Raw genomic sequence first — 253,915 nt, forward strand, 5'->3', positions numbered from 1 at the left:
ATACGGGATTAGCCCGCACGGCCCGCCCCGTGCCACCGTGGGGGGAGGACTCACAACCTTAGGGCCTCGAGAGTCCCCCAGCCGCGGATTAGAACCCCCTCCCCGGGGAGATCAGGATACATCAAGGTCACCCAGAGGACGCCTGGAGGATCCCTGGGTGGCTCGCCCTGCTGGTCACTGTTATCCCGAAGTGCCCAAGGTCGGGAAGGGAGGGACCCCAGGTTTCCATCTTGAATGGCCTGACCCAGGCTTTTTATTTATTTATATTTATCTCAGGATCTCATAAAGCACAGGCTGCGGTCAAACTGATTAGGGTCCTGAACACTCAGGACCTAAAATTGAGGATAGGCTTGAACACCTAATTCCCCCGGCTCCATCTCCCAAGTGCTGGGATTACAGCCTTGCATCCAGACCAGTGAGGACTCGAACCCAGAGCCTTCTGCATGCAAGGCCACGGGCAACCAACCGCTCTACTAACTCGCCTGCATCCTAAAGCCCTTATTGTTGTCATTTTAGGACAGAGTTTCACACACCCCACACTGGCCTCAAACTCTCTGTGTAGCTGAGGGCAGCCTTGAATTCCTGCTTCTCCTGTCTCTACTTCCCAAATCCTGGGATTACAAGTCAGCACTACCACACAAAATTTTTGGACCCAGGCTTTTATTTTACCTTCTGTCTGACCATCTATATGGTACTAAATCAAGATCGGGAACATTTCCCCTAACGTCCCAAAGCCATGTAGCCTAAATCAACCCAGCAGTTGGTAACCAGGAGGTTCCCTAAGTCCCTGGCTAGGCCTTTGCTGGGGATAGGTGCCTCAGAGAGAAAGACATGTGTCAGACCAGTCCCCAAGCCACCCAGGGAGGTCCTGCCCAGGTTCTGTAAGGCAAAGATTAGCAGAGTCCAGACAAGGTTGGAACATGCCTACAGTCTCAGCACTCAGAAGGCTGAGGCGGGGGATTGTGAGCTCACCACAGACTTCCAGGCCAGTCTGACAATACAGAATCCCTGTTTTAAAATAAAACTTTTTTTTTTACTTATTAATAAATAAGTAAACGCCCGGCCTAAGCCTAGCTCTTAAAAAAAAAGTTTTGCGGGGCGTTGGTGGTGCACGCCTTTAATCCCAGCACTCTGGAGGCAGAGGCAGGCGGATCTCTGTGAGTTCGAGGCCAGCCTTGTCTACAAGAGCTAGTTCCAGGACACCCTCCAAAGCCACAGAGAAACCCTGTCTCGAAAAACAAAACAAAACAAAACAAAAAAAAAAAAAAAAAGAGCTAGGCTTAGAGACTCACATCTATAATCCCAGGGCCTGAGAGTCTGAAGCAAGAGGATTGCTGAGAGTTTGAAACCCACCTGACTATGAGATCCTGTATCAAAAAGTCAAAACACACATGCATGTACACACACCCTCTTTCGAGCACACATGCACGCACGAATGCACACACCCACATACACACGCATGCACGAATGCACTCACACACACACACACACACACGCACACACACACACACACAGTGAGCTAGGAATGTAGTTTGGTTAGTAAGTAGAATGACTATCTAGCACGCTTGAAGCCTTGGCTGGGATTGACCTTCAGCTCCACATAAAACCAGCTGGTGAGGCAACAGGAGGATTGGGAGTTCGAGGTCATTCTAAGCAACATAATGAGTTTGAGGCCATCCTGGGCTACATGAGACCTGGTCATAAAAACAAACAAGAATCTACCAGATCCTAGCAGTGCCTACCTGGACCCCTTCCAGCCCTCCTCCTCCTACAAACACATCAGGCCCAGACCTTAGTGACAATTAACCTTGAATGACCATCTCTGGGGAGAAGCTCACAAGCCTCTCTCACGGAGCTCCTCCCCTCAGCAGGCCAAGGAGGGGCCAGAGGGGCCCTCGTGCCCATGGAGGGGGTTGGGCAGAGCACCAGGGATCTGGAATGAGGCCATAGGTGATGGGCCCCTGGGGACCTGAGGATGCCTTCAGGCCACCTAAATGGTCCCTCTGACCCACTTGTCTGGTGCCTGCCCTGGTTTGACACCAAGGTCAAGGGTCTGGCAGCTGAATGTGTGAGTTCAAATCCTGGCTCTTCCAGTTTCTACCCAAGTGACGGGGTGGGGGGCCTGGGGACAAGGCAGTTCCCCTGCCTGAGATCCCACTTCTCCTTATCCACAGACTCTTGGCCAATCACCACCTGACTCCCACAGTGCTGCTAATCCTCTGATAAATGAAAGTGGGGTTACATGCAAGATGCATGTCTGTTGGTACGGGAGGTGTGCCTACTATCCTAGCTACTCCGAGACTGAGCAGGAGCACTGAAAATCCATCTGTTGTTGGCAAGATGGCCAAGTGGGTAAAGGCACTTGCCACCAAATCAGAAGATTTGAGTTTGATCCCCAAGTCCCATGTGGTGGAGGAGAACGGACTCCATGAAGTTGCCCCCTGCTCTCCACACATGTGCCATGGAGAGCACACACACACACACACACACACACACACAAATAAGTAAAGGAATAAATGTAAATAAAAGAAGTTTTAAAGCTACCCCAGGCTACACAGTGAGACTGTCTTAAAATAAAAGGGGTTGGGCCGGGCGTTGGTGGCACACGCCTTTAATCCCAGCACTCGGGAGGCAGAGGCAGGCAGATCTCTGTGAGTTCCAGGCCAGGCTGGACCAACAGCCTCCAAAACAGAGAAACCCTGTCTCGTAAAACCAAAAATAAAAAAAATAAAAAATAAATAAATAAATAAAAGGGGTTGGGTATGGTGGTCCATGGATTTTAGTCCCAGCACTTGGGAGGCAGAGACAGACAGATCTCTGTGAGTTCAAGGCCAGCCTGGTCTACAAAGCAAGTTCTAGGACAGCCAGGGCTACATAGTGTGACACTGTCCAAAAAAAAAAAAAAAAAAAGGAAGGAAGGAAGGAAGGAAGGAAGGAAGGAAGGAAAGAAGGGTCTGAGATGATAACTCAGTTGGTTTGGTTAGGCTTTTGTTTTACATGTACAAAGATTTTTGTTTGTTTGTTTTTGGAGACAGGGGTTCTCTGTGTAGCTCTGTAGACCAGGCTGGCCTCAAACAAAAGAGATCTGCCTGCCTTTGCCTTCCAAATGCTGGGATTAAAGGAGTGTGCCACCAACGCCAGGCACAAAGATGTGAGTTTAAGGCCTACAACCTAGGGATGGCTTCGCAGTTAAAAACACATACTACTTAGGCTGGAGAGATGGTTCATCGGTTAAGAGCACTGGCTATTCTTCCAGAGGTCCCAAGTTCAATTCCCACCAACCACATGGTGGCTCACAACCATCTGTAATGAGATCTGGTGCCCTCTTCTGGCTTGAAGACGTACATGCATAATAAATAAGTAAATCTTAATAATAATAAAAAATCACACTGCTCTTGTGGAGGGCTGAGTGCCGTTCTCAACACCCACTCTAGGGCATCTCACAGGGTTAGCTCCAGGAATCCATGACATCTAGCATCCACCAGCATCTGCGTTTAAATGTGCACACACACACACAATTTTAAATAAATTTAAAGTTTTCAGTTTAAATTTAAAGTCAAACAAAAACAAAACTTGATGGGTAATGATGGTGCACACCTTTAATCCCAGCACTCAGTAGGCAGAGGCAGATGGATCTCTGTGAGTTCAGGGCCAGCCTGGTCTACATAGGGACTTCCCCAGGGCTACATAATTGAGACGTTGTCTGAAAACAAAACCAACCAGCCAAACAAAATACAGGTGTCAGGAGTCACAGTACTGCTACAGAGAGGTGGGAGGAGAGACCCTCTCTCCAACAAGCCGGAGAATGAATGAATGAATGAATGAATGTGTACATGAACACGTGTGTGTATACACACATACTAACTAGGTGGAAATCAAAAGAGGAAGACCTTAATACTTACTTCTGGCCTGTGCACATGCCTGCATGCACACATGTGTAACATATGCATGAATACACACATATCACTCACACACACAATACACGTTAAGAGGGTATAGGAACGGAGAGGAGCCCTCTGGAATCTGGTAGACGCCTCTTTCCAACTGAGAATCTACAGCTCCAACACAGTCGACATGGCTTGAGGCTTTTTTCCCAATCCAGTCCAAAACCTGAAACTCTCTACCAGTCTCTTGTGCGGCCCCAGTGGCTCCTGGCTTTATATTATCAGATTGCCATCCTGTCCAAGGTCCCCGCCTCATAATCCCAGTTGTCCAAAGGGGATTGCGGCCCCAGTGGCTCCTGGCTTTATATTATCAGATTGCCATCCTGTCCAAGGTCCCCGCCTCATAATCCCAGTTGTCCAAAGGGGATGGGTGGCCAGATAGAGTAGCAGGTAAAGGCTCTCGACACCAAGCCTCGTGACCAGAGTTTCACTCCCCCGCTCTATATGGTACAAGGAGAAAACCAATTCCCACAAGTTGTTTGTCCTCTGATCTCCAAGTTAGAGGACAAACTATAAATGCCCCCACATAAATAAATAAATGAATGTTAAAAATTAAGAGGGGAAAATGTCGCTTTTCACTTTGAGAGCCATTAAAATGGCTACTTGTCCACCCCTAAGACAATTAAGTGTGACTCTTCCATGAGAAGCCCACACCAGACTCTCATGTGTGTTTTATTCTTTCCACTTTTCTTCCTTCCTTCCTTCCTTCCTTCCTTCCTTCCTTCCTTTCTTCCTTCGTCCCTCCCTCTTTCCCTCCCTCCCTCCCTCCCCTCTCTCTCTTCCTTGTTTTCTTTCTCAGGGCCCATGTAGCCCTGACTAGCCTGGGACCCACTGTGTAAACCAGGCTGGCTTCAAACTCACAGACTCACAGAGATCCACACCGGCCTCTGCCTCCTGAGTGCTGAGAAGAAAAGGGTGCGCCTCTAGACCCAACTTCTTTCTTTTTTAATAAACTCCAACTCCTCTTCACACCGGCTCATCATCAAATCCTTTTCTTCCTTAAGCCAAGGATCCGGTTTTACCTGAGTTGAGGTCCATAAAAGATTAAAGGAACTAGCCAGGCGGTGGTGGCACACGCCTTTGATCTCAGCACTTGGGAGGCAAAAGAGGCAAATCTCTGAGTTGGAGGCCAGCCTGGTCTACAGAGTGAGTTCCAGGACAGCCAAGGCTACATTAACCCTGCCTTGGGGGGAAAAAAAAAGATTAAAGGGATTCTGCAGGCTACTGGGGGTGACAAAATGGAGTTGTGTCTTAGTCCCTGCTGCTACTGACGGTCTGTTGGTTTCTAGAAGGAATAGTTCCCCAACCCTAAATGCTAGATCTTAGGGACCTGTAGAGATGAGACCTACTGGGGAGGAAGACCCTTGGAGCTCAACATTGCTGTCTGCTATTTGCCAACAGAACATCCAGCAGCAGGAACAGAAGTGAGGGGTAGGTATTCATGCTGCCTCTCGGAAAGGCTAACCAACCAGCCATACACTGTCCATTTCCAGGTCGAGAGCAGGGAACAGTTGGTAAAACAGAAACCTTGCCCTGCTATGTCCCAGATTCCATTAAGTCACATGTGATACGGACTTCTTTCTTTTTTTCTTCTTTTTCTTTCTCTGTGTAGCCCTGGCTGTCCCGGAACTAGTTCTGTAGGCTAGGCTGGCCTTGAACTCAGACATCCACCTGCCTCTGCCTCCTGCATGCTGGGATTAAAGGTGTGTGCCACCATAATCTGATTCAATATGGATTTACCAATGGGTTCCACTGATGCTGTATACCCTAGGCCAAGTCACTCAAATGCTCTGGGCCTTATCTTCCTGAACATTACATATGAAACAGAGCTAAACCGTTTTTTTGTTTGTTTGTTTGTTTGTTTGTTTGTTTTGGTGACTGGATTTCATGCAGCCCAGGCTAGTCTGAGGATGACTCATTCTCCTTCGTGGACCTCGTGAGACCTGAGGTGGCCTGGTTTATGGGTAGAACCTGGGGCCTTGTGCACACCAGGCAACATCTACCAACTGAGCCACGTGCCACCTTCAACTGGCTGGTTGTAAAAGTGAGTGTATGCGGACACCCTGCTTCCCTGTTGCCCCATGAGCTCCTGTGACAAGACTTGGTCTCTAACCTCCCTGAGGTCTGGATCTCTGCCCTCCATCAAGCCAGTATGATTTCCATCTATGCCATTTTAGACCACCTCTCTCTGTTCCTTGGAGTTAGGTAACCAGGGTGGCATGGGGACAGGCGGGCGAAAGGGCAGCCCACCTGAGAACCTCAGAGGAAGCCCAAAGCTAGACTACTTTGGATGAGGCCACAGAGTGGGCAAAAGGTGAGAGCAGTGAACCCAAGGGCTCACAGGTTCGGAAGCCACCGGACACGGACCCAGGACGGCTCAGCGGGAGCTGGGAGACAGCAGCAGGGCCACCTCTGGACTCTTCAGATCGCTGTCATCCCTTTTTGCCACCAGCCACGGCTTTCCCGGTATCTTCAGGACCAGGAGTTCATCTCAGTGACACAAAGAATAGGAGTTGGGAGTGGCTCAGCAGGCAGGGGGGGGCACGGGGGGGGGGCGGACGACACGGGGGGGGACCACACTTCCTAGGATGAACAAAGTCCTGGCTCCATTCTCAACACCACAACACCATGTGTGGTCACGACACCATGCATGGTGGCACACTTCTGAAATCCTGGCACCTGGGATGTGGAGGAGGCAGGAGGACTAGGAATTCTGGGTTATTCTTAGCTATATAGTGAGCCCAAGCCAACCTGAGGTGCGTGAGACTGTCTCATAAACATACTTTATAAATAAAATAAATATAAATATGAGATGAAGGGCTGAGAATGTAACTTAACAGCAGAGTGTCTGCCTAACCCAGCGCCCCCTTACCCAGAACTGGGGTGTGGCTCAGTGGTAGAGCACCTGCCTAGAATCCCCCAGTGAGGGGCTGGGGTGTGGCTCAGTGGTAGAGCTCCTGCCTAGAATCCCCCAGTGAGGGGCTGGGGTGTGGCTCAGTGGTAGAGCTCCTGCCTAGAATCCCCCAGTGAGGGGCTGGGGTGTGGCTCAGTGGTAGAGCCCCTGCCTAGAATCCCCCAGTGAGGGGCTGGGGTGTGAACTCAGTGATAAAGCACCTGGTTAGTTGCCCCCTTGGTAAAAGGCTGGGGGACATACTCACTGTAGAGCACATCCTCAGCATGGACTAGATCCCCTCCTCTATACCATAAATAAAACAAACTGGAAAAGGTGGAGAGATGGCTCAGTGGTTAAGAGCATTGACTGTTCTTCCAGAGGACCCAGGTTCAATTCCCAGTACCTACATGGCAGCTCACAACTGTCTGTAACTCCAAGATCTGACACCCACACACAGACTTACACGCAGGCAAAACACCAATGCACATAAATTAAAAATAATTAAAATCTTAAAAAGAAAGAATATAACTCTCACTGGGTGGTGGTGGAGCACACCTTTAGCCCTAGCACTCGGGAGGCAGAGACAGGTGGATCTCTGTGAGTTTGAAGCCAGCCTGGTCTACAGCACAGTCAGGGCTATTACACAGAGAAACCCTGTCTTGAAAAGCCAGAAAGAAAAAGAAAGGAAGGAAGGAAGGAAGGAAGAAGAAAGAAAGACTGATGGTATGGAAATATATATATATATTTTTGGGGGGGGACAGGGTTTTATGTACTCAGAGAGATCTGCCTACCCCTGCCTCCCTAGTGCTGGGATTAAAGGTGTTTACCGATCCCCCAGCCTTACCTAAAACTTTTGATCTACCTGCCTCCAACTCCAGAGTGTTGAGACCATAGGCATGTGTCGCCATGACTAGTTCTTTTTTTATTTATCTTATTTATTTTTTACGTGTATATATGTGGGTGTAGATGTCTACCCAACATGGGTGCTGGGAACCGAACTCAGGTCCTCGGCAAGAACCACGTGTGCTTTTGATTGCTGCGCATGTCTCCAGCCCCGGGCTCTGTCCTTTTAAAAAGCTCCCACAGCTCCTCTATTTTTGTTGTTGTTGTTGAAACAGGGTCTATTTCTATGTAGCTCAGGCTGGCGTTCAAATTGCTATGCATCCCAGGCTGGCCCCAAACTATTGATCCTCCTGCCTCTGCTCCCAGTGCTGGGATTGGGCGAACACTGTCTAGCTTGCTCACCCCAGAATGTGTCAGCTACCCTGCCCTGGTTGCTTCTCTCCATCTCAAGATCTCTCTCTGTCTCGAGGTCTCTGCATCTTGAGGTGTCTCTGGGACCACATACTTTCTCCAGTTCTGTGTTCCTCCATCCCTGGGCATCTCCTCAGCCCTGGCTCCCTCTCTGCCTCTCTCCACTCCCTGCCCCCCGCCTCCGTTGCCTCTCCTCCGCTGGAATCTTTGAAGAACAGAGCCAGGCATGTAATTGACTCGGCCGTCTCCATGGTTGCAGCTGTGGCGTTACTGAGAGATCAATTTGGAGCGCCGGGCTCCTCCGTAATTGCACCTTAATAGTTTGTGTGCAGCAGAATGGGGCTTCGCAGGAGACAGTCAGGACAGCCCAGGGACCTGGCTGGAAAAGCCACCTGGGGTCAGCAGCATCTCTAGGTCAGGCCTCAGAAAGGCAACATCAACAGCCTCGGCCAGGAGAGGAACAGGGTGAGAGAGGCTGCCCTATACTCCCTCCTGGAGGTGCAGCGCCCCACCCGCTGGGCGCTGCTCCTGTTTATAATTTATGCTTATGATCAAAATTATCAGCAATAATGATAACGTGATTATAATTGCCAAGCCGTCTGGCTCAATTGCAATGCTGTTGGTAAATATTGTGATAGAGCCAAGCATGAGGCCCCTGCTTCCCGGAGCTAGAGGGACGGTGGGGGGGATGGGAGTGCCGCTGGGGCGGGGGTGGCAAGTCCCGGCGCCTTCTCCCTACCAGAACCCTCTACAAGCTCCAGAGAAGCTGCAGGAGTGGTTGGTTTGCTTACTTAGCTTTATTATGTGTCTCTGTGTGTGAGTTTGTGCCTAGGCGTGCAGGTGCCCCTGGAGGTCAGAACAGGGTGTCAAATCCCCCAGTGTGGGTGCTGGGACCCAAACTCAGGCTCTCTGCAAGAGCAGCAGGTGCTCTTAACCATTGCACCGTGTCTCCAGCCCCGTGTTTGTGGGTTTGTGGGTTTGTTTTTTGAGTCAGAGTCTCAGGCTGGCCTTGAACTCCAGGCAACCCTCCTGCACTAGCCTCCCAAGGCTGAGAGGACAGACGGACGTACCACCACACCAAGCAACGCCGTCATCTTACAGTGTCTGGGGACTTTAAGCTCAGAGAGCCGCCCTTAAGTGACAGAGCCACAAGCGTCAGGGTGGAACCTGCCTGCCTGAGGCACATCTCTGGGTACGTCTGTGGGACCGTTTGAGGACCCTTCCGACCTTCCGAGCCCAGCGCCTAGCAGAACCGCCCAGCCTGGAGATGAAACCCAGAGCCTTGCATGTGCTAGGAAGGCTGTGCCGCTGACAGCACCCAGGTGTTTGTTCCATTTTAATTGGTGTTTAAGTTAGGATCTCACCAGGTAGCCCAAGCTGGCTTCAAAATTACTGTATAGGCAAAGATGACCTTAAACCTTTCAAATCCTAGGATTACGGATGTGCACTGTCATGCCTGGCTTTATATATATATATATATATATATATATATATATATATTTTTTTTTTTTTTTTCGAGACAGGGTTTCTCTGTGGCTTTGGAGGCTGTCCTGGAACTCGCTTGGTAGTCCAGGCTGGTCTCAAACTTACAGAGATCCGCCTGCTTCTGCCTCCCGAGTGCTGGGATTAAAGGCGTGCGCCACCAACGCCCAGCTATATATTTTTTTTTTTTTGGCAAGCTTTCTGTATGTAGCCCCAGCTCTTCTGGAAGTCGCTATGTAGACCATCTATCTGCTTCTGTCTCCAGAGTGCTGCGATTGAAGGCCCATGCCACCACGTTCGACATCCTTTGAATCTTATTGAGGAGCAGGGACAGCGCTAGGGATGGAACCCGGGACATCACACACGCTAGACGGGCACTTTCCCAGCTGAGCTCCAGTTCCTGCCCCACTTAGGGATGTCTTAGGAACAGTGTTCTAGGCCTGGGTCAGCCTGGTCTCCTACCTGGAGATCTAGGATCCTCTGAAAGCTAATCTTTCTTCTCCCCGGGCTGATGCAGCTGTGTTTCAGTGCCTGCATTGTGCTCGAATTTAGGTCAGGTCTATTTTAATTCTACTGAGGACCCAGGTCCTCAGGGCCCACGAGGAGGAGTGTCGGGCCAGCCGAGCTGCAGAGGTTTTGGGGGAGATGAGTAGGTAGAGGGAGGAGGCATGGAGGTGGAAAGGGGCAGGGGCCCAGAATTCTGACCCCACTAGGGCTCCGTCACCCTCTCCCTCCTTAGAACAGTGTGGAGGAAGCAAGAAGTCACTGTGAGCTGGGAATTTGGCTCAGGCTGGCAGAGAGCTTGTCTGGAAGGCACGAAGCCTGTATTCTGTACTCCCAGCATGGCGTAAACCAGGCACGGTGGGGCATGCCTATAATGCTGACACTCAGAGATGAAGGCAAGAGGACCAGAAACTCAGGGGTCATCCTTAGCTACAAAGCCAAATTTGAGGCCAGCCTGAGCTACAAGGGACCCTGTCTCAATGTAAAAACAAACAAACAAAAAGAGTGAGTAACCAAGTGAGGTAGCACAGACCTTTAATCCCAGCACTCGGGAGGCAGAGGTAGGCGGATCTCTGTGAGTTCAAGGCTAGCCTGGTCTACAAAGCTACACAGAGAAACTCTGTCTCAAAAAATCAAAAACAAATAAGCAAAAAGCCAAGCATGGTGTTGCAAGCCTGTAATCCCAGACTTGTAAAAGCCGGATGCAGGAGGATGGCCAGACTCTCTACTGTGACTGAGTATCAACTAAAAGCGTATACAACCCAGAACTTACTGCTACCGTTGGCTGTGTGACCCAGTAGAGTTACAAAACCTCCCTGTGCTCCAGCGCTCCTGGTCATAAGAGGGATTAAAATAGGACCTTTCTCGCCAGGCTATTAGGAGCTCGATGACGTAAACCATGGAAAAGTAGATCGTGGAGTGTAAGTGAGAGGTTTCTTGGGAGGGGAATGTGTTTTGGTGGCCATCATCTTCCTCCTCCCAAGGTGCCTGGCACTGCCTGCAGCCCCTCCTCAGTCCCAAGTCTAGGGTCTCATCGATTCTTCCCCATCTGAGCAAACGAACCCTGTACATCACCAGGTCCAGTGATTGATATCCTCAAAGGGTGTTTATTGGAATCAGTGACGACCTGTACACGGTTTACTTTCTAACTTATAATCAGCCTCCCTATACACCTCCTCCCTTCCCCTAGCTGTCCTCAAGGAGTGGCTGATGGGACCAAGGACCCAGAGTCTCTTCTCTCATGCTTGGTTTGACCATCTCTGCATGGTAGAACATCTGACAGGAACACAGGGACACAGCCCAGAGTCCTGTGCTGTATTCTCCATAGTACCAAAGAGTTAACCAGAGACCTCACTCAACCCCAGTGACTCCTGGAGACAAAACCACACGTGAGAATAATCTGAGGGTGGGGATGAGGCTCAATGGAGAAAGTACATGGCTAGCACGCCTAAGTCCTTAGTTTCCACCCCAGCACTGCATAGACTAAGCATGGTTGTGCACACCTCTAACCCCAGCACTCAGGAGGTGGAGGCAGAGAGATCAGAAGTTCAAGGTCATCCTCAGCTACACAATGAGTTGAAGGCCAACCTTCGATATTTGGGACCCTGTGCCAATACCCATAAAAGGAGCGGCTTGACAGGGCTGGAGAGACGGCCCAGCGGTCAGAGCCAGGGCTGGAGAGACTGCCCAGCAGTTAGAGCCAGGGCTGGAGAGACTGCCCAGCAGTTAGAGCCAGGGCTGGAGAGACCGCCCAGCAGTTAGAGCACGCACCGCTCTTGCAGAGGGCCTGAGTTTGGTTCCCAGCATCCACACTGGGTGGTTCACCACTGCCTGGAACTCCAGTTCCAAGTGATCTGACCCCTCTTTTGACCTCCACAAACTCCTGCATGCTTCACTGCTCATGGCTTATGCATGTACACTCAAGCACATTCACGTAAGTATTAAATACATCCTTTTTTTAAAAAAATAAGCTTGCCATCCAGGCAGCAGTGGTGCATGGAGAACGCCTTTAATCCCAGCATTTGGGAGGCAGAGGCAGGCAGATCTCTGAGTTAGAGGCCAATTTGATCTACAGAGTGAGTTCCAGGACAGCCAGGGATACACAGAGAAATTCTGTCTCTAAATATATAAACAAACAAAGAAACAAACAAATAAATAAAATAGATCAGCTAGTCCCAGAGGCCAAAGAAAGCACCTGTGCCCTGGTACTTGAGAAGCTGTGGAGCTGTCTCAGTGGAAAAGACCTACCATTCCAGTTGCTCCATGTAGCACAAATTCTAATTGTTCTTAATAATAAAAACTTAGAGTCAGCTATCAGGGGGTGAGAGGATCAGAGAAGCAAATCCATCAGCCACTAGAATTCTTACCTCTGCCAATGCTCAGACCAAAAGGCCGATCCTGTCCCTAAGAATCCTCAGACTGCATCTCAGACTGAATCCTCAGACTGCATCTCAGACTGAATCCTCAGACTGCATCTCAGACTGAATCCTCAGACTGCATCTCAGACTGAGTCCTCAGACTGCATCTCAGACTGAGTCCTCAGACTGCAATGAGTTCCTGTCTCCCCACAGCCATGTCACTCCTGTCCCGACCTCCCTCGTGCTGGGATTAAAGGCATGTGATCCCAAGTACCGGGATCCTCTTTGTGTGAGCTCTGTTTCTCTTTTAGACAGATTCAATCTTGTGTACCCAGGGTAGCCTTGAACTCACATAGATCCATCTACCTCTCTCTCCCACACGCTGGGATTAAAGGTTGTGTGCCACCACTGCCTGGCCTCAGTGGCTAACTAGTGGCTTAGTTCTGCACTCCGATCTTCAGGCAAGCTTTATTTGTTATAGCACACACAAAATATCACCACATTTACCCCTTTTGTCAAACATAAAAAAGGCTGTGACTAATATAAGAAAAACTATGTACAAAGCACAATAGCTATATACAATATTTACAGACAATAAATACATCAACAATGTCCAGTCTGTTGTCAGTTGACAAACTCATAGAGAGTGCTTTGTGTCCGTCCTATTTCGATGAGTCCAAAAGCACCTAATTCACTCTCTATTCTAACTTGTGTGGTCATAGTCCTGGTGGAATCGTCTTTGTGGGCCCCATTCTCCGTTTGGAGACTTCAAAGGTCCCTGTTAGGCATGCTCATGGTTCACTGCAGAAAACTGATTGAGACTCAAACCATAGAGAAAGGCAGGTGAAGCCTTTTTCTAGAATTAGTTAGTATTCTATATGGCCATTAATATCATGTCAAAAAGTTTAAAAAATATATTAATCTTATAAATTTTGAGATAACATTTATACCTTAAGAAAAGTTGTGATGCCAGGCATTGGTGGCACATGCCTTTACTCCCAGCACTCTCGAGGGAGGCAGAGGCAGGTGGATCTCTGTGAGTTTGAGACCAGCATGGTCTACAGAAAGAGTTCCAGGACAGCCTCCAAAGTCAGAGAAACCCTGTCTCGAAAACAAAAAAACAAAAAAAAAGTCATTAAAGGGTTAAAATAAAACCAAAGGATTATGAGATTAGTGGCAATAAAATAATCCCTAAATTTTGGTTTTTCTTCTGTCCATATCAGGTGGCTCTTCTGACATGAGACAGAGATTTTGGATTTTCCTTTAACAAGCACGCTTGGGTTTAGAGAAGGAGAGAGCCAAACTCCATCTCCAAAGCCAGCTTTAATCTTTAATTGGACTGGGACTACAAAAAGAATTCAAAAAGAATTGTTTGCATCATATGTCTGTAGAGAACAGCAGAAACAAAGATTCTCGAAGATTTATGAAATTTTATCCTGTTGGAAATGTGATATACCATTAAGCCAATTTGCTCTTTTTCTTGGGACATTTTTTTTTCTGGATGATTTGTCCGTTTTCTTCAGATGTCTCATTTTCCATGGTCTTCGGATTCGTTAGCTGTATGCCTTTATTCTTCTGAAAACCCTAATTTTGGGGAAGTTCCCTTTTGGTAAGTTATATCTGATCAAATGAAAAGCATTTGCTAGTTGTACACATTAGTTTAGACTAAATGGCCATGCTGCTTGAGGAACTATCATCGCTTCTAGTTAAGAGGTCTCTCTTGTCCAAACCCAATCTTTAGCAATTTTGTTGGTATCCATAGCTTTCCTTCTCCTGTGGAAACAAAACAAAACCTCTTCCCCAGTGTAACACTCTGAGGTCAACACTGTTCCAGGCAGCTGGACCGCCTCTATGGGAAGGTTCATGGTCAGAGTGAAGCTGGGTGAGCAGCTGAAGGTAGACATTGCTGCGAGCGTCCGAAGAGGAGACTAATGGACCGGGTGTCCTGAGGGCAACAAGGAGACTCAGCAGGTTACGTGCAGAGGAGAGACAGAGTCAGAAGTGACTTTTAAAATCTTTGTGCAGTGTGGGAAAGGGTTGCCCTCCAGGGGCTGGAGGGGGCTGGGCTGTACTGCTGCAGCCCCAAGCTCTTGGAGTTGGGGGTTCCTGTCCAACCAGGCCAGGCTACACCTCCACCTTATGATCCCGGGAGCCTGGCTCTTCCATGGAACGTCTGGCAGGCTCGCTTCAACCCCAAACTTACTTCTCCTTCCTGCTATTTTTAATATAGCCACCTCGTTAACATGCAAATGAGCATCTCTCATCTTTGCATAATTTCCCCAATTAACATTTGCGAGGTAGCAAAGAAGGCAGCAGACACCCCCTCCTCCGGTGGGGCCCCTCACTCTTGGGAGGAGCAGCCTCAGCAATCAGGGAACGTGGTCCTTTTGTTCCAAAACTCTGAAACAGGTGGGGACGACTGGACACTCATGTGTGGGCATTTTAGATCCTTGGACTTCAGTCCCCTCATTAATTCACAGGGCACAAGGGATACATGCATATGTACGTATATATACATACATACATACGTACGTACGTACGTACACTAAGGGCTTTTGCACAGTTCTGGGATTTAGAAATCTCATTCTAAATCCCATTCCTTTATAAAGGGAAGGATAAAGTCAGGCAGTGGTGGCTCACGCCTTTAATCCCAGCACTCGGGAGGCAGAGACAGGCAGATCTCTAAGCTGGAGGCCAGCCTGGTCTACAGAATAAGTTCCAGGACAGCCAGGCTTTATAGAGACCCTGCCTTAAAAATAAGGAAAGGGTATGAGAGACCCATTTCACAGATGACAAAAATGAGGCTGGGGCGGGAGGGATTATACAGAGCTGATTTGGGGCTTCCGGGGTGGAAATAAACTGTGTCCCATTTCACGCCTTGGGGAATACAACGAAAGGGAAAATGGATGGGCTGGAGAGATGGTTCAGTGGTTGAGAGTGCTTGCTGCTCTTGTAGAGGATCCAAGTTCCATTCCCAGCACCCACATACAACTGCCTGTTACTCTGGCTGCAGGAGATTTGGTGCCCTCTTCTGTCCTCCTCTGGCAACTACACACACACACACACACACACACACACACAAATAAATCTTTTTTTTTTTTTTTTTTTTTTGGTTTTTCGAGACAGGGTTTCTCTGTATTGTTTTGGAGGCTGTTGGTCCAGCCCGGCCTCGAACTCACAGAGATCCGCCTGCCTCTGCCTCCCGAGTGCTGGGATTAAAGGCGTGCGCCACCAACGCCCAGCATAAACCTTTTTTTTTAAAGAGGGCAAGCCTGGGCTATAAGGAAACCCTTCCTACCTTCCAGGCCTCAGTTCCAACCTGCCACCTACGGGAACCTTCTAGATTTCCAGTTTTTCCACGCTGTTTCACTCCTCATCCCGTCAGCCATGGACTATCTCCTCCCAGGATGCTCTGGTTTTCTGAGCTGGTCTGCGGCTTTATCAAGAGCACAGAAGAAACCCAGCCTCTTTCTATACCTTCCTCTTCCCTGGTCTCTCCAGTGGCCTGGCAGGGATCTGTGCACACAGAACTAGCTAACTCCAAAAGTCTGATTTGGGGGCTGGAGAGATGGCTCAGAGGTTAAGAGCACTGGCTGCTTTTCCAGAGGTCCTGAGTTCAATTCCCAGTAATCACATGGTGGCTCACAACCATCTGTAATGAGATCCAATACCCTCTTCAGGCATGCAGGCAGAATGCTGTATACATGATAAATAAATTTTTAAAAAGTCTGATTTTGAAGTACAGGGAGGACCCTGAGTGCAGACTTCCTCTTTGCTCTTCAGTCACCCAGCATCCCTCAGAGTTGATGGGATTTCTGCCTCTCAGATGTCCTAAAAGCAGGATGCAAATCCTCTTTATTTTAACATAGTATTGGGGGTTGAACTAGGGCCTTATGCATGTTGGGCCACACCCCAGCTCTCACTGGGGGATTCTAGGCAGGTGCTCTACCACTGAGCCACACTTTAACCCCTCATTGGGGGAGTCTAGGCAGGTGTCTTATTGCTGAATTATACCCCTTGCCCTTTTTAAAAATTATTCTGAGATGAGGTCCATGATAGTCTTGAACTATCTATTTTCTGTCTCTGTCTTGTAGGTAGCTGAGATAGCAGGCCTGGCCTACCCCTTGGGCTGTTTGTTTATTGATATAAAAATACTCTTACAAAGCTCAGTTTCTTTGTAAGTGATTCTCCTGCTTCTGCCTCCCATGTAGTGGGATTACAGTCTGATTTCCAAATAGATGTGATCAGAAGACTGACAGCTGGCCAGTGAAATGTGACAGTATCTGCAGGAATTCCGGAACATTCCTTTTCTCATGTTCTTCATAATGTCACCTACAATATAGCAGTGATGGATGGAGTGCCACCTTTCACTTTGGACTTTGAGGTGACCTCAGCTTGAAAGAAACATAGAAATACACACAAATACAGTGGATGAGATAGAGGCCTAACTCTCTCTCTCTCTCTCTCTCTCTCTCTCTCTCTCTCTCTCTCTCTCTCTCTCTCAGTCAGGGTTCTCTAGAGTAACAGAACTTACAAAATGAATATATATATATGTATATCTATATATGGGATTTATTAGAATGATTTACAGGCTGTGGTCCAGCTAATCCAACAATGGCTGGCTATGAGCAGAAAGTCCAAGAATCCAGTATTTGTTCAGTCCATGAAGCTGGACGTCCCAGCCAGTCTTCAGTGTTCACTGGAATCCCGAAGAAGCGGCCTCCAATGCCTGTGAAGGAATGGGCTTGCTAGCGAGGCAAGGGCAAGAGCTTCCTTGTCCTTACAGAGGCTTCCAGCGAAGGCGTGGCCAGATTCGGTCTGGATTAAAGGTGTGTCTTCCCGCTTCAAAAATCTGGATTAGGAGTGCCCTTCCCACTTCAAATTAAGCAGAAATTCCTTATAGGTGTGTTCTCTGTTTTTGAGTTTTAGTTAACTCCATATGCAGTCAGGTTGACACCAAGAATACCCCCCTCCCCGTGTGTGTGTGTGTGTGTGTGTGTGTAACATGCATACCATAGTCAGAGAACAATTTATTGGCGCTTTTCTTTAGTCACGTGGTTCTGAGATCAAACTCTGGTCACGAGGCTAGGTAGCAAATACCCTTGCCCACGGAGTCACCTCTCTGTCCCCCATCTTGGTTTTCCTACTGAGGACCCCAAGACTGCCTGGGTCTCCCTAACACTGGGTTACAACAAAGCAAACTCCACCATGCCCAGCTGTTCACACAGGCCCTGGGGGTTAAATGTGGCCCCTTTTCCTGCGAGACTAGCACCTTTCTGCTTGGGCCCCGATAAATAATCTGCCATAAGAGACGCAGGGGCTGGCAGACGGGAAGGATGACTTAGGGGTTAAGGACACTTGCTGCTTTACAGACGATGATCTAGTTCCCTTCCCACCGCCCATATCAGGCAGCTCACAACCCCCTGTAAATCCCAGCTCAAGGGCATCTGACGCCCCCGTTGGCCTCCGTAGACGCCTGTATGACGCGGTGCACATACAGACCAGCAGGCACACACAAATGCATATCAATGAAAACACAGAGAACTTTTGCAGGGCGTGGTGACGCACACCTTTAGTCCCAGCACTCAGGAGGCAGAGGCAGGAGAACCTTTGTGAGCTCCAAGCCAGCCTGGTCTGCAGAGTGAGTTCTAGGACAGCCAGGGCTATACAGAGAAACCCTGTGTCAAAAACCTAATACATCTATCTATCTATCTATCTACCTACCTTACTTATTTTTTTTTAAGATTTATTTATTTATTACATATACAGTGTTTTGTCTACATGCCAGAAGAGGGCACCAGATTGAATTGTAGATGGTTGTGAGCCACCATGTGGTTGCTGGGAATTGAACTCAGGACCTTTGGAAGAACAGTTAGTGCTCTTAACCTCTGTGCCATCTCTCCAGCCCCCTACCTTACTTATTATACTATATATATATTATATATTATTAGAGAGAGAGACTTTTTAAAAGAGACGGTTTGGACCACGGTGTTTGTCTTTTCTAGTCACGTACATTTCCCTGTTCTACATTTTGTTTTGAAAGTTTACAAGTTTACTTTTCACACGTAGTTATTTGATCTGGGTCTGGCTTTTACTTATGTGGGAGGTGAGAATCTATTTTCATTCTTTTCCCATATGGACAGCTAATTGTCCTTGCACCGCGATTTGACTAGTCCAAAAGAAAATATAAGGTGTTTTGGAATAAATTTACTAAAGATCTTGATAGCTCAAGGCCTTGATAGCTAACACTGTAAAATTAACTTAGGGATTTACATTATTCTAAGTAAAACAAAACAAAAAAACCCCAGCACTTATCCAGGCATGGTGGCTCAGACTTGTAATTCCACAACACTCAGCCAAGAAGGGTGTCACACTTGGCTTGAGACCAGCCTTGGTAATGCAGTTAGACCCTGTCTCAAAATGCTAACCATGGTGGCACACGCCTTTAATCCCAGCACTGGGGGGGGGGGGGGGCTGGCAGAGGCAGGCGGATCTCTGTGAGTTCAAGGCCAACCTAGTCCACATAGAGTCTTCCAGGCCAGCCAGGGCTACATAGTGAAATGCTGTCTACAACTTAAAAAAAAAAAAAAAAAAAGGACCAAGGAAACAAGATAGACAGCAAGGGTACAGAGGTAGTCCATACAATTTTGTTCCGATTTTAAACTTTATTTCTTTTTATAGTTATTTATTTCAGACAGGGTTTCTCTGTGTAGCCCTGGTTGTCCTGGAACTGGCTGGCCTCAAACCAGCAGAAGTCCACCTGCCTCTACCTCCCGGGTACTGGTACTAAAGGCGTGGGCCGCCACTGCCTGGCTTCTTTTTCCTTTATACATTGATGTTTGTGTGCGATGCGTGTGTATGTGTGCATGTTTGAACGTGTATGGGCTGCGCGTGTGCGTGAGTGAGTATGAACCGGTGTGTGCCCGCGTATGGGTGCTGGAGGCTGATGTTCGCAATCTTCCTTGACTACTCTTCCGCTTTTCTCTTTGAGGCAGGGGTCTCTAGTCAAACCCAAACTTCATCAATATGGCTACCCTCAAGAGCCAGGTTGCTCTGTGAATCCTCTGTCTCTGCTGTCTGAGGCTGGAATTACAGGTGAGCCTCCATGCCAACCCAGCATTTATGTTGGTCATGGGGATCTGAGCTCCCATCTATTTGCTTATACGATGAGTGCTTCATTTACTGAGGCAACTCCCCAGCCTTTTTTGTTTTTCAAGAAAGGGTTTCTCTGTGTAGCTTTGGAGCCTGTGCTGGAACTCACTGTGCAGACCAGGATGGCCTCGAATTACAGAGATCTGCCTGCCTCTGCCTCCCGAGTGCTGGGATTAAAGGCGTGCGCCACCAACGCCCGGCAGCTTTTCTTAAATTAACTTGTCTACCTTGCCCTCTGGGCTTTTATCTTTCTTACTCCGTACATCTTACTTTCCTTCTCACTCCTTGGCTGGGTGGCCCCTGACTTCCTCCTCCTCGTGTTCTCTTGCTCTCTTCTTCCGGTTCTCCTTCTGTTTATCCTCTCTGCCTGGCAGCCCCGCCCATCCTTGCTGCTGCCTCGCTATTGGCCGCTCAGCTCTTCATGAGACCATCAAGTTTTCTAGACAGGCAAAGCATCACGGCTTCACAGAGTTAAACAAATGCAGCATAAAAAAAGAGTCACACACCTTAAAATAATGTTCTACCACACTCCTGGCCTTTGGACTACTGACCTTCCAATCTCTATTACTGCTATGTTGCATCATACAAAGCCTACGAATTTGCCTAATGGTTTTGCTTGCTTTATTATTTAGTGTATGTAAACATTCATGTGAGTGTGCCCACTGTACACATAACTGCATGTGTGTGTACATGCACGTGGAGGCCAGAGGTTTGTCACTAGGTATCTTTCTTGATCACTCTCCACCGTATTTTCTGAGACAGGAGCTCACCAGCTAGCTGGACTGGCTGACCATCCATTATTCCCAAATCTCCCAGTCTCCACCTCCCCAGCAATGGGATTAAAAGTGCACGCCATCATGCCTGAGTTTTTTCCCTGTGGGTACTGGAGAGTGACCTCAGGCCCCGGTGCTTGCAGAAAAAGCACCTTACTGACTAAAACTTCTCCCCAGCCCGTTTTTGTTTATTTTGAGACCAGGTGTTGCCATCTCAGGCTGGTCTCAAACTCTTGATCCGCCTGGGTGCTGGGGTTACAGGCAGGCTCCACTGCACCCAGCCTCTGAACTCTGGTAGCTGATTGGCAGTGGGAAAGTTCAGCAGATCTTGTTCCCAAAGATGAAAAGGCTGCCGAGTGTTGGTAGCTCCTGCCTTTAATCCCAGCACTTGGGAGGCAGAGGCAGGTGGATCTCTGTGAGTTTGAGGCCAGCCTGGTCTACAGAGAGAGTTCCAGGCCAGCCTCCAAAACAATACAGAGAAACCCTGTTACGAAGAAAAAAAAAAAAAAGATGAAAAGGCTACCATTTGTCCAGGAACACACCACTACTCCTGGGTAGATTAGGTGGGGTATTGCTAGGTGGTGGCAAAAGTGTGTGGACTTTCTTTTAGGAGTGATGAGAATGTTCCAGAATCATGGTGACAAGTGTATAACTTGTGATTTATAATAAAACCCTTTGAACGGCATGCTTCCGATGGATGAACTGTGAGGCATGTATGTGAATTATCTCCACCACACGGACATGCCTTTGTTTTGATTTGTTGTTTCAGGCCAAGAGGTTGGCGTAGCCCAGACAGACGTCCGTCTCACTAGGTAGCTGGAGATGACCCTGGATTTCTGCCCCTCCTGCCTCCACCTATTACAGGCATATAGACCACCACCCTGGTGTGTGCAGCGCTGGGGATGGAACCCAGGGCTTTGTGCACGTTTTAGGCAAATGCTCTACCGACTGAGCTACAGCTGTGGTCCCAGGAATAGTCTCTGCATAGCAAAAACGCAGTTCAGATGAAAGAAGCAAGAGCAATGCCAACGAGATGAAAAGCGGGAACCACAAAGAGGAGGGTTGAAGTCTGCGTCCCGATCCGCACACACAGAATTAAAATTAGAAGCCGGGAAGAGGGACTTGAAAGTTACACTCGCCAGATAAAAGCAGAGAGATTTAAAATAATGATAAAATTAAGTGACAGATGAAGATGATTCCAGAAGATAGGAGATCAAAGCCCGGAGCCTGGATTAAAAGATTTTTTTAAAAAAACTATCAACTATCAAAGATTCAGGCAAGGTCTAATTGGATGCAGGAGACCACCCAGGAGTCTTGCGGGGAGTCAGTCTGGAGGGCGGGGTGGGGGTTGGGGGACTGGCAAGTTTGTTTTCTAAACATGATAGAAGCTTAAAAAGGTAAGAGGACTGAAAAAAAAAATCACCTGTCTCCAAGGAAGAAAGCTTCCAGCCCAGAGCTGGAAGATTCTAGAAAAGAATGGACAGAGAAGCCAGGTGTGACGGAACACACCTGTAATCTCAGCACTCGGGAGGTGGAGGCAGGAGGAACAAGTCTGGGAAGACGGAGACTCACTCTCAAAAAAAAAAAAAAAGCCCACAAAAAACAAAACCCCAAAACCCAAAACCAACCAACCAAACAAGAACAATGAAACAGCAAGACAGACAGACAGACACACACACACAGATCTGACACCTCTTTAGTGAACAAACCCATGGATGAGCACTGCACGGAGAGGAGGCAGGCTCGCCGGCAGTGGGGTGGTCAGAGCCACACCCTGTGGTCATGAACTTGGTGTTAGACGGAAGAAGTCTGTGACACAGGGCTCAGCCCTATCACCAGAGTCAACACCAAGGTGCTGGGCATCAGACAACAACCAGGGCAGAAGATTCTAAGTGTTGATGTTTGCACCACCCAAATGTGACTGGCCTGTGAGCCACACTTATGCTAACTGGCTCCTTACAGCCACCCTGCAAGGCAGACCTGTGTCCAGCTGTCCTGTTGTACAAAACAACGAAAAACGGGTGTGATGTTTGTTTTACTTTTGTTGTTGTTTGTTTTTCAAGACCGGGTTTCTGTGTATCCCTCCCTGGCTGTCCTGGAACTCGCTCTGTAGACCAGGCTGGTCTCAAACTCACAGAGATCCACCTGCCCCTGCCTCCCAAGAGCTGGAAGTAAGGTGTGGGATTAAAAGCTGAGAGTCTTGTTTTTTAATTAAAAAACAACAACAAACCAAGAACAGGGCACTGGAGAGATGGCCGGGTGGTTAACAGTGCTTGCTGCTCTTGCAGAAGACATAAATTCAGTTTCTAACACCCATACCGGGCAGCTCACAGTCACCTGGTGCCCTCTTCTGGCACACACATAAAATACAAATAAAATAAAACCTGCAGCTGGAGAGATGGCTCAGTGGTTAAGAGCACATACTGCTCTTGCAGAGGACCCAAGTTCAATACCCAGCACCCATGTTGGGCCACTCAGACCTACTTGTAATTCTACCTCTCTCTGGCTTCTGCAGGCACCGGCACTCATGTGTGCACACCTACACTCAGACACACAAATACACGCATAATTTAAAAAATAAGCAGGTGAATCTTCAGAAAATAGAACAAAACCAGAGCTAGAGAGACAGCTCAGTGCTTAAGAGCACACAGAGTCCTTGCAGAGGAAGAGGCTCAGTTTCCAGAACCCACATGGTGGCTCACAACTGCCTGTCACTCCAGTTCCAGGGGTCTGGCACCTTCTTATACCAGGAATATATGCAGTACACATATACATACATGCAGACAAAATACTTGAACATATAAAATAAAAAATAATGATTTTGTTTGTTTTTGGTTTTTCGAGACAGGGTTTCTCTCTGTAGTCCTGGCTGTTCAGGAACTCGCTCTGTAGACCAGGCTGGCCTCAAACTCAGAGATTCGCCTGCCTCTGCCTCCTGAGTGCTGGGATCAAAGGTGTGTGCCACTACCACCTGGCTAAGAAAGAAATCTTAGTACAGTAAAGAATGGGTGTACAGTTTAAAATTTCCTGCTTTGCTGAGAAGTCTTCCAGACACACTGTGGCTGAAGATGGATGCCCCAACATTACAGAGGAACTTTGGGTGACTGTCCAGGTAGCAAGATGTCTCTGTCAATTCTAGAGTTTATATTACCCTTCTGTGGTCTTTGATGGAGTGGAAGACAGATAGTTATAATTATAGTTTTCCTTAGTTAGGATTAAAGATAAGTTACATATAAGACGTTAGACTCACAAAGATAGAATAGATGATATTTTCTTTAAATCTTGCTAAATGTTAATGGACTAAATATTGTATTTGTAGTTCTTAATAACTGCCCTGTTATATATTTTACTGTGTTAAAGATAAAACCTTTCTTTTTATTTAGACAGACAAGAGGAGATGATGGAGGAAGTCCTTCTGTGTATATGTAAATAAAGCACTGTTGGCCAATAGGGAAGCAAGATAGGTGGGACTAAGAGTCTAGGAGGATTCTGGGAAATGTAGTGAAGAGAGTCATCACGAGGTGATCCCTGGAGGAGAGAACGCAAGTCTGGCGTTCTCAGAAAGATAAGTCCTGCCGGGCCTTGGTGGCGCACGCCTTTAATCCCAGCACTCGGGAGGCAGAGGCAGGCGGATCTCTGTAAATTCAAGACCAGCCTGGACTACCAAGTGAGTTCCAGGACAGCATCCAAAGCCACAGAGAAACCCTGTTTCAAAAAAAAAAAACCAAAATAAAAAAAAAGAAAGATAAGTCCTTATAAAAATATATATTGGGGATTATGGGTCAGAGCTAGCCAATTAGAAACCATAGCAAATGGCCAACAGTTTCATAGTTAATACAGTGTCTTGTGTGTTATTTGGGGGCTAACGTGGCAACGGGACCCAGGCGGGAATCTCACACAAGTGGGGAATAGAAAGGTGGTTTACACCTTGAATCCCAGCACTGGGGAGGCAGAGGCAGAGGAATCCCCCGAGTTTGAGGCCAGCCTGGTCTACAAAGCGAGTTCCAGGACAGCCTCCAAAGCCACAGAGAAACCCTGTCTGGAAAACAAAACAAAAAAATCCAGATTAAAGGTATGTATTCTTTGACTTTATATTAAGCAAAAATCCCTTACAGATGTGCCCTACATTTTTGGGATCTAGTTAATTCCAGTTGTAGTCAAGTTGACAACTGAGAATGCTGTGTGTGTGTGTGTGTGTGTGTGCATCTAGATACATATGTATATATGGATATTTACATGTGTGTGTGGTATTGTTTGCACGACTAGGTATGTGTAGGTATCAATATATACACATGTGTATGATCATTTGGTGTATGGATACATGTGTGGTTAATTACAAGTATATTTGTTCACATATATTGTGTCACTGAATGTCCATGTGTGCAGGTGTGTGTGTCCATGTAAGTGTGTGAGGCTTGAGCTGGAAACTGAGGACCAGGCCAGAGTGGGTACGGAAAGAGGCTAGGACAGGATGAAGGAGTATCCTAATTTGCTTTCTGTCTATTGCTGTAATCCGACCCAAATCAAATTGGGGATGGGGAGTTTACTTGGCTTACAGGTTGCCGTTCATCCCCGAGGGAAGCCTGGGCAGGAGCTCAAGGCCAGGATTGAAACGGAGATGTGGAGGGAGCTGCTTACTGGCTTGCTTCCCCTGGCTTACTCAGCTACCTTTCATGTATAACCAGGCCCACCTGCCTAGGAACGGTACCGTCCACAGTGGGCTGAGCCCTCCAACACCAGCCAGCAACCAAACGCACACGTCCAAGACAGGATCGCAGGACAGCCTGGTAGCGGCAATTCGGCAGCAGCTGTGGTTCCCTCTTGCTAGGTGTGTCAAGGCGACAGCTGGAGACCAGGGGAGAAGACTGGGAAGCAGTGGGTGAGGTGTGGGCCCGCTGAGGACTGCCTGAGGAACAAAGGAAAATGGGAAATCCAGTGCAGAGCAGTTCCAGCGGGGCAGCGGGAAGGGCACTGCTGAGCCAGGGGAGTGGCTGTGAGGGCGATTCTGAGGGCAGCATGGGGACAGCAAGTCCTCCCTTCTGCTATCACACAAGAGAAAGGACGGAAAGCTGTGCCCAGGCTTCCAGAGAACAGTCTAGAACTATGCTGTCTTGATTCAGCAAGGACCCTAATGAAGGCATTTTGAGTCAACCTCAGGGAGATTTGCTAGACAAGGAACAGGAGTTTAGGAAGGGGGTCAGCCCAGGAGCATCAAGTCCTACCTGAAGGGGCCCTGGAGACTGAACAAATGTCCCCTCTCTAGAGCTGGGATGAATGGGTGGGCAGACGGATACCCACACAGAGACCCGAACAAAGCCTGGTGACTCCTGAGGACAGGGAACTCCAGGGCCAGGAGGGAGGCACCTATGTCATCCCTTTCCAGTGCTGGCTTGCCAGTCAGGTCCTAAGCCTTCTGTGCCCCACAGAGATGCGCTGGACCAGAAGAAGGTGCAAGAGCCGAGGGCGACACCATGTGGTGAGTTCTGTGCATTACAGTCAAGGCAGATTATTATTATTATTATTTTTTTTTTTTTTTTTTGGTTTTTACGAGACAGGGTTTCTCTGTATTGTTTAGGAGGTTGTCGGTCCAGCCTGGCCTCGAACTCACAGAGATCCACCTGCCTCTGCCTCCCGAGTGCTGGGATTAAAGGCGTGCGCCACCAACGCCCGGCAAGGCAGATTATTTCTAAGTCTTGTGTATGTATATGCCTACCTTGTGTGTGTTTCATTCTCCTCCCCGTTTGTCCTCTTCACTCCCCTCCTTTCTCCTTCTCATTTTTCTTTCTCCTCTGCCCTTCTCCTTCCCATCTCTAACCTCTTCTCTCTCCCTTCCTGTAGCCTCCTCCTCTTCCTCCCCAACCTCCTCCTCCTCCCCCTCCTCCTCCCCTCCTCTTCCTCCCCCTCCTTCATGCTACCCCCAAAGTTCCGTTTTGCCACCATTTGAATCCATTTTGGGGCCAGAGGGTGACGGTTCCTGAATGGATCCGCAGCCACCATCATCCGTCCAGCACCAGCCACGCCGCAGACTAGCACGTGACTTACTCGTAGGAGCAGAAAACTCAGTGCGGTGGTGCATGCCCTTAATCCCAGCACTCAGATGGTGGAGGCAGGAGGATCACTGTGAGTGAGTTCCAGGACCCTCAGGGCTATGTAGAGAGACCCTGCCTCAAAAACAAAAAAAATTTAAAATAAATATAATAAAGGTGCCACCCTTTATGATGAACCAAGACTGTAGGGGAATATGGATGCTTAAAAAATCTTATTAGGGGCCTGATGCGGCGGTGCATACCTTTAGTCCCAGCACTCGGGAGGTGGGCAGAGACAGGCGGATCTATGTGAGTTCAAGGCCAGTCTGGTGTACAAAGTGAGTTCCAGGACAGCCAAGGCTACACAGAGAAACCCCGGCTCAAAAAGCAACAACAAAGAAAACTTATCAGGAAAATGAGGTCCAAGAGCTTGGGCTCAGGCACACCAACGAAAACCCATGAAAGGCTGTGACCCTCTCACCTGGAGCACACAGAGTGACGGCCACCAGCAGTGGTCCCACGCCTTGTCATGTGTGACACCCAGCATGCGTGTGTGAAGGACACTTACCCACCGAGTCATCTCTCCAGCCCAGAAGTCTTTCCTTCCACACAGGGAGAGATCTGGCTGACAGTTTCTCTGCCAAGTCAGTAATTTGGAGCTTACCATTAAGAGGTTGCCTTGAAGTCTCAGAAGAGCCTTTGGACCCGGGTTGAGACAGAAGAATTACGGGGCCTTTTGAAGTTGGACGAATGTGTTTTGCATTACGATACAACTACTACAAGCCTATGGGGGCCAGGCAGGGGAGCAGGGTGCTTTGAATACAAACGGCCCCCAGAGGCTCATGTTTGAGTATTTGGTCCCCAGTCGGTGGAACTGGCCTGGAAGGATTAGGAGGCGTGGTCTTGTTGGAAGAGGTGTGCCTGGGATGTGCTTTGAGGTTTCCAGGGCCCATTCCATCCTCAGTCCTTTCCTCTCTGCCTTGTGCTTTGGACCAGACCTAAGACGTAAGCCCTCGGGTGCCACTCCCGCGCCTGCCTGCCCGCCCGCCCCATGCTCCTCACCATGACAGCCATGGATGCGCCCTCTGAAACTGTTCTGCAAGCTGCCTTGGTCACAGCACTGTCACAGCAATGGACACGTAACTAGAACAGGACCTCGACTGAGAAAATGCCTCACCAGACTGGCCTGCAGTAAGTCTGTGGGACAGTTTCTCAATGAAGGATAAGGGAGCACCTAGCTCACGGGGGACAGTGCCACTGCGGGCAGGCGGTGCTGTGTGTACGAGAAAGCAGGCTGATGAGACCACGGGGAGCAAACACCCCTCTATGGCTTCTGCCCCAGCTCCTGTTACGGGTCCCCGCCCTACTTGAGTTCCTGTGGACTGTGATATGGAACTGTGAGCTGAAATACACCCTTTCTTCCCCAAGTTGCTCAGAGTTTTTTTATTACAGCAGTAGAAACCTATGACACCTGCAGACTTTAAAAAAATACACTTGTGCCAGGCATTGGTGGCGCACGCCTTTAGTCCCAGCACCCCGGAGGCAGAGGTAGGCGGATCTCTGTGAGTTCGAGGCCAGCCTGGTCTACAAAGTGAGTTCCAGGACAGCCTCCAAAAACAATACAGAGAAACCCTGTTTCGAAAAACCAAAAAAAAAAAAAAAATACGCTTGTGCCAGGCAGTGGTGGCGCACACCTTTAATCCCAGCACTCGGGAGGCAGAGGCAGGCGGATCTCTGTAAATTCAAGACCAGCCTGGACTACCAAGCGAGTTCCAGGACAGCCTCCAAAGCCACAGAGAAACCCTGTCTCGAAAAACCAAAAATAAATAAATAAACACACACACATCATATATGTACACGTGTGTGCGCGTGAGCATGCATGCACACTCAGGTACATGTGTGTGTACACATGTGGACGGTGGAGGTCAGAAGACAAACTCCCGTATTATTCCTTAGGGACTGGGCCCACCCCCTTCAAATCCAGCCCCTCTAAAGCACGCCCCGCCCCCTCCACTGACCAGTCACATTTGAGCAGAAATTAGCTGGCAGCTGAGAGCAGTTAGGACCCACTCCGCTCCCCAGGGTGTCCAAGACAGAAGCAGGCGACAGCAGGAGTCCTGTACCTCAGTCACAAGCTTTATTGTCCGAACATGGACTAGCCACACTTCCACAATTCCACTGGGGGGGAGGGGGATGGCCGAGCCACAGCAGGGCGGCCACACCAGGTAGGCTGAGGGGCCTTCAAAGGCCAGTGCTTGTGGGGAAATGGCTTCTTGCACACCTACCAGGTGCAAGCCCACTCCAGGGTGGGGCTCAGCCCCTTCCGGTCCCTACTGTGGGAGCCTTTGGCTGTTAGTTCCTAATCCGTGAGCTGCCCGATTGTGCTGACGAGAGCAATATTTGGCTCTGTAGTTAGGCCACTACGACATCAACTCTAGGCTCTAGGCTGCTGTTGTTAAAGGCGAGTGCTACCCAAAAGCCAACAGGAAGCAGAGAGGAGGGTGGAGAGGCTAATACAAGGCCTAAGGGCGAGAGTGTGGGCGCCACCTGCTGGTGTCTGGTTGTGCTCACAGAAGCAGCCTGGGCCATCCTTGTGACTTACCACACCTGTCACCCACGGTAGTCTCGCCCTGGGAAGTGGGAGCAGGGGCCTCCACGGGCTGCTGGGGTCTTTGGAGTGACATAGCAGGGGGTCCCCCAGAAATAAAGAGAACCAGCTTGACTCCTCTCTCCCCCAGCAAAACACCATAGGAACACTCTTAAAGAGTTCTGGACCTTTCTCGCCAGGCTCCACACCCCAAGCCAGGCCCGGCTCAAGGTCAAGACGGGAGAAGAATGGGCTTGCGTGCTCACCTAATACTGTAGCTGTCTGCACGACTTTTCCGGGCAGCAGGCGGGAGTATGCATACTAGCTTGCTGTTGAGGAAGGAGTCTGTCACCCCCAAACCTTTCCCGGCTAAAGAGGCCCAAGAGACCTTGTACCGATGCGTAAGAGGCTCATGCGTGGAGTCAAGAGTTCCCTCCCTGGTTTCTGAAGACTGAAGCCCTTTTCAGTGTGTGTGTGTCCAAGCAGGGGCCCTGCTCCACCCCTCAGCGGCCTGCAGGGCACCTGGGGACACCAGAAGGAAAGGGAGGGAGGCAAGTGCCCAGGTGCCCAGACAAGACTCAGAACAGCCTGCTATGTGGCCGAGAGAGGCCTAACTGGACCACTTCAGCCTCTGCAATCCCAGAAGCGGCTTGGGACAAGAGAGGTTCTCCAGGGCGAGTCCCAGCTGCACCCCGCTCTGGGGAAGGCCGTATCTGTGGGAGCCTCCTGGTCCGGCAGGGGGTTCCGGCGGGAACTGTCCACAGTTGTGTGGACAATACAAACACAGTCTCATCTCCAAAGAGACAGTTCTGGCTCCTGCCCGGAGGTGGAGTTGCGAGGAACCCGGCAGGGCTCTGGTGTGAATGGGGCTGGTCCATCGTATCCCTCGGGGTCAGTGTTTGTCCTAGAGAGAACAAGGTTTGTTCATTATCAGTTTGAAGGATGACTGGGCAGATGAGGGAGGGGCAGAGGCAAGAGAGCATGCTGGGTAGAGAGGACAGGAAAAGTCTGGGTTCTATAAGGAGACCCAAGGATCTTTGTGGAGGGTGGATCTGAAGAAAAAAGAAGCGAGCTGGGCATTGGTGGCGCACGCCTTTAGTCCCAGCACCCTGGAGGCAGAGGCAGGCGGATCTCTGTGAGTTTGAGGCCAGCCTGGTCTACAGGGTGAGTTCCAAGACAGCCAAGGCTACAAAGAGAAACTCTGTCTCAAAACAACAACAAAGAAAGAAAGGAAGGAAGGAAGGAAGGAAGGAAGGAAGGAAGGAAGGAAGGAAGAAAATAAGACGCATACTCCAAACCTCGTTCCCATCTGGAAGCTATGATGACCATATATCTTACAAGGTTGCTAGAAAAACAAACCCTCACATGGTCTACACAACAGTTCCCAGAGTAGCGGCTACTCTGCCACCCCAACCCTGCGGGCTGTCCTGTCCTCAGCTAGGGATGGTATTCAAGGTCCTTGTTCCCAAGCCCAACCCTTGTTAAATGCGGAACAGCTGGAAGGAAGGTCAAGGAACAAGCTAGCTCCTCTCCACTCCAGCCTCCCCTGCCGGGGTCACAGAGCTGCTTGGGGACAAGGATGCTCCTAGACCAGGTCTAAGTCCATCAAGGGTGCTTGCAATAATCTGGGTGGATGCTGGGGAAAGATGGGAAACTGGGGCACTCTGTCTCCCAAAACCAAGGGCTGGGGTGTGGCTCAGCAGTACAGCGCTTGCCTAGAATCCCCCAGTGGGGGTCTGGGGGCGTGGTCAATGCTAAGGTCCTGGGTTCCAGTCCCAGGAAAGCAGGATCATTCCTGGATGGTATAGACTAGAACTAGAAGCTCCATAAGCAAGCATCCCCGCTGTTACAGGGGAGACACACACACACACACACACACACACACACACACACACACACACACACACACACACACAGAGTTTTCTTGTTCCTTTGTGTACTTAGTGACTTCTGAGCGTTTTCTCACAGCCCCGCTGGCTTGGGCGACCTAGACGGCTGGCGCGCTTACCTCCTGTTTGTGGGTCTTGTCTGGCTGGTGGATACCATTGGCTGAACCGGAATTGCTGATGGTCTGTGAGGGATCGGAAGGGGAGGAGCTGCTGAGCAGGCGGCCTGGATGCAGTTCCACATGTAACCACAAGGGGGCGGCAGAGTTCCCCAATGGGACCAGCCTGGCTCAGAAGCAAGCCCTTGCTCGCCTACTTTTTCAGATTTGAGTTCTTAGGATGGGGCCATCGTCCTTCAGACTTGGGGGCAGAGGGGGCAGGGGGCAGGCTGGCAGTGTTCAGTGATGGGCCACTCTCCCTTGTCAGACTGGGGTCCCCAGGATGGAGCTGCCTCCCGTTTGGGACTGGGGTTCCTGGACCTGGCCACCCTTCCCTTGATGGGGGGTTCCTGAGGCTGCAGCCCCGTGTGCTCACCAGCGTCCTGTCTGAGCAGCCCCTAAGAGCCTCCACCAGCCTCTCCACCTGCTGGGCTTGGTCCAGCGCGTCCCGCAGGGCATCCTCCGTGCTCACCAACTGGTGCTGCAGCCGCAGGAGCTCGGGTGCTGAGGCCGGATCAATGAGGGAGTAGCGTCTCTGCTCTGACAGGGACTTCTCCTTGTCCTGGAAGGATGGAGGCGTGGGCGTGTGACCTGCCTGTGTGGGTGCTAGCTGGAAACTTCTCAGGCCCCACCTCCCTTCTGAGTGGAGCCTGGGCTTTACATGGCCCTCCCTCCCCAAGCCCTAGACTTAACACCTCCCAACCCAGTCTTCCTGAGTGCTCTTCCAGCTAAGCCACAGAGTCAACTGACACCCACCCAGAATTCCTCTCTCACTCCCAACCCACACGACACTCCTCCCAGCTGTCCCTGGCCCCTTACGAGCGTCCACACACTCCACTCTGGCCGGCCCAGCCTCCTCTGGCTCTAACCTAGGACTTTAGGCCAAGCTCGGAACATCTGTGCAAACCTCACCATGGCACCACGGCCCACGCTTTTCATGCGGCTTCCAACTTTTGACTACGCTCTTCCCTGCACAGGGCTGGTCCACCAGCCTGGAGCCCCAGAGCTCTGGAAAGCCCACCTCATTCCCTCCTGTGTCACAGAGCCACACAGGTCACAAGTGCCCTGGGGTGCATCTAACCAGGCCAGACACTGGACTAGAACGCTGGCAGCTGGGCCCGAGAACTGCCATCCATACCTAGGGCCAGCCACGAAACTGGATGGGTCCCACGTGCTTAAAGAGCTCTTTGTTTTCTGGACCTCGTGTAGACTTGCTATGCAGCTGAGGATAGCCTTGCACACTCCCTCCCCAGTGCCGGGGTTACAGGTACAGGCCACTCCATTGGTTTCGTATGGTGCTGGTGGCAGAAGCCACACTTCATTCAAGCACCAACTGAGCCCGTTCCCCAGCTCTGCTTTCTTGATTCACCGTCCTCTCCGCCCTGTGGATTCCTCCAGGGCCAGAAACAGCCCAGCTAACCCCTGCAATCCAAAGTGCCACCCAATCCACACGCCAAAGACGGCCAGGGGTGGCCGGGGCTGCAGACACCAGTGAAAAGGGGAAGGGTTGGGACCAGTTCCGTCCCGAGCCGCCAATGTCACCAGCTGTCTCCATCCCCACCCATGGCCACTCGGCTGCCCATGAGGAAGGAACTTTAGAGCCCTCTGGCGCCCGGCCACCAGTCTCTCTGTTTGAGATCCTGGAGGGCTGGGTTTTCTGCCTGCTCTGTGATGTCGGGAGGCCCCTGGTCTCCCTGGCCTGGCAGCAGGACAGCCTTGGAACCCCTTCCCCTCCCCCCACCCCTCGCTCGCACGTACCAGCCCCGCCAGCTTCTCGCGCAAGCCCCGGATGTCATCTTTCAGTTTTTGTTCCTTTATCCGCCATTCGGCCTTGTGCACCTCACGGCTCAGGTCTCTCTCGGGCCCTGGGGAGTGGCGATTGGCTTCTAACAGCAGCACCCTCAGCTCGTTCAGACTCCTAGCAAGGGCGGACGGTCACAGAAACGGCGTCAGTGTGCACCTAACCCCCATAGCGTGAGCCATGTGCCCGGAGGCCCATGACCACCAGGGGGCGCCAGCCACAAGGCAATGGTGCACTAGATACAAGCTCCAAGGATGTGGCCAGAGTCTGCCACACCCCAGAGGGACAGCCTCTGGACGCCCGGTCATCAAGAGGCCTCGGCTGTTCTTTTTTTTTTTTAAGATTTATTTATTATGAATACAACATCCTGCCTCCATGTATGTTTGCACACCAGAAGAGGGCGCCAGATCTCATTATGGATGGTTGTGAGCCACCATGTGGTTGCTGGGAAATGAACTCAGGACCCCTGGAAGAGCAGCCGGTGCTCTTAACCTCTGAGCCATCTCTCCAGCCCCTCGGCTGTTCTTAAGAGTTTCGTCTGTTTGTTTTAAAAAGCTTACTTATTTTTGTTATACGTTTTTTTTGTGTGTACGGGTGTTTTGGTGTTCAGGTATGTCTGTGGACCCTGTGCATACTTTGTGTTCCCAGAGGCCAGAAGCCTGTGTCGGATCCCTGTGGAACTGGAGGCGTGGATGTTTGTGAGCCACCATATAGGTGCCGGGAGTCAAACTGGGACCATCTGGAAGAGCAGCCATCTCCCAAGTCTCGGAACTTTTTTTTTAAAGATTTTTTTTTGTTTGTCTTGTTTTGAGACAGGGTTTCGTGTAGCCTCGGCTGGCCTCCAACTCCCTATGTAGGACCTTGAACCCCTGACCCCCTCCTGCTGTCCCTCCCAGGTTTGACGACTACGACTGGTGTATGTGGCTGCCCATGGAACTCGGGATGCCGTGCATGGCAGTCAGGGGCCACCTCCCTCAGCCCCAGGTAATCCCTTGAGTGATGGGATCACAGGCGCACACTGTCGTGCTGGGCGACCAGTCTGGGGTTAGGAATAAAAACGAGGAAAGTATTGCAAAGTCGGAGGAGGGCTGGCGAGATGGCTCAGAGGTTAAGAGCACTGGCTGTTCCTCCAGAGGTCCTGAGTTCAATTCCCAGCAACCACATGGTGGCTCACAACCACCTGTAATGAGATCTGGCGCCCCCTTCTGGTGTGCAGACATACATGCAGGCAGAACACTGTATACACAGTAAACAAATAGATCTCTACAAGCACCAGGTACACACGGGGTACACAGATGTACATGTAGGCAAAACACTCATATACATACAATAAACACATCTAAAAAGATTAAAAAGATGTCAGGCAGTGGTGGCGCACACCTTTGATCCCAGCACTTGGGGGAAGGGAGGGAGGGGGGAGGGTGGGAGGGAGGGAGGAGGGAGGGAGGAGGGAAGGAGGGAAGGAGGGAGGGAGGAGGGAAGGAGGGAGGGAGGCTCGGTCTCTGCAGCCTCATTGGAGCTGATTATTGAACCACTCACCGCTCCTTCTGTAGCAGCTCCTGGCTAATGTGGACCAGCTGCCCCGAGGCATCATGGGTCTTCCGAGACGCGGCCTCTAGCTCTGCCTCTAGACGCCTCTTTTCCTTCAGGATTGAGTCCATCTTCTTCTCTCCTGATTTGCACTTGTTCTCCAGGGCTGGGGGGAAGCCACAAAGAAAGTGTTCAAACACAAATGGGAAGGGGGGGTGGCTCAGCGGGTAGAGTGCCTGGCCCAGCATGTCAGAGGCACTGGGTTCGATTCCCAGCACTGCCTAAACCGGAACGATACCAAACATGGCTGTGACGCAAGCACTTCAGGTGGGGCCAGGCTGGGGAGACGACAGTAATGTCACCCTGAGAGGCGGCCGTGCCAAGTGTTAGCACAGGTTTATAATTCCAACACTGGGGGGCTGAGGCAGGAGGATCACTGTGAGTTCAAAGCCAGCCTAGGCTAGAGAGACCCAAGAAGAGTCGAGGCCTAGCACGCATGACGCCCCGGGTTCCATCCCCATTTAAGCCAGGTCTGAAAACGTGGTTGTCATTGTAGCACTTGGGAGGCAGAAGGAGGGTTAGAAGTTCAAAGCCATTCTCAGCGATGATGGGAATTCAGGACCTGCCGAATTTTTTTCAAAAAAGAAAAAGGTAGCATCCAAGTGAGTATTGACTGTCAACTGGACACAGCTTAAGAGTCGACTGAAAAGAGAGTTGCAATTAACTGTCTTTATTAGGCTGATCTGTGGGTCTTTGTTCTGATTGTTAATTGATATAAGTGGGCCCAGCCCACTGTGGGCAGCACCATTCCCTAGACAGGTGGCACCGGACTGTATCATAAAGCTAACAACACACAAGCCAGAGAGCAACTTTCCTGTGATGTCTACTCTAAGTTCCTGCTTGAGTTTCTGCCCTGACTTCCTTCAGCGATGGACTGTGACCTGGAAGTTTACGCCCATGTCTACGTACCTGACTCTATGGGGTGGGGACGCAGGCAGGTCACCATGGCTGTCTTTTTTTACACTGCTATCCAGACAAGGAAAAAGCTGAGGCTAAGACTTCACTTTGGGCCGGGCGTTGGTGGCACACGCCTTTAATCCCAGCACTCGGGAGGCAGAGGCAGGTGGATCTCTGTGAGTTCGAGGCCAGCCTGGTCTACAAAGTGAGTTCCAGGACAGCCTCCAAAGCTACAGAGAAACCCTGTCTCGAAAAACAAAAAAACAAACAAAAACAAACAAAAAAAACAAAACAAAACAAAAAAAGACTTCACTTTGGGCTTCCAGAGTCTACAGCCTTTCTCAAGACCTGTGAGGCCGGGTAAATGTAACCAGGGCTGGAAGAAAGGGGGTGGGGACCATGCCCCAGGAGTTTGGGGGGTTCCTGGAGCAACGCCAAGGGTGCTTTGAACAATGAGTCCGAGTCACCAATCCCGTACTCCTGGCCTCTCCCAGTTCCTCTCTGTGTATTTTGCTTTCAGCTGTGGCCCACATTCTATATTCTATTTCTTTTAAGACTGTCTTATGTAGCCCAGGCTGAGTCCCTACATTTCAATGCAGGCTTGAACCCCCTGATCCTCCTGCCTCTGCCTCCCGAGTGCTGGGATTAAAGGTGTGCAACGCCATGTGAGGCTTCCTACAGGCCATCCTCTCTCTCCTGGGGACTGGGGGCTGCATGGAAGAGGCCTGTGAGAAACTCCAGTCTTCACGACGGCCATGGAGAAAACTTGGGATCTGGGGGCATGAACTCAGTCGGCTCTGGGCAGCGCATCCGCACATCTGGTCACTCAGCAGAGCCCAGGCACAGCTCTCAAGCAGACACACCAGCCCAGCTGGGCCTGCAGAGCCACAGCTGCACCAACCCCCAACATCTGGCCCTAGGGAGGGAGACTTACCACTTACTTGGGCCCTGAGCATGTCCATCTGGGATGTCAAGGCTGCCACCTCTTTGTCCCTCTTGTTCAGCTTGTCCTGCAGACCTAGGAGAGAAAGAGAAGGCAGGGATACATGAGCATCAGAGGGTCAACTCCGGGGAGGGGGGAGAGTCCTAAAGGGGTCACGCTCAGCCTCTAGTGTCAAAGGTCTTTCCTCACTGTCCGAGTCCCCACTCAGAGGAAGATGATGGAACAGGGCGTGGTTTAGGGAACATGGCTCTCCATCTCATCAAGAGTGAAATAAGGATGGCGGCCACAGAGCCTCCAAGAGGAACCTGTGTGGGACAGCTGCCCAAGCCCACCAGGAAGACGCGTCGGAGCATATGGGTGGCTCCCAGGTTAATCAGTTTATCACCTATTACTTTCACACAGCCCAGGCTGGCCTCTGGCATATTACGTGGTTGGGGTTAACCTTGAACTTCTGTTTGTCCTCCTTCCATTTCCAAAGAGAAACAAACATGCATCACCAGCCCAGTTTTATGTGGTGGTGGGGTGGGGTGGAACCAGGGATTCTCGAATGCCAGGCAAGCGCTCCACCAAGCCACACCCGCAGCCCCAACATATACCTACTTTTCTTGAAATAGCATCTTGATATGCAGCCCAGGCTAGACTTGATCTCATGGGAGTCCTATCTCACATAATTACTATTTTTTAAAGATTTATTATGTATACAGTGTTCTGCCTGCATGCTTGCCTGCACACCAGGAGGAGGCACCAGATCTCATTACAGATGGTTGTGAGCCACCATGTGGTTGCTGGGAATTGAACTCAGGACCCCTGGAAGAGCAGTCAGTGCTCTTAACCTCTGAGCTGTCTCTCCGGCCCCATCACATAATTTTTTTTTGTTCTGTGTTTATTTTTCTTCCTTTTTTAAAAATTTAAGTTAGAAACAAGCTTGCTTCACATGTCAATCCCAGCTCCCTCTCCCTCCCCTCCTCCCCCACTCTCCCACCACATAACTATTTTTTGAGACAGGGACTCCATATGTAGCCCAGGCTAGCCTTTAACTCATGGCAATCTTGCCTCAGCCTCCCTAGTGCTGGGACTATAAGCTCCTACCACAATTCCTGGATAGTTTATATCTAACTTTAAAAAACAAGGCAAACAAACAAACAAGATACAGGAGCCAGCAGCAGGCAGAGAGGCTTCTGTCATTTACAATCCCATCCTATTTCACACCCCGTTTTCTAAGTTTTCTGGAGCAAATTGCCACAAAGGTAAGAACTGTTCACCAGGGACTGGAGAGATGGCTCAGAGGTTAAGAGCTCTGACTGCTCTTCCAGAGGTCCTGAGTTCAGTTCCCAGCAACCACATGGTGGCTCACAACCATCTGTGATGAGATCTGGCTCCCTCTTCTGGTGTCAGGCAGACACACATGCAGGCAGAATACTGTCTGCACAATAAATAAACTTAGCAAAAAACCAAAACTGTTCACCATTTGGAGACGGAAGCTCCTGCGGCTCTCAATGCTAGCCTATGCCCTCCAGCTCCCATTTCTTTAACTATCCCAGACAGAGACCCTTCAGCTTGTGTTCACAGATTCCGCCTGTTCTGTTGTCTTATTGCGTATAATCTGTGCGTGTACGCCACAGATTATAGGTGGAGCAATTTGTAGGTCGGAGGGCAACGTGGAAGAGTCGATTCTCTCCTTCTAACCGTGTGCCAGCCGGGAAGGGGAACTCAACTCCTCAGGCTTGGCAGCGAGTGTCTCTTCCCGCAGAGCTACCTCTCAGGCCCACAGGAAGCTGCTTTGTGAGACAGAGACACCTGCTCCTTCCCTGGTTCCGGAACACCCTCTCCTGGAGGAGACCCAAAGAGGAGCCGACGAGACCTCGTGACTCCGCTCCACAAAGCCTGGACTCCCACCCGAGGCTACTCACCCTCCACGGTCTCCTTCATCCGGATCTTCTCCTCAGAGAGGTCACTGGGCTCGATCACCTGAAAGGACAGTCCTGTAAGGGGACACACCTGCCTCCTTCCCCAGGCCAGCTCTTACACCTCTGCTTGTGAGAAGGGACAGTGGGGGTGCAGGGACCCAATATGCCAGCAGGTGGCGCAGACGCACTTGGACTCTCCTGAGAAAGAGCACCCTCAAAGGATTCCCGGGCAGCCCATAAACCACTGTTTTGGGGAGTAAGGAACAGAGGATGGACCCTTGGATCTTTTCCATATTAGGGAGGTACTTTAGACCACTCCCCCAGCCCCTCCCTAGGGGATTCTAAGCAGGTGCTCTACCACTGAGCCACACCCCAGCCCCTCACTGGGGATTCTAGGCAGGTGCTCTACCACTGAGCCACACCCCAGCCCCTCACTGGGGATTCTAGGCAGGTGCTCTACCACTGAGTCACACCCCAGCCCCTCACTGGGGGATTCTAGGCAGGTGCTCTACCACTGAGTCACACCCCAGCCCCTCACTGGGGGATTCTAGGCAGGTTCTTTACTGATGAGCCATGGGCCCAACCCTTTTTAATTTTCACCGTCGACTCATTAGGTTGCAACAAACCGACTTTCAACTCACTCTGTAGCCTCAAGCTTGTTATCCTACCTCAAACTCTCCAGTGGCTAGAATTACTGTATTGGGTCACCATGTCTGGTATGGGTAATTCCTAGGTTAAGAATGATTATTATATTAAATCAGTGTCTCTTTTCCTGAGATCTGCTTTGGGAACTTTTCTTGTCATTTCCAGGACACTACTCTGGATGCCCCAATAATAAAACGAGCACTGAATGTATACAATGTATATAGCAGAGCCTAGGGCCAGCTCCTGGCGGACATCCCTAAACTGCGTTCTTCCCTAAAATGCATTCTTCCCAACACTTATTTAATAGCAAACCTAGAAGCCAAGGGAGAAAAAGTTGATTGAGAAAGAAAAATTGAGGATCTGGGTAGATGACTCAGTTGGTAAAGTCCTTGCCTTGAAAACAATAGGGTTTGAGTTTGGGTCCCAGAATCCACATAAAAGAGCTGGGCACAGCAGGTGTGGTGGCATACACCTTCAATCCCACCACTGGGAAGCAGAGACAAGGCAATGCTGGCTGGGATGACGGTCAGCCTAGCCCACCTCCAGGCCAGTTAATGTGTCAAAAAAACCAAAGCAGATGGTACCCAAGCTTGATCTCTGGCCTCCACACATATGCATCCCAAGCACATGTGTGCATGCACACACACATACATATCAGCAAGGTGGAATATGGTGGCTCACATCTGTACTCTCAGCACTTGAGAGGTAAAGGCAAGAGATCGGGAATTTAGGGTTACCCTCAGCTACAGAGTGAGTTTGCGGCCAGCCTGAGACCCCATCTCAGACAAACAAATAAGAAATGTCTCTTCCCGAGAGAAAGGCTGCAGACAACTGATTTCCCAAACGACACACAGCAGAGGTTGTGCTTCAATTAAAAGCTAAGCCCCGAGCTGGCCCCTTGTAAGGTCGTTTTAAGGAGCTGTTGGAGGCTGGGGACAAGGGTCAGCAGTTAAGAGTGTGCAGACACTTGCAGAGGTCCCGAGTGCGGTTCCCAGCACCCAAATCAGGTGGCTCACAGCCAAGTGAACTCCAGCTCCGGGGATCTGAAGCCTCGGGGCTCTGTGGGCACTGCTACTCAACATGTGCACGCCCGTTCATAATCAGACTCGATCAGTCCTGAAATGGACCGATGCAGGCCTCGGCAGACGTGAAGCTTGGAGCCAGTTCAAGCATCCTTCTGGGCCTGCTGGAGTGGACACGGTTCTCCATACTCCTTGGCCTCCCTCAAGGACAAACAAGGCATGCTTAGCTGGAGCAAGATGAGATAGCCGGGCATTTCTAGATTGGGAACAAAATGGGTCATGGTGGCTGTGGCCTTCCCTGGGTAGGTGTTTGATAAGACTAGGACCTGGGAGGGACAGTTTCCCTCTGCATGTATGCCCATTTAGTGAGTGACACTCGAGTACTGGGTACCAGAAGAGCAACAGGAAACACTGGATGGCCAGCTCAATAGACCATGTGTTTGTTCTGTCATACTGGGGAAGGGACCCCGGACATAAGGGAGGACTTATGCTAGGCTAGTGGTCTAGCCACACCCTTGGCCCATTTTTAAAAATTTAACTTTGACACAGAATCTCACTAAGTTGCTGAGCCTGGCCTTGAACCTGCGATCTCTAAGCGTCTAAGCCAATCAGGGTTGGGGGGGGGGCTGGCAAAACGGTGCTTCAGCGGCCCTCAAAGCCTGTCTATGGAGGCCCGGCAGGGTGGGCTCAGACCACCCAATGATCACCAGACCCCTCCTGAGATACTTTGCTCCCCACCTGGCACACAGGGGCCACACCCTCCCAGCCCCTCCCCATCTGAGTCCCACGGGGGCAGAGTGCAGCCTACGTGGCTATGCTGGGCCGAGCACAGGGACTCGACGGCCTGGAGTCTATTCTCGGCCACCAGCAGCTTTTCCCTCAGCCGCTCGGCCTCCTGCCTGCTCTGGGCCTCCGCCCTCTGCAGCATCTCATAATCTAACATCTTCTTTTCGGCCAGCGAGATCTGCTCTTTGAGGAACTCGATGGCCTGAGCCTGGCCCCGGTACTCCACATCCAGCCCCTCCAGCTCCTGCACGCGCAGCTGGGCGTCACGGCACTGGTCCCGGGCTTCCTGGAGCTGCAGCCGGTGCTGGCTGGCCTGGCCCTCCAGTTGGGCCCTCCACTGTTGCTGCAGCCCCGCCAGCTCCTCCTGGGCCTCCTGCAGCTTCTGCCGCAGGCCCTCCTTCTCCTTCCCGTGCATGGCTGTCTCCAGGTCGTGCTTGGCCTGCAGGTTGCCCAGCTCCAGCTGGTGCTCCATCCTGATGCCCTCCACCAGCGCCTTCAGCTCCCCGATCTCCTTCTGCTGGGCGCCTGGGCCAGAGTTCAGCGTGGCTTTCAGGTCCTCCAGGGACTTCTGGTGGTCAGAGGCCAGAGAGTCCAGCTTGGATTTCCAGTTGTCCATGAGTCCCATGTTCTCGCTCGTGGCCTGCTGCACCTTGGCCTTGAGGTCCGCCACCTCCTGCGCGTACTTCTCGTTGGCCGCCCGGAGCTTCTCCACCTCAGCCTGGTAGGTCTTCAGCATCTTCTCGTACTTCTCCTGGAGCAGGGTGCTGTCTCGCCGATGCTCCTCGCTGGCCGACAGCAGCCGCTCCCGCAGCCGCAGGGTCTCGGCGGCCTCGGGGTGGTCCTGGGGTGGGGGCCCAGACTGGAGGAGACACTGCTGCAGCTCCTCTATCTCCCCACGCCGCAGGCTCAGCTCCTCTTCCAGCTGCAGCACCCGAGACTTCTCGGCCACCGTGGTGAGCTGTCGTGCAAGAAAGGGGCACAGGTCACGGGCTGAGGCTGCGCGCAGGGGATAGGTACGCACATACGTACGTACGTACGCCAGCCCCGATTGGGCGGCGGTGGGCTGACTGGAAGGTGCCTATCCCTTGCTAGGTACTGGCTTTTCTCTGGGGGTCCTACGGCGCCCCCAAATGATGGGGGTGAACCACAACGTCCTTGTTGCTCAGGCGACTTAGAACCCTTTGGTGCATGAGAAGTCTGAGTTTAGAATTTTTCTAGAAGCTAATGCTATATCATCAGCAATCCTCCTGCCTCAGCTTCCCAAGTGCTGGGATTACAGGTATGCGCCATGGTGCCCAGCTGGGTAAGCCTTTTCTGACTTGCACTCCGGCTGAGCCTGTCTTGAGGGTGCTAACCCATGTAGCGAGTTTCCTGCATGTAGCGTTTTGGCACACAGAGTGCATACGATCATCAGGCAACGTGCACACTAACCCATGTGTCCCCAGACACCCACATGCCCTGCACAGTGCTATGGCCACTATTCAGAAACTGAGCCCCTGTCTCAAGCTGCCCATCTGTCTGCAGGGTGGTTTTCCTGATCAATGTTTGCTGCTTGGTTAATCTCCTCCCAGCAGAGCTAGAGCTGGTCTGGCCAGCCATCTGGACATATGCACAGTACATGTACACAGTGTGGAGGGGCCAGCTGGGCCTGGAGTGCGGGGCACAGAACCACACCCTAGCACCAACGGGACCATTCTCCCAATGCAGCGTCTCAGGACCTCCGTGACACACTACATGCCTATGTTCAGCCTTGGAGACTGACGTCCTTTGGGGATATCCCAACATATAAAAAGCCTCACTTCCTGAGCCCAGGTCCTCCAGCTTGGTCCTCTGCTGCCACCCTAAGACCCTCCAGGCTAGAGCACCCTGGATCTGTATTCCCATTCTCTGACCTCAGCAGCATGGACAAGGAAGCCCGTGTCCACCCAAGACAACCAAGACCACTCCCAGGAGGCTTCTTTGTGGCAACGGACAGGAAGGAGGCACGGGGGATGGTCTCAAAGAGATGCCTCCGCTCAAGGCGCCATGAACTTGGCAGCAATCCCAGAGGACGGACACCCCCTTCCCAAAGAGCACCGCTCGGCCGGCGCAGCGAGCCTGACTTGAAATCTCCACTTCCCTCCCAGAGGGGAGTGCGGGAGGAAACTCTAAAAAGGGAGAGCAGCCATCACGTTGAGAGAAGAGGCAAAGGGGGTCTCGAGGGCGAGGGGCCACGGCGCTGGCCAGGTGGGTGGCAGTGGCGGGCGCGGTGGGTGGCAGAGGCGGGCGCGGTTTACCCTGTTATCCGCTAATTCTCTAAGCAGCCGCTCGGCCTGCGCCTTCTCCAATAGCAGGCTCTGCTCCAACTCCCCAATGCGCGCGTGTTCCAGCTGGGTCTGGGTCTGCTCCACCCAGGGGGGAGAGGGATAGGGGGGCAGACAAGGAGGGCAGGGGTGTGGGGAAGAGGGCACGGGGAACAGGAAGCCGGAGAAAGAAAGAAAGGGAGTGAGAAAGAAAAAGAGAAAGAGAGAGAGAGGAGGCGTCATCTTTAGTGAACAAGACTGTGAAATAGATCATGAGCTGGAGTCGCTTGGGGAAGAGAGAGAGGATCTCAGAAGTGGGGTGCATGGGGGGCTGGGTGCCCTCCCCTCATTGTGGCCTAGCTGTGAGTATATTCAAGGCAGAGGAAGTTGTGAGAACCAGCTCTTGCCAGCCTCTGGTAACGTGGTGGCAATAACCACCCCAGTTTCCTCTCAAAGCTCTCAAGTCCAGCCCTTCTCTGCTGCCACTCTGGGAGTCTGCGGACTTCTTTAAGGTTTTTTGAGGCAGGGTTTCTCTGTGTAACAGTCCTGGCTGTCCTAGAACTTGCTCTGTAGACCAGGCTGGCTTCAAACTCATAGAGATCCTCCTGCCTCTGCCTCCCGAGGGCTGGGATTAAAGGTGTGCGCCACCATGCCCAGCCTTTTTACCGATTCACCGTGTGTGTATGTGTGTGTGTGCATGCACACCCGCCGCTGTGCCCATGAGGGCAGTCAGAGGACATGCTGCAGAGCTGGATCTCTCCTTCCAATGAGGGTCCCAAGGATCAGACTGAGGCTGTCAGGTTTGGCAGCAAGTGCCTTTACCTGCGGGCCATCTTGCCAACCTTTTTTTCCTTTCCATCACTATATAGTTCTGGCTGGCCCTGAAAGCCCTCCATAGGCCTTGAGCTCACAAACTACCCACACACCTCTGCCCGGAGTGCTGGGACTAAAGCCGTGTGCCACCACACCTGCTTTCCTTTTCGGCCTTTTGAAACGAGGTTCTGCTGTGCAGCCTGCCAAGTATGGGCATGTGCCTTCATTTCCAGTTTGACCCCTAAGCTATAGCACCCTGTACACAGGATGAATGAATGAATGAATGATCCCGGAACTTCAGGGGGAAAAAAGATCCAACAGGACAGGGTTTTCCAAGTCATCTTGATTTTGTTTGGTTTAGGCTTTTTGTTTTGTTTTGTTTTCTGAGACAGGGCTCAGTATGTTACCAAGGCTGACCCTCACTTCTCAAGCATGAAGACTGTACCATGCCCAGCTTGGTCTGGAACTCAGTATGTAATCCAGGACGCCCTTGAACCTGCAATCCTGCCTCAGCCTCCCTAGCGCTGGGATGACAGGTACCTGCCACTACCCCTGCCTAATGCAACTCACGCCATCTTGATTCTCCTGGTTAGACCTCCTGGGTGGGGGCTGGGCTAACACCACTGCCCTTCCTGGAGCCTGGCTCAGCTGACATCCCTCCTCCTCGCCCTTCCCCAGGCTCTGCAGAGGACGCCTGGTCTCTGTTAAGCACAAGGGCACTTTTGTCCCCTCTTTACAACACCCGCTTCATTTGAGAACAAAGCATGACATTCTCTGGGTGGCACAGAGTTGGCATCTGGTTGGCCTGTAGTGGATATTTGCAAGTAAGCAGGGTGGTGGGGAGGAAACACGCCCGGGGTACTCCTAGGAAACCACACTGGGACCAGGTTTGTCTCAGAAGGGTAGGGAGGGTGCAACCCACCCTTAGGGAAGGAAACACAAGATAAAACACACGACTCAACCCTACAGCAAGTCTGAAGGGGTGGGCAGGGCTTAGACATTGGGGATAATGTTCAGATGCCAGGAGGAAGTGGCCAGCCTCGGGGACAGAAAGATTGGAACCTAATACCGGTCACTCAGCAGAGGAGGAGGGAGAGGGGGGCCTAGCAAGCAGTGATGAGTTTAGCCACGAAGACAGTAGAGGGCGGGGTGACCCGGACCAAGGGGGGGGGTTCTGTTTAGGACAGGGTTCAGGCTTTCAACTTTGACTTTGCGTGTATGGATGCGTGTGGGTATGTGTGGGTGTGTGTGCCTGTGTGTTCATAGTCATGTGGAGACCAGAGGTGGGTACCAGGTCTCCATCCTGTTTTTAGAGACGGGGTCTCACTGAAACTGGAGCTCACTGGCTAGGCCAACCAGCTGTCTCCAGGGATCCTGTCTGTCTCTTTCTCCTTGGCAACAGGGCTAGACACGCACAGTGCCGGTTTCTAAGAATGCTTGGGATGCAAACTCAGGATCTCTGTTGATTGTTCTCACCGTGGCCCTTAACTAGGGAGTTCTATGCAGGTGTTCTTTTCCTGAGTTATGTTCCCAGGCGCCCCCACGCCCCCCCAATGTGGGTTTCTAGGTAAGATATCTACTGCTGAGCCAGTATTTATGTGTGTAAGTATATTGCCTGCATGTATGTAAACTACCATGTATGTGCAGTGCCCTTGAAGGCTAGAAGGCATAATCTCCTGGAACTGGGGTTACAGATGGTTGGGCGCCACCATGTGGGTGCTGGGAATTGAACTTAGGTCCTCTGCAATAACAGCAAGTGCTCTCAGCACCTCTGTGACACCAGTTTTGACGTTATTGTTTGTTTGTTTTTGTTTTTTCCAGACAGAGTTTCTCTGTGTAACAGTCCTGGCTGTCCTGGAACTCACTCTGAAGACCAGGCTGTCCTCGAACTCGCTGAGATCCACCTGTCTCTGCCTCCTGAGTGCTTAAAGGTGTTCGCCACCACTGCCCAGCTAGTTTTGATTAAAAAAAAAAGCTAAAAAGTGTGTGTGTGTGTCCTTGAGCATATGTGCAGGTCCCCATGGATGTCAGAAGAGGGCACTAGAACCCTTAGCGCTGGAGATACAGGAGGCTGTAGCCATCTGGGAACTGAACCCTAGGTTCTCTGGAAGTGTAGTGAGTGCTCTTAACCACTGAGAATCTCTATAGCCTCTTGGTTTGTCTTTGAAGATGGGTGGGGAAAACAGCATGGGTGCCTGATGCCTGCAGGCTGAGGCAGGACAACTCTGAGTTCCAGGCCAGCTTGGGCAGTCTCAAAAAAAAAAAAAAAACCTAAACCAAGCCGAGAGTGAGTGGGGATAAACTGGACTTTAGCACATTCTGGTCACAATTTCGTCTTTAGAATAAAAGCTCAAAACTGGATGTGACAGCCCTTCTGGCTAACCTGGCTGTGCTGCCGTTTGCCCTGCCCCCTTCCTCAATGGCACCAGCCTACTGGCAGGCCTGGAACCAACCAGACTCTCTCCAGGGGATGACTGGGTGGTAATGCCTGGCAGGTTGGAACAGGGAGCAGATGCAGTAAGAGACACAGACAGACAGGGGGCAGACGGACAGGCTGACCCAGAGTCACTAAGGGTCTGTGAGCTCCGGGCACCACCCTGGCTCCAGCTCCTTGAACTGCCGGCCCTGGGCGGTGTGCACGTGAGCATTTCCCTGTGGTCGTTCATGGTCTAAGCCTCTGCTGATGGAAGGAGGTGGAGGGGACTCAGTTCTGGCAGCCCCCATCCCCCCACAAGCCCAAGCCCACCCATCTGTCCTCTGCAGGGGGGGGGCTGCCCATCAGATAAACCAGCCACAACCACCTGTCCTGTCTCCCTTTGGCTGTAACAAAAACACAAATCACGATGGCTTCAGGCTGGGTAAGGGCACTAGCCTCGTCTCTTTCCCTTCCCTTCCCCTCCCCTTCCCCCGTCCTTTCTTTGGGGGTCTCGTTTATCCATCTATTCCAGGCTGCCCTCACACCCACAGCATAGCTGAGGCTGGCCCTGAACTCTTGATCTTCCTGCTTCTACTTCCTGGGGTCTGGGATTACAGGCGTGTGACACCAGTTTTTGTTGTGGTTTTTAAAAGATGGGGTCTTACTGTGCGGTCCTGCCTGGCTTACAACTCCATACACGGACCAGACTGGCCTTGCATTTGCCATGTAGCCAAGGATGACTTTCCTGTCTAGTCTCCGGCCTCTGCCTCCCTATACTAGGGTTGCTACCGCGCTGAGATCTGAGCCCCAGACTCCACACAAGCTAGGCAAGCAGTCTGCCAGCTGAGCTACGTCTCCAGCTGCCTTCTGACGTTTCTCTTAGCAGGGTCTTGCTAAGAAAGGCAGGTTGATTTGCACTTGGTATGTAGCCCAGGCTAGCCCTGAACGTGCAATCATCTTCCTTCAGCCACTCTAGAAAGCTAGGGTACCACCAAGCCCAGACCAATGTTGAGTTGAAATGAGAAATGTCCTATGGCTGGGACTTCTAAGGTCCTTCAGGGACTTGGGGTTGGTCACAAATGCAGACCACAGGGTCTCAGCTATAGTTAAACCCCGCAGGGATGGACACTAGGGCCTGACTACCTGTAATGGATTTCGACTGTCTCATTTTACAGTGGAGGAGGCTGAGGGCTGTCAAAGGGAAGTGTTTTCCATCCAGACAGGCCAGAAACACGGCAGAAAGAGTTCAGCTCGCTGTCCCACTTGGCCACGCCGGAAGTTCTATCTCTTTCCTTTGCAAGGGACCATCAAGAGACACAACAGGAAAGCTGGCCAAGGGTGGTCTGCCGACCCCAGAGGCCTCTACAGGCTTAGGGGCAGGGCTAGATGACCCCTAACTCAGCACAGTGTGTTTACTGACTCGGGATAATCCCGGCTGTGTCCACACAGTGTTTACAAGGAGGCAACTTGGAGAGGGAACAGGCTGGACCAGGATCCGACAGCTACCGTCTCTAGTGCCCACACTTGCTAGTGGCTTACAGCACTGGGAGAGTCTCTACCTTGTTGAGCTCTGGTGCTTTTTTTGTCTGTTTGTTTCATGTAGCCCAGGCTAGCCTTAAACTCACTAGACAGCTGAGGATGACCTTGGACTCGATCCTCCTCCTTTCACCACCCGGTGCTATGGTAACACGCGTGTGCCACTACGCCTGGCTTCTGTGGTGCTGGAGACAGCAGCGAGAGCTTCTGAAGGCTACGCAAGCCCCTGCCAAGTGCTACACAGCCCCAGGCAGTGAGCCCTGGCTTTGCCATCTGTAAAGTCTGTGATCCCAACTGCTCCTTCTAGCCAGGCCTGTGTCTATGATCCCAGGAGTCTGGTGCCCACGTTGTTAGATAAAGACCTAAAATGTCAGTGACCTCAGTCTGTCCCAACCCTACTTTCATCCAATAACAGTGTCCCCTGGATTCCCGGAACACAGCTGGGCCCATTTCTAATACCTGATGTCCTAAGGCCTGCCCCTCCTCCACTCCCCCAAGGAAGGGGGCCTTTGCCTCTTCCCCATTTTTCTGTTGAGTCACCCAGGCCTCCCCAGGAGGTCTAGGCCTGCCTGCCTGAATGCCAAGGCCATTTCCCACCCAAGCACTGCACCCACAGTGCTAAGTGAGCAGGGAGGACTGCACCCTTTACCTCCAAGTCTCCTTTGGTGATGGATTCTTCTTCCACTCGGAACTGCAGGTCCTCCACCTTCCTGTGGGCAGAAAAAGAGGCAGAGGTGGGCTTTGGCAGCCAAGGATATGGTCAGTGGTAGAGCACCTGCCTAGAATCCCCCAGTGAGGGGCTGGGATGTGGCTCAGTGGTAGAGCATTTGCTTAACACATGGGAGGTCCCTCGTTCTATCCACAGCCCCACCCCTTTCTCTCTCTCTCTCTCTCTCTCTCTCACACACACACACACACACACACACACACACACGGATGTACAAAGGCAAATGGATGTGCACCAGGCTGGCTATGAAGACGGAGGCATCAGGAGATCTCAGGGACCAAGCTTAAACTTCAAAAGGGTCTGTTCTCACATAGCCAGAAACTACCTAGAATCCTGTAGTTGAGGAGGAGCAGAACCTTCTGGAAGCCTCCTTCCTCTCAGGATGTCCATGGGAAATAGAGGACAATAGTCTGAGCCAGGTGTAGTGGTCAAGGCAGGAGGGCTGGGAGCTGGAGGCTAGCCTGAGCTACACAGTGACACGCTGTCTTAAGCACCACGCGAGGACAGTGGCATCCAGTGGGCATCCTGTGCCCCGTGGCCCTATCTCAGCAAAGAGGATGAGGGAGGCCGGGGGCTTCCTGTTTGCTAACTCCACTCTCATCCTTAAAGTTGAGAGCTGAGGTCCCGGCATGCATTTCCTGGGCTGCTCACTGATGCAGACGTTCCCCGGGACTCCACCCCAGGAGCAGGGGGTCCCTTCAGAACACACGCTCACCCAGACACACGCCAAACACGCATAGGACTGCGACACAGCACTATCCCACACTGCCATTTCTAATGGCACTTGCTGACAGCTGGCAGTATACCTGTAAAGCAACTGAGGTCATAAAGCAATACTACAAGATGCTGGGACCTGTGTGTGTGTGTGTGTGTGTGTGTGTGTGTGTGTGTGTGTGTGTGTGTGTGTGTGTGAAGAGGCAGGTCACAGTTTGATGTGTGTGTGTGTGTGTGTGTGTGTGTGTGTGTGTACATAAGCCCAGAAGCCAGAAGAGGACACGGGGTGTCCTGCTGACCCTCTGCCTGATTCACTTGACACAGGCTCTCTCACTGAACCTGAAGGTAGACTGGCAGCCAGAAAGCCCCAACGATCCTCGAGGCTCTGTCCCATCCGCCCGATGCCAGGGTTACAGGCATATGTGGCCATACCCAGCTTTACATGGGTGCTGGGGATTTGAACTCAGGTCCTCATGTTTGTGATGAAAGCACACCCTCCACCTTCTTACTGTTGTTGTGGGCTCTTATCGCTGTTGCTTTTGTTTTTCTGAGACACGTTCTCACTATGTAGCCCTGCATAGCCTGGAACTCTCTATGTAGACTAGGCTGGCCTTGAACTCACAGAGATCTACTTGCCTCTGCCTCCCCAAGGTGCCTGGCCCACCTTCTGAAGCAGGGTCTCTAAATGAACCTGGGAGCTCTGGGGGTCTGCAGGTCTTTTCTTTGTACAGTCGATGCAGGGGTTAGGGACGTGTGTAACCATGTCTGTCTTACAGCTTGGGATCTGAACTCAGGCCCTTTCTGCAGCAGGCACTTTCCCAACTGAGCCATCTGCCAGCCCCCACCTCGTGGTGCTTTAAAAGACTGTTTTTTTGTTGTTTTTGTTTTCTGGCATGAGATGCATCACCATGGGAACCAGATGTGTGGGCCCAGACTACCATCTCACACGGATATAAATAAACCCTCATTTCCCTCCAGTGAGACAGTAACTGCAGGACTCGGCTGAATGCCCAAAACAGATGCAAATGGGGGTGTCAAGACTGGAGGCTGCTGCCAGCACCGGGAAGGAAGGGCCACACAGACACTGTCATCTTTAGGGAAGGAGGTGACAGGATGAGCCCTGTATCCCAGCAGGAGGCCCAGGATAACACAGGCCCTGTGTCTCTGGTTGGGGCGGATGGACAGATGCCCGTATCTTTCCACGGGTCTGTGAGTCTGCATCAGAGTGCTCCTGTCCCTGACCTTGGTTAAGGGCTTTTTCTAGGGGGCAGTCTCAAAAATTGAGTTAAGGACCAGCAAGATGGCTCAGTGAGTAAAGGTGCTTGCCGCAAAGCCTGACAGCCTGAGTTTGATTCCCCAGGACTCACACAGTGAAAGGAACTGATGCCCACAGGATGTTTTTGGATGTACACACACACACACACACACACACACACACACACACATTTTTTTTTTCCCGAGACAGGATTTCCCTGTATAGCCCTGGCTGTCCTAGAACTCACTCTGTAGACCAGGCTGGCCTTGAACTCTCAAGAGATCTGCCTGTCTCTGCCTCCATAGTGCTGGGTTTAAAGGCGTGCGCCACCACCACCTGGCTTTAAGTATCTTTTAAAAAGAACCCAAGGCCACAATTCCTGCCTAGGGATTAAACTGAGTCACATATGCAGGCTCAACAGGCACCCTCTCACTGGGTTCCAGTTCCAGCTTCTTCTTCAGAGGGACTTAGATCTAACATCTTGCTGTGTAGCTCCAGCTGGCACAAAATGTGGTATATATAGCCCAGGCTATCCTCAAACTGTCAGCAATCCTCCTGCCTCAGTCTCCTTAGTGCTGGGCTTATAAATATGAGCCACTGTACCTGGTCCAAGCCCTTGCTATAGAAAAAAATTGCATATATACACACACTATATATACATATATACATACATACATACATACATACATACATACATACATAAATCCTCTCTTTCTGAGACAGGGTCTTATGTAGCCCAGGCTGGTCCCAAATCCGCTATGCAGCTGATCAGGAGCCTGGACTCCCGCTCTCCCTTCTATCCTCTGAATGTTAAGATTCCAGCACACAGCACCACCCCGTTTGTGTCGTGCTGGAACTCAAACTCAGGACTTTATGTGTACTAGGCAAACACTCTACCACCGAGCTCCATGCCCAAGCACACCGTTTTGTTTGTTTTTTATCTGAAGGCTGCTGTGCTAGGTTGCCCAGGTAACCCAGGCTAGGCTGAACTATTGATTTACCTGCTTCAGCTTCTAAGTGCTAGGATTGCAGACAGACAGCTCTACACTGCCACGCCCGGCTCCCCCCTCCCCTCCCGCTTCCCACTCCTTCACTGGGCTCTGAAACGACACGCCCTGGCCCAGCAGGCACCCGGCACGCACCTCCTCTCCTCCTCCAGCTGATTGGATAGGTCCACTTTCTCCTTCCTCACGCTCTCCACCAGCAACCGTGCCCGCTGCAGCTTCTCCTCAGCTTCTGCAACATACTGGCCCAGAGCGAGGCCAGGACACGGTCAAGTAAACTGCAGCCTTCTGGTGGGGACAGGACAAGTGCAGGAGACGAGCCTCCTGCTCCCTGCTGGCACTGGTCAGGCAGGGACAGTGAGCCAGACATGAAGAGAGGAGACCCAGCAGGGAAAGGAGCAGAGGCCCCAAGGGGTGTGCGTGCGTGCCTGCACATGTGTGTGTGTGTGGGGCCCAAGGGGTGTGTGTGTGTGCGTGCATGCATGCGTGTGTGTGTGTGTGTGTGTGCGTGCGTGCATGCGTGCGTGCGTGCACATGTGTGGGGGGGAAGGAGCAGAGGCCCCAAGGGGTGTGTGTGCGTGCGTGCGTGCGTGTGTCTGTGTGTGTGTGCGTGCATGTGTGTGATATGCAGGGGATTGGACTGAAGGCCTGTACACACGAGAGAAGTGATCTGAGCTACCTGTGCCTCAACCCGGCTACCTCAACTGTCATTGAAGGGGGAGAAAGAAAAATGGCGCATCGGGAACAGGTGCCAAGTCTCACGACCAGAGTTCAATCCATGTCGTCCACACGATGGACGGAGGGTCCGGATGCCCCCAAGTTGTCCTCTGATTGTCACACGCACACCATGGCACACATAATCTTCTCTCACAAAATACATAAAATGTACCAAAAAGCTTTTAGAAAAAGCGAAAAACTGGTCAGCCAGTGGCGGCTCACGCCTTTAATCCCACCAGTCAGGAGGCAAAGGCGGGCGGATCTCTGAGTTCAGGGTCAACTTGGTCTACAGATCGAGTTCCAATACAGTTAGGGCTATACAGAGAAACTCTGTTTTGAAAAACAAAAACAACACAAAGAGAGGAACTCCGCCAGGTATGGTGGTTCACACCTGTAATCCCAGTGCTTGGGGGGAGGAGGCAGGAATGCAAGAGTTTGAGGCTAGTCTGGGTGAGCTCCAGGCTAGCCTGGGCTACAGAGGGAGACTCTTGCCTAAAACAACGACAAACCCAGAAAAGCAAGTCTCCTCTGACCTAGAAAACGCTGGTGCTGGAGAACTAAAAGCAGGAAGCACAGGTTTCAAGGCTGGTTCTGCACTTGATCACGGTCCTGTCCTATCTTGGAGGGAAGGAAGCCTGTTAAAATGCAGGATGTCCTGAAGGGAAGTAAAACAGGTCCATCTCATAGAAAAAAAAGCCTGTGAAAACTCAGCAAATAAACAACTCGACAGCTTCAGGAAGTCCCTGAAACTGACAAAACTTGCCACGGCCCTTCCCCTTAAGCGTACGCAAGCAGGGAAAGCTCTCAGACAAGACAAGCTGCCCGTTACGAGGCCCAAACCAACGGAGCTCACTGGCAGAGACACTTTGCACGCTGCTGAGCCGGCTATAGGCTGTGCTCCAGGCTTCCAGCTTGAGTGGCCACCTGTAGCTTCTCCAGCCCTCTGGGAAGAGGTGATCCGCGCGCCCCGGCACCTGCCGGCCACCCACCTGCTCATGCTGTGTCTTCAGCAGGGCGATCTCCTTCTCCACCTCGCAGATGTGGCTGGTGGCCTTGGCCACCTCGGCCCTCTCCAAGTCACGCTCAGCCAGCAGCTGCTCGATGTGCTGCTGTTTCTCCTTCAGGGCTTCCTGCAGCGCTGTGGTGCCTGAGATCTTGCGTGCGTAGCGTGAAGAGGTCTCTGTGAGCTGGAGAGAGTGGGCACGGCTGGGACTCAGGACACTGGTGACGGTGCAGCCCAGCTTGCTCTCATCGGCCTGGCATAACCTTAACACAGAGTGGGAGGTCTCCTGCTTCTCGCCGGTGCCCTAGGATGCCCTCAACTCACACTAGCCGGTTCAAGGCAGCGTGATGGCTGAGATCCAGATTTCAACAGGGCTACCTCACCTTGGCCAGCTCTACTCTGGACCAAGCTCTACTGACGTCCGCCCACCCAAACCTGAGCGGACTCCCCTTCTCTCCTCACCTAGGGTCCCTGAGACCATCTTTAGGAATTCCTGGCCTGTATCTACCCCACACTGTTTACCCAGGGAACACGACCAGGAAACCAGCCATAACAATAACAAAATGTGTAAGTGGATCAATTTTTTTCCCATGAGGAGATCGCACTCCCCCATCCCCAACGCCAACCAAGGGATGCCCGGGATCAGGGCAAGCTGGGGACGGACTAGGACACCTGATCCTGCCCTCACCCTCAACATCAGAGTTCTCCAACTCCCAATTCCATGCTTACCAGGCCACTACGGCTGGGCCGGCCACCCACAGAGGAGGCCACGGAGCTCACGGAGCTGATGGAGGAGCTGCTGGGGCTGTGGGTCAAGGCCGAGACGCCCATGGCCATGCGTTTGGTCTTCTTGGCCTTGGCGGGACTGGTGGAGGGGGAAGCCGATCCGAATGACCTTGTGGATGGGCGCAAAGAGACCGAACTTGGGTGGGCACTGGAAGTACCTGGGGAGCGTGACAGAGCAACGGTGACGTCATCATTGCTGGGCGTCTCCCCAGCTCCCCACTCCATATCAGAGCCCAAAGACACAGGGGTCTCCTCAGGACCTGTCTCCCACCTCCCACGGTGACAGCCCTCCAGATGGAGCGGCCAGACATAGTGGTGCACACCTGTCACCCCAGCATTTGAGAGGCGGAGGCAGGGGACTGGGGGGGGGGGCGGGACTGCCAAAGGTTTAGAGCTCTGAGCAGCTCTGGAGATAACATTAAAAGCCCACCGTCCACCACACAGAAGCAGCAGCAACATTAAGACGGACAAACCCTCAAGGGTATCCCAGCTGCAACTTCAGTCGGCCCCGCCTCCTAAACCAGCTCTCCGTCCCCGGGGTCCCCTTGCACAGAGAAGAAAAACCCCGGAGGAGAGGCGCCAAGCGGATACGGAGTTCAAGGCCAGCCTCTGCTATATAGTGAACCAGAAGCCAGCTTGTGCCATGCAGGATTGCTTCAGAAAAGGAGGAAGGGAGGATACGAGAGGGCCGGACACCTTTTGCACCACTCAGGAGACACAGAGGCGAGCGAACTCTCACACTCCTGCCTTTCTAGCGTTGTGGCCAGGGGAACAACTCTCACACTCCTGCCTTCCTAGCGTTGTGGCCAGGGGAACACAGGACAGAGGAACTCTCTCAGCACTTGTCTGTGACAATGCCCTCTGGTCTTAGTTCTTTCGTCAATCAAATGGGACGGTCATCTCCCCTGCCTAGCCTGACACGTACCGTCACGGCGTCTGGCACACCATGGCCACGATTCTGCTGCCACCGTACCCTCAGTCCCTCTGACAATGCTCGGGAGAGCCCGTGGTACCTGGTGCCTGCCACAGCCCCATCGTTCTTCCCGAGGGGCTCGTCCAGCTCCACGCCACACCACTCGCCCTTGGCAAAGTCCGTCTCCCCAACGTATCGCACCACACCGGTCTTCGTCCCGCCAACCTGTTGGCACACAGAGAGAGGCAGGTCCAGGGGGTGCAGGGGACACAGGCAGAGCCTGGCAGAGGGCAGATGAGGAAGAGGAGATACCCACGGACAGCTGGGAGGGACACAGCTTCCAGCAGTCACATGGCTGCTACGTGGAAGGGCATAGGCTTGGGGAGAGACACATAGACCTGAGCTCAAATTCTGCTGCAAGCTGCATGAGCTTGGGCAAGTTACAGAACCTCTGTGAAGCTCAGCTTCTTCATCCACCAAAAGAACTTTTGTGAAAATTAAGTACATAGCATCCCCTTATGCTAGAGCCTTGGTAAATACTCTCAGTAAAGACACAAAAGCAGTTTCCAGGGGTGGGGTGGTGGCCCAGCAGTAAGTCCCTGCCTAGAATCCCCCAGTGACAGGCTGGGGTGTGGCTCAGTGGTAGAGCTCCTGCCTAGAATCCCCCAGTGAGGGGCTGGGGGTGTGGCTCAGTGGTAGAGCCCCTGCCTAGAATCCCCCAGTGACGGGCTGGGGTGTGGCTCAGTGGTAGAGCTCCTGCCTAGAATCCCCCAGTGAGGGGCTGGGGGTGTGGCTCAGTGGTAGAGCCCCTGCCTAGAATCCCCCAGTGAGGGGCTGGGGTGTGGCTCAGTGGTAGAGCCCCTGCCTAGAATCCCCCAGTGAGAGGCTAGGGTATGATTCAGTGGTAAAGAGCTTGTCTAGCATGTATGAGGCCCTAGGTTTCATTCCAACACCACAGGAAAATTAAAAGTAGGGCTAGTGAGATGACTCAGCAGGTAAAAACCTTGCAAGACTGATAACCTGAGTTCAATCCCTGGAACCCTCAGTAGACAGAGAAAATTGATTTCCAAAGCAGTGCTCTGACTTCCAGACCCATGCTGTGACACACTAGTGCATGCACACACACACACTCACACACACATTTTAAAACTAAAAAAATCAAAACAAAACAGAAAAAGTATATAGTACTGCCAAAAAAAGTTAATTAAACAAAACAATATACAGACACATAAATTACAGATCTAAGTACTTGCAAAATCAGGTCTGATTTAATTTGCTTTTTTTGCTTTGTTGTTTTGCTGTTGTTTTGTTTTTTTGAGACAGGGTTTCTCTGTATTGTTTTGGAGGCTGTCATGGAACTAGCTCTGTAGACCAGGCTGGCCTGGAACACACAGAGATCCGCCTGCCTCTGCCTCCTGAGTGCTGGGGTTAAAGGTGTGCGCCACCACTGCCTGGCTTCTAACTTCCTTTTTGTTGCTGTGATTAAATACCATAACAGAAGGCAACTGAGGGGAGGAGAGGATTTATTTAGCTCACAATTTCAGGTTACAGCCTAACACCGTGGGGAAGGCAAGGCAGGAAACTAAAACATCACACCCACAAGGGCAAATGCCGGGGCTCTGCTAGCTTACACTCAGGTCTCTCTGTTGTCCCTGTTCGGGGTCTGCTGTCTAGGGAATGGTGCCACCCTCTGTGAGCTGGGTCTTCCCACACCGGTTAACAGTCAAGACCACCCACTTTCCAGACACATCCATATTCCAGTGTGACCTGGATAACTCCTCGTTGGAGACTCCCAACTCGGCCGATTCTAGGTTGTGACAGTTAAAACTAACCAGTACAAAACCAAACCAAACCACTAACCAGTACACCAGGGGTTCTCAACCCTCCTAATGCTGCAGTCCTTTAATAAAGTTTCTCATGTTGTGATAACCCCAACCACAAAATCATTGCCATTGCTACTTCAGAACTGTAATGTTGTGACTGTTATGAATCACAATGTAGACATCTGAATTATGTTGTGACTGTTATGAGTCACAATGTAGACATCTGAGTTCTGTGGTGGTCTTACAAGACCCTGAGAACTGCTGCAGCCCACCTTTCCAAGTCCAGAAGCTTTTCTCCTCCCCCCCCAAGATAAACACCATTTCCTCTTTCAGTGGAAGAGTTCCATAATCATGCCCATCTCTCTAAATAGCAGGCTTCTGCTGCAACTTCTCTTTTTAAAGCTTTCATGTATTTTTAACTGACACATAAGAATAGTTTGCATTTCAGCGATCCTCATTTTTTTTAGACTGACAATGGCTGTACTTACAAACGGGGGACAATATGACTGCTTGTACGGTGTCCATATGTCTACAACGTGCACTGTTCAAACTATCGTTTCTACTCCCCGACATTTTCATCTTTTTTATTTTTAAATAGGGAGTCTCTGAAGACCCCTCCAGTGTTCATCATCACATTAAAGGGTGCTGGGGATGCAGCTCAGCTGGTAGATTACTCAGCTAGCATGGAGGCTGTGCTGGATGTGCACTTTTGTAATCCCAGCCCTCAGGAGGTGGAGACAGGAGGATCAGGAGTTCAAGGCCAGGCTTAGATACACAGCAGGCTAGTGGTATCATTCCAAATGTGTGTGTGTGTGTGTGCGCTATCATGAGTAACTGCCATCTACTCTGCCTGGAAAACAAGAACTGTTCCTCATATTTGTGTTATTTTCACTGGACTTTAGTTTCATTTTATCTCATTATTTATTTCACATGAACTTCAGTTCCATTTATTTTGCTGAAAATGTCAGGGTCCCAGTGTGTGTGTGTGTGTGTGTGTGTGTGTGTTAAATATCCTCTTTGCATGTATGTGTTCATGTGAATATGTACATGTGCATCCGGGTCAGAGGTCAACATCAGATGCTTCCCCCATCACTCTCCACCTTAGTGGGTGAGGCAGGGTCTCCCACAGAGCCTGGAGCTGACAGGTTTAGCTAGGTTACAGGTCAGCAAGCCCCAGGGAGCCTCCTGTCTCACCTGTCCAGATGTGGGTTACAAGCAGGCACTCCCACAGTCCAAACTTTCCACCTTGGTTCTGGGGTTAAATTTAGGTCCTTGTACTCACAGTGCTAACTAAGTGAGTGAAGGCCGCAGCCCTCTGTCGTTCAGACAGGGCTTGTTCTATGGCCCAGGCTAGACTGATACTCTGTAGCCTAGGTTGGCCGTCCATCCATCCTCCAGCCTCTCTCCCTAGAACGCTGGGATTACAGACATGCCTCACCACGCCTAACTTCTCTTAATCTTCTAACATGGCTGGGCAGTTTCCTGTTTCAGTAACCATATTTTTCACACACGCACCCCCCCCAGCCTTTTTGCCCCAGGAATATTCATGAACACATGAATATTCATGAACACATGAATATTCATAAACACATTTGTTCCCACAGGAATATCTAGTGATATGAGTATTCATGGCCCTATATTCAGTGGTCGTCTGAAGTGCCAACTCCAACTTCTCAGATGACTGACCATCTTCCCCACGGAAAGTCCTGGAAGCCTCTGCCATGGAGACTGCCATATCGGTTGCCAGCCTCAGGAGGGTGAAGTAGGAGGAGGCTGGAGGGAAGCGGGCCTTGGACCACAGAACAGAAGCGCTCATCTTGTCCTCCAGTCTAAGGCTCTCTTAAAACCCTGATCCTACTGCCACCCCAAGTACTGAGACTTGGTGCGTGCTGGCATGCCGTTTTATGGGGTCCTGGGGATCTAACCCTGGGATCTGTGCTTGCCAGACAGAGCCCTGGACCAACTGAGCGACTGCCCAAGTCAGAGATTTTTTTTTTTTTTTTTTTTTTTTTTTGGTTTTTCGAGAAAGGGTTTCTCTGTATTTGGAGGCTGTCTGGGAACTAGTTCTGTAGACCAGGCTGGCCTGGAACTCACAGAGATCCGCCTGCCTCTGCCTCTGTCTGGACCGTGTTCAAGTTCCCTTCGAGTCCCTTCTCTGCTCAGCCCCTGGGGTCCAGCTTATCCATGAGGGGGTGCGGCCAGGAACCACGCACACTTACCAGCACGCGGTCTCCCAGATGGAGGTCCTTGTCACCACGCTTCACAGAACCGCTGTCGGAGAGGTTGGAGCCAGACTCATTGCCCGTCTTCACGGAGCTGTTAAGGACACTCTCCCGCAGGGGGATGACTCGGCTGGTGAGTGGGGGCGTGGCGGTACCGGAATGCAGGGATAGGTTCTGCGCAGTGAGGGATTCCACCGAGTGGGCGTCACTGCCCGAGCCCTCAGCTGTGGGCTGGCGGGTTAGCTTGGAGGGCCGTGTGAAGATGCCCTGGAGAGCCGGGCACTCAAAGTAGCGCACGCCACCCACGGCGCCATCGTTCTTGCCCACCGGGTCGTCCAAGACCACGCCGGCCCACTGGCCTGGTGCGAACTGTGTCTCGCCCAGGTACTGCACCACGCCGGGTTTCACACCGTTCACCCACACCCTTTCGCCCACCACAAAGTCCCCCAGGAAGTCATCACCCACTTCAGCTGCCCTTGGACCTGGCTTCTCAGAGACAGCGGTGGTGGCTCCAGCCGCGGAGGGGCCCGATGCCTGCTTGTGCAGGGGAGACCCTGTGGATGAGTTAAGAGGCGGAAGTTAGGCTTGGCCTGGGCACCGGGGGACAGAGCTGGACAGTGGGTAACTCAAAGCCCTTCCTAACTCTTCTGACTCCCACCCAGGGGTGTCCAATGTCTGAGGTTCTCAGGGACACACTGCCATCTACAAGGTCCACCCCGGAAGGGTTGGGAGTGTGGCTGGCAGGGTAGAGCACTTGCAATGAGGCCTGGGTTCCATCCTCAGGACCTCAAAGAACAACAAACAAGTCAAAACACGAGTTGGACTGGTAAGACTGCTCAGTGGGAAAGAGTTTGTCACCGCGCCTGACGACTTGCATTCAATCCCCGGGACCCACACGCTGGAAAGAACTTCTACAAGTTGTCCTTTGACCTCCAGATGTGTGCCAAGGAATGAATGCCACCACTCCCTTCCATAATAAATGAATGCAGAGCAACTCTGTACAGTGTGCTTGGCAGGCCTAAGCAGCTATGGGGCATAACTCTGTGAGGCCTTGAGTGGTGACCATCCCACCTTACCTGTCCTGTTAAAACACAAGAAGGGCTTCTGGGGACCCAGTGTGACTATTCTTAGAAAAAAGCTACCAGCTCAGCTGTCCCTACCCCCAGCTGTCTCAGCCCACAGGACCCCCGGATAATCTCTGCTGACCCCTGCCTCTCCCAGGGGTCACCGGTCCTCCAACCAATTGCTTCAACAGCTGCTACAAATTCAGGTCACAAGTTCGTGATGCCAGCCGTGAGTTTCTTTGATTTATTTTTCCTCTTTTAGCCATCCCCTGCTTGGTCCTCCCAGCTGCCCCTGCCTCACAGGGACCAAACCCTTTTCAAGTTCCGCACAAAGGCAAGCAGGGAGATTTCAACTGCCTGAGGATGGGAGAACACAGGATGCCCCAACATAGCACCCTAGCCTCAGATTTGGAACACACTGGCCAGGCTGGGATAACCCCCTTCCCTAAACTGGTGTCTCAGTTCCCTCCAGACAGACAGACAGACAGACAGCACGCTGTTGGGCTCTGATTTTTATTTTAATTTTTTGAGATGTTTTCATGTAACCCAGACTGGCTTCAAACTGCCTATAAAGCACATGATAGTCTTGATCTTCCTGCCTCCACCTCATGAGTGCTAGGATTTTTAAATTGTATTGTATTTCTTTTATTTAATATTTTATTTATTTGTTGTGTATACAGTCTTCTGCCTGCAGGCCAGCAGAGGGTACCAAATCTCATTCAAGGTGGTTGTGAGCCACCATGTGGTTGCCGGGAATTGAACTCAGGACCTCTGGAAGAACAGTCAGTGCTCTTAACCACTGAGCCATGTCTCCAGCCCATGAGTGCTAGGATTACAGATGTGTACTATACCACCATGCTGATTTATGGGATGCAGAGGGTGGAGCCCAGGGCTTCCAGCAACTGGACCACATCCCCAAGGCCTTTCTGTTGTTTTGTTTTTAGAGTCAAACTACATAGCCTCGGCTGGCCTTGAGTTCACCATGCAGGGAAATCTAGCCTTCCATTTACAGCAATCCACCTGCCCTATCTTCTTCAAGATTTTAAGCATGAGGTCACCAAGTCTATTGGCACTGACAATCTATGCCAGGGCAGGTGGTGTATGTAGTGAGAGCTCTTACGATCTGTCACATAGGCCAGGTGGTGGCGGCGTATGCCTTTGATCCCAGCACACAGGAGGATCTCTGAGTTCCAGGACAGCCAGGGCTACACAGAGAAACCCTGTCTTAGGGGGAAAAATACCCCATAAAACCAAAACCCAAAACAATACATTTAGCACATGGGTGGTTCTCTTAACCCATATCCTCACAGAATCACCTAAGGGTGCAGCCTACACCTAATGCTGCCTCCAAGGTCCCCACCATTGCACACAGTAGCCCAGTAACCCCATGAAGGCTGAAGACCAGTCACATCTGGAAGTGCACATCTGTCATTCCAGAACTGGGAGGCTGAAGCAGGAGAACTTCGGAAGCTAGCCTGAGCTACTGACAGAGTTCAAGGTTAGACCAGGCAATTTAGTGAGATCCTCAGCCAGGTGTCAGTGGGCAGGGACTCCCTTCACGAGAAAGGCATGATAGAATTTATTTTGAGTGGCTGGGTGTGGTGGCCCAGCACTTCAGAGGTACAGGATGAAGGATCAAAAGCTAAGGGTCACCCCAGCTATACACAGAGCTTGAAGCCAGCCTGCCTGAGCTACATGAGAACATGTCTCAAATTTTGTTGTTGCCGTAGTTATTGCAGGTTTCAAGTTCAAACTAAACCCAGTGTGGTTTAGTCTTTAATCCAGAACACAGGAGGCAGGTGGGTTTCTAACAATTTTATTTAGGGCCAGCTGGGTTTACACACTGAGTTTCAGGCTAATCAGAACTACATAGTGAGACCCTGTCTCAAAAAAGTTCCAAGTAGAGCTTCGAGGCAAAGGATTAAGGCTAATGTGAGGAGGAAAACAGCTGGGAGTCTGCTTCAACAGCAGGTGTAGGGCTCAGTGTGGGGGCCCAGATGGCACTGTCCCCTACATAAAGGGGATTCGAGACTTGCCTTGTCTTGGACAGAGGACAAGTTTTTTTCCTCTCTCTCTCTCTCTCTCTCTCTCTCTGTGTCTCTCTCTCTCTCTCTCTCTCTCTCTCTCTCTCTCTCTCTCTCTCTCTCTCTCTCTCTGTGTCTCTCTCTCTCTCTCTCTCTCTCTCTCTGTGTCCTCTCTCTCTCTCTCTCTCTCTCTCTCTCTCTCTCTCTCTCTCTCTCTCTCTCTCTCTGTGTGTGCATGTGCTGGAGCATGTAGTCCACACACGCATGTATCATGTGTGTGCAGGAGCCAGCAGAGGCCAGAAGAGGGTGTGAAATCTCTGGAGCTACACGTACAGGCAGCGGCTGCAGCTGCCAGCTATAGGTGCTGGGACCTGAGCTCTGGAAAAGCATCGAGTGAAGCAGGGAGCCATCTCCAGCCCCTTACCTTGTTCCCTTACCTTGTTCTGAGACAGACCCCTCACTGGGCTTCCAAGTATTGCTCACCCACCCCACGCACACACACACACCATGCTGGGGTTGCAGTTCATGTGCGTCTCCCTCCTTGACTGGCTTTCTTAATCGTCTCCTACCCTAAGCTAGCCTGGAATTTGCTATGGAGGGAAAGATGACTTTGAACTTCTGATCTTTTTCTGTCTCTACCTCTGAAACGCTGTGATTACAGACATGTACCCCCATGCCCCGTTTATGTGACGTGAGGTATGAAATCCACAGCTTCCTACATGCTTGACCAACAGAGACCCATCCCAGCCCCGTCCCACCCCCATCTGGGTTTTGTTGTTGTTTTTAACATAGGTTTTAGGGCTTGAACTCAGGTCCTTATTCTTGCAAGGCAAGCCTTTATGGTCTGAACAATCTGCCTAACCCCAACGGGGCTTTTCCTTACCTGCCAACACTCAGCCAGGGGGAACTCCAGCTCAATGAGCAATACTATAGGCTAACCCTGAGGTCACAAGGAGGCCCACAGGGGAGGACAAACGAGAACCAGCAAGGATGGGGGAGGGGCGGGCCAGCTGAGCATAATGAAGGAGGGAGGGAGCAATAGCTCTGGGGTTGCCAGAGGGAAGGGACGCCCATAATCTTCTGCCTCAGGAAGTTCCTGGGCTCCCGAGAACCTTGGAGAAGAAACCTTCCCTGTCTGTTCTGTCAAAAGGCCAGCTCAAGGTTCAGTGGGTAAAGGTGCCGATGCCAAGACCAACTGACATTTGATCTCGGGACCAAAATGGTGGAGGGGGAGGGACTGACCCATCCAAGTTGTCCTTTGACCTCCCTCCGTAAACACACAGACACACACACACACAGACACACACACACACACACACACACACACACACAGAGAAATGCGTATCTTACTTAAGGTGCTGGAGAGATGGCTCAGAGGTTAAGAGCACCTACTGCTCTTGCAGAGCAGCCAAGTTGGGTTCCCAGCCCCCAGGCTGTGTGGGGCTCACAACTGCCCCCTAACTCCAGCTCCAGACGCCCTCTGCTGGAATCCATGGATACCCGCACTCACGTGCACATACCCCACACACAATATACACAGAACAGACACAAGTGAATGAAAATATTTTTAAAACATGTAATATTATTTTTAAAAAAATAAATAGAGAGCACAGCCCTCACCTCCCACATTCTAACTCTGCTTCATTCATGGAGTGAACTCTCTTCTGAAGGGGGCTTTACTGGGCTCAGACTTTGGCTCCATGGGTACAGTGCACACATGAAGCCCACGTCCAACACCACAGGAACTTGGTGTGACGGCCCATGAATGTTACCACAGCACTTTGGAAGTAAAAGCAGGAGGGTCAGGAGTTCAAGGTCATCTCTGATTATATGTAGTGAGTTCAAGGCCAGCCTGGGCTACAAGAGACCTATGTTTGTAAAACCACAAAAAAAAAAGGAAAGAAAAAACAACAACAACAAAAAAAAACCCCACATATACACAAAGATAAAAGAAAAAAATCTGGGAGCTGGCATAGTGGTTATGTGCTTGCTCTACAAGCCCAAAGACCTAGAGTCTGGATCCCAGCACCACCATAAATACTAAGTGGCCCCATGCCATTCCAGCCTAGAAGGAGGAGACAGAGCAACCTGGTGGGGGGTGGCTGTGAGAATAGCCATATCAATGAGCTGGGAGTTTGATTGGGAGACCCTGCCTCAGAAAATAAGGTAAAGCTACATGAAGAAGAATCCCACAGTAGCCCCAGGCCTACACAGGCACACCCACACATGCAGACACACCTCAACATGCATGTGCACACAGGCCTTACTAGGAACTATAAACTCGGGGACGAACTTGGCTTTTGCCCTGATGGCCTTGGATGGAAGAAAAGTATCTCATGCTAGGTCATGGGCCTTCTAGAAGGCGGCCACCGCTCTAAATGTTCCATGGGACACAGTTCTAGTAACAGGATGCTATGAACTGGGATAATAAAATTAACTTCTAAGCTGAAATAAGAAACACCTTACACGGCTGGGCGTTGGTGGCGCACGACTTTAATCCCAGCACTAGGAAGGCAGGGGCAGGCAGATCTCTGTGAGTTTGAGGCCAGCCTGGTCTACAGAGTGAGTTCCAGGACAGCCTCCAAAACAATACAGAGAAACTCTGTCTCAAAAAAAAAAAAAAAAGAAAGAAAGAAAGAAAGACATTACACAATGTTAAGGGTCCTGCAGGACTTCTCAGAGCCCTTAATGTTAGTGAGTTGCTGAATCTGCAATCCCTGGCAATGGGAAATACTAAAGCAGGCAAGGTGTGTCACCCTGCCACGGACACAGTAGTTTCTTCTTGGTGCCACCTAAGGAGGCCTGCCTGTGCCAACTCCCAACAACCCCTCACCCAGCAGCCACCAAAAGCACCTCACTTAACATCTCTCCCTTCCTCCAACTCCATGGTGCTGTGTTTTCATAGTTTGTACAGTCTACCTGCTGGGCTACTGGGCTTCAGCTCCGGGAGTTGAATATTATACACCAACCCTCCTCTAGACAGACCGTCCATCCTAAGGGGTTCCCCCGCCCTCCCGCTGCGCCAAAGAAAAATACATACGTGGCTTGAAGCCCCTAGCAGAAAACCTAGCCGGTTTTCTGTTCCAAGCCCCTCCCTCTCCCCAGGGGCTCTCAAAGGCACAGGTCATGAAGGAAAGAGTGATGAACCTCTCCAGAATGACAGCCTCCTTCAATCAGCCTTTGGACAGCTCCCACCCATATGGCACACAAGGAAGGCTGAGTTTGTCTCTCCTGTATGGGAAGAGCCCTCTGCAGACTGAACACCCCCACCCTGTGGCACCTTGCCAGCAAAGCTGCCTCTGTACCCTGCTTCCCTGAAGGCATCCTCCACCCGCGTACTCCGGGTCCAAGAGAGCTCAGCATCCTTCCAGAGGAAAACGTCACTCGTGAGCCCCCTCTGCCCCCCGACTCAGACAGCTGGGGAGCCTGGGTGGGGTGGGGAGGGGATGTGACAGGCTTCTTACCCTGAAACGAGCAGAGCCAGCTCCCCATGGAGAAGCTTCAGGCACTGGCCATAGGGTCTGCAGGCAAGCAGGCAGGCAGGCGCTGGCCTTGGTCCCCGCCTCCCAGATCGATAGTGGACAGAACGTCAGGAGTAGTTGGGAGGCAGCCCTGCCCCCTGCCACACAGCCCCGGAAAAGCTCATCTCGGCTTCCCCATCCTGACACCATTAAAAAGTTTAGGATGTGGTCAGGGGAGGGAGTGGGGGAGACAGCCTTGAAGAGAAGGCTCTTGACCTTGGCTGATTGAAAGTGGTTAAGGGAAACAGGGAGCCTGGCCCTCCAGTAATTCAGACACCCCAACTGGGCACTCAGGAGATGGGCAGGGGGTGGAGGAGCAAATCTATACCTCAGTCCCCAGGAGGGTGAAGTAGGAGGTCTGCCACAGATCTAGGCCAGCCTGGATTACAGGGAAACTATGGACAAAAACAAAACAAAAAACAAGAGGAAGGTCGGTGAGATGGCTCAGGGCTTAGTTAGAGACACTTGCTGCCAAGTTTGACAACCTAAGGTCAATTCCAAGGACCCACATGGTGGAAGGAGAGAACCAATTCTCACAAGTTATCATCTGACCTCCACACACCTGCTGTGGCATGTGTGCCCACATGCATACCACACATTACACACATATAAAATAAATGCTAGGAAAACATATCTAAAATAAGCAAACATGCATCTGTGGGGCTCAGATATAGCTCACTGTAGAGCACTTGCCTAGAATCCCCCAGTGAGGAGCTGGGGCTGGGGCTCAGTGGTAGAGCACCTGTCTAGAATCCCCCAGTGAGGGGCTGGGGTGTGACTCAGTGGTAGAGCCCCTGCCTAGAATCCCCCAGTGAGGGGCTAGGGTGTGGCTCAGTGGTAGAGCACTTGCCTAGAATCCCCCAGTGAGGGGCTAGGGTGTGGCTCAGTGGTAGAGCACTTGCCTAGAATCCCCCAGTGAGGGGCTAGGGTGTGGCTCAGTGGTAGAGCACTTGCCTAGAATCCCCCAGTGAGGAGCTGGGGGTGTAGCTTGGTGGTTAAGATGAACTATCTCAACTGGGTTATTCGAATGTAACAAGAAGAATGCCGTGACAAGGTGAGTGACAAACACAACCAGGAAAGCCCTTCAAAGTCTGCCTGAATGATAGGAGCACAATGATTGTCACTGACCCATATTCTTTGCTTGGCAATCACAGTTCCCAGATCCCCAGCACAGGTTCCAAGGGCCAGAAGGGACTTCTTAGGCACTGCATCAGGAGGAGACCCCAGAGGCTGGGAGATGGTTCAGTAGTACAGCGCCTGCTATGCATGCATGAGGACCTGAGTTCAAATCCCCAGGACGCATGTAAAGCTGGGCATGGTCATGTACCTCTGTACTCTCAGAGCCTGGGCGTCACATGAGTGATGGAGACATGAAAATCCCTGGAAGCTCATGGGATAACCTGGTGTCAACAGGTAGATAAGAGACCCCGCCTCCTGTGAGTTCTAGGCCAGCAAGGACTATACAGTAAGCGCCTATCTCCAAAAGAGAGAGAGACCCTCAATACGGAAGCTTCATGAACACCTGAACAGTCCCGATCTCTGCACTGCGCTGTGCACACCTGGATCCCCGTGGACACAGATACATGAATACACAAACACATACACACATACACGCATGCACGCACGGCTAAAAGGAGACTCCGGAGAACAGCTACCACATACAACCCAACAGAACCTTTCTTCCTGGTGTAGAACAGAGTGGAGGCCACACCCAGCAGGCGCCTGGAGTCTTGAACCCCTTCCTCCTACCCACAGTCCAGGACAGATGCTAACATCATCCTGGGCCCCACTGACAGATCCTCCCAGCACGTCTTCCGGGGTGTCCCATCCTACCCGCACTCCCCGACACCTGCCCATCCTGGGTCCCACTGACAGATCCTCCCAGCACGTCTTCCGGGGTGTCCCATCCTACCCGCGCTCCCCTACACCTGCCCACCTTTCGAGCCACCTCTACTTCCATTCCAGGGCCATATCCGGCCTTGAAGTCTCCCCCTGAGACCCTGCTGCATCCTGTGTCATGCTTCTGGGTACCAATACAGACCTCCTCTGCTACACATGGCACCCATCCAGACTGTTTCCCGTGCCAGACCCTCTCTGCCCAAAGCTGACATCACGCCTTGGGAGGGAGCCACAGTCTTGCTTCCCAAGTCAGATGACAACTCACACAGGGCTCTCTCAAGTCGTCCTGGGTGTCCCCCGCAGAGTCCCAGTCTCCTCGACGCTTTGTGTTATTGACTGACGTATCTGCTTTGAGACAGGGTCTCCTATGTTCTGAGCCAGCCTCAAGCATAACCTTCAACTCTTACTCCTTCCCTATTTCCCACAGGCTGGGATGACAGATGAGCATCACCTTACGTAGTGATGGGAACGGAACCCAGAGCCTTGTGCATGCTGGGTAAATACCCTACCAACTAAGCTACATTTCCAGACAATGATTATTTACTTTTGAGTCGGGGGTTGGGGGGTCTCTTATTTAGCTAAGGCTAGCCCTCATTTCACAATCCTTCTGCTTCAGCCTGAGTGCTAGGATTATAGATACGTACCATCACGCCTAACACCTCCATTACTTTAGAGAGAAGATGGCCAGTCCCATGGGTGGCTGGGAACCTCAAGGGCCAGCAGCAATGGAGTTGTTTTCCCTAGCACTTGTTACCGAGGTTCTTGGCACTGATACCCTGAAGCATGGTAGAGTCTTTGTCTAAAATACCTCAGTGAGAGACTTGGGGTGTGGCTCAGTGGTAGAGCATCTGCCTAGAATTCCCCAGTGAGGGGCTGGGGGCTTGGCTCAGTGGTAGAGCACCTGCCTAGAATCCCCCAGTGAGGGGCTGGGCTGAGGCTCAGTGGTACAGCACCTGCCTAGAATCCCCCAGTGAGGGGCTAGGGGTGTGGCTCAGTGGTAGAGCACCTGCCTAGAATCCCCCAGTAAGGGGCTGGGGGTGTGGCTCAGTGGTACAGCACCTGCCTAGAATCCCCCAGTGAGGGGCTAGGGGTGTGGCTCAGTGGTAGAGCACCTGCCTAGAATCCCCCAGTAAGGGGCTGGGGGTGAGGCTCAGTGGTACAGCACCTGCCTAGAATCCCCCAGTGAGGGGCTAGGGGTGTGGCTCAGTGGTAGAGCACCTGCCTAGAATTCCCCAGTAAGGGGCTGGGGGTGTGGCTCAGTGGTAGAGCACCTGCCTAGAATCCCCCAGTGAGGGGCTAGGGGTATGGCTCAGTGATAGAGCCCCTGCCTAGAATCCCCCAGTAAGGGGCTGGGGGTGAGGCTCAGTGGTACAGCACCTGCCTAGAATCCCCCAGTGAGGGGCTAGGGGTGTGGCTCAGTGGTAGAGCACCTGCCTAGAATCCCCCAGTGAGGGGCTGGGGGTGTGGCTCAGTGGTACAGCACCTGCCTAGAATCCCCCAGTGAGGGGCTAGGGGTATGGCTCAGTGGTAGAGCCCCTGCCTAGAATCCCCCAGTAAGGGGCTGGGGGTGTGGCTCAGTGGTAGAGCCCCTGCCTACAAGTCCCCCCCACCCCTGCAAGAGTCTGGGGGCATGGTTCAGTGATGAAACACTGGCTTGGCATGTGTGGATTAAATCCAAAATACTTGGAAAAAAAAGAAACTGGGGCCTCACTTGATGAGGAGGGCCAATGAAGAAAGAACCCAGAAGAGACAATGGGCCTTTCTCCCTGAAGGTCATGTCCTGGCCTAGGGCCAAGCTGGCCAGTACACTTCCCCAGCCACTCGCTGGAATAAGCTCAGTTTACTGGGAGCTTGTGGCTAATCTTGTCTCTTTGTACTTAACTTTCTAAGTATTTTCTTTTATCTGATGTGTGTTTTGTTGCAGTAAGGATGTGCACCATGTGTATGCCTGTGCAGGACCAGAAGAGGGCATCAGATCCTCTGGAACTGGAGTTACAGACGGTTGTGAGCCACCAAGCAAATGCTAGGAACTGAGCCTGGGTCCTCTGCAAGAACAGCAAGAACAGGGGTTCTTAACCACTGAGCCATCTGTCCAGTTTCCAGAATTCTGTCTTTGTTGCTACGTGTATGTATGATGATGCTGGCTGTGTTCCCACACCAGGGTGGGGGGCTGGGGTGTGTGCCACAGCTCTTGGAAGACATCTTGTAGGGTCATTTCTCTCTTTATAACACATGGGTCCCAGGGACTGAGCTCCCTAGCCCAACAAAGCAGTTTTTCAGCCCTTCCGTTACTCAGCACCCTCACCTCGCGCTCCTCCCAAGAAGTGACTCCTGAGTACTGACAGAGGCCCTGTGGCCTCCCCACGGCAGGCACTGAGCACGCATCCTTTGCCTGGACGACTGTACATTTGCTCTCTGGCTTGGTCCTCCCGGCGGCCCCCACGGTCTAGGATCACAGTGGAGCTAATATACTTAGTGGTTCCCTAGGCCACACCCTTGCAGCTCTTTCCATGTTACAAAGACACCTGAATCCTTGCCCTTCATCTCTGATACCTCCCTAGCTTAACTCCCACTCCTTCCCACAGACGTGTCTTTATGTGTGTCCATATTCATGTTGCATGTGCACAGGCACGGTGTGCATGCATGCAGAGGAGGTCGGGGGTCAGCATCGAGTGTCACAGTGACGTGCCTATTTCTGTGATAAAATACCCTGACAAAAAGCAGCTTAGGGCCGGGCGGTGGTGGCACACGCCTTTAATCCCAGCACTCGGGAGGCAGAGGCAGGCGGATCTCTGTGAGTTCGAGGCTGGGCTGGACCGATAGCCTCCGAAACAATGCAGAGAAACCCTGTCTCGTAAAACCAAAAAAAAAAAAAAAAAGCAGCTTAGGGAGGACGTTTTAGCTCCCCAGTTCCAGGTTATGGTCCATCATCGCCGTGACGTCAAGGCGGGAACTTAAACAGCTTGTCCCATCACACCCACAGTCAAGAGCGGAGACAGATGAATCCCTGCTTGCTTAATGCCCGGCTGGTTTTCTCTACTCTCAGTCCAGGGCCCCAAACCAGAGACCAGCGCTGCCCACTTTCAGACTGGGTCTTCCCAGGTTGAATAACGATCAAAACAACCGAAACAGACAGATTAATTCACAGGCCAACCCAATGTAGACAATCCCCCATAAGACTCTCTTGCCACGTAATTCTAGGTTGTGTCAAGTTGACAGTTAAAACTGAGCACCACGCCGGGCGGCGGTGGCGCACACCTTTAACGCCAACACTCGGAAGGCAGAGGCAGGCGGATCTCTTTGAGTTTGAGGCCAGCCTGGTCTACAGAGTGAGTTCCAGGACAGCCAGGACTGTTACATAGAGAAACCCTGTCTCAGAACTCACCTCCCCTCCAAAAAAAAATAATAATAACCACCACACTGAGTGACTTCCCTTATTACTTTCTGTCTCATTCTTTGGGACAGGGTCTCTCTGTCTGTCTGAACCCAGACCTGGCCAATTCAGCTACTAGGCTGGGTGGCCAGCAAGCTCCAGGGACCCTCTTGTTGAACTGCCACGCCCTGGTTTTTCATAGGTGCTGGGGATCCAAACTCCGGCCCTCATGCTTGTGGAGTAAACACTTTGCCAACCAAGTCATCTCCCCAGCCCTGAGATGGGTCTTAATTCTGCACAAGCCAAATTAATGTTGACCCCCAGAGCTTTTGCATCACCATTCCTGCCGGGTCTCTTCCACTGTGCGCTCTCTCTCTCTCTCTCTCTCTCTCTCTCTCTCTCTCTCTCTCTCTCTCTCTCTCTCTCTCTCCACCAGTTTCTTGTTTGTTTTTGTTTAGATTTCCCCACTATGATGGACTCCTTGACTGTCCTGGAACTCATTTTGTAGACCAGGATGGCCCTGAACTCACAGAGGTCTACTTGCCTCTGCCTCCTGAGTACTGACTGGGGTTAAAGGCATGCACCCTCCTAGCTTCTTCTGGAATTCCTCCAAATGAGCATGAGGGAATCAGCCATCTTGGAGGGGAACTGGGCTGAGGTTCACCTCTGGGACAAGCCAATGAGATGGGTGGAGTCCTATAGCGCTGGGTGGAGTGTACAGTAAGTAGGGAGCGTGTGGGGATGTTTCTCACTGGGTACTCACTCATCAAAGAGAAAAGGAAGAAACAATCACTATTTCCACTGCAAAGACACAGAAAGACGAACCTTCAGCTGGGTGTGGTGGCTCTCACCCACAGTCCCAGCACTGCTTCAGCTGGGTGTGGTGACTCTCACCCACAGTCCCAGCACTGGAGGGTGAGGCAAGAAGAAACGTGAGTTCGAGGCCAGCTTAAGCTGTAAGACTGAGACCTTGTCTCAAAAACCAACCAAACTATTCCCAATTCCAGTATACTCTGTAGGATAGTGAATGTTAGCTGTCAGTTTGACAGAGTCTAGAATCTCTGGGAGACAGGTCTCTGGGCATGCCTGTGGGGGATTACCTCAGTTCTGCTAACTGCTATAGGAAGACTCGAGTTACTGGCGGGTGGGATTTTCCCTGAGCGGTGAGGGAATCCAGCAACATGCCTGCACCTGTTTCTTGATTACAGGCGACACGTGACCAACGGTTTCAAATTCCTGTCACCTAGATTTCCCCACCGTGACGGACTCCTTGAACTGTGAACCAAAACCCAACCCTCTCCCTTAAGTCCTGCCAGGGTATTTTACCACAGCAACAGCAAAAGAAACTCAGAGATCCCTTCTGGTTTAAAATTCTGCTGTTGGAGCTGCGGCTGGGGCTCAGCTGGCTTTCCAGTCACGTACAAAGCCCTAGGTCCCACGCCCGCACCACGTAAGCTGGGCATGGTGGTGCAAACCGGTACTCTTAGCACCTAAGAGGCAGAGGCAAGAGAATCACTGAATGTCTGAGGCCAGCCTGGTCTACGCAGCGAGTTTCTGAGCCCTGTAAGCAGCACGGCCACCTCTCTGAGTTACCCACACTGCTGTTAAGTAACCCCAATAAATTCACTGGTTCACCACGGTGGGCTTCGGTGGAACCCTTATTTTGGCCTGCGGCTGACGTGCTATCTGACTGGGATACACATTTGCTCCTGTCTCCCCAGGAAAGCCCCCATGCTGCAGGCCTTCTCACTCTGGACCCCACATACCTTCCTTGGAGCCACTGGCTGATGCCACCACAGAAGCTGACCCGATGGATGGCCTGCCCACGGGGCTGGAGTGCTTTCCCCCTCGGCCAGGGGGCTTCAAGCCACTGGGCTTCTGCATGGCGGTGCCACGAGGAGGGCAGACAAAGGCAGACGACGGTCACATCCTCTCTGCCATCCTTGGTCACCTGGGGGCAGAACACAAGAGGGAGAGAGTCGTGACGTCCTCGCTGGGATGTGGGAACTTGGCTGGCCCCAGTGGTCCTGAAACTGACAAAGAAGATGCCAATGTCTTCTCTCTGTTTTGTTTGAGATAGGACACCATGTAGCCCAGGCTGGCCTCAGACCCATTATAAGACACCGATGCAAGGCACCACACCTGGTTTAGTCAGATCCAGGCCTAGAACTCAGGGCTCTCCTTTGATTTGTTATCTCTGACACAGGTCTCGCTGTACATCCTAGACTGGATCTCCTAACCCTAACCCAGTCTCCCGAGTGCTGTGTGCTTCACCGAGCGGTCATAGACAGAGATGTGGCCTCTGTTTTGGGGCTGCCTGGATGTGGCACCTAGAAGCCGCAGAGATCACCTTGTGACCGCAGGGGACAGCTGATGAGCCAGCCCCCACGGAAGGCAGAGCAGAGTTCTTCCCTCCGTCAGCCGCGTGTGTCCGTGTGTCCTACACCTATCTACACCCACACACGGACCAAAAAGATCTAAAAGGAAGAAAAAAGAGCTGTCAGTTCACCCCTTCAATCCCAGCACTTGGGAGCCTGAGGCAGGAGGATTGCTGCAAGTCTGAAGTCACCCTGGGATACATAGCAAGACCCTGTCTCAAAAAAGCCAAGAAAGAGCAGGGGAGCAGGGGTGGGGGGCAAAGAAAGGGAGATAAGGAAACACACACACACACACACACACACACACACACACACTGGGGAGCACTAATCCAGGAATCCATACGACGTTCTCTTCCCGGAAATGCTCTCTCAGTCATGGGTTCAACAGCCAGTGGGTGTCTAGTTGTTTGCTTGTTGTTTTGTTAAGTAGGCATTAACCCATGGTCATTCACAGGCTGCTCAAGTGTTCTACCACTGAGCCACACCCCAGCCCCTCACTGGGGGATTCTAGACAAGCACTCTACCACTGAGCCACACCCCAGCCCCTCACTGGGGGATTCTAGGCAGGTGCTCTACCACTGAGCCACACCCCAGCCCCTCACTGGGGGATTCTAGGCAGGTGCTCTACCACTGAGCCACACCCCAGCCCCTCACTGGGGGATTCTAGGCAGGTGCTCTACCACTGAGCCACACCCCAGCCCCTCACTGGGGGATTCTAGGCAGGTGCTCTACCACTGAGCCACACCCCAGCCCCTCACTGGAGTGTGTGGGAGGGATTCTAGCAAAGTGTTTCATTGTGGAGTTATAGCCCCTGCCCGCTTTTTATTTGAGATAGAGTCTAAGTTGCTCACGCTGGCCTTGAGCTTATCATCCTCCTGCCTCAAGCTCTGAATAACTAAATCACGGGCCTACATCCTCAAAATAGGCTCTTGAAATTTTTCTTCACAAGATACACCTCACCCAGAGGACAGTTGGCCCAACAAGTGTCAGTCCTCCAGGCGGCCTCTTGGGACCACGGGCCCCAGAAATATATGGTGAGTCTAGGAGAGTCTGCTGCCCTTCTCTGTTCCCACTCTGGCCTCCCGAGAGCCTTGGGCAACCTCAAATCAGACCTCCATCTCTCCTCTCCGAGAATCCACCTGTCAGAGTGTTTGATCCAAATCTCATGATTGGAAACCCCATGTGAGGGCACCCCAACAGCCACGCTGCAAGAATGAAGGCCTTCCAGGCCCCAGGTCCCCGCAACTATCTACTCAAAGGAGGCTCCCTCAGCTTCCCTGGCATTCTTGATGATCCCAACAACCTACTGTGTGCCGTGAGGAACCCGCGTGCCGCGCTGCGCCTACTATGTGTGGCGCTGAATCTACTGTACACCACACCTTGCACAGATGTGGCTGGCTATTCCCATGTCTGCTGAGTAAGCAGCGGGCCGCATCCTACGGGTAGAATTCTCACAGCTGAGGATAGTTCAGAAACAGCTGGGTGTGAGGGGACACACACCTGTTATCACAGCACATGGAGGTGGAGGCAGGAGGATGGAGCTTTAGGCCAGCCTGGGTTATGTAGTGAGAGCCTATCTTAGCAAAGAAAAGGGGGCTGGAGAAACGGCCCAGTTGGTACAGTGCTTGGGATACAAGCATGAGGACCTGAGTTCAATCCCCAGGCGGGCACGATGACCACAGGTGTGTAAACAAGAACGGCCCCCATAGGCTCATGTGTGTAAATGCTTACTCACCAGGGAGTTGCACTATTTGAGAAGGATTAGGAGGTGTGGCCTTGTTAGAGGAGGTGTGTCTCTGTGGGGTGGGCTTTGAGGTTTCAAAAGCCCACACCAAGGCCTCCCCCCCCCTCTCCCTCTACCTCCCCCATCTCCCTCCCCCCCTCTGTCTATGTACCAGTACCAGGCCTGCCTGCCGCCATGCTTCCCACCATGACGATAACATGATCAAACCTCTGAAACTGCAAGCAAGCCCCTAGTTAAATGTTTTCTTTTATAGGAGTCATCCTGGTCACAGTGTCTCTTCACAGGAATAGGACAGTGACTAAGACAGAGATACATGCATTTAACTTCAGTGCTGGGAAGGCAGAGACGGGTGGATTCCCTAGCCGCCAACTTAGCCTTCTTGGTGACCCCAGGCCTGTCTCAAGAAACAAAGAAGGTAGCATCAGAGAAACAACATATGGAGTTGACCCCTGACCTCAACACACAGGTGCTTGTATGTGCACTGGGACTACACACACACACACACACACTCACACACACACACTCACACACTCACACACACACACACACACACACTCACGGAATGGAAGGGAGGGAGGGAGGACGGAGGGAAAAACAGAGAGGGGAAAGGAAGAAGGGGAGAAAGAGAAGGAAAGGAAATAATGGATCAGTGAGAGGGTTCAGAAGGTAAGGGTGCCTGCTGCCAAGCTTAAGGACCGGAGTTCAATCCCCAGGCCCCACGTGGTCAGAGAGACCAACTCTTGCAAACTGTCCTCCACATGTGCATGCAACATACATGTGGCCATACACAAGGATAAAGTGTAGTGCTTTTTTTTTTTTTTAGAAAGAATACATGTATAGAGGCAGGAGCTAGAAAGATAAACTCAGTTTCATGGTTTCCATCAGTCACAGCGCAGTGGCTACGCTGACGCGGCCCGGGGCTAGCCCTTCCCTACCTCCCGGCCCAGTGGCCCTGCCCTAAAACAATATTTCCAAGACCCTGACCCCAAGGGACAGCGCCTGCTTGCTTCAGCTAACAAAAGAGAGCAGGGAGCTGGCAGAAAGGAACCGAGCCGGCATTCAGCCAGTTCCAGCCGGGGAGAGACTGGGGGGACCGGAAGGGGGAGGAGGAGGGGAGAACGGTAGCAGGAAGAGGGGAGGAGGCCAAAGGCTGAGCTGGCCCTCTGTGACTCAGCCCTGCTCTGGGACAGAAAACTGGTTGTGGGGTGGGGGTGGGGGACTTGGGAAAGCTGTAACATGGTGATCAACGCTGGCCTCTGGCCACAGCACAGCCAGTGGTGGAAGCCACGAAGTGAGATCTTGTGCAGCCTGAGGCCTAAACCCAGTCTCGCGCCAAAGGCCTTGGGACGTGAAGCCAGGTGACAGTCCTGGGGTTACTACCTGTACAATGGGCTATGGGTAGCAGGTGACAGTCCTGGGATTACTACCTGTACAATGGGCTATGGGTAGCAGGTGTGGTCAGCATGCAGTAATTCCGGCTCAAAAGAGGCGGAGGAGGAAGGAAGACTTGGAGTTCCAGGTAGGCAAAATGGCCCAGCAGGTATAGAAAACTGCCACCAAACCTGATGACCTGAGTTGGATCCCAGGACCCACATGGTAGAAAGGCAGAACTCTCTCTCTCCCTCTCCCTCTCCCTCTCCCTCTCTCTCTCTCTCTCTCTCTCTCACACACACACACACACACTCTAAAAGGTAATAAAAATAAAAAATAAACAAGCTGGGTCAGTAAAGTTCTTGCCCTAGCATGTATAAAGTTCGGTCCTCTGCACTGCATAAACCAGGGAGTTACGCACACCCAAAACTTGGGGTTGGAGCAGGAGGATCAGAAGTTCAGGGTTAATCTCAGCCACATAGTGAGTTTGAGGCCAGCCTGGGCTACGAAATTTTAAAATTACAGACCAGCTTGGTAGTGCACACCTTAAATCCCAACATTTGGAAGGGAGGGGCAAGCAGATCTCAATGAGTTTGAGGCCAGCCTGGTCTACAGAGTTAGGTCCAGAGCAGCCAGGGCTACACAGAAAAACCTTGTCTCCAAAAAACAAAACAAACAAACAAACACTGGGGTCTAAGTATGGCTGTCTTGGCAGGGTGCGGGGTACAAATGCCTGAGTTAGGAAGACGTAACCCAGGAGTATCCCAGATACTTGACCCAGCTGCGAAGTCCCAACCGTCCCATGGCTCTGCGCTGAGGAGCATTGTCTGGGAGCAACAGGCCCCTCTGTGCTGCCCTCAGCTGCCATTTCCTGGAAAGAAACCGGAGCTCTGTTTCAGGGTTTCCATTTCAGCTGCCTGGGGGTGACCGGCCACAGCTTCGGCAGGGGAACGAGGCCCAGGATGCTGACCCAGTGAATCGGTGGTGCCCTAGAGAGGGGAGCAGTGCCAAGTGGGACAACGGAGAGCCCAACTCCTCGGCGAAAGTGTGGCCCCACGTCGGGGAGGAGGGCGCCAGGATACAGGCCCCCCGGCCCAGAACTGCAGCCAAGCCCCTGGCCCTGGCTCACTCACTGGGTGCTTCTACCCAGGCTAGCCACGCCCACCCTCCTCTCTTTCAGTTTAAAAGTATTTATGGGGGGTCTTCATGCATGTTCCATGTGTGAAGGGTGACAAATGGGGGGGGGGGTTCATTTCTCTTCTACCACAAGAAAGTTCTGGGGATGGAACCCAGGTGACTGGGCTTTTTACTTGTGGAACCAGCTTGAAACCCCTTTATATATTTGATATACAGCCCAAGCTGGTCCCAAACTCTCCACCTTCCTGCCTCTTTCCCCCCCACTGTTAAGATTCTGGGCCCAGGACACCATTCTGATTGCATCTGGCTGAGGGTCAGGGAACACGGCAGCTTGCTGTGGGTCACTAAGAGGTCACCCCAGTCCATGACCCCTCAGATGCAGACAAACCAAGGGCAAGGCTGGGCCGGTCCCTCCCTGTGAGTCTTGCCAACTTCCAGGCTTCAAACCATCTGGGCCTCAGGCCTGGGAGAGCCAGAGAGACGGTGTCCATAGGCCTGAGCCCCACCCCCTGCTCTCCACCCCCAACCCGGTCCCACCCTCCTCCCTTCTCTTCCCCCCTGGTCCCCAGCAGCAGGGTGAGGGGAATACATGCCCAATACTTGCACGGCTGTGTTAATACTGTCAAGCCCAGGACAGAGATGTGCAGAGAATGGGGTGAGGACTCTGACCCCCCTGAGGGTGCCAAGAAGCCAGACGGCCACGTGGAAAGCGACGATGGCAGCAGAGACCAGAGTGAGGCTCTGGAGAGAACATGAAAGCAGAGCAGGCAGCAAGCAGTCACACGGAGAGCGGACTTCAGCGGGGGACGAAGCCGGGAAAGAAGCCGGGCAGGGGGAGACAGACCAGCAGCGCTGGCCCCACAGTCAACCGCCAATGATGGTCCCTTTTTAAAAATTTATTATTTAGCAGATCAGTCTGGCCTTGGACTCACAAGAGTCTGCCTGGTTCTATCTTCCCCGTGCTGGGATAAAAGGCATGAACCACCACACCTGGCCCAACTTTGCTTTGTTTTTTTGTTTGCTTTTCGAGACAGTGTCTCTTGCAGCCAGATCTGGCTTCAAACTCATTGTTTGAACTTCTCCTCCTGCCTCTACCTCCTGAGTGACAGGATTACAGCCATGAGGCACCATGTGAGCTTTTGTATGTAAGGTTATAGTCAGTATAAAGTTGATTTTTAAAAAATTTGGGGGGCGGGGACAAGGTCCTGCTAGCTTAGAAATGTGGGTTCTCCTGTCTCAGACTCTCAAAGTGCTGGACCGACAGGGATATACTAAAACACACAGCTAAACAGTTTTGTTTTGTTTTTTTTAAACCACCTGGCATGCCAGTGCAGAGACTGTTTGCTATGCAAACCTGGTGACCTGAGTTCAAATCCCAGAACCCAAGTAAAGGTAGAAGAGGAAAACCAACTCCAAAGAGCTGTTCTCTGACCTCCAAAGACGCCTCGTGACACACACACCATCCATGATCACACATACACACACACAATGCATGATCACACACACATACACAAGCATACACCATGCATGATCACATGCACACACACAATGCATGACCACATACACACACACACACACCATCCATGGCCACACACACACACACACACACACTGATCACACACACCAGGCATGATCACATGTACACACACATACACACACCATGCATGATCACACACACACACACACCATCCATGATTACACATACACACACACAATGCATGATCACACACACATACACAAGCATACACCATGCATGATCACATGCACACACACAATGCATGACCACATACACACACACACACACACCATCCATGGCCACACACACACACACACACACACACACTGATCACACACACCAGGCATGATCACATGTACACACACATACACACACCATGCATGATCACACACACACACACACCATCCATGATTACACATACACACACACAATGCATGATCACACACACATACACAAGCACACACCATGCATGATCACATGTGCGCGCACACACACACACACAATGATCACACACACCAGGCATGATCACATGTACACACACATACTCACACCATGCATGATCACACACCCACACACACACACACCATGCACGATCACACCACACATATATACGCACACAAACACCATGTATGATCACATGCGCGCGCACACACACAGACACACTCTACATGAGAGGTCAATCAACTAAGGCTACATAGTCAGAATCCGGCGAAAAAGAAAGAGCAAAGAAATAAAATAATAACAACTTTTAAAAATTGTATTAGATTTTTTTCATTTTATTTCACATCAGTCTTACATGTATGTATGTATGATGTATGTATGCCTACCACATGTGTGTGTGGTACCCACAAAGGTCAAAAGAGGGTGTTGGATCATGGAATAACAGATGGTCATGAACCTCATGTTGGGTCCCCAGCAAGAGCAGCCAGTGCTCTAACTGATGATCCAACTCTTTAGCCCCCAAAATATAATAAAGTTTTTTTTTTTGTTTTTGTTTTTCGAGACAGGGTTTCTCTGTGGCTTTGGATGCTGTCCTGCAACTCACTTTGTAGACCAGGCTGGCCTCGAACTCACAGAGATCCGCCTGCCTCTGCCTCCCGAGTGCTGGGATTAAAGGCGTGCGCCACCACTGCCCGGCAAGGTTTTTTTTTTTTTTAAGGCAGAGAGCCGGGCATGGTGACACACGCCTTTAATCCCAGCACTCGGGAGGCAGAGGCAGGCGGGTCTCTGTGAATTTGAGACCAGCCTGGTCTACAGAATGAGTTTCAGGACAACTAGGGCTGTTACACAAAGAAACCCTGTCTCAGAAGATAGATTGATGTTGGGCATTGGTAGCACATGCCTTTAATCTCAGCACTCGGGAGGCAGAGGCAGGTGGATCTCTGTGAGTTCGAGACCAGCCTAGTCTACAGAGCTAGTTCGAGGAAAACCTCCAAAGCAATACAGAGAAACCCTGTTTTGAAAAACCAAAAAAAAAAAAAAAAAAGAAAAACCAAAAAGAAAAAGAAGCTGGGAAAGGAGGGGAGGAAGGAGGTGGGGCTGGAGAGACGGCTCAGAGGTTAAAAGCCCTGGCTGCTCTTCCAAAGGATCAGAGTTCAATTCCCAGCAACCACATGGTGGCTCACAGCCGTCTGTAATGAGATCTGATGCCCTCTTCTGACCTACAGGAATACATGCAGAGCATACATAAAATATAAATAAATTTTAAAAAAATTTAAAGGTGGAGAGAGAGATCTAAGGCTCTGCTCTGGTCTCCACACACATATTCACACATTTGCACAGACATGTACAACACACACAGACTCACACACCCTATTCATCCTAAAACTCTCTGTGTATCTATCTAACTGGGATCACAGGTAAGGTCTGGATGACTAAATCCTAGGTAATTCCTTGGGTTCTAGGCTAGGGTACTTTGGTACCATCAGACCACCCCAACTGCAAATGAGCAGCCCTGTCCTATGGGTCTACGCAATGTGTGTCTCTCCCAAGGCTCTGACTTCCTGAGGGTAGGCTGAGGCAGGCAGGATCAGAGTCCGGCCTAAGGGGGTACTGTACGGAATGAGTACCTTCTACTGTACCCGCTGCTCTGCGGCAGGCCCACACCCCAGCATCCTCTCCCATTGTGGCAGCATCCTGAACAGGCACCAGGGACAGGAAGGAAGAGGAGACAACTAATGACGGGGCCTGGCCCTGGAATGGCACGAGAGACTTCAGCCGGACAAGGGGAGGCCAAGCAGGAAGGCGGAACAGCCAGGAGAAAGAGACCCTTGCCAGCAAAGCAGTCAAGAGCACCACCCACACACCAGGTGGTACCAGGGAGAAAAGAATGGAAGAGAGACAGAACAGGATACAGGACTCCAGAGATCCGCTTAGCCGCCAGCGGCAAGACACCAAATCAGTATTATCTACTCTTGCTTCCAAAAAGGCAGCCTCACCCTAGCTACCATCAGAGGCTGCAATGCCAAGCACCCACCACACACATGTACCATCTTATTCCTGCCCAGGTTTTCTGCAAAGTGGTACTCGGTACCCAAAATGCTCTCTCACAGAGAGCGTTTGTGCATCTCAGGACCTAGGACAGCGCCAGGCCCGAAGCGCAAGTCTGCACGTTTAAAGGCTCCATGAAAGAGCCCTGAGAGGTGGGGATGTGGCTTAAAGCACACAAAGTCCCAGGTCCCATCCTCAGGACCGCTTAGGCTTGGCCTTGCACGTCAGTAAAAGCCTGCAACTGGTAGGTGGGGTCAGGAGTTCAAGGTCACCCCCCACTACATAGGGGGATTGGGACCAACCTGGGTGAAGCAGAACCTTGTGGTTTGTCTGTCTGTTTGTTTTGTTTTGTTTGTTGTTGTTTTGTTTTGTTTTGTTTTTTGGAGGATGTGGGACTGGAGAGGTTGCTCAGAAGTTGAGAGCACTGGCTGCTTTTCCAGAAGACCTGGGTTCAATTCCCAGCACCCACATGGCGCCTCACAGCTGTTAACTCCAGTTCCAGGGAATCTGATGTCCTCTTCTGGCCTCAACAGGTGCTTCACGAACCTGGTGCGCAGACACACATGCAGGCAAAAATCACCCATACACATAGAAGAAAAAAATTTAAGTGATCCTCATCTGGGCTGGAGGTGCGTTTCAGTGTCAGAGCGCCCACCTACTATCCCCCGAGAGAGGCTGGGGGCATGGAGTGCCTACCTAGAATCCTCTAGTGGGGTGCAAGAAGTGTGGGTCAGCTGCCAAGCACACACCTAACTTGCAGCAAGCAGGGCTCGAGGGCGAAGACCAGGGCAAGCCCTGTATTTATTTATGGCTTCTTCTGCCTCCTGCTCTGAAAGACAACAGCTCATTAACCTTTCTCAGCCTTCCCGAAGGCATCACTTACAGCTGGTGTTTCATTGCGAAGATCAGGCAGAAGGGACCTCGGAAAACACAGGGTGCAGCAGCTGGACCCACCTCCGGTAACCAAATCTTGGGAGGAGAGGGTGTCCTGTGACCAGACTGAGAAGGTTTACCTAGAAGGTCACGCTCTTCAGTCTCTCCTACGTCACAGTGCTGAGGCCTGGAGCGCCACACAGTATCTGGTGACACAACGGTGAACTGCCCACTGCTCTGCCTTCTCCATCACTGCCACCAGCTCCTGTGCACAGCCACGCCCAGTTCTACACACACACACACACACACACACACACACACACACACACACACACCTGCCTCCATGCATCAAAAACCTTGACTGACAGACTATACCAGCTGTTCCCAGCCCCAGTCTACCACCAGCTAGCAGATGGGGGTGGCCCCCTCATTCAGTCTCTCTAGCAACCCAGGACTAAGTGGGATACCACCAAGAGAGGCCACTCTGGGCCAGGACACACTCATGAGTCAAGGAAAAGGTGAGGCAGAGGCAAGGTTAAAGGTAGAGAAAATGGGGGCTGGAGAGGTGGCTCAGAGGTTAAGAGCACTGACTGCTCTTCCAGAGGTCCTGAGTTTAATTCCCAGTAACCACATGGTGGCTCACAACCATCTGCAATTCAATCTGGTGCCCTCTTCTGGCAGAACACTGTATATGTGATAAATAAATAAATCTTTAAAAAAAAAAAAGGTAGAGAAAATGAAACCGACATCGGAGAGAAACAGGAGGCGCTGGGCTGCCCGCTAACCTCCCTGGCTAGGTGGCCCAGACCCCCTGAAATTCTTCTGAGTCTGTTTCTCCTACTCTGAAATGTCCTTATGTGGCTGGCAGGACTGGGCAATGGCTCACGGGAAAGTACTGGCTGCTAGGCCTAATGAACTCAGTTCAATCCCTGGCACCCACATAGCAGAAATAGAAGCAACTCTCCAAAGTTGCTCCGTGACCTCCACAGGCTCACCATAGTATGTGGGAGTGTGCACAAGCACCTGTGTACACACACGCAAACACACATATGCAAATGAATACAAAATAAACAAACTGAAGTCTCTCTTTACTTAAGGGAATGAGGCTGTGACCCCCGGGACAAAACTTTCTTAGAGCAGTCAGACACAGTGGGGCTTTGGAGGTGGTTCCCTCAGGAAACCGCTTGCCACAAACATGAGGACCCGAGTTCCGATCACCAGCACCCATGTCTCAAAAAGCACCTCGTGCCTGTGATTGCAGGTGGACAGGAGGATCGTGGGCTAGCCAGCCTCACAGAGTCAGTGAGGTCCAGGTTAAGTGAGATTCCCTGTCTCAAAAAATAAGGGAAAGGGGGGCTGGAGAGATGGCTCAGCGGTTAAGGGCACTGACTGCTTTTCCAGAGGACCTGGGTTCATTTCCCAGCACCCACATGGCAGCTCACAACTGTCTGAAACTCTAGTTCCAGAGGATCTGATACCTTCACACCAATGCACATAAAATAAAGTTAAATGAATTATTTTAAAAATTACTTAAAAAAGCAATTATTTAAAAAAAAATTAGGGAAAGGGCCAGCAAGATGGCTCAGTGGGTAATGGGGTTTGCTACCAAAACCCGATTTTAATCCTCGGCAGAATGAGAGGACTAATCCGGGCAAGTTGTCCTCTGACCTCCATATGTAGCCATACATACACACACCCACCCACAACCACGTGAACACAAAATCCATAAAACATAGAACGGACAGTGATTGAGGAAAACAGAGTTAACCTCTAACCTCACACATACATGTCCCTGCACGCACGCACGCATGCGCGTGCACGCACACACAGAAATGCCAACCATGGTGTTACACACCTGTAACCCCAGGACTTGGAAAAGACAATCAGGCTAGCTTCCAGTATGCAGCAAGTTTGAGGCTAGCCCGTGCTACATGAGCTCCTGTCTTGAAATAACAACAAAACCTCCCAACAACGGGCATCCAAGGGGGTCCTCTTTCAATTCTGTGTCCCTTCCGTGACAGCTGGGTTCAAAAACCCATGCCTACTACTTCAGCTTATAAAGAGACTTGACCTTAGTGGCTTAGTGGGAGTATGTAAAGTCTGGCCAGCTGACGAGAGAGAGAGAGAGAGAGAGAGAGAGAGAGAGAGAGAGAGAGAGAGAGAGAGAGAGAGAGAGAGAGAGACAGACAGACAGACAGACAGACAGACAGACAGACAGACTGAGAGAGAGACAGAGACAGAGACAGAGGCAGAGAGAGAGACAGACAGAGAGAGACAGAGACAGAGAGGCAGAGAGAGAGAGACAGTCAGAGGCAGAGAGAGACAGAGAGACAGAGACAGAGAGAGAGAGACAGAGACACAGAGAGGGACAGAGACAGAGACAGACATAAACAGAGAGAAATACAGAGGAGAGCCAGTTCCATGGAAGGCAAGGCCCAGACAATTGTATGGGCTCCAGAAGTCAGATAGTATTTAGACTTTGAACTGAGCAAAAGGTGTGGAGGTGTTGGCACAACTGTAATTATGCTTTAGAGAAACAGCCCTGGGAGCAGGGTAAAACGACTTTGCAGAAGACGTGTGCCCCTCAGGCACACAGTAAGTGCTTAATCAATGCAGGGACAAAGCACACAGTGGTGCATACCTGTCATCCAGAACTCTACAAGAGGAGGCAGAAAGACCAGCCTGGGCTACATAGTGACTTTGAGGCTAGCCTGAACCACATGAGACCTTGTGTTAAAAAAAAAGAATAACAAAAAGTAAAACCCAGGCCGGGCGTTGGTGGCACACGCCTTTAATCCCAGCACTCGGGAGGCAGAGGCAGGCGGATCTCTGCGAGTTCGAGGCCAGGCTGGACCGACAGCCTCCAAAACAGAGAAACCCTGTCTCGTAAAACCAAAAAAAAAAAAAAAAAAAGTAAAACCCAAAGGCAGAGCTGGTGCTGTGGTTCATTTGGTGAGGTGCCAGCCTAACACGTATGGACCCTGAGTCTATCCCCAACACCATATAAACCTGGAGGGGTGGTGCACCCGTCACCCCAGCTACTGGGAAATGCAGGAAGGAGGAGCAAAAGTTCAAAGCCAGGGCTACATAAATCCAAGACTCTGTCTCCAAGAAACAAAGCAGGGGCTGAAGAGATGGCTAAGGGGTTGGGAGCATTTACTGCTGTTTCAGAGAACCCAGGTTCAGTCCCAGCACCCAGAGCCGGCAGCTTACAAGAGTCTGTAACTCCAGCTCCAGGGGGTCTCATACCCTATCCTGATCTCCGTGCTGTACCTGCACACACATGGCACACAATCCCATAAATAAAAACAAAGATACATCCTTAAAACAACGCAAAAACCAACAAACGAATGCATGTGCATACAAAGGGCAGAACCACTGGGCATGGTGGTGCACACCTTCAGTCCCAGCATTCAGCAAGCAGAGGCAGGCAGACATTTCTGAGTTCAAGGCCAGCCTGGGCTACACAGTGAGAGCCAGACTCAAAAGGGGATGGGGGGTGCAGAACCAAATATTCCTGGGTGAGAGTAAGCACTTAATATGTGTTTTTTAAAAAACCTGCATGAAGCCGGGCGTTGGTGGCACACACCTTTAATCCCAGCACTCGGGAGGCAGAGGCAGGGGATCTCTGTGAGTTCGAGCCCAGCCTGGTCTACAGAGTGAATGCCAGGACAGGCTCCAAAGCTACACAAAGAAACCCTGTCTTGAAAAAAACAAAACAAACAAACAAACAAAAACCCCACAAAACCAAACAAACAAAAAACCTGTATGAAGGCTTAAATTCTCCCAAGAGCTGCTTGCTGGGTGGTAAGGGCAGGAGAGCCCCCTCTCTGACGAAGTTGTGCAGTTGCAGGGCCAGAGAGGGGACTGGAAATCAGGGTCCGTCCTCCGGGTGGGAACAAGGAAGACTTAGGGAGGAGAGGATTTTACAAGGCTTTGCCATCGAGGAAGGAAAGCAGGAAGCTGGATGAAAGGAGGTAGAAAAGAGCAGGCCCTGGGGCGGCTCTGAAAGACAGTCAGAGCAGGGGAGAAGTCTCCTCCTGCCCCAGGCTGAGGGTCACTTCCTGTAGCAACAGAGCTACAACTGGGAATGTAGCTCAGTGGTGGAGCTCCTATCTATAATCCCAGAGAGCATGGCTCAACTGTAGAGCACCTACCTAGAATCCCCCAGTGAGGGGCTGGGGTGTGGCTCAGTGGTAGAGCCCCTGCCTAGAATCCCCCAGTGAGGGGCTAAGGGCATGGTTCAGCCAGAGAGTACATGAGGTCCTAGGTTCAATTCCCCAGGCCCCAAATATACAAATAAATAAAAGCACAAAAAACCTCTGTCCTAGGGTACATGATTCTCTCAGAAGTCCTAAGAGGCAAATGCCCTGAGTGCTCCCATTTTACTGATGGGGGAATGGAGACAGAGAGGTACACCACCTTGTCTAGAGCCACATAGCTATGTAAGTAGCAGAGCAAAGATTTGAACCCATGATGTTAAACTCCAGCATCTGAACTCTCAGTCACCCAGTGCACAGCAGCCGCTGCTCTTCAGGATGTGTCTCTGGCTGATAATTTGGGCACTGCTGAGACGCACGTGTCCTGTGCTGAGTGGGCACCTACTGTATGCAGGAAGACAATTGGCCAACAGGCTCTGCCTCGAACTTCACGCCCCAGTAACCTAAATCTCTCTCTGACCATCTAAGCCGGAATGCCTTCTGTCTGCAAGCTTTGTGGGAGCCATCTCCTACGTAAACAGCACCCTTGGGTAGGGCACTGGGCTCAACCACCCTTCGGGGTCTGTCCCACCCTCCAGCTGTGCCACATCTGTGCCCCCCAGCTTCTCCACCTTCGAGGCATCAGGCTGAGCTGGGCTGTGCAGGGCAGCTCCGGTTCTTCGTACCTGCCAGCCCCTGGTGGTGCCAATCCAGGTGACTGCCCTTATGAATGAAGGGCTCATTGTTTACATTTACAACTGATGGGGAGGAGACCTCCGGCCGGCTGGCTGGCTCGCAGCAGAGGTAAGGTGGCCCCACGTGGTGCTCTCTACCTCCTCCTCAGGGCGCAGACCTAGGTCTGCCGCACCCCCACCATCCGCTATCTGGGCACCTTTCAAGATTAAGGACGATTCTTTCCCTAGTTCTGCCAACCCCCGACCCCGCCCGTCATTTGTAGCCCAGAAGGCAGGAGTGGGATCTCAGAGACTGGGTGCATTCCTGTGTTGTGACTTCTCTACCCCCTACGGTGTCCCTATGCAACGACCTTTCCAGGCTTGGGCCATGCTGTAGAGGAGGCACGCGTGGCAAAGCCCTGTGTGCCCGGGACAAACACACAGGCCCCGCCTGAAGAGTCCACGCGGGCTAGCCCTGGAGGCTCAGCCCTGCATGCTGCAACGCCACTGCCCCTCCCTGGGGGGAGGGAAAAAAATCTGCTGCCTCACCAGCCAGCAGCGCCAGCTTGGGGGGGCACCCCTGCGGAAAGCCACCCTGGGCATCCCCCTTACCCTACCCTCTTATTTAAAGCCAGACTCTCCAATCAAGTTTTGCTAAGGGCACGAATCAGGCGACCCCAGGTGGCGGGGCGGGCGGGGGGGGGCTCCGTGTCTCATCCCAGATGCCAGGTCTGGAGATAAGGACTGATGGCCGCGCCCACCAGGCTGTGCCCCCCCACCCCAAGCCTGAGAGCCTCTCCCAAGAGCTCTCGGCAGCTGGTCCAGCTGTCTGAACCTGCTCCTGGAAAGAGGACCCCAACAAATACACCGAACCCCAGCCTAAGGAAGTGCGCACCACCCGGGCGTGCAATCCAGGGACGCCCCCCAAACCCAGCAGCGCGCCCTCCGGGTTGAGGAAGTTGGGGTTCATCCCGCCCACGCCCACCAACGGCGGCCCCTGCCCGCTGTCCCTGCCCACGCAGCGACAATGCCTCGGTGATAGTAGCCCCCCTTTTCATCCCAGGCTAGGGTGCCGCCGCCCCCCGCGACTCTGCGTCCTTTGTTGCCCGCGCGCCCCCAATCGCGCGCGTCCCCAGAGCTGCGCCTACCTCGGAGCTCCAGCAGCGACCAGGACCCGACAGCCCTTCGCCTCGTCTGGGTCCGCGCGTCCCGGAAACAAGGATGCTGCGCCCTTCCCCGCACGCCGCTACTCAAAAAACCGGGTCTCCGCGCTCCGAGTCCGGGCCTCGCACACGATCTACGGCCAGAAGAGGATAGAGGGAGGGGCCGATCCAGTAAGCCGGGCTTCTGCCTGCGCGCCCCGAGGCGGAGCCGAGCCGAGTCGAGCCGAGCGGAGCCGAGCCGAGCCAGGAGGAGCCGAGTCGACAAGAGCCGAGCCGAACGGGGCGGAGGCGAAAGGAGCGGAGCGGAGCGGAGCCGAGCCCCGTGGAGCCCTGCCAAGGCGAGCCGAGCGCAGCCGAGAGAAGCCGAGCGCCAGGAGAGCTCAGCGGCTGGAGGGCGAACAAAAGGGGCCGGCGTAGCGGCCGGCGCAGGAAGGTGGGGCCCCGAGCGACGCCGGGGAAAGACGGTGGGGGTGGGGGGTGGGGGGTGGGGGTGGGGGAGTGGCGTTGGGGGCGGTCCCAGCAGTCGTGGTCTCACGGTTCTCTGGCATCCGTGACGCTCAGAAACTGGGGAGCGGGCGGGCGGAGAAGTCTTTGGAACCTCGTCTTCCCCATCTTGACCACCTACAGCTGACTTGGACCTGGGAAACAGAGTTCATCCACCAACGCTTCAGCTCTGGACGTATGTGTGTGTTCCATTTTCTGTTTCGGCCATGCATGACTTATGCGAAATGTTCCGTATTAGGAGACAGAGGAGCTTGAGAATGCAAGAGGGCGGGGCTGGGATCTGGAAGGCTTCACGGAAGAGTTGGCTTAGGGACTGTGTTGAAAGAGGCCAGGAGGGGGGGATAATGCAACTGAAGTGAGACTTCAGGTGTGTCTCCTGAAGGCACTCCAGTACCACCTGGCACTCGGCAGGCTGATTGGGCGGGCGAGGAGGGGGGGAACGGGGGCGGCGGGGGCCTTGCTAACTGAACTGCTTAGTGAGACCCTGTCTCACAACAAAAAACTCTTAAGATCTCACTCAGCCTGGTGTGGTGGTACTTTAACTTCTTGACCTCCGTTTCCTATCTTTAAAGGAGGCAGGGTGCTCCAACTCAGCAGAACAAGACTGGTCCTGTAATGATGCCAGCACTGGGCCAGCCCTGCGGCAGCCAAGTGTAGGGAAAAGGGGCCAGTCAAAGAAACACACCCTGAGCAGAGCCAAAGAAACACACTTTGGCCCTGCAACCAGAACCAAAGAAATGTACCCTGACCCTGAAACCAGTGCCAAAGGAACACACTTTGTCCCTGGAATCAGAGTCAGTGAAAGAAATGTACCCTGGCCCTAAAATTGGAGGCAAAAGGCTAAAAAGGACCAGAGAAAGAAACACACTTTGACCAGAGCCAAATCTGCCCCTAATCCTGTGTAAAAAGGTAACCAATCCCGGAGCAGAGCTCTAGCCAATCTGAGCTCAGCACTGAAATCAGACCAATCCCTACTCTGGAAAAACTTCCCCAATCCCTATATAAACCCTGTGTATGGGCTGGAGAGATGGCTCAGAGGTTAAAAGCACTGGCTGCTCTTCCAGAGGTCCTGAGTTCAATTCCCAGCGACCACATGGTGGCTCACAGCCGGTTATCTGTAGTGAGATCTGGCACACTCTTCTGACCTGCAGAGATACATGCAGATAGAGCACTGTACACATAATAAAATCTTAAAATAAAAAAAAAAACCCTGTGTATGTTCAGCTTGGCTGGTCCAGCTGTCTTCCAATAAACCCCTTTGGATGAGCTTCGGGTGAAGATCTTCTTTTGCGGCGGCGACAGAGCAAAGGCGACCCTGGGCAGAGCAGAGCAGAGCGAGCAGAGGCGACCCTGGGCAGAGCAGAGCAGAGCAGAGCGAGCAGCGCTATAACACTTGCTGGGAAACCTTCCTTGGCAGAGCGGAGTTGTTACACTCTGCTCCGGGCTCCCTGCTCTCCACTCTCCAGGAGCAGAGCTGAACTGTAGCAACTTCGCCCGAGAAACCTCCTGCCTATCAAAACTGCTACACTAGGCGAACATCCCCAGCTGGAAGACCCTGTCCTGCCGGAGCGGAGCTGATACACCGGAGAAGCCTTTCTCTGAGGCAAGGCTGTAAGCTGCCAAGCTTACTGCAACCTGTGGTGGTCCTTGGCTTCCGAGCTCCAGGATACCTTTCTACCTGAGCTGTGTAACACTCAGTATCCTTGGCTCCCGAGCTCCAGGATACCTTTCCACCTGAGCTGTGTAACACTGAGTATTCTGTGACTCCCGAGTGCCAGAATACCTGACCCACTCCTGTTCCTGACCCATCCCGACGAAACGCTTACATTAAGTGCTCAGGTGAAAAGGAGCTAACCCCTCGTGACTGGAGGGGATACAAGGTGGAGAGATGGGTGTTTAAGAAAGAGCAAGTTGTATGTCGCTAGGTGGACTGCTGCCTTGTTGAAATAGGACCCATTGCCAGGCGTTGGTGGCGCACGCCTTTAATCCCAACACTTGGGAGGCAGAGGCAGGCGGATCTCTGTGAGTTCGAGACCAGCCTGGTCTACAAGAGCTAGTTCCAGGACAGCCTCCAAAACCACAGAGAAACCCTGCCTCGGAAAAAAAAAACAAGCAAACAAACAAAAAATAAGACCCAAATCTTGGCAGAGTGGAAAGAATCTACCCCCTGAGTTGGGTTCTGGCTCATCGGTAGAGTACCTGCCTAGAATCCCCCAGTGAGGGGCTGGGGTGTGACTCTGGTAGAGCACCTGCCTAGAATCCCCAGTGAGGGGCTGGGGTGTGAGCTCAGTGGTAGAGCACCTGCCTAGAATCCCCAGTGAGGGGCTGGGGTGTGACTCTGGTAGAGCACCTGCCTAGAATCCCCAGTGAGGGGCTGGGGTGTGAGCTCAGTGGTAGAGCACCTGCCTAGAATCCCCAGTGAGGGGCTGGGGTGTGACTCTGGTAGAGCATTTACTTATCATTAATAAGGCTCTTGGGTCCTGTAGGGAAAAGGGGCCAGTCAAAGAAACACACCCTGAGCAGAGCCAAAGAAACACACTTTAGCCCTGCAACTAGAACTAAAGAAATGTACCCTGACCCTGAAACCAGTGTCAAAGAACACACTTTGTCCCTGGAATCAGAGTCAGTGAAAGAAATGCACCCTGGCTCTAAAATTGGAGCCAAAAGGCTAAAAAAGACCAGAGAAAGAAACACACTTTGACCAGAGTCAAATCTAACCCTAATCCTGTGTAGAAAACTAACCAATCTTCGAGCAGAGCTCTAGCCAATCTGAGCTCAGCACTAAAATCTGACCAATCCCCACCCTGGAAGCCCTATATAAACCCTGGCAGCTTGTGTCTGTGTTCAGTTTGTGGCTGTTCTTGCTACCAGCCGGCTGTCTTCTGCCACTCTGCTGGATTCTTCCTCCATAAAAATCCCTTGGATGAGCTCTGGGTGAAGATCTTCTTTTGCTGCAGTGGCGACTACGACATAGCAGAGGCGACCCTGGGCAGAGCAGAGGGAGCAGGACTGTAACACTTTTGCAGGTGAAACCTTCCCGGAGCAGAGCTGAACTGTAGCAACTTCGCCCCAGAAACCTCCTGCCGAGCAAAACTGCTACACTGGGCGAATATACCCAGCTGGAAGACCCTGTCTTGCCGGAGCTGAGCAGATACACTGAGGAAGCCTTTCCCTGAGGCAAGGTTGTAAACTGCTAAGCTTACTGCAACCTGTGGTGGTCCTTGGCTCCCGAGCTCCAGGATACCTTTCCACCTGAGCTGTGTAACACTGAGTATTCTGTGACTCCCAAGTGCCAAAATACCTGACCCATCCCTATCCGCCCGAAATGCCTACAGTTCCATCTCCACCAACAGAAAAAAACAATTAGCTGGACATGGTAGCACCTGTCTTTCATCTCAAACTTGAAACACTGAGACAGATCTGTATTAGTCCAAAGTCAGCCTGGTCTACATAGAGAGTTCCAGGACAGTCAGGGCTACGTAGTGAGACCCTGTCTCAAAAAGAAGGAAAATTAATACCACCTCTCAGATAACATGGTTAAAGAGCACATGCCACTCTTGCAGAGGACCTGAGTTCAGTTCCCAGCACCCACATTAGGCAGCTCACAAATGCCTGTAACTCACATACACACGCACACATCTGCACACATACAATTAAACATAAGAAAAAAGAAACGGGAGCTGGGGATGTAGTTCATGGCCTCGGTAGATTGTTCAATTTACACACAGAGCCCTAAATTCAATCCTCAACACAGCATAAAACTGTGACATAAAACCTGTAATCCCAGTAGTGGGGGGTGGAAGAAGAAAGATCATGAGTTCAAGGCCAGCTTTGGCTACATAACAAGTTGGAGGAATAGCCCAGGCTACATGAGACCCTTCTCAAGAGGGAAAGGGACAGGGATTTGTTCAGTCCCAAGTCCCCATGTGAGGCACCTGAGCACCCTGTTAATGCCCTCAGAAGGTAGACAGAAGAAACCCCCAAAGGGCATGCCCCCAGGTGGACCCACTTGGAGAACCTGCTGGCTGAACACCTATCTGCCTCAGGCTATCCCAGTCAGCTGCAAAGAGCCACCTGGCAGCTCCTGGGCGGTGTCTCAAAGGGCAGCTGACTTGTGAGATATACACCCTTGGCCCTGGCCAGCGGGTTTTAGGTGAGAGAAAGGCAGACCCTTCCATTACTGGAGGATTTCTGGCCGGTACTCTGTATCTTTGCTGCACCCCTGGTTTCAATGGGGGGGGGGGGTTGTGGGCCAGTGCTCTACCCATAAACTATGCCCCTAGCCCCCCCTTCTATTTATTTATTTTTTCAACAGTCTCACTAAGTTGCCCAGGCTGGCTTTAAATTCTCTGTGCAGCCCACACTCATATAGTACTCTGAATCCACTTGCCTCCGACTCTCCCGTGCTGGGATTCCAGTCGTATGCTATCATGTCTGGTCCCAGCCCATAATTTCAATATTTTGTGTGCGTGGGAAGACGGGGACGGAATCCAGGACTGCTGGTGTGCTAACAAAGCGAGTGCTTCAACACTGGCTTCTCCCTCCCCACCCCCACCCCTGCTTTTTTTTTTTTTTGAAGGTTTATCTTGGTTTTTTGAAATAGTCTATGTAGCCCTGGCTGTCCTGGAACCCACTATGTGGACCAGTCTGGCCTTGAACTCACAACATCAGACTGTCTCCCAAATGCTCAGATTAAAGGCATGCACCACCAAGTCTGGCTGATGCTATTTTTAACCCTGCCTGTGTGTGTGCTTTGGTGTAGGTGTGTGCACTTGAGTGGGGAGTTTGGAATTGCCCTGGGCCTGGGGTTGCAGGTGACTGACCTGTAAGGACCCGTCCTCCCGATGTGGGTGCTGGGAACAGAGCTCAGGTCCTCTGCCAGAGAAACAAGCACTGTTAACCACTGAGCCACCCCGGTATCCATCACCTCCAGTTCCTTCATGTTTTCCAGTCTCTGAATCGCTATTTAATTAAGACGGAGCATAGTGGCACAGGTCTTTTATCCCAGCACTTCGGAGGCAGAGGCAGGGGGGATCTCTGTGAGTTCAAGGCCCAGCCTGATCTACATAGTGAGTTTCAGGACAGAAAGGACTACATGGTAAAACCTGTCTCAACATAAAGTTAGAAGCTATTTTCTTTTTTTTTTTTTTTTTTTTTTTTTTGGTTTTACGAGACAGGGTTTCTCTGTATTGTTTTGGAGTCTGTCGGTCCAGCCCGGCCTCGAACTCACAGAGATCCGCCTGCCTCTGCCTCCCGAGTGCTGGGATTAAAGGCGTGCACCACCATCGCCCGGCTAGGAGCTATTTTCAAGGTATTTGGATTAACATGAGAAACACTCATGTCCTTGAACCCCACGTAAAACCCTGAACAAAACACTGTGGATACAGCATATCATTAACCCTATGTGCTCCAACTACACTGGTCTCTGGGGGAGGGAGGTGCGGGGAAGTTTTCTGTTTCCACTACACCACCCCCCTTCCGGCTCCTCCTTTCAATATGCGTTAAACTTAAAGTCCAAACACCACTGTGTGGAGACTCTGGCTTAAATGAGGATGGTAGCCTCTGCCCATTGGATCGGAGGTAGCCTGGCCTCTCACAGATGAGCCCTCAGCATCGGGTGGGCGTGGCGTCGCCATGGAGACGTCTGCGGAATTGGCCAACACCGGGCTGTTTCCAGACACGTGGACTTGGCTGGTTCCGGATTCTTCCGGCCACGGAGGAAGCCGAACGTCTACGCCTTGGGTTGGTTCAGCTGACGGCGGAAGGGAGGTTCACATCGTGAGAAGGACGCAGGGCTCTGCTACCCGTTCTGGGCTCCTGGGAGCTTTTCCTTGCAGCCTTCCGGATTTCCTGAGAGACCTTCCTCTGTAAATAAAACTGCATAGATTGAGCTTTTTGAGATAAGGTCTCATTTATATAGCCCAGGCTGACTTGCAAACTCTGCAGCCTGAGCCTCCCCAGTGCTGGAATGACAGGCATGCTGTCATACCCAGAGTTCTCTGAGCTCTTCGCCTGGAGACAGAGGTCTCTATGCTGTGGTCTTCCTCCAGCCCTGTCCTAGCAACAGCACGAAGCCTAAGGGGTCAACTGTTTAAAGATTTTTTTAATTATGTGTATGCATGTGCACCTGGGTGCAGTTTCCCCTGAGCCAGAAAAGACAACAGGATCCCCTAGAGCCCAAGTTGCAGGCAGCTGTAGCTACTTAGTCTCCGTTGCTGGGAACTGAACTCAGAGAAGCAAACACTCTTAACCACGGACCTAATTTCTCCAGCCCTGTAAGGGGACATCTCTCTTGAGAATTTTGACCCCTTATGGGAATTCACACCATTAAGATCCTTCAGTTTCCTCCCAAAACACAGCACCAAAGACAGATGAAATGTTACCAGTTTGTGACTTTGACTAAAAAACAATGCCAGAGTGTGGTGACTGACGCATTCCTGTCTGTGGTCCCAGTACTCAAGAAGCCAAGGCAGGAGCATCGCCGTGAGTTCAAGTCGAGCCTGGACTACATTTCATACATGTTGGATAAAATATCCATGCCGGCACCCCTGTATTGCACTTCTGTTGCTGTGATAAAACTTCATGGCCAAGGCAATTTATAGGTGGGAGGGACTTATTGGTCTAACAATTTATAGGCGGGAGGGACTTATTGGTCTAACAATTTATAGGCGGGAGGGACTTATTGGTCTAACAATTTATAGGCGGGAGGGACTTATTGGTCTAACAATTCTGGAGTGGCCATGGCATGGCATGGGGTGGGATATACATCAAATGGAAGACACAGTAGAAACTGAAGGCTCACACTTGACCACAAGTACAAGGCAGAGGTAGTAATCTCAAAGTGGCCGGCCTCTTTAAATTCTCAAAGCTCACCTCAAAAAACCCCAACTCTTCCAACAAGGCTACCCCCCTAAATCTCCCAACAGCACTGCCAACTGGCGACTCTATATTCAAACATCTGAGCCTGTGGAGGACATTCTGCCTGAAAGGATTAAAAACATAGCAAAAGGGTATCCACGGAGGGTCCTGCCAAGGTGTGCCCCGAAGAGAACACCCATACACAGCAGTTAGTGCAAGAGGGTTATTGTGGGGCGGAGAGGGAGTGAAGGAGTCCAAGGTTGTCCTGGAGTGAGGACATGAGAGAGGCAGACAGACGGAACAGGCAAGAGAGGAACCACAAGAGGCAAGAGAGGAGACTGTGACAGACAGGTTTTTTTGTTGTTGTTGTTTTTGTTTTGTTTTGTTTTGTTTTAGTTTTTCGAGACAGGGTTTCTCTGTATTGTTTTGGAGGCTGTCCTGGAACTCACTCTGTAGACCAGGCTGGCCTCAAACTCACAGAGATCCGCCTGCCTCTGCCTCCAGGGTGCTGGGACTAAAGGCGTGCGCCACCAATGCTAGGCCAGACGAGCACTTTTAAGGGATGTTCGGCAGCTGAGGCGCTCTGGCTGCCCAGATACAGCGGGAACTAACAGAAGGGGCATGTGGCATGAGGTAAGACCACAGCCTACTTTTGGAATTAGAGTTCCTTGTAAATCAGCTGAACTTAACTCTCTGGAAAATTCTCAGTTTTGCTCATTTGGCAGCCACAGGAGGGGAATTATATTCAAGACTGACCCTTGTCCCCGGAACTGAGGAGCCAGCATCCAAACAAGTTACCCTGGCTCAGAGGCTCCCTGGGTGGTGGCTGAAAGGTCCAAGGAAGGAAGGATAAACAAGGAAATGGGCAACTTCTGCAACAGGACGGGTTTAATCTGAGAAGACCCTTGGGAAAGCAGGTCGACGCTTACAGACTAGGGGTAGACACAGACTTGGGGGAAGTGGAGATGGGGTTCAGAAACTTCTGTTGCCAGGAGTGATGGAAGAGTAGAAAAGTCAAGAGTCGAAGAGGCAGAGTCGTGAGCAGTGACTGAAGTTGGCCAGGTGATCGCAAACATCTCCAAGGGGGCAAGGGATGTCCAGCATCTAAATAATAATAATAATAATAATAACCCTAGAATGCTGGTTGCTTGGGTTTGGGAAAACTGCCCATTTAAACGAAAGGGAGAAGATTTTCTTTTTTTTTTTAAGATTTATTTATTATATATACAGTGTTCTGGCATGTTTACACCAGATCTCATTACAGATGGTTGTGAGCCACCATGTGGGTGCTGGGAATTGAACTCAAGACCTCCGGAAGAGCAGCCGGTGCTCTTAGCCTCTGAGCCATCTCTCCAGCCCCTGGAGAAGATTTTCAAAATGGTGTGGGTGTGGCCAACAGTGACCTTTATTTCTACAGATCCGTAGATAGAAGGGGGCGGGGTCTGTGGTTCAGGTAGTTTCTTGCTGCTGGATGGCAGCCTCCTCCGGGGGAAGTCTCTTGTACTGGGACTCTCGAAGCAGAAGGATCCTGTCCACGTGCCCTTTGGTAGTGTTCTGAATGAAAGAACTCATTCGCTGGGATACAAAGTGAGTCAAGCAGTTAAGAAGACACGGTCCAAAAATGAGCAGAAACAGGATAAAGAGAATGGGTCCTATGAAGGATGTCAACCAGGAGGGCAGCCAGTATCCCAGCTCCAGCCCCTGGATCCAAGAGCTGGACGTTGGGCGGAGTTCGGATGCTCTTTCTCGAAGTTTCCTTGCTGCATCCCGGACTACTCCGGACTGGTTTACATAGAAGCAGCACTCTTCGCGGAGGAAGAGGCAGGTGCCCCCTTTCTCGGCGGTGATGAGGTCCAGAGCCCTACGGTTTTGGAGAACGACCCCCGCCAGCGAGTCTATTTGGTCCTGGAGGGTGATAACGGAGGTGGCTATTTCGTCTAGGCTGTCCGAGAGAGCCTTCGAAAGCTGTTGGAAGTAGATGGTTGAGGTGGTGATGCCAGCGATGCTCAACCCGAGGGCGGAAGTAATGCCCAGGCCCGCAAGAAGGGGGAGGAGGTGAAAGGCTCTCTTCCGGCGAGAAGTGGAGACCCAGGAGGGAATTGTAGCAAAAAGGGGGACAGTTACGGTTTGGTTACTGGGAAGGAGTTCAATGTCTGGGTATTGGAAGACAAGGGTGCAGACACCCGACCAATTGGCCGGGAGACAGACGTACGTCGAGCTTCCGCAGAGGAAGAAGACTCCCGAGGAGTTGAGACAAAAGGAGTACGTTAAGGAGAGAAGGTGTGAGAAGATGTTTGGAGTGATGACCCCGTTTTCCTGGACAGTGGATTCATATTCCCAGACTGAATATTGTCCAGAGAGGGCTGCCCCCATGAGGGGCTGATACTGAAAGAGTGGATAGGGATCTTTATGTCCCTGGAGTTTAATCTTGAAGTACGTGGTGTCCACAGACAGGGTGATGGGGTGAGTTGTGTTGTCTGGTTCAAACAGCGTAAGATTATAGCAGGTGCTGGACGGGAAGGAAGGGCACTGCCTCCAGGGCGTGGTTGGGTAGGTGTGACAATGGATGTCGTCTACCAGGCAGGGGTGGTAAGGCTGCCCTGAGGTTAGGGAAGGGGGTCCTGAAAAGCGCAAGGGATTTCTCCACTTAGCGCCTGGCATGGTCATTAGCTGGGCAAATGCGTAGCTGGTGGACAGATCTATGGATTGGTGGTTGGCAGACGGGGAAAGATGAAACGTGTGGTTGCAGAGAGAAGCGGAGAGGTTGCCCACGAAGGTGGCATGCCTTGAGTTCTTGAAGAAACGGGATATACAGAGAGGAGCCTGGGAGTAGAGGAGGGTCTGGGAGGAGAGCGGCCCCCATATGGGGCGCTGGGCGGACTCATAGATGTGATCTCCAGTGTATCTGGAGGAGGTAATTCGGGAGAGTATGGGAAGTATGCCTGTTAAGCTAGTGAGCTGAAGAAGAGCAATGGCCCGTCGGTCAGGATTGACGAAAGAGTCATGCGCAGTTAATGGCTGGAAATTCTGGAGGCGCCTCTCGAGGTCAGAAATAGGGTAAGGGCCGGAGAGGGTCCGGGTTGAGTATGTGATATGAAGTTTCATGGGCGAGTCTGTCCAAGTCGTTAGTGGGGCTGGGATGGCTAGAGATCGCTGGGTTTGGATGGACAAGCAGACCCAGCAGCTGGAAGACAAGGAGGAGTTAGCGTCCTTGAGTAAGCGGTGGGAGAGGTTTATGAGGGGCATCCAGCTCTCAGAATAGGCGGAGGAGTGAGAAAAGAGGAGGAGACAGAGAACCCAAGGGCGAATCATGGCTCTTCAGGGGTGGCTGGCGGTGGCGGAGGGCACAGAGACCTGAGGACTCGTAAGTCCAGCCCGTCTGTCACTTAGTGCAGGAGCGGCTGAAGTCAGGCAATCTCCAGGTTGGGAGGGTTTTGCTTATGGAGGTCAGATCTGTGAGAGCAGAAACACAAACAGGGGAGGGTTAGAAGCCTTAGATCAGGGCCTGGAGCCAGATTCCCTTCACTTTGGCTTCTGTCACAACCCCCGAGTGTGGCCTTGGGCTACCTTGTGGCTACTGTGGCCTGATAGTGGCCTGGTTGAGTTTGTAGATTAATTTGCAATTAATTATAGGTGTCTCCTGTGGCATAAGAGAGCCCCTCTCTTGCCAAATGAAGGCATGAGAATGGAGGGCGTGATGAGTGTATTTGGAGTCAGTGTAGACACCACCAGCCTTTTGATTTTGTGCCAGTGTCAGGACCCTGGTAAAGGTGATGGCCTCTGCCTGCCTTGAGGTGATGTTGGGGACAGGGGCTCAAAGGTGGTCAATGGTATAGCCTTAAAGAGTGCCAATTATGGGGTCCTCAGCAATAGGATATTAGGGTTGGGGTTAGGGTTAGAAAGTAGCAAGGAGCCAGAGGGATCAATGAAAGAATGGGGGTCCCCTGTAGGGCTAAAGTCTACAGGGGGAAAGTGGGCAGATTAAGAGTTTCATAACAGCCGGGCGTTGGTGGCGCACGCCTTTAATTCCAGCACTCTGGAGACAGAGGCAGGCGGATCTCTGAGTTGGAGGCCAGCCTGGTTTACAGGACAACCAAGACTACAGCGAGAAACCCTGTCTCAAAAACCCAAAAATAAATAAAACAAACAACAGTTTATCTATCTGTTAAATGCAGGAGAAGAGAACAGGGAGCTCAAGGAGATTGTGGAGGTGGAGACAGTAATAGGTGGGTAAATGGTAATTTGAGAGCTTCTGTTGTTAACGGGAGGCACCCCAAGGGTTTTCAAGGAAGAAGGGCAGCCCTGGACCACCAAGTCGAACCCCTTATATAGACACACAGTCTCCATGACCCTGGCTGAGGACACCTAGGGCTGAGCTAAGGATGAAGGTACAAAGCGAGGTTTGGAGGGGTGTGGATGTCCTGAGGCAGGAGCAGTGGTACAGGCCTCTGAGCACAGAGAATGAGCTTGAGGAGGTTGTGGGGGGCAGAGGCTCTGTGAGAGGACCACCAGAAGCCTGGCTTACTGAGACCCCGAAGTTGGAGACCCAGATACAAAAGTAATAACCCGCTAGGCCCAGAAAGGAGGCAGGGTTTCGTGTAGCTTGGGGTTAGGGGATGGGTGCCTTTGTTTAGAGCTTTGCAGCTTTGGGGTACCCCATGGGAAGAGGAGGTTACAAGGAAGCCAAGATATGTGGCTTGGGGAGAGGCTACCTGAGCCTTGGAGGGGAACACTCAGCATCCCTGGTCAGTCACAAGAGCGGAGAGAACAGAAGTGTTGTCATTTGAAGATGCTCAGAGTGAGGCTGGGGCTTCGAAGGTCAGGACAAGGTTTGGGGACCACTGGGCAGACAGGAGTTACTAATTAAGACTAATTAGGCATACGTCCTGAACTTTCCAGTAGGGGACATCTGGCATTTGGATTGCCAGGATGGGATGCCATGGGGAGTTAGTGGGGGGTAAAATGGAGGCTTTCCGGTAGCTGATGATCACAAGTTACATCCCTGAGTTCCTTTGGAGTGAGTGGATACTGAGCCTAACAAATAAAGGCAGAAAGGGTTTTGTTGTTGTTGGTTTTGTTTCTTGAGACAGGGTTTCTGTGTAGCCTTGGCTGACCTGGAACTCGCTCTGTAGACCAGGCTGACCTCAAACTCACAGAGATCGGCCTGCCTCTGCCTCCCAAGAGCTGGGTCTAAAGGCGTGTGCCACCACTGCCCAGCAGAAAGGTCCTTCTTAAATTAGGATCATGTGGGGTAGCAATTGTGGGGGCGGTGGCTCTGATCTGAGGCGAATGGACAGGACAGCAGTGTGAGAGCAGGCCAATACTAAGAGTCCTCAGGAGGGGTTGGATCTGGGTGACATAGTCACAGAGAGGAGGCTTTGTGAAAGAATGACAATGGTGTCGCAGAACTCATCTAGAATGCCACCTCCCAAGGGAGGAATTGGGCAACCAGGAGTGACCAGGAAGGAATGGGGAAAGGAATGCCCAAATAGCCTGCAGTGCTGGTCTGTGCTGCTTAGATTTCATAGGCATGTCCTCCCCTCCCTTGGGAGGGGGAGGGAACTCATGTTGGGGTCCGGCCCAGTTCTGGTGAAACTGAATAAGCAGCCCTCCCCCAGTCCAATAAACACGATGTAATCACAGGTTACCTAGGGTCCACTGAGGGTGATAGGTGGGGGCGATGACCCCTGATCCCAGTCAGTAGTAATCAATCCCGGAGAGCTTGCCAAGCTGGAGTCCAGGCTCACATCGATTATGGGGACCTGATATAGAAAGAAGAGCGCTCTGGGCAGCTAGAGCTAAACGCAATCTGGTTGGGGTATCTTTTCTCCCCACATGGGGCAGGGGGGCAAAGTGGCTGGCGCAGGATGGGACAGGCTCTCAGAGGTGTGAGAGTCAGTCTCCAATTTTGAAGCTTCTCATATCAGATGCCCCACCCCAGCATCTGATATGAAAGGATGGGGAGCCAAAAGTTTCCAATGCCAGGAGTGGGGTGTTGAGTGGTAAGAGAATGTATGTTAGGGTGGGCATGGTGGCACACACCTTTAACCCATACACTTGGGAGGCAAAAGCACAAGGTAGCTCTCTGTGAGGTCCAGGCTAGCTGGGTCTATCTAGTGAGCTCCTCCAGATTCCAGGATACACAGTGAGACCCTGTTTCAAAAAAAAAACCAAAAAACAAAACCCAGCATGTCAGGTGGTCATAAGCGCCTCTTATGACCACTTGTTCTCAGTTGGTACTGGGAGGAATCGAGGAGAACAAGCCTGGATTAATGCAGATTAGTGTAGTTTTGGGTACTATCATTAATTCACCAAAAAATTCAAGACAACAGTGACCCAAGTACCTCTTCCTTGCAAGAATTCTTGCCAGGCACAGTGGCTCATGTGTTTAAATCCCAGCACTTAGGAGGCAGAAGCAGGCAGAGCTCCATGAGTTCAAGGCCAGCCTGGTCTACACAGCGAGCTCCAAGCCTGCTGGACTACATAGTGAGACCCTGTCTCAAACAAAGCAAAACAAAAGGAATTAGTTCCCTAGGGAGTCATAAATAACATCTTGCTCTTCATAAGATCCCAATGGCAGGGCTGGAAAGTTGGCTCAATGATTAAGAGTAAGAATTTGTTGTTCTTGCAAAGGACCCAGGTTCGATTCCCAGAACCCACATGGGGGCTCACAACCTCCACACATGTATTTGATGTATAGATGTACATGTACACAAAATGCTCACATACACAAAATAATACAAGTAAATCTTAAAAAAAATCAACCAATGACCAACCAACATATGATTCCACCAAAGGTGTCATTGGAGGAACCAGTAAGTGTTTTGGGGCTTACCTTCAGAGCATGGGTGACCCCCAAAGCAACTGCCCTGGGAAGCTTGGTCCAGCATGGATGATGGCTTCTACATGGCCTCATGGACTGAGCTTCTTCAGTTAATTCTCCCCAGTTTATATACTCTAACGTGTCCTTAGACAACACCTCTAGGCTGTATATAATTAGAGCATAGTTCTGTGGAAGGAATGGTTGGAATCTCAGGTAAGGGTCCAATGGTCCTCCCACCCCCTCCTTCTAAAAGGCAATGCGAAGAGTCAACAGGACCAGAAGTGAACAGGAGTTTCCAAAAGAAACTGCATCTCACCCTGAACCTTCTGCTGGACTGATCAGCTGTTAGGTTTGTGGTGATGCAGGAATGTTGTAGGCCAGAGCTTAATTAAAATTTCCTTGGGCTATCTTTAGCCCTCTTTTTTTTTTTTTTTCTTTTTTTTAGCCATTCCTTTCCCTGCTCTATACCTGATCTAACATTCTTGTGACTATCAGGTGAGGCGGTTTTAAAATGTATTAGCTTGGCAGGCAACTGGCTTGCTCAACCCAAAAGCACAGGGTGATTTCAGATAGCACTTGAAGCCATTAGAAGAGGATTCCCAGCTTTGCTGTATTCGGTCACTCTAATGTTTCCACCAACGTAACTGAAACAAAAATGTATCAGAGCTGGAGAGATGGCTAAGTAGTTAAGAGCACTTAATGTCGGGAGGCAGAGGCAGGTGGAGCTTGAGACCAGCATGGTCTACAGAGATCAAGTTCCAGGACAGCCAGGGCTACGCGGAGAAACACTGTCTCAGAAAACAACAACAACAAAGAGCCCTTGATGCTCTCACAACTGCTTATAACTCCAGTCCCAGAGGGATCTGATGCCCCCTTCCGGTGTCTGTAGACACCAGGCAGTCACTTGGCGCACGTACATACATGCAGACAAACACTCAAATACATAAAATAAAAAATAAATCCTTAATGATAGAAGTGTTTTGGTCTGTGACTTCCTTTGCTTTATCCCTATAAAAACTTAATGAGAGTGAGGTGATGTGGGTGTCCTTCGGTATGCTGTGAATATATATTTCTCTTATTGGTTGATGAATAAAGCCATTTCGGCTAATGGACAGACAGGGTTTAGCCTGGCAGGAAATCCAAACAGGGATGGAGAAAGGGAGTAGGCAAAGTCAGGGAGATGCCGTGTAGCTGCCCAGGAAGCAAGAGACCCGGGCATCATGGGTAAGCCAAGACCACGTGGAGATACACAGATTAATAGAAGTGGGTTAATAATTGAGAGACCTAGCCAGCCAGGTGTTAATGGCACACGCCTTTAATTCCAGCACTTGGGAGGCAGAGGTAAGCAGATCTCTGTGAGTTCAAGGCCAGCCTAGTCTGCAGAGCGAGTTCCAGGACAGGCTCCAAAGCAATAGAGAGGGAAGGAGAGAGAGAGAGAGAGAGAGAGAGAGAGAGAGAGAGAGAGAGAGAGAGAGAGAGAGAGAGAGAGAGAGCGAGCTAGTCAATAAGAAGCCTGAGCCATTGGCCAAACAGTTTATAATTAATATACACCTCTGTGTGATTATTTGGGACTGAACGTCTACAGGACAGGGGCGGGACAGAAACTTCTGTCTACAGAAGAGGGCTCCTATTCAAGCTGCTGTTGTCTTGGAAACAAAGTCCTTTTTACAGCTTTTAATTAGTTATTTGTGTACGTGTATGTGTCTAAATGTATGCCACTGTGCTGAGAACCAAATTTGGGTCCTCTGTAAGAGCAGCAAGTACTCTTAACCACTGAGCCAAGTCTCCCGCCCCTTAATTTTATTTTATTTTACTTTTACATTTTTGTGAGAGCCTCATGTAACTCAGATTGGCCTGGAACTCTCTATGTAGTCAAGAGTGACTGAATTCCTGATCCTCCTGCCTCTGCCTCCTGAGTGCTAGGATTACAGGCATGTGTCACCATGGTCAGCCATTTTTGGCTTGTGTTTTTTTAGACAGTCTTCCCATGTAGTCCAGGCTAGTTTTGAAGTCTCAGTAAACCTCCAGTCTCAACTTCTCCAGTTACTGGGATTACAAGTATGAGTCACCACACCTGGCTGACAAACAGAAAACTGATTTCCCATTATATGAATGATAGGAAGGAAAGCAGGGTTTTTTTGGAGGGGGGGTTTGCTTTTGTTTGTGTTTGTTTTTTTGAGAGGAGTGTAGTGGCTGACACTTGTAGTCCCAGCATATGAGAGGCAAAGGCTTGCCTGAGCTCCAGAGGTGACTCAAGACCACCACTGAGACTCTGTCTCAGTTGGAGTGTGATTCAGTGGTAGAGCACCTGCCTAGAATCCCCCAGTGAAGGGCTGGGGTGTGGCTTAGTGGTAGAGCACTTGCCTAGAATCCCCCCAGTGAGGGGCTGGGGTGTGTCTCAGTATCAGAGTATCTGCCTAGAATGCCCCAGTGACAGGCTAGGGGTGTGATTCAACTGCAGAGTATTTATCTAATACGTACAAAGCCTTGGGTTCTAACCACACTACCCTAGAAAAAGAAAAAAGACAGCATGTTGGAAATAGGCTAAGGCCTGGGAACATCTATATCCAAGGTCCTCTTTTATGAAATAGGAAACTAAGGGTCTGGCCTCCTCAGGTGGGCTGCTGTGCTGGTAGTCTCACATCAACTTGACACATACTAGAGTCATCTGAAAGGAGGGAACCTCAATTGAGAAACGCCTCCATAAGAGCCAGCTGTAGGGCGTTTTCTTAATTAGTGATTGATGGGGGAGGGACCAGTCCCTTTTGGGCTGGTGGTCCTGGGTTCTATAAGAAAGCAGGCTGAGCAAGCCAGTAAGCAGCTCCCCTCCATGGCCTCTGCAGCAGCTCCTGCCTCCATGTTCCTGCCATATTTGAGTTCCTGTCCTGACTTCCTTAGATGATAAGTGTGATGTGGAGGTATAAGCCAAATAAACCCTTCCCTCCTTGCTTTTTTTAAATTGGTTTTTCGAGACAGGGTTTCTCTCTGTAACAGTCCTGATTGTCCTGGAACTCACTCTGTAGAACAGGCTGTCCTGGAACTCGCTCTGTAGAAGAGGCTGGCCTGGAACTCACAGAGATCTGAGTGCTGGGACTAAAGGCATTCGCCACCCTGCCTGACCCCAGCTTGCTTGCTGGTGTTTCATTGCAGCAATAGAAACCTTAACTAGCTGGGCATTGGTGGCACATGCCTTTAGTCCCAGCACTCGGGAGGCAGAGGCAGGCGGATCTCTGTGAGTTCCAGGCTAGCCTGGTCTACAGATCTAGTTCCAGGAAAGCCAGACCTACACAGAGAAACCCTGTCTCAGACAAACCAAAGCAAGAAAATAAAACAAAACGAAAAAGCAAAGATAGGGAAGCCCCAGTCAGATCGGCTTTCTAGACTAGAACAGCTCAAGTGCAATGTGATGATGGTGGACAGGGGCCCTGTAGGGACCAGTGCTCACAGGCTGAGCGAACTCTGTAGGGACCAGTGCTCACAGGCTGCGCGAACCCTGTAGGGACCAGTGCTCACAGGCTGAGCGAACTCTGTAGGGACCAGTGCTCACAGGCTGAGCGAACTCTGTAGGGACCAGTGCTCACAGGCTGCGCGAACCCTGTAGGGACCAGTGCTCACAGGCTGCGCGAACCCTGTAGGGACCAGTGCTCACAGGCTGCGCGAACCCTGTAGGGACCAGTGCTCACAGGCTGCGCGAACCCTGTAGGGACCAGTGCTCACAGGCTGCGCGAACCCTGTAGGGACCAGTGCTCACAGGCTGCGCGAACCCTGTAGGGACCAGTGCTCACAGGCTGCGCGAACCCTGTAGGGACCAGTGCTCACAGGCTGAGCGAACCCTGTAGGGACCAGTGCTCACAGGCTGAGCGAACCCTGTAGGGACCAGTGCTCACAGGCTGAGCGAACCCTGTAGGGACCAGTGCTCACAGGCTGCGCGAACCCTGTAGGGACCAGTGCTCACAGGCTGAGCGAACCCTGTAGGGACCAGTGCTCACAGGCTGCGCGAACCCTGTAGGGACCAGTGCTCACAGGCTGCGCGAACCCTGTAGGGACCAGTGCTCACAGGCTGCGCGAACCCTGTAGGGACCAGTGCTCACAGGCTGCGCGAACCCTGTAGGGACCAGTGCTCACAGGCTGCGCGAACCCTGTAGGGACCAGTGCTCACAGGCTGCGCGAACCCTGTAGGGACCAGTGCTCACAGGCTGCGCGAACCCTGTAGGGACCAGTGCTCACAGGCTGCGCGAACCCTGTAGGGACCAGTGCTCACAGGCTGCGCGAACCCTGTAGGGACCAGTGCTCACAGGCTGCGCGAACCCTGTAGGGACCAGTGCTCACAGGCTGCGCGAACCCTGTAGGGACCAGTGCTCACAGGCTGCGCGAACCCTGTAGGGACCAGTGCTCACAGGCTGCGCGAACCCTGTAGGGACCAGTGCTCACAGGCTGCGCGAACCCTGTAGGGACCAGTGCTCACAGGCTGCGCGAACCCTGTAGGGACCAGTGCTCACAGGCTGCGCGAACCCTGTAGGGACCAGTGCTCACAGGCTGCGCGAACCCTGTAGGGACCAGTGCTCACAGGCTGCGCGAACCCTGTAGGGACCAGTGCTCACAGGCTGCGCGAACCCTGTAGGGACCAGTGCTCACAGGCTGCGCGAACCCTGTAGGGACCAGTGCTCACAGGCTGCGCGAACCCTGTAGGGACCAGTGCTCACAGGCTGCGCGAACCCTGTAGGGACCAGTGCTCACAGGCTGCGCGAACCCTGTAGGGACCAGTGCTCACAGGCTGCGCGAACCCTGTAGGGACCAGTGCTCACAGGCTGCGCGAACCCTGTAGGGACCAGTGCTCACAGGCTGCGCGAACCCTGTAGGGACCAGTGCTCACAGGCTGCGCGAACCCTGTAGGGACCAGTGCTCACAGGCTGCGCGAACCCTGTAGGGACCAGTGCTCACAGGCTGCGCGAACCCTGTAGGGACCAGTGCTCACAGGCTGCGCGAACCCTGTAGGGACCAGTGCTCACAGGCTGCGCGAACCCTGTAGGGACCAGTGCTCACAGGCTGCGCGAACCCTGTAGGGACCAGTGCTCACAGGCTGCGCGAACCCTGTAGGGACCAGTGCTCACAGGCTGCGCGAACCCTGTAGGGACCAGTGCTCACAGGCTGCGCGAACCCTGTAGGGACCAGTGCTCACAGGCTGCGCGAACCCTGTAGGGACCAGTGCTCACAGGCTGCGCGAACCCTGTAGGGACCAGTGCTCACAGGCTGCGCGAACCCTGTAGGGACCAGTGCTCACAGGCTGCGCGAACCCTGTAGGGACCAGTGCTCACAGGCTGCGCGAACCCTGTAGGGACCAGTGCTCACAGGCTGCGCGAACCCTGTAGGGACCAGTGCTCACAGGCTGCGCGAACCCTGTAGGGACCAGTGCTCACAGGCTGCGCGAACCCTGTAGGGACCAGTGCTCACAGGCTGCGCGAACCCTGTAGGGACCAGTGCTCACAGGCTGCGCGAACCCTGTAGGGACCAGTGCTCACAGGCTGCGCGAACCCTGTAGGGACCAGTGCTCACAGGCTGCGCGAACTCTGGACCCTGCCAATGGCCTGGTGGCCAGCAGCACCAGCAGTAGCAATGCCTCCTAGAAAATGTATGTGTCAGGGCTGGAGAGGTGGCTCTGAGGTTAAGAGCACTGGCTGCTCTTCCAGAGGACCTGAGCTCAATTCCCAGCAACCACGTGGCTGCTCTTGCCAACCATCTGTAATGAGATCTGGTGCCCTCTTCTATCCTTTGGGGATACATGCGGACAGAGCACTGTATACACAATAAGTAAATAAAGGGGCTTCTTCCCCTCCAAACACACCGCGGACGGGTGTTCAAGTTCAGATCTGCCTTCCCGCTGCACTGCAGAGTGGACAGGCTGCTGTGACTGAGGGCGGGGCAGGTACAGAGGGCACCGCCAGGGCCTCAGCAGGAGACCACAGGACTGCAAGGAATAGTGATGAATCTTGTTTACCCAGGAAGCCTCTCGCATGGTGGCTATCCCAAGACTTCTGCCTTCTCTGTCCTGCCCTCTAACCAGCCTCAGGCTGTGGGCACTGGGGCCTCCCGGTCCTCACCTCTGCTGAAATGGGCCAACTCTCCAGAACCTCGCCCCCTCCCCATCCTGTGTGTGCCTTAGGCCGCAGCCCTTACCCCACTGCATGGTTTAGTCCCCCTCTGTGACAAATGGGGACATGGCAGCACCTCCCCCAACAGGAATCTGGGGCGACAAAGCGAGATAACCTTTTGTTGTTGTTGTTCTAGAACTTTTCATATACTGACAACCTGGTAAGTTGTAAGTAGCATCACGCTCCCCACCCTATCCTCATTGCCCCCCATGCTCCACAACCTGAATTCCACCTGCTGAAGTTTTAATTACCTACAGCCAACTACCATAGTCCCAGAGAATTGAAATGGAAACTTCTAGAAATTACAAACATGTAACCTCATAATTTAGTAGGTAGAGACAGGAAAAGTGAAAATTTGAGGTCAACTTGAGCTATTTCTGTGCCGTTTTAAGTAGCATGATGGGATATTTTGCAGTCCCTGTCTAACCATCCATCTTATCTGGGTTGTGAATTATCCCTTTGTTGAGTGTTTCCATGGTGTATAACCTACCCTCCTGTTAAGTCTAACTGACTAAGCCTTCATATCCTATTGACTGATGTGCAGGGTTTCTACACTGTATACACAACCCTGTTAGGAACCTCAGTTATCAAGTGAATGGCTACCTAATGTCTCTGATATGTTAGCCCCCCAGGAAAGAAAAAAAGCTAGGGGTCCACCCAGATTGGTGACAGGTCCCAAGTACCCACCAATTATTTGCATAGCCTTGCTCTGAGACAGGGACCACACTGTAGCACTTGTGTCCTGAGGTAGGGTGGGAGGGGTAACACTATCAGTACACAAATGGGTGTACTTGAAGTGGGGGATCTGGTCTCTGTTCCAGAGAGAGAGAGAGAGAGAGAGAGAGAGAGAGAGAGAGAGAGAGAGAGAGAGAGAGAGAGAGTGCATAGACAGCTTCAGACCAACAGAGGGCAGACTGGGGTAGCCAGTGAGGGGGTACTTAGACTCTAGGAAAATCCAGGTCTCTGAAGTCAGTGGACCACAAGCTCAGGAGCCCTCACTTGCCAACGAAATTTACTTTCACTGTGCCTTGAACTCTGTCTTTTACTTCTTTAATTTGTGGAGGAGAAGAACTTGAGCCTTGAACTGCAACATATCCACACAGTATGTGCTACCCTCCTGCTAGTCATTCTGTGGGTGTCTATTATCAGACCCACTGCCTCGGTACCATAGTGTTTCGTTTTATTGTTAATCTCTGCAGTGCTTAATTTATAAATTACCCCAAGGTATGTATTTTTTTAAAAAGGATATATGGGGTGTCTTAGTTAAGGCTTCTATTGCTGTGAAGAGACACCCTGACCGTGACAACTCGAATAAAGGAAAACGTTTAATTGGGGCGGCTTACACTTTCAGAGGTTTAGTCCATTGTCATCGTGGGGTGACACGGTGGTGTGCAGGCAGGCACCCTGCTGGAGGAGAGTCCTACATCTCTACTCAAGGCAACAACGGGAAGTGGCCTGCTTCGCTGGGTATGGCTTGAGCATATAAGAGACCTCAAGCCCGCCTGCACAGTGACACACTTCCTCCAACAAGGCCACACCTCCTAACGGTGCCACGCCCTTGGGGCTATTTTCTTCCAAACCACCACACCACGGGGTTTGGTGTGACTCTTAGAAAGTAACAAAGGACAAAAGAGTATGCGTTAGTTAAAAACAACAACAGAACTTAAGCGGGGAAGGGTTTATCTTGGTCTGGTTTGAGGGCAAACAGCCCATCACCGCACAAAAATTGCAGGAACACGAGGCCGGGTCCCATCACCGTGCAGTCAGGAAGCAAAGAGAGACTACTGCTGGTGCTACATGACTCACTTTCTCCTCTTCGTTCAGTTCGGGACCTCATCCCGAGATGCTGCTCAAACTCAGTGTGAGCCTTCTTACCCCCATGAATTCAGTCCGGAAGCCCCCTCGCAGACAAGCCCAGAGTTCTCTCCGGGTGATTCTAGCCTTGTCAAGCTGGCAATCAGGATGGTGTCTGTGTAGGAGATGATGACGGCAGGAGGTCTCAGGGATGCAGTGACCACTGCTCTCCCTGAGCCAGGACTGCCAGGGACAAATTAGTTTCAGAGAGCGGAAGTGAGGCTCCAGCCAGGCTGGGCTCCCTGGGAGAGTGTCTGCACATTCCAGGAGCCCACACAGCTGGAACCAGGCTGGCTCAGGCCCTCTATGGAGCAACACCCACACGATTGATTCATCACCCCCAGCCCTGACAGCTACATCCTCTTAGTTTGCCCAGGCAGGCTCCATGCTGACCCCCTGCCCCCTACACCCCCCCAACCCATCCCCCTTCCCCGTGTACCACCTTTCCCTCCTCCCCTTATAGCCCACAGCCTGCAGGACACGAAGGGAGGGCCGGTCAAGTACAGGGCTTCCAACAGTCCCTAGTGCCTCTCTCCTCCCCTAAACCAAGAACACTCTCTCTCTCTCTCTCTCTCTCTCTCTCTCTCTCTCTCTCTCTCTCTCTCTCTCTCTCTCTCTCTCTCTCTCTCTCTCTCTCTCTCTCCCCCCAGGGGGTGGGGGGAAACACGAAGCCTGGGCCACAGCAGGCCAGATTCTAGCACATTCCCAGATGGTCCTTTTAAAGCTGGGAACTTCCTGTTTTGTTTCCCATCCACATTTGTTATTTTTTTAAATTTGAGTCAGGCCTGGTCTACAAAATGAGCTCCAGGACAGCCAAGACTGTTACACAGAGAAACCCTGTCTCAAAAAAAAAAAAAAATCAAAACAAAAATTTGAATCAGAGTTACAGTTTGTAGCCAAGGCTGGCCTGGTATTCTCTCTATAATCCAGACTAGCTTGGAACTGGAAGCCTCAGCTCTCCAGATTGCTGGGATTACAGGCATTAACCACCATGCCTACCAATTCCGATAATGTTTCTAAATCATGATTTCCCTTCCCATAAAACAACAACAGCAAAAAGTTCCATGGTACCAACTCTGTGAGGCCACTTTGAAAATGAGGGACATCTGGAATACTTTTATTTGAACCAAAATTAAAATTGAAACCAGGGATGGATCGATGGCTGGGCAGAGCATGTGCTGCTCTTGCAGAGGACCTGAATTGAGTTCCCAGCACCCAGGTCTGGCAGCTCACAGCTGCCTGTGATTCCAGCTCAAGGGCATACAACGCCCTTTTCTGTCCTCTGTGGGTGCGTGCACTCACTTGGCACACACACACACACACACACTCACACTCACACAAACATAAAAGTAAAATAAATCTTTTTTAAAAAGTAGGGCATGGTAGCATACATATAATCCAATTACTCAGCAAACAGAAACTGGAAGATCATGAGTTCAAAGCCAGCCTGGGCTTTATTGAGATCCTGTCTCAAAAAAGAGGGGAGGAGGCAAGGACACATGTAATTCTACCACTTAGGTGAAGGCAGGAAATTCAGGAGTTCAGGATCATCCACAGCTACATAGTGAGTTCAGGGTCAGCCTGGGCTACATGAGACTCTCTCAAAGTAAATAAATAAATAAAATGAAAATTGTGCTTGTGGGTGATGAGGTGGCTCAGCAGATAAAGGAATCTGCCGCCAACCCTGGCCGCCTGAGTTCCATCCCTGGGACCCACAAGCTGTCCTGTGCCCTCCACTTGAGTGCCAAGTCTCAAGTTCACAGGAACACACACTAAATAAATAAACAATCCCCATAAACTGCCAGGCCACGGCCAGCCCTTGCCCTCTGACCCTGCATTTCCTCTGCCTTGGGAAAAATGACCTCCTCCCTACATATCCCCCACCACCCTCTAGCTACACAATGTTCTGACTTGATTATACTATTTCAGAACAATTAATAAAAGCCTTGGTAGCCGGGCGTTGGTGGCGCACGCCTTTAATCCCAGCACTCGGGAGGCAGAGGCAGGCGGATCTCTGTAAATTCGAGACCAGCCTGGACTACCAAGTGAGTTCCAGGACAGCCTCCAAAGCCACAGAGAAACTCTGTCTCGAAAAACCAAAACTAAACTAAACTAAAATATAAAAGCCTTTGGTGTGTGTGTGTCCAACTTGTAATCTCAGCACTTGGGAAGCTGAGGCAGGAGGATTGCCTCAAGTTAGGGTAAATGGGGACTGCCAGGCATAGCGGTTGACATCTTTAGTCCCAGGATTTGGGAGGCAGAGGCAGGTGGGTCTGTGATTGGGAGGCTGCATGGGGAAACTGTATCAATAAAACAAAAGCAAACGTTTTGAGCTGGGCCAGCATTAAGAGCACTGCTTACACCTCCAGATGACCAGAGAATGGTTCCCAGCACCCACATGGCGGCTCACAACCGCCTGTAATCCCCAGCTCCGGGGAATCCCACGCCCTCTTCTGGCCTTCAAAGGCACTGTGCACAAGTGGCACACAGACACCAGGGCAAAACACACACATTAAATAAATATCAAAAAACAAAAAATTTAATAAGGGCTGTGATTGGAGCTCAGTGGGTAGTGTGCTTGTCTACCAGGCAGGAAGCCCTGGGTTCCGCACCAGCACCCCAGACCTGGGAACAAAGGGTGCATGTCTATAATCCCACACCCAGCAGAGATGGAGCAGGAGGATCTGAAGTTCAAGGTCATTTTCAAATCTGAGTTCCAGGTCAGTTTGGACTACATGACACTCAGTCAAAACAACAACAACAAAACAGTTTTAAAAGAATAGGAAAGGACTGGACAGATGGCTCAGAGGTTAAGGGCACTGATTGCTCCTCACGAGGACCAGGGTTCAATTCCCAGCACCCACATGGCAGTTCGCAACTGTCTGTAATTCCAGTTCCAGGGGACCTAACACCCATGGCAAAACTCCAATGCACATAAAAACAAAAAATAGGACTGGTTGGTGGCTGAGCACGACTTTAATCCCAGCACTCGGGAGGCAAAGGCAGGTTAGATCTTTGTGAGTTTGAGGCCAGCCCGGTGTACAGAGAGAGTTCCAGGACAGCCACAGAGAAACCCTGTCTCAAAAAAACATAAGTAAATTTAAAAAAATAGCAAAATTAGCTAAAGGAAAAGAAAACAAGGAAGTTTTGGGTTCCTCTGGAAACAGACCTGTGAACACAGCTTGGTGGTCTAATTCCAGGAAATGGCCAAGAAATACAGAAAACGCCACAAAAAATCTCTGGCCTCTGGTCTCCCTGACCGCAGTCCCTCAAAATTCCATACAGGGGGTGACAGCAACCAAAAGATTAAACCACCTCTGGTCCCTACCAGCTGGCTGACCTGGGTTTCTTCCCTTCTAAGCTTGGCCTAGAAACTCATATTTTATTCATGAAAACTGAGGTCCTGGGAGGCCTTGGCATAAACAGGATGTAAATATTTGCGGGCAGTTGAAGGAGCGGTGATATCTGAGCAGGGGCTGGCTGTCCAAAGCTGGGGCGCTGAGACACCGCTTACTTGGGGACCCGCCCACCTCCTCCTCCGTTACAGGTGGAGGGTGGAGGATTGAGCCAGAGGTACTGGTGTACTGCTGTCCAGTGTTGGGGTGCTCGGAGCTGGAGCTCAGGTTTGCGATTCCAGTGTCCTTGAAGCGAACTCCGGGATACTGTTGAACCCTCTCTTGCATTCTGTCCTAGCCCCCCTTACTCACCCCCCCGCCCGGGGCTCCTCCATTCCCCTTCCCCCAGCTGATTCAGATTCTCAACTGTTCTTGTCGAATGCCTTGTTCCCACCCCTCAGTATCTCCCTTTGGTGTCCCTAAGCCCGTGTAGAGTGTGGGATGTGTGTGTGAGTGTGTGTGTGTGTGTGTGTGTGTGTGTGTGTGTGTGTGTGTGTGTGTGGTGGGTATTCTAGGCAACAGAGCTCTACCATGGAACTATGAGTCCCCCCCTTTTTTTTTTTTTTTTACTTTTTTCTTTCTTTTTTCCTAGGTCTTACGTAGTCCAGGCTGTCCTGGAACTCACATCCCAAGTGCTACAATTATAGTTTTGGCCACCATGCCACAACCTGGCAAGGAGGAACGGCTTTATCCTGAATCTTGGCCGCTGCCCGTGTCAGCTGTGGGAACTCCGACTCAAAGTCCCCAAGGTCTCTCCCAGAGCGGGCAGTGATGCCTACAGGACCAGTATGCCCACATCTATGTTTTGCGGCTAGCTTCACTCAGCTAGCCTTTCTGAGGTTAACCTGACCTGGCTGCGAGCTTCCTGGGGACACCGGTGGCCTGGGACATGCGGAGGAGGCTGTCCCACGCCTTTGATCCCAGCACTCGAGAGGCAGAGGCACTGCCAGGTCTGCACCATGTCTGAGTCACCCCTCCCTCAGTCTCCTTCAGAGACATTCCCAGTCACAACCGTTAAGTAGGTCACAAGGTGGCTTTGGGCTTTCTGCGTCGGCATCCAAAAAGGACTCAACAGGGACATCATCCCAGATGTCACTTTGAAAAGAAATGGGAAATGATCAGAAGGGGAAGTTCCTGGTCTGAGCATCCTGGTATAAGGTCCTGGTTGGTATACCGTCCACCCCACCACAGTACGCTAGATGGAGGGAACAGGAAGGGGAGGGTTACCCACAGCCATCCATGGCTCAGGCTTCACAGGAAGCTGACCCTATTTTTAGACAGGGTCTCATGTAACCCAGGCTAGACCCCAAGTCCCGATAAGCTAAGGATGGCTTTGAACTTCTGGCCCCTGCACCCACCTCATGAGTCCTGGGATTGCAGTCATCTTCATGCCCTGTTTATACAATGCTAAGGATTGAACTCGGGTGACAGGGGAGGTCAATGGAATGTGGAATAATATAATATATTTATTTACTAGAGAAAGAATTTACACACAAGCTGAAAGGTCAGAAGCATGGCAGGCTTCCAAAGAGAGAGAGTTTTCTTTTCCTTAAATATCCCACCTGCGCTAGCTAATCTCCCTATCTCCGCCCTTTTGGGCGTGGAGAGATTTGTGGGCTCACCCCTACACTCGGGATTTGTGATGCGAGGCGTGCACTCTGCCAACTGAGCTACAGCCCCATCTCTATTTGCTATATGATTTAGCCCCCATACTCCTCTGTACCTTGGGTTTTGTTGTTTGGCTTTGCTGCTGTCCTGAGATAGCCTTACTTTGTAGCCCAGGCTAGTCTGGACTCCACAGGCAATCCTTCAGTGCTTCCGCCGTTTCTGCCTCGGGACACCTCCGTTTTGAAGAAGGATCTAATTTTAGCTTTTGAGACAGGGTCTCATGTTATCCTGGATGGCTTTGAAATCAATATGTAGCTGAGGGTGACCGTAAACTCCTGGTCCTTCTGTCCGCGTGGCTCCTAATTTTAAGATTACAGGCACATAACACTATGGGTGGGCTTTATGCACCGGTGGGCATGAAAACCAGTGCTCCAAGTGTGTTAGGCAAACACTCTCCCCGCTGAGCTACTTCCTCAGCACTCGTCCCACCGATGCATCTTTTTAAAAACTTTCAAACGTGGCGTGGGTGGCACATGCCATTAATCCCAGGACTTGGAGGCAGAGGCAGGTGGATCTTTGTGAGTTCAAGACCAGCCTGGTCTACAAGAACAGCCTCCAAAGCCACGGAGAAACCCTGTCTCGAAAAAAAACAAAACAAAATTTTCAAAACATGTGTGTGTGTGTGTGTGTGAGAGAGAGAGAGAGAGAGAGAGAGAGAGAGAGAGAGAGAGAGAGAGAGAGAGAGAGAGAGAGAGAGAGAGAGAGCCAAGAACTACAAAGAGCACGGACGTCGAAGTACAACTTGCAACAGTTGGTTCTCTCCGTCGTGTGAGTTCTGGGAACTGAATTCATATCCTTATTCTTGGTGGCAAGGGCCTTTTCCTGCCGAGCCACCTCTCTGGCCCTGCCATTGTTTCTTGTTTTTTTGTTTTTTAAGATTTATTTGTTTTTATTTTGTTGGGACAAATCTTTTGCCTGCATGTCTGAACGTGCACCACATGCGTGCCTGGTTGCCTGCGGGAGCTAGAAGTGAGCCAGATCTGGAGTCACAGACGGCTGTGAGCCACCTTGTGGTGCTGATGGAGTCCGGGCCCTCTGCAAGAGCAGTGTGTGCTGCGTCTGCTCAACCTTCTCCAGTGCCTGACCTTTCTTTTTCTTTTTCAGCCTCACCAGCCTGGCTGCCTGGCCACCCAAGTCCTGCTTGGGGGATAGATCTGCCTCTTCACTTCAGAACGGAAGTTAAAAACATGTGCCAACACACCCAGCTTTTTATTTTTTAAATTCCAGCAGTTCTCAGCCTGTGGGTTGAGACCCCTTTGGGGGTCAAATATCAGATGTCCTTCATATCAGATATTCCACATATCAGTTATTTACGATTCATAACAGTAGCAGAATTGCAGCTATGAAGTAGCAACAAAACAATGTTGTGGTTGGGGATCACCACAGCATGAGGAACTGCATTAAAGGGTCGCAGCATTAGGAAGGTGGAGAGCCACGGGCTTAGGCGGTCCTTGCTTATTCTCTGTCAATTTCATACGTGTGTGCCGTGTACCCTGTCTATGGCCGCTCCCACTCACCATCTTTCCCTCTGTCCCCACATGTCCCCATTCACAGCCTCTGATCAGCTCTAACTCACCGAGGCCAGTTGCTTTTGCTCACGGGGCCTGGGTGTGGGCGGGGTCATCCTGTCAGGGAAGGCACTCAGAAGAAAATTGCCTCTCCGGTAGAGAGATGATGGCTCAGGGGTTAAGAGTGCTTGCTGCTCTTCCAGAGGACCTGGACTCATCCCCAGCCTGCATGGAGGCCCACATCTGTCTTTAACTCTGTGCCAGGAAATTCACGGTCCTCGTCTGGCCTCCCCTGGGCGCCACACATACACGCACGGTGCACATACATACATACATGCAGGCAGAGCTTAGCTACATAAAACAAAAGGTAATATTTAGTGGGGTATTTAATCTTACCACCCGGCAGGCACATGCAGGAGGATGTCCATGAGCTAGAGGCCAGCCTGATCTACATAATGAGTTCTAGGCCAGTCAGGGTTACATAGTGAGACAAAATAACAACAACAATAATAATAACAGCAACCACCAGACAGTGGTGGCACACACCTTTAATCCCAGCATTTGGGAAGCAGAGGCAGGTGGATCTCTGTGAGTTCTGAATTCAAGGCCAGCCTTGTCTAGCAAGTTCCAGAATAACCAGAGCTGTTACACAGAGAAACCCTGTCTAGAAAAATGGTAGTAATATACAATCCTATGGCCAGAGAGTCTGGGAAACAGAATCTTCATTTAGTGGCTGATTGAAGAAGAGGCAGACTCCCTTGGTTAAGTACTGAGCTGAACTCAAGAAAGCCAGTAACAAAGAGGGAGGACTGATGATCAAAGGGATTAAGACTGGGCTGGTTTAACCCCCCAGAAACAGCTGACCAGACAAAGATTAACTCTTGAATCCTGATGTCTGGGAATCCAGCATGGGACTGATCAAGACCCCCTGAATGTGGGTGTCAGTGACGAGGCCTAGGTAATCTATTGAGCCTTGGGCAGCAGATCAGTACCCATCCCAAGTATACACACGGACTTTGGACTCCCATCGAACAATGTGAGGTGCACTCTCACCCTGAACTCTTGGGGAAGGATCTAGGCCCTGCCCTGTATGAAATGACAGACTATGGACACCCCCATGGAGGGCCTCACCCTCCCTGGGGGAATGAGGGGATAATGGGGAGGGGTTGGGGGGAGGGCACGGGAGGAGGGGAGGGAAAGGGAGAGGGACCTGGAACTGACTTGTGAAGCAACCTTGTTTCTTATCTAAATTTAAACTGGAAAATAAAATAAAAAAATTATTTTAAAAGATAAAAAAATAGTAATAATAATACTAGATTAAAAAGGTAAAAACCAACCTAGGCACCTTAGTGAGACCCTGTCATGAAATAAATATAAAGGACAGGGGATGGGTGGAGAGACGGCTCAGCAGTTAAGAGAATTAGCTGCTATTCCACAGGGCCCAGGTTCAAATCCCAACACCCACAGGATGGCTCACAACCTTCTCCAATCTCAGTTCCAGGGGACCCAACGCCCCCCCTTCTGGTTTCCCAGAGGACTGCGTGCATGTGTGCACACATACATGTGGACAAAAATGCACGTATAAAAAGAAAAATAAAAGGGGAGAGAAGAAAGTTGGGATACACTTAGTGGTGGTGCACTGGGCTCTGGTGGCGTACACCGGGGAAAGTTAGAACTGGAAATCAGTTCCTGGACAGAACTCTCCAAGTGTCTAATAACATGTGAAATGGGACGGGCAACAAATCTTGGTTGATGGCCAGGCTTATCAAGCTGTAAGCCCAGCCATGAGTGAGTATGTGTGTGTCTTGTTTGAGGATGAAGCTTGGGGCAAATGCTCGACTCCTGAGCCATGCCCCCAGCTCCTCTCTGGGTGGTGACAGGCAAGGAGCTCTACCCAGAGCCCAGTCCTCACGCCTTTTCATCGCTTGCCTATTTAGGTAACTCTTATCTACATGTATGTGTGCATACACCAAAGCATGGGAGTGGGGTCACGTCTCCCCTTCCACCATGTGGGCCCATGGGATCAAACGCCACCCACTGATCCATCCTGCCAGCTATCACCTTGGAGTTTTGAGCTGGACCTGGCTAAGGTGACCAGGCTGGCTTTGAACTCGCCATCCCCCTGTCTTAGCCACTTGAGTAGCTGGCACTTCAGTGAGGGCTATAAGTCCTTTTTTTTAAAAAGATTTATTTATTTGTTTATCATGTATACATACACTGTTCTGCCTACATGTTTACCTGCAGGCCAGAAGAGGTCACCAGATCTCATTACAGATGGTTGTGAACCAACATGTGGTTGCTGGGAATGAACTCAGGACCTCTGGAAGAGCAGGCAGTGCTCTTAACCTCTGAGCCATCTCTCCAGACCCTATAAGTCCTTTGTATTAATGTTTTTGGTTTTTTTTTTTTTTCCCTTTGAGCTCAGCCCTCAGCCTGTTTGCTCCATCACGTACCCAAGACAGTCGCCTGAAACATAATCAGACGCAGGCTGGCATTCTGTCTGCTCAGGATATGGAGGCAGAAGGGTTGCAATTGTGAAGTCACCTTGGACTACATAGTAAGACCTACTTACAAAAGGCAAAAAGAAAAAGGCACCGAAATTGAAGTCTGTTGGGGATCTGGAAGAGTGGCCAAGGTTTACAGCTTATACCCTGCACCTAACAAGCTAGGTATGAGGAAAACATTACTTCCTGTCAGACACAGCCTTCTTGGAATGCTCACCCCCAGGGCAGCACAGAAGGTGGTGAGTGAATGGGTCCCTGTGTGCGCACATGCCTGGGCAGGCCAGGACTCCTCCGCCAAAGGGCTCACTGAGGAGTCTAAAGATAATGAAGCCCACACACAGAGATTCCTGGGATCAGAAAGAATTCTATACACAAGAACTATCGGCCTAGGTGATGGGGTGGGGCTCCTGGATTACAGGGCAGTCGAGGATGCATGAAACCCTGGGTTTGGTGCCCAGCAGGACTTTAAAAAGGACTGGGCAGTCCCAGCACTCGGGAGGCAGAGGCAGGCAGATCTCTGTGAGTTCGAGGCCAGCCTGGTCTACAAAGTGAGTTCCAGGACAGCCTCCAAAGCTACAGAGAAACCCTGTCTCGAAAAACCAAAAAAAAAAAAAAAAAAAAAAAAAAAAGGGCTGGGCAGCTGGAGAGCTGGCCCAGTGGTAAGAGCTTGCAGAGGTCTTGAGTCCTATTGCCAGCACATGAGTCAGCTCACAACCGTGTGAAATTCCAGCTCCATGGGCTCCAATGCCTTTGGCCTCCAAGGGCAACTGCACTCATATGTGCGCACACATGCACACACACACACACACATGCATACACACACTCATATGCACACACACACTTTAAAATGCACACATGCATATACACCCTCATACGCACACACACATACATACACACACTCATATGCACATATGCATATATACACTCATATGCACACACACACACTTTAAAATAATAATAAAATAAATCTTAAGGAAGAGAGAGAGCTGGAAAGCTGACTCAGGGTTAAGGCTACTTGCAGCTCTTGTAGAGGACCCAAGTTTAGCACTTGGTTCCTAACTGTCTGCAACTCGAGCTCCAGAGGATAGATTTCCTTTTGTGGCATCGGAGGGCACACCCCCACCCCACAGGGCACACCCCCACCCCACAGCTGCACAACTCCAGTCAGACCACATGCAGACATAGACACAAAAATAAAAAGAAGTCTTAAAAGGGTATGTGCATGTGTGCAGTGCTACACACTTGTAATCCTGGCACATCTGAGCAAGAAGCGAAAAGATCAAAAGTTCCAGCCATCCTAAATTACATAGTTACTTTGAGGTCAGTCTGGGATTCTAGGCAAATGGTTTACCCCTGAGCCACACTCCCAAATCCCTCCCTGGGGGATACTAGGCAGGTGCTCTATCACTGAGCCACACCCCAGCCCCTCACTGGGGGATTCTAGGCAGGTACTGTACCTCAGAGCTGCACTCCTAGTCCCTCTGTGACCTTCTTTTTGGCGAGTGATGGAGACCTTTTCCTGTCAGTGCAGGTAGACAGATGCTTTTCAGTTTTTAGTGACTGTATATTATGAATACCATTTCTCTACCCGTTCTACTACTAATGGATGCTTGTTTTGATTTCTCTTTCTCCCTGAGCCATTTTAATGAACATTCTAATACATATATCTGTGTGCATCTATGCAAGCATTATTCTCATTTTTGTGTGTGCATGTATGTGTGTTCACGTGTGTGTCCCCCACATATGCATGTACCATAGCACGATGTGGGTCAGAGGACAGCTTGCAGGAGTGTATTCTCTCCTTGCAACCATGAGAATACTGAGGATTGAACCTGGGTCCCTCAGGCTTGTCGGCAAGCACCTTTACCCACTGAGCCACCCTACCAACCCTCATACAAACATTTCTGTGAAAGGAGTCTGTCTCTAGAAGCAAAATTCTGAGTGAAGAAGTACAAACTTACAAACTGACAAGGTGGGGGCAGCAACTAGGTGTGGTTCACGTCTGTAATCCCAGAATTCCAGAGGTAGAGGCAGAGGGATAAGACGTTCAAGGCTGGGGAAAAAAGTTCGGGCCAAGCTAGCTGACATAGGGAGTTTGAGGCCAGCTTGGGCTACATAAGACCCTGTCTTAGAGAAAGAGAGGGGGAGAGAGAGGGAGAGGGAGAGGGAGAGGAAGAGGGAGAAAGAGCATCCCTGCCTCTCATCAATCATTTGCAGAGGGAGTCATGAGGCGAGACACACCTTATCCGTCTGAGCTGGATGCACTGGTCCCTTGTTGAACAGATGAAGTGGTCACAGCAGGGTCAGTGGAGACATGCTCACTGAGGACAGGAGGAATGTCAACAGACCCAAAACAAAAGTAAAGACACTCAAGAGCTCAATGATCAGCCTGTGCAGTACAGGGGCCACAGACCCCCACAGTTGAGATCTTAAAGGTCACCCCACATCCTGGGACATAAAATCTGTCCTCTGTGCCCATCTGGGGAAGTTCTCTCCTTGCTTTCTTATTATTAAAGGGGAAGCAAAAAGGCAAAGCATGGCCAGGAGTGGTGATGCAGCCTTTAATCTCAGCACTGCAGAGGCAGGGGCAGGGGAAGCTCTGTGAGTTCAAGTCCAGCCTGGTCTACATAGTGAGTCCAGGTCAGCCAGGGCTCCATAGACAGACTCTGACTCAACAACAATGACAATAACCAAAAGCAAGGCAAGCAATTCAAAACCGCTAATGTTCTACTAAAGGGTTCAAATGAAAACCTTTGTGCTTACCAGAGGTGCTTGGTGGAATGTGTCTAGACAGGCAGACAAGCTCATATGTAAACGAGCAGTCTGCTGAGTTTGCTAACCGTAGGGTAAGCTCATTTGGAAATCACCAGCTTCAACGCTTGAAAAATGCCACCTTGGGGGACTCCCCCGCTCCCCCCTCGATGTGGTACTGGTGGTTGAACCCAGGATTTCTGACACAAGCCCTGCTATTTCCCTGAGATGAAATCTCGTGCGTCTCAGGCTGGCCTCCATTACCCAAGTGCTGCGGTATGTGGGCTGCTGTCAGCTTTTCTGTTGTTGTTTTATTGAGGTGGTGTCTGCCTCTATGTAGTCCCAGACTGGTCTAGAACTCACTATCCTCCTGCTTCTGTCTCCTTAGTGTTAGGATGACAGGTGTGTGCCACCGTGCCTGGCCAGGAAGTATCTTTAGTTTTTGCTTTATTGTTTTGAATTTTTGCGATGGAGGTCTCACTATGCATAGCTCTGGCTGACCTTGCACTCGAAAACATACAGGTGCTTCTGTTCCCGAGTGTGGGAATTAAAGGGCTCTGCCACCAAGCGTGGGTCTAGAAAGTATCTTTAATCTCAACACTGCAGAGGCAGGCGGATCTCTGTGAGCTCGAGGCCAGCCTGGTCTACAGAGCCAGTTCCAGGACAGCCAGGGTTACTAACAAGACCCTCAGGACTACACAGAGAAATCCAGTATCAAAAAAACAAAAACAAAACAAAACCAAAAAAAAAAAAAAAAAAGGATACTAGAGACTTGCAGAGACCTGGATTTGATTCTCAGCACGCACATGACAGATCACAGGAGTCCAACTCCAGCTCCAGGGGATCCAACATACAAGGCATGCGTGTGGTGCACATACGTGTATGCAAGCAAAACACTCGCGTGTATGAACTAATACTAAAATAAGTAATACTACTGCCTGAGGAAGCTGAGGCAGGAGGATGGCTGCTAGTTTGAGATCAGGCTGAGTTACTGAGCAATAATACTCAATTTCAAGAAGCCCAAAAAGTGAAAAATAAAACAGAACGAAACGAAACAGAATACAATTAGTTAAAATATGATGAGATGACACAAAAGTCCCATCCCCCTTGATCACACCATCCTCTCCTTCCTGGCCCCTTAACGCGGTCTCCTGTAGCCACAGCGGCCTCTAGCGGCCAGTGCGTGGCGACGCTACTCTCTCTGCGCAGGCGCGGGAAGAAATAGCCCTTCTCTCGCTCTCCCGCTTCCGCTCCCCTCCCCGCGTCGCCCGGAAACCAGGGTCGGGACTTCCGTGGAAACGTCACGGGGCGGAGCCTCGGGCGGCGGGAAGAACGGGCGCGGGAATGGAGGTGCAGGAGAGCGGCAGTGGCGCGGCCGAGACTGGGGCGCAGGAGCCCTCACCCGTCCCCAGCAAGACCGCGGGCGGCGCCGGCCACTACGAGCTGCCGTGGTGAGCGCGCGGCCGTACTAAACGCGCGCGTAGAGGTGATGGCGAGTGAGGGCGGGCCGAGCTCCAGGGACCCGGCTCCCCGCTGGGTCTGGGGGGACGACACTGAGGTCCGGTCGGCCCCGGGAGTCCAGATCTCCTTTTCCTTTCTCTTTTTTTCACTTTGTTTCTCTTAAGACGGGGTCTTGCGTAACCCAGGCTGGTCTGGAACCCACCACGTAGCAGAGGAAGCCTTTGATCCGGATAACAGGCATGCCTTACTGCCTTAAGGCAGTGCTGGGGATGGAACACAGGGCCTCCTGCGTGCTAAGCAAGTCCCCAGTGCCATTCTCAGCCCTGGGGCTCACCGTGCAAGCCGGGCTTTTCTTCCAACATTCAGCAGTCCTCCTGCCTCAGCTTCCCTAGCGCTGGAATGACAGGTGTGAGCTACCCCGGGCAGCGGTAGAAATTTGTATTGATGGACATTGAGGGATGTGTCTCAGGGTCCGGCTGTCTAAGTGAGGAGTGGGCTTGAAGAGTAGGGCCACATAGTTTTCTTCTCCTTAAGACAGGTCTCCCTACCCTAAGCCAGCTTTGAGCTTTATACATAGCCAAGAATGACCTTAAATTTTGGTCCTACCTGTGTACAGGGGCTCAGGTGTGGACCACCACTCTTAGTCTTGTTTTTGGATGGAAATGATTGCAGACATTTGAACATGAACCTACCCCTGGCACTTTTTTCCTTATCAAATGTAAGGTCTGTTGCACGAGACAGCAGAGAGATCCCTTAGCTCACTGAAGTATCTGGACTATCTAGTGCAGTGGTTCCCTACCTTCCGAATGCTGCAGCCCATTAATACAGTTCCTCATGGTGCGGTGACCCCAACCATAACATTATTTCCTTGCTACCTCATAACTAATTTTGCTGCTGTTAAGAATCATAGTGTAAATATGGTGCCCCCTGTGAAAAGGGTCGTTTGACAGTCCCCGAGGGGTCATGACCCATAGATTGAGAAACCGTTGTTCTAGACGAATACTAAGAGTATATCATGGAAACTGGGAGTGTGGCTCAGGGGCAGAATTCTTGCCTGGCATGCCCAGGGCCTAGGGTTCCATCCCCAGCACTCGGGGAGGTGGGGAGAGAGCTCACCATGTATCGTGTATGTAGTTTAGCACTATCTGGGAGCCAAGGAAATAATGGGTATCCGAATGGCGTAGCATACACCTGTTAGGTCATTATCAGCCACGTAATGAACTTGAGGCCAGCCTGGGCTAAATGTGTCCTCGTCTCCAAAAACAAGTCCCAGTGAAATGGCTCGGTGAGAACAGTGCTTGCAGCCAAGCTCGGCAACCTGAGCTTAATCCCTGGATTCCAAATGTGGGAAGGGGAGCACTGACTCCCAAAGGTTGTTCTCTGTGGAACACACAAATGATAAACACGTATGTATATAAACTTAAAGAAAACAGTGTAGCCGGGCGTTGGTGGTGCACGCCTTTAATCCCAGCACTCAGGAGGCAGAGGCAGGTGGATCTCTGTGAGTTCGAAGCCAGCCTGGACTACCAAGCGAGTTCCAGGACAGCCTCCAAAGCCACAGAGAAACCCTGTCTCGAAAAACCAAAAAAGAAAAAAGAAAAGAAAACAGTGTAAAGCATTCAGGAGGCAGAAGTTGGTGGACCATCCTGGTCTACATAGGCAGTTCCAGTCGGGCAAGGACCACTTGGTGAAACCTTGACTCTGAAAACAGAGAGAAAGAAAGATCAACAGAATAAAATAAAACTTTGATGGTCAGATAATTGTAAATCTACCACATCTGTACCCAGAGCTGGGAAAGGTCATTTTCTCTCTTAACATTGCGTGTTTATTTGAAAGGCAGAACTTGGTGGTCAGGAGGCTGAGATAGAAGGATCATGAGTTCCGGGCCATCTGGAGATGTGGCCCCGTTGATAGGATGCTTGCCTGCCTTTCCGAAAACCCACATGTCCCTCCCAGCACCATAAACTCCGACGTAGTGATACCTGTCATTCTAGTACAGGGATGGGGTGGGGTAGCAGAGGCTGAAGGATCAGGAGTTCCAAGCTAGCCTTCATGAGACCCTATCTATAAATAAATAGAGTCCAAATAGGCACAGTGGTTTTTGTTTTTAATTTATGTCTATGGAGTATGGAACTGGAGGTGAAAGATCATTGTGAGCTGCTGTGTGGGTGCTGGGAATTGAACCTGGGTCCTCTGGAAGAGCAGCCAGCACTCTTAACCTCTGAGCCATCTCTCCAACTGCAAGGGAATGATGTTTTAGTGAAGTGTCCAAGTGCCTTTTTCTTTTCTTTTGTTTTTTAAAGATTTACTTATTTATTATGTATACAGTATGCATGCCGGCAGGCCAGAAGAGAGTACCAGATCTCATTACAGATGGCTGTGAGCCACCATGTGGTTCCTGGGAGTTGAACTCAGGTCCTCTGGAAGATCAGCCAGTGCTCTTAACCTCTGAGCCATCTCTCCAGCACCTCCCCCCAAGTGCCTTTCCAAAATTGCTTAAGAACTGCCCACACGCCAAGCATTGGTGGCACAAGCCTTTAATCCCAGCACTTGGGAGGCAGAGACAGGAAGATCTCTGTGAGTTCGAGGCCAGCCTGGTCTACAGAGTGAGTTCCAGGACAGCCTCCAAAGCCACAGAGAAACCCTGTCTCGAAAAAACAAAAAAAGAATTGTCCACACAAGCTTCCCAGTCATAGCCCCAAGCCACCAGTTGCTGCTAGATGGAGGCAAGAGTAGGCCATCTGGAACAGTAGCGCACTGTGGGCCAGCACTTACCTCATTTGGTGTGGCAGAAATGGGTGCACCTGGGTCCATCACTGCACACCCACCAGCCTCTGCAATACTGTGCATCAGAGCTGGCTAGACAGAAGCCACCGCTTACGCTGTAGTCCCTCTGCTGTGCGGAGTGGACAGTGAAGGGGCTGTTCTGTTGGCTTTTTGTTTAAAGCCTTTTCTTTTTGCCTTTCTTTATGGGAGGGTCTTGCATCTGCCATACCACTTTCATAGGGGTCGGGGACCAACTTTTAGTAGTTTCTTCTACCACGTGGTGCAGGGATGGAACTCATGGTCAGGCCTGTCAGCAAGCACCTACCCACTGAGCCATCTTGCTGACTCCTTTTTTGTTTCTATTTTTTGGGGTGTTTGTTTTGTTTGCTTTTTTTTTTTTTTTTTTTTTTTTGAGACAGGGTTTCTCGTCTCTGTGTAGCCTTGGCTGTCCTGAACTTGCTCTGTAGACCAGGCTGGCCTGGAACTCACAGAGATCCGCCTGCCTCTGCCTCCCGAGTGCTGGGATTAAAGGTGTACACCATCAATGCCTGGCCCTTTTTTTTTTGGTTTTTTGAGACAGGGTTTCCCTGTGGCTTTAGGAGGCTGTCCTGGAACTTGCTCGGTAGACCAGGCTGGTCTCGAACTCACAGTGATCCGCCTGCCTCTGCCTCCCGAGTGCTGGGATTAAAGGCGTGCGCCACCAACGCCCGGCTCCTTTTTTTTTTTTTTTTTTTTTTAAAGATTTATTTTCTGTGTGTGTTGTCTGTGTGTATTTCTGGGTACTGTGTGCATGCAGTACATGAAGAAGCCAGGAGAGGGCATTGTGTCTCTTGGAATTACAGTTCCAGGAGGTTGTAAGCCACTGTTGAATGCTAGAAGTCAAACTCAGGTCTTCTACAACAGCAAGTGCTCTCAGCACTGAGTCATTTCTCTAGCACATCCTTTCTTAACTTATTAGAAGTGTCTCATTTAGCCCAGACCAGCATGGAACTTGTTATGTAGTTGGATAACTTTAAACTTCTGAACCTCCTGCTCCCACCCCCACCATACCTAGGATTGCAGATTTCTGCCACCATGCCTGGATGGTTTTAAAAAATTTTTTAGTGTGCATTGGTGTTCTCCCTGCTGTGTGAGGGTGTCAGATCCCCTGGAACTGAAGTTACAGACAGGTGTGAGCTGCCCTGTGGGTGTTGGGAATCGAACCTGGGTCTTCTGGAAGAGCATCTCTCCAGCCCATGATTATTTATTCTGTGGGTGTATGTGCCATGCATACAAGTCCCACGGTGCACACAGGCATCACTGTTCCTCCACCCCCTGGTTCTGGGGATTAAACCAAGGCTCCCTGGCTCTGCTGTGAGTGCCTTTACATGCTGAGCCAGCTGGCTGGCTTCTTATTTCTTTGTTTTTGAGGCAGGTTGTGTATGTGGTAGAGGCTGGCCTGGAACTCTTGGGGGGGGGTCCTCCTGGCACGGCCTCTCTGTGTTGGCATTACAGGCAACATGGCCCCACCCTGCCAGAAGTTGCAGGGTTGCCCTTTCCTGCCGTGTCCTCACATTATCTGGTGTGAGGATAACCATGTCAATACTTGCTTTTTCCTCAAACAGGGTTGAAAAATACAGGCCAATAAAGCTCAACGAAATAGTCGGCAATGAAGACACAGTGAGCAGGCTGGAGGTAAGGGGCCCGTAAACCCCTCTGACATCATACTGTGCATTTGACAAGCTCGTGGCATTGGGAGAAAGATGGCGGAGATGTTGAAGGAGGTTCCATCAGCTATTCCTCACGGGAATGACGAAGTACCTGATGAACAGAACTGAAACCAAGAAGAGTTCGTTTGGCTTTAGCTCACAGTCTGAGGCCACAGTTCATCCTGTTGGGAAGGAGCATGGCGGTGGGAATGTGAGGCAGCTGGCCACGCTGCATCCACAGACTGGGAGCAGGGAGGTAGAGGCTGCTGCTCACTTAGCCGGCGTTCTCCTTTTCACTGAGGCCGGGACCCCATGGGAGAATGCTGCCCGCATTGAGGGTGGGTCTTCCTACTTCAGTGGAGGGCAGAGTTGGTTCCCTCCCAGTGCCAGGGGCCTGGTAATGGATGACTAACTCAGCTTCTTAGCCTTTGCAAGTACCTTTATCTGCTGAGCCAGCTTGCCGGCCCCGTTTTTTGTTGTTGGTTTTGGGATCTTGTTTGTGTGTTTGAGCATATTACTCATTACGTAGCCCTGGCTGTCCTGAAACTTTCTATGTAGACCAGGCTGGCTTCTAATTCACAGAGATCCACCTACCTCTGCCTCTCAAGTGCTGGGATTCAACAAGTGTGCCACCACACCTGGGCTATCTGTCTTCCAGACAGGGTTTTGATACGTAGCCTGAGCTGGCCTTGAGTTCCTGTTCCTCCTCCCTTGACCTCCCTGAGATTAGAGGCATGTACCACCACACTTGACTTATGAATCTCTTGTACACAGGTCTTTGCAAAAGAAGGCAATGTGCCCAATATCATCATCGCTGTGAGTACTTGGGCCTGGTCCTCTGGGTCTCTTGCATCCAATGTCCACTCCCTCCCCTGGGAGGCCCACAGGTCCCCAGCTGGGTTGTTGGGGAATCAGGAGCAAGTGCCAACAGTGGGGAGTTGTGGGAGCAGCAAGGTCTACTTGGGAATCCTTTCTAGTCAATTAATTGATTAATTAACTGGTTGGTTGATTGTGTGTGTGGGTGTTTTGCCTGCATCTGTGCTTGTCTACTGTGTGAACGTCTGTTGCCCTGGGGGTCCGGGTAGTGGTGATGTAACCCAGGTCCTCTGGATGAGCAGCCAGTGCTCTTAACTGCTGAGCCGTCTCTCCAGCCCCTGGGTCCTTCCTGTATGAAAGTTAGGGGGGCTCTTACCCACAGGGTCCCCCAGGAACTGGCAAGACTACCAGCATCCTCTGCTTGGCAAGAGCGCTGCTAGGCCCGGCCCTGAAGGATGCAGTTCTGGAGCTCAATGCATCAAATGACAGGTACGTGGGTGGGAAGGCAGAGGCCTCCTGCTGTGCGTGAGTGTGGAGGCTCCAGGTGGTTCCAGCTCCTGCCTGGCGCTTGCTTCGCTGGCTCCACATTTAACGGGGGATCATTGCCTTGGAGTATCAGAGGAGCATCTGCTGGGTTCCTCGTTTTGATGAAAATGTTCAAAACTTACTCTTTTTAAAATTGGTTGTTGTTTTGTTTTTTGAGACAGGGTTTCTCTGTGGCTTTGGAGCCTGTCCTGGAACTAGCTTTTGTAGACCAGGCTGGTCTCAAACTCACAGAGATCCGCCTGTCTCTGCCTCCCGAGTGCTGGGATTAAAGACTTGCGTCACCATTGCCCGGCCTAAACATTTGTTTTTGTTGCTGTGTAGTTATTGTGGGGAGGGGCGTATGCCGTGGTCTACAGGCGGATGTCAGAGGACAACTTGCTGGGAGTGGTCTCTCCTTCTACCAAGTGGGTCCTAAGGATCAACTCAGGTTTTGAGAGTTGGCAGTGAGAACCACCCCTGCCCACAACACGAGCACACAATGGCACACGTGTGAAGATCAGAATGTAGTCGTGTGGAATTCCTTGGGTTTTTGTTCGTTTGTTTGTTTCTTCTACCTTTATGTGGGGTTCTGGGGATTGAACTCAGGTTGTCGTGATCTGCCAGCAGGTACCTTTACCCACTGTGCCGTCTCACCGCCCCTGAAACCACTCTTAAGTGTCCACTTCGTCATGTTTGTGTTATTGTGCAACAGCTTTCTGGCCTTGCAAAACTGAAACTGCCCTCAAGCACCTCCCCGTTTCCCTTCTGCAGCCCTCACAGCCACAGCCCAGCTTCTGGTCTGTGTGATTGGCTGTTAGCTCATGTTCTCAGGTTAAACTTAGGTCCCGCAGCCCTCGGGGCTATAAGGAGGATTTAGGAGCCCCTTGTGAACTCGGAGTGGTGTGTGGGAAATCCCAGCACTGGCAAGGCTAAGGTTGAGTTCCAGGTCAGCCCAGGTGCCATATAAAGACTCTGTCAAAAAATAAAATATGGGGCTGGAGAGATTGCCCAGCAATTAAGAACATGTGGTGTTTGCTGGAGAGATGGCTCACAACCAAAAATATGAGTTTGGTTCCCAGCACCCACAGCTGTCTCTCCAGCCACCAAAAAAAGAAAAGGAACATGTGATGTATGCCCGTAATCCTAGTACTCTGGAGGCAGAGAGGCAGGCAGATCTCTGAGTTTGAGGCCAGCCTGGTCTACAGAGTGAGTTCCAGGACAGCCAGGGATACACAGAAAGATCCTGTCTTGAAAAACAAACAAAAGAAAAGAATATGCTGCTCTTGCAGAGGCCCAGAATTCCTCTCCTTGCCCCTGCATCGGGCAGCTCACAGCTGCTCAGAACCCAGCTCCAAGACTTCTGACACCTTCGTCTCTACAGACACCCATCTGCACATGGCCTGCATTCACACATACACGTTAAAAGTAAAATAGGACCAGAGATGGCTCAGAGGATAACACCCCTGCCGCGCCAGCCTGAGAGCCCTGGTTCTGCAGGCAAAAACTGGGTCTTTAAAATTGTCACGAGCCGGGCGGTGGCGCACGCCTTTAATCCCAACACTTGGGAGGCAGAGGCAGGCGGATCTCTGTGAGTTCGAGACCAGCCTGGTCTACAAGAGCTAGTTCCAGGACAGCCTCCTAAACCACAGAGAAACCCTGTCTCAAAAAAACCAAAAATAAAAATTTTAAATTTTAAAGAAAAATCATGTTTTGGGCTGGAGAGATGGCTCAGAGGTTAAGAGCACCAGTTGCTCTCCCAGAGGTCCTGAGTTCAGTTCCCAGCAACCACATGGTGGCTCACAACCATCCATAATGAGATCTGGTGCCCTCTTCTGGCATGCAGGCATGCATGAAGGCAGGGTGTTGCATTCATAATAAATAAATAAATCTAAAAAAAAGATACAAAAAATAAAATTGTCACGAGAGCACCTCCCCAATGATAATAAAAAAATTTCTTCCCTTTGTGATACATGCTTTCTTCCTGTTTCAGGGGCATTGATGTGGTGAGAAATAAAATCAAAATGTTTGCCCAGCAGAAAGTCACCCTTCCCAAGGGCCGACACAAGATCATCATTCTGGATGAAGCAGACAGGTGGGGACTGCAGATGGATGTCCCCAAGTAGCCCAGACTGTCCTCCTGCTTCTGCCTCCAGAACAGGAGGGATGGTGGGGCCATGCCCCAGGCCTGGCACCAACCACCCTCTTCTGCTTGCCTCAGCATGACGGATGGAGCTCAGCAGGCCCTCAGGAGAACCATGGAAATCTACTCCAAGACAACCCGCTTCGCTCTGGCTTGTAATGCTTCAGACAAAATCATAGGTGAGCGTGCAGCCTGGGTGGCTGTGTGCAGTGAGGCTTCCTTTTGTTTAATTTATGTGTATGAGTGCTCTATCTGCATGTATGACTGTATGCCAGAAGAGGCCATAGAATCTCACTATAGATGACTGTGAGCTGCCGTGTGGGTGCTGGGAATTGGTCTCAGACCTCTGGAAGAGCAGCCGGACTCTTAAATGCTGAGCCATCTCCCCAGCCCGAGGCTCCCTTGTTATTTATTTACTTTTTGCTTTTGATTCTGTCTGTCTGAGTAAATGTGTCCTGGAGTTGGGGTTGCAGGCAGCTGTGAGCAACCTATGATGGGTGCTAGGAACCAAGCTCAGATTCTCTGGAATAGTAGCAGGTACTTTTAACCTGAGATTTCTGGCGCGTGCGTGCATGCGTGCCTGTTCCTCCTGTCCTATGGATCCCTTTTATCTTTTTTGTTGTTGTTGTTTTTTGTTTTTTGGAGACAGGGTTTCTCTGTGGCTTTAGAGGCTGTCCTGGAACTAGCTCTTGTAGACCAGGCTGGCCTCAAACTCACAGAGATCTGCCTGCCTCTGCCTCCTGAGTGCTGGAATTAAAGGCGTGCGCCACAAATGCCCGGCCCTATGGCTCCCTTTTAACCTGAGACATTTCTCCAGCATGCGTGCGTGCATGCGTGTGTGTTCCTCCTGTCCTATGGATCCCTTTTAACCTAAGACATTGCTCCAGCATGCGTGCGTTCGTTCCTCTTGTCCTGTGGATCCCAGGGATTGAACTACTTGGTCAGACTTGGCAAGTGTCTTTATCCGCTAAGACATCTTACTCACCTTGTTTTTGTCTCTTATGGTACTGCAGATGCAACCCAGGGATTTTAGGAAGGCTACTAACTGTGCCTGCCCTCTTTACTTTTTATTTTGAGACTTGGTCTTCCCTAAATTATCCAGGCTGGCCTTGAACCTACAAGGTTCTAAGTTCCTCCTCCGTCAGCATCCTGAGTTGTTGGAATGGCAGGCCTGAGCCGCCCCGCCTGACTTGAACATTCTCTGCTTGTTTTGTGTGCGAGGCCTTGGCATCTTCTCTGTGTCGGTGTGGCCAGGTCTCCACCTCACCGCCGTGTCTCCTTATGGGGTCCTTTGGCCGTTATCCCAGTTGCTGCTCGCAGCACTGGTCTACCCTGTCAGGCTGGTGTCCCGTCCTCCTGCCGCCTACTGCATGAGTCGTCCTGGGCCACCCTGTTGTGTTGTCTGTCTCGTCTGATGTGTTGATCCCCAGCAGTGGGGTCTTTTCTACGCCACTTCCTTCCCCTCCTGCTGTACCCGTGTGTGTGTGTGTGTGTGTGTGTGTGTGTGTGTGTGTGTGTGTGTGTGTGTGGTCACACATAGGTTTGTCACCACGTGCCTTCCCCCAACCATTCATGACTGCCTAGATGGACAAATGACTTAATGTTGACTGATCCCCCCCCCCCCCATTTATTTTAAAATTATATTTTGTGTGTGTGTGCACATGTGCATGTTGGGGGCCGTGTCTGCATGTAGATGGCAGAGAATGATGTGTAGAAGTCAGTATATATGTGGGTCCCAGATTTGAACTCGTGTTGTTCATCCACTGAGCCATCTTGCTAGCCCCCTGTCCTCTTTATTCTTGGTGGTGGTGAACTGACCTTATAGCTGAGGTTGACCTTGAACTCATGATCTTCCTGTCCCTACAGGAGCTATGTAATCCTAAGTGTTGGGGTTACAGGCAGGCACCTCCTTGCCTTGCTCCCCTGTGGAGCATCAAAGAGCTTGTTGGGGTTCTAGTCCCTCCCAGCCTGACTGAACTGAACTTCCCTGCAGGGCCCACCCATTGCACTGTAACTCCAGAGGCCCTAACTCCTTTTGGGGGCTTGGGGTGTGGTACTTGTGTGTGTGGCAGTATCTGTCCTGAGGCCCTTTTTCTCTCCAGAGTTCTGGGTGTTGTTACTCAGGCCTCTTTGCTTGTGTGTGTGTGTGTGTGTGTGTGTGTGTGTGTGTGTGTGTGTTTCGAGACAGAGTTTCTCTGTATTGTTTTGGAGTCTGTCCTGGAACTCACTCTGTAGACCAGGCTGGCCTTGAACTCAGAGATCCACCTGCCTCTGCCTCCCGAGTGCTGGGTGTGTGCCACCAACCCTTGGCCCTGTGCTTTCTTATTTATTTATTTGTAGTTAAAGGCAGGCATTTATGGGCATGAGGAAACGCACATGCAGCACCTACACAGAGAAACCCTCTGCAGAGCATGGGCGGGACTGGGAAAATGGAAAGCCTTTGTTTCTCATCTGGTAGTTTGACACTGGGCTCTGGTCAGCTGTCAGCCCCCACTCTCCCGTCTCTGTCCAGAGCCCATCCAGTCACGCTGTGCAGTGCTCCGCTACACCAAGCTCACCGATGCTCAAGTCCTCACCAGGCTCATGAATGTCATCGAGAAGGAGAAAGTGCCGTACACAGACGATGGCCTGGAAGCCATTATCTTCACAGCCCAAGGGGACATGCGCCAGGTTGGTGGGTGACCGTCGCTGCCTGTCTTAGTCGGGGTTTCTATTGCTCTGATGAAACACAGTGACTAAAAGGAGCTGGGGAGGAAAGGGTTTGTCTGGCTCACACTTCCACATCACCGCTTGTCACTGAAGGGAGTCAGGACAGGAGCTCAGACAGAGCAGGGACCTGGAGGCGGGGCTGACGCAGAGCCGGGCGGGGTGCTGCTTACTGGTGTTCCCCGTGGTTTGCTCAGCCTGCTTTCTTATGACACCCGGGACCACCAGCCCAGGGGTGGGCCACCCACAGTGGACTGGATCTCCTCCATCAATCTCTAAGAAACGCCTCACAGCCAGATCTTTGGAGGATCTCATTTGAGGTTCCCTCTCAGGTGACTCTGGTTTGTGTGCGAGGTTGACATAAGACTAGCCAGCACGCTGCTCCTACGAGCCGAGGTTGGGGAAGACTGAGGACCTAGCACCCTGCTGGGGTGTGAGCTACTGGAGGTGCTTTGGGCTCTGAGAGGCCCGGCAGGGAAAGACGTCATAGTCCCCTTGATTATCCCTTGTCCCCTCCAGGCACTGAACAACTTGCAGTCTACCTTCTCTGGATTCGGCTATATCAACAGCGAGAACGTATTCAAGGTACCGGGGGTCTGCAGCAGAGCGACCTACACAGCCGTGTTCTTCCGCCACAGCGCTCGTATCTGAGCAGCGGGAGGGTCTTGTGGGGTAGATCCAGGCGAGCCTGCAGAGCTGTTCCCACCCTCAGCTGTGCCGTAGGCCAGGCTCTGATGTCACTTGTCCTCCGGCAGCCATCTCTCCCCTCCCCACTCCCTTCTTTGTCCTCCCTTCCTCTCCCCTCCCCACTCCCTTCCTTCACTGACTCAGATTTTGTATCCAGGGGTTGGCCTTGAACCCACCCCCACCCATGCTGGAATCACAAGCATGCTTAATTTTTTTGTTTTAGAGACGGGTCTTAATCTGTAGCCCAGACTGGCCTTGAACTTGAGATTCTCCGGAGTCATTTAGGTTTTTGTTTTGTTTTCTTTTCCTGAGACAGAGTTTGTGCCACCACTATTGGACTCTTCCTGAGTTTGAGGACACAGGCATGTCCACTATGCCATCACCATGCCTTTAATGCCACCCACGAAGAGTCCTTTTGGGCCTTTGGCTGCTTTGTGGTTCATTCATTTTGGAGCTGTCAGGAGTCGTTGGAGACTTAGTGGAATTATTTGTAGGTCTCATGCTGCGTCTCCCGATTGTTTGCTCAGGTCTGTGACGAGCCCCACCCGCTGCTTGTGAAGGAAATGATCCAGCACTGCGTGGATGCCAACATCGACGAAGCCTACAAGGTGGGCCTCTTGTTCCTCCCCATGTCCGTGGTGCCTTGTGACTGTTGGCCCTTAAAGTCACTCTCAGAACCTTTGCTCGTCACTCAGAACCTGACAAAAGCAACTCAGCGGAGGCAGGCTTTATTCGGACTCGGCAGGAGTGCATGCCACCCTCGTGGCGGGAAGGCATGGCTGCCCATGGTGGTGGAAGCATGTGGCGGAGACGCTGTACACCTTTTTCTTTCTTTCTTTCTTTTTTTTTTTTTTATGCACTGATGTTTTGCCTGAATGTGTGTCTGGTTCCCCTTGGAGTCCAGAAGACGGCATCAGGTCCCCAAGATTGGAATTAAAATTGTGAGCTGCCATGTGAGTGCTGTGCCATCTCTCCAGCCCCATGAGCTGCCTCATGTTTTGATGGCTGCCAAGCACGAGCGGCTCCACCTCCTAAATCCACAACCTCCAAGAGCAGCGCTACCAGCCGTGAAGCTGCCTCACTACAAGCAGTAGACCTGGAAGCCAGCTTCATGGGTTGGGTGTGGCCGTAGGGCCTGGTTCCCTGAGCAGATGCCAGTGCGTGTGGTGACTTAATATGTAGGTGTCAGAGGTGTGACTGCAGACCCTTTATCTGATCCCAGTTTCTCATCTACAGCCAACTGGGCTGGAAGCTGTCTAGGGCCAGGGCAGGATTAGGCTCAGCGAGAAACTGGAGTGCCGGGCAGGGGAACAGGTACCGCTAGAAGCTGGTTCCTGACGGAAGAAGAAAACTGACCCTGACCCCTTACTCTAACCCCAGCACTACCCAGAGTCCACCCCCAGGTGCCAAGGCTCAAAGGCCTGTCTGTAAACACAGGCCTGGGCGGGGGGAAGTGGACTAAGGGAACCCTACCCTGTTTAGGTTGTCTAGTCCCATCATGCAGGGGTTTTCTTACTGAGCTGGTGAGAGATTCCACCTGGAGGGTTCTAGGTAGAGACCTGATGTAGACAAGCTATCAGAGCACTTGCCTGTAGGTGAGAGCATATGGCGCCTGCTGGGAAAACGAGCTAAACTCCCTGCCATGACGGAGGACTGGTTGACACGAGGCATCCGAGGGGCCCACCAGCACCTCTGTAAGGTCCAGGTGACCTCAAAGCCTCATGGATCACCTGGCCAAGCTGTTGCCATGCTGTTGAGGGTCTGTTGGGTCTTTTCGTCTAGATTCTTGCTCACCTATGGCACCTGGGCTACTCACCAGAAGATATCATTGGCAACATTTTCCGAGTGTGTAAAACCTTCCCTATGGCCGAATACTTGAAACTGGAGTTCATCAAGGTTAGTCAGAGCTCAGGAATACCTTGTGCACTTTTGCTTTGGTTTGGTTTTTCGAGACCGGGTTTCTCTGTGGCTTTGGAGGCTGTCCTGGAACTCGCTCTGTTTTTAGACAAGGCCTTAGTGTAGCCAAGCTGGGTTACAGGCGTCCGCCACACGGCTTTTATGGTTCTTCACTGTGCACAGCGCCTTCCAGATCTGCTGGGTCACGTGTCCGCGGCCTGGCCTTATCACTGCACAGTATTCTCCCAGCTGTGTGCTGTGTCAGTCATGGTCACTCGTTCTCTGGGAAGGGCATTTGGGGTTCTGTGGCTAAAGTCTCCACATTGGCACACATGAAACAGCGTGTCTGCTAACCAAGTTCTTGTTGGTGAGACCACCGACTTAGACAAGTGTGTGTTTAACTTTAAAGAATTTGACTGTGGCTGGACAGTGATGGCGCACACCTTCAACCCCAGCCCTGGGGAGGTAGAGGCAGACAGATCTCTGAATTGAAGGCCAGCCTGGTCTTACACGGTGCGTTCCAGGACAGCCAGGGCTGTTACCTGGGAAAATCCTATCTTGACAAAAACAGGGTTGGCTCAGTTGGAACCATGCAAAGCCCTGGGTGTAAAATGGGTGCTGCTAGGTATGCGGTGCACGCCTTCAGTCCTGCTCAGTGAGACTTTGTTTTCAGACGACAGCAAAAGTAACTGGCTGTCTTTTGCCTGCCTATGTTCCACACCCTGGAGGTAGAGGCAGAAGCTCAGGGCTGTCCTCAGCTCCAGCCTGGGCTATGTGAGACCCTAGAGAGGGCTCTGGGTTTGCTCCTAAGCCTGGACACCTTCTACTGCGTGAGCTGAACCTGAGTGCAGCCAGGTGTCTCTCATTGTATCTGTTAAACCAACCCCCGGTTTAGGTGGAAAGGAGCCAACAGTCCCAGCTTCCCCCTGTCCTTCCTTTGTTTCAGGAGATTGGGTACACTCACATGAAGGTGGCTGAAGGTGTGAACTCGCTGCTGCAGATGGCCGGGCTCCTGGCCAGGCTCTGTCAGAAGACCATGGCTCCAGTGGCCAGTTGAGATGTCCTCCACTGATTGTCACCGAGACACTGATGATCCAACTTTGCAGTCGTGGGAGAGTGCCAAGACACCGTTGGAACGTGCCCACTCTGTTCTGGGACAACAGGGTCTCCTGTAGCCCCAGCTGACTGAACTCTGCAGCACTGCGTGGCCCTGACCTGCTGATCCTCTAACTCTGCCTCCTGAGTGTTGGGTTGCAGTTGTCCCCACGCCTGGTTATGCGGCGCTGGGGATGGGATCCGGGGCTTGTGCACGTCAGGCAGGCACTGCCAGCTGTGTGGCTGAGCTCCAGAGGGTTTCCACGCTGCTGCCAGTGCTCTTCAGCTCTTCATATTTGAGTTCAGCTTCGGGCCCTGGATGTGGGGCAGGGTGGGAAGGCCCCAGTCTCCTCAGTCTTGCGCTTGTAGCTGATAAAGCTTAGGATGTTTGTCTTGCAATGCTTAATCCCGTGAGGCCTTGAGGAAAACCAGTATTCTGCCTGTTATATCCTGCTAGTAGAAACAGTGCCCTGTGACCAGCGAGAACGCAGCAGATGAAGGCACTGGTAAAGTTCTTGTCCACCTGAGTCCCGTCTCCTGAGCCCACAAGAAAGCAGAAGAGAACTCACTCCACAAAGATGTTCTGTAGGCAGCCAGGTGTGGTGGCATACACCTTTAATCCCAGCACTTGGGAGGCAGAGGCAGGCGGATCTCTGGAGTTCAAGGCCAGCTTGTTCTACGTGGTTCAGGACTACATAGAAACTACATAAACTTGTCTCAAAAAAAGATGTCTCCTGGGCCCTGCATACATGCACACACAATAATAAGTAAAATTATAAAAATAAATTTAAGAAATGAAGCCAGGTACAGTAGCACACACCATAATTGTTTAAAATTATTTAATGTGTATGAGTTTTGGTTTTGATCTTTATGTGTGTGGGTGTTTTGCCTGTGCATGCAGTACCTGAGAAGACCAGAAGAGGGCATTGAATCCGTTGGGACTGGAGTTGCATATAGTTGTGAACCTCCATGTGGGTGCTGGGAATGAACCTAGGGCCTCTCAAGAGCAGCCAGAACTGCCTAGCTGTCTCCCCAGTGCCACAAACCTATAATGCGAAGCACTTAAGCTAAGTTCAAATTAGCCCCTGTTAACAGTGAGTTCAGGCCAGGCTGGAAAACATAAGACCCTCTTGTGCTGTCTAACAATTCGGTTTTAGTTGTTTCTTCTAATATACTAACTTGTGACATTTATCTCCTCTCTGAATTTGTGATGCCCCGGGGCTGGACATGTAGAGCACAGCCCGGTCCTCTCTGGACTTCAGGGCCCTCTCTACTGAGTAAGAGCCTTGATCTTAAGCCAGGCAGTGATGGCACACACCTTTAACCCCAGCATTTAGGAGGTGGAATCAGGAGGATCTCTGTGAGTTCGAGACCAGCCAGGGCTACAGAGGAAGTTCCTCAACAGCCAAGGCTACACAGAGAAACTCTCTCAGAAAACAAAACAAAAAGAACCTTGATCTTCGTTTCTGGCAAAGGTCTTTACCAGAGCCTGACATGGTGGCACACACGGGCCTATAATCCCAGCGCCCAGGATGCTGAGGCAAAGGATAGCCATGATCAGTGCCAGCCAGCCTGGGGTGCAGAGTGAGCCCCAAATGACAAAAGGGTTCTGGCAAGGCGACTCAGCTGGTAAAGGCACTTGTCACACAAGCCTGTCGATCTGAGTTTTGTCCCTGGAGCCCAGAGGACAGTCACAGAGCTGTCCTCTGACCACGCCTACCACTAAAGAAAAAGGGGGGGGGCTCGGGGAATAGAGTGGTTGCTATGCTAGCATGAGGATCCAGAGAGCCCGATAATAATAATCCACGGAACCAAGGAAGAGCCACCGGCAGCAGCGAAGCCAAGTTCCGTGACACACAAACAAAGGAGGTGAGGCTCAGCAGTTGAGCATGCACTAGGTTCCAGAGGACCCTAGTTGGGCTCCCAGCATTCCATGGGGCAGCTGACAAAGGTCAGTAATTGAAGTTTCAAGTGTTCAGCACCCTGCAGGCACCCACACAGGTGGAATATACTCAAACACACTTCAAACTGAGGCCTGGTGGGGTGGTGCCTTTACTTCCAATACCCAGGAAGCAGATTCCAACAGATCTCAAGGCCAGTCTGATTTATATAGCAAGTTCCTGGCCAGCCAGGGCTATACAGTATGACGTACATTTTTAAAGAAAGAATGGAGGGAACAGGGAGACAGACGCTTAGCCCTACGGACACCAAAGTTAAACTAAAGCAGACATGGCAGTTCCTGCTGGGGAACTCAGGGTTTACTGATGGCTGCTGAGGCCACTTTTCTCTCCCTATCACAGCCCCACAGGGTCCCTGCAGGAATGGAAGACCTGAGCAAATTGGAGCCCACTAAGAGAACAAGGAGAGACCTGAGGTGACCCTACACCCCACTCATCTGTTAAAGCTAATATGTGTAATGCTCTCAGACAGGAAGTGCCCCTGACATTGACAATATTAAATATGGTTCCAACAGTTAAAGTCAACTACAGAAACAGTCATGTAACAATTCCCAGAAATCAACGTTCATAGGCAATCTGAGGTCCAAACGAGGAAAAAGAAACAAGGTCAGGTGTAGTGATCCACCCTGAGATACCAGCACTACGGCTGAAGCTGGAGGATTGCCAGTTTGAGATCAGCCTGAGCAATTTAATGAGACCTTATTTCATTTGTTTTTCTAAAAAAGGACAAATTCCAGTGTTATGCCATATTTTAAATGTGGTACCAGGACATAGCTTGCCTCCGGTCCTGGGCTTCTGGTCACCACAGCCAATGTCCCAGGCACCTGCTTTGCTCCCAAAGAAGTCCAGGGCATTGCTTGAATGTTGCAGCCTGGCCAGTTCCATTGTCTCCCAGGCTGTGTTGGGGCATTCTGGAACCCCTCCCAGGAGCAGCCGCAGCCAGGTCGAAAGCTGAGAATCCCTGGAAAGTAGGTTTCAGCAGGCAGTGAACTTCAGCTCATGGTCCCCCTCAGATCCTTCAACAGAGAAGAGTTAGCTATGAGACAAAGCTTGGGGGCTTGAGAGATGTCTCAGTAAAACACTTGTTACACAAGTGTGAGGACCTGAATTCAACTTCCAGAACCCACATAAAACCACAAGCATGGTGGTAATACCTCCCGGCACTCAGGAGGTAGAGACAGGAGGATCTGTGCGAGTTCAGGGCCAGCCTGATCTACATATCAAGTCTCAGGCTAGCCAAGGTTACATAGTGAGAACCTGTCTCAACAAAACAAAGTTAGCCATGTACCAGCATTCCACAGGGGAAGGTAGGAGGAAGAAGGGAACAGGACCCAGACTCACTGTCCCTCCTATGTCAGTCAAGAAGTCCAGTGCTGTCTCTAGCTGGCTGAACTCCAACCTTTCCAATGTCCCGCCTCCCACTTGCTCTTCCGGGATGTTCTTCCCAGTGAGGAGGCAGAGAGCACCCCAGTCCCCTCACCTCATCCCAAATAACAACCCCGTCCCTATCTGCTTATCACCAAGACTAACTCCAGGGAACATACTATATTTTTGGTCTGGGGATTTTTTTGAGACAGGGTCTCGCTTTGTAGACCAGGATAGCCTGGAACTCAGAGATCCTCCTACCTCTGCCTCCTGAGTGTCGGGATTAAAGGTGTGTGCCACAGCCAGGCAGTGGTGGCATTCACATTTAATCCCAGCTCTTGGGAGGTAGAGACGACTGATCTCTATGAGTTCCAGGCTATCCTGGTCTACAGAGTAAGTTCCAGGACAGCCAGGATTACACAGAGAAACCCTGTCTTTAAAAAACAAAAAAACAAAAAAGGTATGGACCACCATGTCTGGTATATTGAATTTTTCAATTTTTTTTCCAAGACAGGGTTTTTCTATGTAGCTTTGCAGACCAGGCTGGTCTTGATTGAACTCACAGACATCTGCCTCCCTCTGCTTCCTGAGTGCTGGGATTAAGGCATGCGCCACCACAGCCCGGCATGTTATCTACTTTATTGTCTAGCTGATTTCTTTTTCCATCTTTCCATTCCTGTGTGTGTGTTTATGTGTGCACGTACATGTGTGTGCACCTGTGTGTGCAGGTGCATGTCGGCATGGAGCCTGAAGTCAATTTTTAATATCTTCCTGTACCATTGTCCCCCTAGTGCTCATTGTTTCTGCTAGGCTGGCTGGTCAATGAGCCCTGAGATCGGCCTCCTCAGCACCAGATGACAGGTGTGTGCTGAGGATCTCAACTCATATCCCATGCTTACGCTGAGCCATCTCTCAAGTTCTGTTGTTTAAGACCAGATCTCTGTGGCTCCAAAGTCGTGGAGCAAGCTGATTTTGAACTCCTGATCTTCTTGCCTCCCCTCCTAAATGCTGAGATCCCAGGCACTTAGGAGGCAGAGTCGTGTGTCACCATGCCTGGCTTCTTCATTTTACTTTTTTGTTGTTTTTGGGGGTGTTTTTTGTTTGTTTATTTGCTTTGTTTTGTTTTTTCAAGACAGGATTTCTCTGTTTGCTTTGGAGGCTGTCCTGGAACTCATTCTGTAGACCAGGCTGGCCTCAAACTCAGAGATCCGCCTGCCTCTGCCTCCCGAGTGCTGGGATTAAAGGCGTGCACCATTTACATTTTAATTTTTTAGTTTCTTGTTTTGTTTTTCAGTGCTGAAGATGGAACCCAGGACTTCACGTATACCAGACAATCACTCTACGGCCAAGCCGTGCCTCCAAGCCCCACTGGTGGACTGTAGGGTAAGTGCTCCTCTTCTGAGGCATCTCCAGTGCTCCTGACCGCAGGTATGTGTCCGTCTGTCACCTGGGTGAACCCAACTCTTCTGGATGCCCCAGTCCCACAGAAGGAACCAGTGGGCTTCGGTAAGCATCTCCCTGCTGGTCCTAATGGCTGATGAGCACCCATGGGCTATCTGTCACTGTATGAGGCTCCTTCCCGGCACAGGGCCCTTCCTTGACCTGGGCTGCTAACTCTCAGAGCAGCCAGAGGGTGCCGTACCTTCCTTCCTTTGAGCCTCTCCTAGGTGTCTCAGCCGCGGGCGGCCACATCCCCATTCACATAATCTGGCTCCTCATCTGGGCTTCCTGATGGCGACGCTTGTGCACCTATGGATCAGGACAGGCGGTGGCTGGGACACTTCACAGGCATACACCAGACCAGTAGTTCCCCAGCCAGGGCTATCTGCTACACTACTGTGTTTGCAGAAATCCTCCAGACTGGGTGACCAGCTCTCCTGGAAGTCAAGCTGCTGCCTCGAAGCTCTGGTAAAATGCAAAGCTTCTACAGCTTCGGGTACTGTGAAGTCAGTCAGATTGGCTGGAGGGGAACCGCCCAGGCCGGCCCTCACGGACCAGCCAGCCACCTGCCTGAGTTGATACCACTCCCCTCCCAACACACACATACACACACACTCACACTCACACACACACTCACACACACACTCACACACACACGCTCACACAAACTCCCCCACCACACACACACACTCACACACACACACACACACAAACTCCCCCACCACACACACACACTCCCCACCACACACACACACACACACACACTCACACACACACACACACTCACACTCACACACACACTCACACACACACTCACACACACACTCACACAAACTCCCCCACCACACACACACTCACACACACACACACACACAAACTCCCCCACCACACACACACACTCCCCACCACACACACACACACACACACACACTCTCTCTCACACACACACTCTCTCTCTCTCTCTCTCACACACACACGCACCTTCCTGGTGGCCTCTGCCCATGGGGGACAAACCCACAGTCCTCCTGGATTCTCGCCACTCTCGGATGGATACTGAGTTCTGGTAATCCTCAGATTCCTCGCCACCTAAGGGAGTATATAGGGACACTCCAAGTAGGTCCAGGGAGCCAGGGGCAGCCTGCTTCCGCTGAGGATGACCCCAGAGAGAGAGGGTAATCCCCTGGATGGCTCTTCCACTGGGTAAACTTGACTCAAAGACGCCAGAGACATGGAGAATGCAGGCAAGGGCTGAGTCTTGGGAACTCACATCTTATTCATGAGGGTGCTGGTCCTTGCCCTGCCTCTCTTGGGGGTGACAGCCTTACCTGAGTCAGGGGCGGTGGGCTTGCAGATGAGCACGTTCTCATAGGAGTTGGAATCATCGTCTGTCAACAGAAGGGAGCTGACAGGAGACCGCTGAAGAACCCTGCCTGCAAGCCTGTGTCCCTTCCCCGTTCTCCCTGCAGGCCCACCACGCTCTCCCCCTGGCCTTCAGGGTTTCTCCATCCGCTTAGACCAGTTTTCCTGTGGCCGTTGTTTGTTTGTGTGTACGCTGGTGCCGGTGCATGTGTGGGAACTATCTTGTTTGTTGTTGGTGGTCCTGGTGGTCTTGTTTTGTTTTGAGACAATATCTCCCTATGTAGCCCTGTTTGTCCTAGAACTTGCTATAAAGACTATGCTGGCCTTGAACTCACAAAGATCTGAGTGCTGGGATTAAAGGCCTTCATGCCTGGCAGGAGACCTTTATTACAAAATAAGAGTAAAGGTCAAGAAAAGGCACTTGCTGAGTTCCCTCCCCTGGACCCACATAGTTAAAGAGCACTGACTCCTACGAGCCGGCCTAAGAGTTCCACGTGCGTGTCACCACACCCTCACAATAAACAAATGTTTTAAATATGTTTAAAAAAATAAAGGAGGGGGAGAAGAAAGTGGAAGGGAGGGGAGGGGCAGCCTTGAATGACTGCCAGGACCAGGGGAGGACCCCAGCTAAAGGCCCTGCTCCCCCACAGGCTCTGCCCCTCCCCCTTACTCCCCTCTGTAAAGCAGAAGTGGTCATGACCAAAGGTTCCAGCATCCTCAAGCCCGCCTGCCCGGGCTTATCTGTCGTCAGCGCCCATCTGTGTCTGCCCGGCCCCAGATGACAGCGAGCTGCTCCCCTCAGATGTTCCCACCCACAGCTCCACCTCTGCTTCCTGTCCTGTCCCTCACTCTCGCCACTGTCCCCATCCTCTGCGTGCACGCTGACCAGCTTCCTTCCGCCCCACCCACCTGGGCCTGCAGTCCTCCTCCCTCCTGCCACGGCTCAACAGACCCCACCCCACCCCGAACTAGGGGCTGCCTCCTCCCCTACATCCTCCCCCCCAGCCCCCACCTACCTTCTGGGAGCTTCTGGGAACATCCCCAATTGTAGTAGTCCGTGGGGATGGGATCTCTGGACAAGAAATCAGAGAGCGGGTTGCTGAGCAGGCCTGTCAGGAGAAGTCATGGGGTCTCCTCCCCATCCACTCTGGCTCCCCTCGGGCTAGAGGGCTGTCAGCCTGGAGAGGACACCTTCAACAAGGCCCCACCTCGGCCTCAGTTCTCCCCATTCGTGACATGAGGAGACCCTGCTGGGGGTCATTTCTTTTGGGGGGTGGCCCTGAGTCAGATCCTTCTGCCTCAGCCTCCCAAGTACTGGGATGGCTGGGAGGACAGACTTGTACCACCATGACCCCCGCCCCTTGGTATCTGTCTGTCTGTCTGTCTGTCCTATCACCTACTGCTCTCCTTCCTTCTCTCTTTCTAAACTTACATTACTTCTCTCCTTTCACCATGTGGGTTCTTGGGGTGGGGGTGGGGTGGGGAGATGGGTGGAACTCACCTTCACGGACTGGGGTAGCTGGCTACCACCCCCTACCCTGTTGAAACAATGTCTCTGTTCTCAGGCAGATCTCAGACTCACTACTTGGAGCAGGATGACCTTGAACGGTCTCCTTCCCCAGGGCTGGCGTTACAGGCACATGCCACCACACCAAGTTTATACAGTGCTGGCGATGGAACCCAGGGCTCCACCAACTGAACCCCAGCCCTTTTTCTGGGGAGAGAACATCTCAATACTGTAGCCCACACTGGCTTTGATCCCCCTGTCTCAACCTCCTCTTGAGTGCTGAAATGACAGACCTGGGCCACCATGTCTACTTTGTAACTGGCCTTTCACCAAATGGCAGGATGAGTACCCACCCCCCACCGGATACCCCTCCTTCCAGCAGAGCCGCACGCCAGGCCCCATGAGGCCATGGTCAGCAAACTGAAAAGGCTACCCAGAGATGTGCCCTCACTGAGTGACCCGCAGATAAAGAAGCTCGGCATGAGAGACCCAGAAAACAGGGTGGGCAGAGAGCAGGCTTGTATGAGGGCCACTTACACGTAGGCAGCGTCAGGCCCATGTCTGCTTCCTGGAAGAGGCCACATAGGACAGTTAAGGCAGGCTAAGCTCCCAGGCTGTGGCCCATTCCCTCCCTCCCCCAGAGCTACCCACCTTTGTAGAAGTTCTGGTACCTAAGGGACTCAGGACCTGGAAGAAAGACTAAGCTGTCTGCCTCCAGGTCCTGCCCCAGCCCAACCCAGGCTCTGTAGCAAGGGACCAGGGGCTTTGAACAGTCATACCTTTATACACAGCCTGCTACAAGCATGTGCCTTCTCCACGCCAATTTCACCGACCCCAGGCTCAGCCCTCCCTGAAAGGCCTCCCAAGTCCCACTGTCCCAACCCCACTCGGGCTTGTCCCTGCCTGGCGTCACTCACCTTCGCCGTGAGAGAACAGCAGCTTGTTCTTCCTGCAAGGATGGGGCAAGGGGGTCTGAGGCGGTGCCCTGGGGAGGGGACAGTCCCCTGGGCAGCTCTGAGACTGCAGCTTGGGGTTCTCCGGGTCTGGGCCCTGGGAAGACCATGCACTACAGAACACCTTCCTACCTTTCCAGTGACTTGTCCGAGGCTGTGTCCATCAGGGATCCTGGCCATACTGGCCTGGCCACTTTCGGAGGGAAGCAGGGACAGGGTATTGGTAGGCACTCACCCAGCTAAGTCTTCACCCACTGTACCAGGCTGGCCTCAGGGCAAGGGACACACAAAGGACCTTGATATGGGAAGTCCCAGCCCTGAACCAAAGCCAGGAAGCATCAGGACTCACAGGAGTAGGTCTGAGTCACGGTAAAGCTCTCTTCATCTTCTTGCCTGTGAATACACAAGGGTGTGCTGAGCTGGTCTTTGAACATAGAGGGCAGAGGGACAGACAAGGACAAGGGACACAGAGAAGAGGCAGGAGCTGGGCCTGGGAATGTGACTGCACCTGCCTGGATTCCCGGTACTCACGGCAGGAGGATCAATGGGAGTTTGAGGCCAGCCTGGGCTATAAAGTAAGTTCTGTGTTAGCCAGTGCTGAAGAGTAAGACCCTGTCTCAGAACCAAAAACTAAAAACACACAAGCAGGCTTTATTGCGGCCCAGTGTGGTCAGAGATAGAGGACTTCATTTTCAGATCTCTGTGGTTTTTCAGTTGCAAAGGGAAATGAGGAAGTGTGTATGTGTGTGTGTATATGTATGTGTGAGTGTGCGAGTGACAGTGCCTACTGAGGTGTGCATGCGAAGGCTGTGCTGTGAGTGTGTGAGTGTGTGTGTGCATGCAGCAGAGAGGAGTAGAGTGTGATTAGCTGGTTCCCTCCCCGTCTCTCCTTCCTTCTTTCTTTCCTTCCTTCCTTCCTTCCTTCCTTCCTTCCTTCCTTCCTTCCTTCCTTCCTTCCTTCCTTCCTTCCTTCCTTCCTTCCTCCCTTCCTCCTTTCCCTCCCTCCCTCTTTTTCCTTTTTTGTAATTGGTCTCACTCCGTAGGCCTGACTGGCCTGGAACTCACTCTGTAGACCAGGCTAGCTTAGAACACAGAGATCCTCCTGCCTCTGCCTCCTGAGTTCTGGGATTAAAGGCGCGCGCCACCACTGCTCCTTGTCTTTCTGTTTGTGTTGGGCATTGAACTCAGGACTCTGAGCATACTCAGCAAGCACTGCACACACACAGCCACACACCCAGCCACATTCACTGGGGAGTCTAGGCAATGTTCCCCCCCCTTTAAAAGTTATTTTTGTTAAATGTGTAGGTGTTTTACCCGTGTGTGTCTGTCCACCATGTGTGTGTCTGTCCACCATGTGTCTGTCCACCATGTGCATGCCTGGTGCCTGAGGACATCAGAAGAGGACACTGGATCTCCTGGACCTAACACTGTGAGCCATGTGGGTGCTGGGGATCAAACCCAGGTCCTCTGGAAGAGCAGCCAGTGCTATTAACCACTAAGCCATCTCACCAGTCTGCTTTTCTTTTCTTTTTCTTTTTTAAATATTTTTCTTTTTTATAATTTTATTTATTAATTATGTATACAGTCTTCTGCCTGCATGCCAGTGGAAGGCACCAGATCTCATTCAAGGTGGTTGTGAGCCACCATGTGGTTGCCGGGAATTGAACTCAGGACCTCTGAAAGAACAGTCAGTGCTTTTAACCGCTGAGCCATCCCTCCAGCCCTCCAGTCTGCTTTTCAATTTAAAAAGTTTATTTGGAGCTGGGCAGTGGTGGCGCACACCTTTAATCCCAGAACTCAGGAGGCAGAGGCAGGAGGATCTCTGTGAGTTCAAGACCAGCCTGATCTACGAGAGCCAATTCCAGGACAGCCAAAGCTATTATTAATATCGTTATTATTTCTTGTGTTTGTTATGGTGCAGATGGAGGCCAGAGGACAATTTTCGGGAGTCCTTAAACTCTTTTCAGAGTGAGTCCCAGGGATTGAACTCAGATCACCAGGCTTGTATGTCAGTCACTGTTACTCATCTTGCAGCCCCCTACTTACACATTTTAAGGCAAGGTCTCACTGAATGGCCAGGCTGAACTCCCTCTGGCCCAGGCAGCTTCTGGAATATCTGGGGTGACAGCAGGTGCCCAACCTCTCAAGTGCCCAGTGCCCAGGTTCTCCCCGCTACCACCGCCAGGTGATGGCACATTCCTTCAGACAGCCCTGGACTCTCTCGTTCCCTCCCCTGAATGCTAGGTACCCATTGAGCAGGCATGAGTGGGGGAATGGCAAGCTGGGGCAACTTACCGGTTCCTCTGCTCATAGATCTTCTCTTTTCTCTTCACCCCTGCAAGAACAGAAATGGCATAGCAAGAGTTTCTGAGCTCCAGGTGCGGGGTGGGGGAAACCTAAGGCTGGGACTCCCCTCTTTGTAACTCTGCCAGGCCCTTGGTAAGTCCCTCGTGACCGCCTGTCCTTGACATGGTTCTTATCAGCTGGGTGTGGTGACACATGCCTGTGATCCCAACACTCAGGAAGCAGAGGCAGGAGGGTGGGAACGCTTGAGGCTAGCCCGAGCTAAGTGAAAGAGAAAGAAGGAAATGGAAGGAAGAAATGAAGAAAGAAGGGAGGGAGGGGAAGAGAGCTGGAGCACGGTGGGGGTAGGAAGGAAAGGGGGAGGGAAGGAAGGAAAGGTACTTGATCCCGTTTTGTGGGTGAGGATATCGTGGAGGGTGCCACGGGTAGCTAGTCTCCCTTCTCTCCTCCAGAGTGGTTCCCTGGCCTGAACAGCCCCCATGGTCCAGCAGAACCAGCCTTCACCAGACCGGGCCACCAGCTGGATTCTGGGTTCTCATCCTCCTGCCCCTCCCGCTAATGGCCTCTGGGACACACTCCCTGTCCGTGTGACACTTACCTGGGCGGGAACAGTGGACACACAACCAGGCTGTGGCCCCCAACAGCAGCAGCAGAGGGACTGACAATGGCCACAGTAGCTCCAACTCGGCACTCATGTTGGCTTGGCGAGGGGGCTGCAAGCTGCATTGGAGATCTGTGAGCCAGTGGTCCCAGCAGCTGCCCTGCCCCATTTCTGATCTCTCTGATTCCTAGCTCCAACAACAGTGGAACGGCCTACTCCTGGACTGAACCAACCACGTCTCCCATGTGATCCTAACTAGCTAGCGCACTGACCACCAGATCATGTGTGCCAGAAGGTTCTGAGATCACTAGGCAACACTAAGAAATTGAACAACCTTAAGCACATATTCCCAACCCAGCTGGCCCTGAGAGACAGGCTCCGTAATTCCCAGGTGGAGAAGCTAAGACTGGGAAGCCCTCGCCCCCCCCAGATGCTATGTGGAAAGGGAGGGCTCGAACATGGTGCTCAGTCCAGGACCTTGCATAGGGGCTCACACCTGTAATCTCAGCAACTCTGGAGAAGCAGGAGAACTGCAACTAGTCTCAAGTCAAGCTGAGACAACACAGTGAGTCTTAGGCTAGCCTGGGCTAAGACAAAAACAAGGTGAAGAGGCTGGAGAGATAGCTCAGCGGTTAAGAGTGCTTGTGTGCCTTTAATCCTGCACTCAGGAGACAAAGACAAAGCTCTGAATTCAAGGCCAGTCAGTACAATTCAGGGAAGGGTTTCCAGCTGAGGGACCGGGCTTGAGGACCTGAAGAGTGAGGCTGGTCCTTTAGGAGACAAAGGAGGAGGTGGAGCTGTGGAGAGGATGTGTGGGGTGAAGAGGCTTTGAACCCTGTTAGTCCAGGGCCTTGTGAAGACTGGCTGTCCCAGCCTTGGTGAAAGTCCACAGTCTGGTAATGAGGGGAGTACAACCGTTCTAACAGACTTATAAAACCATCTATCCCAGCTCTGAGGAGACTCAGCTCCTTGGCGTGGGCAAGGGACACAGTTGAGGGAGCCACTAAGTGGCCACTCTGTTTGGTCCCACTTCCAACTAGAGAAGGCGTGGCTCACCTGTAGACTCCCTGCCCAGAATTCCCCAGTGAGGAGTTTGGAATGCGGCCTTTGTTGGAATACTGACGAATACTGACTTTGTCTATCAAAGAGACTCATAAACTGAGCATATGGTACATACTGTAGCACTTCAAAATTAGTGCCGGGGGCTGGAGAAATGGCTCAGTGGTTGCTCTTCCAGAGGTCCTGAGTTCAATTCCCAGCAACCACTTGGTGGCTCACAACCACCTCTAGTGGGATCTATGCCTCTTCTGGCATAAAGGCACACGTGCAGATAGAGCGCCCATATACACAAAATGAGTAAATTGTAGCCAGGCGGTGGTGGTGCACACCTTTAACCCCAGCACTTGGGAGGCAAAGTCAGACAGATCTCTGTGAGTTTGAGGCCAGCCTGGTCTACAGAGTGAGTTCTAGGACAGCTAATGCTACACAAAGAAACCCTGTCTCAAAAAGCCAAACCAATCAGCCAAATAAATAATAAAAATTAAAAAAATTTTTTTTGGTTTTTCAAGACAGGGTTTCTCTGTATATTTTTTTTAAAGAGAGTAGTAGTAGGACAGTGGTGTCAAACGCCTTTAATCCCAGCACTCAGGAGGCAGAGGTTGAGGCCAGACTGGTCTACAAGAGCTAGTTCCAGGACAGCCTCCAAAGTCACAGAGAAACCTTGTCTCGAAAAACAAACAACAAAGGAGAGTGGTATATGTGTACACACACACACACACACACACACACACACACACACACACACACACCACACACCCACCCACACACATACACACACACACACACACACCACACACACACACCACACACACACCACACACCCACCCACACACATACACACACACACACACACACCACACACACACACCACACACACACACACACACACACACACACACGGGGGAGGGGCAGACAGAGAGGAGGTAGGCTCTGTCTTGAGGAAAAGAGGAGACTTGGAAGTAGCACACCAGCAGGCTACATGTAACTCACACTTGCCCACCTCAGTCCACTTAGGACCCCAAGAGCAAGCCCACATTTTTGGCTTGGCATTCAAGGTCCCAGGAGCTGGCCTGCTGACTTCTGTTTCCTTTTCAAGGGTTCCCAAGCTTTTGGAAGCTGGACCATCCTCCATCCAGGAGGCCTTGGCCAGCAGAGAGCCCACTGGCTTCTATTCTAGACCCTGTCCAGGGATGACCCGGACTCCAGAAACCCTCAGCCCTGGAGACTGTTAGTCACATCATCTATCTACTCTGACCAGCCACACGGAAAATAGCACGTGTCTTCCGAGTTTGCCACATGAGGCCTGTCATGGAGGTGATGACTGCAGAGCAGGGTCAGCCATGTGGGTTCTTTCCACCATGACTCTAGCCATAGTCACAGTTCTTAGCCATACGACATGGGAAGGGACAGTCAGTGGCCTGCTTGCCTGGGGATGTCTAGAGGCACAGGCCTAGACTCCCTCCACTGGCCCCAGCAGGTCTGAGGAGCTAAGCATTATGAAGAGCTGTGAGGGCCTAATGGAGCAGCTGTGCTAGCGGAGTAGGCCAGCAATCCTAGCTGCTCAGGAGGCTGAGGCAGGAGTACTGCCAAGCCCAAGGTCAACTTGGGCTGTACTGCAAATTCAACTCCAGTGAGAATGCCTCAAAATATAGAGAGTTGGGGGTATGGTGGGACGTTTGCTTAGAATGTCCCAGTGATGGCCTAGGGGCATGGCTTAGTCATAGATCAACTGCCTAGAATATACCATTATGAGGTTGGGGGCGTGGCTCAACAGTAGAGTACCCGCCTAGAACTACCCAGTGAGGGATATGCCAATGTCTAACTAGCATTGGCAAGGCTTTGGGTTTCATTCCCAGCATTGAGGGGAAAAAACCCTTGGGGATGGGGCGGGGGTGAGGGAGGGGTGTTGAAGAGATGGACCAGAGGTCAAGAACACTGGTTGCTCTCCCAGAGGACCTAGGTTTGATTCTCAGCATCCATATGGCAGCTCGAAACCACCCCTAACTCCAGTTCCAGGGGATCCAACCCTCTCCCTGTCTTTGCGGGCACCAGGCATGAATGTGATGCACACATGTTCATGCGAGCAAAACACTCACGTATGTACATTTTGTTTTTGAGACAGGGAGTCGCTGTGTAGCCCTGGCTGGCCTGAAACTCACTGTGTAGACCAGGCTGGCCTGGAACTCAGAGACTGGCTTGCCTCTGCCTCCAGAGTGCTGGGATTATAGGGTGTACCATCACGTGCCAGCTTACATAAATGTTTTAAATGTAACAAAAGGGTCGCTGGAGGAGGGATCTTCCTCCGAGGTAAGGCGCCCATGCTCCTGTAGATAATCCCTCACACCCTGAAAGCAAACCTAATGAAACTCATCGGGTCACCACCAGACCCCACCCCCAACTGAAAGAAGAACATACCAGAAAGGAATTAGTTGGGAAGAGGGCGAGAATCGATGAGAATGGTGGTGGACCAAGGAGGTAATTGATGAATGTGGTCAATGCATCATTTACATGTATGCAAATGTCCTAAGCCTAATCTATGCATAATACATGATAATAAAATTGGATGGGGGAGCTGGAGAGATGGCTCAGTTAGGAGCGCTGACTGCTCTTCCAAAGGACCTGGGTTCAACTCCCAGCACCTACATGGCAGCTCACAACTGTCTATAGCTCTGGTTCCAGGGGATCTGGAACCCTTACACAGGCATACCTGTAGGCAAAACACCAATGCACATAAAATAATAAATTATTTTTAAAAAAGGTTGAATAGATGGAGGGTGATGAGTAAAAAGGCGCTTGCCTCCAAGTCTGATGATCTGAGTTCGATCCCCAGGACCCACATGGTGGTGAGACCTACACTGTAGCACATGCACATCCATTCAATAATTAAAAATGGGTTAAAATATTGAAAGACAAAACAAAGAGAGCCGGAGTGAATGCATGGGTCTGGAGCTAGCTCCTCAGTTGGGAATTCCTCTGAGCCTAACTGTTTCCTTCCCAGGGAGCAAACGGACGTTCAGAGAGGTACATACTGTGCTAGAGAGAATCCCAGTAAGAGGAACAGTGATGGAAATCCAGAGAAGGTCCCATGAATTCTCTGCAGTCCATGTGCTCATGCTCTCTACCCGGAATGACAGACAGCAGGTGGGCTGAGGGAGCCGGAGGCTGGCTGCGGGAGGGGCTCCCCAGCAGTCACAGAAGGCCCCAAGGGGCCAGACATGGCTCGCTGTGGGTGTGTGGGGACTGCCACAGCCCTGTGGCTCTGTGGGCCAAAATAGCTCAAAGGGAAGTGGGCAGTTTTCATATGAGCAAGGTTTGCACAGAGCCGGTCTCCGACTGTGGCCTCTGAGCCTCCGGCCTCAGCGGTCCTTAGTGATTACTCTGCAACTGCTCACCCTTCAGGGAGCAGAGAGCCACAGGGGTCTGCTCAGATAAGTGCAACCAATCACACAGACCTGGGATGGCTGTACTCGTGTGCCTGTGGTTTTGCTGAATATTTCTGTGGTATGCCCCTTTGAAACAGGGTCTCATTCTGGAGTACAGGCTGGCTTTGAACTCCCCATACCCCCACCTTAGCATTCCTAGTGCTGTAATTACAGGAGTGTACCACAGTCTCCACCTGGACAGACCAAGGATTCGGGGCTTCAAACGAGGGTGGAGAGAGAACTCTGAAAAACCTATTGGAGGCTGGAGGGCCAGGTGGGTTGTGTGTGTGTGTGTTTCTGGGGATGGCCATGTGCAGAGGTCTGGCAGACCCTTTTCCAGGCCAATGGTGGCAGTGGTGGTGGAGGCTAGGTGGAAGGAACCTGGCCAACCCGGGCTACCTATTCACAGAGCTAGAATCAAAGAGCCCGGCAACTCTACAGGAGTTATCCATCAGAAGGTCAAACCTGAGTCAGGCTTGGGTGGACTTTTGGGGACAGCAACTTCCTCCTCTTGACTGGGGGACAGGGCCTGGCCTGGGCAGTTCCCTAGGGCATCCCAGATTCACCCACAGGCCTGTGGCATTAGCTAACTCTTCACCAATGGGAGAAACTGAGTTCATTTCTGGCTTTTGGCTGGCCCTCCCCAGTCAATGGTGGTAACAGAACCACCCTAGGGGCTTCCTGGGGTCTCACAGGCTGGGGGTTTGGGAAGACAATGGTCGGTAGGTGGGTGCCTGGGGCCCCTGAAACAGGCTGTCCCCAAGGGGCCAAAGCGCCAGCCAGGCACAAGGTATCAGGTGTCCCAGCCACCGCTGTCCATAGCTACTAAGGGTCTTGTGGGGGGTGGTGCAGGGGACACCTGCTCAGCTAGGCCCCCCTGGAAAATGCTTACCTGAGAGTGGGGGCTCCTCACCATGGCCACCCCATCCTGTGCCGGCACACCTGCCCAGGCCGATGCCAATGCCACAGACTCTGGCGGGCAGCAGGCAAGGCGGCTGGCTTCCTGTCACTACTGAATCATCCTCGCACATCCGCCTTGGCCGGACTGCTTGGCTGGCTAGTGACAAAAGGGGTGGGGCAGAGACAAAGAGATACAGAGATAGAAAGGGAAGAGCGGCCATGGTGGCACACGCCTTTAAATGCCTGCACTCGGGAGACAGAAGCAGGCGGCTCTCTTTGAGTTTGAGGCCAGCCTGGTCTATACAGTGAGTTCCAGCCAGGGCTACATAGTGAAACCTTGTCTCAAAAACAAACAAACAAACCCTAGAAAGGTAGGCCAGTAAGATGGCTCGTTGAGTAATTACACTTGCCATCAAACCTGACAGTTAGCTTTCTACCACCAGGAATCACATGGTGGGAGAACGGACTGATACCTGCTAGTTGTCCTGATATACACAGACCCAGACACACACACATACACACACACAGACACATACACACACAAAGACACATACACACACAGACCCAGACACACACAGACACATACACACACACAGACCCACAGACACATACACACACACAGACACAGACACACAGAGACACATACACACAGACAGACACAGACACACATACACACAAGGGGTGGGGATAGAAAAGAAACAGACACAGGAGAAATGGGAAGTGAGAGACAAGCCCAGAAAGAAGACAGAAAGCCCAGGACTCACACATTGCACACACCAAAACGAAAGCACAGACACAGGTCCCACCGAGCAGTGTCAACCTGAGTTCACAGGCTCATATGGAAGTAAGAGACAGAAGGGAGGCCGTGTAGGAGGGACCCACAGCATGCGCGCGTGCACGCACACACACATACACACAGAGGGTGTGGGAGGGAGAGGAGAGAGAGAGAGAGAGAGAGAGAGAGAGAGAGAGAGAGAGAGAGAGAGAGAGAGAGACAGGTCAGGAGAGGACCAGAGAAAGACGGTACCAGCTATGCAGACACTGACAACCAGAGGCCCCCGGAAGCCAGTGTCTCAGACAAGGAGATTAGAGTAGCAGAATCCCATAGGACAAACACCAAAGGGCAAACAGAAAAAGGGACATGGGGGACAAGGAAGAGACATGTGGTGGATGGCATCAGGACCATTGTGTGAGGAACAGATGGATAGGCACCCGCCTGCCTCTCTGTGTAGGGGGAGAGGGACGTGAGTAGAGACCAGAAGTCATCTCGGTGTCATTCAGATTCACCTGCCTGGATTCGAGTGTGCCACCAGTGCCCAGCGTGCAATTGGTTCTCCAGGGACAGTACTCATGGTCTGCCCTCGTGGAAAGCATCTTTGCCCTACTGAGCAAAATTGCCAGCCCATCTAGTGCTTTTTTTTTTCCCGAGACTGTACTGTTTTGGAGGCTGTCCTGGAACTTGCTAGGTAGACCAGGCTGGTCTCGAACTCACAGAGATGCGTCTGTCTCTGCCTCCCAAGTGCTGGGGTTAAAGGCGTGCGCCACCTTCGCCCGGCCCACCTGGTGCTTTTATCTTCTGTCTATGTAGTCTTGGCTGGTTGGTCCTGCAAACTCCAGATAGCCATGTTTCCCCGTCCTCAGGGCTAGGGTGTGTTCCCAGGGTCACTATGAGTGCTGGGGATCCAAGCCCAGGTTCTCTGGCTTTGGAGAGCTTTACGGACTGAGCCATGAACTCCCTTCTCCCCCAAAGCTGTTCCTCAGTCACTGTGGCTCAGGGAGGCTGCAAGCATCGAGTAGGAAGGCGGCCAGCCGGCACCATGGCCCCAAGGGACAAGGATCACAACCCACCTAGCTCAGTGCACCCGGAACTTGGAAAAGGTTAAAGCAACGTTCCACCTGCTGGTTACATCAAGGCTTAAGACAGGATGGCGCCACCCTGCAATCCACTTGGTGAGTTTAGTATTTCAGTACCTGGGAACTGCCCTAGTGGTCCAGGTCTGTTTCTTCCCAGTCTTTGTGCCCTGGGACTACTGCTGCCACCACGTGGTGAATCAAAGTAGCACAGGCAATGAGAACCATCGACAAGAGACCTGCAGGAAGCTCAGGAGATTGCTCCATCTCCTCCACCCTGGGACCATTGAAGACAGTGCATTGGAAATCTGTGCCTGGCACACTCAGTTCATAGACATTTCCATGGGGTCAGATGGGGAGGCAGAGACCAAAGCAGAGCTAGTGCTCATGGCTGGCCTCCTCCCCACACTTTGGTAACAATTCAGCATCTATACCAAATTCCTGGCATAGCTACTTGTAATCCTAGTCCTATGCCCACCCCCCTTTCCGAGACAGGGTTTCTCTGTGTAGCTTTTGGAACTCACTCTGTAGACCAGGCTGGCCTCGAACTCAGAGATCTGCCTGCCTCTGCCTCCCGAGTGCTGGGATTAAGGCTTGCGCCACCACTGCCCTGCTATGCCACCCACAGTTACCCAAGAGCCTCTTGGCCATACATAGGATGGGCCTTGAATTTGCAACCCTTCAGTCTCTGGAATAGCTACACTAACTGAAGACAGGGTTTTTCTCTGAGGCCCTAGCTGGGACTAAAGGACTAAAGGAATGGGCCATGTATTAACCCCATTACCTGGAAGGTGGAGGCAGATCAGAAGATGCCATCATCAAGGATCACCTGGGCTGTGACATTTCATTGTACTGGCGACTAAGTTAAGGCCTTGTGCAAGCTTGGCAGGCACTCTAATGTCCAATCACACCCCTAGCTCATTAAGTAATTTTGATTCCTTTGTATTTAGTGGTTTTTCAAGACAGGGTTTCTCTGTATTCTTTTGGAGGCTGGCCTGGATGGAATTCACTCTGTAGACCAGGTTGGCCTCGGATTCACAGCGATCCACCTGCCCCTGCCTCAAAGGCATGCGCCACCAACGCCCGGCTTGTCATTATTTTTTGAAATAGACTCCTGCTACAGTTCTGGCTGGCCTGGAACTTGTGATCTCTCCTCAGCACCCCCCAGGTTAAGATTAGAACTCTGCCCCACCACGTGTCTCAGTGACTCCCCCCCCCCCAAGACAGGGTTTCTCTGTGGCTTTGGAGGCTGTTCTGGAACTAGCTCTTGTAGACCAGGCTAGTCTTGAACTCACAAGAGATCCGCACGCCTCTGCCTCCCAAATGCTGGGATTAAAGGCAGGCGGCCCGACTTTAACTCAGCTCTGTAGACCAAACTGGCCTCAAATTCAGAGATCAACCTGCTTCTGCTTTCTGAGTGCTGACATTATAGGCATGTGTCACCAAGCACAGCTTTAGCAGTGAGCCTATTCTTTAGTTCAACAGTACAACATATGAGACTTCTACCAGCCCTCAAGCGTTCTGGGCACCTCCCTCTTCCTTCAGAGGGACAAACTGGGATAACAACTGTTCTGCATCTCCCAGGGAATCCAGACTCTGTGGGTTCAGACAGAACACCACAAAGCTATCTTTCACAGAGCAGCTGCTTTTGGGTATCTGATATTTTATAGAACTTTGGATGTAGTGAATTTAGATACAGCAGGGACTGGGTTGACAATAGCCAAATTTCTTGTTTCCCAAATTAAGTTCACATTTGTATGAGTGGACACAAGGGGAGGTCAGAAGACACTGGTGAGTGTCAGTTTCTTTAAACCATGTGTGAAGCAGAGGCAGGTGGATTCTGAGGAGCACCAACCCACCCCACAAAAGCAGAAACCAATAAATCAATTGTGACCTCATCTCAGGAACATCAATGTAGACGGTCCAAACACTATGAAAAACATTCGTTTTCACTTGGGCATTTTGGGGGTGTATGTGTCACATCTACTCTGCCGTGACTCCTTATAAGTGGGGACACAGGAATTAAGCTAGTGATCAGTCTTAAAATTGCCCATTTGAGACATGGTCTCACTATGTAGTCCAAGCTAGTCTGGAATTCAAAAGATCTACCTGCCTCTGCCTCCTGAGTGCTGGGATTGATGGTGTGCCACTATGCCTAACATTTTACACGTAAGGGTGTTTAACCTGCACATGTGTTCATGCCTGATGATGGTATTGGAAGACACATTATAGATGGCTGCGGGCTGCTATGTGGATGCTGGGAACTGAATCTGGGTTCTCTGGAAGAACTTAACTATTGAGTTAACTAAACTATTGAGTCATCTCTAGTCCTCAAAGGTCATTTTCTTTCTTTCTTTCTTTCTTTCTTTCTTTCTTGTTTTTTTCGAGACAGGGTTTCTCTGTATTGTTTTGGAGGCTGTCCTGGAACTCCCTATGTAGACCAGGCTGGCCTCGAACTCAAGAGATCCGCCTGCCTCTGCCTCCCGAGTGCTGGGATTAAAGGTGTGCACCACCAATGCCCGGTCTCAAAGTCATTTTAAAGTCCAGGATCTGTCAGTGACCCTGGGTCACTTACGTACTTGGCTAGACTAGCTGGACAGTGAAAAAAGTGCCAATTATCTTCCTGCCTCCTCAGCACTGTTTGACATGGATGCTGGAGATGCTTATACAATAAACACCTATCCCTTTAAGCACTGAGATGACAGCCTGTGCTACCTGGTCAAGCTCTGCTCTCTTCTTTTGAGGTTCTAAGGATCAGGTCTCTCCAGGAAGGCCAGACTATGCTAGGACCCTGAATGGGTACAAAGTTGCAATGAACCTGCCACCTAAATTACTAATACTCAACAGCAGTTTTCAAAACCCAACTTCACCAGTGGCCAGAAAGACACAGTAGATGTTACGTAAGGTTCTCTTTTATTTAAAAGATCATTCACAAAATACCATATCCATAGACTCACTTTCTGTCATAGAACTGAATGTGTTAAGTGTTTGGAATTCCATTCTTACAGTCAGCTGGGCGCCCAGCAGTGATGGACGTGCCTGTTCTGTCTTTTCCGCATTGGAGATGGATTAGATCGTCTGAAAGCATCAGCTTTGATTACAACCACGCAATGCATGTCTGTCTTACGTTAGGTATTGGTGTTACACAAATGGTTCTTATCTCAGAAGCAGAGAAGATGGCAGGCGAGGGAAGGAGTGAGAGTTCTGTAAATTGCCAAGACCTTGCAACAAAGATCATCACGAGCCACAGGGTAGGCTGGCAGGAAGCTGCTAGCTAATGAGCAAGCCGCACCTCAGTCCTTTTCCCTAAGGCTCTAGTGGCTGGCTGACCCCTAACTGCTCCAATCGGAACAGATGGGGACTTGGTGCCAAATCATTTCACTTGTTCACTCACAGCTGTTCAAGCTAAAAGCAAAGCCTGATCCCCTTGCTCCCAAGTGAGTGCTCAACACTGTCTATGGGAGCAGGGGTCTGCCCCACAGGAGGCAGCAAGCCTAGAGGTTTCTAGACACCCAGGTACTGAGGGTCTCAACAGCTGTGCATCAGACCCTAGGCCTTGAGCTGCGGTGGGGAGCAGCCTCTGCTAAGCGCCCCGGGGCAGACAGACACGGGAAAGAGCACAGATGCAGTGCAAGCACGGCTGCCCAGTGCAGCTCCAGCACCACCCCTGCTTCCCACAGGCCGCAGCTGCAGGAAGCAGATTGAGCTGCAGTGGGCTGCACCCCCAAGGGGCTCCATGGCCCAGGAAGAGCAGGGAATGAATGGACTTGCACTTGGTCTTAAGAGGAGCAGGAGCAAAGCCACATGGCCACTGGCACGCAGGTCACCACCAGTGCAGAGTGTCAGAGTCCCCTGCACCCTTCTGGCCTCACTGTTTGACAGGCGTCTGCTGTGCCTGAACAGGCTGCTGGGCAGGCGATGGGCCCTCAAACACAGCAGCCCGTCAGGACCAGCAGCCAGGTTTCCTTGTTTTGAAAGCAAGGTGCCTCCAATTCTGCATGCTCAGCACAGCTGGACACCAACAAGTCACCACCAGCCACGTAGCAGTGGCTCCAGCTCTTTCCCAGAAGCCACAGCAACACAGAACTCGACATGCAGGTGGAGAGAAGCTCCGAGAATAAGCAGAGGACAGCACGCCTGGAGCATGGCCAGGGCGTGGAAAGGAAAGGAAGGAAGGAGGGCGGAGAGGAGGGAGAATGAAGCAGCACCTCAGCCACCTTCCACGCCTCACCACACGCTGTGGGAAGGCGCAGGGAGAGGGCAGAAGTGAGAGAGAGAAAGAAAACAAAGAAAGCACAAAACAGGCACTAGATAGATATAGCAAAGCCAAGAATGTACTAGAAACCACTTGTTAACAGCTGACATGCACTCACAAGCTCTGTGTTTCCGCTGTAAGGAGGACAGTGCCAGGCGGGAATGGGGCCTGCAGGGCGACCGGCTGCCACTAGGCTGGGCTGTGGTCTTGCTCCAGCTCCCCCATGCCCCATTCCCTCCCAACCCAAGCTCATTCTTGCTCCTTCTGAACCACTTCCTCTCTGGGCCTGGCTCCCCCGAAGATGGCTGAGTTGGGGTTGGCTACTTGGTTGAGGGGCGTTGCCACTGTCCGAGGTTTAAGCTGCAGCCGTGGTCTTTGTGCTCGTTCCTCTGGAGGACAGAAAACAGGGTCGGTAACATAGAATGGGCTCCATGCCATACACCCACACTGATTACCAAACTACAGGGACTTCAATGACCCAGCCCTTTGTGACAGGGCCTCCTCATGTAGCCCAGGTTGGTCTCAAACTTGTTATGCAGCCAAGGATGACACTGAAATCTGGATCCTCCCTCTTTCCAAGTGCTGGGATTATGGGTCATTATGACAGACCTATCCAATTTTCAAAATGACCTCTTACAAGGTTGATGACTGACATTCAAGGGCAGCCTACCATTCAGACTAACATCAATGCAAGGGAAGACAGAAGGCTTACAGGGGGTGGACAGTAAATCCCAAGGATGTCTGCCATACCTTCTGTGGGTTCTCTGAAGTCCATGTTGGAGCCACGCAGGGGAGGGCCATCTCGAAAGCGACTCCCCATTGGAGGTCCTGCTCGTCGGTCCCCAGGGCGACTGCCCCCCCTACCCCCTAAGAAGTCATCCCTGTAGCCTAAGAAGAAGACAGTTTAAATTAACAATTATCAGAAATAGACTAGTATCTGAGATTTTTCCAAAATTAAGTGCATAAAAAAATACATTTGCACCAGGCATTGGTGACACACGCCTTTAATCCCAGCACTCAGGAGGCAGAGGCAGGTGGATCTCTGTGAGTTCCAGGACAGCCTCCAAAACAATACTGAGAAACCCTGTCTCGAAAAACCCAAAAAAAAGGACATTTGCTGGGTAATAACACATTTGGAGATGGAACCCAGACCTTATGATTGATAGGTAGCATTCTGTTGTTAAGTCACACACCCCTAGTCCCTCACTGATGCTAGGAAAGCACCCCTCTTTGAGACAGGGTGTCACCAGCAGTCCTGGCTGGTTTCCAACTCAGATCCTCTTGCCCCTGCCTCCCCAACGCTAAGATACAAGGCAGGCACCACACGAGGAGCTGGTCAGACCGCACTCCACCTCTAAGCCAGTGCTCTACTGCTGAACACATGCCCAGCCCCTCACTGGGGACTCTAGGCAACTGCTCTATTCCTCTAGTCTCTGCTGCAGTGTGGACTAAAGAGTTGAGGTGTTCTATGTGCTGAGACTCCACAAACTGCAGCTCACTTTAGAGATGCTAATTCTTAGCAACAGAAGGCATTTCTCAGAGACAGGAATGTTGCCAGGTTTGAGGCCAGCCAAGATCACATAGGAAGCCTCCATATCAGGGGGGAAAAAAGGTGGTGGCGGGCAGACTAGAGAGATGACTCAGCCATCCATCAACCCATTCATTCAAAGAGCTTGCTGTTCTCAGGACTTGAGGCATAACTGCCTGGAGCTAAAGACTGGTCTCCATGGGCTCTCTTGGTGTCATAGACTTGTAATCCCAGCCCTGGGGAGACAGAAACAGTGGATCCCTAGGGTTTGCTGGCCAGCCAGCCTAGCTAAACAGGTAAGCTCTGGCCAATGAGACCCTGTGTCAAAAATAACCAAGACAGGACTCAGCAGCAAGTAAAAGTGCTTGCTGCCAAGCCTGCTGACCTGACTTCATGGTGGGAGGAGACGTCTTCCGAAAGCAACCCTAACCCTGCATACACATACACACCGTGGATTGTGCACACAGAGAAACCCCTTTTTTAAAACCAGGGGAGGCGGCATATGCTTTCAATTCCAGTGCATGGGAGGAAGATGGATCTGAATTAAAGGCCAGCCTGGGCTACAGTGTTCCAAGCAAGCGAAGGCTATATGGTGAGCTTTTGTCTTATAAAAATCCACAACAGCACATACAGAGCACAATAGTGTATTCATACAGCTGTGTCTGCTTCCTTTATTTGAATTCCTTTTGCAAAGTAGAAATTTTACTCCTTACAATGCACTATTCCTCACGTTTTTCTGAGTCAACTACGTGACTCAAACTTAAGATCTCCCTACCTCAGTCTTCTGGGCACTGGGATTAGAGACAGGCCATACAACTTATGTTTATGGGAGCCAAGCACACAAATGGTATACATATACTTAGGATACGAACACCCACCCACATAAATCTTACAACAAAACAAAGCCCCAAGCCCAGGAAGGTTATGCAAGAGGGGACAAGCCCACCATGGACTTCTAAGGAAGCACACCATGAAAAAAAGCCCTTGTCTTCTTTGAGTCAAAGCCAGCACATTGGCTCTTATTTCGGGTGGGGAGGCACATGTGCACACACGGTGCGGGACTCAAACTCAGGACCTGGCCCCACAGGGTTAGCTGCTGAGCTACCTACTCCCAGCTCCAGAGGGACATTTTCATCACAGCTGAGTCAAAGAGGAGCAGGAAAGAGGGCTCTGGTCACTAGTAAGTTGCTTATTTTATTGCTGCGTCACCCTGCTGTCTCCAGGACCTAAAGCTACAACATTGTAGACCAGGAGCCACCACCCCAGCACGAGCTGGCTCTGAGACACATGCTGCACACTTCAGTCAGAGACCAGCTTATACACAAAATTACAGACTTACTGCATGCTACTGTACTTTTATGAATAAGCTCATTTCTGACTGGCTATAGGACTGCATCTGCCTGTCTGCGCCTCCTACACCTACGGAAACATCCCCTCATCAACCTGGGTTGGCTGAGGAGGGGATGATAAAGCAGAGCCCATCTCCCTGAAGTGAAGGGACCAGAGTCCCATCACTGGCCACCAGGGTCCACAGCACTGAGGTTTCCTGGCCACCTTTGGAACCTTTATGCTATTTTTCTGGAAACACCACTAGTTCTTTCCAAACCCCACAGGAAACCACAGGAGCTGCCCTGGCTATAGCCCAGCAGCAGGCTCACGGGAGTCTCTCTGGAGAAGGGGTTAAGTCTGTCTAAGGCTGGACACTCCCGAGAACCAAAGGAAAACAAGGGATGGGGAGGAGTGGAATGTTTAAATTAAGTACTGATACCAGAGTTGAAGTCATCCCGGGAATCCCATCCACCTCTAGATTCTCGAGAGCCACCCATTCCTAAGGACACACACAAAAGAGACACAAAGTTGAGGTCTGCGCTGGTTAGCTTGTCACCATGACACAACCATCTAAAAAGAGGGAACCTCGACTGAGAGACTGTCTCCATTAGGTTGACATGTGAGAATGGCTGACAAGACATTTTAATTAATGACGGACACGACTGGCCCAGCCCACACTGGTGGCCTGTGGGCAGGTGAGCCTGAACTGTACACTGATGCAGGCTGAGTAAGCCAGTAAGCAGCGTTCCTCACGTGGCTCTGCTCCAGCCCCTGCCTTGGTTTCCCCAGAGATGGACTGTAATCAAACAAACACTTCCTTCCCCAAGTTGCTTTTGTCAGTGATTTACCACAGCAAGAGAAACTTAACTAGGACAAGGCACTGCTGCTACATGAGCTTGGCAGTTTCATGTCAGGAGAGGAGGGAGCCTCAATTGAGAAAATGCCTCTGTAAGATTGGGCTGTACACAAGCCTGTGGGGTAGTTTCGTAATTAGTGATTAATGTGGGTGGTGTCAGAGCAGGCCATGGTAGCAATACAGTAAGCAGCACCGCTGCTCCAGGTTCCTGCCTGACTTCCTCCAACAATGGACAGTGATGTGGAAGTTTAAGGCCAACAAACCCTTTCCCAACTGCTTATAACCATGGTGCTTCACCACAGCAAGAGAAACCCTAAGCCACTGCAAAGATGACAAACCCGAGCTCTCAGTCGGCGTTCAGTAACTAGTGCATACGAGTGGCAAGCGGTGTGTACATACAGCAAATTGCGCCCACTTTTAAAACAGCTAATCACCTCTGTCATCAGGTCCGCCTTTCCTGAATCCAAAGCCACCTTTATCTTGTTTTCTGCCTTCTGCAATGTCCACACGAAGTGACCGGTCACCCAAGAGCTAAGGACGAGGGGAAAACCCTTTATGTATCAACAGGAACACACACTTCAGGCCACTGCTTGGGCAGGGGAAGCTGAGGTACTTACTGCACCATCGTACGTCAGAGCCTCCTTCAGGGAATCCACCTCATCAAATTCTACATAGCAGAACCCTGGAAGAGAAGAGAAGGGAAGCCACCTTGTACACACATTCTGGACTTCAGGCCTGCTGGAATCCTGTCAGCTCCACAAGACACCACAGGCTGTAATGTTGTGCCATCTGGGTGACAGTTGATTCCAGACCCCCCCCTCCAAGATAAGGTTTCATGTAGCCCAGAATGGCCTCAAATTCGCTACATAAGTAACTAAAGAAAACCAACTTCTGATCCTCCTGCCTCCATCTCTCCGAGATTATAGGCATATACCACCATGCCTGGTTCATGTAATGCTAGAACCCAGGGCATGGCACATACTAGACAAGCTCTACCAACTAGGCCCCATTCCAAGCCCTTAATTATATTCCATCAGTAGAAAATGCTAACCCAGTAGGCAGTGAAACAGCCATAGGGTTTTTTTTGTTTTGTTTTCTACAATGCTTCCCCTTCGTACACTTACTTTTCTTTTTGCAGTGCTGAGAGTAGAATGCATAGTCTCATGTATGTTAAGGGAGGGCTTTGCCATAAAACATGTCCCCAGCCCTCTGCTTATGCACTACAATTGTTAAAACCACTGCAGAACTGTTTGGCTCCTGGGTAACCCCGTTTAATGCTCTCTAATTGGGAGCCAGACTTCAGATTCAAATTAATACCTACAATGTTTTGAAGGAAGTAGTTCATGGTGTGGTGCCTACTAAATTCCTAACTTTTGCTTCAAAGCTAAAAAAAATATCCTTAGCAACAGGACCAAAGTTTCTGATGTCCCAGACGACTTTTGATACTGCCCTCTCCCGTGACGTCTAAATCTGGATTAAGTACTGCTCACACTCAATCAAGTCCCCACATCCCTTCTCACAGGTCACTCTGTAAAGACCAGACCCTACTGGAAGCACTATATGGTGTTGGGAAGACCTGTGCCAGCTGCTGCTCAGTTTGTTAGAGAACACAAACCTGCAGAAGGCTAAGGGGAATGTTCTCCCCTAAATGGATTCACGGAGGCCAACTGGAAGAGTCATTTCCAAGCTCAAGGAAGCAGCGACAGCACAGTCACATCCCTCAACCTCTAGAGCTCTAACTTAACACAATGTTCTGATGCAGACCCATAAACCTTAGCAAATTTGGTTTTCTAGTGCTTGTTAGCAAGCAGCCAGAGATTCCCTAACAGCTGTGTTTACTACATGTAATAAATCATGTCTAGCTACAGGGTATGAAGCAAAGCCTATGTAAAGCCACGCTCACATGCTCTTGGATGAACAGGGTTAGCTGAATGAACCGAGGACCACACACTTAGGCCTGGGAAGGCAGGAAATGCTTACCCATCTTTCCTAAGCTTGGTCCATTCTGACACCACCGTGCAAACACTAGCTATATGTGAAATGAACTAGCCCTCCTAAATAGGCTAAGTTTCCCAAGGGAGTCTGGCACCACCGAGATTACTTTCAGATTTTAACAATTACCAGGAAGCCACCAAGAAAAACAAGACAATGAAAAGAGAACTAAAATTTATTTTCAAAGCTGGAGAAATGGCTCTTGTAGAGGGCCAGGGTTCAATTCTCAGCACCCACATGGTAGCTCACAACTATCTGTAACTCCAGACCCAGGCAATCAAATAGGCTCAGACATGTTGCATATGTCTGCATGCATGTATGAAAAACATTCCTATGTAACACAAAAATAAATCTAATTAAAATAGCTATTTTCAGGGCTGTATAAACACATAAGTAAATAGTTTTTTGTTTTGTTTTAAAGTCTAGTTTTAGCTGGGCGTTGGTGGTGCATGCCTTTAATCCCAGCACTCGGGAGGCACAGACAGGCCATCCTGGTCTACAGAGTGAGTTCCAGGACAGCCTCCAAAGCTACAGAGAAACCCTGTCTCGAAAAACCAAAAAGCAAAGTCTTTAGTTATATCACCTCCTTTTCCTCCGAGACAGAACTATATGAAAGCTGGGCAACCAAACCTGAGCATAAACCACATCCCACTACAAACTAAATTATAAAACATTTCCCCAAGGGGATTGCAGAGCTGAGTTGATTCTGCTGTGGAAGCAGTTAACAGAGTATTCTGGCTCACTTAACTCATTTTCATTCACATATCCCACCCACCTCTAACCCTTCTACATACATCCACAATCAATACCTCAAACTTACCTTTAAATTTGTCCGTGTCTTTGTCTCTGACTAGCCGCACACTCCGTATGCTGAGATCCTTAAAGATAGCATCTATGTCACCCTGAACTGTGTTAAAAGGAAGATTTCCTACATAAGCTGTGTAGGGGGGCTCTGTGGGCAGCTCCTTCTGGCTCCGGGACCCATGGCCACCAGCACTGCCGCGGGACCTAGGTGGAGAGATGCACAAGAGTTTAGGGCCCCTGACCCACAACAATAACCCACCAATCTGTTTCCACTGTCTGGCCAGCATCCACCTCACTCATCACAAAAGTGCCTGATTTTGGTGACAGAAACAGCCATTGAAACAGAATCTAAGCCAATACCGTGCTGGGATCTCTATCTGCAATGTTTATGCAGTAAAACCTAAGTCAATACCCTCCAAACATACATAAATAATCGCACAAGAAATGTGAAAAACTCAAGGGTTTGAAGGCAAGAGGATCATGAGTTCAAGACTAGCTTGAGCTATGTAAGATCCTGCGTTTGGGGTTGGAGGGAGATGAGCTGAATGGCTCAGTCTAGATCTCTGGGGCTCACTGGCCATCTAGTCTAGCGGAATAGGTGAGCTCCAAGTCCAGGAAGAACCAGTCTCAAAACTAAGCTAGAAAGTGACTAAGGAAGACATTGACCCCAGGACAAACAAATAAACCAAAGAGAGCAGGGCATGGTGGTACATGCCAGTAACTAGGAAGCTGAGGCAGGAGCAATGAAAGTTATTCTTAGCTATACAGTGAGTTGGAGGTCAGCAGGCCAGTCACAAAACAACCAGCCAGAGAGATGTGGGAGATCTTTTTCTAGGAGGAACTACTATCTTAAATACATAACCCTGGCTATCCTGGAATCCTCAAACTCAGATGTCCTAATGCCTTTGACTCCCCAAGGTGAGACTAAAGTTGTATGTCACCATACCCACCTGGCTTTTGTTTTCGTCTTATTTTTTAATTTTTGGCTTTTTGATGGGGTTTCTTTGTGTAGTCCTGGAACTTGCTTTGTAGACCAGGCTGGCCTCAAACTCAGAGATCCACCTGCCTTTGCCTCCTAAGTGCTAGAATTAAAGGTGTGTGCCACCACTTATGTGCAGAAATGCTTTGCTTGATGTATGTATATATACTACATGCATGGTGCCCATACAAGTCAGGAAGGTATTGGATTTCTTGGAGTTACAGGGGGCTGTGAGCGATCATGTGGGTGCTGGGAATCAAACCCAGCTCCCCTCTCTGCAAGTATTCTAAAGCTCTGAGGTATCTCTCCAGATGCTGAGGTTAACACATTGGTGCTACAATCATCTCTCTACTGCTGACTAGTGGTCACAGAATGCCCTAACAAATACCAGGCACAGTGGTCCAAGTCTTTAATTCCAGTACAGAAGACAGAAGGAGGATCTCTGGGTTCCAGGCCAACCAGAGCTACACAAAGAACCTTGCCTTGAAAAACCAAAAGCTGAGAGAAAATATGTCTAAGCTGTGGGTGCATTCTCGTAACCCTAGTCCTTGTCCTTCAGACATAAATAAAGGAGGACCATGTCACATTCACAGCCAGTGTGGTCTATCTCAATAATCCATCTCAAAAAAACAACACATGCCCAAACTGTCATTCCCTAAAGGAAGTCCTGCAGCCTGCCCGACCTAACAGCAGAACAGGCTCATGAGGGCTGCAGCCACTTGCCCCACACCTCCCTACTCTCCAAAGCCTATGTAGTGTGTGACAGCCCCAGCAGCCCTTTGCCACTACTCCAGGTTCCTACTTCCTGAATCTTTTCATTACTGGAGGTATCTGAAAACCACACGCTTTCTTGCCCTGTGAGCAAGGCACAGGATGAGCAGCAGTAACACTGAAGGGGGTACTCTCCTCACCCTGGGCACCTGACTGACCTTCTCACCTCCGGTCAGGAGGTTCACCTAGCTATGATGCTGGGCACCTGACTGACCTTCTAACCTCCGGTCAGGAGGTTCACCTAGCTGTGATGCTGTGTGGGTGGCACACAGCAAGACAGTGCAAGCTCTCATCACACTACTCCCAAGCACTGTTTATTTCTGGAAGTGAGTTCCTGAGTGCACAGGTATTACAAATAAGGGTTAGTAATAGTGAATACCTGTGTGGGAGCAAGACTAAGCCCAGGAGTAAGATGGCTAAGATAGTGATCTCTGCTGGGCATGGAGGCCCACAACTTTAATCCCAGGTGGATCTGAGTTCAAGGACAGCCAGGGCCACACAGAGAAACCCTGTCTCGAAAAAGCTACGACAGTGGGATTCTCTTCAAAGCCATAGGTAAGGGGCAACTCTCACATTGGGGAAGGCAGAAAGCTTAGCTTTCAAGCAAGTAGCACTAGGAAGAGTGAAACATCATGTTTCCAAAACATCAGGCAAGCATCAAACAACTGGCTAGAGACAGGATTCTGAAGTTCAGACAAAAGGAAGCCAGCACTGTGCCCAGGGGGTAACATGTATAAACCACTCCATGAAAAAGTACTTCCTTAGTACTGAGCCTGGGCTACATGTTCAGAGCCTGTTTAGAAAACCAGATTATTTTTTATGTCGGTAGCTTGGAATAGGACCTCTATCAATCACTTCTCTGTACCTTAGTTGTGTTTTTCCCTATGAAGTTCAGGCTGGCAAACCTTCCCAGTACTGGGATGAAGCATGCTTCCATGTTGCTTGTTACTTTATAAATGCTTTAAAACTTAGTTTCATAAATGCATTTAATTGACAATAAGCCACTTCATAAATACCAAGTGTCATATAAAACTTAATCATAGAGCAGGCAATCAAGGTTAGACTACCACACCTGAGGTTACGGTCTGAGCCTGGCACTTGGGGATGGTACAGAGGAATGGAAACTAGGAATCAGGTAGCCAATGCGCAGATCCTAACCTTACATCCTGAAATCCAAGCCAGGTCTGATACCCACAAGCTCCCAGACTCAAGCTACAGCTGTTCAATGACCATTAGGAATAGACTAGTGATCATGACCCAATGAGTATGTTTCAAAGCAGCAATAACAATTTAGGACATCTTTCAGCTGACATTTTTCTTCACTCCAGTCAACCTAACAGCGGAATATCTAAAGGTCAGAGCAAGCAGCATGGAAGGTCAAGGCCCAGTTCTGCCCTTTAGGCAGGACTCTGGAAAAGGACACCAAGTGTGCTAGGTGATGAATCCTGGGGTACGTTGCTAGGAGTCATAAGTCCTCCACAGCACCGAGAACCTGAGCTCACTCTTGCAGACAGCAAACCGTGGAAGCAAACTAAGATGGCTGGCAAGGACATGGAAGTGACTACAGTCGAAAACTCGGGTCTAGCACGCTGGCTTACCTAGCAAGCCTAAGGCCATGGTGCTGCCCCGAGCACAAAACACATCCAGAGAAACCAATAAAAAGAGTAGAGACCATTGAAGGCTGGATCCAATTAAGTAAATGAAGCAGAAAATCAAATCAGTCCAACTGGCCTGGTGGCACATATCCCAGCTACACACAGAGGTGCGAGTTTCAAATTTGAGGCCAGCCTGGCAACTTAACAAGACTATCTCAACAAAACAAAGAACTCTAGTTTGAAAAAGGGGGACGGGGTAAGGGTGGGCTGAAGGTATATGTCAGCAGTAGAGTGTTTGTCTAGTATGGACAAATCCCAAGGCTCTATCCACACCGGTGCATTAAGGCCAGCACGGAGGTGCATGGCTGTCATCTAGCTAAAAGTATACAGGAAGTAGACCAGAGCACCGAGTTCAAGGACATTCTTGGTTATGTACCAAATTCTATGCCAGGCTTTGTAAAAATGGAGATCCAGTCTCAGAAGTAAAATAAATATGCTGGGTATAGTACCAACACCCACTTAACCCCAGCACTCAGGAGGCACAGGCAGGCATATATGAATTCAAGATCTCTAGGATTTCTGTTTCACACAGGTCTGTCTCAACAGTCTTTGTCTAAATCTTTATTCCTTTGTCTTGGAGCTTCATATACAACCCCCCTCCCCATGTGTTAAGTCTAGCACACGAGAGGCAGAAGCATATGGATTAAAATGAAAAAAAAAAAAAAAGACTGGTTGTGTTGGCGTACACCTTTAGTCCCAGCGTTTGGGAGGCAGAGGCAAGGAGATTTGAGTTTAAGGCCAGAACTACACAGGGAAGACCTTGTCACAAAACAACACACAACTCAAACAGATGCTCTGCCTCTCCTCAAGGCAAGCCTTCCATTACTTTTACTGTATAGGCTCTGATGACCCACAACATTCTAGATTACTACCGGACAGTTCCCAGACCAGATAATTCCCACTTCACCAGGCAACTATGAGGCTTAAAAAAAAAAGGTAGGCTGATCAGAGTTCAAGGTCAGGCTCTTGCCTAAGCTACATACCAGTCTGAGACAAATCAGTTTGAAGGTTGGAAACCCTACTACTACACTAATTTCTGATACTATCTATATGCATTTTGGGTTACTTATCAACTCACAGGAGAGTTCTGAATGCTACAGAGTAAAAGTTAGGCTTTGGTATAGTACTGCACGGCTTCCTGAAAGGCCCAGGGAACATCCCTCCCCGATGTCCTTCGTAAGGTATCCACCAAAGCAGCAATTCCTCATGTATCCTAGGCTGGCTCCAAGTTATTGGTTATGCAGCAGATGACCTTCAACTTCTGATACTTCTGCCTCTAAGTGCTGGGGTTATAGGTAGAGCACACCCACCCACCCCACCAAGTGATTTTACATTTAGGAGTACACTCCTAAATGAGCTACATCCCCAGCTTCTTTATCAGTTATTTCTAAGTACTCAATTATGTTACTAATAATTACACTAATTATAAACTCAAAGCTGGAGATGGAGTGGACAGCTAAGAGCATTTGTTGCTCTTGCAGAGAGCCCAGGCTCCGTTCCTAGCACCTACATCTATCCCAACTCCAGTCCAGGGAAGAGAACACCTTCTTCTGACCTCACAAGTATAGGCAGACAAATATATACCACCATGCCCAGTCAAGACCAGTAAGACACTTAACAAAGGTTTATGCCTGTAACCTAGCACTCAGGGCTAAGGCAGGATTGTCTTGAGTTTGAGGCCAGCTTGGACTATATAATAGGTCAGAATAGGGTTACAGTGTGTGACCTTGTTTTAAAAATATAACAGAGGCTAGGCAGTGGTGGCACATATTAATCCCAGCACTTACTTGGGAGGCAGAGGCAGGTAGGTGTTTGTGAGTTTGAAGTCATCCTGGTAAACAGTCAGTTCCAGGACAGGCTCCTATCACTACAGAGAAACCTTGTCTTGAAAAACCAGCAAAGGTGGGGGAGAGGAGGGGAAGGGGGGGGAGAGATAGAGAGGAGAGAGAAATGGGCAGGCTCCACGTTTAAGCCGTAGTGTGAGAAATATGAAAAGGTTCTGTGGCAAGGTTTGGTTACATAGCGCGTTTGTTCCTTCACTGGTCCCCTCTGCTACACGCCATGCTCACACTCACCTCTAGACTCTGCACGAGACAGCTTGGCTTGGGTTTTTCATGTCCTATGAAGCTTTCCCCACCTCTCTCACTTAGCTCAGCTGCCCCTCTGCCCTCAATGTAGCTTCCACTCAAAGGCTCAGATGCTACCAGGGAAGACAAAAATGTGAAGATCCTAATCTTCAGGTGACATACTGGAGGGGTGGGTGGGGGAGATGATCAAAGAATTTACTGTGGTCAGGCAGTGGTGGTGCACGCCTTTAATCCCAGCACTTGGGAGGCAGAGAGAGACCTCTCTGTGAGTTTGAGGCCAGCCTGGTCTACAGAGCGAGTTAGGGCTGTTACAGAGAAGACCTGTCACAGAAAAATAAAAACAACATCATCCAATAAATATTTACTATCTTCTGTGCTTCAGGACAGCATTAGAGGCAAATGTTCTAGACTCTGGTATATAACATACTGCCCAGCAGGATGTCCTTGAACTCAGCCCCACCTGCCTCTGCCTCCCTTGTGGAGGACTAAAAGGTGTGTACCCACCACACCCTGTTTCTTCCACTAGTTTTAAAAAGTACTAGCTCTGAAGCTATGAGTTTCACTACCAAAGGCACTGGCTGTAGTTTATGCCCTTAAGCTGAGGCCGGAAGACTGATGTGGGAGTGCAGGCCAGCCTGGAGCACAGTGAAATTCTATCCCCTAAAGTCAGAGAGGACGTGGAGACAACAGAGCAGAAGCCCTACAAGGCTCGAAGTCACAGTTATAAGCCCCTAATTGGAATCTGACAGTGCTTTGCTTAGGCTGACTTTGAAACCCCCAGCCTCAGTCAAAAAGGAGTCCTAAGATTACTCAAGTGCCACCATGTCTGTCTTCTGTTTTGGAGCCACAATCTAACTATGCAGCCCAAAGTCATCCTGCCTCAGAATCCAAAGTAGCCAGGATAGCTCACGTCACCACTTCAAGTTCTAGGACACTTCAGTTTCACACTTTCTAGCAGGACACTCCCACCATCTCAGTTCTGGCTGTCTGAGTTCCCCACCTAATTCTCATGCTTGATGGCCTTTAGCTAAGCACTAAGGAGCTTTTGTTGATATTACACATGTAAAATCAGCATTACTCTGTATTTTATAGTCAATTACCAACAAAACAACTGGAATCACTGGGCTGGAGTTAGCTCAGAGGGTTACGGTTATGAGTACTTGTGGCTCTTCCAGAGGACCTGAGTTTGGTTCCAAGCACCCACATTTGTTTGGATCTGACACCCTCTTCTGGCCTCTGTAGGTACACATAGGATACATGACATAGATACCCATACACATAAAACAAACAAAATAAAACACACACACCTGGAACGTCAGAAAGCTGGGCTTGATGTCGACTACTCAGCCACCCTTAGGGGCATGGTGGCACTAAAGAACAAGAGGCAAGTTTCTGGCCAGCTCTGTCTACAAGATCTCAAAGTTAGCCATGGATACATACATAGTAAGACCTTGCCTCAATAGAACCAAACAGCTGAGTGGAGTGGTGCTCACCTTTAATCTTAGCACTCAGGAGGCAGAAGCAGCCAGGTGTATTCCAGGACAGTCAAGGCTAGAAATGTGCTCCCCCTACCCCACCTCAACCCCACAGTTTTTCAAGGCAGGATTTCTCTGTGTAACAGCCCAGGCTGGAACTCAGATCCTCGTGCCTCTGCCCCCTGAACGCTGGGGACTAAAGGTGTGTACCACCACCGCCCAGCTTAGAAATGTTGTCTCAAAAACACCAAACAGAAAAAAAAAACAAAAAAACAAAAAAAAACTGAAAAATAAAGTCCACTCAAGACAGAGCACAATCAACTCTTGAGGATCTGGAGTTGTGCTTTGATTTTCTGGAGAACAATGCAGTCCCTAGCTCTCATTCCAAGCTAAGGCTGGATCTTTACATGTGTAGGTTTGAGGGAAAGCTCTTCAATCTTGACAACTGTGAGGCCACACCACATATCTACAAAATAGGTCCGTGTGCTTCCAAAGAGGTGCAAGACTAGAATCCCAGAACTTGGTAGGTAGGACAGACTAAAGGAAGAGGGAAGATTGCTAGTATTTCGAGGCCAATTGGGTCTCATAAAGAGATCCTATCTCAAGGCTTCAAAAAAAGGTTTTGGAGAATGTATAACTCTGAAAACCAGACTTAGGCCATAGCGTTATCATCATGTTCTGGACTGTGGGAAAAATACCTCACACAAGCAAAGTACAAGATGGATTTTCCAATATATGCTGAAGTGTCTATAAGGTTTAAGTATAGCACAGCACAGAGATAACTGCTGATATGAACATTATTAAAATAGCAATTAAAAGATCAATTATTGCCAGGCGGTGGTGGTACACGTCTTTAATCCCAGCACTCGGGAGGCAGAGGCAGATGGATCTCTGTGAGTTTGAGACCAAGCCTGGTCTACCAAGAGAGTTCCAGGACAGGCTCCAAAACAATACAGAGAAACCCTATCTTGAAAAACCAAAATAAACAAATGATCAATTATTAAAGATATCTATCTGGTCAACTCTTCTACCACAACACTAAATACACTAAATTTCAGATTCAGATAGCCGACAACTGGGTTGGGGATTTAGTTCAGTGACAGAACATTTATTTGTCTAGCAAGTTCCAGCATTAAACCAAAAACCCACCCAAAAAGCTTCATAGACTTACCAACAATGTTTTTCATTTGGAATCCCCCTTCCTCAGGCTCCAGAGTAACTGATACTAGTGCAACCAAGCTCCATTTTGACAGATTTTTAAGAGGCAGAGGCAAGTGGATCTGTGAGTTTGAGGCCAGCCTAGTAGTATACAGAATTCCAGGACAGCCAAAGCTTCAGAGACCCTGTCTCAAAAATATGTCCCAATCCCCAAAACCAACACAACAAAAAACTCAAAGAAACCACGAAGACCAGTAAACTACTCAAGAAACCGAGCATCTATGTGTAGTCAAACATACCTGATATCAAAGCATTTAGATGGCAGAGGCAAGAGAATTGAAGTTCAAGGTCTTCCTTGAGTTTGTTGCCAACCTAGGCTACATGAGGAAAAGAGAAACAGGAAGGAAGGAAGGAAGGAAGGAAGGAAGGAAGGAAGGAAGGAAGGAAGGAAGGAAAGAGGGGGCAGGCAGGATTGGCGCACAGGTGGTAGGTACTCAGGAAACAGAGGTAGGAGAACCCCCCTCCCCCCGTTCAAAGCCTGGTCTACAACAAGTCCCCAGACAGCCATGATCATATAAAGACCCCGTGTCAACCCCTGCCCCCATGGCACAGCACTTACTAAGAGCATTAGCTGTTCTTACAAAGCACTAGGGTCTGATTCAGCACCTACATGGTGGCTCATAACTCATCCTCAGGAGCGCCTCTGTCAACATCAGGCACGCAGATGTACGCAAAGCACTCATATACAAAATAAGATTATTGACAAATAAGTAAATAAAAGAAATCGAGCAGTGTACTTTTCACATGAATAAGCTGCCAGCTGAAATGCCTGGTGTAGTGGAATAGGTCTTTAATCCCAGTGCTTGCAGGTAGAGATAGGCAGATCTGCGTTCTGAGGGCAGCCAGAGCTACATATTGAAAGCCTGTCTCAAAAAGAGAAATAAAACAAAATGAAGACCCAGTTGGAGGGGTCTCTAAGTAAGAGGCCTTTTAATCCCAGCACTCAGGAGGCAGAGACAGGCGGATCTCTGTTGAGTTCCAGACCAGGCTGGTCTACAGGAGCTAGTTCCAGGACAGCCTCCTAAGCCACAGAGAAACCCTGTCTCGACCCCCCAAAAGAAAACACCCCAGCAAATGGCTATTGCTTTTCAAAAGCCTGTTAGTCTTTCAAATGAGTTGCAGCTTGAGAATTTGTTCATCACCAGAATGTTGGCAATTTTGTTTAAAGGCAGTTTTTTCTTTCCCTTGAGAGTAGGTCTCACCATGTAGTCCAGGCTGGCCTCAAACTTGGGTTTCTCCTGCCTCAACTTCTACAGTGCTAGGATTTGGGTAGGAAGAGCCCCCCCCAGCACATATTTTCCCCTCAAAAAAAAAAAAAAAAAAAAAAAAAAAAAGAAAACCAACCCAAACCTCTAGCATTACATTTAAACAGTATTGCCGAGTGTGGTGGCTCACATTTTTAATCACACCACTGGGAAGGCCAGCCAGGTCTACACGGTAAGTTCCAGGTTAGCCAGAATTCACACACAGAAACCCTATTTAAAAATAAAGCTGGGCGTTGGTGGCACACACCTTTAATCCCAGCACTCGGGAGGCAGAGGCAGATGGATCTCAGTGAGTTCAAGGCCAGCCTGGTCTATCGAGCGAGTTGCAGGACAGGCTCCAAAGCAATACAAAGAAACCCTGTCTCGAAAAACCAAAAATCAGCAGGATTTTAGTACAAATTTAGTGCCTAGAAATCGACCCCCAGGGCATTCATGTTAACATTTCATCCAACACCTATTCGTATTTTTATTAGCAAATAAAATTATTCTGTAAAACACATGTGGCTCCACCTCACAAACTTCCTACTTATGGTAGCATGAATGCTATCCAGTACACTCCAGCCCCCAAACGAGCCCGCAACTCATTTCCAAGCCCGAGTATTTAAAGGTGATCATTCTTCACCTAACAAAAGATACTCTGGGGGCAGCCATTTGGGAAACCTCAGTAGAACTGTGACATTGTCCCAGGAACATCACCTTTTTTTGTAAAAAGGATAAAGGCCAAGTGTGTCCTTGACAGATTAACAAGATGTTTAAACGGACTGTCCTATAAGATCCCTGTAACCGGTAATGTTTATTATTATTGCTATTAAAAGCAATTGGTTTAAGCTTGTGTGTTTCTATTGTTTGGGAGGAGGCTGAACCTAAGATTTCAGGCATGCTAGACAATCGCTCTACTACTGTGCTACAACCCCAGCTGGTAAGTACATTTAAAAGCGAACAAACTATCCGGTGCTGACTTTTGGAATTAAGCACCAGGAGCTTTCTATTCCAAGTTAACGATTTTGGAAACGGGAGGGGGGTTGACTTTGATCATACGCCGTCCGCATTTTGACTAGAACCAGAACAAGGCGAAAACGATCCTCCGCGGCAGGGAGGAAACCAGGAAGAAAGGAACAATTTCCGCCAGCAGACACGTAGCGCCTGCCGCTAAGGCGTCCTAAACGCGCGAGAGAAAAGACACGCGCACACAGTCCCCCCCACTACGGTGCATTTGTTTTGGTCGATGCCGGCGCTGTCTGCCTCCCTCGGTGGATCCGACCGTCCCGGGATCCAGACGCCAGGCGGAAGGGAATCGCCCCTCTCGCGGCCCGCGACCTCATCCGGTCCGCGGGCCTCTCGGAAAAGCCACCCGGGGGCCCCAGCGAGGACCCTGGAGAGGGCCGGGCCTCCGGCCGCCGCCGCGCGCAGCCCAGCCCGCCGCCGCGCCAGTGCGCGATGGGGATGGAGCTGGACGCGGGCGCCGGTTTCCCCGGGAAACCCTCCGGCGGTGCTGCGGTCTGACTTCGGGATCGGGCTCCCCCCCGCCCCCGCAGTGCGCCGCGCCGGCGCGAAGCCGCGAAGGACGGACGTGCGCCGCGAGCAAGAGCCCGGCAGCCTAACCGTCGCCGGCCGCTCCCGGAGCGCGCCATTTCCAGGCCTCTCCTCGGGCCTGGCCAGGCCGCCTCACGCCGCCCGCCTCGAGTGAGCGCCGCAAGGCGACCCCCTCCGCAGCTCCCCGCACTCCGCCCGGCCGACCCGCCAGCCGCGCCCCGCCCGCCTCACCCTCTGCCGCCGCCGAAGCTGCTGTAGGCCCGATCGTCGTAGGTATCGAAGTCCGCCATTTGCCGTCTCCGCTCCTTGAGGAACCAGCGGGCCAGCGAGGAAGGACCCCGCAATATAACTCCTCCTCCCCCCTCCCGCCCCGCTACCGGGGCTGTCCGCCGCGCTGCCTGATCGCAAATCGCACGCACGCATGCGCGCGCCGCCGCGCCCGGCCTTGGGCCGACGGGGCCCGCTGCTGGCCCCGGCGCGCTCTGCGGCCCACGTGGTGCGGCGGCCGGGCCCCCCCCCACCCGGAGCGCCGCACGCATGCTCTGCCAGCCGAGGCCCATTGTGTGCTAGCCTGATGGGTTTCACGCGTGGTTGCCTCTTACAGTCCCTGCCCCGCCCTGCCCTGTGGTCACCTCCCTCCGGCGGTGTCTGCCACCCTGCACGCTGCTTTCTATTACCTCTGGGTTTTGAGACACGAGCTACTGCAGCCCATCCTGGACCTGGCTCTGTAGGGGGTGGAGTGGGGGATGACCTTGAGTCCCCGGTTTTTGCTGTGTCCACCTCTCAAGGGTTGAGATGACAGGTGTGTGCCACTAGGCTGGGGCTGTCTGGTGTCACCTTAGATTTGCTAAGGTATCCTAGGTCTACACTCCACTTGGTCCCACTTGGACACAACTCTTCAGGACAAACGGTCCGCCGGGTAAAACTCAAATGACCGCAACCTGTTTTAAGTGGAGATGCCAGGGGCCAAAGGCTTGGAAGTGGGAATGGTCTATGTCTGAACAAGGTGAAGGGACGTATCTTTGTCTTTGACAGCTGCTACAAACTGAGCGTGGTGGTAAGTATCTGGGAAGACCGAGGCCGGTAGATCGGATTATGTCTTTGAGGTCAGTCCCGGCAAAACAGTGAGTTCATATCGCAAAACAAAGAACTGGGCGTCCTGGTGCACGCCTATAATCCTAGCACTCAGTAGACAGAGACAGGCGGATAGCTTGAGTTCGAGGTCATCGTATCCTGGTTTACGTATTGAATTTCAAGCCAACAGGAGCTGTGCAGAAAGACCCTGTCTCATAAACGCAAAAAATAAACCTTCAAGACAAAACAAATTTCATTCGCTGTCTGGATATTGGAGAGAGATGGGGAGGATGAAAGTATGGGTCATTTGCATGAACTAGTTAGACACTAGATTGTTTCACTTTTGCACAAGTCTCTGCTCTGAAAAAGAATTTTTAAGGGTGGGTAGGTTGGCTCAGAGGGTAAGGGTGCTTACCTCCAAGCGGGACCTGAGCTTGATCCCCGTGACTCATAGGGTGGATGGAGTGAACTGACTCCCACAAGCTGTCCCAAGACCACCACACAAGAACTGTGGTGTGAACTGTCTTCTCATGTTTTACACACACACACACACACACACACACACACACACATGCCATGCTAGGACTACATACATAGACTCTGTCTCAAAACAAAATCAACCAAGGTGACATCTAAGGACAACCTCTGAACTCCACAGCACATGAACATTTTCGTACCCTTGACACACTGTTTTTTAAATGAGATGAACCCAAGGGCTGGAGCTGTTAAGAGTTTCAATCCCCAGCACCCACACCAGGGGATCCTACAACCAGTTTTAGCCCCAGAGGGTATTAGGCACACATGGTACGCAGACATGCATGCAGGGAAGACACCCAAGCACATAAAATAACCACAAAAGGCCCAACCAGAATCCTGATCTGCACTGCATCTTCTGAAAATAGCAGGGAATGGCTACAGGGTGAGAAATAATGATCCTGGGGCTTTTTCTAGGGCTTTGATGGAGACTGCAGTATTCTTGGATGCCCCAAGGTACCATTGGTACAATTTAAAAGAACACTGTAGAAATCACAAGCCCGGGAAAGGCTGCTATGAGGTCATCAGTTAGGACGCTCGAGGGGCGATTGCCTCAGGTTGGAGGCCAGCTTGGGCTACAGAGGGGAGCCCAGTCTTAAACTGAGGTAATAAAATACTAACTATAGAAGTAGCATGGATTTAATTTTTGCATAATTTGCTTATTGTATTGGGGTAGGGTGTTGGGGGGGTGGATTTTCTTGCAGGAGTGGATTTTCTCCTTCCTCCATTTGGGTCCCTGGAGTCCAATTCAAGTCCTTTTATACATTGAGCCATCTTGCTTGTCCTCATAGTTTTTATTTCCCCTCAATATAGGGTATTGAACCAAAGATGAACCAAGCTACATCTTCCGCCTTTTTTTTTTTTTTTTTTTTTTTGGTTTTTTGGAGACAGGGTTTCTCTGTGGCTTTGGAGGCTGTCCTGAAACTCACTTGGTAGTCCAGGCTGGTCTCGAACTCACAGAGATCCGCCTGCCTCTGCCTCCCGAATGCTGGGATTAAAGGCGTGCGCCACCAACGCCCGGCCATCTTCCGCCTTTTATTATTACCTTTTCTTCTTGTTATTATTTGGGTTTGTTTGTTTTTGTCTTTTTTTGGGGGGGGAGATAGGGTTGCAACCCAGGCTGAGCTAGAACTCCCTATTAGCAGAAGATGATCTTTACTTTTGTTGTTTTTTTTCAGACAGGGTTTCTTTATGTAGCCCTGGCTGTCCTGGAACTCACTCTGTAGACCAGGCTGGTCTGGAACTCACAGAGATCTGCCTGCCTCTGTCTCTCGAGCGCTGGGATTAAAGGAGTGCACCACCAGTGCCTAGCTTTTTTTTTTCTTTCTGGTTTTTTCGAGACAATGTTTCTCTATTGTTTTGGAGCCTGTCCTGGAACTCACTTTGATGGCATGTTCCACCAATGCCCAGTTGCCTCACTTAATTTTTTAATTAAAAAATCAATGTAATTTAAAAAATTGCAGGCGTGTGTGTGTGTGTGTGTGTGTGTGTGTGTGTGTGTGTGTGTGTGTGTGTGTGTACTCGCTCCCATGGGAGAGTGTATGTACAGGACATGTATGGAGGTCAGAGGGCAGCTTTCAGGATTAGTCACCCTTTCATGTTATTGAGGCAGGATCTTCCTTGTTCTTACTGTTGTGCAGTAGTCTCCAGGCTAGCTGGTCTTCTCTCCTTCCCATTCCCCACAGCGATGCTGGGATCACAGATGCATGCCACCATACTGCCTTTTTACATGGATTCCAGGCATGGAACCCAGGTCATCCATCAGGTTGGGTGGCGGACACCTTCGCCCTCTGAGTCATCTTGCTGTCCTTCAAGTTTAGTTTGCCTGTCAGTTGTTGTCTGACAAAGTTAGTTACTCTAAATCATTCACTGCATAGTGACGTGTCTATTCACCTGAACCATGTAGCTAACTCTTGTTGGTACCACAGGCTTAGAATGAGCCAGGAAAACTCCTATCATCTACCTGCCTCTGCCTCCCGAGTGCTTTAAAAACCTTTTTATGAAAGGTTGTGCAAGGTGCATGTTGGGAGCCCTGGGTCAGCCTGTGCCCTAGTAGTCAGGAGGTGAAGCAGGAGGACCAGGAGTTGAAGGCCAACCTGAGTTAGTGAGACCCTGTCTCAAAGGAAAGCGTGTAAACAGAATACTATAGATACATAGTAACTCACAGATGGTAACAAACTCCTGTTATTGGTCATTATGTAACTATTTCCTCCGGGGAGGAAAGCAGGTGAAATCCCATGAAGATTCCTAGAAAGCTCCTGAAACGTAGACGCTTTGCCAGCCCCATTCCCAAGCTTATGTTCAGTTATAACAGCAGCCACAATCTCTGGAGAGGAAAGACTCTGGACCAGGCAAGCCGCCTGTATGTTTTGCAGAGAGCTCCAGGAATGCAGTTTTGTGAGTCATCAATGTTATGGAAAATTGCTTTAACTATGTAAAGGTGTGTTACATTTGTTTGCGCTGCATTTGTTTAGCTAGGCAAAGATGTGTTGCTGTTTTACTTTTCCCCCCTAAAGGCACCTGATTGGTTTAATAAAAAGCTAGGCAGTAGAGGGTTAGTGCTGGTGGGTAAAGAGAGTAAGAAAGAGAAATCTAGACGCTGGAGAGAATGAGGGAGAAAGAAGGAAACTCCTGGGGCTAGGCAGCCACCAGCTAGCTAGATTCGGAGTAGGACATACAAAAGGAAAGAAAGGTAAAAAGTCCCAAGGCAAAACATAGATGAAGAGAAAGAGGTTAAGTTGTAAGAGCCCCCTCTGCTAGGGTTACAGATATGTTCCGACATGCCTGGCTTTTTATGTGCATGCAGGAGATTTGAATATGGGTCCTCCTGATTGAGCAGCAAGTGTTCTTATCCACTGGGACAGTTCTCCAGCCCATTTTGTCCTTATTTTAGAGTGTGTACATAAAAAGAAGTTTCCCATGAAACAAGTCTTGGTGTTCGGCCAACAGCAATGTCACATATTTTGCTTACCAAGAGATTGCATCAAGAGAATGACCAACACGTGTGTAAGTGCTCTCAGTGTACGATGATGACATTACCTAATGACTTGTTTCTCAGAATGCATCCTTATCATTGAGCATTGCATGACTATACCAGCTAGACGACATCAGCAAGTTCAGCTTCTCAGCTCGTTGTAAAATGGCAGTAACTGTCATTATGACATTACTTTTTAGTATTCCTGCTGTTTTTTAAAGTTACTGTGTGTGTGTGTATGAGAGAGAGAGAGGGGGGGGCTACAACATGCATAAGAAGGTCAGAGGACAACTTGTGGGAGTTGGTCCTTTCCCTCCACCATGTGGGTCCCAGGGATCAAACTCAGGTCTTCAGCCTTGGCAGCAAGCTCCTTTACTTGCTGAGCCTCTCACTAGCCCTTCATATTTCCAGTTCTGAAATGTTGGCTTTTTTTTGTTTGCTTTGTTTTTTGAGACAGGGTTTTTCTGTGGCTTTGGAGGCTGTCCTGGAACTAGCTCTTGTAGACCAGGCTGGCCTTGAACTCACAGAGATCTGCCTGTTTGCTTCCCGAGTGCTGGGATTAAAGGTGAGCACCATCACTGCCTGGCAGCAACTTTCTCCCCCCCCCCCATTTCTTTTTCTTTTTTTTTTTTTTGAGACAGAGTCTTACCATGTAACTGTGACTGGCTTAGAGCTCACTCTGTAGACAAGGCTGGCTTACAATTCAGAGATCTGCCTGCCTCAGCCTCCAGAAAGCTAGGATTTAAAGGTGTGTGCCAACATAAGCGATTTGGGATGAATTTTCAACTATTAAATTTTAAATAATTTCATGTTAACCACAGATGCCTGGGGCTGAGGTTAACAAGTTTGTAAAGTATTTGCCTTGAAAGCATGAAAACTTGAGTTCAATTACTAGAAGCCTCATAAAAGGTGGATTTGGGGGTATGTGCTATAAACCCAGCATCTGGGAGACAAAGACAGGCAGATCCCTGGGTCCTGGCTAACCTACTTGGTAAGCCCCAGGACCGTGAGTAATGTCGTCTCAAAACACAAGGTAAGTGGGGACTAGAGAGATGGTTCAGGGGTTGAGTGTACACTGATCTTACAGAGGACTCAAATTGGGTAATTCACAACAAACCTGTAACTGTAACTCCAGGGGATCTGATGCCCTCTTCTGGCCTCTCTATGCATCTGCACTCACATGCACATACCCACACACAGATGCCTAAGTGAAAAATAAAATACATCTTAAAAACAACAAGGGTGGACAGTCCCAAGGAAGGACACCTGAGGCTGACTTCTGACGCCCATACATGTAACCCTGAGTGCACATATACACAACAGTCACTGTTTCAGTGGCCAGTTGTAGCTTGTGGTTTCCACGTTTCATTAGAGGGAAGAGTGCTGGCTAACTCAGGTCATGGGATCATCTCTGGGTGGAATGGCCTGAATTCCAGCCCTGCCCTTTCTTGGTGCTCTTAGGTTCCCGAAAGAGGTCAAGGTGGAAGGATGTCGTGGCCTACATTCCTTAGAGACCAAAGCTACTATCTGAGTAGGTCAGCCTGCCTGCAGGTCACACCCTATGGGAGCTCAGGGTTCTGTATTAGGCTCAGCCTATTTATCTGTGTGTGGGTATGTGCATGTGAGTGCAGATGCATAGAGGGTGGTGTTCATTGAGGAGGATCAACAGGCACTTTGATTGACAGGACTTCAGACTCCTTCCCTCCCTCCCTCCCCTTCCCTCTCCCTCCCTGTCAGGGTGGGCCTTCAATTCTTTGTTTTTGGTTTTTCGAGACAGGGTTTCTCTATGAAGCTTTGGATCCTGTCCTGGAACTCGCTCTGTAGACCAGGCGGGCCTCAAGCTCACATAGATCCTCCTGCCTCTGCATCTGAGTGCTGGGATTAAAGGCGCTTACCACCATGCCAACTCCTCTCTCTGTTTTGTAAGACTATCTGATTATGTTTCACTGGTGGGCTTCAAACTCCTTAACTGCAAATGTTCTCCCTACTTGGCCTCCTGAGGAGTCTGCTCTGCAGAGCACTCCTGGACACTGGCGACCTGTTCCAAGCTGGCATGTTGGGCGCTCTCTGGGTGTCAGTGAAGTGTGGTTCTGCATGATGAGGGCCAGTGAGTCCTGTAACTATGGAGAGTCCAGGATTGTGAAAGGTTAAGCAGGAGCGTGCAGAAGCAGTTTTCTAAGAAATCAGGAAAGCACAGCACAGACAAGTGGCGTTTAGAAGAGTACTGTAAGTCGGATGTGGACTTGCATGTCTGGAGTCCCAGCTCCTGAGGAGGCTGAGGCAAGAGGCTGAAAGTCCTACAATCCTATGACCAGAGAGTCTGGGAAACAGAATCTTCATTTAGTGGCTGATGGAAGAAGAGGCAGACTCCCTCGGTTAAGTACTGAGCTGAACTCAAGAAAGCCAGTAACAGAGAGGGAGGACTGATGACCAAAGGGATTAAGACTGGGCTGGTTTAACCCCCAGAAACAGCTGACCAGACAAAGGTTAACTCTTGAATCCCAGGCATCAGCCTGGGAATCCAGCATGGGACTGATCAAGACCCCCTGAATGTGGGTGTCAGTGACGAGGCCTAGGTAATCTATTGAGCCTTGGGCAGCAGATCAGTACCCATCCCGAGTATACACACGGACTTTGGACTCCCATAGAACAATGTGAGGTGCACTCTCACCCTGAACTCTTGGGGAAGGGTCTAGGCCCTGCCCTATATGAAATGACAGACTATGCACACCCCCATGGAGGGCCTCACCCTCCCTGGGGAAATGAGGGGATAATGGGGGGGGCTGGGGGGAGGGCATGGGAGGAGGGGAGGGAAAGGGACCTGGAACTGGCTTGTGAAGCAACCTTGTTTCTTATCTAAATTTAAACTGAAAAAAAAAAAAAAAGAGGCTGGAAGTCTGAGGCAGCCTGGGCTACACAGTAAGAGGTGGATGTAGCTCAATGGTAGGATGCCTGTCTAGCATCCGCCAGGAAGGGGTTGGGGTGTGGCTAAGTGGTAGAGCACTTGCTTAAAATTCTCCAGTGAGGGGCTCGGGCGTGACTCAAGCTGTAGAGCACCTACTTAGGGATTCCTGTCAAGGGCATGGGGGCAGGCCTCAATGGAGAGGGAGAGAGGGAGGAGGGGGTAAAAGATTAAATTCTAATGGGTAGATAAGATAGATATTTCATGATGGAAGGACACCTCCACTTTGAGCTGAGAAGTTTGTGGCTTCCATTGACTGGACTACATTAAACTAAAAAAATTGTTCTTTATCTGAAAGTTGTATTTTTAAATTTTATGTGCATTGGTGTTTTTGGTGTTTGCCTGCATGTGTATCTATGTGAGGGTACCAGATCCCCTAGAACTGGAGAGACAGTTATGAGCTACCATGTAGGTACTGGGAATTGAACCCAGGTCCTTGGGAAGAGCAGCCCATGTTCTTAACCATGGAGTCATCCCTCCAGCCTGAATGTTGTATTTTATATGGCATACTTCTGTGTGGAGGTGCTGGGAATAGAAGCTCACACCCTGCTTAGGCCAGCTTTTCTTTCTTTCTTTCTTTTATTTTTTATTTTCGAGGCAGGGTTTTTCCAAGGCTTTTGGAGGCTGTCCTGGAACTTACTCTTGTAGACCAGGCTGGCCTCGAACTCACAGAGATCCGCCTGCCTCTGCCTCCCAAGTGCTGGGATTAAAGGCGTGCGCCACCAACGCCCGGCTAGGCCAGCTTTCTACTGTGCAGACACACCTGTTTCCTCACTGCGGGACTCTAGGAAGGACCTTTGTCACCGACACATCCCAGCTGTACCGGTCTCACTAAATCCCCCACGGACCAGGATGTTAGCCTCCAGAGGGGCTGAGACTGGTGGTTCTGCTCACCTGTTTCCTTTTGTAAATTCTTTTTTTGTGCCGCTGGGCCTGAACCTTGAGCTTCTACTTGCCACATGTGCTGTTTACCATTGTGTGGTATCACAATTCTAAGAATTTTTTAAAGTTTCTCTTATTTTTTTAATTTTTAAATTTTAGGCCTGAGCCGGGCCGTGGTGGCACATGCCTTTAATCCCAGCACTTGGGAGGCAGAGACAGGTGGATCTCTGTGAGTTCGAGGCCAGCCTGGTCTACAGAGCTAGTTCCAGGATAGCCTCCAAAGCCACAGAGAAAACCTGTCTCAAAAAAAAAAAATGTTTTTTTCTTTAGGCCTGGAGAGATGGCTCAGCTGTTAAGAGCACTGTCACCTGAGTGCTGGGATTAAAGATGTGCACCCCCCCCCCTGCTCATTATATTTATACTTTTTTTTAAGGGGCTGGAGATTGCTAATTGAGAGCACTTGTTCTTCTAAAGGACCCAGTTTTGACTCCCAGGACCCACACAGCAGCTCATAGCCATCTGTTAACTCCAGCTGCAAATTGTGATGCCCTCTTCTGGCCTCCAAGGACACTACAGGCACTTACATACACGAAGGCAAAACACAAACTTACAAAATAAAATAATACAAAAAAAAAACCTTCAAAAGAAAAAACTTTTTTTTTTTGAGATGTCTTACTACTATGTAGCCCTGGGTAGCCTGGAATTTGCTATGTAGACCAGTCTGGCTTCAAACTCACAGAGATTCACTTGCCTCTGTCTCTGGAGTGATGGTGGGATTAAAGGCATGTCTCTCCAGGCCTTTTTATAAATTTCAAAAATATTACCTTTTATTCATTATTGGGAGGGGCACACATTTGTCACATGTATATGGAGGTTAGAGGACACTTTTAGTAGTTGACTCTCCTTATACCATGTGTTTCAGGGATCAAACTCAGGTCCTCAGGCAGTATGGAATAATCTTTTTGTACACTGTGAAGATGTGTTCCTCTGATTGGTTTAATAAAACACTGAATGGTCAATAGATAGGCAGAATTTCTGGGGATGAACATGCTGGGGAGACACCAGGAGACAGAGCAAGCAGGATGGCTTGTATGGAGACGAGGTAATAAAGCCACGAGGCAGAAAGTAAATTAATAGAAATGGGTTAATTTAAGTTATAAGAGTTAGTTAGACACTAGCTTAAGCTAAGTCTCTGCTGGTTTGGTGGTTGGTTTTTTGTTGTTCTTGTATGTGTGTGTGTGTGGTGTGTGTGTGGTGTGTGTGTGTGTGTGTGTGTGTGTGTGAGCTGGCAGCCCCAAGCAAAGCCCGATTACACTCAGGCTTGGCAGTGAGCTCCTTTACCCACTAAGGGTTAACTTACCCACGTTACCCATTGCTGCATCCACGCCAATAATTAACAGATATTCCAACCACATCCCTTGTGCCAAGTTGTGTCAATCATGAGTCCCTCAGGATAATGGGACCAGAGTACCTAGGAGCGGTGAGGTATTCTCTGAATGGCTGGCATTCAGAACCTGCAGGAAAAGAGGCTTATGGGCATGGTGGTGCCCCCTGTATTCAGCAGTCAGGAAGCTGAGACAGGAGGATCCTGACTTCGAGGCAATGAGCTGTTACATCAAGTTCCCATCCAAAGATGAACAAACCAAGCAACCCTGAGGGCCAGAGTACATCTTCAGACTCCGGAGCGGCAGTGCCCTGTGCTCAGATCTCTAGGCTGTGTGTTGTAAAGTGTTGGGCATGAGAGCAAATGCTTGATGTTGAGCAACCCAAATAATTCCTAGAAAACAGGAAGTTTGTCCTCCCCTTTCTCCACACTCTAACATGGCCTAAGTGCTTCCTAATGTCGGAAGTGGTAAGGCGAGTAGGCTTTCCAAGGTGAGGTTGTCTTTGAGCTTGAACCACTGGGGCTCTGCCAATGTCAGTAGGATGTCGATACCGAGCACGGAACATTACCTGAGATCAGCCCATTATCATCCATGACTGCTTCAGATGAGGCTCCTATGGAACCCAACGTTTAGAAACCTATAAGGATAGTATGGGGTGACCATTCTCTTCCTCTTCCCCTCCTTCCTTTTAGCTTAGACACAGAATGTTATTAAAAGAAAAGAATCTGAACAGTCCCATTCACAGAGGGTGATCACTGGGCTGACTGGACTCCAGGTGCAAGGAAGTTGGTCCTGTTTTCTCCTGTGGTCCAGAGTTTGATATGCAGGGCAGTGATGCCCAGTCCCTCTGTCTCAAGTGCTGGGATTGTAGGCATGTATCAGCACGAGGGCATGTTAGGCATTCTAACAACTGAGTCACACCCCCTCTGGCCCGTTTCTTTTTCAGACAGGATTCACTCTCTAGTTGAAGTTGGCCTTGAATTAACGGCAACTCTCCTACTTCAGCTCCCAAACCCTGGCATTACAAATTTGTACCAGTGCACCCAGGTCCAATCTAGGTCTGAAAAGCTTGCACAAGTGCTGGTAGACCACTATCTTTGTGCCATATTCGATGGGCAGCCCTTCACTGCTCTCCTCCCCTTTACCTGGACCTCTTCACTTGCCTTTATTCCCAGCACTCCAGAGGCAGATGGATCTGAGTTCAAGGCCAGCCTGGTCCACAGAGTGAATCCTAGGACAGCCAGGGCTACACAGAGAAACCCTGTCTAGAAGCTGGGCGTTGGTGGCACACGCCTTTAATCCCAGCACTCGGGAGGCAGAGGCAGGGGGATCTCTGTGAGTTCGAGGCCAGCCTGGTCTACCGAGTGAGTTCCAGGACAGCCTCCAAAACAATACAGAGAAACCCTGTCTCGAAAAACCAAAAAAAAAAAAAAAAAAAAAAACCCTGTCTAGAAAAGGAAAAAAAATTTAAATGTTTTGCCTGTTTGTTTGCATGTATATATAGAAGAGGGCATTGACCAACCCAGAGCTGATGTTACAGATGGTTGTGAGCCACCACATGGGTGTTGAGAATTGAATCTGGGTCCTCTGCAAGAGCAGTAACTACTCCTAATTGCCAACCCATTGCCCCAGTCCCCAAAGATTTACTTTTGTCTTATGTGTTTATGCTCACAAGTGCATTGCCTGCAGAGGCCGGAAGGCGGCAGACCCCATGAAGCCTGTAGGCCAACTGATGAGGGTCCTAGGAACTGAACTCCAGTCTTTTCCGTGTTTTCAACTGCTGAGCCATCTCTCCACCCCACATTAGGCTTCTTAATTCCTATCTCTTCTTGATTGCTCCTGTGGAGCCCCCAGACACACACGAGGATGCAAGCAAGCCCTGCACGGGGAGCACAGAATCCATTTTATTGTTCTGAATTTGGGTTCATTCCTATCATGGTCACTGGGCAGAGGCAAGTATGTCTTGCTTCCTTCTGTCTTGGTTCCACTGGGGTCTGCTCAGATTCTCTTCCATGTTCAAAGTGCACTGAGAAAGCTTCACAGTTTTAATACGTTTTAGATATTCAACTGAAGCAGAGTGAGGAAATGGCCCTCCCCCCACCCACCTAAAACAAAACAAAACAAAATACAACACAGAACAACCCCCCCAAACTCCCAGCAGCGGCTGCTACAGCTGTTATGAAAAAATAATACCAACTCTTCTTAAAAAATAGATCACACAGAAAGAACTCATAGGGCAGAGGCACCCAAAGCGGGGCTGCTCCAGCCAGTGGGGAGAGACCCAAGAGGGTGCTGAGATGAACCTGGGGGGCTGGGGTGCTGGTGGACGGCCGCCTCATCCCCTCTGCCCAACCTCTGCTGTGAGGGCTGAGCCCTCCCTGTCAGCCAGGTCCCAGGCATTATCTGCCCTGCTCCCTTGAGGGATCCCTGCTCACCCTGAGGACTGGTACCTGCTTCTCACTAAAGCGGCTTTGATCAAGAACTGAGATGGCCCCAAGCACGAGCGAGGCACTGCCTGGCAAGTGGGCGTGCGGGGTCAGACCTCTAACTGCTTTGGGGTTTGCACCGTTGTCAATACCTGCTGTACCTATTATTTCCCCAGGGGAACCCTGGACTCCCTGCTGGGTGGGAAGGAACATAGCCTCTCCCTTGGCAAATGCTGTGCCCAGCCATCACAGGGGCTCACTTCTAAAACTGCCTTCCAGCCCTGCCTTGCTGGGGAAGAGTGCCAGCTGGTACAGTGTGCGGACACTGCAGGCGATGCATGGAATGCGGTCAGCTTCCCTGACCAGCTCATGCAAGGACAAGGGAACAGCCCCCACAGAAAGGGGAGTAAGGCGGGGCAATGCGACGACCATGTGTGTGTGCAGCCTGGTGACTTGGGGGCCAGATGCAGAGAGAGGCTGGGGGCACCCTGTATGGGGGTGGGAGAAGGCAAATCCGGGCCTGGGTCAGGGTATGGGTCTGGGCACCACTGCCCTGGCGAGGGCTCCATGCCTGGGCTACCCCCTGCTGAGGAATCCTCCAGAGGCAGGGATGAGGATGGCAAGGCCAACTGGGCTCAATCGGGAACCTCGGGGTGGGCAGGCAGTGAGCTCTCGCCCCGCCGGTAGGTCTCCCAGAAGCCCCGCTCCAGGTGTTCCAGCTGTGGGCCCAGTGGCAGGTGGCCAGCCAAGTGCATGCGAAGCGTTTCCAGCCATTGTTCCAGCTTTACAAAAGAGGGCCTGAGTGACAGGGGAGAACCAGTGGACAGTGAGTCTGGCTCTCCTGAGATCCACCCGACCCCACGGCTGCTTCAGGCTGCGAATCCTACACCCCCACCCCCACTCACCTTTTCTCTGGATCCAGGTCACAGCAGCGCACAGTGATGGGGAAGAAACTTGGGGGACAATTTGGTGGACAGTAGCGGTCCAAGAAACCCCGCACATTGAGGCCAAAGTCCATAGTTCGGGGCAGATAATCAGGGTCTGCATTCACACGCCCAATAATCTGTCCAGCACAAAGTCCCTGGTTAGTGGGGGGCCCATGAGCCTAGGGGTTCTGGGGCAGTACCCCACTGATGCCATGCTCTGGCTCTGGGGAACCCATGTCCCCTGGGAAGAGGCCCCTGTGGACATCCAGGCTGGGGCATGGGAGGATCGTGGTGTGGATAGTGGCTGCTCAGGTGACCTACCTCACATAGGACAATTCCAAAGGAAAAGACGTCCACCTTCTCGTCATAGCTACGGCCTGAACAGAGACCAAGTGTCAGAAGTGTTGGCAGGGGACAGATGACCAGGAATGATAATAGACAGACAAGAAAATTGCACTCTACTGAGTTCTGAGAGTACCATGGCACCAGGTGGTAGACTGCTTGAGTAGCATGCATGGAACCCTGGGTTCCGTCCCTAGCAAGGCATAAACAGGGCGTGGTGGTGCACAGGTGTAAGCTTGAGGCCAACCTGAGCTATGAGACCCTGCCTTGAAACAAAAACATCAGACTCAAACCAAAAGAAAATCAAGGTGCTCCCCCACCTCCTCCCCCGGGTCTGATAGAAGCCTGGGACCTCTGCGGGGTGAAGCAATTCTAACCTTGCCTGCCTACCGCCTGCTGCTGGTCACACGGAAGTTATTTCATTGGGAAAATGATCTTGGAGTGGAGCAGGGTGCAGTGGCAGAGGGTGGGCTTGGCATTGAAAAAGAAATTAGGGAAAGAAGTGTTTGAGGATGTGTGGAAGTTAGTGTCTTGGGACAAGACATTCCTGGTTCTGCCTGGGGCCTAACTGCTATCTCAAATACCTGTTTTTTTATTTTAATTAACTTTATTTTTGTGTGTATGAATGTTTTGTCTACCTGTGTGCATGCCTGGTATCTGTGGAGGTCACAAGTCATGGGATCTCCCTGGGATGGAGTCACAGACAGTCAGGAGCCACCATGGGTGCTGGGAACTGAACCTGGGTGGGCTCTTAACCACTGAGTCACCACAGTCTGTGTGTTTTTATTTTATTTTTCTTTTCAAGACATGGTTTCTTTGTGCAGCCTTCCTTAGTTGTCCTGGAACTTGATCTGTAGACCAGGTTGGCCTCCAACTCACAGAGATCCACCTGCCCTTGTCTCCCGAGTGCCGGGATTAAAGGGATGCACCACCACTGTCCGACACTTGTTTTGTTTTTAGACAGGGTCTCACTATGTAGACCTGGCTGGCCTGGAACTCTCCATGATCAGGAAGGCTGGCCTTGAACTCACAGAGATCCACCTGCTTCTGCCTCCTGAGTGCTGGGATAAAACACACACCAGTTTTCTTGGTGTTTTTGAGATAGGGCCTCACTGTAGCACAGGCTAGCCTGAAACTCATCATGTAGCTCAAAATGGCCTTGAACTCACACTCAAGAGTGATGCTGCCATCACTCAAGTACTAGGATTGTAGATTTGCACCACCACAAACTGGTTGATGTGGTGCTAGGGATGGAACCCAGGACTTCTTGCATGCTAGACAAGTGCTCTATCAACTGAGCCACACCCCCAGTCCCATAAACACCTAAAAAAAAGACAAAACCTGGAGGGCAATGGTGGTGCACACCTTTAATCCCAGAACTTGGGAGGTAAAGGCAGGCAAATCTCTGTGAGTTTGAGGCCAGCCTGCTCTGCATAGTGAGTTCTAGGTCAGCCAGGGCTACATAATAGAGAAGGCTTGTCCCAAAACCCAAACCAATAAAGCTCTTCTCTTTCTGCCGTTTCTCTGAGGGAGCAGGTATCTCTCTCTCCCCTTTCTTTTTCTTTTTTTTCCCTCTCTCCTCTCCTCCCTTCCCTTGATCCAATAAAACTCCCTTCCCATGTTAGGGGGAAAAAAAGGGAAAGAAAAAGAGGCCTGCTAGATGGGTCCCTGATAAATTTGAGTCACACACTGAAAACCAAATCAAACACCAAGGTGGTGGCCACAAGTCCAGATAACCCCAAGGAGAAGTTGGCCCCAGTCCAGTCGGAGGGAAGCAATAGAAGGGAATATAGGACCCAGGGGGACGCCTAGGGGTGGAGGCCAGGGTTGGGGGAGCTGCTGCCCCTCCTCCCGGGACCCCCAGAGCAAGCACTCACCGTTGATCATCTCTGGCGCCATCCAGTAGGGGTTGCCCACCACTGTGTAGCGTTTCTTGCGATCCGGCTTCTTGAGGCTGCGCAAGTCTTCAGACTGAGTCTTCTCGTCTACCATGAGTCGAGCCAGCCCAAAGTCGGCCACCACCACGTTCTTGTTCTGGAAGTTTCATAAGGCCTGGTCCTCACCCTGTCTGCTTCTACCTGGGACCCTTCCCCCTCATCCCACAGATGACACAGAGAATACACCCCAGACACCAGGGACCTGTGTGGAGAGGGGACCTCTCTCTGTCTCAGTGTTCCCAGCTCTTTGCAAACAGTTGCCTAAAATTTCTAGAGTTTCCAAGAGGAGTGGGAGGTGTGCCTCAGAGGTAGAGCACCTGCCTAGAATCCCCCTGTGAGGGGCTGAGGTGTGGCTCAGTGGTAGAGCACCTGCCTAGAATCCCCCCAGTGAGGGGCTGGGGTGTGGCTCAGTGGTAGAGCACCTGCCTAGAATCCCCCAGTGAGGGGCTGGGGTGTGGCTCAGTGGAAGAGCACCTGCCTAGAATCTCCCATTGAGGTGCTGGGGTGTGGCTCAATGGAAGAGCCCCTGCCTAGAGTCCCCCAGTGAGGGGATGGGGTGTGGCTCAGTGGTAGAGCCCCTGCCTAGAATCCCCCAGTGAGGGGCTGGGGTGTGACTCAGTGGTAGAGCACCTGCCTAGAATCCCCCAGTGAGGGGCTGGGGTATGGCTCAGTGGTAGAGCCCCTGCCTAGAATCCCCCAGTGAGGGGCTGGGGCGTGGCTCAGGGGTAGAGCCCCTGCCTAGAATCCCCCAGTGAGGGGCTGGGGTGTGGCTCAGTGGTAGAGCACCTGCCTAGAATCCCCCAGTGAGAGCTGGGGTGTGGCTCAGTGGTAGAGCCCCTGTCTAGAATCCCCCAGTGAGGGGCTGGGGTGTGGCTCAGTGGTAGAGCACCTGCCTAGAATCCCCCAGTGAGAGCTGGGGTGTGGCTCAGTGGTAGAGCACCTGCTTAGCATGGTTAAAGTCCTAGATTCCATCTGTAGAACTAAGAAAACCAAAACTCCTTTGTTGGGGCTCATAAAGATGGCTCTGCTTCATCTCGGCTCTAGGTAGGAGAGTTCAAAACTGTCCTCAGTAAGTGAAAAGACCTAAAGGTCTAAGGTGTGGCTACAGTAGGATGTTTGATCTTGGCCTTGGGTGTCTTATCTAAATAACAACAGATCTGGTATGAGGTGTTTCTCCTGACCCTCAAGGGCAGATAACAAGAAATTGAATCTAAGTTATGGTTACAGAATCCTTGGAGAGTTGAGGAAGAAAGTCTGTTTGTTCCGTATACAGGATACCATGCTCCCCTTTTTGGTCAACGTATTTAAGAACGGTGAAGAATGCTGGGCGGTGGTGGCGCACGCCTTTAATCCCAGCACTCGGGAGGCAGAGGCAGGCGGATCTCTGTGAGTTGGAGGCCGGGCTGGACTGACAGCCTCCAAAACACTACAGAGAAGCCCTGTCTCTATCCTGTCTTTCTCTTAATGTCTTTACCTTGCCTTTCTCAGTCCACAATCCCCTCTCAGATACGAACCAGGGGCAAGTCAGCTGGCTCCGACTGTAGCCCCGCAAACACGGGCTCCCACTCCTTGACCAACCTAACCCTGGCATTTTGCCAGAGGTGACGGAGCCCCAGCAGGCACTATTCACCAAAGGTCACATCAAGGTGGTGGGGGATACGTGCTCAGTCCCTTCCCCGCCTGCTGTCCTTGATGAAGCTTTCTTCAGGTGACTGTTCTGTGTCACTCGATGGACAGCTGAGGGTCCTTCCCTTTGGGGTAGCCTGGTCCTCTGTGTCCTGCCCTCTCTCCCTTTCCAGGCTGTTTCCAAATATTTACATGGAGTAGCTGACCCTGAGGCTGTCAATGGGATACAGGCCACCAGCGATCTCGACACCAAGACCAAGCAGGACCCTGGAGGACTTGTCCAGCTCGCTTTCATGGCACCAATGCCCAGGGTTTTGAGGCTGACCCTCAGGGTGTCTCTAAACCTGGAGTTTCCTATCTTGCTGGGACAGCCCGAACAGTTCAATACTGTCCTCTGTGCAGGGTCCTGGGCAGGCTGACAAGGCCTAGAGGATCCCAGAGACCTAAAACAGAATCAGGGACTCTAAAGCAGGGACTCTAAAGCCCTGGTTTTATTTGGATTGTAGCTCTGTATTGGCTGGTTGGAAGGCCTTGAGCTACATTGTCTTTTTGTGTGTGTGTGGTATTGGGAGTTGAACCCAGATCTTTGCACATGCTAGGCAAGGGCTCCATTGCATTGCTGAGCCACACCCCAGCCCCTCACTGGGGGATTCTAGGCAGGTGCTCTACCACTGAGGCACACCCCAGCCCCTCACTGGGGGATTCTAGGTAGGTGCTCTACCACTGAGCCACACCCCAGCCCCTCACTGGGGGATTCTAGGCAGGTGCTCTACCACGAGCCATGCCCCAGTACCTCACTAGGGATTCTAGGTGTGTGGTTTACTTATCCATGCTTCCATGATTTTTTTTTCACTTTTAAATTTGAGACAGGGTCTTGCTAAGTTGTTCAGGCTGTCCCTGACGTAGCTCTGTAGCTCACACAGGACTGGATCCTCCTACCTTAGCCTTCCTCAGTTCAGAGGTGGACTGTGATACTTCATTATGGGAACAGGACAAGCCCTTAAACACCAACCTATAATCTGAGGCTGACTGTCTCTATCCTTTGCCTCTACTGAAATGCCCCTGCCAAGCCTCCTCCTCTTTTTTTTTTTTTTTTTTTTTTTTTTTTGGTTTTTCGAGACAGGGTTTCTCTGTGGTTTTGGAGGCTGTCCTGGAACTCGCTTGGTAGTCCAGGCTGGTCTTGAACTTACAACGATCCGCCTGCCTCTGCCTCCCGAGTGCTGGGATTAAAGGCGAGCGCCACCAACGCCCGGCTAAGCCTCCTCCTCTTGCAGCTGATGGTGCTGCGTGGGTAGCCTGTGCTACCTCTACTGTGGTAGTTTCTGTAAATGTGAAACCTAGGGCTTTACATGTCAGATCAACTTTCCCTTCACCGATGAACCTTGCACTGCTGGTAGGTTTTATAACAGGTGCCATGCTATAAACGGCAGAGCCAGGACTGCAACCCAGCTCTGCCAGCCTCCTGCTCTTCTGTTCACCTGACCTCCAGCTCCATGAAGCCCCCAGCTCATAGGTCTCTTCTTTCTGCAGCTCCCCCAGCTGCCCAGCACTGCTGGGCCCCCAGCACTCACCTCCCGGACCAGACAGTTGTGGGAGTTGAGGTCCCTGTGAATGATGTTCATGGAGTGGAGGTAAGCCTGCAGGAACAGGGACAAGGCCTCAGCAGATGTCTGGCCCACAGACTCCCCAGCCCAGCCCGGACCCTCCGGAAGCTCCTTGCCTCCCACCACAGTCTTGTCAGCTGATGGATTCTAGGCACTAGGGGATTATGGGTAGTCACCTACATCACCGCTGCATTCAAAGTTTCCCCGGGGGTTCTGCTCCCACACTTCTCGTGGCAGAGTGGGCCACTTGACTGAGTGGCTGGTCACTTACCATCCCTGATGCAATGTCCTTGGCAAAGCTGACCCTCTGACTCCACGGGTACTGGCTGTCCTGGGGACAGGGAAGAATGGCTGGGATGGAGCCCAGGGGAGCAGCAGGAGTGGGGATGGCTGAGCGAGTCACAGGCACGAGTGTGGTAGCGTCTGAAGGCTCCCAGGGTTCTCCTGTACCCCATAGCTGACAACTAATGATTCTCTTCTAAGTGTCATGTGTGCACAGCTCCAGGATACCGTTTTCTTTGGCTGTCTGCCAGAGGACAACCTGGGGGAATCTTCTCTCCTTCCACCATTTGGGTCCCAGGGATAAAACTCATGTCATTAGGCTGGGGTCAAGCACCTTTACCTGCTAAGCTATCTCACAGGCCATTGTTCAATTTTTTTGAGGCAAATGTCCTATGTAGGCCATCCTATTCACTTTTGCTTTCTTCTTGTGTGTGTATGTGTATATCCATGTTTTGTGTGTGTGTGTGTGTGTGTGTGTGTGTATGTAAATGTGAGGGGCCAGACGTAGATGTCAGGTTTCTTAATCTCTTCCTACAATTAAATGTTTTTGTTTAGTCTACTTGCTTATGTGTGTTCACATGTGTGGGGGTGCTCACATGCCATGGCCTGTGTGACAGAGGACAATGTGCGGGAGTTAGCTCTGTCCTTTCACCATGCGGGTCCTGGAGATCTAACTCCGCCTGTCAGGCTTGGCAGCAGGCATCTTTACTCTAAGGCATCTTGCCGGCCTCCTGCATTAGCTTTTTATTTGCTTTGATGTTGTTTTTGGAGACAGGCTTTCTCTGTGTAGCCTTGCTGTCCTGAAACTCTCTTTGTAGACTTAGCTTTTTGAGAGAATGTCCCACTGAAGGCAGAGCTCATGGATCTGGGTAGGCTGGCTGGACAGCCAGAGATCCCCAGAGATCCTCCCTCTAGCACTGGGATAACAGTGTATGCCATCATGCTGGACTTTTTTTTTTTTTTTTTTGGTTTTTCGAGACAGGGTTTCTCTGTGGCTTTGGAGGCTGTCCTGGAACTCACTTTGTAGTCCAGGCTGGCCTCGAACTCACAGAGATCCCCCTGCCTCTGCCTCCCGAGTGCTGGGATTAAAGGCATGTGCCACCAACGCCTGGCCACTTCAAGTTTTAAAGCCAAGCTGAACCAACATTCAGAGTCAAAGCTGAAGGTCCAACAAGCCACCTGCACTCTCAGCGCCAGTCTCTGGGGAAGATGGGGCTCTGGCCCTGCCATGGTTTGGATCTGGAGTGTCCCCCAGAGGCCCACGTATTAAAGGCTCAGTCTCGAGCATGTAACTTTTCAGAGGTAGAGCTAAGGGAGAGTTCTTAGGTTACTGAGGGTCACAGTCCTGTAAGGGGATAGTGGGATCCTGACCTCTTCCTCTTCAGCCTCCCTTTTTGGTTTTGGTATGTGTGTATTTAGAAAGGGTCTCACTATGTAGTCTTGGCTGGCATGAAACTTGTTATGTGGACCAGGTTGACCTGAACTCATTAAGACCCACTTGCCTGCTTCCCTAGTGCTGGGATTAAAGGACTACACCACTACACCAGGTCCATGGCGTGCTGGGGAACGGAGCCCGGGGCTTCATGCATGCTAGGCCAGCGCTCTACCCACTGACCACACCCCAGCCCTCAGCCCTGCTCACCATGCTCTTGATGATGCCCCTCAGAGTGCTGCCCTTAATGTACTCGGTGATGAAGTTCACTGACCACACCCAGCCCTCAGCCCTGCTCACCATGCTCTTGATGATGCCCCTCAGGGTGCCGCCCTTAATGTACTCGGTGATGAAGTTCACTGACCACACCCAGCCCTCAGCCCTGCTCACCATGCTCTTGATGATGCCCCTCAGGGTGCCGCCCTTAATGTACTCGGTGATGAAGTTCAGCCGCTTGTCCTTGTACAGCACGCCAATGAACTTGAGCACATTAGGGTGCTCCAAGCACCGCATGACCTTCACCTGCAGGGGACACACAGGCCCGACCTGGACTTCTCTCCCCTCGCTCTGTCTCACCCAATCAGCAGGTTGCCCAGGCTTCTCTCACCTAGTAAGCCACTATGTGCTTTTTTTTTTTTTTTTTTTTTTGAGACAGGGTTTCTCTGTGTAGCCCTGGCTGTCCTGTAACTAGCTCTGTAGACCAGGCTAGCCTCGAACTCATGGAGCTCTACCTGGAGTGCTGGGATTAAAGGCGAACACCACCACAGTCTGGCTGTTTTCTGTTTGTTTTTAATTTTTATTTTTATTTATTTTTTTAGGCGTATCTCTTATAGCTCAAACTGTGGCCTCCTGACCCTCACACCACCATCTCCTATGTGCTGGGACAACAGGCATGTACCACTAAGGCCAGCTTTTGCATTAGAACCCAGGGGTTTCATGCATGGTAAGCAAGCATCTACCAACCTGCACCCCCAGCACCTGGCTGTTCTGACCTTTGACCCTGTCTGTTTTGAGTCAACGTCCTGCATAGCCCAGGCTGACTGGGAACCCTCTGTGTGGCTGAAGAGGACCTGGCTCTCTGTCCGATCTTCCTGCCTCCATCTCCCAAGTGCTGGGATCACAGATGTGTACTCCCATGCCTGGTAGATGTGGTGTTGGGGGTTGAACCCAGGACCTCATGCTTTCCAGGCAAGCACTGCACCAACTGAGCTGCACCCACAGCTCACGGAGCTGCCCCTTTCCCCAGTGGGGCCTCCTGAACCCTCTCACCTCTTTCAACAGGTGGTGTGTGTGTGTGTGTGTGTGGCTCATCCTCCTGGAACCCTCTGCCACCCCTTCTCATTGGGGAGGGGAGTGGACACTGACCTCCTTGAGGAATGTCCTCTGGGTCTCCTCGTCAAAGCGGATAAGTTCCTTCATCACCATCACCTCGCCTGTCTCTCGGTGTGTTACCTATGTTGGGGACATGGAGGCGCACAGTTCAGGACCAAGTGGGGCATTGTGACACACGGGAGGTTGAGGCAGGAGGATTTCATGTCCAAGGCCAGCCTAGGCTATCTGGCCAGTTTGAGGCTAGCCTGGGAAACTCAGAGAGACATTGTCCTGATATGAACATAAAACCAGACATAATAGTACATGAGTGATCCTAGTACTTGGAAGGTGGAAGACAGAGGATTTGGAGTTCAAGGCCATCCTCAGCTACTTAGTAAGTTCAAGGCCAGCTTGAGTTACATGAGACTTTGTCTCTAAAACCAAACCACAAAGTTCCAAGTCTATCCATGTAAAATCTCTTCCCTCTTATTGGCTTAGGGAAAAATCCAGGAATAGAAGGAGGAAAACGGGGCAGACAACATAGAATCCAGATGTGTGGATTTTCCTGGGGGAGGGCGTGGTGTGAGAAGAGGTGGTCAGAGGTGTGGCCCAGTCTGCCCTTCCCCATTTGCATACCTTGATGGCCTGGCCGAAACAGCCCTTGCCTAACACCTCCCCGTGGATGAGGTCAGATGGCCGGAAGATGCGGTGTGGTCGGCAGACCACTCGGAGGGATTCGGAGCGACCCAGGTCCTTGCGCTGGGAGGCTGGTGAGCTGGCACCCGGGGACGTGTCGATGCTGCAGCTCCTCCTGGGGAAGGCACATGGGGGCCCAGTGCCATGGGGAGGTGGCACCGGCTGAGACACTGCCCCGACTCCTTGCCGAAAGCACCATGTAAACCAGTGGATGCTCACCCCCCTCCTGGGAGCAGGCAGTACAGCCCAGTGTCGTGGGGTAGCCACATAGCTGTCTGCTCGTTAGAAGGTGCCGATGGCCTCCTCGGCTTGGTGGCCTGGGCTCAGATATCCTGCCTGAGATGCCCGTTACAGTGCATGTCCACAGGGATCCCTCTTATGACCTGACTACATGCCTTCAGCAGTACAATCTCCTAGAATGAGGGCTATCATCCCAGAAGGAAGCCACTCAAAAGGCTTCTCCAAAAGTCCCTGAGAGGACTCAGCATAAGTCAGGCAAATAGCAGACTGCCTCTGATTCCTTTTTTCTGTGTCCCTTCTCCTGCCTCTTCAGGCTCCAAGATAGAGGATTCATGGCACCTGCTGCCTGGATCCTTCAGAAGACCATTAGCCAACTCTGACTTGGGCATCCCATGTCAATTCCCATCCTTATCTAGAACCGTTGTATTCTTTGTGAAACACACCACTGTGTGGTGTCAACCCTTCAGAGACCTCTAGGCACAGAAAAAGGTCCAAAGCCCCTGGCACAGCTGATGCCCTGTTGCCCACAACACTTCATTACCCCGGGTCAATCACTAACTGCTCCATGAAATTAAGATGCTAGTCTGCGTCCAACTTTCTCCAAAGCTTCAAATGAGCCTTCATTATTAAGGCACTAATACAAAAAAAAAAAAGAAGAAAACTACAAATCATCTGGCTATGGTTAAACATACTTGCAATTCCCAGTACTTAAGAGGTGGAGGCAGGAAGATCACAAGTTCAAAGTCAGCCTGGTCTACGTATGAAACAAAACACATAAACAAACTAAAAAAATAATCCAAACAAGCAAGCAAAGGAGACAGATAGCTGATAGAGACAGAGAGAGAGAGAAATGAGAGAGAGCCCAAAATCCAGAAACCATTGTAGTTTCTCATGGTTATTTTTGTGTGTGTGCTGTATGTATGCATTCATGTGAGTGTGCACGCGTATTTGTGTATGAACATGTGGAAGTCATATGTTGGTTGATGTCATCCATCTTCCTTAATCACTCTCTACCTTACTATTTTTTAGATTTACTGTTTTTAATTATCTGTATGTCTTCAGTATAAAACACATATATGTTTGAGCCCCACACTTGTGGAGGCCACAAAAGGACATCAGATCCTTGGCACTGGTAGAGGTGAGCCACCCAAAGTGAGCGCCGGGAACCGAACGCTGGTCCTCTGCAAGGAGGTACATCACATTCTTATCCCGCTAGAGACAGGGTCTCACTATGCAGCCAGGCTGGTCTGGAACTCAGAGGCCCACCAGTCTCTGCCTCCTGAGTGAGTGCTGGGATTAAAGGTGTGCACCACCACTATCTGGCACACTCTTAGCTCTTAACTGCTGACCATCTCTCCAGCCTTCCACCATACGTTTGAGACAGGGTTTCTTGACTGAACCCTGGGCCCCCAGCACTGTGGTTACAGGTGCATGGCTGTTTACACGGCACTGCTGGGGATCTGAACTCAGGTCCTCATGCTTGCACGGCAAGTGCTCCTACCTATGGAGCCGTCTACCCAGCACCATGAATTGTATTCCCAGAAAGAACAGCAAAAACGCAGGAAAAGCTGGTAAGTAAGAACAATGGGGTAAGTATTTATACTGATGGCATGGTATGTATATTGTTACCAAGCCAATGATATGAATGCAATTTATGCTAATTCTTTTTTTTTTTTGGTTTTTACGAGACAGGGTTTCTCTGTATTGTTTTGGAGGCTATCGGTCCAGCCCGGCCTCGAACTCACAGAGATCTGCCTGCCTCTGCCTCCCGAGCGCTGGATTAAAGGCGTGCGCCACCACCGCCCGGCAATTTATGCTAATTCTATTTACATTAATGCAATTATTTTAAAAAATATTCAAGAGTTGGCACATCAAACAATACTTTTTTGCTTATTTATTTTTATTTGTTTATTTTTGGGTATTATTTTTGAGACAGTCATTTCTCTGTGTAGCTTTGTAGACTAGGCTGGCCTTGAACTCACAGAGATCTGCCTGCTTCTGCCTCCGAGTGCTGGGGTTAAAGGCGTGCGCCACCACCACCCTGCTTGTTTATTTATTTTAATTAGTAGAGTCTCATCTAGTCTAGGCTGGCCTCCGTCTCACTATGGAGCCAAGGGTGACTTTGAACTTCTGATCTTCCTGCTTCTACCTCCTGAGTGCTGGGATTGCAGGGGTGTGCTGCCATGCCTGGCTTATGTGGTGCTGGGGATGAACCCACAGCTTTGTGCACGCTAGGCGAGCACTCTGCCTACGGCCCTGCCTTAAAATGCTCCTCACGGATTCCTCCCTGCTCTGTGACTCTGCCTACTGAAAAGTATGCCAAACACAGTCTTGCCTTTTAAGCACTTTAAAATGATAGAGGAGGCCTTCAAGATGGCTCAATGGGTAAAGGTACTTGCCACACCAAGCTTGACAACCTCAGTTTGTTTGGTTCCCTGGGCCTGACTCTGGCAAGATGTCCTCTGACCTCTACATGGGTGCTGTGGCATTCTTACACCCCTTACCCCACAAAGTAAATGAATAAATCAATGCAAAAAATGAAAGTGCAAAAGTAACAGATGTGGTTCTTCCCAGGACAGTGACTAACTTCCAGCTGGGGTGCTTTTCACTGTTCCCCTTCTCGAATCCCTACGCCCCAACGCTGGCAGAGCTGCAAGGAGGAAGCAGCACAAGAATAATGTCTGCACGAGTTGACGAGCGGGTGACTTACAAGACAGGTTTCTGCCGGGCAGAGCTGCCTGCCTGTCCGCTGGGCGCGTGCACTGGAGAGCCCAGGGGGCTGGGCTCAGAGCCTGGCCCGTGGCCCAGTGAGTCATGGGGGTCGTGCTCAAGGGTCAGCTGGAGCAGACGGCTGGTCTCCTGGATCAGCAAGTCGATCTGGGGACAGGTGAGTATACAGGTTGAGTCTTCTGAGGTGGTGACAGACCTGAGGTGTCCATCATTCCATCCTGCCCCGGCCTTGGATCCCTGTGGTCTTACCTCATCCAGCGGCACATTCCGGATGGGTGTGCCATTGATTTCCAAGATCCGGTCTCCAACATGGATGGAATTCTTCACATCTGGGCTCATGCAGCCGGGGTCCACTCTGGGGATAAACCAGTGGTTATGCTAGTTCCCCTCCCACTGGTACCCGTTAGCCCCAATGGGAACCCAAAAGCCAAGATGACCAGTTATGGGGGGGTGGGGGAGGGCAATGATTCCACCTTAGGTGAAAATCACGGTACACTGACTTTTTGGTGTTATCTTTAACAAAATTTAGGACATTTTACATGTGTGTTTTGCCGGCATATACGTCTCTGCACCCTGGAACTAGAATTACAGGCAGCTGTGAGTCACCATGTGGGTGCTGGGAACCAAACCCTCGTTCTCTGCAAGAGGAGCCAGTGCTCTTAACGCCAGTCATCTCTCCAGCCCGGTTTTGTCGTATTAGCATACATTTCTCATGTTTAACGGCGGCTTCATGTGACACCTTCACGTATGACGTACTTTGATCACACCCCTCCGCCACTGTCCCCCCACTTCTGCTGAGCCCCCTTCTTTCATGTCTTTTCTTTTTTGGGGGGGGGAGTCAACCTAATGAGGTGCACTAGAGTTGCTCAAAGATGCCAAAGGACAACTCCCTACCTTCAGGACTGTAAGCACAGCCACTTGTTCCACTTAAAACTATTTTTTACATTCATTTCTTGTGTGTGTGTGTACGTGTGTGAGCATGTTGTGCATGTGTGTGCGTGTATGAGCATGTCCTGTGTGTGTGTACATGCGAGTATGTCATGCATGTGTGTGCGTGCGTGCGTGTGAGCATGTCATGTGTGTGTGTATGAGCATGTCATGCGTGTGTGTATATGGACATGTCATGCATGTGTGTGTATGGGCATGTCATGTGTGTGTCTGTGTGCATCAGCATGTCCTGTGTGTGTGCGCGTGCGAGCATGTCATGTATGTGTGTATGAGCATGTCATGCGTGTGTGCATGTGTGTACTTGTATGACATGTGTGTGTGTGTGAGCATGTTGTGTGTGCATGTGTAAATCAGAGGGCAGCTTACAGGAGCTGGTTCTTTCCTCCCACCATGTGGGAGCTGGGAAGGAAACTCAAATTGTTAGGGTTATGGCAAGGGTCTTTACCTGACGTGCCATCTTGACAGCCCCTGGTTTCTGTAAAGTGGGTTCTGGGGACTGATCCTAGTTCCTCATGTTTCTAGTACCTGGGCATTCTAAGCCAAAATAAACTCACTCAATGACTGTAGACTGAACCCTCTGGAACTGTGAGCTAACGTCAGTCTTTCCCCACTTAGGTTGTTTATGTTGGACATTTTGTTATAGCAACAAAAGCTAACTAATACAGCCAGGTTGTTACAACAGAGCCCCATTCAGTGTGGCAGCATACTCACCCTTGGACTCGGACGGTGTGCGAATGCTCCGTGCCACAGCCTGGTGGGCCATGAGGGGGGGTCGATGGACACAGACAGGCCTCGTTTGCCATGAGCAGAGGCTGGGATGGACACTAGGGTAACTGTGTGGGGGAGGTGGGAGCCGGGTGAGTCGGGCAGGATCTGTTCAATAACTGGAGTTACCACAGTCTGGAAGTAGCAGTGCCCACTATGATGGCCGCCGGCAGCGCAGGTCCGAAAAGGAGGGGAAGAAAGAGTATCAGGGAGAAGTCAGTCATGCTTCTCTGCCGCAGCCTATCCCCACCCCCCCTCCCAGCAAAGTGGGGGCTCAGTGCAGCACTGGGCATGCCCAGTTGTCTTCAGCCTTCCCAACTCTGGGTCTCAGTTTTTATGGTTAAAAATTTTTATGTTTTTCAAAACTACATTTATTTATGTATGTGTTTGCTCAAGTATATTTGTGCCAATGTGCAGGAGTCAGCGCTCTCCTTTTACCCTGGGGTCCTGGGGACAGAGCTCAGGTCACTAGGCCTGGCAGCAAGCACCTTTACCCACTGAGCCATCTCACTGGCCCATTCTGGCTGTCTATTCTGTGATGTTGTCAAATGGCCAAGATACAGCCAGGCCCTTGGGGACACAACTGGTTTGGGAGGAAGTCATTAAAAACCCATTTGGGATCAGGTCCTGTTGTTCTCAAATCCAGATTTGCTGGTGTTTCATAAGACCCTGGCTCTGGGGAGAAAGACACTAAGTCCTTGGAACAGGGGGATCTTTGCTATTTATGAGCCCCTTGGAGGAAGCTTGGGTCTATGCAAATGAGATGGGTCAGATCAGGGCTGGTCCCACAAAGACCAACCATGACTGAAGGCTTGGGGCTTCTAGCCAGCCTGGCTCCCAGGAGTAGGCTAGAGACAGAGTTTAAATCATGTGGCCAGATGGCTTACAAGGAACCCTGAAGGAAATGCTGGACTTCAGTGTGGCATCCCAGTTAGTAAACATAAAGACGGGCTGGGGGAGAGATGGAAGGCACCCTCACTTGGTGGCTTCTGGGCGCCGTGTCCTTTGTAATGCAACTGTGAGCCAAAGCACAGCACACTTTGGAGTTCTGTGAGTCATTCAGCATTTACCAAACTTGGGGTCACTGGATTGGGAGCCAGTTGCTTTAAGTATGTGAGGGCCCTGAGTGTGCACTGGTGTCTAGAGCAGGAACAGACACGCTGGTGATGGTATCTGTAGCTGGTAGGGTCTGTGCCAGCTCTGTGGCTAGAGCCAGAACCATACTGCAGAGGCAGAGAGAAGGGAGCTAGTATTGGGGCACTTTGGTTTCTGTCATTTTCTTTTTTTGTACTCAGAACTGAACCTAGAGCCTTACATATGACATGGAAGCCCTCACTGGAGTAATTCTAGGCAGGTGCTCTACCACTGAGACACACCCCAGCCCCTCACTGGGGGATTCTAGGCAGGAGCTCTATCACTGAGCCACACCCCAGCTCCTCACTGGGAGATTCTAGGCAGGTGCTCTACCGCTGAGTCACGCCCCAAGCCCCTCACTGGGGAATTCTAGGCAGGTGCTCTATCGCTGAGCTACATCTCCTGCTCTCTTTACTTCTTGAGACTGGGTTTTACTAAGTTACCCAGACTGACTAGAACTTATAATTCTCTTGCATTAGCCTCCTGAAGAGCTTCTGGGGTGACAGGCATTGAAATATTTGCCATTTCAACGTGGTAGCAGAGAGCTACAGCACTTGCCCTCTCTTGTTTTACCATGTGGAAATAAAAGCCTGAGTAACCCTGGTGACCGGGCCGGCCCCTAGACCGGAAGAGGTTCACAGTACTCACCAGTACAGCTTAGAGTGCTCCACCAGTGTGTAGGTGTCCCCATCGCCGATGAAGGTTCCACAGGTGAGGCAGATGAAGCACTCGGGGTGGTACTTTAGCTCCCCAGCCACCTGTAGGTGGGGGACACAACACAGTTTAGCCTGCAGTCCCCACACCTACCGTTCTCCTTTTAAGGAAGAAGGGCAGCCCGGACAATCTGCTGGACAGGATGAAAGGAACTGAACAGACGCAGAAATGGGCTCAGAACGCACAGGGAACGATGGCGGGAAGAGACTACATGCTTGCCTCAAGAGGTGGGCAGGTAGGGGGAGGTGGCTCACCATGACCAGCCCTTTGGTGATGTGTTCGGAGCACCCATGGCATGACTCGCCATAGCGGGCCCAGTAGTCCTTCTTGCAGAAGAGCTGTCCGTCCTTCTCATAGTACTGGTGTGAAAGGGAGGCGCTACACTCACAACACCTGGGTGGAGAGGGGCGGGGCTGAGGATGGCCACACCCACTCTCTGCACAGCTTTACTCTTGGGTGTATGCCTGCTCATCTGTCTGCATGTTCATCCTGTGTGTACTGTGCCTGTGGAGGCCAAAGGAGGACACCAGACTCCTGCTAGGATATATACTTGGGAACTCTGCAAAAGCAGCAAGCATTCTTGACACTGGAGTCATCTCTCTAGTCCCCATACATAGGTATTTATCTTCAGATTTTGCCTTTAAAAAACTGAAGTAAAATAGAGGCTGGAGTTGTACTTCTGTTGGTGGAGAGCTTGCCTAGCATACATAAGGCCCTGTTTCCAAAAAAAAAAAAAAAAAAAAAAAAAAAGCCAGGCAGTGGTGGTACACGCCTATAATCCCAGCACTGGAGAGGCAGAGGCAGGCAGATCTCTGAGTTTGAGGCCAGTCTGATCTACAGGACAACCAGGGCTACACAGGGAAACCCTGTCTTGAAAATCCAAAGAAAAAAGAAAAAACCCCTAAAAGAAAGGTAGCTGGGTGTGGAGGCATAGATAGACCTGTAATTTCTGCCGCTGGGAGGCTGAGGTGGGGTCTTGAGTTGCACTTTGCATGGGCTACACAGTGGGACCCTGTCTCAAATACACACACACACACACACACACACACACACACACACACACACACACACACACGTATATTGGGGTAGTGGCACTTACCTGTCATCCCAGCACTCAAGACAGTGGCAGGAAGATTAGAAGTTCAAGGTCATAGCTGGGTTACATACTCTCTAGTGAGTTCCGGGCCAGAATGGGACATGAAATACTGTCTTGAAAGTAAAAGGAGGGCTGGAGAGATGGTTCAGTAGTTCAGAGCACTGGCTGCTCTCCCAGAGGACCTGAGTTGGATTGCTAGCACTCAGAGGTGGCTCACAAGCATCTGTAACACCAGTTTCAGGGGATCTGACATCCTCTTCTGGTCTTTGTACATACTAGGCATACGCATATACATGAGTAAAACACTCATGCACATAAAATAAAATAAACACTAAAACAGATAAAGGAAATGAATGTGAGTCTGAGGACAGCCTGGGCTACATGACAAGTTCCAGACCAGGCTGGGATACATAGTAAGACCCTTCCTCTAATTTAATTAATAAATTAAAAAAAAAACTTAAAAAGTAAAAGAAAAATAAGAAGAACACAATTTTAAAAAGCTGTACCTGTGAATGTAAGTAGCCTATTTTGAGGTCCAGAGCTTAGACTGTGAGACCAGGAACAGAACTGGACCCCAATCTGTTTTTTAAAAAACTGTTACTAATGGCTGGGTACAGTTGTGCACACCTTTGATCTCACTATCAGGAGGCAGAGGCAGATGGATCTCTGAGTTTGAGGCCAGCCTGGCTCTACAGAGCCTGTCCCTGGACAGCCAGGGTTACATGGTAAGACCCCATTTACCCAAAATGTAAGTGTGTGCATGGGTCCGACCCTCAGTGTACATGCAGAGGCCATAGGACGACTCTGAGGAATCAGGTCTCCCCTGGGACTCTTACGTAAGTCCTGGGGCTTGAACCGCGTTAATCAGGCTTCATCCCCTACAGCTTTTTCACTTTTTTGATTTCCGGAGACAGGGCTTCTCCATATAGCCCTGGCTGTCATAAAACTTTCCATGTAGGTCATGGGTGACTTGAACTCACAGAGATCTGCCTGCTTCTTCCTCCTTAGCACTGGGACTAAGGGTATCAACAAGCCCAGCTAGCTCCCTCTACAGCTTTCCAGTCCACAGCCTGTACAACCACCCATCTCGGTTCTGCTGAGATGGGCTGGATGATCTGGCTCACCTGCTAGCCTTAGAGGTGACAGCAGCTTCTAATCCAGACCCCCTCTTCTTTTACGCAAAGAAGATGGCTCAGAAGGTAGGTGACTTGTTCTTGGTCACCAGTCAGATGGATGGAGGAACAGTGGCTGGGAGCATGAACAGCGAGAAGCAGACCACAGGCCTCACTAATGGACCCGTTGGCTTTCCCCTACGCCTCCCTCCGGCAGTGCAGGGGTCTAGAAGCCTTTAGAGCTGGGAGACCTGAGCGTCAGCGCCTTCCTACTTCAGCGCGTGGGAGGCAGGGCTGCTGGATCTATGTGCACTCAGGACCAGCTTGCAGGTCAGTTGGGGCACTGAGGAAATACCAGCTCAAAACAAAGAGGAAAATAAAAACCAAACAAATTCCTCCAGGGCAGATGAACTGTGGGGACAACTTGCTCAAGCTCCCACCAATGAGCACAGGCTATTCTGTCTCATTAAGGTATGAAGCCGGCATTGGGCCAGTGAAGACGCAGGATGCTGTACTTTCCCAAAGCTCGGCAGCCCTCAGGCCTGCACGAGAACACTCCGGGATCAGCTCAGTTCTTGCTGCCGCCTACCATTAAATCCATGTCCCTGTCCTCCCTCAGGAAGCCAGCCCAGGGTCATCAAAGCCAGGAGTCCATCTCAGCCTAAGAGACAACCAGGGGCTGAAGGGCAGAGGGAGAGAGAGGGCGCCTTTGTCCGTGAACTGGGTGTCTGGCTTCTCCTGGTCCAAGCATGTGGGTGGCACTGGGACTCTGCTGGGAGCCTGTGGGATCTGGAGAGGTGACCCTAGGGTTCTGTGTGCCTAGCTACGCCTGGGCCAGAATGTACGCCCGACAGAGAACAGGCTGCACATGCTGCTGGGTCACATGCGGCCCAAAGGAGCTGGGCACCAATGCAAGAGAGAATAGGTGGGGGAGGCTGCTCACGGCCCTCCCCCAACGCTAGTGGCCTGCTAGAACTGGAACTGAGAGCAGGACAGGGAGGAGAGCTGTGCAACAGCTGGTGGCACACTGTCCCTTTAAGACGATCCCAGCTTGCTTCCCATTGTCTGGGTGCCTGGCCTGTAGGGAGGGGCTGAGGCCGGGGGAAGCACAAAATGTCAGAATTCAGTTGTAAGAGGGTGGGGATGTACTCAGGAAAGGGGCCTGATGAGGTGTCCCTGGGGGAGTCAGACAGCAGAGGAGGAGAGGCTGGGTGCAGGGCAGGAGTCATGACGTCATGCCTACTGTCCCCACTCTCTTGGCAACAGTCCAAGGCAGACTCCAGAGGGGAGGGACTCTGTGCTGAGGGAGACTGGGGCAGGGAGAGGAGGCTCTGAGTGTAGCCCAAACACCCTTGCAGGGTCTCTAACCTAACAGGAGGTGCCATGGGAAGGGCCCCAAATGCAAAGAGACAGCCGGGATCCTTTCAGGACGGCCCCTAGTCCTACAGTAGCCTGTCCCACGCCTGGGTCACAGGGGTGTCACAGGGGCTCTGTGTGCCTGCTCTCCCTGTGGGTGTGGGCTCCGGAGCAGCTACATCCCACCCCGGGGAGAGAAAGCTCTTAAGTTGCATTTAGAAGGAAACTCCCCGGCTGGCTCCACCCACTCATTCATCACAGACAGTGGCAGCCGCAGAGCACCCTGACCATGACTTGCTCTCACTCAGTACATCCCCTACCCGGTCACCACTTCCCTGAAGCCTCTTGCAGCCCTCACTGGCACACAGCAGCAGCACCACAGCCTCTGCAGACGCACACCCTCAGGGGGATCTGATCCACCCAGCACTGCGTGGGCACCTCTCTGTCCTCTGTGGGCCGTGGCTCCCACCCCACCACCCCTGCCCCTGGCCTTCACCCTCTATTGAGAGAGGGTCTCCTATAGCAGAGCCTGGCCTTGAACTCACTATGTAGAAGAGGATGACCTTGAACTCCTGATCCCACTTCTGCCACATAAGTGCTGGGAGCCTTCAAGCTCAGTTTACTGTGCTGGGGACGGGACTCCACGCCAGTTTAGCACTCTACTGACTGAGCTACACCCCCAGCCTGACTCAGAGTTCTCCATCCTTTCAGCTCTACCTTCTCAGTGCTGGGATGACAGATGCTTGGCCTCTGTCTCTGTTTAGATTGGTTAAGGCCTCACTTTGGCTTAGGATGTGGGCTCACACAAGGTGTGGTGGTTGGCTCTGGGCTTCAGAAGACCTTTGCTGAGGAAGGCACAAAGGAGCTTCTGACCCGTCCAGCCTCTTAATCCTCAGCCCACATCCCTGCAGGAGCAGGAGAAGGAGCCACCAGCTTGGCCCCCACCATGCATGCTGAGATGGCCTGGGCTCAGTCAGTAGAGTGCTTGCTTAGCAATCAGAAAGCCCCGGGTTCCATCCCTACCACCAAGTAACAGTGGAGGTGGTGGTGTGTGCCTGTAATTCCAGGGCTTGGGAGGTGGAGGCAGGAGGATCAGGAGTTTGAGGTCATTCTGGGATACCTGGCCAATTTGAGATCAGCTTGGGATACATGAGATCCTGTCTCAAAAAAGGCCCTCCATGTCACGACAGGTCAGTACATTAGGTAGCAGGGCTGGCCCAGGCCCAGCCAGGTAGAACTCCTAAGGAGACTGTCCTGGTCTTTAGCAGAGCCAGGCTGGGGCAGGAGAGGAGAGGACCCTGGGGAGAGGACAGGTGTGGGGCCCTATGGCAAGGGAGGCTGGGCTAAGTGTCACAGTGACAGGTATGAGGTTTTCCCCTCATCATCCCAGGACACCAAGCAGAAAGAGCGAGCAGTTGGGAGGCCAGGATGACTGGGAGAAGGCACCCGATGGTTCAAAAGCTCAGCCATGGCCTGCCTTCCCATAGCCGGTAGACCCGACGAGTTTCAGTTCTGCCCACAGCCATCCCCCATGGGCCTGTTCTTCAGGCCCCTCCAGCTCCAGCTCCAATCTCTCTAAGCCGGGGACCCGGGACAGGTGGGGAGGGGCTTCTACTCACTTAGCCCCACGGAGGCAGCGGATTCTTCTCAGGGCCAAGCGTGGCAGCATCCTCTGCAGCTACGGCAGGAGGCTCTGGAGGCCTGTGGGAGCCCATGGGTGGCCTGGCCAGAGCTTCCCCATCCTACTGCGGGGGGGGGACTCAGGATTGGAGACTGCGGTGGGGGGAGGAGGCAGCGGTGTGGGTGAGGAAGGCCTCTTTCTCAGTCTGTGACAGGAAGCAGCCACAGTGCTTTGGGCTTGGGCTTTGGCAGAGGGAGAGAGGGAGAGGTCGCGCTCTAATCAGGCAGGAGTCAGCAAGTGCTCTCCACTCCGACTATAGGCACGGAAGGACCTAGGCTCTGACTATCCGTAGGGAGTTGGAAAAGGAGGGTCTAGGTTAGGTACAGGCAGAGAAGTGAGGAGATTTAGGCTACACCCCAGGTGAAGAGGCTCTGACGCTAAGAAAGAAGGTGGGAAGGATGGGCACAAGGCTCTGACCCCCGCAGCCCCCCCCCCCAGCATAGAAGGTGGGAAGGGCTCTGACTACAGACAGGGAGAAGGGACCTAGATGCTGACACTGATTAGGGAGGCAGGGAGGGATCTAAGCTCTAACCACACTACTCTCCTCCTAGTCCTCTCTATCTGGAGAAAGGTATCCTGTGTGCTCCTCGGCCTTTTCCTGGACAAAGGCACTGGGCTTGGGCCTCTCTAGGGACACCGGTAAGCACCAGAGCAGCTGCCTCTTCCGGTGCTGTCCCCAAGGGAGCAGAGGCCAACTTCCCATGGCTAGCGCAGCCTCCTTCCAGGGAAGATCCTTGAATGAGAGCTTTTTCCCAGCTGAGCTACACTACAGGCTCATTCACTCACTATTCCTTGCTCAAGGCTACCCCACCCAGCCTCCAGGGAGATTACCCAGGCTACAAAATCTCCAGGAATTGTGCACTGAAGGCTTCTGGGGAAAGGACCCTACAGGCATGGCATACAGAAGCAGCAGCTGGGCCCCGGAAGCCTGGACCACTGGCCTGGTTCTAATCTTCTGAGAGGCAGAGTCAACAGGAAGTGCGGTGGCAGGGTATAGACAGGGTTCTGGGCAAGGACAAACCCCAGTGCTAATGAATGCTCTTATGCCCTGTGTTGTCTACAGAGAGCATCTTCAGATAACACGTATCCTGGCTCAGTCGGGCATCTGTCACAGCATCTAAGGCCTTCCCTGGTACAGCAGCCTGGGATTTCCTCCAGGTCAGGGGCAGAGAGTGCTCAGAACAGAGAACTTAGGGAAACCTTCTGCAGGTTCCTCCAGCTCCCCCTGGACTGGTGTTTCTCAACCTTCCTAATGCTATGTGACCCTTTAATACAACTCCTCAACCATAAAATCATCCCACTGTTACTTCATAACTGTATTTTACTACTGTTATGAATTGGAATGTAAATATCTGAGGTGCAGGATATCTGATATGCGACCCCCAAAGGGGGCTGCAACCCACGGGCTGAGAACCACTACCCTAGACCCACATCGAAGCAGCTGGAACGCTAGGACACAGTTCAGTGATAGTTTTTTGCCTGGTATTCATGAGCCCCTGGGTTGAGTCCCTCCCTCCCAATTGTAAACAACTAAAAATTTCCTCTCAGTGCTGGGGAATGATCATGCTAGGTAGGTGATGTATCTATCACTGAGGGACTGCCCCAGATGTTCCCCGCCCCTTTATATAAACATTAGTAGTTGGAGACTTAGCAGAGGGTCTGGAAAACTAAACATAGCAGAAGGCTGGGTGACCCTACCGCAGCCCCGCCACGTGCAGCCCTGCAATGCGCCTGCGGCTCCCCAGCCGTGCCCCTGACATCCCACCACAGTGCTGCGGACAAGCTGAGTTCCTCCCTCGCTTCCTTCCACGCTGGGGTTAACTGTCACCTCCTTGGAATGCTGTCTCTGGCCTCTGACACGGCACTGGTCTCCCCTATGGCTTTCCTGCTAGAACACAGGAGGAGCCTGTGTCTGGGAGGGGCAGAGTCATGAGGACTTGGGTTACACAGAACAGGCTTCATAGTCAGGCCACATGGGAGCCCTGGACACGTAGGTGACCTCTGTGCCTGTTTCCTCATCAGTCAAACGGCTTCGGTACACAGCACTTGACTTGCAGGTTGTCCTTAGGGGGTGCTGCATTGGACAGGCGCTTGGAAGCAGCTGACTCAGGGACCCCTGGGGATTCTACCTGAAGGGAAGGACATGCAGAAAGGCTAGGAAAGCAGCGAGTGTGATAACTCATGAAGCCACCTCCCCTACCTCGTGGCCAAGAAGTGGGCTGTCCAGTCTTGTCACACAGCCCCTCCTGCTATAGCAGCTTTAATGAAGGCAAAGGGAAGAAAGGTTTCAATGTCACTAAGAGGTTCACAGTCACTGGAAACGGAGCCTCGGGTGTCCTGTGGAGAGTTAGGCTCGTTGCCTATCGGCCATGTGCCTAGGGCAGCCGTGATCTTCCTCTGAGCTGTTTTCCTAACTGCCATGGGGCAGGGCACTGTCACTTTTATCCAGCTATGGTGGGTACGCATACACCACCTGGGATGGGGATCTAGGCTCTGATGACAAATGGGAGGGTGGGGCGGGATTCACGTGGGGACTATAGGCAGGGGGTGTGGAGTAAGGATCCAGACTTTGTAGGCAAGGAAGCCGGGATGGGAGGAGCTACGCTGATTATAGACAGGTAGGGATCTAGGCTGACTGGGGTGAGGAGGAAGGGAAGGCAGGATCGGGCTCTGAACATGATACGGAAGCCCTGGGTCACACTGCCTGTGGAACATGCTTTCCCCCAGCTGGGTCTCACTCCTCTTGGTGCTATGGAGTAGGCCATCCAAGGCCAGAGGGACCTTGCCTCCCTCTAGAGCTGCAACATAGGGGGGGGGCTACCCTTGGGGCTCTCCCATACCTCCTTTCCCTGCCAGTCACAGGCCCCCCCCCTACAGATGATTTCCCATTGCAAATCTAATGCTATCAAAGCAACAGGCATAACTAACCCGCCCCTGAATGCTGCTGACAAGACACACTCTCTCCCCAGTGTAGACCTGCTGCTCACTGGCACCCTAAAGAGCCCATTAAACTCTGCAGAGATACATAATGTGTAAGAGACAGTCAGATGTCACTTCAAGCAGCGACAGCCTCCACTGAAGTGTTTGCTATGGCTGAATTCCTATTTCTTATATGAGAATAGGCAAATACCATACCCTGAATGGTTATGGTGCAGTCTGGATTAATACTAAAGAATGCTTGAGGACTGGCGAGATGGCTCAGTGGGTAAATGCCTGCCTTGCAAGCATGAGGACCTGAGTTCAGATCCCCAGCACCCATGTGAAGTTGGCAACGATGGTGTACGTCTGTAGCCCCAGTGTGGATGGGTAGACACAGGCAGACCTTAGGGGCCCACTGGCTAGCCAATCTAGCTAAAATATCAAGCTCTATGTTTGGAGAGAGACCCTATCTCAAAAAGCAAGGTGGAGGCTGGGCGTTGGTGGCGCACGCCTTTAATCCCAGCACTCGGGAGGCAGAGGCAGGCGGATCTCTGTGAGTTCGAGGCCAGCCTGGTCTACAGAGCTAGTTCCAGGACAACCTCCAAAACAATACAGAGAAACCCTGTCTCAAAAAACCAAAAAAAAAAAAAAAAAGCAAGGTGGAGGCTGGCAAAATGGTTCAGCAGGTAAAGGCAGCTGCTGCCAAGCTTGACAGCCTGAGTCTGATTCTTAAAGAAATGGTGGGAAGGGAATAGATTCCCACAGCTAACCTCTGATAACAAGACAGACAGACACACACACACACACACACACACACACACAGAGAGAGAGAGAGAGAGAGAGAGAGAGAGAGAGAGAGAGAGAGAGAGAGAGAGAGAGAGAGAGAGAGAACACGTGTGTGGTGTGCTGGGTGTGGTGGTACACACCTGCACCTGTAATCCTAGCACTGGGCACAAGGACCCAAATTTGAGGCCAGGTCTAGGCTACATATCAAGATTGTCTCAAAAACACAAGGGCTGGGGGTGGAGCTTGGTGAAGAGGAAGGAAGGAAAAAGAATGCACGCTTGATGATGGGTGATATACTACTAATATATACAACTTCGGATGTTTGAGATCTCAAGTGTTTGGGACTCAAGTGTTTTTTTTTTTTTTTAATTTATCTATTCTGTCTACACACCAGAAGAGGGCACCAGATCACACTACAGATGGTTGTGAGCCACCGTGTGGTTGCTGGGAATTGAACTCAGGACCTCTGGAAGGGCAGCCAGTGCTCTTAATCTCTGAGCCACCTCTCCAGTCTCTGTGTTTGGGACTTTGGATTGTAGAATATTTGTGGGTCTGGTCGGGCATTGGTGGCACACACCTTTAATCCCAGCACTCGGAGGCAGAGGCAAGCGGATCTCTGTGAGTTCGAGGCCAGCTTGGTCTACAGACAGAGCGAGTGCCAGGACAGGCTCCAAAGAAACCGTGTCTCAGAAAACAAACAAAAGAATATTTGTGGGTCCAAGTCTAAAAGACAGTCAATTAATTTATGTTTCAAACAGAACTTACCCACATATCCTGAAGGAAATTGTACATCATGCTCTTTGTTAGAGATTTATTTTTAACTGTGTATGTGTGATTATAGTACATATAAAAGCCAGAAGAGGACAATGGATTCCCTGGAGCTGGAATTACAGGTGGTTGTGAGCTGCTTAACACAGGGCAGGTGCTGGGGGTCAGACTGGTCCTCTGCAAGAGCAGCAAGCACTCTTTAACTGCTAAGCCGCCTCTCCAGCCCATTCTACAGTGTTCTCTTCTTTCTTCTTCTTTTTGTGTTTTGAAACAGAACTTTTCTGTGTAGCCCTGGCTGTCCTTGTTGGACCAGGCTAGCCTCAAACTCATAGAGATCCACCTGCCTCTGCCTCTTGAGTGCTGGGATTAGAAAAAAGTATGCACTACCACAGCCCACATCATTATACAGTATTTTAGCTTGTTGTTATTTTAAAGTGTGCCTGTGTTTTGATTATGGCCTGTCTTAGTAGATCTGGAACTTTCTCTTGGTTTGGCATCATGTTGACATTTATATCTTGGGGAGGTTTTTTTTTTTTAATTCTGGGACAGTGTCTTGTGTAGTTCAGATTGGTCTTGAACCCACTATGTTCTGAAGATGACTTTGAACTCCTAAGTCTCCTGTCTCTGCCTCAAGAGTTCTGAACTATAAGCATGTAATCATGCCTGTTTTATTTTTTAATTTTTTTCATGCCTGTTTTATACTGTGTTGAAAATGAACCCAGAACTTTGTACATGCTAAGCAAGCACTCTCAAACTGCCCTCATTTGGAAGCATCTGGGATTAAGGATGTGCAATTTGTGCTTCCTTGTTTTGCTTTGAGTGTGTATGTGCAGGAATATACTCATGCCTATATGCATGTATGCAGAGGTCAAGCCCAGGTGTTGCTCCTTGGGACCCATCCACTTTGTTTCCTGACACAGGGTCTATCACTGGGACATGGGTCTGGCTGATCAGGCTGGCTGGCAGATAAGTGAGCCCCAAGGATTCCCCTGTCTCCACCTACTGTGTATGAGTTTCCCCAGAGATTAAAACATTCTATCCTGCAGGAAACACCTTAAGCATGAAGGTAAACAATTTAAAACAGCTTCAGGAAGTCCCTGAAACTGACCAGACTCACTATGCCCTGCCCCTCCCCCAGTAAGCAATAAAAGCTGAGAGTCCTTCTCAGAAGAGTAGACCCAAGCAGCAAAGAGGACTCTCTCAGACAAGACCAGCTGCCTGGAAGGAGGCTAAGACCAACTATGGTCACCTGGAAAGGGCACTCTCCTACCTGACGAGCTGCCCGCAGGCTGTGCAGTGGGCTCCAGGTTCCCAGCTTTGAGAGCTGTCACTCATGCTGGGCTCTGGTGATGCAGCTGTCTCGAGCCATTTCTGCTCCTGTAGATAACCCTCCACCCATAGTTTTCTGTAAATAACTCTAATAACTCATTGTTCACCAAGATGGACTTTGGTGGTATCCGTGTTTGGTCTGTCACGGGTTTCCTATCTGTGTTGAGTAGAAATGTGTGTTGCATCTCCCCGGGAAAAATTCTGTCACACAACACTACTCCCCCAGTGCTGGGATTACAGATGTACACCCTTTCATCTACAGGTTCTGGGGATTGAACTCAGGTCCTCAGGCAAGCTCTCTAGTAGTTGAGCTGACTCCCCAGCCTCGTACCAGCACTTCCTTATTAGAGATCGCCCCTCCTCAGCCAGTGTCCTAAGTCAGGCTTCTGAGTCAGACCCCTGAACCACTATGACAGCCTCGTCCTGCCAAGCTGCACCATCTGCCCACTGACAATCTCCCCCAAACTGCATGCCCCAGCTGTTCGCTGCCTCCCTATTGTCTTCAGAAGGCCCCAATCCTGGCATTCAATGCCCACACCGACTCAGTCTCAATCTGAGCTCCCAACTGTACCCCTTGCCTCAGCTGTTTCGCCGCCGACAGCCCCCACAGCCCGGCCTCCCCGAGTGAGCGGTCCTTTTGTGGGCCAAGATCCCCTCCTGGGCCTCCCTGAGAGACCTTCTTCTGAGCATGTGCTTTCAATTCCTGGATGTGTTGCCTGCCTTTCTTCTGGCCTCAGAGCGGGCACTGTGTATTCCTACTGCTTCCTGATCATGTGACTTGACACAAACCTCTCTGTGCCCCAATTTTTCTTTGGGAGCTACAACTCGTATCTAACTATTGTAGTGGGGATTCGTTTTGCCAAGGGTTTCAGGGTACTGGTCTCAGGATGTGGCTTCTGTGTGCGGATGGGATCCCTTGTAAGGAAGAGAAGGGGTCTCTCTCTAGCTCTCTCTCTTGGGTGGTGGTTGGAGACCTGATCACAACATCCTACACCTCCAGGGCAGAAGACCTTGGTGGCTCTTTACCGTCATTGTTCGAGTGTTCCCCAAATAAACATTCGCTATTCTTCTATTTGGGTGTTCCCTTAATCCTAGGACTTCCTTAATCTGCCCACAAACTACACAAAGTGCTCAGAATCCTAACTGTTAGAAAAACCTGCCTTAGTCTTCTTCTGTTTGAGACAGGGTCTCATGTAGCTCAGGCTGGCCTTGAACTTAGGATGTAGCACAGGTTGTCTTGAATAGCTTTCCTCTTTGCTTCTTGGGATGCTCCCAGTGGGACACTGGGCCACCTCTGGGTGCCCACTTCTTTACTGAGTCTTTGACCACAGCCATGTTCTGTGTGCAGCTGGAGGTCAGGGCTGTTTGCATTGGCTGACACATCTTTACAGCCAGTTATGGCCTAGGGACAGTGGCTGGCATTCCCTTGAGAGCTGGTGTATCTTTCCCCTCCCCTGCAGCAGAAAAGCTCTGCAAGGCCAGGGCATGCTGCCCTAGCCCTCCTCTTCTGCATGTTCCTTCTCTACTCCGAGTTCCTCATGGTGAATTCCACCAGTCCCAGACTAAAATAAGTCACAGCTGAGGGCTGGGGAGATGGCTCAGCTGGTAAAGTATTTGTCTGAGTCCAGATCCCCAGCACCCATAAACAAAGCTGGGCACATCAGTGTGCATCTGTAACTCTAGCACTGGGGTTAAAGGGGGCAATGAGGACATGGGAGGATTCCTGGATTTCACTGGTTGGCCTGGGCAAAGCAGTGACCTCCAGATTCAGAGGGAGACCCTGACTCAAAAAACACAGTGTGGGACAACAGAGGAACCCACCTGCTACCTACCCCTGGCTCCCACATACACATTCGTGCGCCTGCACACACACACACACACACACACACACACACACACACACACACAACTACACCCGAACATGGTGTAGTTGAACCTTTTTCTTTATTATTCCATATACAACCTAGTGTAACTGTTGACATAGTATATACATTACCTTAAATATAAGTCATCTAAGGAGGATTTTGTTTGTTTGAGACAGAGTCTCATGTGGCACAGGCTGGCCTCGAACTTACTACACCGCTAAGGAGGAGCTTGGATTTCTAATCTCCCTGCTTCTATCTCAAGTGCTGGGCTTACAGACATGAGACACCACGTTGGGTTTATGCCGGGGATCAAATCTAGGGCTCCATGCATGCTAGGCAAGAACTCCACCAACTGATCTATCATCAGCTCCAAGGCAGGATATAAAATCAACTAGACAAGCTGAGGTATGATGGCATGTAACCGTAGTCCCAGATACTGGGGAGGCTGAGGCAGGAGAACTGCTTGAGCCCAGGAGTTCTAAGCCAGCCTGGTGAAAAGATAAGACCCCGTTTAAAACACCCCCCTCCAACACACAGAGTGAGAGTCTAGGGAGACAGCTGAGTGGCAAGGGTGCCTGACAACTTGAGCTTGATCCCTGGAACCACATAAAGAGCTAGATACAGTGGCAAGCATCAATAATCTCAGCACTCCCATTTCCAGGTGGGAGGAGGAGACAGGAGAATCATCTGGACGCTCTCAGACCTGCTAGCCTGAATTAGCTGCACAGTGCCAGACCCAGCCATAACGAGCTGGAAGGTGAGAACCGACTCTCAAAATCCATCCTCCAGCCGGGCGTTGGTGGCGCACGCCTTTCATCCCAGCACTCGGGAGGCAAAGGCAGGCGGATCTCTGTGAGTTCGAGGCCAGCGTGGTCTACAAAGTGAGTTCCAGGACAGCCTCCAAAGCCACAGAGAAACCCTGTCTCGAAAAAACCAAAAACAAAAACAAAAAAAAATCCATCCTCCGACCTCCATCCACTCACGTGCCCCCCCCCCCCAGTATAACAACAAACATATACACCATGGGACAAATAAGATCCTTGTTTTAAGAAACAGAAACTGAGGCAGAGGACCCACTAGAGTACCAGGAGAAACAGCCAGGTCACAGGCGGGCCTTGCTGAGGGTACCCACCCTTCGGCCGGCCCATCTTACCTGAAGCAGTCTGCATGCCAGTCAGCGTTCAGGGCCTGGAGGTACTGGCCGTCATAGATCTTCTGGCCACAGCTTGCACACACAGGCAACTCGCTTCCTGCTTGGGGTAGAAACCAAGTCAGAAGTCATTCTTAAGAGTGTAGTTTGCTGGAGGTCTAGCCTGCCCTGCTCACCCCAGGCAGACTTAGCGCTCGCACACCGAACCTTTCTACAGGGTGAGTGCTCACTCTGCCAAGCGAGAGGATAAAGGATGAGTCTGAGGGTCCTGCTTGGACACTACGTTGCCAAGCCTCTCTGGACCCATCCAGAACATGAAGAGGAGGGCCGAGGTGCTCCCTTCAGGGATAGCAAGTATAAACGGGGAGGAAGACAACAGAATTAGGAAACAAGGTGGAGGGTGGCACTCTCGTGACAGCCTCTTCTGCCTGCCTGCCCAGGAAGAAGTGTTGAGAGCGGCAAAGACCAGCAGAGTTGGGCTGGTTCACCTTAGGTTAGAAGTAGCAGGGTAGGAAACCCAAAGGTGATAGACAGCCTTAGCTGAACCACGATCAGGGGCCAGGGCTGCGAAGTCAGGCACTCCAAGTCTTTAAGGCAGCCACTATACATGCTTAGTCATCCCCAGGACCTTGTACCCCTGGAGCTGGTGGGCTCTGCAAAATAGCCTCAGCGTGTTCCTCTTCATTCTACAGACTCTGAAACCTCAGCCCAAAAGAGGGGACCTCTCCTCATGGCACACAGCCAGGCTCGGAAGCTACGACCTCCACCTCTGTAAGCACCCAAAGTAGTGTGTTATAAGTGCCTGAGGGCCTATGACCCCAACGGGGGCTTCATGGATGTGTGAGTGGGAGGCAGAACCTGGGCTGGAGAGGTCCGAACCTGTCTTTGACCAGATGAGCCTACTGTGGGGGCTTCAGAAAGAAACCTAGGAAAGATTCCAGACTCTGATCCAAGCTGAGGCAATCTCAGAGGCCTCTGAACCCCAACTGTAGTGGGACCCTCTCAGTGAGGCAGGACTCTAGCCAAGGCTGATTAAATAAATACTAGAATCCTAGGATTGGTGCAAGGAAAACGGGAGGTCATGGTACGGTAGTGGCGGTGGTAAGCCTCTGCAGTATTCTGTCACCGATCCAGTATGGATAGCTCTCCAGTGCCTCCCTCCCTCCAGTCCCTCAAATCACCCAGTCCTGAACTGCATAGATGGGGAAACTGAGGCCCCGGGGGGTTTAGTGACTGGTTCAAGGTCAGAGAGCCCCGCAAACGAGAGTCTGCGTCTCACATCCAGGGTTGCTGTCGTTTTACTTTCGCGGGTCAGGCTGGATGAAAGGATGCCCCCCCCCCCAGGAGAGCGAGGACCAGGGTGGAACTGAGAACTAGGGACTAAGGTAGGTGCTGGGTGAACAGTAACCTGGGAGATGCGTGAGGAGGAGATGGGGTATGAGACGAGAGGCTTCCTCCCTCCGCAAGAGAGCAGCTCATCCCGGGGCCAAGGAAGGGAGAAAGGAAGGGATGGGAGGGTGACAAGAGAATGGCCTGCGGGTTTCGGAAGGACAGGCGCGTCCCTAGGAGGCAGGGGCGCGGCCTGGCGGCTCCTGGGGCCCCTCAGATACTCCCGGTTCCCCTCCCCCGGCCCCCGGCCCGGCGCACCTTCCTCTCCCATACGTTCTTCCCTCCAGGTGCAACAAAGTAGCGTCAACCTCATGCACTCGGCGGGGGGGCGGGGACCGCCGGCAACCGGCGGGGCACAGGAGAGCTGGGGCCGGGCCCGCGAGCTCGCCCGCCGCCGGCCCGGGAAGGCGGGAGGCGGGGAGCGCGGGGCCAGAGCCGAGCGCTTCGCTCCGGGTTCGGCGATGCCGCGGGCGCGCTGCACTCCCACACCCGGCTTGGGGACACCGGCTCCGCGAAGCCGCCGCCTGAGGAGCGCGGAGGGGCGGGCCGGGGCGGGCCTGCGAGCTGCGGCAGGGGCGGAGCGCGTGCGACGCGGCCGGCTGGAACTGCCCCTGCGCGGCTCCGCCCCCGGGATAGCCACGCCCCTCAGAGGCAAACCCACCCTCCGCTGGCTGACAAGGGGCCTTGCGGGCGCGGCGGGTTGGAACTGTCACTGCGCGGCTCCGCCCCTCAACCTTGATAACCACGCCCCTCAAGCGACAATCCCGCCCGGGAGCGGTAACCACGTCTTCTCAGCTGCAGCCACGGCCTCTGCAGGCCAGCAAGGGGTCTGTCAGCTGCGGCATTGGCGGCATTATCCCTTCTCGGCACGGCCCCTTTTAGGAGGATGCCACGCCCTCTCAGTGGAAGCCACGCCCTCTAAGGATCAGCGGGCCCTGCAAGCCCCGGAAAGGGTGGAGCTGAAGTGTGAAGCTGTCTTTGTGAGGCTCCTCCCCCTCGGGGGAAGCCACGCCCCTCTACGGCGGCAGTTTCGTCCTCTGCAGCACAGCTGGGGCTGCAGAGCCTGCCCTCCCACGCCCATCACAGAACCCGCCGTTAGCCCCGCCCCTTTCTCCCCCTCCTTTTCTGCCTTTCATTCATTATCCGCTGTACTTGAGCGCTCCGCGGCAGGGCTGAACTCGGATGGGACCGCCCAGCGGGTTTCCTTGGAGAAGGCGCCTCCCTACACAATCCTCCGGGAGCCTCTCTGGTCCAACCCACTGAAGTTAATCACCTAGGACAGATGGTGGCCTTGCGGACCCTGAGGATGCTGGGGCGGGGGACGTCAGTTGGGTCGGAGGCAGGGTAGACAAGACAGAAATGTATTATATAGTTTAACCGATGGAGTGCTTGCCTAGTACGCTCCAAGCCCTGGCTTCTGCACCACATAAATCCAGCATACGGTACACATCTATAATCAGTCCCAGAACTCTGGACGTGCAGATGGAAGGATCAGAAATTCAAGACCAAACAAAACAGGGAAACTATGGACTTGAGGACAAAAGAACCCCTTATCTCAGATTCTGATTGAAACCTTTCTTCAGTTGAGACTCAAGAATTCCAACACTATTAAGACCATTTGCTTAAGGGCTTTCTGTCCCGATTGTAAATGTACCATTTTATAGAAATCTCTCTAGAATCTCCCTTTCCAATAAAATGACATGTTCTAAACCCCTTGTACAGCCCTATTAGCCCCTGATTTTACTTTACCAGGTTAAAATTGCATCCAAGTCACCTCCAGAACCAACCTATGATTTCACTTATTAAAAAGAAAAGTCTGGCAGGGTTTGGTGGCGCAGGCCTTTTTGATTCCTTGAGAGTGGCAAGCAGGTAGATTTCCATGAACTGAGGGGCAGCCTAGTCTGTATAAGGAGTTCCAGGACAGCTCAGAGCTACATAGAGACACCCTGTGTCAAAACCAAAACCAAAGAAGCAAAGCAACAAACAACAGTCTGGCTGATGGGGCATTCCTATAATTCTGATATTTTAGAGTTAGAGAATCAAGGAGTCAGGCGGTGGTGGCGCACGCCTTTAATCCCAGCACTTGGGAGGCAGAGGCAGGCAGATCTCTATGAGTTCGAGACCAGCCTGGTCTACAACAGCTAGATCCAGGACAGCCTCCAAAGTCACAAAGAAACCCTGTCTGGAGGAGAAAAAAAAACAACCAACCAACCAAACAAACAAACAAACAAATCAAGGGTTCCAGGACAACCTCAGCTATGTAATAAGTTCGAGGGCAGCCTGGGCTTTTTTTTTTTTTTTTGGTTTTTCGAGACAGGGTTTCTCTGTATTGTTTTGTTGTTTTGGAGGCTGTCCTGGAACTCACTTTGTAGACCAGGCTGGCCTCGAACTCACAGAGATCCGCAGCCTGGGCTTTGTGAAACCGTGTGTCAAGGAACTAAAAATAAAAGAGAGAAAACGAAGACATTTTCTCAGCAACTCTTTGATATGTAATGAGAGACACCAAAGTGCTGCTTATTTCTACTGCTAAGACAATTGCCACCACCCCCTTCAGAAGCCCCTTGAGGAAGTCTGCACTTGGTGTGTCTTACTTAATCTTTACAGGAGCCGCTCTCTTTCACACCTAGTCTTAGTTAGGGCTTTTATTGCTGTCATGAAACACCATGGCCAAAAGCAAATTAGGAGGAAAGGGTTTATTTGGCTTACATTTCCATATCACTGTTGATTATTGGAGGAAGTCAGGGCAGGAACTCAAGCAGAGCAGGAAACTGGAGGCAGGAGCTGAAGAAAAGGCCATGGCGGGGCACTGCTTGCTGGCTGGCTCCTCACGGCTTGCTCAGCCTGCTTTCTCACAGAACCCAAGACCAGCAGCCCAGGGATGGCCCCACCCACCTACAGCCCAATCTTACGGAGGCGTTTTCTCAACCGAGTTCCCTCTTCTCAGATGACTCTACTCTGGGTCAAGTTGACATAAATAGAGTGAAAACTGTCTTTCAATTAACTGTGACTCTTTTCAAAGCCCACAACCAATCTCCCACGTGTGCTTTATTTTTTTCCCTGTGCACCTATTTTAAGCTTTTTATTTGAAATTTTAAACTTTAAATTATTCGTTATATTTTTAGTGTGTGTGTGTGTGTGTGTGTGTATGTGTGTGTGTACAACCACACACATATGGGTGTGCACATGCCGTGGTGTGCACATGGAGGTCAGGGGGCAAATCCTACTATGGGGGTTCCTGGGGTTCAAAGTCAGGTTGTTAGTCTTGGGGACAAGCTCCTTTACCCACACAGTCAACTCATTGACTCTCTATTTTGATTTTGTTTAAACTCCAATGGTGCTTCACACTGGCTTGAACTGAAATCCCCTATACACGGAAGTCACCAACCTCGGTTTTGTCTGGCTGGAGGTCTCTGAACAAATGTCGCAGCCTGCTGCTGGTGACAGTGTAGAGCTACTGGCGTGCCCTCTCCTGATGTCTACAGCGAGCACAGGTTTAGGAGGGAGAAAGGCCTGTCACCCATCTAACCCTGACCCTCTCAGATTACGCAGGGCTCTCATATGCAGGAGTTGGGAGGGGGGCTTCCTGCCCCAAGATGTCACCGTGTGCTCAGAGCCAGCACCGGGCAGGTCAAGGCCCGGGGGTGGGGGTGAGGGGCAGTTGAAGAGGGTTTTGACTGAATCAAGTGGCCAAAGGCATTAGGCCATTTGACCCAGCACTGGAAAGTCGGAGTACTCTGCATGGATGTGAACAATTCTAGAATGCTAGACAGGCAGGGGGCAACTCTGTCACCTAGCGAAGTGTCCCAAGGAGGCACAGGGTCTAAGAGGCTACACAGCCTCCTTTGACAGGAGCTGAGCACAGACGGCTCAGTCAGTAAAGTGAAGTCTGTGCAAGCAGCAGGGCCAGATCAGATCCCCAGAGCTAAAAAATTAAAAAAGCTAAGCATACCTGGGGTTTTCTGGCCAGCCAGTTTAGCTAAATTGGTGAACTCCAGGTTTGATGAGAGGCCCTGACACAAAATAATAAATAAATACATGGATAGATAGATAAAATTTAAAAAGTGGAGAGTAATTGAGGAAGACACCTGACATGAACCTCTTACCTCTGTGTGTGTGGGAACGCACACAAGCAGACACACAAGCACACACACACATACATTTGCACACAAGCACACACAGATACATGCACACACATTTGCACACATACATGCACAGACACATATAGATACACACACGCGCACACACGTGCACACACACATTGGTCTTCGGTTTGCGTGTCAGTTTCCTGTAGGATATGATATTAGAACTTAGGGTCAGGGGAGATAGCTTAGTGGCTAAGACCACTTGCTCCTCTTGGAGAGGACTGGAGTTTGGTTCCTAGCATCCTATTTGGGTGGCCCCCAACAGCCTATAACACCAGCCTCAGGGGGTAGGACATCCTCGTCTCCATACCCATACATACAGACACGCAGAAATACACGGAACAACAGCGACAAATCAGGTCTTAGCAGAAAACAAAAGGTGCACTTTCTGTTTGGTAGCAACTTGTGTAATCTAAACATTATTGTTTTATAATGAAATATTTACTTACTGTGGTGCATACGTGTGTATGCATGGTGTGTTTCAGCGGGCAGCTGAGCCAACACATGCATGTGGGGGTCAGAGGGACACCTTAAGGTCAGGTTTTGCCTCCCACCATTTTGTGGGTTCCAGGGATTGATCTGAGGTTGCTGGGCTGGAAGTCAAACACCGAAGCCTCTCACTGGCCCTTTTTATTTCGTTGAGACAGGGTCTCACGGAGCCCTGGCTGCCTCTGACTAGCTGCTTAGCTGAAGGTGATCCAGGACTTCCGGCCCTCCTGTCTCCACCCCCTGAGTGTCAGGACAGGACGGCAGGTGTGGGCCACCTGTGTCCAGCCACTGTAAATCTTTCCTGTGTCCTTGTCTGGTTTGGGTATTAGGGCAATGCCAGCATCTTCAAATGGCTTTGGAGATATTCCATCTTCTTGAATTTTTTTTCTTTTTGGAAGAGCCTCAGAAGTATGTGTGCTAAGTCTTCACGGTTGGCAGAGTTCTCCACTGAAGCCATCTGCTCCTGGGCTTTTCTTTGTTGGAATCTTTGAGGCTGATTCAACTCCTCACTCACCATTGATTTGTTCAGATTGTCTACAGTTCTTAGTAGGTTGTGTGTTTGTAGAAATGCCCGTATTTTTATCTAGATTTTCCCATTTGTTGGCCTACAGGTTTTCTACTTCCTTACAACAAGGCTCTTCTACGCTCTTCTTCCTCCCCTGTTGGCCGCGTTAGAGAAGAGACTTAAGGGTTTGGGGGACGCTAGGAGTATTTCTTTTTCATCACTGTGACAGACTACCTGTCAGGAGCAGTGTGTGAGCAGGGATGGCTCACGGTTTGTGGGGATGCAGCTTGTCTTGATGGGGAAGGCGTGGCAGCTGCAGTGGCTTAATTCATGGCGGCCGGGATACAGGGAGGCTGGTCACATGATGACAACGGTCAGAAAGCAAATATGAGACTGGCAGCGGGCCCCAGGGTATGGCCCCTAAGGCCACACTCTGCCGTCAAATGCCTACCAGCTAGGCCCCAGTTCTCAGAGATTCCACAATTACCCCAAACAATGCTACCACCTGGGGTCACAGGCGCCTTCTTGCTGCATGGCCATGGTGGTTGCAGAGACCTCCCCGCAAAGGCCCACACTGACAGGGATGGTGACGCATTAAAGCTGTATCCCTGGGACTCCCTGCACGACTTCGGTGGACCAGGAAACAGGAAGTGGCTGGGAAGTGGGGCCAGGCTATTAAAACCTGCCCCAAGTGACCAAATTCCTCCAGCAACACCCCCCCCTTTAAAAAGTTCTACAGCCAGGCAATGGTGGTGCATACCTTTTATCCCAGCATTCTGGAGGCAGAGGCAGGTGGATCTCTTTGAGTTTGAGCCAGCCTGGTCTACAGAGTGAGTTCTGGGACAGCCAAGGCTACCCAGAGAAACCTTGTCTTGACAAAAATGTTCTATAGCCTTTTGAACACCACCACCAGCTAAAGACACAGTGTTCAAACATACGAGCCTGTGAGAGACGTTTTACATAGGAAGCAAAGCAGTCTGGGAGCATTAGTTTCCTTTCTTTAGACGTTTTATTACATTCATTTAGTTATGTGATGTACGTGTGCACACATGATATGACATATCATGTGTATGAAGGTTAGAGGACAACTTGTGGGGGTCAGCTCTCTCCTTCCACAATGTGGGCCCCAGGGATTAGACTCAGGTCATCAGGCTTGGTGACAAGTGCCCTATACCCTTTGAGCCCTCATGTCAGAGCAAGTTGGCTGGTAAGACTGTGCATACTGGTGGTGATCTTTGGGCTTGATTGAGAGACCCTGCTTCAGTGACTATTCAGTGATTAAGGTTGAAGAGTGATCAAAGATAATTCTGAACCTCCCTCCTTCTCTCTCTCTCTCTCTCTCTCTCTCTCTCTCTCTCTCTCTCTCTCTCTCTCTCTCTCACACACACACACAGTTAAATGATGCTTTAAAAATCTTTCCCAGTTCAGACACAGGGTATTTTAGTTTCATCTCTGTTGCTGTGATAAAATAGGAAGAAACTGAGAGGACAAAAGGTTTATATTAACTCACAGGTATAGCCTATTACTGTGGTGAAGTCAAGGCAGCAGGAACTTGAGGAAACCAGTCATACCACCTCCACAGCCGAGAGCAGAGAGAAATGAGCATGTATCTGCTTGCTGGTGTTCAGCTCACTCTCTATTTATAGTTTAGGATCCCCCGCCTAGGGAATGCAGCTGCCCACAGTGGGCTGGGTCTGTCCACATCAACTCCATCGAGACAATCCCCCACAGACATGCCTGTAGACCAACCTGATCTAGATAAGTTCTCATTAGGACTCCTGTTCCTGGTGATTCTACACTGTGTCAAGATGACAAAGCTGTCACACAGAGACACAGAGTACGTAAGTATCATAGTTCCTGTACTGGCCATTAGGAACACCTCCATTTGCACGCTGAATAAAGGATTTTCCCTTCTTGTTTTTTTTTTTTTTGTTGTTGTTGTTGTTGTTGGTTTTTTTTTTTCCGAGACAGGGTTTCTCTGTATTGTTTTGGAGGCTATCGGTCCAGCCCAGCCTCGAACTCACAGAGATCCGCCTACCTCTGCCTCCCGAGTGCTGGGATTAAAGGCGTGTGCCACCACCGCCCGGCTGATTTTCCCTTCTTGTGTGTTAAAGGTCAGGCCCAATGGGTATCTTCTATCTTCTCACTTGCTCTCCCTTAATCCTCACCGATTCCTCCCATGGCTTCTAAGTTTTTAGAACCGGATAAGAGCTCCTCAGCACAGACCGAATCGGTTCTCTTTCCTTTGGATCCTGTTAGCTGTAAGAAACGGCAAGACAACACCTCCATCTCACTCTCCCCTTCTCACATTTCTTGCCAAATCTGAGGCGAATGCAGAGGGTGACGCCCACCTGCCTCCCTCCTGTGGTAATTCTTCCCTTATATGGGTGAATTCTATCTGGGAAAACAGCCGAGACTCAGTGTCGTTTCTCATCTCCCACAGCAATGGCCACACTACGGATGCCCACCACCCCACCCCACATGTGCCTCCGCTAGAGACTGCCGTGTGCTCTGTAGTTCACCAGCTGAGCTGTTCTGAGGGCATGCCTATGTTAATCCCTGTTACGGTCTGAAGAGGGACCTCAGATAGTCGTGTGTGCAGTTTTGGATGAGTTTATTAAGTACATAGAATGCCAAAGCAAAAGAACAAATGCCAGGTAACAGAGGTAGATAAATAGACAGATAGCACAAACAAACTGAGTGCTCAAAATACCCAGCAAGAATCAGCTAGGGAAGCCCTGGGGAGGCAGTCATCTGGAGTTCCCAATAAAGAGAGTCCCCGGGCAGAGCGGAGTGTCCCCTTGGGTGATACCTCCAAGGAAAAGAACAAATAACGACAGCTAAAGATAAAATTCGAATCACAAGTCACGGCAGCAACCGTCGGGGGACGCTGAGGCAGTGATGGGGAGGAGGCCCCGTTGGCCCTTCATCCCACAGCTGAGCTTCCCGTGGCTTGCTTCCTGTGGCTGAGCTTCCTGTGGCTGAGCATCCAGTGCCACTGCAGAGACTTTTATATCATGGGGTGAGCGCCAGTGACCTCTGTTGGAAATAGGTCACCTTCCAGCTGTTCTCAAGCACCCGATATTTTTACTCTTGGCTGGTTTTCCCGTTCCCTTCCTGTCACAGAGTTGCGGGGGGGGGGTGCATGGGGGTCTTGGAGGACTCTTGACATAAACATGCTCGGGTGTCAAGTTGTGGAGAAACCCCACTTCCAGAACCAGTTTATCATTGATCTCAAACAACACACGGCAATTTATAGATCCAACATACGTTACAACATGGCAGACCCAGTCACCAAGGAGACATCTCACCCATATCATGTAAAGGAAGATGTTCCCCCTGGAACCCTTCTAAAAATATTCCGCTTCTCAACAATTCGGTCTTGGTTTCTGTCTTATCACCCATTTCAGGGTGCAGGCAACTGCAGCAAGGAGGTGCACCCCTATACACAGAAAGCTGCTGTGATTGCCCCCACAGACACTCTAGAGTCTGTTGGCTCTACACCTCAGTTGCCGGTGTTATCACCCACCCATAGCAGGGACCACATAGCTAACACATCTTCGTTCCCATGGGCCTGTCCCTGTTGGAGTGCTAATTGTGTTTCATGCTTTCTTCTTGATAGACCTGCATAAATATCCTTTTACTCCCGAGACAGGGTACTGACGACAGACCAAAGAAATGATTCCACCCAAGTCTGACTTTGAACTAGAGAATTCACAGGGGCTGCTCGCAGGAACGTGGATGACTCAGGCAGCCGCACCGCTGATTAGGCAACCCTGATGTGGGACAACTCACGAAAGCTGTGTGACTGGAATCCCAAATGATCTGCAGGTGCTCCACCACGGTCTCCTAGCCTCCTGGGGAAACAGCCACTATCTCCAGGAGATCAGCTCTGGCGCTTACGGGCGCCCCTTTGACCCTTGTCTGACATTCCAATGGCTCTTCCCAGAATTTGTATACAACCCTGCTCTAATTGCCCAAGACTTTGGCGTATCTAGAAGTGGTAGGGTGTACAAGCTGAGGGGAGCTAATTGAGAGAGGCTCCATTTAAGTAGTGATGTGAAGGCCATCGTTTGTTTTGGGGTGTAGACTTCCCAGTATAGCTGCTTTGGGATCAGCCACACTCCTGTCGATAACCCCAGGTGATTGATACGCTTTAATAAGCAAGTCCCATATATTCATTGGTTCCCCAGGGTGAATTTTGATGAAATTGCGCTTTGGTTTGTCTTTGGGATTTTTTTGGGGGAGGGAGTAGACACTTAAATCTCCTTGGGAGGGAAGGAATTCTCCCAACACTCCCTTCTCCACTCCCTTCTCCTCGTAGGAGGGAATGTTTCAAATTAGAGGAAACAGCTGTAGGCTAGGTCATGTCTATGAGACTTCTGATGGAGATGTTAGAACTGGCCTTGAAACCAGGAATGGTCACACATGATTTTAATCCCTGGAGTTGAGACAGTAGAATTGTGAGCTTGAGCCAATCTTGGGTTGTGGAAGCAGACCTTGTCACAAATAAACAAAGAACTGGCTTTGGGTATGCAAGCTCTGGGCTCGTACTAACCACAACAATTTGACAGTTAATTGTTAAGATACATGGTATAAATTTTCTTTATTTCTTTTTGCTTTTTCAAGGCAGAATTTCTCTGTGTAGCTCTGGCTGTCCTGGAGCTTGCCTTGTAGCTGACCTCAGACTCCCAGAGATCCCCCTGCCTCTGCCTCCCGATTGCTGGGATTTCAGGTGTGTGCCACCAACGCCCGGCTGGTATTAATTTTCTTGTCACACTTATTTATTTATGTACATGCGTTTAATAACACACATGCTGGGAGGCCAGAGAGCACCTTGTGAGAGTCAGTTCCCTCCTTCCTCTATGTGGGTTCTGGGGTTTGAGCTCCTGTTGTCAGGCTGGACAGCAAGTTCATTAAGCTGATGGGCCACCTTGCTGGCCCTATGTGGTATTTGGAGCCATGAGCTGGTCTCGGGATGTAGCTCAGTGGCGGACCATTGCCTATTATGTATAATGTCCAAGGTTTATTTCCCAGTACCATGAAAAAAAAACCAAGGCATGGTCTTGAGGTTGGGGGCAAAGGATATCAAACTAGCAAATAATTGTTTTTCTTCTGATTTAGGTAACTGAAGGAAGCACGGACAGATGGATCTCCTTTGCCACTTTCTTGGAAAAGCTGGGTCACCTTCACTGCAGCCTCCCCTTATAGGTATCCACAAACCTCAGTTGCCTTCTGAGGATTCTTAAATTAGTTATTCTTCCATGCCCCAGCCTTTCCCCATCAGGGGAGGGTCCCCTCCACCTCTGAGTCCCAGTCCCCCCATTGGAGAACTTCAGGCAGACAATCTAACACTGAAAGAAGTCCAGAGACCCTCACTGGGGGAGTCTAGGCAGGGGCTCTACCACTGAGCCACACCCCAGCCCCTCACTGGGGGATTCTAGGCAGGGGCTCTACCACTGAGCCATACCCCCAGCCTCTCACTGGGGAATTCTAGGCAAAAGTTCAGTTGCTCAGCTATATACCCAGGTGAAAACAGCTAAATTTGGTCAACACCCTCTCAATATATCCTGGGCAGTGGATGTTCCTGACATTAGACTCAATTTACCACTGGGCCAGAAGTTGAAAGCAGGTTATACAGCACAAAGGTCGTTGAGGATTCGGCTCACTTGATAGGATGCTTGCTGTGCAAGCATGAGGATCTGAGTTCAATCCCTGGAATCCATGTATAAGAGCAGAAAAAGCAGGACTTGGTAGTAAGTGTTTATAAGCTGAGCTCTTGGAGTGGGGATGGGGGTGTTGGGGGCAAATACAGGGAGAACCCTGAGATCTCTACCCAACCAGGCTAGCCTGCCTGGTGAGTTCTAGGCCTTGGAGAGACTGTCTCAAATCGAAAGCAGACAGCGTGGCACTCAGGGCTGCCCTCTGGCTTCTACGCACACCTGTTTGTATCTGTCCATGCACCAACACATCAGCAAAGGCAAAGAAACCCAAGGCAATTTCCTTTAAAAGTTTTTCATTTATTAGTCTTTTCTAAAGCAGTTAATCCTCTTTTCTTATTTTGTTTTTGTTGTTTTAAAAAAATGTGTGTTTCATCCAGAGTTATATCAAAGCGATTAAAATGAATTTTCTCCTGAGGATACAGCTCCTCGGATAAGAAAGGGTTTTTTTTCCCCAATTAACCATAAAAATAAAACCCAAAGAGCATACCAACAATCAAACATCATCCCCAAATATCCAGGACAAAAAATAAAATATTTATTGATCTATCACAGCGAAACATGGGGAGGTGGGGTGGCGGGACGCTCTCTATAATAGAGTGGCCCCAGGAAGGGACGGGGATACAGTACTGCATGTGGGGAGGAGAGTCCTGCCCCAGCCCGCACGACCCCTCGCACCCCAGGCCAGCATTTGGGGTGTGTGGTGGGGGTGGAAACAGGGTACAGGCTGCCATGACAGGTGAGTCAGGTTGATAGTGGGCGTGCCCAGCCAGCTAGTGGCACTAGGCAGTCGGGATGGACGGACGGACGGGAGGGTGGACAGCGGGCAGGTGGATTCCACAAGAACAAGGGAGCTATTCCCAGTGTGGGAGCATTATGACTCCAAGGTGTCCCGGATGTGGGAAATAGCTACTGCTAGAGGGGTATGGGACCAAAAGACCCGAAGAGAGAGGGGTTGTGTCACCAAATCCAGCGTCAATGCTTTCGGCACTTGGGTACCAGTGGGATGCAGCCAGGGATGGCTCCTGGTGGGCAGGGGGAGGTGGGATTGCCCAGCAAAGGTGTGCACCATCTTAATAGAGGGGTTCAGGGAAGGGAAGGCCCCCATGGGATGCCCTTCCCTCCCCCTCCCCCCACGAAAAAGAAGCACCAACATGTAGCACCAATTTCCCTTGGAGATGGAGACTGTGTGTGTGTGAGCTCCTGGGTGGGAAGAGATGGGGCACCCACCCTGGCCTCTGATGTAGGGGGGACATTTCCGGTTAGGGGGTACGTGGCCGCTGCTGTCTGATTTCCTTGTCCTGTGGGTTTCCAAGGCCATTGGCCTGTTGTCCCCTCCCAGGTGGGGCTCAAGGGGATGGAGTGGGGGGTGGTCATAGAGGGTTTACATTCTCCACCAAGCAGTAGCACCAACGTTGATGAGGTCGCGAGTCAGGGGTCTCCAGAAGATCACTTCCTCTTCCGGCCACAAGATTTCCCAAAGCAGCCCCCACCTGGGTTGGAAGGAGGCACAAACAACTATGGTCAGTTTGGTCTCTTTGGGCTGCTGTTTGAGTCCCTGAATATTCTTGTCTACTTCCATCTCAGGGTTAGAGAATCTAAAAGAAGCCTTCCTTCCTTCCTTCCTTCCTTCCTTCCTTCCTTCCTTCCTTCCTTCCTTCCTTCCTCCCTCCCTCCCTCCCTCCACGAGGTCTCATGTAGTTCAAGCCTGCTATGAATTCAGTACACAGCTGAGGATGACCTTGAACTCCCGATCCTCATGTTTCTTCCTTCTGAGTCCTGAGATTTCAGGCATCTACCACCTTGCTTGGTTTTATGCTGTGCTGGGGATGAAACCTAACTCATGCTATTTGCTTCTCTCTGTCTCTGTCTCTGTCTCTGTCTCTCTCCAGGGGTTGATGAGATTGTCTCCTTATGGCGTTCACACTGGCCTCTAACTCACAGTCCTTCTGACTCAGCCTCCTGAGTGCTGGGAAACCCTGTCCAGCAAACCTGGCAATAGATAACCTGGGATTGGGAGGTACCACAGGCTCAGCCCTCATGACGTTTCTGCTAGATGTGGCCTGTTAGCGCCACCTGGTGGCACCAAGCCGATGGCGTATTCTGGAAGTCCTCTGTTGCTTTAGGTGTGTGGCTGTGAGGGTGGGCAACAGCTAGGAGATATGGGCAAAAATGTCCAGGCCACACCGGAGGTGAGAATGGAGGATCCAGTACTTGCTCCCAGCTCTGAATATCTGCATTGGAGGTGCCTCTCCTCTAGCCCAGGCTGGTGGATTGAGACCTTGACCTCTGACTTTTCTTCTTCCTTCCCCAGGGATGAAGTCTCTACTTACCTTGGTATCCCAGGGCCCCAAGGGCTCCTCCATAGGACTTTGGGGGTTTTCCTGTAGGGGGAGTTTGTGTCAGAGGATGAGACGGGGTGGATCCTGGGCTCCCCCACCTCTCCCAGCATCCTTACCTTGTGCTAGCTCTACACTGTTTTGGTAGGCTCCCAAGACTGTCAATCAGTGCACCTAACTCTGGCCCAGCCAAACCCTTCTCCCCAAAGCCAAGCTCTGTAGTTCTAGGGATGGAACCTGGGCCTCGTGCATTCTAGGCAAGTACTCTACTGCTGAGCCACACCCCAGCCTCTCACTGGGGAATTCTAGGCAGGTGCTCTACCACTGAGCCACACCCCAGCCTCTCACTGGGGGATTCTAGGCAGGTGCTCTACCACTGAGCCACACCCCAGCCTCTCACTGGGGAATTCTAGGTAGTGCTTCACCACTGAGTCATGCTCCTAGTCACTTATTAGGGGATTCTAAGCAATTGCTTTACTATTGAGTTACATTATCAGCCTTTTAAAAAATGTTTGAGATACTGGCTGGAGAGATGGCTCAGAGGATAAGAGCACTGCCTGCTCTTCTAGAGGTCCTGAGTTCAATTCCCAACAACCGCATGGTGGCTCACAACCATCTGTAATGAGATTTGGTGCCCTCTTCTGGCCTGTGGGCATACAGACATATGCTGTTTACATAATAAATAAATAAATGCTTAAAAAATGTTTGAGACAGAGTTTTGTTATGTTGATCAAGTTATCTGGAACTCTCTCTGTGGCACAGGCTAGTCTTGAATTTTTATTCTCCCCCCCCCACAGAACCCCCCAGAGCTAAGATCCCTTCCACCAACATGGCTAGTTTTTAAGTCTTTACTGCATACTTACCACCAACTCCCAGGCCCCCAGCACCACCACCTATGAAGTAAGAAGAACTGTCAGTGTGAGAACACTTCTGGGGACCCACCGTGCCCTCCCTGACTGGAGCAGGACATGTGATATAAACAGAGTCAAGTCCTGGACTTGGATAGCAGAACCTTCGGCTCTATTTCTGTTCACGGTGTGACCTTGGGACAGTGCTCAGTGGTCTTTGACTTCAGCTGACCTCCGGGAAAGTATGGGAGGGAAGCCGTTCGACTCACAGGGACCCCAAGAGATGGGCAAGATGCTTTAGAAAAGCTGGTGTGGTGTCCCCTGTTCCTAGAGGGGTCCTTATGTTAGATTGAGGTCTGGCCTCCTTTTGGGGTCTACTGTAGACGTTAGCTCAACTCTTGTGAGAAAATGGACTTAAGGAGAGGGAAGGGCCTGGCAGAGCCCAGAACAGGGCCCTAGGGCAGGACACTGGCGCATACCTGGGTAAATAGGAGAAAGTCCAAAGCCAGGTCTTGCTGCCACTCCTACAGGAGAGATTTGGGGTTGGTGATGAATAGTGGCAAGCCATGTTCTCATGTTCTGGCCTTGTCACCTGGCCTTGATGTCTGGGACCAGCTCCTTCCCATTGCCTTACTCTAGTGAAGCCACATTCTTTGTGGTGAGCGTGCGTGTGTGTGCGTGTGTGTGTGTGTGTGTGTGTCTGTGTGTTTGCTCTCCACCTTTCATTTTGAGGCAGGGTCTCTCACTAAACCTTTTGTTCACATATTTGGAAAAACTAGTTGGGCCAACAAGACCCAGAGATCCTCCAGTCACCGCCTCTCCAGCTTGCAAATTTAACTTCTGTGCTGGGGGATTGAACTCAGGTCTTCATGCTTTTCTGGTGAGCGCTTAACTAACTGAGCCGTCTTTCCAGCCCGGAAGCCACATTCTCAGTTAAACTTGTCTCTGTCTCGTATGCCTGTGTGGTGCTTTGTGCCTTTGCTCTGAGCTTGGTTGGCACTGTCTTCAATTTGGGGATAGCGCCCTAGTTGTCTCCTGTCTCAGAGTGAGCTGTCCATCCATGTGAATTCAGTGTCCAGGACCCTGTTGTTTATTCCTGCAGAGCTAAGAACAACACTAAGAACAGCACCAGAGCTGGTCATACCTCCACCTGGAAATGGCCTGGCTCCTAGGACACCTCCAAGGCCAGCAGCACCTGAGGAGAGGACAGAGGGGTGTCAGGACGAGGCAAAAGGACGGTGGTGATTACGTCTTAGACACGACATTCAGGGGTACCACGAGGTGGGCAGGTGTGGATGATGGTGATGGGTGTACAAGTCTGTATTGGGGCGGGGGAGGGTATGGATGAGACTCACCGTATTTGGCTGCTTTAGCAGCTGCAGCTGGGGACACACCTAGAGGAAACAGACACAGGAGGGCTCAAGAAAGCCACCTCTCCCCACCACTCGGACCCTTGTTAGCTGATGTATTCATCTTCATTTGCCCATGTGTTGTTAGAGATGGAATCCAGGGTCTCATGCATGCTACGATTGAGTACTGTTTCTGACCACTTACTAATAGAGGATTCTAGGCAAGCATTCTACTATGGAGCCACACCCACAGCTCCTCATTGGGGGATTCTAGGCAGGTGCTCTACCCCTGAGCCACACTCCCAGCCCCTCACTGGGGGATTCTAGGCAGGTGCTCTACCCCTGAGCCACACTCCCAGCCCCTCACTGGGGGATTCTAGGCAGGTGCTCTACCCCTGAGCCACACCCCCAGCCCCTCACTGGGGATTCTAGGCAGGTGCTCTACCAGTAACTTATTTCCCCAGACCTCCAGTAGTTTATATTAAGCTGCTATTATATGTCCAACATACAGACTAGGTAAGGGATACACAGCAGGGAGAGAGAAACACACATCCACCATGGTGGTACAGACTTTAGGGAAGTAATTCTTCTCCAGATATTTTTATTTGTCTGAGAAATGGTCTGACCATCATTATACTAATGAGCCCTCACCTGTAGTAGTTGGTGGGTTGAAAGAAAGAGAAGACGGGTTTTGTGTCTCTACGTCAGTGGGCAGTCCTGGCTCCTGCCTGCTTATGCTCTCTACCTCTTCATTCCCGATAGGGTCTAATGTCTCCTAGGCTGATCTTGAACTCATTGCGTACCCTAGGTTAGCCTCCAACTCATGACCCTTCCACCTTAGCCTCCCTAGTGCGGGGATGACAGGTGTTTGTCATCACACTGGGCTTCAGCATGTCTCTCTCTCTCTCGTATACCCCACTCACTCATTCCTTACCTCCAACACCTGCAGCACCGCCGGGGATTGCTCCGCCGGCTCCCAGTCCACCGGCTCCCAGTCCACCAGCTCCCAGTCCTCCGGCTCCCAGTCCTCCTGCTCCCCCAAGGCCTGTGGAGAGACCCATGCATTACACACACTGGTCAGAAGATTGCAATTAGGTCCTGTTGTCGAGGAAACCCCTGAGCTCCAAGGTCACTTCTGGGGTCCCCAATGGCCAGGAAACCGATAAGCCCCGGGACTCAGGGACAGGCCAGGGAGACTGAATTCTTGCTTACCATACTGGGCAGCCTTGGCAGCAGCTTTGGCGGCGGCAGCAGCAGCAGCAGGCGCAGCTCCTGGGAACACAGAGGGACTCAAGCAGGGACTGCTGAGGGGTCTCAGTCTCGATCCCAGCCAGCCCATTGCTGGGGTAGCAAAAACATACCTGCTACACCACCTGGAACACCAGCCCCACCGAGACCCCCAGGTCCTCCAAGGCCACCAGCACCTCCGAGACCTCCAGCACCCCCTAGGCCACCAGCTCCTGCTGCTCCTGTGGAGACAGGACTGAGGGTCAGCGCCCACACTTTTGTTTGTTGATTTGAGACCGGGCTACTTATAGCTCAGGTTGGCTTTGGGCTTTCTGTGTGCCTGAGGATGGCTTTGCACGCCTGATTTTTCTTCTTCCATCTCCCAAGTGCTGAGATTTATAGGCACATACTGGCTGCCATGCCTGGAACTTTTCTCTTTTGGCTTTTTTCCTTGTTTTTTTTTTTTCAAGAATTTTTTTTTAATAGTACTGGCTGTCCTGGAACTCACTCTGTAGACCAGGCTAGTCTCGAACTCACAGAGATCCGCCTGCCTCTGCCTCCCGAGTGCTGGGATTAAAGGCGTGTCCCACCAATGCCCAGATTCTTTTTTTCTTTTCTTTTTTTTCCTAGTGAAACAGAGTCTCACTAAGTTGCAGAGACTGGCCTTGAACTCATGACCGACCTGTCCCATCTCAGTCTCCTGACTACTGGGTTGACAGGCTGTGCCAGCATACCTGTCTACAGTACCCTATGTCTGAGAGATGTGTTTATGCCCTAGAGCTATACGGTAGGCACACAACAGAGGCCTGTGGAGTTCCAGACAAGCCCCCACCACTGAGTCACTCCCACAGGCCCTGGCTGGAGGAATCTAGGCAAGTACTCTTCATTGAGCCATGCCTTTAACCCTTTGCTGGCGGATTCCAGGCAGGCGCTCTACCTCTGAGCCATACATTCATTTCTCTATTGGTTTTCTGAGGCAGGACCTCACCATTTAGCCCACGCTGCCTTTGAACTTGGGATTCTCCTGCCTTACCCTTTCAAGATGCTGGCCTAATAGGTGTGATCCACCACGCCCGGCAGTCCCCCCAATTTTGCAGATGAGGAGGCCGAGGCAAAAGAGAGAGGTTCTGGACACACACAGAAATACTGTGGCCATGGTCCTAAGGGCAGGAGATGACCCGGTAGCTGCCCTTCCAGGGAGTCCTTGGTGTGCTTTCCTGGCTGTGTCTGTTGACTAGAGCCAAGAGCAGCCAGCAAGGAACTTGAGAGAAAGCTGTGGGTGACCAGGGGCTGTGTGTGTGTGTGTGTGTGTGTGTGTGTGTGTGTGTGTGTGTGTGTGTGTGTCTAGCTGAGGAATGGGATTTTCCGTGGTGGAAACTGGCCTCAAGTAGAAGAACTGTAGCCAGTTGGCGCATCCCTGGCAGAGCCCCCGCCCCCCTTGCCTGGCTCTTTAGGAGGCCAGGAATGTGGGGGTCACAGACAGTGTGGGTCTGGCCAGAGCGCCAAGTGGCAAGGCAGGCGGTTCTGCCACGTCTTCCTGGCTGGTGGGTGTCGGGCGAAGTCACACTGGCAGGAAAGGAGGGAAGAGGCCAGGGGATGCCTGTGAAAGGGAATATCCCCAACTCCACAGGCCAAAGGGCGGAGCCGAGGCTGAAGCTGCCGTGCCTCGTGGGACCAACAGCAATAAGACTCCCCCTGCACCAAGAAAACTGTCAGCGTCAGAGTGAGGCTTGGAGGTATGACAGTTGTGAGTGAGACAGTGCTTCCTGTAGCCTAGGTTGGCCTTGAACTCTCCATGTAGCCAAGGGTGACCTCCTGCCTCCACTTTCCAAGAGCTGGGATCATAGGTGCCTAGCACCATACCGAGCACTGGCAGGTGGTTTTGACTGACATAGGCAGGCACTAGGTCTGTGACTCATTCAGATGTCCTGTAGGTAGCCTTTCTCTGTGCTGAGCAGCTCAGCTCCGTACCGTAAAGGGTGGTGACAAGGGGACCAGGTAGTATACTGCACTCACCATATTTAGCAGCTTTTGATGCAGCCAGGGATCCAGGGACTGTGAAAAAAGGGAAAGGGAGGTCAGCTGCCGAGCTCTGTACCTGCGGGTTCAGCTGCCTCTTCCGGGAAGCTCACCCTGACTTCCTGCACTTTGGAGACAGAGGCTTGCCTTATGGTTACGACCTCCACGGGTTGAGAACCACTGTCCTGGAGCAGTTTGGAAGACTGTCTGGGCTGGCCTGGAGGAAGAGATCTCTACCTTCTCATCGGTGGTTGTTAGGGGCTTTTGGGCAGTCTGTGGCTTTCTTAACCTCCCTCTAGAATCTCCCACCCTGGAGTTGTTTGGCTGGTTCCCTCCTGACCTATTGCCCCATTCACCCCAGCTCCACTTGTTGTTAGAAATGACCTCACCTATGCTAGGCAGGCGCTCTACCCCTGACCCACCTGGCCAGCCTCTTCTTGAGGAATAGTAGGCAGATTATCTGCCACTGAGCTTCAAGCACTAGCCCCCGGATTTATTTATTTATTTATTTATTTATTTATTTATTTATTTATTTATAAGACAGCACCTCACAAAGTTTCACAGGCTCTTGTAAGCTCATGCCTCAGCCTCCTGAGTATCTGAGATGACTGGTTTGTACTATCTACCTGGTACCCATTTGCTTTTGCCTGCTCAGGAAAATCTAACTGATGGCATGTAGGGACACAGGGATGGACTCCTGGGAGGAGACGGGCCCTCTTTCTCTGAGGTAAAGAGCGTTTTCTATCTAGTTCCTAGGATTCTTCTTACCTGCTCCAGCCCCAAATCCAGGGACACCAGCCCCAGCTCCAAATCCAGGGACACCAGCACCTGCCCCAAATCCTGGGACACCTGCACCAGCCCCAAATCCAGGGACACCTGCTCCAAGCCCGGCAGCAGCCCCTGCAGAGAAGAGGTAGTAAGCAGTTTTAGCTAGTATGTCTTGTGCCCCTGTAGAGGTGTCCTGCCTCAGGAGCAGAGTCAGGTCCCAAGGGCAGGGGCCCCCAAGGGAGCGGCAGCTTCCTACTCTGCGGACTCACCCCAGAGTCCATGTTTATTATTATTATTGTTATTATTATTATTATTTGAGACAGGTTCTCACTATGTCGTTTTGGCTGGTCTGGAACTATTGACCAGGCTGGAATCGAACCCATAGAGATCTGCCTGCCTCTGCCTCCTGAGTGCTGGGATTAGAGGCGTGCACTACTGTTTCCAGCTTTTCACAGACTCTATTTAGTACTCCCCCAACCTAAGGGTCTCATGTAGCCCAGGTTAGACTTGAACTGAAATTGCTCTTGAATTTCTGGTCCTCTTGCCTCCGTCTCACGAGTGCTGGGACGGGATTACAGGCGTGCTCTACCATGCCCGGTGCGTGCAGGGCTGGGGATGGTGAGCCAGGACTTCACGCGTGCTAGGCAAGTGCTCTACTAGCTAAACCACACCCTCACCCTCTGAAGTTCTCCTAGTGACATTCTGTGTGCAGTCATGCCACCGACTCCCACACTTGATACCTAAGCTAAAGGAACCTGGAAGTCACTCAGTTGTCTTGGGAATCAAGACTCCGAGCCAGGTCTCCCTCTTGCTGGGTCTGTGCTTCCGAGCCCTCTGTTAGGTGCCGTAGGGACCTGAAGGCAGTAAGGATGCACCTGAGAGGTTGTTGCCTGGGGCTGTGCTGGGGCTGTGTGTCCTGGCTAGGTGGGTGGGGACAGGAGAGGGGAGTCACTGTGTACTCACTGTACTGAGCTTTGGCGGCTGCCTTAGCAGCAGATTTGGCAGCAGCCGGTGTCCCTGCTCCTGAAGATAGAGGAAGGACATTCAAGATGGCACCCATGGAGGCTCCAGGGAACGCTCAGACCTACTCATCCACCAAAGCTCACCTCCAATGCCACCAGGTACAAGGCCGATGCCTGGACCAGTTCCGATACCGGTGACGCCACCAGGGCCAACTCCACCAGGAACTCCACCAACTCCAACGCCACCAGGAACTCCGCCAACTCCAACGCCACCAGGAACTCCGCCAACTCCAACGCCACCAGGAACTCTGCCAATGCCAGGGCCCAAACCTACAAGAGAAGGAGTAGCTTCTATAATCACGTAGCTTAGCTACAACCACGGCCCAAACAAAGAGGGAAGGAGCTGACGAAAACAGCCCACAGCTGCTGGTTAAGATTTGTGGGCTCTCCTCCCAGCTCCGGAAAAGACATGCTGTGTGATCTTGGGGCAGATACTATCCCTTGCTGGGCCTCTTGCTCCTATGTAATAGGAGGCGGATGTAAATTTAGTAGTTTGTAACCTTTTGAGGGCCAGGGACACCTTGAAGCCTTGCTCGAGGATAATGGAGGACAAGCAGGGGTTTTGGGGTTGTTTGTTTTACTTTTTCTCCAGTACTTAGTACTGGAGAATGAATTGGAGGCCTTGAACACGCTAGCCAAGTGTTCTGCCACTGATCCACACCCCAGCCCTTCACTGGGGGATTCTAGGCAGGTGCTCTGCCACTGATCCACACCCCCGCCCCTCACTGGGGGATTCTAGGCAGGTGTTCTACTGCTGATGGTGAAAAGGTCCCAGATTTTTCATCGTTATTATAATATTTACTTTGAGACGGGCCTCACTTGATTTCCCAGGCTGACTTTGAACTTTCAGTGCCCTTTCCTCAGTTCTCCGAGTAGCTAGGATTACAAGACAGTGCCACCAGGCCTGGCTCTCAAATTCATTAAGGCCAAGTTGTCACACCCCCTCCCCCCAGCACATGACTGGATCCCATTATACATTCTTGGGGGCTATTGGAGTGAACTTGACCTCTTCTAAGAGAAAGCAAGAGCGATGAAGTCCCTCAAGGGGTAAGGCAGACTCTAGCTTGTGATTTAGAAGAGGACCAGCCCTAGCTGAACTTGGGGAACAGGGAGCTCTCAGAAGTAGGTTAGGGCAAGACCCACGCTGCTAAAAGGGAACAGGCAAGCTAAAAGCCGTGAGAAAGGCCCATACTCAGGGCTTGGGGTGTGGTCAGTTGGTGGAGTGTTCACCTAGCATGCAGGAAGCCCTGGGCTCCAGCCCCCAGCACCGCAGAGCAGAGCATGGGGTGCACGCCTGGAGAGGTGGAGGCAGGAGGAACAGGAGTTCAAGGTCACCATTAGCTCCTCAGCAGATGTGAGAAGGCTATGGTCTGGGGTTAAAGGTCAGTTACAGGTGGAGACAACTTACCATACTGGCCCGCTTTGGCGGCTGCCTTGGCGGCGGCGGCAGCAGCTGCAGCTGCAGGGGTACCTGCTCCTATTTGGAAGGAGGGAGCATGAGATGATCCCCAGTTCCCCTCCCCCTTGTTACCCACCCGTCCAGAGTCCACTCATGGGTATCCTTCTCTGGGTACCATGGCCTCATCCTGGGGAACAGGGAAGGGTGCTGAGGTGGGTGCCTGGGCTTCAGGGCACCTGGGCATGCCCCCGTTTTGTTTGGGTTTCAGTGAAGAGCTGAGGGGAGGCTCTGAGCCTATGAAATTCCATCCCTGTTTGGGATGCTCGCAAGTAAAAAATTCCTAGCAGCACCTGTATCCCAAGCTATTGTAGGAAATGACCCCTTCCTCAGCCATCTATCTATCTATCTATCTATCTATCTATCTATCTATCTATCTATCTATCTATCGATCGATCGATCGATCTATCTATCCATCCATCTATCAATCTATCTATCTATCTATCTATCTAATTTTTTCAAGACAGGGTTTCTCTGTGTAACAGTCCAGACCATCCTGGAACTCACTCTGTAGATCAGGCTGGCCTCGAACTCACTGAGATTCACCTGCCTCTGCCTCCCCAGTATGGGGATTAAAGGTGTGCGCCACCACGTCTTGCTGTCCTTGTCTTCTTTCTGATCCCATATTGTACTTTGAGGCAGGGTCTCATGCTGAACCCAGAGCTCACTGTTTCAGCTATTCTAGCTATTCAGCTTGTTCTGGGGGAGTCCCTGTCTCTACCTCCCATATCCTAAGATTACAGGCAGGCCTCCATGTCCACTGGCTTTTATGTGTTTCCTGGGAATTCAACCTCTGGTCCTTACACTTATCGCAATGCTATGTCCCTGAACCATGTCCTAAGCATCCTTTCTCTTTCCCTTTAAAATTCACGTGTACTTATTTGTTTGTATATGTGCATGCTCTCATGTGCCCCTGCAAGCGTTTGGAGTTTAGAAGACAACTTGTGGGAGCTATTTCTCTCATTTCAATATATGGGGTTTCAGGATTTGAACTCAGGCTGTCAGGCTTGGCTGCAAGTGCCTCTACCCACTGAGTGCCTCTTCTTTCTTTGCAATCCTGGGAATGAGTCCAGTCTCTTTCACATGCTCAGCAAGCACTCTACCACTCAGCCACACTCCCAGCCCTAGCTCCTTTCTGAAACAAAAACAAAACAAAACAAAAAACCCCCCCAAAACCCAAAGACCAAAAAACAAAATACAGAAGGGCAGTTTTCTCCTGGGTGTGGGGGGAAGGATACAGACAGAACTCTTCCAATGGGAAAACAACAACTAAAAAGGGTGTCCTTGAACGCCAATGTCTTTTAATCATCTCCCTTTGACCTCTGACTGGTGGATGGGAAAGGACCCAAGGTCACCCGAGTGCGGGTCCTCTGTTGGTGAGGAACTGGAAACGACCGCCTCAGAGTAAAAGGCTAATCACTCAACTCCGGGTGACACGGGGATCTCCCACAGAGGGGGCTGAGTCTCCCCAGGCAGGGAGAGGCTTGCCAGGGATTGGTAACCAGGTCCCTGCAGAGTGCTCCTCCCCACCCAGCTGCTTCAGGGGGAGCTGTCCCCTCTTTCCCACTCACCTCTGGGGTCAGTTTTCCTGTTTGCCAAGTGCCAAGCCCCAAATCTCTTCCATAAGATAAAGCAAACCCATCTCACGATGGGGAACACAGCTCACCTGGCACTCCACCAGTGCCTGGCACACCTGGCACTGCGGCTGGCATTGCAATTGGTCCTCCACCTGGCACCACCAAGCCTCCCAGGGTTCCGGCTCCTCCAGCACCTGGAGGAGAGAAGAATAAATCATGGTGTTCACCCCGCCTGCCCATCCGTCCGTCCGTCCATCCGTCCGTCCGTCCGTCCATCCATCCATCCATCCATCCATCCATCCATCCACCCACCCAAACCACATGTATATATGTATGTGTGTATGGATAAGTGGAGAAGGAGGCGGGAGGCAGGATTGCCTAGCATCTTCAATGCACTCTTCTGGAGTGACCTAGTAAACAAGGTACCACTTGGAGAGGGAGGAAGAGTTGAGCATGGCTTAGAAGGCAGATGGGGGGTGCTCATTTGCGTCTTTGTCCTGGTGGCCCAGGTGTGAGGCTGCTCTGCCCTCTCTCCGAACCTGGGCTCCACAGAGAGAAGAGCATCAGTCAGGGCAAAGTCACTCACCATACTTGGCAGCTTTGGCGGCAGCAGCAGCAGCTTGGCTTGCACCTGCAGGGAAAAGAGAAGAGCAGGTGGGTACATGGACAGAAGGGTTAAAAGGATGGAGAGGCAGGTGGTCAGGCAGGCAGGGGAGTAGTTACGTAGTTAGAAAGATGGATGGGTGTGCGGATGGATCGATGGATAGATAGGAAAACGGATGGATGAACGGATGCATAGGTCGGTGGATGGGTATGTGTCAGGGTCCTCCGGCCATCAGCCAGATACGGCTGCCTCACATACTCATAAGAGAAGATGTGACTCAACCCCCATAGAGAGTACATGACTCTGGACCACCCTACTACCTCTGCTAAATTCCAGAAACAGGCCTGCAGCTTAATTAACAGTTAAAGATTAGCTCAACAGAAAGCCCCAATTCCTCCAGGAGTTAGGCGAGGACATAGGAGAGATGGAGACAGATAAAGTAAGGACCTACGGTCAGGTTACCTGGCAATGCAGGAGGTTCTACCCCCTACCTTTTGCCCTGTGAATTAGGTTTCCAGACAGCACAGAGGGTTACCCCTCCCCCTGACCTTCGCTCCGCCAGGCTCACTGCAGCTGCAGCACACCCCCATTCCTTCCCCTCCTCCCTTCCCCGATATAAATCCCTTTGGGATGAAATAAAGTTGTCGCCTTGATCAGACTCCTGTCTTGGCGTCCATTCTTTTGTATCTCCTGCCCTCATCTTTCTCCTAGGTACCCTCCAGCCCCACATTGAATGTCCCACAGTTCGGGGCAGATATGCAGATGGATAGATGTGTGGATGCGTGGATGGAGGCACAGATGGCTGAGTAGATGTGTGTGTGTGTGTGGATAGATACATGGTCTAACATCTAAAAATGGATGGTGTGTAGATGTGTGGATAAATGGGATGATTAGGTGGATGGATAAATGGGTGAATAGGTAATAGGATAATGGGTATATGAATAGATAAGTAGATTAGTGGATAGATAATGGGTTGATAGATGGCTGGATAGATAGACGGACAGAAAGAAGAATGTATGGATTGATAGATAGATGGAGAAATGGGTGGATGGGGTGGTCTTGCTGAGGACCACACCTTTCCCTGCCCCTAAAGCCTAAGAAGATTACCTCTCTCTTCCCTAGTACATCAAAGCCCATATCTACTCCCTGCATGACTCAAAACACCCACTTCTCCCCCAGCTTCTCTCGGGGAAGGATACCTCCTAGTCCAGCTCCAGCTCCAACACCATAGCCAGGAAAGCCCCCAGCACCAACTCCATATGTTGGAATACCAACTCCACCTCTGGCTCCTGTGGATGAGAAAGATTACAATGTAAGAGACCCCTGTGAGTCTGGGAAAGCTCTGGAAGGATGCTCATTGGCTGGGAGAAAAGATTCGATGCATGCTTCCTTTAAGCTGGTCTTTGAGGACAGGAAATTGGTATTCCTGGGGGTCCCTGACCAGTCGCCTCCACGAAGTGTGAGTCTTCCCAGGTTCTGTTCCCTGGGTATATGGGGAAGCATTGCTTTGTAATGGAGAAGTCCTTGGGTTTATTCCTGTCCCTTGAGAGGACTTTGACCAGAGCATGGAAGGGTAGGGACTCTATTTAGACTGAGAATGTCATTCTGGGATGGTCCCATCACTCAGCAACATGGCTTCATGGTAGAAGACAACTGGAGAGACACAATCTATCCTGGGGTCCACTGGCTCCAAGTAGCTCTGTCTGGGGACTTTCCTTGGGCAAGTTGCTCTCTTTTGAGGAAGTGGAAGCCAGAACAGAGATGTCCAGGGCACTCACCATATTTGGCAGCTTTGGCAGCAGCTTTGGCAGCAGCAGCTGGTGACACAGCCCCTGGAGAGATCAAGGGGACAGAATGCTCAGGAGAGAATGGAGGAGAGTGTATATTCCTCTGCCTACCTGTCTGTTACTCCATCTAGCAATAGTTTACACACCTACCTGCCCGTCTACCCATCCCATCGCCTCTCTGTCTATCCATCGCCTCAGCCACCAACTTGCCCATGCATCCAGGCAATCATTCATGCATGCACCATGCATCCATGTATCTATCCATGCACACACGCATCCATGCATCTATCCATGCACCCATGCATCTATCCATGCACCCATTCTTCTAAGCACTTACATAGCTTCCTACCTGCATGCCCATCTGTTTTCTCATCTACTAACTCACCTTCCCAACTACTCCCAGCCCGCATATTCGCTCATTCTTGCATCTATTCAGCCTCTGCTCACTCTCTCATTGGTCGGTTTAACTGCTCATCTATATGACCACTTCTATGGCCACCCACTCGACCATTTGCCAGCATATCCACTTACTCATCTGTCTACCATTTACGGAGTATCTACTTAGCTAAGGGTGGGGGCATGTTAATGAAAGGTGCGGTTCCTGCCTCGGCAGCATGCTGTCAATTAGGAGGGAAGTTGGAGATGCTGATAATGCTGGAAGCTAGTTAAAAAGTTGCTGTAGTCCAAAAAGGAGGGGAGTAGACTTGGTCAAGAGTATGTATAGATGAAGGAATAAGACTTAGGGAGCACTCAAAGTCTTGGCAATACTCTATATTGCTCACACACACACACACACACACACACACACACACACACACACACACCACAGCCCAACTTACCTGGTCCACCCACAATGCCTGGGCCTCCAATACCAGGGCCCCCAACACCTGGGATGCCACCAACACCTGGGATGCCACCAACACCTGGGATACCACCAGCACCTGGAATACCACCAATACCTGGGATCCCAACACCTGGGATTCCAACACCTGGGACCCTAACTCCTGGTCCACCAGGTACTAAGCCTCCAGCAGCTCCTGTAGATGGAAAGAGAACTGTCTCAGACTGAGCCTTGTGGGGTCCTCTGCAGGCCTCCTAGATCAGCTTTGAAGACCACAGTCTGTCTTGAGTGCAGGATCATGTGCAGATGGGTTGGTGATTCCTCTACAAGGCTCTAACTCATCAGAGAGCTGGGAACGGACTAAGATGGAACCCAGAGAGACCTCTAGTTTGGATATGTAGCTGGGAAGAACATGATCAGTTCCAAAGCAAAATTAAAACATCTACTGTAGGCACCTAGGCTGTGGGGTTTTGTTTTGTTTTCATTCTTTTGATATCATGTTTTATTTTGTGGTACTGGGAATTGAAACCAGACTTTGCACATGCTACTACTCAGTGAGCTACACCCCAGCCCTTCACTGGGGGATTCTAGGCAGGTGCTCTGCCACTGAGCCACACCCCCAGCCCCTCACTGGGGGATTCTAGGCAGGTGCTCTACCACTGAGCCACACCCCAGCCCCTCACTGGGGGATTCTAGGCAGGTGCTCTACCACTGAGCCACACCCCAGCCCCTCACTGGGGGATTCTAGGCAGGTGCTCTACCACTGAGCCATACCCCAGCCCCTCACTGGGGGATTCTAGGCAGATGCTCTACCACTGAGCCACACCCCAGCCCCTTACTGGGGGATTCTAGGCAGGTGCTCTACCACTGAGCCACACCCCAGCCCCTCACTGGGGATTCTAGGCAGGAGCTCTACCACTGAGCCACACCCCAGCCCCTCACTGGGGATTCTAGGGAGGCGCTATATGGCAGCACCTCTTCCCCTGCAAAGCCCATGCAGAGCAGGAGCTGCCTTCCAGGTTGAGTGACCAGGATGGGCGAAGGCCTCCCTTTGGGGAAAGTAAGAGTGTCCCTAGGTCATCAGAGGCAAATTCTACTCCTCCTCATGGATCTTCAGTGTTCATACAGAGCCCCAACCCTGCCACTTCTGGGGGACACTCACCATACTTAGCAGCCTTAGCTGCAGCCTTTGCAGCAGCAGCTGCTGCGGGAGTTCCAGCACCTGGAAAGACAGGCGCAGAGGGTGAGGTTCAGCCCTGGTGGCCCCTCAAGGGCACCTCCCCCCTCCAGCTGGGAAAAGCATTACCTGCAATACCTCCAATCCCAGGAATTGCACCAGCACCGCCAGGAATGCCACCCCCTCCAACACCAGGGAGAACTCCAGCTCCTCCAGCGCCTGCTGGGACAGGAATGGCACCATGTGACTCCCCAGAGCTTCTTCTGAGGCCAGACAGGAAGGCCCCAGGGGTGCCAGCATATTCTGTGTGTGCATGTGTGTGTACTTGTGTACATACATGGATGTCAAGGTCAGAAGTTAATCTTGAGTGCATTGCCTCAAGAACTGTTTTTCTTTTTCCCTTTCTCACATGCATGTACAGGTATGTATATGTGCATGTTTTTCCATGCATGTGGGAGCACTTGCATGTGAGCATTCATGCATCTGTATGTGCATGTACGCGGAGGCCCAAGGTTGACGCTGGGGAATCATTCTTGATGTTCTGTCATTTCATTCATCGTGACAGGCTCTCCCAACCAGTATGGCTGGTCTTACTAGCCCCTTGGCTCTGATGAATGCCCCATTTCTACCTTCTAAGGCTGGAATTGCAGGTGGGTCATTGGATCTGGCATTTATGTGGGTTTCTGGGGGATCCAAACTCCTGCCCTTATGCTTGCAAGGCGTGCACTTTAATCAGGGAGCCATCTCCTCTGTCCTCATCCTGCTTCTGAGACAGGATCTCTCACTTTCCCCCGGACTGTGCCAGCTAGCCTGACTGGCAGGGGAGTCCCAGGTATCCCCCTGTCTCCACCACTCCAGAGCTGCACTTACCAATATGTGCCACCTCGCCTGCCTTTCTCATGTGGATTATGTGGCACGGGACTCGGGACCACACGCTTGTGTGTAAGCACTGTACCAAACTGGGTTATCTCCCCAGGACCCTTACTGCCTGCGGTTTTGTGAGACAGGGTCTCAACTAGGCGGCTCAGGCTTGCCTTGAACTCTCAATCCTGCTGCCAAAGCCTCCTGGTGGGATGCTGGTTTTTACCCACAATCCTCTCACCCAGCACAAAGCCTCAGTATCTCCAGATAAGCTTGCTGGGGGAGGTTCCTACCCCAGAGTTCTTGGGTTTGCCCCCAAAGTGTCAGCTTCAACACACTTATTAAGTGAGTCCGAGGTTCACAGACAAATCCCTTTCTAATCACTGCTACATACTGAGAAACCACAAGCTCCGTTCCCTGGGCCAGAGGGGCCCCCAAAGGAATGCTGAAGGCTTCCTTTCCCTGTGTTCTGAAGACTCAGCCAAGTTCAGAATCCAAGTGTCTGGCTGCCTGGCTCTGGCAGTCCCCGTCTCCAGGCTCTCCAGCTCCCATACCCCAGCTATTCCCACCAAGCCTGATCTGCCAAGGGGCCTCTGTGCTTGGAGAATTGCCTGGGGGCCTCTACGGGGTAGGATCAGTACTTCTAACTTCTGCTACCCACCCCCCGAAGCTGGTAGGGTCTTCTGTCCCCTCCTGACCTAGAAACAGGAAGGCCTCCTGGGTTGGGGCAGGGGGGAGGACTTTGGTCCTAGTGAGCTGGTCTCTGTATGAAGGAGAAGATGCCCACTCTGTCTACGGCGAGGGCATGGAACCACCACGGCACACCCCCGCCATGCCATCCGAGGGATTGTGAGGCTTGGGAAGGGTTACATGTTTGTAGCGCATGGGAAATGGACGTATACCATTAACCAAATCCTTACACAGGTACTGCCTGTGTGTCTCTAATCACCATGGCACTCATCCTTTATGTTTGGGTGCCTCCTTCCTCTTTTGTTTTTGTTTTGAGACGGGCCTCATGTAGCTCAAGATAGCCTCAAACTCGCCATGCAGTAAAGGAGTGCCTCAAGCTTCCTGTCACCCCCTCTTAAAGGCCGAGTCCTCACACTTGGTTCCTTCTGCTTGACCCACAGCGGGGAAAATCCCACCTATATGCTAAGGTTCTTGAATGACAGGCCACATTCTCCAAGAAGCGTCCCTCATTTTCCGCATGGAGAAACAACGGCTTGAGGGACTGTGTCCACGTCCCCTGAGATAGGTGGGTGGAGAAAGGGGCGATGGACAATGGAAAGGAAGGATGTGGGGATGGAGAGAGGAGGGACCCGGGAGGGAGAGAAGGAGGCAGAGATGGACGTGTGGGTGGAGGATGGAGAGTGGAGTGGAGGAGGGCGGGAGGGCGGGTGAGAGACAGCTGGATGGGTGTGTGTGTGTGTGTGTGTGTGTGTGTGTGTGTGTGTGTGTGTGTGTGTGGTTAGGGGAGGGATAGGCGTGGGAGGAAGTTGGGTGGTATAGACAGATGAATGGGAGACAGGTGTCAGGGAAAGGAAGAGAAGGAAAGACAGGTGGATGGATGGGCTGAAGGAGGGACGGTGATGGATAGAGGGAGGAAAGAATGGGGAATAAGGGAGATGTGAAAGACGGAGAGGAGGGATGGAGGGGTGGAGGGATGGAGGGATGGAGGGGTGGATGGAGGGATGGGGCGGGATAAGGGAGAGAGAGAGGTGTGGAATGATGGTAGAGAGAAAGAGGGATGGGTTGTGGAGAAGAGTGACTGAGGAGTAGAGGAGCTGTTGGGTGATGGATGGATGGAGGAAGGGAGGAGCTATGGAGGGATAGGTAGGTAGATGGGTGAAGGAAGGGGAAGGCAGAGCCATACGTATGGGTCATTTGAAAAGGGGGATAAGAGCCGAGTGGCGGTGGCGCACGCCTTTAATCCTAGCACTTGGGAGGCAGAGGCAGGTGGATCTCTGTGAGTTCGAGGCCAGCCTGGTCTACAGAGGGAGTTCTAGGACAGCCAGGGTTGTTACACAGAGAAACCCTGTCTAGAAAACAAAACAAAACAAAAAGTGGAGGGGGATAGATAAGAGGGTGACACAGAAATTCTTCTAACCACCGCAGGAAGGGGAGCCGGGGGCCCGGAGGCCGGCAAGGGTCTCCAGAGTACTCACCATACTTGGCTGCTTTAGCTGCCGCCGCTGCCGCCTGAGATCCAACCCCTGGAAGGGGGGAGATGAGGGGACACTAAACATGGGGCTGGTGTCCAGGCATCTCCAGAGTTCCATGTTCCCAGCCCCACAGATGCCCAGAT

At 51.2% G+C, this 253,915-nt stretch overlaps 7 protein-coding genes and 1 long non-coding RNA gene across 18 annotated transcripts in view; 2 read left to right on the forward strand and 6 right to left on the reverse strand.

Annotated features, from left to right (window-relative positions):
• Positions 1 to 28,500: 28,500 nt before the first annotated feature.
• On the reverse strand, positions 28,501 to 88,367 carry Clip2 (CAP-Gly domain containing linker protein 2). The gene is given in 18 exon segments (XM_040731095.1): positions 28,501 to 29,876; positions 30,981 to 31,043; positions 31,393 to 31,578; positions 32,775 to 32,934; positions 34,357 to 34,513; positions 36,239 to 36,322; positions 38,158 to 38,215; positions 40,630 to 41,565; positions 42,884 to 42,988; positions 48,304 to 48,364; positions 51,493 to 51,596; positions 53,061 to 53,258; positions 53,804 to 53,950; positions 53,952 to 54,018; positions 54,874 to 54,998; positions 58,816 to 59,372; positions 72,466 to 72,650; positions 88,230 to 88,367. Coding segments are annotated over 17 exon segments (3,138 nt in total). The 5' UTR covers positions 72,584 to 72,650; positions 88,230 to 88,367; the 3' UTR covers positions 28,501 to 29,864.
• Positions 42,491 to 44,839, forward strand: LOC121133905. The gene is made up of 3 exons (XR_005870919.1): positions 42,491 to 42,833; positions 44,095 to 44,238; positions 44,381 to 44,839. It is a non-coding gene; the product is annotated as an uncharacterized LOC121133905 (long non-coding RNA).
• Positions 88,368 to 96,859: 8,492 nt separating the features above from the next.
• Positions 96,860 to 110,639, reverse strand: Syna (syncytin a). Of its 3 annotated transcripts, XM_040731032.1 has the most exons (4): positions 110,454 to 110,639; positions 102,442 to 102,615; positions 101,255 to 101,368; positions 96,860 to 99,059 (listed from the first exon to the last, which is right to left on the reverse strand). In XM_040731032.1, exon 4 carries the CDS (start codon positions 98,916 to 98,918, stop codon positions 97,056 to 97,058), a length of 1,863 nt encoding a protein of 620 aa, XP_040586966.1. In that variant the 5' UTR covers positions 98,919 to 99,059; positions 101,255 to 101,368; positions 102,442 to 102,615; positions 110,454 to 110,639; the 3' UTR covers positions 96,860 to 97,055. The 3 variants fall into 3 exon arrangements, with proteins under 3 accessions (XP_040586966.1, XP_021088778.1, NP_001292320.1); XM_021233119.2 differs by lacking the exons at positions 102,442 to 102,615; positions 110,454 to 110,639 and adding an exon at positions 101,649 to 101,755; NM_001305391.1 differs by lacking the exons at positions 101,255 to 101,368; positions 102,442 to 102,615; positions 110,454 to 110,639 and having other exon boundaries at positions 97,056 to 98,918.
• A 12,915-nt stretch (positions 110,640 to 123,554) lies between these two features.
• Positions 123,555 to 139,229, forward strand: Rfc2 (replication factor C subunit 2). The gene is made up of 11 exons (XM_040731304.1): positions 123,555 to 123,709; positions 128,090 to 128,159; positions 128,948 to 128,989; positions 129,372 to 129,478; positions 131,505 to 131,606; positions 131,733 to 131,833; positions 134,167 to 134,324; positions 134,880 to 134,945; positions 135,575 to 135,655; positions 136,830 to 136,943; positions 137,890 to 139,229. Exons 1-11 carry the CDS (start codon positions 123,603 to 123,605, stop codon positions 137,998 to 138,000), a joined length of 1,059 nt encoding a protein of 352 aa, XP_040587238.1. The 5' UTR covers positions 123,555 to 123,602; the 3' UTR covers positions 138,001 to 139,229.
• Positions 139,230 to 140,072: 843 nt separating this feature from the next.
• Lat2 (linker for activation of T cells family member 2) lies at positions 140,073 to 155,188 on the reverse strand. Of its 5 annotated transcripts, none has more exons than XM_040731299.1 (13): positions 154,897 to 155,188; positions 149,523 to 149,649; positions 148,916 to 148,955; positions 146,970 to 147,013; positions 146,753 to 146,813; positions 146,585 to 146,616; positions 146,319 to 146,354; positions 146,205 to 146,235; positions 145,177 to 145,232; positions 144,127 to 144,186; positions 143,783 to 143,887; positions 143,004 to 143,110; positions 140,073 to 141,012 (listed from the first exon to the last, which is right to left on the reverse strand). In XM_040731299.1, the coding sequence occupies exons 1-12, from the start codon at positions 155,125 to 155,127 to the stop codon at positions 143,034 to 143,036; spliced, it is 900 nt and encodes a 299-aa protein (XP_040587233.1). In that variant the 5' UTR covers positions 155,128 to 155,188; the 3' UTR covers positions 140,073 to 141,012; positions 143,004 to 143,033. The 5 variants fall into 5 exon arrangements, with proteins under 5 accessions (XP_040587233.1, XP_040587235.1, XP_040587236.1 ...); XM_040731301.1 differs by having other exon boundaries at positions 149,523 to 149,644; positions 154,899 to 155,187; XM_040731302.1 differs by lacking the exon at positions 154,897 to 155,188 and adding an exon at positions 153,614 to 153,744 and having other exon boundaries at positions 149,523 to 149,644.
• Positions 155,189 to 159,653: 4,465 nt separating this feature from the next.
• On the reverse strand, positions 159,654 to 178,976 carry Eif4h (eukaryotic translation initiation factor 4H). 2 transcript variants are annotated; one of them, XM_040731659.1, is made up of 7 exons: positions 178,736 to 178,974; positions 167,538 to 167,725; positions 165,343 to 165,407; positions 165,160 to 165,256; positions 164,309 to 164,368; positions 161,763 to 161,900; positions 159,654 to 161,401 (listed from the first exon to the last, which is right to left on the reverse strand). In XM_040731659.1, exons 1-7 carry the CDS (start codon positions 178,792 to 178,794, stop codon positions 161,262 to 161,264), a joined length of 747 nt encoding a protein of 248 aa, XP_040587593.1. In that variant the 5' UTR covers positions 178,795 to 178,974; the 3' UTR covers positions 159,654 to 161,261. The 2 variants fall into 2 exon arrangements, with proteins under 2 accessions (XP_040587593.1, XP_040587594.1); XM_040731660.1 differs by lacking the exon at positions 164,309 to 164,368 and having other exon boundaries at positions 178,736 to 178,976.
• Positions 178,977 to 190,197: 11,221 nt separating this feature from the next.
• Positions 190,198 to 223,418, reverse strand: Limk1 (LIM domain kinase 1). The gene is given in 17 exon segments (XM_040731337.1): positions 190,198 to 191,539; positions 191,647 to 191,804; positions 191,989 to 192,044; positions 193,887 to 194,043; positions 197,144 to 197,209; positions 197,448 to 197,507; positions 199,281 to 199,412; positions 200,256 to 200,342; positions 200,838 to 201,012; positions 203,848 to 204,014; positions 204,117 to 204,222; positions 205,527 to 205,585; positions 205,587 to 205,734; positions 207,363 to 207,472; positions 207,683 to 207,821; positions 221,494 to 221,590; positions 223,138 to 223,418. Coding segments are annotated over 17 exon segments (1,935 nt in total). The 5' UTR covers positions 223,193 to 223,418; the 3' UTR covers positions 190,198 to 191,376.
• A 10,833-nt stretch (positions 223,419 to 234,251) lies between these two features.
• Positions 234,252 to 253,915, reverse strand: part of Eln (elastin) — a 44,649-nt gene continuing 24,985 nt past the window's right edge. For 3 of the 4 annotated variants that reach the window (XM_040731643.1, XM_040731640.1, XM_040731642.1), the window contains 22 exons: positions 253,776 to 253,823; positions 250,879 to 250,971; positions 250,735 to 250,794; positions 249,571 to 249,768; positions 248,723 to 248,776; positions 248,144 to 248,233; positions 246,927 to 246,971; positions 246,430 to 246,534; positions 244,716 to 244,784; positions 243,392 to 243,577; positions 243,249 to 243,308; positions 242,286 to 242,417; positions 241,515 to 241,553; positions 239,633 to 239,740; positions 239,484 to 239,543; positions 239,206 to 239,316; positions 238,278 to 238,316; positions 238,067 to 238,117; positions 237,402 to 237,446; positions 236,938 to 236,967; positions 236,069 to 236,119; positions 234,252 to 235,228 (listed from right to left, as the gene is read on the reverse strand). In XM_040731643.1, the coding sequence (XP_040587577.1) occupies positions 235,185 to 235,228; positions 236,069 to 236,119; positions 236,938 to 236,967; positions 237,402 to 237,446; positions 238,067 to 238,117; positions 238,278 to 238,316; positions 239,206 to 239,316; positions 239,484 to 239,543; positions 239,633 to 239,740; positions 241,515 to 241,553; positions 242,286 to 242,417; positions 243,249 to 243,308; positions 243,392 to 243,577; positions 244,716 to 244,784; positions 246,430 to 246,534; positions 246,927 to 246,971; positions 248,144 to 248,233; positions 248,723 to 248,776; positions 249,571 to 249,768; positions 250,735 to 250,794; positions 250,879 to 250,971; positions 253,776 to 253,823 (1,718 nt within the window). In that variant the 3' untranslated portion in view covers positions 234,252 to 235,184. The remainder of the gene's footprint in view (positions 235,229 to 236,068; positions 236,120 to 236,937; positions 236,968 to 237,401; positions 237,447 to 238,066; positions 238,118 to 238,277; positions 238,317 to 239,205; positions 239,317 to 239,483; positions 239,544 to 239,632; positions 239,741 to 241,514; positions 241,554 to 242,285; positions 242,418 to 243,248; positions 243,309 to 243,391; positions 243,578 to 244,715; positions 244,785 to 246,429; positions 246,535 to 246,926; positions 246,972 to 248,143; positions 248,234 to 248,722; positions 248,777 to 249,570; positions 249,769 to 250,734; positions 250,795 to 250,878; positions 250,972 to 253,775; positions 253,824 to 253,915) is intronic. The other variant, XM_040731641.1, reaches the window with a different exon arrangement.

This window comes from Mesocricetus auratus, unplaced genomic scaffold, assembly GCF_017639785.1.
Source record: "Mesocricetus auratus isolate SY011 unplaced genomic scaffold, BCM_Maur_2.0 Super-Scaffold_100025, whole genome shotgun sequence".
Taxonomy (NCBI): Eukaryota; Metazoa; Chordata; class Mammalia; order Rodentia; family Cricetidae; genus Mesocricetus; species Mesocricetus auratus.

Coding starts and splice junctions, on each gene's coding strand:
- Lat2 (XM_040731299.1), bottom strand. CDS start 155,127: ATGGCCGCTCTTCCCTTTCTATCTCTGTATCTCTTTGTCTCTGCCCCA. Junction 146,814..146,969: donor CGTGACTCAGACCTACTCCT/GTGAGTCCTGAT, acceptor TCCCTCCGAAAG/TGGCCAGGCCAGTATGGCCA. Junction 146,355..146,584: donor GCTGTTCTCTCACGGCGAAG/GTGAGTGACGCC, acceptor TCTTTCTTCCAG/GTCCTGAGTCCCTTAGGTAC.
- Syna (XM_040731032.1), bottom strand. CDS start 98,918: ATGATTCGCCCTTGGGTTCTCTGTCTCCTCCTCTTTTCTCACTCCTCC.
- Rfc2 (XM_040731304.1), top strand. CDS start 123,603: ATGGAGGTGCAGGAGAGCGGCAGTGGCGCGGCCGAGACTGGGGCGCAG. Junction 128,990..129,371: donor TGCCCAATATCATCATCGCT/GTGAGTACTTGG, acceptor TCTTACCCACAG/GGTCCCCCAGGAACTGGCAA. Junction 134,325..134,879: donor CCCAAGGGGACATGCGCCAG/GTTGGTGGGTGA, acceptor TGTCCCCTCCAG/GCACTGAACAACTTGCAGTC.
- Eif4h (XM_040731659.1), bottom strand. CDS start 178,794: ATGGCGGACTTCGATACCTACGACGATCGGGCCTACAGCAGCTTCGGC. Junction 165,408..167,537: donor AGACACGGACAAATTTAAAG/GTAAGTTTGAGG, acceptor CTTCTCTTCCAG/GGTTCTGCTATGTAGAATTT. Junction 161,901..164,308: donor CCGGGATGACTTCAACTCTG/GTATCAGTACTT, acceptor TCTTCTTCTTAG/GCTACAGGGATGACTTCTTA.